Source organism: Scyliorhinus torazame, chromosome 9 (genome assembly GCF_047496885.1).
Source record: "Scyliorhinus torazame isolate Kashiwa2021f chromosome 9, sScyTor2.1, whole genome shotgun sequence".
NCBI classification, from domain to species: domain Eukaryota; kingdom Metazoa; phylum Chordata; class Chondrichthyes; order Carcharhiniformes; family Scyliorhinidae; genus Scyliorhinus; species Scyliorhinus torazame.
The window spans coordinates 118,131,942-118,404,672 of record NC_092715.1 but is presented as its reverse complement, the minus strand read 5'-3'; the positions used below and the strand labels follow the sequence as shown (position 1 = coordinate 118,404,672).

Here is a 272,731-nt window from a genome sequence, read left to right as displayed (position 1 = left end):
CATGGACCTGTGTGCCAATTACCCAGGGAGCATGCATGGCAGCTACATCCTGGGGCATTCAGAGATCCCTGGTGTCTTCGAGAACCATCCCGGGATGACGGGTTGGCTCATGGGGGACAAAGGATAACTGTTGAGGTCATGGCTGATGACACCAGTGTGGAGGCCAGAGACCCATTATAATGAGGCCTATGCTGCACCCATGCTGTAATTGAGCAGTGCATTGACCTTCTGAAAATGCGATTCCGATGCCTAGACCCCTGTGGTAGTGCCCTTCAGTACAACCCCCAGAGAATTTCCCGCTTTGCGGTGGTCTGCAGTGCCCTCCACTATCTGGCACAGCAGCAGGACGACATGCTGAAGAAGGAGGAGGTGGAGGAGAAGGGACATGCAGTCTCATCTCAGGAAGTAGCAGTCCAGAAGGGACTGGAGGACAAGCCCTAGGACAGGTGGCGGCAAGTTTCTGACATTCAAGGAGGACCTGGGAGGCTCTCACCATCTTCAGATTCTCCTAGGGCGAGGCTGTGACTGTCAGCTCAACCCCACCCCCCATTTCGCTTCCTCCCATTCGACCCTCCATATCATCACACCACTCCCTCACCAACCACCTTATCGCCCCCTCCCAGGGTCTGTGTAACATTCCAGGGTGATGGCCTGTGCTCGCACTGTCAATGGGTCACCATACAAGGCAGTAGGCTAATGAGAGCTCGCTGTGAGGAAAGCTCTGGTGCTCCTCAATTTCTGCAAAAGTCGGGAGCTCACACCCATCCTTTGAAGGCGGTCTGCATCGGGGGCTTGCGATCCTGCATCACTGTGCTGGGGTGAGGGGTGGGTGGACTGGAAACAGGGGGCAGGGATGCTGGCAGGTCTGCTGTGAAGATTAACGTGACAGAGACCTCATGTATGAGGCATGACATGTTTTAATAGTGAACATTTTAATGTGACAGATCTTCATTCTCCCTAGCTATGGATAGTGATCTCACCAGTGCCCACTCAGTACTCCTCACTCTTCCTGACCTTCCGGGGTCTAGAGCTATATCAAGGTGTGTCCCCAGGGTGCACATCAGAGGTGGAGGCAACCTGTGGTCTTTGATATCCTTGGCGGACATCCTCTGGAGGGCTTAGAGCCGGAGGTCCCGCCGATTTACTGATGTCACTGGCGTCTCCTTGCCACCTTGTTCTGCCCGCTGTCCTTGAGATGCGGCAATATCAGGAGGGGGCGATTTGGAAGAAATGAAGACTGCTATCATCTCCTTTGTGGTAGGCCCCGACTTGGTCTCCAGCGATTCTTCCTCCCTGATGGTGCATACAGGGTCCTGGGGGAGTCCATGGGACAGAGAAACAGCTGGAGTGAGGTCCAGAGGCCTCTGAGTCATCTGGCTTTGCCAGTCCTGGCAGATCGCCATTGTCTGTACCATGGTGTCTAATCCTCAGCGATGCTCCTCAGTGACTGGACTATACTCTGCAGTGCCTCGGCAATGTCCACCTACATCTGGGACATGTCTCTCAGTGACTAGGACATGATGTGAAGGCCCTCAGCCATGGATGCCTCAAACTGAAGCACGCCTTGGACACTACCACTCATGACGGGGACATCATGTTCCCTGTGGTCGCCACCTGAGCAGTGTTGGCGTCGGTGCCACGTATTGTCAGCACCATCTCCTGCGGCTGAAGGCTTTGGGACTCCTCCAATAGGCCTCGCAGTCGCCGGTGTCGCCGACACCCCCTCCTGAATGTCACAGTTGTGACCTATCATCTGCATCAACTCTGGGAGAACCTTGTCCAGAAGCTCAGCATCAGGCTGGGACCCAGCCTCATCCTGGAATCCAGCAGCCCTCTGATTGCTGTCTCCCTTCGATCCTGCCTCCACCTGCTGTGCATCAGCAACTGTGTGGTGTTCACTAGATTGTGTCCCAGGAGACGGTCCAACCAATGTTGCCCACCGAGGTGTGTGTCTCTGTGCTGGTGGAGAGTGCAAGTGATAACTGTGACGCTTTGATGGTGGTCTCCTCGGAGTTCTCCTCTGAGGTGGTCTCTTGATGTGGGGGACGGGGGATGGGGGGAGAGGCAAAACCCCGGGTGGCCTGGCCCCATCAGATGGAGATTGTGCGAGACAATGGGTATATGTGGCGGGATCCCAAAGATAAAATGCTGGAAAATCTCAGCAGGTCTGGCAGCATCTGTAGAGAGAGAAAAGAGCTAACATTTCGAGCCCAGATGACCCTTTGTTAAAGCTTGCAGGATTCTCCGTTTCTGAGACATGGGGCAGGATTCTCCGGTCGGCGACGGAGAATCCAATTTTATGCCGGAATCGGGGGCTTTGCCGTTTTTCATAGAATTTACAGTGCAGAAGGAGGCCATTCGGCCCATCGAGTCTGCACCGGCTCTTGGAAAGAGCACCCTATCCCCATAACCCAATAACCCCACCCAACACTAAGGGCAATTTTGGACACTAAGGGCAATTTATCATGGCCAATCCCCCTAACCTGCACATCTTTGGGCTGTGGGAGGAAACCGGAACACCCGGAGGAAACCCACGCACACACGGGGAGGATGTGCAGACTCCGCACAGACAGTGACCCAAGCCGGAATCGAACCTGGGACCCTGGAGCTGTGAAGCAATTGTGCTATCCACAATGCTACCGTGCTGCCGCCATCTTCCTACTCCAGGGCCACATTTCTGGTGCTCCGTCCCCTCAAAAACGGTGTACTCGAGGAATACGCTGCATGCCGTCGGGACGGCCTCAAGACATCACCTGAGGCCCTCCCCGGATGCTCCGCTCCCGATGGGCCAGGTCCCCGAAGGCGTTGCGCGCGTGTCCTCTCACTTTTCGGGGACCACGCGTGGCGGCTGCAGACTGTGTCCAGCGCCGCCGCAGTTGGGGGTGGGGGAAGCTGATCCGCTAGCCGGGCGGCTTCGGCTGGGGTGTCTCCAGGACGCTGTGGAGGAGAGCAGGGTGACCCTGTACCCCGGCCCGGGAAGGAGGCTGCCAGTTGCCACCCTTCGCTGTGCCTGGGCATAGATGGCAACACCGTCTGGACCACCAGCAGGGCTGGAAGAAACTGCAAAACCTCCTCAGGGTGGCATGGGTGCAGGGCAGTTTAATTATAGGGGCGAAGGCACGACTCTATATATACGTTGACGTATTAAACACCTGTTCACACCATTACAACCTGCCCTGGTTCTCTGTCAGATGGGTGTGAGGGGTGGGATGATCTGGGGGGGAAGAGGGGGGGGGGGGGGGAATGGGCGGACGTTGGGGAGAATGGATGGACCCTGTGGGTGGCATGAGCTCCACACCTCTCCCCCGGACCGTCGTCACCAACGTCACCCCAGGGATTTGAAGGGACCGTGTGATGTAATGGCCAGCTCGCATGCAGGGATCACCCAGGTGGACGGGTGCTACTGTGGGCTGCCAAACGATGTGGAGCACCAGAGCACATCACAGAGCGGGTTGTCATTCTCCAGCCCATGGACCAGAGCCACAGTTACTGCCAACGCAGGGATCCCACCCTGTAGTGCGGCAGGTATGTATCACAGAGGGAGTTGCAGGTGGGGGATGGCGGGTGGGGCGCCGGCGCCTGGGGGTGGGGGTGGGGGGGGTAATAGGATGCGGTGTTCGTGCCGCTGGCCACACCCCTCCCCATCACCCACCCCCCTCCTAGTTGGTAAACCTGGAGGCGATCAGAGCGTCCAGTCCGTGTTGACCCTGGACACACTTCATGTGGCCTCCCATGCCTGCCTGGGCCCCATGCCCTGACCATCCTTCCCCTCCCCCGCATCCTCCTCGTTGGATGGGTCCTGGCATTCCTCCTCCTCCAGCACGTTGCCCTCTGCTGTGCAATGTTGTGGAGAGCGCAGCGGCTGCCACGATGCGGGTGATGTTTTCAGCCTCTGTGGTAGTAGAGGTATTATGGCACCTGATATGCTGGAGCACCATTGGTGGAAACTGTATGCTTTCTATTGGTCAAGGTGTATGGTTACTCCGCCCTGCTAGGTGGGGTATAAGAGCCCGTGCCGCCCCAGCAGCCTTCATTCTGTACCTGAGCTGCTGGGGGAAACATCTAGCTTATTAAAGCCCTCAGTTGGACTACAACCTCGCTTTAGTGGCCATTGATCGTGCATCAATTTAATAAGCTAGTTTTAAAAAAGGATGGAGTTCCGAATCAAGCCGGAGTGTCTGCAACTCAGCCCCCACGCGGCGAACTCAGCGGCAATCTTCAAGCACTGGCTGGCGTGTTTAAAAGGATATCTCGGGACGGCCGAAAACACACCCACGGGAGAACAGAAAATGCAAGTCCTGCACTCAAGGGTGAGCCCGGAGATTTACATCCTCATCGAGGAAGCAGAAGACTTTGATGCAGCAATAGAGCTGCTAAAAGGACATTATATTCGCCCGATAAACCAGGTCTACACCCGGCACCTGCTAGCAACGAGGCGACAAACCCCTGGGGAATCGCTGGAAGAATTCTACCGTGCACTCCTTGTGTTGGGGAGAAACTGCAGCTGCCCACAAGTTTCGGCGAGCGAACACACTGAACTCTTGGTCCGGGACGCTTTCGTGGCAGGTATGCTATCCTCACAAATCCGCCAGTGACTGCCAGAAAAAGACATTCTAGGTCTCAAGGAGGCACGGGCCCTTGCAGGCTCCCTGGATGTGGCCTCCAGAAACGCCCACGCTTACGTTCCTGACCGCGCGGTAGGCCCCTGGGCAGCGTGGAACCCCTCCACAGCCGACCCCGAGACATCCCCCATCCCCCCACAAGCCTGTGCTGCAAGGCGGCCTGGCAACCCAGGGGGGGGCCCCACTGCTACTTTTGCGGGCAGGCCAAGCACCCCCGCCAGCGCTGCCCGGCCTGCGCATCTACCTGCAAGGGATGCGGTTAAAAGGGCCATTTCGTGGGGGTATGCCAGGCCCTTGTGGTTGCCGTGGTCTCCGGCGGCAAATGCCGACCGCCACCACAAACCTCTCCACGGTCCCCGTGCGGCCAGCGGTCGCCGCCATCTTCCTACTCCAGGGCCACATGCGGCCCCAGTGTGCCGTCATCTTGTCCCGCGGACGCCCCGTTAGAGGGATGGGCGCCGCCATTTTGTGCACCCCCAGCCATGTGCGACCAATGGGTGCCGCCATCTTGGATGAACGCCCAGGACCCCAGCTCGGCTGACCACACACTGCCCGAAGAGAACACTCAACTAGATTAGCCTCGGTGACTCTGGATCAGTCCCGGCCTCGAAAACTCTCAACTGCTACAACAACTGTATTTATCAACGGGCACGAGACGTCCTGCTCAATCGACTCTGGGAGCACAGAGAGCTTCATACACCCCGACACGGTAAGGCGCTGTTCTCTTCTCGTCCACCCCGTTAATCAAAATATCTCCCTGGCCGACGGTTCCCACTCAGTGGAGATAAAGGGGTTTTGTGTAGCAAGCCTCACAGTCCAGGGAAGGGAGTTTAAAAATTACCGGCTCTACGTCCCTCCCCACCTCTGCGCAGCCACACTCCTAGGTTTAGACTTCCAGTGTAACCTCCAAAGTCTAACTTTCAAATTCGGCGGCCCTATAACTCCCCCCCCCCCCCCCCCCTCACTCTCTGCGGCCTCGCGACCCTAAAGGTCGATCCGCCTTCCCTGTTTGCGAACCTCACCCCGGATTGCAAACCCGTCGACACCAGGAGCAGAAGGTACAGTGCCCAGGACCGGATTTTATTAGGTCAGAGGTCCAAAGGCTACTGAGGGAAGGAGTCATTGAAGCTAGCAACAGTCCCTGGAGAGCTCAAGTAGTGGTGGTAAAGACCGGGGAGAAGCATAAGATGGTCATCGACTACAGTCAGACCATCAACAGGTTTACGCAGCTGGACGCGTACCCTCTCCCCCGCATATCCAACCTGGTATACAGGATTGCGCATTACATGGTCTTCTCCATGGTGGATCTTAAGTCCGCCTACCACCAGCTCCCCATCCGCACTAGTGACCGCAAATACACTGCCTTTGAGGCAGATGGGCGGCTCTATCACTTCTTAAGGGTTCCCTTCGGTGTCACCAACGGGGTCTCGGTCATCCAGCGCGAGATGGACTGAATGGTTGACCGGTACGGTTTACGGGCAACATTCCCGTATCTCGATAATGTTACCATCTGCGGCCACGACCAGCAGGACCACGACACCAACCTCCGAAAATTCCTCCAGACCGCAAAGATCCTTAACCTTACATATAACAAGGATAAACCACCTAGCCATCCTCGGCTACGTAGTGCGAAATAGAGTTATAAGCCCCGACCCTGAACGCATGCGTCGGTTGCTTTCATGTTCGATAATGCACAGTGGGGCAAGATAAAAGATCTTGCGGTGGAGGATCGAATTCTCCACCTACAACTACGAGATCTTGTATCGTCCTGGGAAGCTAAACGAGGGCCACTGCCACCCGGGGGTCACTCGTCCTTTTTCCACTTTATCAAGACCCGCAAACTGCCCTACTCCATCGAGGAGGTCAGGACAGCCACCAGGGACTGCCAAATCTGCGCGGAGTGCAAACTGCACTTCTACCGGCCAGAGAAAGCGCACCTGATAAAGGCTTCCCGTCCCTTTGAATGCCTCAGCATGGACTTCAAAGGCCCCCTCCCCTCCACCGACCGCAACACGTACTTCCTGAACGTGATTAACGAATACTCCCGGTTCCCATTCGCCATCCCCTGCCCCGACATGACCGCAACCACCGTCATCAAGGCCCTCCATAGCATCTTTGTCCTGTTCGGGTTCCCCGCATAGTGATAGGGGGTCCTCCTTTATGAGCGAAGAACTGCGTCAATTCCTGCTCAGCAAGGGCATCGCCTCGAGCAGGACGACCAGTTACAACCCCCGGGGTAACGGACAGGTAGAGAGGGAGAACGGAACGGTCTGGAAGACCGTCCTACTGGCCCTACGGTCCAGGAATCTCCCAGTCTCCCGCTGGCAGGAAGTCCTCCCGGATGCCCTCCACTCCATCCGGTCACTGCTTTGTACCACAACCAACCAAACAGCTCACGAACGTCTCCTTGTCTTCCCAAGGAAGTCCTCCTCTGGGACCTTGCTCCCGACCTGGTTGGCAGCTCCCGGACCCATCCTGCTCCGAAAACATGTGCGGGCGCACCAGTTTTCCAAACGAGCGTCACAGCTTAGTGTGATTTCCCCTGACTTTCCCCGTTGGTCGCGAGGGTCCATCTTCTCCACGCTAACCCCCAGTATGCCTACGTGGCGTACACCGACGGCCGATAAGATACGGTCTCCCTACGAGACCTGCCGCCTGCCGGAGCCCCACGCACACCCCAGCCACCAGTCCCACCCTCCTTCCCACCAGTGCACCTTACAGGAAGATCGGTCCTTCCGCCGGCCCAGTCTAGGCCCCCCACCCACCGACGTACCCCGCAGACGCTCCCTTCCCAGGTCTGTCGTTTTCCCCACCAGCGCCATCTAGGGGTGTCAAAGCTGCCACAGAGATTGAGGCCATGCCCCCGGAGTCACAGACACCCGAGCCTCCACCGGAGTCACCACCGAAGCTTCGACGATCACAGAGGACGACCAGGGCCCCCGATTGACTGATTGCTTCATTTTAAAGTGTATAGTTAATTATGAATCATAAATTGTAAATATTAAATAGAATTGTAAATAGTTACAAAACGCTGTACGGAGGTATTACGCTACCTCCATAACTATAATTTCTACCACGTTACCATGGTGTAATATCAGGCCACCACTCCCGCCGGACTCTTTTAACAGGGGGTGAATGTGGTAGTCTGTGTAGAGGTATTACGGTACCTGGTAATGCTGGAACACCATTGGTAGATATTGTATGTTTCCTATTGGTCAAGCTGTATGGTAGCTCCACCCTGCAAGGCGGGGTATAAGAGCCTGTGCCGCCCGTGCAGCATTCATTCTGTACCTGAGCTGCTGGGGGAAACATCTAGCTTATTAAAGCCTTCAGTTGGACTACAACCTCGCTTTAGTGGTCATTGATCGTGCATCACGGGTGCAGACATGCATGATGCACACCTGATGGTTACATATCAGCTGCATGTTCATCGCGTGGGACCCCTTTTGATTTGTGTACAGCCGCCTGTCATCTGCTGGTGCTTGTGGGGGGACAAGCATCCCATTGATCACTCCCTGGATCTGGGGCATCAAGGCCCTGAAGGCGAACCCCGCTGCCCGGTGGGCTCAGGCCACATTGAAATGGATGTATTGAGCCGCCTGGGCTCAGTGACAGCGAGGTCTGTGGGATGCCGGACAGGTCCCCACTTGGTGCCGGGAAATGTTCAAGGCAACCATCACCTTGACAACCACCGGGAGTGGCTGTCCGCCCCCATACACCAGCGGTGCCAGGTGTGCCATCATCTGGCAGACATGTTGCACTGTCTCCCTGCTCAGCTGGAGTCTTCGATGGCATGCCCGGTCCAGCAGATCCTCGAATGACAGGCAGTGCCGGTGGTCAGTTTAGCTCAGTGGGCTAGACAGCTGGTTTGTGATGCAGAACAAGGCCAGCAGCCCGGGTTCAATTCCCGTACCAGCTTACCCGAACAGGCGCTGGACTGTGGCGACAAGGGACTTTTCACAGTAACTTCATACTTGTGACAATAAAAGATTATTATTATTTCACACAAGGCCGCATGAGGCACCTCGTTGGCATCTCCTCCTCCTCGGCCTGTTGAGCGGCTCGCTCTCCAGCCTGGGCAGCTGCTACCTGTCCCTCTGCTTACACTGCTGAACGCTCCGCTGCTGCAGCCTTCTACTCCTCTTCGAGCAGCTCCAGCTCGTACAGTGCAGGGCATCCCCAGGGCTGCATGGCTGTGGCAACTAATGAGAAGGCCACCATTGCTGGTTAAATCCCAATATCCATTGTCCGCAGGGGGCGAAATGCCGACATGTTAGCATGGCGCATAACCCCGTGCCCAACCTGATCCACCGGGCTACATGGTGGCCCTGGTTGGCACTGTGGGCTCTGTCCCCATGTCCCCTCACCCCTGCACCCCTGGCCTGTCGGCGGCCGGCACCATGGGGGTACCGGCGGCTGGCACTGCCCTCTCCTTGGGCAACTCCGCGATTTCCAGTGGCCACTCCTCATAGGGGTTGAGGACTCAAATCTCTGGGATTCCCATGGCCCTTTTCCGTTTATTATGGGCTATCTTCTCCTGTGAGGATGAAGAGAGGACATTGTGAAGCGCACAATTCCAGGGGGTCCTGAGGAGCAAGCAGGAAGATTGGATATGGGGAAGGTGCAAGGTGTGAGCCAGTGATTTAGAGGGTGGGGGGGGGGAGGCAGTGGTTTGGGAATTTAAGGGATGGCAGGCAGAACTAATGCCAGGTAGAGGTGTCCCAACTCTCATCTACAGCACTGAAAAGCCTAGCCAGGTCAGCATCCCACAAAGTGAGGGGCAGGACTGCGCATTGCCATGCTTCTGGGAGTGAGTGGCGAGGGAGCGTTTGAATGCAGCTTCCCCTTGTTAGTAAAAGTAAAGTCGCCATAGTCCCAGATGACCATAGGGTGCTTTACCCTTTTGAGGTGGAGAGCGAATTGGTAGAGATTTAACTCAAGGATCACCACACCTCAAGTGAGGGCAAGGTTGAGAAGGCGGGCCTTCATTAATAACACCTTGTTATTCTGCGAATTGGGCGAATCCGACGGGAAGGCAGTCAGCAATTTTGAGAATGTCATTGAATGTGGGCCACGATCTCGCCAACGTGGCCAAACGCACCCAAAACCTGACTTCGAATTTTTTTCGGGTCTGGAATGCACTGCCTGGATGTGTGGTGAAGGCAGGTTCAATTGAGGCACCCAAGAGGGTATTAGATGCTTACTTGAATAGAAACAATATGCGGGGGTATGAGGAAAAGTCAGGGGAAATCACACTAAGCTGTGACGCTCGTTTGGAAAACTGGTGCAGACACGATGGGCCGAATGGCCTCCTTCTGAACTGTAACAATTCTGTGATCCATCATCTTGTGAAGACTCCATCTGAGTGTGTTATACAGTTGTGTATAAGAGTGAATCATGAATAAATTTGGCCTGTTGAACCATTAGCATTTACAATACTTCCTGTAAGAGAAATAAACACTGAGTAAACTAATTTGGCCTTTTTTTTCAAAATCAAAGAAGATGCCAAAGTTAGGAACTGTAAATTGTTTCTTCATGGTCAAAGTTTGTAGCACTTAACACATTGAACATCCAGCTGCTTAGAAATCAGGTTTAAATGGTAGACCGAATGAATAATGGAGATCAGTTATGTCTCAATTAATCAATATTAACAGGCTTGCTAATTATCAATTTACAGCAACGAGCAATGTCTAAGATTTATATAATTAGTGAAATGAATTTATGTTTAGATGATTTAAAGAGCTATTGATTATCTGTTGGACAGTCCAGAAGCTAGAAATTTGATTGGTGCTAGGAAGGTCTACTGTCACTTCCTGGGGTGCGGTGCACTGCAGACCTCACACTGTGTGGTTTGTGTAGCATTGGGACAGAGGAAAGATGTGCGCAGGTGTGACCCTGCATGTGCTGGAAGGTTTTGAATCTATACTAATGAATCTATACCCAATCCACTGATGCAATGTTAAGATTCCAAACTAGGATGACATTCTAGCCATAAATGTGTGTATTGCTCACCGAAGATCAGGCATTGAACTGAAAGATGCCTGTGTTAACCAAAGGGCCATTCTGCAGGTTATGGTTGAGTGCCTCCTGAACTGCAACATGACCAGGGAACAGATTGGAAGGTAAAGAAAGGAGCTCTGCAAGAAAGAGGAGGTGGGGCATCTGGGTTCTGTACAAGTTGATTGGCTGTGCATTAGCAATTGTGAGGACTCCATTTCCACTTCAATAACACATTCCCAACATGGACCACCATTAACCACCAGAATATTGTGTTCAAAACCCATGGAATCTTGTGTCTTTATTCTATTAGCGTTGCAGAAGTTACACACTGCTGTAAGTGAGAGTGGTCTGAAATGAAGCAGCAATCTTAACACTTTTGCCGCTAATTAGATGCAGACCTCAGCTGGTTCTTCTGGGGACAAACAATCACTATTTCAAAATACTTGTTACAATAAAGATTATTTTTAAAATAAATCAATAAAAGGTACTCTATTCCTCTTTATATACTTTTAGAAAAAGCGTATAAGGAGTGGAACTGGGAGATAAAGGAGCGCGAGACTGAGAGAGGAGCTGGGGAGGTAACAGCGGGTAAGAGAAAGTAATACTGGGAGGGGAGCCAGGAAGATAAAAGAGCATGAGAAAGAACAAGTGTGAGAGCAGAACTGGGGAGATAAAAGAGTGCAAGAAAAGAGTGAGACTGAGAGCGGAGTGCAAGCTTGTAGTTTGAAGCTCCTGAGGTGATATCAGGATTCAAAAGTGATGCTGGGCATGTGGAAGCAGCTGATTGGGTGAGTATAGTTGGGTAAATATTTACTATTTTTATCACTTATACTTTGTAAGGTCTATATTTTGTGGTCTATAATTTGTAAAGGCTATATGCTGTAGTAATGAGGACCAGGGAAGAAAGGCCCTAAAGTAATTGATATTTGATTTTATGTATCTTGCAAAAGTTTTAATCTAAAGGGGTAAGTCATGACAGGAGAGCTATGGTGTATGTGTTCCTGCTCCATGTGGGAAGGTGGGAACATTTCCAGTTCCCAGGACCAGCATGTGTGCAGGAAGTGTTTCCTGCTGCAGCTCCTGGAAGATCCGGTTTCACAGCTAGATTAGTGGCTGTGGAGCATCCGCGAGGTAGAGAGTATTGTGGATAACAGACATAGAGAGGTGGTCACACCGCAGGCTAAGAGTCCACAGGCAGGAAGGGAATGGGTGACCACCAGGCAGAGCAAGAGGACTACACAGGTAGTGCAGGAATTTCCTGTGGCCATCCCCCTGCAAAACAGATATATCATTTTGGATACTTTTGGCGTAAATGGCCTCTCAGCAGCAACAGCCAAATTTGTTGCACTACAGTTGGCTCTCCTGTACATGGGAGGAGTAAAACATGTGAGAATTCAATAGTTACAGGTGATTCAATTGTATGGGGAATAGATAGGCATTTCTGTGGCTGCAAACGAGACCCTAGGATGGTATGTTGCTTCCCTGGTGCTAGGGTCAAGAATGTCTCAGAGCAACTACGGGACATTCTGGAGGGATAGGGTGAACAGCCAATGGTTGTGGTACACATTGGTACAAATAACACAGGTTTAAAAAAGGGATGAGGTCCTATAAGCACAATGTAGGGAGTTAGGAAGTAATTTGAAAAGTAGGACCTCAATGGTCGTGATCTCAGGATTACTACCAGTGCCACATGCCAGTCAGAGTAGAAATAGCAGGAGATATCGGATGAATATGTGGCTGAAGAGATGGTGTAAAGGGGAAGGTTTCAGATTCCTGGGACATTGGTGTCGGTTCTGGGAGAGGTGGGATGAGTACAAACTGGACATGTTACAACTGGGAAGGACTGTGACTGATGTCCTCAAGTGGTTGGGGTGGGTTTTAACCAAAATGGCAGGGGGATGGAAACCTATTCAAGGGGTCAGAGAAGAGGTAAGCACAGAAAAGAACAAAACACAGAAAGGGGAATAAGAAGAGATGGGCAGAGAAATCAAGGGCCAGAATCAAATAGGGCCACAGTGAAAAATAATGGGAAAGGGACAAGGAATATTAAAAAGACAAGCCTTAAGGCTTTGAGCCATAATGTGCAGCACAGTCGCAATATAGTGGCTGAATTAACCGTGCAAATAGATGTAAACGGGTATAATATAGTTGAGATTGCGGAGGCATAGCTGCAGGGTGACCAGGAATGGGAACTGAGCATCCAGAGATATTCTGTATTTAGGAAGGACGGACAAAAAATAAAATGTGGTGGGGTTGCATTGCTGGTTAAAGAGGAAATTGACAGAATAGTGAGGAAGGAGATTAGCTCCAACGATGTGGAATCTGAAAGAATAGAGGTGAGAAACACCGAGGGACAAAAAGCATTAGTGGGGGATTGTACATAGACCCCCAAACCGCAGTGGTGATATTGGGAATGGCATTAAACAGGAAATTAGAGACAAATGCGATAGAGGAACATCTGTAATCATGGGTTACCTTAATCTACATATAACATTCCTGGAGTGTATATGGGATGGTTTTCTGCACTAATAGGTTGAGGAACCAACTAGAGAACAGGCCATCCTAAATTGGGTAGTGTGTGATGAAATCAAAATAACTGACAATCTAGTTGTGCAAGGTCCCTTGAGGATGAGTGACCATAATATAATAGAATTATTCAAGGTGAGTGTGACTTAGTTGATTCTGAGACTATGGTCCTGAATCTAAATAAAGGAAAATACGATAGTATGAGGCACAAGTTGGATATGATGAATTAAGAAACGTTTCTTAAGCGGGCAACAGTGGATAGTCAATGGCAAACATTCAAAGTACACTCAAATGACAAGCACAAAAATAAAACAGGAAGGTGGCCAAAGCATGGTTTACAAAGGAAACATAGAAGATAGGAGAAGGAGGAGGCCTTTCGGCCCTTCGAGCCTGCTCTGCCATTCGTTACGATCATGGCTGATCGTCCAACTCAATTGCCTAAGCCTGCATTCTCCCCATAACCCTTGATCCCATTCGCCTCAAGTGCTCTCTCTAGCCACCTCTTGAATGTATTCAATGTCTTAGCCGCAACTACTTCCTGTGGTAATGAATTCCACAGGCTCACCACTCTTTGGGTGAAGAAATGTCTCCTCATCTCTGTCCGACATGGTCTACCCCGAATCCTGTTTAGCACAGGGCTAAATCGCTGGCTTTGAAAGCAGACCAAGGCAGGCCAGCAGCACGGTTCAATTCCCGTACCAGCCTCCCCGAACAGGCGCCGGAATGTGGCGACTAGGGGCTTTTCACAGTAACTTCATTTGAAGCCTATTTGTGACAATAAGCGATTTTCATTCATTTCATTTCGAGAAATTAGAGATAGTATTAGATCCAAGGAAGAGGAATACAAATTGGCCAGAAAAAATACCAGACCTGAGGTTTAGGACAATTAAGAATGGGAAAATAGAATACAAGAGTAAGCTTGCGGGAAACATAAAAACTTACTGTAAAAGCTTCTAGAGGCATGTGAGGTGATAAAGATTGGTGAGAAACAAGGGAATTTATAATGGGGAAAAAAGTGACGGACTACCTGAAGAATACTTTGGTCTGTCTTCACAAACAAGGACGCAAATAATGTACCAGAAATTTCCACAGAATCTCTGTGGGGAACACAGGATTTAGTGAGGTGGAGGAACTGAAGGAAATCAGTATTAATAGGGATATGGGGTGTGATTCTCCGAGCCGAAATCGCACTCGGCCCGGGGGCGGAGAATGGGTCGTCAGACACGCGATTGGGTCCGATGCCGGGACGCGACCGGAGAATCGGCGCCAGACTCGCATGCGCGGTTGACACAACGCTGGTCGGGGGTTGTTGAAAGAGGCCCCCGTGGCAATTCTGCGCGGTCGACCGGCCGAGTTCCCGCCGGCGTGGTTCACGTATGGTTCCACCCGGTGGGAGCTCGTTGTCGCGGCTGCGGTGGTCATCTTGCATCTTGGTGGGGGGCGGGGGAGATCAGTCTCTGGGCGGGGCCTCCATGACGGCCAGGCCCACGATCGGGGCCACTGATCGGCAGGCGCAAGCGATCTGGGGGTCCTACCTTCTTCCGTGCTGGCCCGCTGTGTGGGTCCACCATGTCACCCAGGCCAGGCACGGAAGCGGCCGCCGCGCGATGCTGGGCCAAGAGGCCCGTTGACTCTGTAGCCATCTAAATTAGCCAACTCCCGACTTAAAATGACGAACAGCAAAGGCTGATGGGAAAGTCAGCCAACACAGGCAGAAACCAGCAGCTTCAGGTTTGCTGTGTATTTACCTCTGCAAAGGCCAGACAACATCGATACCAGCGACCATCAGCATAACAAAGTAGCAGCCATCTGCATACTGATGAGCAATCCCCGGGAACAATAAGTAACATTTTGGACACACAAAGCAAAGCCAGACTCCTCGGCGCCAGCAGGAGCCAACACAAAGGAGGTGAACGAGCACCTCAAGACCGCCCATAGATCAGGGAACCGCTCCAGTATTGGAGAAATCGAACCAAGCGATTGGGACAAAGTCCAATCACTTGGGACCCCACAGGGTCCGCCCCGAAAGGCGGGAAGCCCCTGGGGACTATAAGAGTCCCCAAGTTCAAATCGCTCTCTCTTCACCTTTGCGTCCTGCCCGGGTCACCCAGCAACACGAACCAACATTGACCGTGACCGGTGCAGTGACTCCCGAACAAAGTAAGTCTTAATTCAACGCTCGCTACGAGATAGGCGCTCCTAGCTACCAATCCGTACCAACTTCGATTCCCGCAGACTCAGAACCCGAACGAAAGGCCATTTGTTCCCCTGACCTGGTGGGCCAGCCGAAGTTAAATATAAGCCTGTTAGTTATAGAAATAGCTTAGACGTAGAATTTGTGCATGAGTAGCGATTACTGTGTATAATAAATGTGCTTTGATTTGAATCTTACTAATCGGTGTATTGGGTTACTGATCATTACTCGGACTTGAACCTCGTGGCGGTATCATAAAGATACCTGGCGACTCGAGAGCAAAGGTAATAAAACAGAGCAATTGAACCAAGTTAGCAACACCGCCGACGTGAAACTCTGGTGTTTATGCCGGCGTCAATTCTTAGCCGCCGTTTTGAAGAATCCTAGCCATGGTGTTGGTGCAATTGCTGTGATTGAAAGCCGTTAAATCCCGAGGACCTGATAATCTACATCCCAGAATACGTAAGGAAGTGGCCCGTGAAATAATGGATGTATTGTTGGTCATCTACCAAGATTCTATAGACTCTGAAACAGTTCCTACAAATTGGAAGGCAGCTAATGAACCTCACTATTTAAAAAAGTAGGTAGAGAGAAAACAGGTAATTATAGACCAGTCAGCCTGACGTCTGCAGTGGGGAAAATGCTATAGTCCATTATAAAAGATGTTATAGCAGAGCACTTGGAAAACAGTGCTGGAATCGGACAGAGTAAGCATGGATTTACAAAAGGGAAATCATGCTTGACACATCTACTGGTATTCTTCAAGGATGCAACCAGTAGAGTTGATGAGGGGAAGTCACTGGATGTGGTTTATTTGGACTTTGAAAAGGCTTTTGGCAGAGTTCCACAGAAGAGATTAGCCTGTAAAATTAAAATGCATGGGATTGAGGATAGTGTATTGAGATGTATAGAAAACTGGTTGGCAGACAGGAAATAAAGAATAGGAATAAATGGATCGTTTTCCAAATGGCAGACAGTGACTAGTGGGGTACCGCAGGGATCAGTGCTCGGACCTCAGATATTCACAATATATATTAATGATTTAAATTCCCTCTATCTTTCTGTGAGGTATTCGACAAACGGTTGCCACCGCCTGGTGAACCCTTGAGCCGATCCCCTTAGGATGAACTTAATCCGCTCCAGCTTTATAAACCCTGCCATGTCATTTATCCAGGTCTCCACACCCGAAGGCTTGGCTTCCTTCCACATCAACAGTATCCTGCGCCGGGCTACTAGGGACGCAAAGGCCAAAACATCAGCCTCTTTCGCCTCCTGCACTCCCGGCTCTTCTGCAACCCCGAATATAGCCAACCCCCAGCTTGGTTCGACCTGGACCCCCACCACCTTCGAAAGCACCTTTGTGACCCCCACCCAAAACCCCTGTAGTGCCGGACATGACCAGAACATGTGGGTGTGATTCGCTGGGCTTCTCGAGCATCTCGCACACCTATCCTCTACTCCAAAAAATTTACTGAGCCGTGCGCCAGTCATATGCGCCCTGTGTAACACCTTAAATTGTATCAGGCTTAGCCTGGCACACGAGGACGATGAGTTTACCCTACTTAGGGCATCAGCCCACAGCCCCTCCTCAATCTCGTCCCCCAGCTCTTCTTCCCATTTCCCTTTCAGCTCATCTACCATAATCTCCCCCTCGTCCCTCATTTCCCTATATATGTCTGATACCTTACCGTCCCCCACCCATGTCTTTGAGATCACTCTGTCCTGCACCTCCTGCGTCGGGAGCTGCGGGAATTCCCTCACCTGTTGCCTCGCAAAAGCCCTCAGTTGCATATACCGGAATGCATTCCCTTGGGGCAACCCATATTTTTCGATCAGCGCTCCCAGGCTTGCAAACGTCCCATCTACAAACAGATCTCTCAATTGTGTTACTCCTGCTCTTTGCCATGTTCCAAATCCCCCATCCATTCTCCCCGGAGCAAACCTATGGTTATTTCTTATCGGGGACCACACCGAGGCTCCCGTCTTTCCCCTATGCCGTCTCCATTGCCCCCAAATTTTCAGAGTAGCCACCACCACCGGGCTTGTGGTGTATTTCTTCGGTGAGAACGGCAACGGCGCCGTCACCATAGCTTGTAGGCTATTCCCCCTGCAGGACGCCCTCTCCAATCTCTTCCACGCCGCTCCCTCCTCTTCTCCCATCCACTTACATACCATTGAGATATTGGCGGCCCAGTAGTACTCACTTAGGCTCGGTAGTGCCAGCCCCCCCCCATCCCTACTACGCTGCAAAAATCCCTTCCTCACTCTCGGGGTCTTCCCGGCCCACACAAAACTCATGATACTCTTCTCAATCCTTTTGAAAAAAGCCTTCGTGATCACCACCGGGAGGCACTGAAACACAAAGAGGAATCTCGGGAGGACCACCATTTTATCCGCCTGCACCCTCCCTACCACTGACAGGGATACCATGTCCCATCTCTTGAAGTCCTCCTCCATCTGTTCCACCAACCGCGTTAAATTTAACCTAAGCAATGTACCCCAATTCTTGGCTATTTGGATCCCCAAGTAGCGAAAGTCCCTTGTTACCTTCCTCAGCGGTAAGTCCTCTATTTGTCTGCTCTGCTCCCCTGGATGCACCACAAACAACTCACTTTTCCCCATGTTCAGTTTATATCCTGAAAATTCTCCAAACTCCCCAAGTATCCGCATTATCTCTGGCATCCCCTCCGCCGGGTCCGCCACATACAACAACAAATCGTCCGCATACAGAGATACCCGGTGTTCTTCTCCTCCCCTGAGTACTCCCCTCCACTTCTTGGAAGCCCTCAACGCTATCGCCAGGGGCTCAATCGCCAGTGCAAACAATAATGGGGAAAGAGGGCATACCTGCCTTGTCCCTCTATGGAGCCGAAAATATGCAGATCCCCGTCCATTCGTGACCACGCTCGCCATCGGGGCCCTATACAACAGCTGCACCCATCTAACATACCCCTCTCCAAAACCAAATCTCCTCAACACCTCCCACAAATAATCCCACTCCACTCTATCAAATGCTTTCTCGGCATCCATCGCCACTACTATCTCCATTTCCCCCTCTGGTGGGGCCATCATCATTACCCCTAGCAGCCTCCGTATATTCGTATTCAGCTGTCTCCCCTTCACAAACCCAGTTTGGTCCTCATGGACCACCCCCGGGACACAATCCTCTATCCTCATTGCCATTACCTTGGCCAGAACCTTAGCGTCTACGTTCAGGAGGGAAATAGGCCTATAGGACCCGCATTGCAGCGGGTCTTTTTCCTTCTTTAGGAGAAGCGATATCGTTGCCTCTGACATAGTCGGGGGCAGCCGTCCCCTTTTCCTCGCCTCATTAAAGGTTCTCATCAGTAGCGGGGCGAGCAAGTCCACATATTTCCTGTAAAATTCAACTGGGAATCCATCCGGTCCCGGGGCCTTCCCCGCCTGCATGCTCCTAATTCCTTTCACTACTTCCTCCATTTCGATCTGTGCTCCCAGTCCCACCCTCTCCTGCTCCTCCACCTTAGGAAATTCCAGCTGGTCCAGAAAACACATCATTCTCTCCTTCCCATCCGGGGGCTGTGCTTCATATAATCTTTCATAGAATGCCTTGAACACTCCATTCACTCTCTCCGCTCCCCGCTCCATCTCTCCCTCCTCATCCCTCACTCCCCCTATTTCCCTCGCTGCTCCCCTTTTCCTCAATTGGTGGGCCAGCAACCTGCTCGCCTTCTCCCCATATTCGTACTGTACACCCTGTGCCTTCCTCCACTGTGCCTCTGCAGTACCCATTGTCAGCAAATCAAATTCTACGTGTAGCCTTTGCCTTTCCCTGTACAGTCCCTCCTCCGGTGCCTCCGCATATTGCCTGTCCACCCTCAGAAGTTCTTGCAGCAACCGCTCCCGTTCCCTACTCTCCTGCTTTCCTTTATGTGCCCTGATTGATATCAGCTCCCCTCTAACCACTGCCTTCAGCGCCTCCCAGACCACTCCCACCTGGACCTCCCCATTATCATTGAGTTCCAATTACTTTTCAATACACCCCCTCACCCTTAGACACACCCCCTCATCCGCCATTAGTCCCATGTCCATTCTCCAGGGTGGACGCCGTTCTTTTTCCTCCCCTATCTCCAAGTCCACCCAGTGTGGAGCGTGATCCGAAATAGCTATAGCCGTATACTCCGTCCCCCTCACCTTCGGGATCAACGCCCTTCCCAAAACAAAAAAGTCTATTCGCGAATAAACTTTGTGGACATAGGAGAAAAACGGAAACTCCTTACTCCTAGGTCTGCTAAATCTCCATGGGTCTACTCCTCCCGTCTGCTCCATAAAGTCTTTAAGCACCTTGGCTGCTGCCGGCCTCCTTCCAGTCCTGGACCTCGATCTGTCCAGCCCTGGTTCCAGCACCGTGTTAAAATCTCCACCCATTACCAACTTCCCCACCTCTAGGTCCGGGATACGCCCTAACATGCGCCTCATAAAGTTGGCATCATCCCAGTTCGGGGCATATATGTTCACTAAGACCACCGCCTCCCCCTGTAATTTGCCACTCACCATCACGTATCTGCCCCCACTATCCGCCACTATGGTCTTTGCCTCAAACATTACCCGCTTCCCCACTAGTATAGCCACCCCCCTGTTTTTCGCATCTAGCCCCGAATGAAACACCTGCCCCACCCATCCTTTGCGTAGTCTAACCTGGTCTATCAGTTTCAAATGCGCCTCCTGTAACATAACCACATCTGCCTTAAGTTTCTTAAGGTGTGCGAGTACCCGTGCCCTCTTTATCGGCCCGTTCAGCCCTCTCACATTCCACGTGATCAGCCGGGTTGGGGGGCTCTTTACCCCCCCCCCTTGTCGATTAGCCATCCCCTTTTATCCAGCTCCTCACCCGGTTCCCACGCAGCTGTGTCCCCCCCAGGCGGTGCCCTCCCGCCCCGCCCACCCCACCCCATACCAGCTCCCCCTTCTCCCCAGCAGCAGCAACCCAGTAAATCCCCCCTCCCACCCCCCCGCTAGATCCCCCACTAGCGTAGTTACACCCCCCCTGTTGCTCCCAGAAGTCAGCAAACTCTGGCCGACCTCGGCTTCCCCCCGTGACCTCGGCTCGCACCGTGCGACGCCCCCTCCTTCCTGCTTCCCTATTCCCGCCATAATTATCATAACGCGGGAACAAAGCCCGCGCTTCCCTTTTGGCCCCGCCCCCAATGGCCAACGCCCCCAGCTCCTCCACCTCCCTTCCTCCCTCCCCCACAACCTGTGGAAGAGAGAAAAGTTACCGGGTCGCAGGATTAACAACATAAAAATCATCTCTCCCCCCTTTTTCCCACCTCTTCGCCCCCCATATTCGCCCCGCCACTTTGTCTCAAACGTTCTTTTTTAATAACCCGCTTATTCCAATTTCTCTTCAACAATAAATGTCCACGCCTCATCCGCCGTTTCAAAGTAGTGGTGCTTCCCTTGATATGTGACCCGCAGTCTTGCCGGCTGCAGCATTCCAAATTTAATCTTCTTTTTATGAAGCACCGCCTTGGCCCGATTAAAGCTTGCCCTCCTTCTCGCCACCTCCGCACTCCAGTCTTGATATACGCGGATCACCGCGTTCTCCCACCTACTGCTCCGGGTTTTCTTTGCCCATCTAAGGACCAATTCTCTATCCTTAAAACGGAGGAATCTCACCACTATGGCTCTGGGAATTTCTCCTGCTCTCGGTCTTCGCGCCATAACTCGATAAGCTCCCTCCACCTCCAACGGACCCGTCGGGGCCTCCGCTCCCATTTACGAGTGCAGCATCGTGCTCACATATGCCCCGACGTCCGCCCCTTCTGCACCTTCAGGAAGACCAAGAATCCTTAAATTCTTCCTCCTCGCGTTATTCTCCAGCACCTCCAGCCTTTCCACACATCGTTTATGGTATGCCTCGTGCATCTCCGTCTTCACCACCAGGCCCTGTATATCGTCCTCGTTCTCGGCAGCCTTTGCCTTCACGACCCGAAGCTCCCGCTCCTGGGTCTTTTGCTCATCTTTAGCTCTTCCACGCAGCGTTTCAAAAACTCGTGTTGTTCAGGGCCCCATATTAAACTGCCACCTTCCGACGCCATCTTGGTTTTTGCTTGCCTTCCTTGCCGCTGCTCTAAAGGATCCACCGCAATCCGGCCACTTTCCTCTCCTTTTTCCATCCGTATCCAGGGGGATTCCCTTCTGGTTTACCGCACAGTACTTTTGGCCGTTAAAATTGCCGTTGGGGCTCTTATTAAGAGCCCAAAAGTCCGTTCCACCGGGAGCTGCCGAAACGTGCGACTTAGCTGGTCATCGCCGCACTCGGAAGTCCCCCTGCAGTGCATTGATGAGACCACACCTGGAATATTATGTACAGTTTTGCTCTCCTTATCTGAGGATGTTGTTGCACTAGACACTGTGCAGTGAAGGTTTACCAGACCGATTCTGGACTGATTCAGGGCAGCACAGTAGCTTAGTGGTTAGCACAGTTGCTTCACAGCTCCAGGATCGCAGGTTTGATTCCTTGCGTGGGTCACTGTCTGTGCGGAGTCTGCGCGTTTTCCCCGGGTCTGCGTGGGTTTCCTCCGGGTGCTCCGGTTTCCTCCCACAGTCCAAAGATGTGCAGGTTAGGTGGATTGGCCATGCTAAATTGCCCTTAGTGTTCAAAAAGATTGGGTGGGGTTCGGGGGAAGGTGGAGGTGTGGGCTTGGGTAGGGTGCTCTTTCCAAGGGTCGGTGCAGACTTGATGGGCCGAATAGCCCCCTTCTGCACTGTAAATTCTATGATTCTATGCTTTCTGAGGTGGAGAGGCTGAAATGTGAAGAGAGATTAGAATCGGTTTGGATTGTACTCGCTGGAGTTTAGGAGTATGAGGGGGGTTCTCATATGAACCTGTAAAATTCTAACTGGGATAGACAGAGTATGTGCAGAAAGGATGTTCCCAATGGCGGGGGAGTCCAGAATCAGGGATCACAGTCTAAGGATACGTGGTAAAACATTTAAGACAGAGATGAGAAATTTCTACACTCAGAGAGTGGTAAGCCTGTGGAATTCTCGACCACAGAAAGCAGTTGAGGCCTAAACATTGTGGGCGGAATTCTCCGTTTGGGAGATTATGGGCGGGATACTCTGTTGGCTGACGTCAAAATCGGGATATGCAATTGGGCGGAGAATCGGTTCCGACGCCGAAATCGCGGCGGGTGCCGATCTGACGACAGATCGCAATTCTCCATCACCTCGACAGTGGTGTCAATGCAGTCCGGAGCGCATGTACAGTAAACTCCATTTGCATATCACTAGCGGGCCAGAGCCTGTCTTCTCCGGGGCCTCCCTGATTCTCCGCCTCTGATGGGCCGAGTTCCCAACGGCGCGATTCATTTGTGCTTTTAAAAATGGTGAAACCGGCATCATAGTTGGTGAGAGAGAGAGGAGGTAGGACACAGAGAGGCGTGATCGTGGGCTGCCACGCCGAACACTGGCCGGGCTGGTTGAGGTGGCGGACCCTGCCAGGGCTGGGAGGTGACCAGGGGACGGGACGTGGGGCCAGGGTGACCCCCCCCCCCACGGGATTGGGGTTGGGTCCAGTCACGGCCACCATTGCCACGGCCTGCAAGGCAGCTATCTTGTTCCGCATTCCACTGACTTCTCACCTTGGCCCTTGGTTCTGCAGAGTGACACCGGCTGTATGGGTGCCCCACCCCCACACCTCACCCTCTGCCATACCACACCCTCCACCTGGCCGCCACCCACTGGCAGGGCATCACACGGCCCACTTGAGGGCAGCGCCTACTTTAGCTCCTATGGAAGCCATGAAACATACCACTGGCAAGAGCAGCGGCAGCCAATGGTACACCTGGCAGCAGGGCCAGGCGCCGGGGCCAGAGGCCCCCACGGTGCTGAGCAACAAGGGGGCCCGTGATGCAGGGATGGAGGGGGGACATAAGGGGACAGGGTACACAGTGCCAACCGAGGCCATCATGTAGCCTGTTGGACCTGGTTGCACACGGGTTACGCACCATGCTAACATGTCGGCCTTTCACCTCTATGCAGACAATGGATATTGGAATTCAAGCAGCAATTCTGGGATTCCTGCTAGTCGCAGCAGCCCTGGGGATGTCATGCGGCTGTACGAGCTGGAGATGCTCGAGGAGAAGGAGGAAGCTGCAGCAACGGAGTGTGCAGCAGTGGAGCGTGCCGCAGCAGAACAGGAAGCAGCCACCCAGGATGGAGAGCCAGCCGCCCAACAGGCTGAGGAGGAGGAGGTGCAAAGGAGGCGCTGCAAGAGGCCGTTGCACACTCCGACTGAGCAGGGAGACATTGCGACATATCTGCCTGATCATGGCACACCTGGCACCGTGGGGATATGGGGGTGGACACCTGCTGCTAGTGGCCATCAAGGTCCTGGGTGTCCTGAACATCTAGGCAATGGGGTTCTTCCAGGTGCTGAGTGGGGACTTGTTAGGGATATCACAGACCTCAGTGCACAGGTGCATCCATGCGTCACGGAGGCCCTATATACCCAGGCGGATCAATACGTTCATTTCAATGTGGATCGAGCCCACCAGGATGCTCGAGTAGTGGGGTTCGCCGCCATCGACGGGATGTCCCGGGTCCAGGGAGTGATTGATGGGATGCATGTTCCCCTACGACCATCTGCAGATGACAGGCTGCTCTACACCAAACGTCACCATCAGCGGCTGTACATCATGCACGTCTGTGCCCAATACCTGGGCAGTGTGCACGATGCCTTCATCCTGACATGTTGGAGATGCCCATGGCTGGGGGCCTTGGCCCCTGGGTGACAGGGGTTATCCACTGTGGTCGTGGCTGATGACACATATCAGGTGGCCACAGACCAATGTGGAGACCCACGACAATGACTCTCATGCAGCGACCAGGTCCGTGATCGAGCAGTGCTTCGGCCTCCTGAAGATGCGGTTCAGGTGCCTGGATCGCCCTGGAGGGGGCCTCAAGTATGATGCTGAGAGGGTCACCTGCACCGTGGCGGCCTGCTGCGTCCTCCACAATATCGCGCAGAAGGGCAGTGTGCTGGAGGATGAACGTCAGGCTTCATCTGATGTGTGGTGGGGGGGGGTGAGGATATGGGGCCCAGGTAGGCACGGGGAGCCGCACGTGTGCGCCAGGGCCAATGCACACGGGCCGCTCTGATCGCCTCCAGGTTCACCGACTGGAGGGAGGGGGGGTGCGGGTACTGGCCAGGGACACGGACACTGCTTCCCCCCATCTGCCTGCAATCCATTCCATGATGCATACCTGCTGCATTATGGTGGTGTAGGCCCTGGGTTGGGTCCGCTGGATGGAAGATGATGACAACCCTCTCTGCGATGAGCTCTGGTGTTCCGCATCATTTGACAACGTCTGACTCTTGCCCACAGTAGCACTTTACTTTCCACATGTTAGCTAGCCATAGTGGTGGAGACGGTCAGGTGGGAGAGGAGCCCAGGCCACCATCAATATCAGCCCATTCCACCCGCCGCATAGTCTCTGTGGCCAGCCCAGACCAGCCCATGCATCACACCCATCTGACAGAGAACTGAGGCAGGTTATAGCAGTGTGAACAAGTGTTTAATGTGACAACTTATGTACAGATTTGTGCCCTAGTCCCTAATAATAATAATAATCTTTATTGTTACAAGTAGGCTTACATTGACACTGCAATGAAGTTACTGTGAAAAGCCCCTGGTCGCCACATTCCAGCGCCTGTTCGGGTTCACGGAGGGATAATTTAGAATGTCCAATTCACCTAACAGCACATCTTTCGGGACTTGTTAGAGGAAACCAGAGTACCCGGAGGAAACTCAGGCAAAGGGAGAACGTGCAGACTCCGCACAGACAGTGACCCAAGCCGGGAATCGAACCTGGGGCCTGGAGCTGTGAAGCAACAGTATCACTAAATTGCCCTGCACCCGTGCCAATTTATCTGGTGTCTAACATTCTGGCCATACGGGCCCTAACAGTGCGCCTAGGTGCATCCCAAGATGGTACATCAAGAGTGGAGGTGGCCTGCTGTGATTCCTACCCTGTGACTTGGGTCCTCATTGGCGACCGTCTTCTGGGGCGACCGGGCCATAATGGACCCGGCTGCTGCTCGGGTGTCTCAGGTGCTGTGGTGCTACCCTGTTCATCCTGCTGGCCACCAGATGTGCCAGGGACAAGGCGTAGGGTCAGAGGGGGAGTCCAAGGAGTTGCGGTGTTCCGGCACCTCTCCTGTGAGAGTCACCTGCATTGGTTCCATCACCTCTCCTCCCTCGGGGTGCCCTATGGTCCCCATGCTACTCAACGGGACAGGGTACAAGTGGAGCTTTCCCGAGGCTCCCACGCCACCTGGCGCTTCCAGTCCTGGAGGCTCGCTCTAGTCTCGACCAGGGTCTGCATGCTCGCGGCCATGGAGCACAGGGAGTGGAACATCTCCATATGGGACTGCGCCAAATCCCCCATTGACTGTGCCACCACCTTCTGGGTCTGTCATGTCAGCCAGTGACTGCACCATCGCCCTCTGGGACTGGGCTACCCCTCCCTGTTTGTCTGCGCCACATCAACCAGCACCTGGGCAATGCCGCCGACACTCCCAGCCATTGTCTGCTGTGGCTGCGTCACGCTCAGATGTGCCGTTACAATTTCCAGGTGGTTCTAGCACATGGCTGCCTGTGAGGCGGCCATCCTGTCCTGGGCTTTGGCCAGGCCTTGGACATGCTGATCCACAGCCAAAACCGTCACCCCCCAATGCTTCCACTGCGGACGTCACCATTGCAGTGTTGGCCTGGGTGGCACGCATGGTCGGCACCACCTCCTGCTCCTGTAAGCGGTTGGACTCCGCCAACTGCACCTGCAGGTGCTGGATACTCGCCGCCAACCCTCGTGTAGTCCCTGGCTCGGCGACTGCATCTCCACTTTCGATGAGACTGTCTGTTTCAGAGGTTCGACACCCCGTCTGGATGGCTGCTAGCCCCCTGGGTCGGCCAGCACTCTGACCATCCGCCCCCTCGGGTGTTCCTACCTCAACCTGATGTGCCGGAGCAGCTGTGTGGTATGCACCAGATTGTGTACCAGGAGCCTCTTCACTGAAGTGCCCAACCGAGGGGAGTGTCGCTGGGATGTTGGAGAGTGTTGGAGACAGCTGTGATGGGAAATCTGTCAACATTGGATGGTGTTGCTCATGCCGCCGACCGCTTCTGCCACCTACGCTCAGGCACAGCGAATGGCGGTGGCTGGCAGCCTCCTTTCTGGCCAGTGTATGGAATCAATCGACTCTCCTCCACCGTGTCCAGGAGGGTCTCCCGCTGGGCATCCGTGAAATAGGATGCCACTCTCCTTGGTGCCATATTGTTGGCTGGGATGGTGTGTGAGGGGAGTGAAGTGTATATATGCGTCTGTCAACTCGTCGGCCTCCTGAGTGTCAATCTCGGACCCGGCGAATCCCGGACCGCTTCTCATTGGAATCGATTGTATTCCACATGATGCCAATGCTAGCCCCTTAACAATAGCTGAATCGGTCTAGGTGTTGCTCCAGTTTTGCTGTTGTGGAACTCCACGAATCCTGCACTGGTGTCAACACTTAGGGCTGGATTCTCTGATTCTGCAGCTATATCCGCAGGTTCCGTCTGGTCTTAAAACCAAAAAGACGGAGTCGCCCCTGCACCGATGCTCTGCCCGGTGGGGGGATAGCAGCCACGCCATGTAAAGCTGCCGGCTTTGCCTGCCGATACGGACGGAGATTGGCCGGGTCCGTGGCCAAGCATGCGCACAGCGGTGACCTGCGGCGGCTGCGTCGTACAATATGGTGCCGGCCGCTCGCGGACCCTGCCTGCCTGAAACTGTCCCCCTGGAGCACCCCTTGCCAACCCCGGGCCACCCCCACCAGTCCCCGCTGAAGCCTCCCCTGCCAGCGGAACGGCTCCCCCTTACCACTGTGGCAGCACTGGACACAGTCCGCAGCCGCCATGCAAGATCCCCAAAAGATGAGGACATCTTTTGGGCAGCACGGTAGCATAGTGGATAGCACTGTGGCTTCACAGCACCAGGGTCCCAGATTTGATTCCCTGCTGGGTCACTGTCTGTGCGGAGTCTGCACGTTCTCCCCGTGTGTGCGTGGGTTTCCTCCGGGTGCTCTGGTTTCCTCCCACAGTCCAAAGACGTGCAGGTTAGATGGATTGGCCATGATAAATTGCCCTTAGTGACCAGGAGGGGTTATTGGGTTACGGGGATAGGGTGGAAGTGAGGGCTTAAGTGGGTCGGTGCAGACTCGATGGGCCGAATGACCTCCTTCTGCACTATATGTTCTATGTATCTATGTATGCGCCCCATGCCGTTGGGGACTCGGCCCATCGGACGGAGCTTCAGGGGAGTACACCTCGAGTACGCCGTCTTTGAGGGGCAGAGCATTGAAAAAACAGCGCCCCCGGATTCCGGCGTAAAAATGGATACTCCGGCTGATCGCCGAACGCGATTTCGGCGATCAGAGAATCCTGCCTTATCTCTCAGGAATGGAGGATCCCACCATATGTTCTCCCGCCAGAGCTGAATTCCACCAGTTTTATGATCCCCTTGCGGTTATAAAGCAGGATGCAATTCAGTGTTTCAAATTTATGCATGGCGTGGAAAACAAGGGAATCCCACTATCAGACCGCCAGTGAGGTCCCCTGCGTCTGGCCACCCCCTCTGCACCACAAATCGGCCCCGACTCCCCCCCCCCCCCACCGCAAATCGGCCTGACCCCCACCCATAGTGCACACCACCCCTCACCCCGGAGTGTCTGGGTGCCCACCCCATCCCTAACCAGATCCACCCCCTCCCCAGGGGCCCCTGTAATAAGGGGACCCCCCCGGGACCCCTGTAATAAGGAGGCCTCCCCCCCCCCCTCAAGGACCCCTGTAATAGGGGAACCCTCCCCAGAGACCCTGTAATACGTGGGCATCCCACAGGGATCCCTGTAATAGGGCCCTCCCCCACAGGGAGCCCTGTCTAACGAAAATGCCAAACACAGATTTCCCCCCCGCCAGAAAAGAGACCCCTGCTTGGGAGCTAGAGAGCAGTCCAGACAGGGAAGCATTATAGCTGTAATATTTACCTTGCAGCTCTAGGTGTCCATTCCTGAAGAAGAGCAGCTCCTAAAAAACATCTGCAGCATTGATCCATTCATATCATTTCACTCCTTCAGTGGCTTAAGTGGTGAAACCCCAATGCTTGTAAACATTGACCACATCAAAGAGAACTAAGTGCAATGAAATAACACGCTTGATGTTACTGCTTGGAATGTACTTACAGTTCTTTGATGTGGTCAATGTTTACAAACATTGCGGTTTCACAACTTACACCACCACCTATACTCCGTACCAAATTATGCCAACTCATGTGCACTACCCACTCCTGTGGCCCTTTATAATACTTATGACAACTTAGTGCCAACTCATGCTCTCCAACCCACAACTCTTTACATCCTCCATGGCAACTCATCCAACATCCACCATGTGTAGACCTCAGCAGCCATGCTGAGATGAATAAAGTTCCAAATACCAATTACATACGTCACTATATAAAAAAGTGCCATTAATGAAAGCCCATTCAATATATTTAAATCCCTCAAGTACTTAATTCCTTACACAATGTTTTATTCAAAACTCCACCTCAAACACAGCTAATCCTTTAAACCCTCTTTAAGCTGTCAATCAAAGTATGAGCTTACAACCCTCTACTGTGATGTTAGGTTGTAAAAAGCATTAAAAATGTTATAATGAACGCATTATTAATTGTATGATGTCAATGAAAAGCTACTAAAGCTGCTAAAACATTTCTTAAATGCTCAGACAGGGGTAGACAGTTTTTAATTTTTTTAAACAGCTGGCCATTTAAACAACTTGCCAATTGACAATTCCATAGACCTTATCTGTCCTTCAAAAGCATGAAGATGTGTAACTTCCACATTGCTAGATAAGCCCCTTGCAACAGCAGGAAAGGGAGTCTATTTGAAAAGCCTGCTGAGTTTGAGTTTCACACTGATGGAAATGCCTGAATATTTTTTGGAGGTGTTTTAGTCAATTCCTGCAATTGTCATACAGTGTAACCTTATCACCACAACGATGATAGAGAAACAGGTGGCCTATACACACACATGCTGCAACAGGTATTGGAGCAGCAGTGGCTGTGCCTCTGGGTCTGCAGCACCACAGGGAAATGAAGCAGATGTAGTGGAGAGGGCAAGTTCTAAGCTATCCCCTCAGCCAAGTTGGAGCAAAATTCCTGTGTTCCTTGACATTGGCAAGAGGCTGTCTGACAATGAACTGAGCATTTAGCATGCGTTCCAATTCAGCGTTCACTTGCATGCCGCCCTATCCCGGTGTTCATATGAGTCCTCTGCAACAGCCCTTCGGATTGCTGGCAAACAATTCATCCATTATCCCCAGCCTGGCTAGCAGCACATTCATACCTAGGGACCTACGAGGTACTAAACCCCATTCTATACTAATCTTTGAGGTAAGTGCAGCCCCTGTAGCTGAGTTAGTGGCTTTGTAAGACTATGTGATGGGGCCTCTTCATCAGTGTTGTTGCTCTTTATCCTCCTTCTGGCATCTTGTGGCTGACAAAATAGCAGTTCTTGGGTTCACGGACTTTGATTACCCATATGCAGTCATTAGCCCTCTTGTCGCACTCCTGCCAAGCCCTCAGGTCCAGACGATGGAAGTAGACATTTCTTGCCGCATTTTCCCGTTCCCTGACCATCTGCGGGACCAGAAAATTTCACCTCCTTCCCACTAATGTATCCTGTATTGCACCTTTAATCCATGGTTCCATTGTCTACCATGGTGTTTAGTTTACAAAATATTATATTTCAGTAATATTGAAAAGTTTCTGATCCCATTTAATTCTGGAATTACTTGCACGCTAATCTCCTAAAGTTAAATGTTTTTAGAAGTTTATTTTATTACAAAACTTTGAGTTAAAATGTGATGTCACAACGGCTTGAATAGACAATTTTCCCAATCTGAGGTGTAATAAAATAAACGCTGGAATAATATGGGTCAGTACATTTAATCATCAATATAGTGCTTGAATGTAACACTCCAGTATGCATCACCAGTATGAATACAAATAAATTCTGTGGTTGGAATTGGGTAGCAAAAAAACATTTTGATTACCTTAACTATATTTATTATTATTAATGCTTGGTCAGCATGCTAGTATTTGTTAAAAATGTTCTATAATGTTGTTCTGTATAGCATGCAATCAATAGTTCCATTACAAATATTGAAAAAGACACTCAAAAATGTCATATTCAGAAGGACATTCACAGCATATTTCCAGCTTGAAACAATCAATATGTTGCACATTAAACTTTATCAACATTAATGACTTCACGAAGGTGAAAGAATTCAAAATATCAATATACATCAATCTGAAAACACTTAAAGATTATCAACAATTTCTACTGAGGTAAAAGTCTGCTAAATAAATATGCCTGTTGTTTTGAAATAAATATAAAAATGCATTACACATATCGCTCGTGTTTGTTTCATACTCTATAAGAAATGTTTTATACTGCATTCATTAGTTTAATTTTATTTGATCAGTTATAATTAGAAAACCACTGTTACGATATTAATACTTCTGATAGCAACACAACTAAGTGACTCCAAATTCACTGCATTTCATTGTTTTAATTCCTTTCCACTTTTTGTGTTGTTTCCAGGAAATGATTTAGGACAAGGAATGATGCCCCAAAATGTCCTCTTTAAATGTCTATGAATGACAAAAGTTGTGATGTAAAACCATAAAGAAAATGTGTGTCCTTTTAATTCTTATTTGTAATAAAAATAAGTATAGAATTCGCCACAGAAGAAATTAGTTTGAAGAACATTGTAATGATTTACTTCAATACAATTGTATATGTAAAACATAAAAGAGACAAATTGAGTTGAAATCCTCCAAACTAACAATGGACTGAAATGCAGCTGAAAGCTTATGCAAATGAAGTGCACATTTTAAATAACATTTTGCATTATCCATGCCTTCAGGCTCCTGTTACTTATTTTACTGAAGCAGTTACATGCAAAAAACAGCGGAGTTTTCATAATTACCAGCTTGCATATCAGTTAACAGCTATTACTGAACCAACACAAAAGCTAAGCCACATCATCGGCCTCTCACACAGCATACCGTTTAAATAACTGGTGCAGTGAAATAGATATATTTTAGATGTACTCATAAAGATGATTTATAATGTGATTCTGCAATTTTCTCTTACTGTATATATGATAAAATTTCTATGAAGGACTACATACATATCACGATTTCTGTGCACCATCCGAGTCATCAACTTTCTTTTCTATATTTGCAGCATCTACCTCATCTTCGAACATCTCTGGCGACCTTTCCAGTACATCTGATAAACTGCTGAGTTTACCAGCACGGTTCTCATTAAAAAGAAATCCACTAGGGTTGACTTCACCAGTTTCACCAATGCTGGCAACACTGCTGGCTTCACTAATGCTGACATCAGCAGTGCTGGTATGACCACCGGTATCATCAGCACTACCATTGTCAGCGCTGACATCATCAGCGATTTGAGGCCTATCACCCAGATCTTCATTGTTTCCATTTCCCATTGCTTCATTCTGCTGGAAAGATGAGTCGTTGGGATCAATGTTGGTATGGCTATTTGCACTTCCAAGGCGACTGGATGCTACTACAGCTTTTACAGCAGCCTGTTGAGTGGAAAATATTAATTCCTTTTGAGATACTGTAAGATTGAATATGTAACACAAGCTGATATGAAATTACCTGAATGTTGTTGGTGTTGACACAATGTGAAAACTGTTAATATTTATTTTTTTCAAAGCAAAATACTGCAAATGCTGGAAGTCTGAAATGAATACAGAAAATGCTGGAAATACTCAGAACTAAATAAAAGATCACAACCTGAAACATGAATTGTTTCTCCCTCCAGAGATGCCGACAGACTTGCTGAGTATTTCCAGCATTTTCTGTTTTTATTTGTTAACACTTGTCTGGTGAGTGAAAGGGATTCGTCCCCAACAACTTGTATGGTTGAAAAAAATGTAAATGTCTAACAATAGTAATATTTATATAGTGCTTTTAATATAATTAAATATCCCTAGATGATTGACACCTGAGGAGAATTTAGAATGAATGAGCAGTTTAGTTCAAAGAGGTAGATTTTAAGAAGCATTAAAAAGTAGAAAGAGGTTTGGGGAGAAAATTCCAGGTCTTGGCAGCTGAAACTCACTTAAATCTTTGTATAACTTGCAATCAAATTATTTTTATTGAAATATCTCAAACACGTAGCTCAGTAGCAATAAATGTTTGACATTACTGTGAGCAATGTCAGCATACAAATATTTAACATGGCCACATCAGATTCCACTCACTATTTTAACAGATGCAATAATCAATTTAAAACAAAAAAACATAATTGAGTCAGGATTTTCACATGAGCCTATGAGGTATTCATATATTTTAAGACTTCTACAAATCTCCGATGTGATTTACTCAACCATGGATTTCAGAATTTAATCAACATCAAAGCCAGTTAACAGGCTTACTGTTTTGAGTGCAGAAGATCTAGTACTGCTGCAGTGGTCTGAAGGACTGCAGCATTACTGTTTGCACCTTAGCTGCATTTTGATTATGATGTGTATCTACAACTAATTCCAAATCTCTTTCAATTCTCAGGGCCCAGAATTCTGAGACCCCACCATGCTAGTGGTAGTGTGACAGAGCGAGACTCCCAAACACTAGTTTGACAGGATGCTGATATCCAAGAATGCAGGAACGGGATCATTTTGATAGTCATGGCAGGCATTTCAACAGGTGGACAGCAAAAGCCAAAGAAAATAAGAACTTACTTTATGTTCTTAAGTAAACCAGTAGGCAACTTTTTAAAGGCAAAAATAAAATGCTGTGCTGGAAATCTGAAATAAAAGCCTGGTGATGCTCAGAAGGTGGGGCAGCATATGTGGGGAGAGAAACAGAGTTAACATCTTGAGTCCGTATGGGCTGCATGGTGGTGCAGTGAATAGCACTGCTGCCTCATGGCGCCAAGGACGTGGGTTCGATTCTGGCCCTGGGTCATAGTCCGTGTGGAGTTTGCACATTCTCCCTGTGTCTGCGTGGGTCTCACCCCCACAACCCCAAATTATGGGCAGAGCAGGTGGATTGGCCACGCTAAATTGCCCCTTAATTGGAAAACTTTAATTAATAAATACACTTGTTTCATTCCCTAGATGCTGCCAGACCTGTTGGGTTTCTCCAACATTTCTGTTTTCATTTCAGATGTCCAGCAGCGCAGTATTTCATTTTAAAATTTCTGTGGAGCTGTCTTTGAAACAAATCTGTAGGGCCAACTGGGTCAGCATGAGCGCTGGGTGCGAACATCGTTGTGCAAGGCCACAGTCTGCCTCCTTCCGCATCAATGGTCTTTCCAAGAGCTGTCTGCTCTGATCAGCAAGGCACCGACAGCCTCCAATACAACTTACACCTCCCTAGCTTCAAGCAGGCAGCTCCCGCCTCTTGGAAGCATTCAACACCTCTGATTCGGCTAGTGTCCTAGTCAACAGGCTGTTTACATTCAAAAATTGTATTACAGGATGTCAAGATCAAAGGAAAACAGGAGGAAAATCTGTTCACCTCTTCCTATCATCAATTGGAATTTTGGATTAAGTATAAATGGAGAAGAAACATAAGATTTGAGATCCATCCTAAATTCCATTTATATCTCGCCTAATATCGGGCAGGATTCTCCGTCCAGCAAAATGCAATTGGGCGGAGAATCGCTCTTGAGCCAAAAATCTTGGCGGGATTTGGGCGCCCGACGGAATGCCATGCTCCAAAGGAACAGGAGCCAGCCAGTGAGGATGGAGAGCCAGCTGACCAAACGGCAAAGGAGGAGGTGGGAAGGAGATGCCACATCAAGCCTCGTGTGTACTGGTGGCATCTGTTATTAGGGACCTGTCGGATTGGGCATGCTGTCGAACACTCCGGCTGAGCAGGGGAACATGAGTAGGGCCAACCACCGGTATCCCTGCCGGCAGGGACGGGTTCTGGGGCCAGAGGCCCCCGCAGTGCCAGGCACCGACGATGCCAAGGGTGCAGTACGGAGGGGAGAGTGCTGGGAGAACGGCCAGGGGTAGATGTGGGAGAGGAAGAGACATGTGGGGGCAAGTGCTGCAGTGTAGGTCGGGGTCACTGTGTAGCCCGTTGGACCTGGTTGGGCACAGGGGTGTGCACCATGCCAATATGTCTACCTTTCAGTCCCTGCAGACAATGGACTTTGGAATTCAACCAGGAATGGTGACCTTCATCCTAGCTGCCCGAGCTCTGGGGGATGCACTGAGGCTGTATGAACAGAAGCTGTTCCAGGAAGAACCTGCAGAACCGGAGCCTGCGCCAGAGGAACAGGAGCCAGCCGGTGAGGGTGGAGAGCCGCCGCCCAGCAGGCCGAGGAGGAGGTGGGAAGGAGGCGCTGCATCAGGCCTCGTGTGTACCGGCAGCGTGTGTCATTCAAGAACCTGCTGGATCGGACATGCTGCCGAAGACTCTGGCAGAGCATATCTGCCGGATCATGGCGCATCTGAAACCGCGGGAGTATGGGGGAGGACTCTCGCTCCCAGTGGCCGTCAAGGTTACGATCACCCTGAATTTTAACACCACGGGTCCTTCCAGGTATCAAGTGGGGACCCATCCGGAATCTCACAGACCCCAGTGCACAGGTGCATCCGCGTCGTCACAGAGGCCCTGTATGTCTGGTCGGCAAAATATATCAATTTCCATGTTGACCGAGCCCACCAAGATGCCCAGGCATCAGTGTTCGCTGCCATCGCCAGGATGCCCCAGGTCAGGGAGTGATCATAAGACATAGGAGCAGAATTAGGCCATTCGGCTCATCATAGAAAACATAGAAATTAGAAGCAGGAGGAGGCCATTTGGCCCTTTCAGCCTGCTCCACCATTCATTACGATCATGGCTGATCATCAAGTTCAATATTCTGATCCCTCCTTCCCCCTATATCCCTTGATCCATTTAGCCCCAAGAGCTATATCTAATTCCTTCTTGATATTACACACTTTGGCCTCAACTACTTTCTGTGGTAGCGAATTCCATAGCTTCACCAGTCTCTGGGTGAAGATATTTCTCCTTACTGTCGTGATCTGCATATCTGTATGCACACAAGGGGTTAATGTAAAGACACTACAACTAAGCAATCACTAGAGGGCAGCACTAGAGATGTATAAATAAGCAGACGGAAGCCAAGATCACTCTCTTCACAGGAACAGTAGCTAGTGACCAGACACAGCCAGGCAGCTCAGCACAGGTGTAAATAATCATAAGTACTTCTTAGTTAATCTTGTTCATGTAACATCTAGTTTAACCACTGGAGAGAGAACAAACTCACAGTTAATTCATCAACATTACTCAATAAAGCATTTGATCTAAGTGGAAGACTACCAGTGTTATTCAACATCGAGTTAAGAATCATTCTGGAAGAAACAAGTGAGTAATTGATATTGCACAAAGCAATACATTACTATCAAAAATAGTAATATAATACTTACCTCTGCCCTAAAAGCCCTTATCCTCGAGCTATGACCCCGAGTTCTGGACACCCCCAACGTCGGGAACATCTTATTTCTGAATCTACCCTGTCTAATCATGGTATGATTTTATAAGTTTCTATGAGCTCCCCTCTCAATATTCTAAACTCCAATGAATATAATCCTAACCAAATTAGTCTCTCCTCATATGACAGTCCTGCCATCCCAGGGACCAGCCTGATAAAGCTTCGCTGCACTCTTCCATAGCAAGAACATCCTTCCTCAGATAAGGACACCAAAACTGCACACAATACTCCAGGTGTGGCCTCAACAATGCTTTATACACTTGCAGTAAAAAAATCGAGTCTGCTCCGTCATTCAATCATGGCTAATATGTTTCTCATCCCCACTCTTCTGCCTTCTCCCCATAACCCCTGACCCCTTATTAATCAAGAACATATCTATCTCTGTCTTAAAGGCACTCAGTGATTTGGCCTCCACAGCCTTCTGCAGCAAAGAGTTTCACAGATTCACCACCCTCTGCCTGAAGAAATTCCTCCTCATCTCATTTTTAAAGGTAAGCTCTGATCGATGGGATGCATGTCCCATATGAGCACTGGCCCATAATGGGCCGATCTTCAGAAAGCGAAAGGGGTTCCACTCGATGAACGTACGGCTGGTAAATGACCATGAGCTGCACATCTGCGCAAAATACCCGAGCAGTGTGCACGACGCCTTCATCCTGGCTCGATGGTACCTGACACCTTCGAGGCGCAACCCCGGATGAGGGGTTGGCTCTTGGGAAACATGGGTTATCCGGAGCGGTCATGGCTGATGACCCCTATCCAGACACCAGAAACCGCCATGGAGACTCGCTACAACAAAGCCCATGCAGCGTCAAGGGGCGTGATCGAGTGGTGCATCAGCATCCTGAAGATGCGGTTCAGGTGTTGGAACACTCTGGCAGGGCCCTCCAGCATAGCACTAGGAGAGTCTCCCATATTGTGGTAGCCTGCTGCGTCTTCCACACATCACGCACCAGAGGGACGACGTGCTGGAAGAGGGGGATGAACGCCAGACATCGTCCAACAAGGAGGATGTGGAGGTGGGCCAGGACGGGCAGGACGTGGAGCCCAGGCAGGCACAGGAGGCCTCACAAAGTGTGTGCGAGGGCAGAGACGCACACAGGACGCCCTAGCCGCTAGCAATTTCACCGACCAGTGGGCCAGGCTAACAGCATGAACATCCCATCCTCCCTCTTTCCCAATACCACACTCCCTGCACCGCGCTGCTTGCTTCCTATCTGTCTCACTATGGGGTGCAGGCCTGGGCTGGCATTAACAGCAGGTCTGGTCCATGGGATGGAGGATGATGATAACTTTCTCTGCGATGAGCTCTGGTGCTTCGCAGCATTTGACAACGTCTGACTCTTGCCCACTGTAACACTTTCTACCGTCCACCTGGGGGACCCCTGCATGCGAGCTGGCCATTCTGTCACACTGAACCACCGAAAACTTGGGGTGGCAGAAGTAGGACAGAGTGCGGGGGTTGGGGTTGAGGGGGAGGGAGAGGGTACCAGGGCGATGTGCGGTGTCCGACCTCCGGGCCCTGGCCCATGCCCACCCCCAACGTCTGCTCAAGTCTTCCCGTGCACACCCACCCCGCCCCCGCCCCACCAATTTGACTCCAAATTAAATAACTAATGCATTAAACTAATTTCTATAGTTTGACTGAAAACATCAATGTAAAGCAATATAGCCATAAGCTTCAAATAATAAACATGCAGGCCGGAATTCTCCAGTCATTGCGATTCCATAAGACCATAAGACATAGGAGCGGAAGTAAGGCCATTCGGCCCATCGAGTCCACTCCACCATTCAATCATGGCTGATTTCAACTCCATTTACCCGCTCTCTCTCCATAGCCCTTAATTCCTCGACAAATCAAGAATTTATCAACTTCTGTCTTAAAGACACTCAACGTCCCGGCCTCCACCGCCCTCTGTGGCAATGAATTCCACAGACCCACCACTCTCTGGCTTCAATTTTCCTACGGCTGCATACCCATGCCAGCGGATTTCGCGGCAGCGTGGAGTGGTTAAAATGGGAAATGCCATTGACAAGCAGTGGGGAGATAGAATCCTGCCACCAGCCAATGACGTGCGGCCGAGACACACGCGGCTGACAGACCGGAGAATTCCACCCGTAGCATTCATGTGCACTCTCTAGTTAAATGGTTTTACTTTTAAAATATTTGCATAATCTTCATATAATAAGACACTAGTTTTAAAAAATACTAACATTAGAACTTATAATTCAATTGAGGGAAACAATACACAAAAAAATATTTGTAATTATTTCTTGAGCTCAGGTTGAAATAAAAATGATTGTTTTGTGTTGATGTAAGAATAGGAAAAGCTATTTCCAGCAGTTTACCAGATCAGTTTTCAAGTTTATTCTCATAACAATTCAGTTAAATGGAATTGTAGTATTAAAATTGTGTTTCATATTTTCGAGTTTTCAGATGATAACTGAAGTTTCAATACAAAAAGGTCAACAACAAGTTAAAATTGATGTGAAAACTAAAATCGAGAACTATACACAGAAATCCTGGTATTCTGCTGTTCTTCAGTTCTGAGATCCTAACAGCATTATACACCTAAGGGCCATCACATATACTGCTTGTGCTCATGTTAATCTGGATTTTACATTTGCTCCCGTTACATTGAATTTGACCTTTTCTATACATCCCCGATCTCCAAAAGGCCTCAAGCTTAACCCCATTTTCGACTTGGTTGTTCATGCTCCCTGCAGTGGAGCTCAATTGGAATTTTCACTGCTGGACAAGTCGCATTGAGAAACTGCTCACTGCGGAAATCTCACACTGTCCTTCAGTGTGACCTTGGGACAGAGTAAGAAGTAAGAATATTGCTTTTTTAGAAAAATAAACAGATGGTGCAAGATAAAGAATAAAACAATGAAATTGTAATTTTGTACAGTTAGAAAAAAAACCAAGAGATGAATTAAAAGGGAAACAAAACATAATTTAAGTGACACAAGGAAAGAAAAAGAAATTGGGAAGTACAAAAGTAAGACCACATAATAGAAACATTATTAAAAAGAACAAAAGGAGAGTCATGATAAAAAAGATCGGCGTGGATTTCGAGTGATGCCATGTAAAGGCAAGGCACACCAAAAGACTCCTTAATTTCCTGGCTCTACCATTTGAACTGCCTGTCCATTTGTTTGCCGAACTTTTCAAGCTCCTGGCAGGGACTTGGTAATTGATCCCTTTTAACCATTTTTTCTGGGGTCTTTGGTGCCCATAACTCAGTGAGTTGAGTAGGTGAACTCTCTCCAGACAGGGGTATGGCGAAATCGTCGACAAAGAAGCTCGATATTAAAATGCCCGTCGAAGAGAGGTGAAGGGCAGAAGAAGGCCGTCGCGCCCATTACATTACACACGTTGGCAGTGGTAATGGCGCAGGAGCTTGAAATGTTCGGCAAACAAATGGACAGGCAGTTCAAATGGGAGGGCCAGGAAATTAAGGAATCTTTTGAAGCCATTATTAAAGGGGTTTTGGGCCCGATCCGTGAACAGTTGATGTGAACTTCGAACGTGATGAAGGCACAAGGCGAGACACGAAAAGGGGTGGAGGAGGCCTTGTCGAGGCACAGGAATTGGTTTGCCTCGGTGGAGGCAGAGTTGCTGATGGTGGCAGAGAGCAATAAAGGCCTGAGACTTAAAAGTGGAGGACCTCGAGAATAGGTCACGGCGGTGGGTCTGCCAGAGGGAGTGGAGGGTCCAAAGCGGATCCAGTATTTCTCCGAAATGGCTGATGGGTGGGGATGAAGTGTTCATTCCTCGGAAATGGACAGAGCACATCAGGAGCTCAGGCAAAAGCCTAGACCGAATGAGCCACCGCAGGCGGTGATAATCCACTTCCATAATTATCAGAAGAAGGAGAGGATCTTGGGATTTAACACAGAAATGAGGAGGAATTTCTTCACTAATGACAGTAAATCAGTGGAATTTCTTTTACCACAGAGAGCTGTAGAGGCTGAGATAGATAGATCTTTAATCAGTAAGCGAATGAAGGGTTATGGGGATAGGTGAGCAAGTGGAGTTGAGGATTATATCAGATCAACCATATTTCATTGAATGGTGGAGCAGACTCAATGGGCCGAATGGACTACTTCTGCTCTTACAACTAATGGTCTTACCCAATATCTCCCAGCCGTGACTGCACTTGCACCTATTGTGGGAGAACCTGCCAGTCACAGATAGGCCTGATTAACCACCAGTGAGCCTGCAACCGATGAGAAGAAAAATACTACTGTCCAAAATGCAATGAGGGGGTGTGGACAAGATTTGCTTGAATGGAACCAAGTTTGAGGGGCTTCAGTTACGTGGACAATCTGGAGCAGTTCAGTTATTGTCCTTAGAGCAGGGAAGGTGATGAGGAATAAAATAGAAGTGCTTGAAATACTCAACAAGTGTGGTATCTATGTACAGAGAAACTGAGTTATTGTTCCATCAGAACATTGTGCTAGGCTCAATGATCTTCAGCTTATGAGGAAATCTGAGGGATGTTCAAATTCATGATAGTATAAATAAAAATAAACTGTTTGCAACGCCAAGAGTGTTTGCAAACCAGAGGAGGCAGATTTAAGACATTTGGCAAAAGAATCAGAGGAAACATGAGAAAACTTTCCTTTACACAGCAAGTTATTATGATCTGGAATGCACTGTCCACGCAGATTTTAAATTAACTTTATAAAGACAATTGGATGAATACTTGAAGGGAAAAGAATTGCATGGTTTTGAGGGAAGTGCAGCGAGCGGGGATAATTGGATAGTTCTACCAAATACCAGAATAGTTACAATAGTTAAATTGCTTTGTTCTGTCCTATATCAGTATGATTCTATGAAACGTTTTTCATCTGGACTTCCGTTCGTTGGGTCCTAAAAGTTGAAATAAACTAATTATAGCGTGTCTTAAAGGAGAAAAGCAAGGTAAAGAGGTGGAGTCATGTAGGGAGGGTGTTCAAATGCTTAGGGCTTAGGCAACTGAAGGTGGTGTAGAATAGCATGAACACAAGAGCAGAATTTCAGAGATAAGAACAACATACCATTATGCTTGGGATGAGAAGTGGCAAGTAATAATTATGCCTGTCTATGTTCTGTCTATTTCCTCGAGTCCTACATATATCAACTCAAACTATCCAGTTTTCCCACCGTCACCAACACCACAACTTCACCTTGATGGCAATGCTTTCAGTTGGCTTGCTGCACCCAAACGCAATAGTGAGGAAGGGTAATAGCTCCGACAATGTGGAATCTGTATGGGCCGAGCTGAGAAACACCAAGGAACAAAAAAACATTGGTGGGCATTGTACATAGACCCACAAACTACAGTGGTTATGTTGGGAATGGCATTAAACAGAAAATCTGTAATTATGGGTGATTTTAATTTGCATATAGATTGGGCAAATCAAATTAGTCACAATATCATGGAGGAGGAATTCCTGGAGTGTATCCGGGATGGTTTTCTTGGCCAATATGTTGAGGAACCAACTAGAGAACAGGCCATCCTAGACTGGGTACTGTGTAATGAGAATGGAATTATTTTCAAACTAGGTGTGTGAGACCCCTTGGGGATGAGCGACCATAACATGATGGAATTTTTCATCAAGATGGAAAATGTAGTTGATTCTGAGACTAGGGTCCTGAATCTTAATAAAGGAAATTACGATGGTATGAGGCACAAGTTGGCTATGATGATTGGGGAATGTTACTTAAAGGGATGACTGTGGATAGGCAATGGCAAACATTCAAGGAGCACATGGATGAACCGCAACAATTGTTTATTCTTGTCTGGAACAAAAGTAACACGCAAAAGGTGGCCATGGCTTACAAGGGAAATTAGAGATAGTATTAGACCCAAGGAAGAAGCATACAAATTGGTCAAGAAAAATAACAGGTCTGAGGATGGGGAGCCATGCAGAATTCAGCAAAGGAAGGCCAAGGGATTGATTAAGAAGGAAAAAGTAGAGCATGAGAGTAAGCTTGCAGGGAACATACAAACTAACTGTAAACGTTTCTATCGGTATGTGAAGGGAAAAAGATTGATGAAGACAAATGTGGGTCCCTTACAGTCAGAAAGAGGTGAATTTATAATGGGGTCAAAGAAATGGCTGAGCAACTAAATACGTATTTTGGTTCTGTCTTCACAAATAAGATACCAGAAATGTTGGGGAACACAAGGTTTTATGAGAGGGAGTAACTGAAGGAGATCAATATTAGTAGAGAAATGGTGTTCGGGAAATTGATGGGATTGAAGGCTGATAAATCTCCAGCGCCTGATAATCTACACCCCAGAGTACTGAAGGAAATGGCTCTCCAAATAGTGGATGCGTTGGTGATCACCTTCCAAGATTCTATAGACTCTAGAACAGTTCCTACAGATTGGAGGGTTGTTAATGTAACCCCACTATTTAGAAGGGGGGTAGAGAGAAAACAGGGAATTATAGACCAGAAAGCCTGAATCCATTATCAAAAATGTAATAGCAGAGCACTTAGAAAACAGAGGCAGGATCAGATAACAGAGTTAGCATGGATTTATGAAGGGGAAATCATCTTTGACAAATCTACTGGAATTCTTCGAGGATCTAATTAGTAGAGTTGATAAGGGGGAACCAGTGGGTGTGGATTTTTTGGACTTTCAGAAGGCTTTCAGCAAAGTCCACATAAGAGATTAGCTTGTAAAATTGAAGCACATGGGATTTGGGGTAGTGTGTTGAGATGCTTAGAAAACTGGTTGGCAGACGGGAAACAAACAGTAGGAATAAATGGGTCTTCTTCCAAATGGGAGGCAGTGGCAAGTGAGGTACCGCAGGGATCGGTGCTAGACACCAGCTTTCATTATATTAATGATTTGGATGAGGGAACAAAATGTAATGGGGGCGATTCTCCGATATTGAGGGCAAGTGTTCGCACCGTTGTGAATGCCGTCGCGTTTCACGACGGCGCAAACAGGGCCTGGACACAACGCCCATAGGGGGCCAGCACGGCGCTGGAGCGGTTCACGCCACTTCAGCGTCCTTACACGGCGCCAAATGGGCGCTGCGCCAACCCGCACATGTGCAGTTGGGCCGCGCCATCCTGCACATGCGCGGGGAATATCTTACGCACGCCGGCCCCTCACCAACATGGAGCCGGTGTTCTGGGCCTGCGCGCGGAAGGAGGTAGGCCCGGGGGGGGAGGGGCCGGCCCGCCGATCGGTGGGCCCCGATCGTGGGCCAGACCCCATCGGAGGCCACCCTGATGAAGGAGCCCCCTCCCCACCCACAGGCCGCCCCCCCCAGCATTCCCGCAGAGTTCCCGCCGGCAGCGACCAGGGGTGGACGGCGCCGGCAGGAACCTTTCGTGTCGTAGCGGCCGCTCGGCCCATCCGGCCGGAAAAATCGCCGCTCGCCGGTTCTCCGAGCGGCCCAGTGCGAATCGCGTGCCGCTGGTTTCCGGGGGGTGAGAGAATCGCGTGCGGGGGTCAGGACGGTGTGGCGCGATTCGCGCGGCGCCCCGACGATTCTCCCACCTGGCGTGGGGGGGGGGGGGAGAATAGGGCCCAATATCTTCAGGGGCGTCATTCTCCGACCCCCCGTCGGGTCGGAGAATGGCCGTTGGCCGCCGTGAATCCCGCCCCCGCCCCCGCCGAAGTCTCCGAAGGGAGAAAAGTCGGCGGGGCGTTAATGGCGCCGCTGCCGCGGAGAATGTCACGGGTCTGCGCAAGGCAGCCGATTTTCGGCCTGCCGATATTCTCCCTTCCGGATGGGCCGAAGTCCCGTCGACGTGATGACCGTTCACGTCGACGTGAATCAAACCTCCTTTTCATCGGCGTGACCCGGTGCTCCAGGCACCGACCAGCGAGGAGGTGAGTGACGGCCTGGGCGGTTGGCTCTGGGCAGGAAATGGCGTGGCCGCAGACTGATTGCGTGAGGAGAGGTGTGTCTCGGCTTGTGTGTGTGTGTGTGCGGCGGGGGGGGTGGTTAGAGTAGGCTGGGCTCCGGGGGAGTGCTGGGGTGGAGGTTGGGGAGGGGGTCCGTGCCGGGGTGGAGGTTGGGGGTTGGGCGGGGTCTTGCCGGGGTGGAGGTTGGGGAGGGGGTCCGTGCTGGGGTGGAGGTTGGGGGCTGGGGAGGGTCCGTGCTGGGGTGGAGGTTGGGGAGGGGGTCCGTGCCGGGGTGGAGGTTGGGGGTTGGGGGGGGTCCGTGCCGGGGTGGAGGTTGGGGAGGGGGTCCGTGCTGGGGTGGAGGTTGGGGGTTGGAGGGGGTCCGTGCCGGGGTGGAGGTTGGGGGGGGGGGGGGTCCGTGCTGGGGTGGAGGTTGGGGAGGGGGTCCGTGCCGGGGTGGAGGTTGGGAGGGGGGGGGTCCGTGCTGGGGTGGAGGTTGGGGAGGGGGTCCGTGCCGGGGTGGAGGTTGGTGGGGGGGGGGTCCGTGCTGGGGTGGAGGTTGGGGAGGGGGTCCGTGCTGGGGTGGAGGTTGGGGTTGGGGGGGGGTCCGTGCTGGGGTGGAGGTTGGGGAGGGGGTCCGTGCTGGGGTGGAGGTTGGGGGCTGGGGGGGGTCCGTGCTGGGGTGGAGGTTGGGGAGGGGGTCCGTGCTGAGGTGGAGGTTGGGGGCTGGGGGGGGTCCGTGCTGGGGTGGAGGTTGGGGAGGGGGTCCGTGCCGGGGTGGAGGTTGGGGGTTGGTCCGTGCCGGGGTGGAGGTTGGGGAGGGGGTCCGTGCTGGGGTGGAGGTTGGGGGCTGGGGGGGGTCCGTGCTGGGGTGGAGGTTGGGGAGGGGGTCCGTGCTGGGGTGGAGGTTGGGGGCTGGGGGGGGTCCGTGCTGGGGTGGAGGTTGGGGAGGGGGTCCGTGCCGGGGTGGAGGTTGGGGGGGGGGTCCTTGCCGGGGTGGAGGTTGGGGAGGGGGTCCGTGCTGGGGTGGAGGTTGGGGGTTGGGGAGGGGGTCCGTGCCGGGGTGGAGGTTGGGGGGGGTCCTTGCCGGGGTGGAGGTTGGGGAGGGGGTCCGTGCTGGGGTGGAGGTTGGGGAGGGGGTCCGTGCTGGGGTGGAGGTTGGGGGCTGGGGGGGGTCCGTGCTGGGGTGGAGGTTGGGGAGGGGGTCCGTGCCGGGGTGGAGGTTGGGGGTTGGGCGGGGTCTTGCCGGGGTGGAGGTTGGGGAGGGGGTCCGTGCTGGGGTGGAGGTTGGGGGCTGGGGGGGGTCCGTGCTGGGGTGGAGGTTGGGGAGGGGGTCCGTGCCGGGGTGGAGGTTGGGGGTTGGGGGGGGTCCGTGCCGGGGTGGAGGTTGGGGAGGGGGTCCGTGCTGGGGTGGAGGTTGGGGGTTGGAGGGGGTCCGTGCCGAGGAGGGTGATGGGAAGGCAAATGAGTTGGTCCACCTGGCCAGGTGCCAGCCTCCAACAGTTGGACCCATGCGGTCCATGCCACCAGGCTGGGGGGAGGAGGGGATATGGGCAATGATGACATGTCGTCGTTCCCCTCCCCCCCACCAGGCCGTCATGTTTTCAGACCATCCAGCGATGTTGGCCGCCGTGGTGGCAGCCGCTCATGTCTAAGTTGGCCTGGATGAGGAGGAGGAGGAGGAGGAGCGTGCCAGAGAGGCGGCGCAGGCTGCCGCAGAGGGGCAGGCGGCAGCCGCCCAGGCTGGAGGGACACCTGACCGACAGGACGAGGAGGGGGAGGAGGACGTCGCGGCCCCACGGCAAAGGAGGCACCCGAGGGCGCCCCCTGTGTACCGGCCCCGGCAGTCATACCAGGACCTCACGGACCGGGAATGCAGGAGGAGACTCCGGATGAGCCGGGAAACCGTGGCACACATCTGCCACCTGCTGGCACACCTGTCACCGCGTGGCACTGGCGGGGGACACCCTCTCCCCGTGTCCGTCAAGGTTACGGTGGCCCTGAACTTTTATGCAACGGGGTCATTCCAGGCACCGAGTGGGGACCTGTCCGGCATATCGCAGACATCGGTGCACCGGTGCATCCGGGCAGTGACAGACGCCCTTTATGCCATGGCGCACCGCTACATCCGCTTCCCCGTGGACCGGGCCAGCCAAGATGCCCGGGCCGTGGGCTTCTCTGCCGTTGCCGGGTTCCCCATGGTCCAGGGCGCGATCGATGGGATGCACGTCGCCGTGCGGCCACCTGCAGATAACAGGGCCGTGTTCACTAATAGGAAGGGGACCTATTCGATGAACGACCACCGCATGATGATCCTGCACGTCTGCGCCCGTCACCCAGGCAGTGTACACGACTCATTCGTGTTGTCGCGGTCATCCATCCCCGGCATGTACGAGGGACGCCATCCCCGGCTGAGGGGCTGGTTGCTGGGCGACAGGGGCTACCCATTGCGATCATGGCTGATGACGCCTATACGGAGGCCACGCAATGAGGCGGAGAACCGCTACAATGATGCCCATGTAGCGACAAGGGGAGTGATAGAGAGGTGCTTTGGCGTGCTGAAGATGCGTTTCAGGTGCCTGGACCTCTCTGGGGACGTCCTCCAGTATCGGTCAGATAGGGTCGGCCGCATCATTGTGGTGTGCTGCGTCCTGCACAACATAGCCCAGCAGAGGGGCGATGTGCCGCAGGCAGAGGAGGGCGGAGTGGAGGAGCAGCAGGAAGAGGCCCAGTCCTCCCCAGATGAGGGGGCAATGGTCAGGGCAGACGGGGTAGACACAGGCGGGTGGCTGTCCACCGTTACCGGCTGGCCCAGCGGGCACGGGACAGACTGATAGCCGCCCGCTTCACTGACTAGATGGGCGTGGGAATCGGGTAGTATGGCCACAGACCGCACACCATGGCAACAGCCGACCACCCACACCCCCCACCCATCCACCCACCCAGCACCCTCACCCCCCTCCCCAACCCCACACACCTCACCCGCATGCACACCACCCCCCCCCCCCAATTGCCGATCCACCGGCGGCACAACGGGCCGGGCTCACCCAGTTGCGGGTGGACGCGTGTCTATCGCAGGCCATGGAGGATGATGACAACCCGCCCTGCGATGAGCTCCTGGCTCTACATCGTTGGACTATGTCTGACCCATGGCCACAGTACCACCATCCATCCGGACCATCCCTGCATGCGGCTGTGACACTGCAGCGCACGGTCCCGTCCTCTGCCCGGGGGATGTTGATGGCGGCCCAGGGGGAAGGGGGCAGACTCACCTGGGGCTGAGGTAAGACCGCCCCTCAAACACACACTTACGCTCAACGTACATGACACGCCCGCACACTTTGGACAGAGCACAAAGGCAGCTTCGGTAGGTGTAACATTGACTTTAATAACCAAAGGAGTTCATGCACGTGCCCTAGCCCCTAAAACTCATCTGTGCCCTGCACCCGTGCCAACTTACTCAGTGTGTAATTGTTTGGCCTTACGGGCCCTTTGACTACGTCTACGTGGTTCCCCAGACGGTACAGCAGAACTGGAGGTGGACTCCTGTGATTCCTGCCCTCTGACACTGGATCCCTTTGGCGGCCGTTTCCTGGGGCGTCCTGGCCTAGATGGGCCAGGCTGCGGCCCGGGCGACTGGGATGGCGAGCTGCCAGCCTGTCCTGCCCGTTGCCCACCCGATGCACCTGGGACGGAAGGGGGGGAGTCCGAGGTGTCGCGGTGTACCGGGACCTCCCCTACAGAGGGAGCCGGGACGGACCACACCACCTCCTCCTCCCTCGGGGTGCCCGATGGCCCCCAGGCCTCTACATGGGTGGGGGATGCGAACGGACTGGCCATCCGACGCCCCCCCGACATCTGGCGCTGCCAGTCCTGGAGGCCCGTGCTGGTATCGACAGGGGTCTGCAGGTTTGCAGCCATGGAGCCCAGGGGGTTGTGAAACCCTGTCTGTGACAGTGCGACGCCGGCTCGCACATGGCCACTGGCGCTGATGCCCTCAGCGATGGCCTGCTGAGACTGGGCCATGGCCTGCTGAGACTGGGCCATGGCCTGCTGAGACTGGGCCATGGCCTGCAGAGACTGGGCCATGGGCTGCAGAGACTGGGCTATGGCCTGCTGTGACTGGGCCATGGCCTGCTGAGACTGGGCTATGGCGTTGAGCGCCTCTGCCATCTGGCGCTGGCACTGGCTCATGGCCTCCTGTGAGAGGGCAGCCATTTCCTGGGCCACAGACGCCGCCTGCACGGAAGGCCCCAGGCCTCGCAAACCGTTCCCCATGTCTGACACCGTCGCACCCATTGCCTCCACCGCGGACGCCACCCGTGCGGTGTCAGCCTGGGTGGCACGCATGACCGGGACCACTCCCAGCTCCTGGACGCGGGTGGACTCCTCCACCTGCGACCGCAGCAAGCCACCCGTCACCCTATTCGCTCGTCTCCGTGTCGGTGGTTGCATCGGATCTATGTGTGGGTGTGGTAACTGCAGGAACCCGGGATCCATCTGGGCGGCAGATGTTCGCTTGGCCTGGGCTGCCCTCCGACCGCCCGGTCCCTCTGCTGCTCCTACCTCCACCTGCTGTACCGGGACGGCTGTGTTGTGCGCACCAGTGAGTGTACCAGACGCCTCATCACTAAAGTGCCCAACCGTGGTGAGTGTTTCTGCGATGGTGGAGGGTGTTGGTGACAGCAGTGTCGTTGTGTCGTGCTCTTCGTCCCACTCTGACTCCATGGCACTTTGGGGTGGGGGTTCGTCTCCACCCATCCACTCTGAGTCACTGTCCGGTATTTCATCTTCCCGGGTAGGGGTGTCCTGGGTAGTGCTGTCCCGGGTAGTGCTGTCCCGGGTAGGGGTGTCCTGGGTAGTGCTGTCCCGGGTAGTGCTGTCCCGGGTAGGGGTGTCCTGGGTAGTGCTGTCCCGGGTAGTGCTGTCCCGGGTAGGGGTGTCCTGGGTAGTGCTGTCCCGGGTAGTGCTGTCCCGGGTAGGGGTGTCCTGGGTAGTGGTGTCCCGGGTAGTGCTGTCCCGGGTAGTGCTGTCCCGGGTAGTGCTGTCCCGGGTAGTGGTGTCCCGGGTAGGGGTGTCCCGGGTAGGGGTGTCCTGGATAGTGGTGTCCTGGGTAGTGGTGTCCTGGCTCGGATGTGACGGGGGCCTGTGGCTGCCCCCCTCATCGCTGGGTGGTCGCTCCCGCACGTGCCGGGGTGTCGTCTCCCAGTTGCACCAGGTCTCTCCGTCTCCCGTGGTGTGCGAGGGGCATCCTGCGGGCGTCGCATGCTGGAGGGTCCGGGTCTCTCCGTCTCCCGTGGTCTCCGAGGGGCATCCTGCGGGCGTCGCATGCTGGAGGGTCCGGGTCTCTCCGTCTCCCGTGGTCTCCGAGGGGCATCCTGCGGGCGTCGCATGCTGGAGGGTCCGGGTCTCTCCGTCTCCCGTGGTCTCCGAGGGGCATCCTGCGGGCGTCGCATGCTGGAGGGTGCGGGTCTCTCCGTCTCCTGTGGTCTCCGAGGGGCATCCTGCGGGCGGTGTGCATCTGCGGGGATGGGTGCCTGGACGTTTGGTCCTGCGATACACAATGAAGCATGCATGGTTAGACATCAGGCAGTGATCAGGTGATACGGGGGAGGGGGATATAGGGGAGGGGGGATATGGGGACGGGCTGTTGGTGGCTCACTTGCTCGTGGGCCCCCGACCTCTGCATCAGCAACCTCCCGGTCCTCAGGTCCGCCAGCCAGTTCCAGGGCCCTTTCCTCGTGTACGGTCAGTGGCCTCTCATCAGCGGGCCCTCCTCCAGTCCTCACATGCTCCCTATTGTTGTGTGCGCGCTTATCCTGTGGGGGGGGGGGGCTGGTGGCAGGGGTAAAAGGCAACAATGTTAGGCAGGTATATGAATGCACGCCATCGGTTGCGCGTGCATTGCAGAGGTTAAGGTTAGGGCTGGATTCACTTGGGGATATGGGGGATGGGGAATATGGGGGAGGGGGGATATGGGGAGGGGGGGATATGGGGGAGGGGGGATATGGGGAGGGGGGATATCGGGGATATGGGGGAGGGGGGATATGGGGGAGGGGGGATATGGGGGAGGGGGGATATGGGGAAGGGAGGATATGGGGGAGGGGGGATATGGGGGAGGGGGGATATGGGGGAGGGGGGATATGGGGGAGGGGAGATATGGGGGAGGGGGGATATCGGGGATATGGGGGAGGGGGGATATGGGGGAGGGGGGATATGGGGGAGGGGGGATATGGGGGAGGGGGGTACTGTGGAGGGGGGATATGGGGGAGGGGGGATATGGGGGAGGGGGGATACGGGGGAGGGGGATATGGGGGATATGGGGGAGGGGGGGATATGGGGGAGGGGGGATATGGGGGAGGGGTGATATGGGGGATATGGGGGAGGGGGGATATGGGGAGGGGGGATATGGGGGAGGCTCACCCTGCCTGCTCTGACGAGGTCATTCACCTTCTTGTGGCACTGGGTGCCTGTCCGTGGTGTCAGGGCCACAGCGGTGACGGCCTCTGTCACTTCCCTCCACAGACGCCGGCTGTGGCGTGGGGCAACTCTGCGGCCGTGCCCGGGATACAGGGCGTCCCTCCTCTGCTCCACCGCGTCCAGGAGCGCCTCCACATCGCGTGACTCGAACCTCGGGGCTGAGCGACGGCCAGCCATCCAGTCGGTTGTTGCGGTCGGGTGTTCCGGTCGGGTGGGGGGGAGCTGCGCGGCCTTATGAGCCGTCACGCCGTGCAGCGCGTATGACGCTGCACGGCGTGAACCACTGCGCAAGCACGGATCCCGTTACGCCGCTGCTAGCCCATTTCGGGCCGGAGACTATCGTCCCATTTTTATGACGTGACGCAAGTGGGATTTGCGCCGTTTTTTGCGCCGATCGGCGGACTTTCCGCCGATAACGGAGAATTTCGCCCCAGATTTGTAGATGACACAAAGTTGGGTGGAAGGGTGAGCTGTGGGGGGTATGCAGAGACCTTTCAGTGTGATTTGGACAAGCTGAGTGAGTGGGCAAATGAATGGCAGATGCGGTATAATTTGGATAAACACAAGGTTATCCACTTTGGTAGAAAAAACGGAAAGGCAGACTATTATCTGAATGGCCATATATTAGGCGAGGGGAATGTGCAAGAAGACCTGGGTGTCCTTTTAGACCAGTCACTGAAGGTAAGCATGAAGGTGCAGCCTGGCGGTAAAGAAGGCTAATGGTATGTTGGATTTCATTGCGAGAGGTTTCGAGTACAAGAGCAGGGATGTCTTGCTGCAATTATACAAGGCCGTGGTGTGGCCACACCTGGAATATTGAGTGCAGTTTTGGTCTCCTTATCTGAGGAAGGATGTTCTTGATGGAGAGCTGCTAAGGTTTACCAGACTGCTTCATGGAATGGCAGGATGGACGTATGATGAAAGATTGAATCAGTTTGAATTGTACCCGCTGGAGTTTAGACGACTGAGGAGGGATCTCATAGAAACCTATAAAATTCTAACAGGACTAGACAGGGTAGATGTAAAAAGGATGTTCCCCATGGTGAGTGTGTCCAGAACCAGGGCCCACAGTCTGAGCATACAGTATAGACAGAAAGTAGTTGATGTCAAAACAGATTTTTTCAAAAAGCAGTTAGATATAGCGCTTGAGGCGAATGGGATCAAAGGATATGGGGGAAGGGGGATTAGGCTATTAAATTGGATGATCAACCTTGATCATAATGAATGGCAGAGCAGGCTTGAAGGCCCAAATGGCCTCCTCCTGCTCCTACTTTTTATGTTTCTATGAACTCTCTCTCCCCATAACTTGAAAAGGTTCCTCTAAGGGCTATAATTGTATTGCTGCATTGTACAATTTGCATAGTTGTAGAACTCTCAATTTTTTCCTTCATTTTATAACCAGTCAATAAAGTTATGACCATCACTGCCATTGTTGGTTTAACAGACAGCAGATAGCAGGATGAGAATCAGTTTTGCGTAATCTGTGTGCGGAAGGTAATCTAATTCATGGACTCCCAAGTTCCATGTTGTTTTAACTCCTGGGGAGTAAAGCTGCTAAGCAAACACCATTGCTGCTTGTGAGTGGCAGCAGACTTGTTCAAATAATTTTAATGAATGAATCCCATTTATATGGCACTTTATGACTTCCTGATGAAAAAGGTTGAGATTCAGTGGAAAGCAATTGGCCAACTGTTAAAAATTTGGGAAACCCCCATCACAGGCAACCCAGGAGTGCAGACAACACAAGGCTTTCTTGATGGGCCCAGGGGTTCACTTTTGCTCCTCCTAGCTCACCAGGAAACTTGTGAAGAATTTTCTAAACGTATCTTACCACTGTGTTCTTGGTCACTGAAGAATGACTGTAAAAATAAACCAATTAACTAAACCCAAATTTTAACACTTAATATTTTCTACAGCTTTTGAAACTTAACCCTGGACAAGCATCTATGAGTAATGAGTAATAATATTAGTATGTTAAAATGCATGAAGAATCATGTTATTTGAAGTTATCACCCATTAAAAGCATAACAAATTACAGCATAATAGCGGTATATGAACACAAACGCTTCTAAATATTATCTTATATGATTTATTGATTCTTACTTTAAGTTTGCGACGGGCATTGAATTCCTGAAGTTTCTTTTGTGCATTGTCCATATGTATAATATTTGCAGCTTCTCCTATTACCCAAGGGTGTTGTAGGGCCTGATAGGTAGTTAGACGCTGCTTTGGATCCAAAAGAATCAACTTTTTAACCTGAAACAAAATCATGCCGAACAAAGAATTTAATCAATAATCATTCAAGTAGTGCAATTGATAGCTGCAACATGTCTCCAGTACTGCAAAAAACAAATTTCATTTAAAGTATCCCAACAAAGTAAGTTATTTCATAGAGTTGGAGACAAATATGTTAATGGATGGAGGTAATGACCAAACATTAAATTAGCGATTCACAACATAGGTAACTTAATATTAAAGTGCACCTTCATGTGGTTAATTATTTTCAGACAATCTTCAAATAGATCTGGCTTCCTTCATTATATTTTTTTTCATTAAGTAGCCTAGTTGAAAGGTTAACCCTATTGTAAAGACACCAATTTACAAATAGTATTAGAGAAGGTGAGGTAAATCAGAAAGCTGTGATTAGGTGCTACATTTTAACAGATTGAAGAAAGGTTGTAGGATGAAAGTCTAAGGGAGGATTTAAAAAAAAATGTTTTTGAGAGTCGTAGGAAGGTTAGCACTTATTGCCCATCTCTAACTGCCATTGAGAAGGTGGTGATGAGCTGCCATCTTGAACACTGAAGTCTACATAATGCAGGTGTACCCACAATGCTGTTAGGGAGTGAGTTCCAGGATTTTGTTCCAGCGACAGTGGAGAAATGCTGGTATAGTTCCAAATCGGTTTGGTGAGTTTCATGAGTTGGAGCTGGGTGGTGATGTTCCCATGCATCTCGTTCCCTTGTCCTTCTAGGTGGCAGAGGTCACACGTTTGGAAGGCACTGTTGAATGAGCCTTGCTAATTTGTTGCAGGTGCATCATGCAAATGGTACACACTGCTGCTACTGTGCGCCATTAGTGGAGAGAGTGAATGTTTAAGGTGTTGGATGGGGTGCTAATCAAGCGAGCTGCTTTGTCTTGAATGGTGTTGAACTCCTGAGTATTTTTGAAACTGCATCCATCCTGGCAGGTGGGAAGGATTTCATCACATTGTGTCTTGTAGATGGCAGGCAGGATATGGGTAGTCAGAAGTTGAGTTACTTTCTGTTAATGGGGTTAATTTACCCAATGAATTGGAGGTAGGTTTCGGTGAATGCGGGGAGTCAAATCCCCTGAAACTGATGCTAGGTCAGGATCGCTACATCATCCTGCTCTCTTCCGGCTTTCCCTGAGGAGGATTCCAGGGCCAGCGTGGAGTCTCTTTGGATTAGGTGGGAAACCAATTAAGATTTTTAAAAACTATTGGATTTGATTTTTCCCAGCCAGCGACAGATTCTGCTGATGGGAGTATCCGGCGGCAGTATCTTCCTGCAATTCGGCCACAAGCAGTTGCATGGGAAAGAGCAAATGTACAGAGAGCTGCACGTGTACGAGGCACCGATATCCTCGGGTCAGAATCTATAGACCAAGGATCCGCTTCATCAATTGTTCTGAACAACAATCCCTCAGAAGGCTCAGGCTCTGGCAATAAGTAGTTGATCACCCCTGCAGCCTTTTGGAAGCTGACATCTTCCCAAGAGAAGCAGGTGGCGACACATTGCCTGTGGCTGTCAAGTTAACCACAGCCCCAAATTTCTTTGTATCTGCCTACTTCCAGGGATCTACTGGGGACAGCAATAAGATCTTGCAATCTGAAGCCCATAGTTGCATCAGGCAGGTCACCAACTATATCCATAAAAATAAAATACTGATGATGCTGGAAATCTGAAACCCCCCCAGAAAATTCTAGAAAAGCTCAGTAGATCTGGCTGCACCTGTGGAGAAAGAAATAGCTTTAATGTTTTGAGTCCGTATGACTCTTCTGAAGAGCAACGAGATCCACCATTGGTGCTAAATGACCATGGGTGAATGCAAAAAGTATATTTCCATGGCAAATATACAAAATGCACAATACATTTTTTATTCGCTCATGGGATGTGGGCGTTGCTGCTGGGCCAGCATTTAATAGTCAATCGCATTGGTGTGGATCTGGAGTTACATGTTACAGACCAGATGAGGACTACAGATGCCCTTCCCTGAAGGGCGTTTGTGAACCAGCTGGGTTTTTGCAACAATCAACAATGGTTTCATGGTCATCATTAAACTTTTAATTCCAGATTTTTATTAAATTCAAATTTCACCATCAGCCAAGGTGGGATTTGATCCTGAATCCCCTGAGGATTACCCTGGGTCACTGGATTACATGTCCAGCAACAATACCACTACGCAACAGCCCTCCCTTATCGTCAAAGGAACCCTATTGTATACAAACAGTAATTTCTGTCAGTTTTCTTCATACAGCACCTCATCCTCTCTAACCCTGCAGAAGATTGAATTATTTTATTTACAAAACAAACAATGTCCTGGCATGGTTGATGGATGTCAATGTGGCAAGGTAATCTCCATAGCTGCCTTGTACCAAGTTAAAATTGCACTTAGTGACAGAATTCAATAAGTATTGGTTCACAAAAGGTTCTTCCTCCTCCGAATGACTCACAAGATATGGTTCATATATGCCTGAAAGAATTTGAATATAATTTCTCTAACAAGTATCCTGACCATGTAAACTGGGTGTTATCCACTAGAAAAGCTTAGTATGCTATAAAGAGAAACTTGAATGCATGATTCAAACTTGTGTTTGTATCATGCCTAGATCCAACTTCACAGTTAGTTACTGGTCTCAACTGTGCTACAGACAGTAGGAACAGACTGAAGATCTTGGCACGTCTGCATATCCTTACTGCTTGCACACAGGTGGCTTTTGAGCTTGGGATCAGGAAGTTCACCTGTCTTCCTGCTCGACAGAGATGGTACATGGTGTGTGGAGACCCAAAGAAAGAAAAGTACTTTAAAAGGGGATTTTTACCCTGGAAAAAAAAAATATATATTTAAGGATGCATTCAAATCTGTATTTATAAAAATTTAGAAGCTGATGTAGAGTACAATCTAAATCTGCGTGTGTTGGTACTGCTTTATTCCTCTCTCCTAATCAGTATTGGTTCTTGAATTAAATCAAACCTCTCAAATTCATTAGGCACACTTAGTTGATGCCTAAGATTCATAGCATAGACTGTCTGAAGAATCCAATAATCACTTGTAACTTTTGTTAAATTAATGCATGAAATTATTCAGCTGTTTCTTCCATTTTTTGAAACAATGGAGCACAGAATTAATGTACAACCATGGATTTGTAATAGTGTTGACCAGATTTGTTTTTATAGTTGTGACATAGGCACCCACAAGCTACAATCTACAGGTAAACAGAACAAAGCCATAATTACATTCTGTTGTCCCACTTACCAAGTCTTTTGCATTAAGTGAGACCTCATCCCACCAGGGGGAGACAAAATCATAGTCACAGTTCAGAATCTTCTTATACATGTATTGATCACCCCTCTCGTCGTAGAATGGTTCAAAGCCACAGAGCCTGACAAAAGCGCAAGAAAGTTTCAGATTACAGTTACTCTGCATGTTGCTAACTTACACAAATAAAGGGAGCATGATACTTTGACTTATAGCTAGTTTGCACCAAGGGGTTTGTACCAGATGTTGGGGCTGAATTACAGGATTATTCCTACTGCTGATGTACATGGATGAGTTTATCCATTCAGAACATTACTATACTCAATTAACATAACATAAAGTATGGAATAACAAAAGGACTGATGTTACATTTGCAAAATCTTACAGTATATAGGTGATGACTCCCACTGACCACATGTCAACCTCTGGTCCATAGACACAGCCTCGTAAGATTTCAGGAGCTGGGATGGAAAGAACAAATTAAGGCTGAAGTTTAAAAAAAAGGAAATACACTTAACAACACAATCTGAGCTAAAAGTGTATCAAAGGATACCACAAGATTTTGTGAATCTCCCAATTCCCATCCAAGTCACATATTACTACTTGGTTACATGTGCTGTTTCCTCGTCACTGAGTGCAGATATCTCCAAGAGTTGTGGAATTGGACAGGATTCCAGAGATCGAAAGGAGCAAGACTATGGGAGGATTTGTAAAGAAGGATGAGAATTTTAAGATCAAGGTGTTGCTTGAGCTGGAGCCAAAGTAGATCAGTTAGCACAGGTGAAAGAGACTTGGTGCGAATAAGGATACAGGCAGCAATTATTTGGATGACCTCAAGTTAAGGAGCAGGGGTATCATATAAGATACTAGCTAAGAGTGCATTAGAATAGTCAAGTCTAGCGCTAATTAAGACATGGACGAGGGTTTCAGCAGAAGAGAGTGGAGGCGGGGAGAGATGGGCATCGTTACAGAGGTGGTGCTGATGATCGCATGCATATGTGGTTGGAAACTCATCTCAGGGTCTCCAGTTTAGTCTCAGACAGTTGCGATGAAGAGGGATGGAATCGATGGCTAGGGTACAGATTTAGAAACAGGACAGAAGACAATGGCCTCAGACTTCCCAATATTTAATTGAAGGAAATTTCTACTCATCCTATATGGGATTTCAGATAAGCAATCCAATAATTTAATATCAGTGGAGGAATCGAGAAGGTTGTTAGTGAGGTAGAGCTGGGTGTTGTCAGCATGCATGAAAAAACTTACACTATATTTTCAAATTATGTAAATAAGAGATGAGATAGGAGGGGGGGGCAAGGATAAATCCTTGTGGGAATGGAGGTAATGGTGTAGGAGGACAAGCAAAACTATTGCAACCTGGCTATGATAGTCTGGCCCACCCTAAGGAAAATTGCCAGCCATCCCTTCATCAATTGACTGCATTCAAAGGCAGGGCTTACAACAACCTGATTTCCAAGCCTATCACTGTCGATTCCAGAGCCTACCTGGAAATATCTAGCAGTATCTGTGAAGAGAGAAACATTTCTAGTCACATGGACTTGAAATGTTAACCTGTTTTCTGTTTCCACAGATGCTGCCAGACCTACGACGTTTTTCCAGCATTTTCTGTCTTTATTTCTGATTTCCAGCATCCGCATTAGTCCTTATTTATACAACCAGGAAAGGATTGGCAAGAGCTCCAGGTTAATGACATCCTGACATCCTTTCAGGAGGGAAAGGATAGCTTGTACATGTTCCTCTGCTCAAATTCCCACCATATTTTAGGTTTATGGCTCCAAGGCCTAATATTTTTAACTCACCTTCAATAAGGCTGTTAGAAGTACTGTTCTAATTCTGATGGTCTATGCAGTGAAACTTCCAATGGGAAGTCACACATAATTATTGACCCGTGACCAAGAAACTGAATCAGGGTCATAGCAGAGTGAAGGCAAAGTCATGCAAGATAAGGGAAATTCTTTGTGCTTCTGGTAGGTCTATGCATCTCTAGAACTCTACTCCAAAGAGGGGTTTGCTCTCAGGTCATCTAAAAAATAACTCTGCTTATTGGTCTTTTACATAATTTTCTGACCTTTCAGATCATCAGCACATATCGCAGTTGAAAGTATATAAAACTTCATATTCACAGGAAATACAAATAATTTTTGGAAATCAATATTTAAATAATCAGAAAATTTACCACAATATCCTGGCGTTCCACATACTGTCTTCATGGTCACTTGATCATCCACAATTTTGGAAAGTCCAAAGTCAGCTAGAAAAAAAGTACACTTCTGCTTACTTCCTGTTGCATTATTTTGTATCTTAAAAGATTAAAGATGAATTCCATGAAATTACTTTTTAAAAGAATTCTGAAGGATGATGTTTGTGGGCATGCAATGACCTTCATTTCATACTGCTGCACCAATGGGAAAAGTGCAAACATTGCCTAACACAAATCTGAATTCAACTGGTTGAAATTAGTTCAAACAATTGAGTTCATACAATTGAACTAATTTGTTCAATGAGTTTTGTCAGGTTTCTTTAGGGACATTAGGTGCGATTCAGCGACTCCCTTGTGCGGGGCCGGGTGCAATCGGTGAAGCACGAGAGCCCCAAATCAGGCTCCACGCTGATTATAAATCACCTCATTTGCTCTACCCAGCACGAGCGGGATCTCCTCCTCGCTGGGCTCAGATCCAAAACTCATTTAAATACCTGGACGCCGGATTCATCCGGCACCTGGGACTTAACAGCTGTGCCGGGGAAACTCGTCAGGGTGCCGTTTAGTACTGGTCCACCCAAAGGCGGACCAGGCGTAATGGCACCTCGGGTGGTCTTGCAGGCCATAGGAGACCCTTGGGTCGTCAGGGACAGGGAGGGTGGTACCCTGGCATTCCCCCTGGCACCTGACCACCTTGGCATTGCAAGCATGGCACCCCAGGTACTCGAATGGCACTGTCCAGTTTCCATGTTGGCACTGCCAGGGGTCAGGCCCAGGGGGGCTTTTCCAATTGAAGGTGAGGCATCGGGGGCTTCTCAAGGGACTAGAAAAGGTTGGGAGGATGGAGGGGTGAAAGGAATGCTGACAGCAGGGGAGGGGGGACGGAAAAGGAAGGGGTGGTGTTCGGGGTTGCCGATCAAAATGGCGTGTCGATCTGTGAACAGCAGTTCCTGCTGTTGAGATCAGCTCGTCAGCAGGAAATCACTCTAAGTGCCTCGGCGGAGAGAAACTCCCAATGCCAAAACAAACGGCAAAGTGCCACTGAATAGCGGGGTAATTCTCGGTGCTGCAGCCGCCCAGAAACACCCCGCTAAATGCATCTATTGTAAAAAGAACACAACCCAGAGCAACTCTTCCAATAAACGCTTTTAGACTCTGACTCGGTGTTTCAGATAAACTTTGTGGAAATTAGCTGTGCATTGGCTGATTTTAACAAAAATCAGATTCTATTAATAATGAAAGCATTAATCAATTTGAATTGCAAAATCTAAAGTTGGCAGAATATTTGTTCTGGGAGACATTCAAATCAATAATGCAATCAAGGTATTGGAAAGATACAATTCAGCTCAAGAGTGCTTTTAATTTGTCATCTGAACCCAAGATTTAATCATACCTTGAAAGTATTGCAGGTAACCTGCAACTCTTTAACTACATTTAATTTTGTCTTTATCAGTTAGAACCGTATCTTCAACAACTATATTTTCTTGTAAAAATTGGCAGGACATTGCTTTATTTGGACACTTGGAAGCTAACCTAGATCATTTTTTAAGAAAGATCATGAGCTCGATTTAATGGGATCATCACGCCCAACCTGGCAATGGGATGAAGTAGTTTAATATCGTGAGAGGCTACTTGTGACATGCGCTATGCTCGAACGCCTTGCGAGATCTAACAAGATCTTGCGAGAAGTTATGATCTGGATCTCACCCTCACTAAGCAAGACCAGATTAACATATTCAAATTATCCATTAGGCTTATTTAAATATGTCTACGCCGGAATCTCCTGAGGCCCATGTGCTAGTGGCCTTGCCTGGGAGACCTCGCCATGGTGTTGTTTAGTACGATCCACACAAACATGGACCCACAACATGGACCAGGTGTAACTGCATTTGGGGGGGTCTTCCAGGACATTAGAGATCCCCAGGTGGTCGGGCTCTGGGCAGGGTCATACCCTGGCACTCTCACTCGCACCCAGGTACTGCCAGCCTGGAACTTGGCATTGCCACCCAGGTTCCCTGGCAGTGCCACCCTGGCCCGAGGTGGCACGACCAGGCTGGCAGGGACATTACCAGGGTGCTAATGTCAAAGTGCCCAAGTACCAGGCTGTCCATGCCAGGGATCGGGCCCAGGGGTGCCCTGCCCTTAAAAGGTGGGGTGAGGGGAGGCTTGAGGACCCTTTTATGAGGTAAGTTGGGGCAGTGGGGGGGGGGTTCCAGAGGGCATGGTGGGGATGCCAAGGGGGGAGGGGAGTCGAGAGATCATGGCGGCATTTGAAAATGGGATCCCAATGTCTTCCTGTACTGACGAGCTGGGCTCGTCAATGCAGGACAGGAGGTAAGTGCGGCCTCGGCAGGGCAGTCCCATTTAAGAGCAGGGTCGTTCTCGGCGCTGCAGGTGCCAAGAAACACCCCACCTTATGCGCTCAAAATGAGACTGTTTTTCTCCGTTAAATCACACCCCATAAATTCATCTTGGGACTGTCAACAAGCATGGCGTCTCTAAGAAATCACATGACTATAGCTAACTGATTATCTTGGGCCTTGAGTGGGGAGAGCTGTTCAATTAATTGCTTTAACTGATGGGGAAAAACTGGTTTAAAGGCAAGTGAGTTACTGGAAATCACCTGATGGAGATGAGTTTTAAGTTTTGAACTTTTAAAAAAAACTCAGTTGGGAATAAACTGAGCTGGGGAAAAGTACCAGCTCACACTCTCATTGCCTTCCTTGAAATACAGTGGGCAGTTATCAGTATACAGCTACGAATTCTACTGTCACTGGAACTTGTCTGTATTTGGAAATCTTAGAAGCAGTAACGAGAAGGTTTGATCCAGTTCGATTCTCTTCCATGCTGAAGCTCTGTTAGTGAGAACCTCCAGACGTCTACTGGGACTAGCAGTCCATCTTCATGAGGGAGCACGATAATGTCAAAACCGTGGGAACTTTATGCTTCTTTATAAAGGTTGTTCTTCAATCACCCATATCTGCAGAGACATTATTTGTGTATGCATGCGCGCTGGGGAATATGTAAAGAGATAGTTACACTACCAGATTTCAAATTGTGAATTAACCAGTTCCTGCAACTTGTTTTTAAAAAAATAAGTTGTTTGGTTTACAACAAATCTATCATTCTGAGCGTATTTGAAGAAGTCTGGTTGATGTCTCTATTTTTATTCTGGGTCTAAAGTAGCAAAGGTAAATAATTTGCCTTTTTAGTGAGTGAATTAAACATTTACACTAGTTGGCCTCCTTCTGCACTGTAAATTCAATGATAATCTATGATTAATCTAGGACAAAGGTTCGGCACAACATCGTGGGCCGAAGGGCCTGTTCTGTGCTGTATTTTCTATGTTCTATGTTCTATGGTGTGACCTGTGGAGTAGTGGGGCTAGAGAAACTCCAATCCAGGCCATAATATCATGTGGTTTTATTTACATTTCAATTATATTTTATTCTAAGAGTAGCGATTGGTACCTGACCTGGAGATGGTGGGATGAGAATTGCAAAAACTACTCCCGAGGCCAAACTTACGCAATAGTGGTGATCTGCCAGTGCCTGACTAAAGAATCCAATTTCTCTACTATTGAAGTGGTGCTAGAATGAGCAGGAATGATGAATCACTCTAATGGAGAACCTTGATTATATGATTTGTTCATCAGTGAGGGAATAGCAACAAAAATAGCCCGTCTCCAGAGCCTCAGATTTCAAACAAGTTAAACCAGCAAATAATGAATATAAATACAAACAGGATATAATTGCTTAGGATTCAAACACAAAGCTACCGGGACTACATGGAATCTATGGACTAGTTTGGGAAATCACTGCTTTAAAAAAGTATGTGAGTGTAGTTCAGTTTGCACTGACTATGATTCTATTAATTTCTTTAACTTTTTTAATGCCACCTTTAGAATATAGAATTCCGAGAGTTCCGGGTGCGGCGATGACCAGCTGAGTCGCACGTTTCGGCAGCTCCCGGTGAAACAGACTTTTGGGCTCTTGATAGGAGCCCCAACGGCAATTTTGACAGCTAAAAACACTGTGCGGTAAACCAGAAGGGAATCCCCCCTGGATACGGATGAAAAAAGGAGGAGAAAGTGGCCGGATTGCAGTGGATCCTTTAGAACAGCGGCAAGGAAGGCAAGCAAAAACCAAGATGGCGTCGGAAGGTGGCAGTTTAACATGGGGCCCTGAACAACAAGAGTTCTTGAAATGCTGTGTGGAAGAGCTCAAAAAGGAAATGAAGAAAGAGCTGTTGGCCCCGATACTACAGGCGATCGAAGGGCTAAAGGAGGAACAAAAGACCCAGGAGCGGGAGCTTCGGGTCGTGAAGGCAAAGGCAGCCGAGAATGAGGACGACATACAGGGCCTGGTGGTGAAGACGGAGACGAATGAGGCACATCAGAAGCGATGTGTGGAAAGGTTGGAGGCACTGGAGAACAACGCAAGGAGGAACAACCTGAGGATTCTTGGTCTTCCTGAAGGTGCGGAGGGAGCGGACGTCGGGGCATATGTGAGCACGATGCTGCACTCGTTAATGGGAGCGGAGGCCCCGGCGGAGGGAGCATACCGAGTGATGGCGCGAGGACCGAGAGCAGGAGAAATTCCCAGAGCCATAGTGGTGAGATTCCTCCGTTTTAAGGAGAGAGAAATGGTCCTTAGATGGGCAAAGAAAACCCGGAGCAGTAAATGGGAGAACGCGGTGATCCGCGTTTATCAAGACTGGAGTGCGGAGGTGGCGAGAAGGAGGGCGAGCTTTAATCGGGCCAAGGCGGTGCTTCATAAAAAGATAAAATTTGGAATGCTGCAACCGGCAAGACTGTGGGTCACATATCGAGGGAGGCACCACTACTTTGAGACGGCGGATGAAGCGTGGACTTTTATTGTGGAAGAAAAACTGGAATGAGCGGGTTATTAAAAAGAATGTTTGAACAAAGTGGTGGGGCGAATGTGGGGGGCAAGAGGGGGGTTATAAAGGGGGGAAAGAGGAGTTTTATGTACTAATCCTGCGATGTGGTAACTTTTCTCTCTTCCACAGGTGGTGATGGGGGGAGGAGGGGAGGTGGAGGAGATGGGGCGTTGGCCATTGGGGGCGGGGCCAAGGGAGAAGCGCGGGCTTGGTTCCCGCGCTATGATAATCATGGCGGGAATAGAGAAGCAGGAAGGAGGGGGCGTCGCACGGTGCGAGCCGAGGTCACGGGGGGATGCCGAGGTCGGCCAGAGTTTGCTGACTTCTGGGAGCAACATGGGGGGAGTAATTACGCTAGCGGGGGATCTCGCGGGGGGGGGGGGGGAATTACTGGGTTGCTGCTGCTGGGGAGAGGGGGGAGCTGGTATGGGAGGGGATGGGCGGGGGGGCACCGCCTGGGGGAGATACAGCTGCGTGGGAACCGGGTGAGGAGCTGGAAAAAAGTGATGGCTAATCGACAAGGGGGGGGGGGGGGGAAGGAAGCCCCCCAACCCGGCTGATCACGTGGAATGTGAGAGGGCTGAACGGGCCGATAAAGAGGGCACGGGTACTCGCACACCTTAAGAAACTTAAGGCAGATGTGGTTAAGTTACAGGAAACGCACCTGAACTGATAGACCAGGTTAGGCTACACAAAGGATGGGTGGGGCAGGTGTTCCATTCGGGGCGAGATGCGAAAAACAGGGGGGTGGCTATATTAGTGGGGAAGCGGGTAATGTTCGAGGCAAAGACTATAGTGGCGGATAACGGGGGCAGATACGTGATGGTGAGTGGCAAACTACAGGGGGAGACGGTGGTTTTGGTAAACGTATATGCCCCGAACTGGGATGATGCCAATTTTATGAGGCGGATGCTAGGACGCATTCCGGACCTAGAGATGGGAAAGCTGATAATGGGGGGAGATTTTAATACGGTGTTGGAACCAGGGCTGGATAGGTCGAAGTCCAGGACTGGAAGGAGGCCGGCAGCAGCCAAGGTACTTAAAGATTTTATGGAGCAGATGGGTGGTGTAGACCCGTGGAGATTTAGCAGACCTAGGAGTAAGGAGTTCTCGTTTTTCTCCTATGTCCATAAAGTCTACTCGCGAATAGACATTTTTGTGCTGGGAAGGGCGTTGATCCCGAAGGTGAGGGGAACGGAGTATACGGCTATAGCCATTTCGGATCACGCTCCACACTGGGTAGACTTGGAGATAGGGGAGGAAACAGGAGGGCGCCCACCCTGGAGAATGGACATGGGACTAATGGCAGATGAGGGTGTGTGTCTAAGGGTGAGGGGGTGCATTGAAAAGTACTTGGAACTCAATGATAATGGGGAGGTCCAGGTGGGAGTGGCCTGGGAGGCGTTGAAGGCGGTGGTTAGAGGGGAGCTGATATCAATAAGGGCACATAAAGGGAAGCAGGAGAGTAAGGAACGGGAGCGGTTGCTGCAAGAACTTTTGAGGGTGGACAGACAATATGCAGAAGCACCGGAGGAGGGACTGTACAGGGAAAGGCAAAGGCTACATGTAGAATTTGACTTGCTGACTACGGGCACTGCAGAGGCACAATGGAGGAAGGCACAGGGTGTACAGTACGAATATGGGGAGAAGGCGAGCAGGTTGCTGGCACACCAATTGAGGAAAAGGGGAGCAGCGAGGGAAATAGGGGGAGTGAGGGATGAGGAAGGAGAGATGGAGCGGGGAGTGGAGAGAGTGAATGGAGTGTTCAAGACATTTTATAAAAAATTATATGAAGCTCAACCCCCGGATGGGAGGGAGAGAATGATGGGCTTCTTGGATCGGCTGGAATTTCCCAAGGTGGAAGAGCAGGAAAGGGTGGGACTGGGAGCACAGATCGAGGTAGAAGAAGTGGTGAAAGGAATTAGGAGCATGCAGGCGGGAAAGGCCCCGGGACCGGATGGATTCCCAGTCGAATGCTATAGAAAATATGTGGACTTGCTCGCCCCGGTATTGACGAGGACCTTTAATGAGGCAAAGGAAAGGGGACAACTGCCCCCGACTATGTCTGAAGCAACGATATCGCTTCTCTTAAAGAAGGAAAAGGACCCAGCGGGTCCTATAGACCTATTTCCCTCCTAAATGTAGATGCCAAGATCCTGGCCAAGGTAATGGCAATGAGAATAGAGGAATGTGTCCCGGGGGTGGTCCACGAGGACCAAACTGGGTTTGTGAAGGGGAGACAGCTGAACACGAATATACGGAGGCTGTTAGAGGTAATGATGATGGCCCCACCAGAGGGGGAAACGGAGATAGTTGTGGCGATGGATGCCGAGCAAGCATTTGATAGAGTGGAGTGGGATTATTTGTGGGAGGTGTTGAGGAGATTTGGTTTTGGAGAGGGGTATGTTAGATGGGTGCAGCTGTTGTATAGGGCCCCGATGGCGAGCGTGGTCACGAATGGACGGGGATCTGCATATTTTCGGCTCCATAGAGGGACAAGGCAGGGGTGCCCTCTGTCCCCATTATTGTTTGCACTGGCGATTGAGCCCCTGGCGATAGCGTTGAGGGGTTCCAAGAAGTGGAGGGGAGTACTTAGAGGAGGAGAAGAACACCGGGTATCTTTGTATGCGGACGATTTGCTACTATACGTGGCAGACCCGGCGGAGGGGATGCCAGAAATAATGCGGATACTTGGGGAGTTTGGGGATTTTTCAGGGTATAAATTGAACATGGGGAAAAGTGAGTTGTTTGTGGTGCATCCAGGGGAGCAGAGTAGAGAAATAGAGGACCTACCGTTGAGGAAGGTAACAAGGGACTTTCGTTACCTGGGGATCCAGATAGCCAAGAATTGGGGCACATTGCATAATGTGGAGGATTAATGGAGGAGGATTTCAAGAGATGGGATATGGTATCCCTGTCACTGGCAGGGAGGGTGCAGGCGGTTAAGATGGTGGTCCTCCCGAGATTCCTCTTTGTGTTTCAGTGCCTCCCGGTGGTGATCACGAAGGCTTTTTTTAAAAGGATTGAAAAGAGCATCATGGGTTTTGTGTGGGCCGGGAAGACCCCGAGAGTGAGGAAGGGATTCTTACAGCGTAGCAGGGATGGGGGGGGCTGGCACTATCGAGCCTAAGTGAGTATTATTGGGCCGCTAATATTTCAATGGTGAGTAAGTGGATGGGAGAGGAGGAGGGAGCGGCGTGGAAGAGATTAGAGAGGGCGTCCTGTAGGGGGACTAGCCTACAGGCTATGGTGACAGCCCCATTGCCGTTCTCACCGAGGAACTACACCACAAGCCCGGTGGTGGTGGCTACACTGAAGATTTGGGGACAGTGGAGACGGCATAGGGGAAAGACTGGAGCCTTGGGGGGGTCCCCGATAAGAAACAACCATAGGTTTGCCCCGGGGGGAATGGATGGGGGATATGGAATGTGGCAAAGAGCAGGAATAACGCAACTGAAAGATCTGTTTGTGGATGGGAAGTTCGCGAGTCTGGGAGCGCTGATCGAGAAATATGGGTTGCCCCAAGGGAATGCATTCAAAGACATGGGTGGGGGATGGTAAGGTGTCAGATATATATAGGGAAATGAGGGACAAAGGGGAGACTATGGTAGATGAACTAAAAGGGAAATGGGAAGAAGAGCTGGGGAGGAGATCGAGGAGGGGCTGTGGGCAGATGCCCTAAGCAGAGTAAACTCGTCGTCCTCGTGTGCCAGGCTAAGCCTGATTCAGTTTAAGGTATTACACAGGGCGCATATGACTGGAGCACGGCTCAGTAAATTTTTTGGGGTGGAGGATATGTGTGCGAGGTGCTCGAGAAGCCCAGCGAATCATACCCATATGTTCTGGTCATGCCCGGCACTACAGGGGTTTTGGATGGGGGTGACAAAGGTGCTTTCAAAAGTAGTGGGGGTCCGGGTCGAACCAAGCTGGGGGTTGGCTATATTTGGGGTTGCACAAGAGCCGGGAGTGCAGGAGGCGAGAGAGGCCGATGTTTTGGCCTTTGCGTCCCTCGTAGCCCGGCGCAGGATATTGTTAATGTGGAAAGAAGCCAAGCCCCCGGGGGTGGAGACCTGGATAAATGACATGGCAGGGTTTATAAAGCTAGAGCGGATTAAGTTCGTTCTAAGGGGGTCGGCTCAAGGGTTCACCAGGCGGTGGCAACTGTTCGTCGAATACCTCGCAGAAAGATAGATGGAATGGAAAAAAGAAGGCAGCAGTAGCAGCCCAGGATCGGGGGGGGGGGGGGAGGAGGAACCAGAAGGACTCTCAGGGTTGTTAATATATACTGTATAATATGTATAAGTCGTTGCGACAGATAATTATATATTGGACTGTTAAATTATATTTTTGGAGAGTGTTACTTATGATAAGGCAGTTGCCAATTAGGGTTAGTTTTCATTTTTGTTATTTATTATTTATTCATTTTTTGTTTATAAAATAGGTCATTGTTATTTGTGTTGTTATAATATTGTGTAAAGGATGAAAGGATGCACAATGTACTGTGTTGGTTGACCAAAAATTTTCAATAAAATATTTATTAAAAAAAAAGAATATAGAATTCCCGTTGAAGTTGTTCTTTCATATAGTTTAACGGAGGCCTCCTTTATGTCCCCCACCCACTCCAATTTCCCCTCATATCTTCCATGCCAACCTATGTCCCTCTCGACTTTATGCTAACCTATGCCCCTCTACTCAACTGTCATGGTCCTTTCTCGCCCCATACTAGTTTAATGCCAACTCATGCCAACCTGGCCCCCACCCACCACCCTTTGCCCTTACATCCTCCTTACAACTCAACACAGTATCCACCATGGACAGACTGCAGGACCAACGCTGAGATGAAATAAAATAAGTGTCTATTGCCAACTTTATAGAAAACACTCATTCATAAAAAGCTATTCACTACATTTACATTCCTTCATTACATTTTCATTCCTTCAACTTCATAATCCTTTATAAACAACATTTAATTCAAATACTTAATCTCTTTAAAAAACAACAATTTAATTTAAGGGCAGAATCCCTTATAAAAACAAACATTTGTATTCATAGCCCCACATCAAAAGGCGTACAATGCAATCTTCCACTTTGAAACCTAAATTCAGTGGCGGAGGCAGATGTGAGAGTGATTCCTGTTGTGGAACGGTTTGGCTGACTCCACACGATCTTGTGTTGGTCAGCTTGTTAAATATGCATACGCGAGGAGCTCGCCGATTCTTGTGGTGGGGACAGATAGGAAGCTGCCATCCTCATCATTGTCTCATGTGGTCAAAGGTCCGGACACCATGCTTAAAGAGCACCTGGTTAGCCTGCACTATCCCTTCCACTTTTGCGAGTCCACTACTATACCCACTAATCCTTCCTCACTTCCTTGGTCATCCTCAATGCAATTTGCACTGACACCACTTGGTTTCAAGCCTGGGCAGGCATTAACAGACACTACCCAAAGAGGCAATTTTAGGTAACAAACCCAGGCAAGTGGTTGAAGTATCAGTGGGGGAGCATTTTGAAGACAGTGATCATAACTCCACTAGATTCAAGATTGCTATGTAAAAGGACAAGGATGGGCCTGAAATCAAAGTTCTAAACTGGGGGATAGCCAAATTAATAAAATCAGATATGATTTGGCCAGAATAGCCTGGGAGCAGACAGACACTTTTAGGTAAATCTGTGACAGAACAGTGGGTCGCATTCTAGAAAGAAACAGGTAGAGTACAGGGCCAATAAAGAAAAAGGGTGGGACCAACAAATCCAATGAACCCTAGATATTGAGGGATATACAGCATTGGATAAAGATAAAAGGGAGGCTAATGGCAGATGTCTAGGGCTCAAAACAACAGAAGCCCAAGAGGAGGAGAATATGCAAGAGGGAATTAAAAAAGGAAATTAGGAGAGCAAAAAGGGGACTTGAAAGGATACTGGCAGGTGAAATAAAAGCAAATCCTAAGTTGTTTTACAAGTACATTAAGGGTAAAATGATAACTAGGGAAACAGTAGGGCCCAGTGGTAAATTGTGTGTGGAGCTGGAGTGATTAGGTAGGGAGCTAAATTAATACTTTGCGTCGGTGTTCACGAGTGAGAGGGACAATGTGATATAGAAATCAGGGAGAGACTGTAATGATATTAAAGAAATTAACATAGACAGAGAGGAAATTCTGAGTGGTCTGACAGATTTAAAAGTAGATAAATCTCCGGGGCCGAATAAATGTATCCCAACCTGTTGAATGAGGCAAGAGAGGAAATAGCAGGGGCGCTGAAGAGATGCTGACGGACTGGAGGATAGCCAGTGTGAAACCATTATTCAAGAAGGGAGGAAGGGATAAACCAAGAAACTACAGGTCTGTCAATCTAACCTCAGTGGTGAGGAAACTATTGGAAGCAATTCTGAGAGACGGAATTAATCTGCATTTGGAGAGGCAGGGGTTAATCAAAAAAGGTCAGCATGGTTTTATTTAGGGGAGGTCAAGTGTGACCAACTTGATTGAATTTTTCGAAGAGGTGACCAGGTGTGTGATGAGGACAATGCATTTGATGTAGTCTACTTGGACTTCAGCAGGGCTTTTGATAAGGTACCACAAGGCATACTGATAGGAAAGGTAAGAGCCCATGGCAAATTGGATCCAGAATTTAAAAAAATATTTTTATTAACAAATTTTCAATATAACATCTTTCCAGCATGTACATACCAAAGTTAACAATATTTAATCCTTCCACCCAATCCCACAAACCTCAAAGAACAACAATCAATCCCTTATATCCCCCCTCCCACTGTAGCATCTGACAGGGACCAACTCCCTGAATTAGGAAATGAACGGCTGCCACCTCACAAAGAACCTTTCACCCGACCCTCTCATTACATACTTGATTTTTTTGGATCCAGAATTGGCTGAGTGGCAGGAAGCAGATGATGATGCTTGAGGGTATTTTTCTGACTGGAAGCCTGTGTCCAATGCGGTCCCGCAGGGATCAATGTTGGGGCCCTTGCTGTTTGTGATTTATATAAATGATTTAGACATGAATGTAGGAGGGTTGATCACTAATTTCAGGGATAATACGAAAATCGGTGGGGTGGTAAATAGTGAGGAGGATAGCCTTAGATTACAGGAGGATATAGACGGGCTGCTCAGATGGCTGGTCGGTTGCAGATGGAATTCAATCTGGGTAAGTGTGAGGTGATGTACTTAGGCTGGATAAGCAAGGCAAGGAATACATGATGAATGGCAGGAGCCTGGGAAGCACCGAGAATCAGAGGGATCTTGGTGTACATGCATACCGGTCCCTTAAGGTAGCAGAGCAGATGGATACAGTGGTTAAGAAGGCATATGGTATACTTACCTTTATTAGCTATAGCATATAATTAAGAGCAGGGAAGTTATGCTGGAACTGTATAAAACATTAGTTAGGCCACAGCAAGAGTTTTGTGCGCAGTTCTGGAATGCACATTATAGGTGGGATGTGATAGGTTGAGAAAGGGTGAAATGAAATGAAATGAAAATCGCTTATTGTCACAAGTAGGCTTCAATGAAGTTACTGTGAAAAGCCCCTAGTCGCCACATTCCGGCGCCTGTTCGGGGAGGCTGGTACGGGAATTGAACCGTGTTGCTGGCCTGCTTGGTCTGCTTTAAAAGCCAGCGATTTAGCCCAGTGTGCTAAACCAGCCCCTGAAGAGGAGATTTACAAGGATGTTGCCTGGGCTGGAGAGTTTTACTTATAAAAAGAGATTGGATAGACTAGGTTTGTTTTCCTTGGAGCAGAGGAGACGAAGGGGGACATGATTCGGATGTATAAAATTATATGGGGCATAGATAGACAGGAAGAAACTTTATCCCTTGGTGGAGGGATCAATGACAAGGGGCCATAGATTCAAGGTGTGGGGCAGGAGGTTTAGAGAGGATGTGAGGAAAAACATTTTCACACAGAGGGTGGGGGGAGTCTGGAATTTACTGTCAGGAAGAACCAGCGACCCACATATCATTTGAAAAATATTTAGATGTGCACTTGCGATGCCAAGGTATACAAGGCTATGGACCAAGTGTTAAAAATGGGATAAGAATGCTTCGGTGGTTGTTTTTGACCAGCGCCTACGCGATGGGCCAAATGGCCTTTTCAATGCTGTAGACCTCTCTGACTATGATAATACAGCAGCAACTCACCGATAATCGTGGAAGATGTCTACCTCCCCAGGTGCATACCACCCACATAATCATAAAAATTAACATTCTAATTTCTCACTGCCAGGGAGCTTAATTTTTCTGGGGAACTTAATTATGGCAAGGTGGCTTTTAAAATGAGCATGTACGGCATGTTAATGCTTGCAAAAGGGATTCCCAACTTTGTCATGAAGCTCAACCAGATTTTGACCCACCTTTACATTACTGAGAGCTTAATTCCTACAGTTCATCCCAATGTCGTGAAACTAGTATTTGGCCTCATGCCCTGTCTGCCACCGGAAGATTCCACCCTTAGAGCTGTCAAGCTGTGAACTGACAAGCACCCCACTGTGATAATGATAGATTGTGAAATCAGTCATGCAACACAAATTCTATAATGGTAGCCCTCAGGCATATGTCAACAGAAAGAGTGAAATAGCAAACATGCTTTTTTAAACTGCAGCATGATTTATTTTAATTTTAAAGGCCTGGGGACTTAAAAGCCTTGACTGTTACGAACAGCTTGACAGTTGCCATGACAGTTACAAAGATATTGACAGCTCCTTTGACAGACTGACAGTTCCCATGACAGCTTGACAATTGTCTTGCCAACATTTGTTTTCCAATTTAGGGGAAATTTAGTGTGGCCAATCCACCTAACCTGCCCATCTTTGGGTTGTAGGGGTGAAACCCACGCAGACACGGGGAGTATGTGCAAACTCCACACGGACAGTGACCCAGGGCCGGGATTCAAACCCGGGTCCTCAGCACCCTGAGGCAGCAAGGGCAGCATGGTAGCATAGTGGTTAGCACAATTGCTTCACAGCTCCAGGGTCCCAGGTTCGATTCCCGGCTGGGTCACTGTCTGTGTGGAGTCTGCACGTTCTCCCCGTGTGTGCGTGGGTTTCCTCCGGGTGCTTCGGTTTCCGCCCACAGTCCAAAGATGTGCAGGTTAGGTGGATTGGCCATGCTAAATTGCCCTTAGTGTCCAAAATTCCCCTTAGGATTGGTTGAGTGGGGTTACTGGGGATGGGGTGGTGTGGGCTTGGGGAGGATGCTCTTTCCAAGAGCCGGTGCAGACTCGATGGGCCGGATGGCCTCCTTCTGCACTGTAAATTCTATGATCTATAACCACGTGCCGCATTGTCTTGCCAACTTAACAATTCGCTTGACAGCTCCAATGAATTTATCCACCTTCTACGCATGTTAGTGTCTACTTTTAACAATCCCAAATGGCACATGACCTTTTCAGAGAGTATCTTACCTGACCCAATTGTCTGTCTGGACCTATCCAAAATTGTACTCAGAATTCTGGCAGCTTTAGACCTTCTCCTGGAAGGTCGAAAGCCCATTTTTGAACATCCGAGTTACAAAAATTGGAATTGTTTGAGGACAGCTGCAATTGCACATGCGCCTCCGTGAACCACAGATGTACAAACCACGAACCACCTGCCCTCCCCCCAGCAAAAATGATGGAGGCTGGGTTCGGGAGCAAGACTTATTAAATTGGGTCTCCAGTGCCATTTTGGCAAAACTGGAGATCCTCTCTGTGTTAATGAAAATTCAGGTCACAATCATACTCACCAAATCAAACTTTGCAAGCAATGTCCCAGAATCTTCCATCACCAACCTTGCATATATCTTGCCTCACTGGCAGATAGTGACAGAACAATGAGTGATATACAGTTGGGAACATGTGTTTCAGGAGTCCACAGCATTGATTTCAGACTGCATTACGTCTCAAGGCATCAGGTCAAACGTTAAAAAGGAAACCTCCTACCTCCCTCCCAAGGCTAATGAATCAGTACTCCTCCACGTCGAACACTGCCTGGAAGCAACACTGAGGATAGCAAGGGCACACAAATGTACTCCAGTTGATGTACTTCAATGTCCATTACAAGTGTGGATTGGTAGTAAAATGGTGATCCAGCTGGCCTCGTCCTGATGGACATATATATCAGCACGGGCAGCACAAGTGGATAGCACTGTGGCTTCACAGCACCAGGGTCCCAGGTTCGATTCCCCGCTGGGTCACTGTCTGTGCGGAGTCTGCATGTTCTCCCCGTGTCTGAGTGGTTTTCTCCGGGTGCTCCGGTTTCTTCCCACAGTCCAAGGCATTCAGGTTAGGTGGATTGGCTATGATAAATTGCCCTTAGTGACCAAGTAGGTTAGGAGGGGTTGTTGGGTTACAGGGATAGGGTGGAAGTGAGGGCTTAAGTGGGTCGGTGCAGACTCGATGGGTTGAATAGCCTCCTTCTGCACTGTATGTTCTATGATCAGACTCGGCCTGTGACAGGTGGTGACAGAATCAACAAGAGGGAAAAATCTATTTGACCTTGCCCTCACCAAGCTACCTGTCACAGATGCATCTTTTTGTGAGACAATTTGTAGGAGAGACTACCATAGAGTATTTGTAAAGCTCATCTTCGCATGGAGGATACCCTCCATCATGTTGTGTGCCACTACCACTGTGTTAAATGGGTGAGACTCAGAACAAATTAAGCAGCTCAAAATGTGGACCATTAGCAGCAGCAGAATCATATTCAACCACATTCCATAATCTTTTGATCCGGAAAAAACATCACTCTACTTTTCCCATCAAGCAAGGGGATCAACCCTGGTTCAACAAGGAGTATTAGAGAGCACGTCAGAATGCATGCTAAATAGCAGAGCCAGCATGTGATAGTTAATCACAAAATTGTTACAGTGCAGAAGGCCATTGAGTCCATCGTGATGCTCAGAACAAAGCCGGCTCAAACCATCAGATCAGATCAAAGCTCTGCAGCTCTAGCGTCTACAGTCATGAATGGTGGATAATTAAACTACAAAGTACAAGTCAGGAGTGTGATGGAATACTCTCCACTTGCCAGGATGAGTGCAGCTCCAACAACACAAGAAATGTGACACCACCGAGGACAAACCAGCAACCCTTTCACCACTTTAATCATTTATTCCCTCCTGTAAGCAGCAGTGTATACCATCTAAAGATGCACTGTAACTGCTTATCAAGCCTTCTTCAATTACATTCTACAAACCTGCCACCTCTACTAGCTTGAAGAACAAGAGCGGCAGATGCATGGAAACACCATCACCTTTAAGTTTCCCTCCAAGCCATAATTCCCTCCAAATCGTACACCATTCCGATTTGGGACTGTATCACTGTTCCTTCGCTGTCGATGTGCCAAAAATCTGCAACTTCCTCATTAACACAGATATCAATGCCTGGGGAACACTTGTTCCCTAGGAAGACCTAGTTGGAGGAACCTTCTGATTGAAGGAACACTTTTCTTCGAAGACACGTGACGGCCAGAGGCGGTCTGGAAAAGTAGCCTGAGAAAGTGATCTAGAGTCTAAGGACCAATCCCACCTCCTGCAAACACCTGACAACTGTGTAATCGAAGATGCGGCTCCAGGATCGGGCGCCTCAGCCACGCAAGGACCCACAGAACAGTAACAGTGAGTTTCTTAGGTGGACAATCATACTCGTTAGTGAGTGATTGCCAAAAAAGCAGTTTAATACAGGCTTGTTAAAGCCCTGGCCCGCAGGCCATGAGACATTTTCATGTGGCCTGCCACATCAGTATCGTGTAGGCAATCGTTCAACTACAAAACTTCCCACAGACGTTTATAACACGTTCAGTGCTTGCTCATACAACCACAGACTTAGTTTCTCCAGACATTGGCTGCTAATAGGCTGCATATCAGCAGCCAATACATGAATGAATCAGCATGTGATTGGACAAGCTCATGTTATCGGTTGCTGGGTAACATTTTTAATTTCACTGTTTCTGAATGGGGGAGAACAAAGCAGACAAGTAAGTTTGATGAAGAGCAGACAGGTTGGAGCTGAAAGACTGCGGGGAATTGGAGCGGGTGGGCGACTTGAGTGGGGGGCAGAGCAAAGGAGCGAGCGACTGGTGAGCAGGGGGGACATGCAGTCCAGTACTCAGCCCTGACATTGGACATGGCCCAGGGAGAGTGAAGTTCATCTGGTCCTGGCGAGAGTGAGATCCAGGTGGAACCAGGAAGACTGACGTCCAGGCGGGCTGGGAAGAGTGAAGTCCAGGCGGGCCCAGGAGGAGGGAAGTCCCAACGGGTCCAGGAAGAGCAAAGTCCAAGCAGGGCCAGGAGATGAAGTCCAGGCAGGCCCGGGAGGTGAAGTCCAGGCAGGCCCGGGAGGTGAAGTCTAGGCAGGCCTGGGAGGTGAAGTCCAGGCAGGCCCAAGAGGTGAAGTCCAGGCAGGCCAGGGAGGTGAAGTCCAGGTAGGCTCAGGAGGTGAAGTCCAGGCAGGCCCGGGAGGTGAAGTCCAGGCAGGTCCGGGAGGTGAAGTCCAGGCAGGCCCGGGAGGTGAAGTCCAGGGGGCCCGGGAAGAGCAAAGTCCAGGTAGGCCCTGGAAGAGCAAAGTCCAGGTAGGCCCTGGAAGAGCAAAGTCCAGGCAAGCCAGGGAGGACTGAAGCCCAGGTGGGTCCGAGAAGAGTGAAGGTCAAGTGGGCCCAGGGAGAGTATTTTCCAAGCAGGCCTGGGGAGAGTGGGGTCCTGGCGGGTCTGGGAATAATGAAGTCCTGGCGGGTCCGAGAAGAGTGAAGGTCAAGTGGGCCCAGAGAGAGTGATGTCCAAGCGGGCCCGGGGAGGGTGATGTCCAAGTAGGCCCGGGGAGGGTGAAGTGCAGGCAGGTCTGGGAAGAATAAAGTCCTGGCGGGTCCGAGAAGAGTGAAGGTCAGACGGGCCCAGGGAGAGTGACGTCCAAGTGGACCTGGGGAGAGTGAAGTCCAAGCCGGCCCGGGGAGGGTGAAGTCCAGGCAGGCCTGTGGATAGTGAAGTCCAGTCGGGTCCAAAAAGAGTGAAGACTAGGCGGGCTCGGGAGAAGTGAAATCCTGGCAGATTCGGGAAGGAGTGATGGTCAGACGGGCCCAAGGAGAGTGACGTCCAGGAGCGTGTGCAGAGACTGGGGGAGCGAGTGCGGGAGACTGGGGGAGCGGGTGCGGGAGACTGGGGAATCGAGTGCGGAGACTGGGTGAGCGAGTGCGGCAGACTGGGGGAGCGAGTGCGGGAGACTGGGGGAGCGGGTGCGGGAGACTGGGGAATCGAGTGCGGAGACTGGGGGAGCGAGTGCGGGAGACTGGGGGAGCGAGTGCGGCGACTGGGGGAGCGAGTGCGTGAGACTGGGGGAGCGAGTGCGGGAGACTGGAGGAGCGAGTGCGGAGACTGGGGGAGCGAGTGCGGGAGACTGGGGGAGCGAGTGCGAAGACTGAGGGAGCGAGTGCGGGAGACTGAGGGAGCGGGTGCGGGAGACTGGGGGAGCGAGTGCGGAGACTGGGGAAACGAGTGCGGAGAGTGGGGGAGCGGGTGCGGAGGCTGGGGGAGCGAGTGCAGGGACTGGGGCAGCGGTGCAGGAGACTGGGGGAGCGAGTGCGGAGACTGGGGGAGCGAGTGCGGAGACTGGGGAAGCGAGTGCGGAGACTGAGGAAGCGAGTGCGGGAGACTGGGGGAGCGAGGGCGGGAGACTGGGGAAGCGAGTGCGGAGAGTGGGGGAGCGAGTGTGGGAGACTGGGGGAGCGATGCGGGAGGCTGGGGGAGCGAGTGCGGAGACTGGGAGAGCGACTGCGGGAGACTGGGGAAACGAGTGCGGAGACTGGGGGAGCGAGTGCGGGAGACTGGGGGAGCGAGTGCGGAGGCTGGGGGAGCGAGTGCAGGGACTGGGGCAGCGAGTGCGGGAGACTGGGAGAGCGAGTGCGGGAGACTGGGGAAGCGAGTGCGGAGACTGGGGAAGCGAGTGCGGAGACTGGGGGAGCGAGTGCGGAGACTGGGGGAGCGAGTGCGGGAGACTGGGGGAGCGAGTGCGGGAGACTGGAGGAGCGAGTGCGGAGACTGGGGGAGCGAGTGCGGAGACTGGGGAAGCGAGTGCGGAGACTGAGGAAGCGAGTGCGGGAGACTGGGGGAGCGAGGGCGGGAGACTGGGGAAGCGAGTGCGGAGAGTGGGGGAGCGAGTGTGGGAGACTGGGGGAGCGATGCGGGAGGCTGGGGGAGCGAGTGCGGAGACTGGGAGAGCGACTGCGGGAGACTGGGGAAACGAGTGCGGAGACTGGGGGAGCGAGTGCGGGAGACTGGGGGAGCGAGTGCGGAGGCTGGGGGAGCGAGTGCAGGGACTGGGGCAGCGAGTGCGGGAGACTGGGAGAGCGAGTGCGGGAGACTGGGGAAGCGAGTGCGGAGACTGGGGAAGCGAGTGCGGAGACTGGGGGAGCGAGTGCGGAGACTGGGGGAGCGAGTGCGGGAGACTGGGGGAGCGAGTGCGGGAGACTGGGGGAGCGAGTGCGGGAGACTGGGGGAGCGAGTGCGGGAGACTGGGGGAGCGAGTGCGGGAGACTGGGGGAGCGAGTGCGGGAGACTGGGGGAGCGAGTGCGGGAGACTGGGGGAGCGAGTGCGGTAGACGGGGGTAGCGAGTGCGGGAGACTTGGGGAGCGAGTGCGGAGACTGGGGGAGCGAGTGCGGGAGATTGGGGGTGCAAGTGCGGGATACTGGGGGAGAGAGTGCGGGAGATTGGGGAAGCGAGTGCGGAGAGTGGGGGAGCGAGTGCGGGAGACTGGGGGAGCGAGTGCGGGAGACTGGGGAAGCGAGTGCGGGAGACTGGGGAAGCGAGTGCGGGAGACTGGGGGAGCGAGTGCGGAGACTGGGGAAGCGAGTGCGGGAGACTGGGGAAGCGAGTGCGGAGACTGGGGAAGCGAGTGCGGGAGACTGGGGAATGGAGTGCGGGAGACTGGGGGAGCGAGTGCGGGAGACTGGGGGAGCGAGTGCGGGAGACTGGGGGAGCGAGTGCGGGAGACTGGGGGAGCGAGTGCGGGAGGCTGGGGGAGCGAGTGCGGGAGGCTGGGGGAGCGAGTGCGGGAGGCTGGGGGAGCGAGTGCGGGAGACTGGGGGAGCGAGTGCAGGAGACTGGGGGAGCGAGTGCGGGAGACTGGGGGAGCGAGTGCAGGAGACTGGGGGAGTGAGTGCGGGAGACTGGGGAAGCGAGTGTGAAGACTGGGGGAGCGAGTGCGGGAGACTGGGGGAGCGAGTGCGGAGACTGGGGGAGCGAGTGCGGAGAGTGGGGGAGCGAGTGCGGGAGACTGGGGGAACGAGTGCGGGAGACTGGGGGAGCGAGTGCAGAAAATGGGGGAGCGAGTGCGGGAGACTGGGGGAACGAGTGCGGGAGACTGGGGGAGCGAGTGCGGAGACTGGGAGAGCGAGTGCGGGAGACTGGGGGAGCGAGTGCGGAGAGTGGGGGAGCGAGTGCGGAGACTGGGAGAGCGAGTGCGGGAGACTGGGATAGCGAGTACGGGAGACTGGGGGAGCGAGTGCGGGAGACTGGGGAAGCGAGTGCGTTGAGTGGGGGAGCGAGTGCGGTAGACTGGGGGAGCGAGTGCGGGAGATTGGGGAAGCGAGTACGGAGAGTGGGGGAGCGAGTGCAGAAAATGGGGGAGCGAGTGCGTGAGATTGGGGGAGCGAGTGCGGGAGACTGGGGGAGCGAGCGCGGGAGACTGGGGAAGCGAGTGCGGGAGACTGGGGGAGCGAGTGCGGGAGACTGGGGGAGCGAGGGCGGGAGATTGTGGGTGCGAGTGCGGAGAGTGGGGGAACGAGTGCGGGAGACTGGGGGAGCGAGTGCGAAGACTGGGGAAGCGAGTGCGGAGACTGGGGGAGTGAGTGCGGAGACTGGGGGAGCGAGTGCGAAGACTGAGGGAGCGAGTGCGGAGAGTGGGGGAGCGAGTGCGGAGACTGGGGAAGCGAGTGCGGAGACTGGGGGAGTGAGTGCGGAGACTGGGGGAGCGAGTGCAGAGACTGGGGGAGCGAGTGCGGAGAGTGGGGGAGCGAGTGCGGGAGACTGGGGGAGCGAGTGCGGGAGACTGGGGGAGCGAGTGCGGGAGACTGGGGTAGCGAGGGCGGGAGACTGGGGAAGCGAGTGCGGAGAGTGGGGGAGCGAGTGCGGGAGACTGGGGGAGCGAGTGCGGGAGACTGGGGGAGCGAGTGCGGGAGACTGGGGGAGCGAGTGCGGGAGACTGGGGAGCGAGTGCGGAGACTGGGGAGCGAGTGCGGAGACTGGGGAAGCGAGTGCGGGAGACTGGGGGAGCGAGTGCGGGAGACTGGGGGAGCGAGTGCGGGAGACTGGGGGAGCGAGTGCGGAGACTGGGAGAGCGAGTGCGGGAGACTGGGGAAACGAGTGCGGAGAGTGGGGGAGCGAGTGCGGGAGACTGGGGAAACGAGGGCGGAGAGTGGGAGAGCGAGTGCGGGAGACTGGGGAAACGAGTGCGGAGAGTGGGGGAGCGAGTGCGGAGACTGGGGGAGCGAGCGCGGGAGACTGGGGCAGCGAGTGCGGGAGACTGGGGCAGCGAGTGCGGGAGACTGGGGCAGCGAGTGCGGGAGACTGGGGCAGCGAGTGCAGGGACTGGGGCAGCGAGTGCGGGAGACTGGGGGAGCGAGTGCGGAGACTGGGAGAGCGAGTGCGGAGACTGGGAGAGCGAGTGCGGGAGACTGAGGAAGCGAGTGCGGAGAGTGGGGGAGCGAGTGCGGAGACTGGGAGAGCGAGTGCGGGAGACTGGGGAGCGAGTGCGGAGAGTGGGGAAGCGAGTGCGTGAGACTGGGGGAGCGAGTGCGGGAGACTGGGGGAGCGAGTGCGGAGACTGGGGTAGCGAGTGCGGAGACTGGGGGAGCGAGTGCGGGAGACTGGGGGAGCGAGTGCGGAGAGTGGGGGAGCGAGTGCGGGAGACTGGGGGAGCGAGTGCGGGAGACTGGGGGAAGCGAGTGCGGGAGACTGGGGGAGCGAGTGCGGGAGACTGGTGGAGCGAGTGCGGAGACTGGGGGAGCGAGTGCGGGAGACTGGGGGAGCGAGTGCGGAGACTGGGGGAGCGAGTGCGGGAGACTGGGGAACGAGTGCGGAGACTGGGGAAGCGAGTGCGGGAGACTGGGGGAGCGAGTGCGGGAGACTGGGGGAGCGAGTGCGGGAGACTGGGGGAGCGAGTGCGGGAGACTGGGGGAGCGAGTGCGGGAGACTGGGGAATTGAGTGCGGGAGACTGGGGGAGCGAGTGCAGGAGACTGGGGGAGCGAGTGCGGGAGACTGGGGGAGCGAGTGCGGGAGACTGGGGGAGCGAGTGCGGGAGACTGGGGGAGCGAGTGCGGGAGACTGGGGGAGCGAGTGCGGAGACTGGGGAAGCGAGTGCGGAGACTGGGGAAGCGTGTGCGGAGAGTGGGGGAGCGAGTGCGGGAGACTGGGGAAGCGAGTGCGGAGACTGGGGGAGCGAGTGCGGGAGACTGGGGAAGCGTGTGCGGGAGACTGGGGAAGCGAGTGCGGAGACTGGGGGAGCGAGTGCGGGAGACTGGGGAAGCGTGTGCGGGAGACTGGGGAAGCGTGTGCGGAGAGTGGGGAAGCGAGTGCGGAGACTGGGGGAGCGAGTGCGGGAGACTGGGGGAGCGAGTGCGGGAGACTGGGGGAGCGAGTGCGGGAGACTGGGGGAGCGAGTGCGGGAGACTGGGGGAGCGAGTGCGGGAGACTGGGGGAGCGAGTGCGGAGAGTGGGGGAGCGAGTGCGGGAGACTGGGGGAGCGAGTGCGGGAGACTGGGGGAAGCGAGTGCGGGAGACTGGGGGAGCGAGTGCGGGAGACTGGTGGAGCGAGTGCGGAGACTGGGGGAGCGAGTGCGGGAGACTGGGGGAGCGAGTGCGGAGACTGGGGGAGCGAGTGCGGGAGACTGGGGAACGAGTGCGGAGACTGGGGAAGCGAGTGCGGGAGACTGGGGGAGCGAGTGCGGGAGACTGGGGGAGCGAGTGCGGGAGACTGGGGGAGCGAGTGCGGGAGACTGGGGGAGCGAGTGCGGGAGACTGGGGAATTGAGTGCGGGAGACTGGGGGAGCGAGTGCAGGAGACTGGGGGAGCGAGTGCGGGAGACTGGGGGAGCGAGTGCGGGAGACTGGGGGAGCGAGTGCGGGAGACTGGGGGAGCGAGTGCGGGAGACTGGGGGAGCGAGTGCGGAGACTGGGGAAGCGAGTGCGGAGACTGGGGAAGCGTGTGCGGAGAGTGGGGGAGCGAGTGCGGGAGACTGGGGAAGCGAGTGCGGAGACTGGGGGAGCGAGTGCGGGAGACTGGGGAAGCGTGTGCGGGAGACTGGGGAAGCGAGAGTGCGGGAGACTGGGGGAGCGAGTGCGGAGACTGGGGAAGCGAGTGCGGAGACTGGGGGAGCGAGTGCGGGAGACTGGGGGAACGAGTGCGGGAGACTGGGGGAGCGAGTGCGGGAGACTGGGGGAGTGAGTGCGGGAGACTGGGGAAGCGAGTGTGAAGACTGGGGGAGCGAGTGCGGAGACTGGGGGAGCGAGTGCAGAAAATGGGGGAGCGAGTGCAGGAGACTGGGGGAGCGAGTGCGGGAGACTGGGGGAGCGAGTGCGGAGACTGGGAGAGCGAGTGCGGGAGACTGGGGGAACGAGTGCGGGAGACTGGGGGAGCGAGTGCGGAGACTGGGAGAGCGAGTGCAGGAGACTGCGAGAGCGAGTGCGGGAGACTGGGGAGCGAGTGCGGAGACTGGGGGAGCGAGTGCAGGAGACTGGGGGAGCGAGTGCGGGAGACTGGGGGAACGAGTGCGGGAGACTGGGGGAGCGAGTGTGTTGAGTGGGGGAGCGAGTGCGGAGACTGGGGAAGCGAGTGCGGAGAGTGGGGAAGCGAGTGCAGAAAATGGGGGAGCGAGTGCGGGAGACTGGGGGAGCAAGTGCAGAAAATGGGGGAGCGAGTGCGGGAGACTGGCGGAGCGAGTGCGGAGACTGGGGGAGCGAGTGCGGGAGACTGGGGAACGAGTGCGGAGACTGGGGGAGCGAGTGCGGGAGACTGGGGAACGAGTGCGGAGACTGGGGGAGCGAGTGCGGGAGACTGGGGAACGAGTGCGGAGACTGGGGGAGCGAGTGCGGAGACTGGGAGAGCGAGTGCGGGAGACTGGGGGAGCGAGTGCGGGAGACTGGGGGAGCGAGTGCGGAGACTGGGGGAGCGAGTGCGCGAGACTGAGGGAGCGAGTGCGGAGACTGGGGAAGCGAGTGCGGGAGACTGGGGGAGCGAGTGCGGGAGATTGGGGGAGCGAGTGCGGGTGACTTGGGTAGAGAGTGCGGGGGATTGGGGGAGCGAGTGCGGGAGATTGGGGGAGGGAGTGCGGGAGACTGGGGGAGCGAGTGCGGGAGACTGGGGGAGCGAGTGCGGGAGACTGGGGGAGCGAGTGCGGGAGGCTGGGGGAGTGAGTGCGGGAGACTGGGGGAGCGAGTGCGGGAGATTGGGGGAGCGAGTGCGGGGGATTGGGGGAGAGAGTGCGGGGGATTGGGGGAGCGAGTGCGGCAGATTGAGGGAGGGAGTGCGAGAGACTGGGGGAGCGAGTGCGGGTGACTTGGGTAGAGAGTGCGGGTGATTGGGGGAGCGAGTGCGGGAGACTGGGGGAGCGAGCGCGGGAGATTGGGGGAGCGAGTGCGGGAGACTGGGGGAGCGAGTGCGGGTGACTGGGGGAGCGAGTGCGGGCGACTGGGGGAACGAGTGCGGGAGACTGGGGGAGCGAGTGCGTGAGATTGGGGGAGCGAGTGCGGAGACTGGGGGAGCGAGTGCAGGAGACTGGGGGAGCGAGTGCGGGAGACTGGGGGGAGCGAGTGCGGAGGCTGGGGGAGCGAGTGCGGGAGACTGGGGGAGCGAGTGCGGGAGACTGGGGGAGCGAGTGCGGGCGACTGGGGGAGAGAGTGCGGGCGACTGGGGGAGAGAGTGCGGGGGATTGGGGGAGCGAGTGTGGGAGATTGGGGGAGGGAGTGCGGGAGACTGGGGAAGCGAGTGCGGGAGACTGGGGGAGCGAGTGCGGGAGATTGGGGGAGAGAGTGCGAGGGATTGGGGGAGAGAGTGCGGGGGATTGGGGGAGCGAGTGCGGCAGATTGAGGGAGGGAGTGCGAGAGACTGGGGGAGCGAGTGCGGGTGACTTGGGTAGAGAGTGCGGGGGATTGGGGGAGCGAGTGCGGGAGACTGGGGGAGCGAGTGCGGGAGACTGGGGGGGCGAGTGCGGGTGACTTGGGTAGAGAGTGCGATGGATTGGGGGAGCGAGTGCGGGAGATTGGGGGAGGGAGTGCGGAGAGTGGGGGAGTGAGCGCAGAAAATGGGGGAGCGAGTGCGGGAGACTGGGGGAGCGAGTGCGGGAGACTGGGGAAGTGAGTGCGGAGACTGGGGGAGCGAGTGCGGGTGACTGGGGGAGCAAGTGCGGGCGACTGGGGGAACGAGTGCGGGAGACTGGGGGAACGAGTGCGGGAGACTGGGGGAGCGAGTGTGGGAGACTGGGGGAGGGAGTGCGGGAGACTGGGGGAGCGAGTGCGGGAGACTGGGGGAGCGAGTGCGGGAGACTGGGAGAGCGAGTGCGGGAGACTGGGGGAGTGAGTGCGGGAGATTGGGGGAGCGAGTGCGGAAGACTGGGGGAACGAGTGCGGGAGACTGGGGGAGCGAGTGCGGGAGACTGGGGGAGCGAGTGCGGATGCTGGGGGAGCGAGTGCAGGGACTGGGGCAGCGAGTGCGGGAGTCTGGGGGAGCGAGTGCGGAAGCTGGGGGAGCGAGTGGGGGAGACTGGGGGAGCAAGAGATTGAGTGGGGAGTTCGAGAGAATGAGTAAGTGCAGGGAGGTCTGAGTTCGAGAAACTGAGTGAGTGTGTGGGGTGAGTGTGAGAGATGGTGTGAGGGAGTGTGTGGGGATGAGTTCGAGACTGATTGTGGCAGGGTGAGTGTGAGACTGGGTGAGTATCGAGGTGAGTGTGAATCTGCCTTACACTCTGTCTCACTCACACACAGCAACACATACACACGTGCCTACTCATACTCACCCACCCACATACACGATCCTCTCACACTCAGGTCTTTTTTAAAAACTTACTCTTAATGATTTATTGCTATGACATTGTACTTTTGATCAGCATTTTTTCTTTCCTTAGAACCCCAATTATTTTTTAAATTCAGTTTATTGTGCGAATCTTTCTGAAATTTGCACACCGGCACCTTGAATGGGGACATTATGCAAATACGGCCCCCGAGTTAAAACTTTGGACAAGCCTGTTTGTCACCTTTAAATTTGCCACTGTATTGTGTCATAGTACTTCCCTGCACTTAAAATATTGGCTTAATCACAAAAATTATTTGCAAGAAACAAAAGTAGCTGGACAATTTTGTGACAAAATAGTTATCTGTCATCTCCTGCAACTGCAATGTGTAAAAACCATTTACACAACTCACCTATTTTTAACAATGCACCTGGAGTAGGAGAATCGTAGAGAAGATTTTCAGGTTTGAGATCACGATGAACAATTCCATTTTCATGCAGGTACTAACCAAGAAACAACAAAATACACAGTAAGAAACAAATGCAGTTACTGCCAGCTGATACATGGCACTCAACAAATGCCTATGACTGCTGCAATGAAGTTGTTTCATATTTAATCAACTGAACAGTGAATAATCATTCACGTGGAATAACCTTTGCCCGAGGCAAATAAGGATAATTATAATTTCATTTTTATTTTAATTAAATCTTCTATTTTTAATGGAATTACAGGAATCCTTTGAGAGCTAAATTTACTGTGATGTAAACAGATATCTCAACACTACTACAATAATTAAAATTCTGTAAGAATATTGACTTCTGAACTGTGCTTTGAGCAGATTTGGAATTTTTTTGTGGGGTCAGGAGGGAGAGGTGGAAAATGGGCAGTGGTGTACAAGGAATAACATTGAAATATAATGGTTGTGCAGAACAGAACCTCCATTGAAGACCTATCTTCCTGTAAGGTAACACTATTATAATACAAGACTGATACCCTGAAAATGTTTAGATCACATCCTTTTACTGTCACAATTATGGACAACTAACAACAAGAGTTAAACATAGAAACATACAAAATAGGAGTAGGAGTAATCAACATCCTGGAGGTTACCATTGATCTTAAATTGAACTCGACTAGTCATATTAATACCGTGGCTACCAGTGCAGGTCAAAGGTTGGGAATCCTACGGCGCGTAACTCACCTCCTGACCCTCCCAAAGCCTGTCCACCATCGACAAGGCACAAGTCAGGAGTGTAATGGAATACTCTCCATTGCCTGGATGAATGCAGCTCCAACAACACTCAAGAAGCTCAACACCTGACTTCCGGTTGCGGCGATGCGGAGCTAAGCCGCACATTTCGGCGGCTCCCGCTAGAACGGACTTTTGGGCTCTCCAGAGGAGCCCCAACGGAAATGTTTCGACGACTTCCTGTGTGGTAAGGTGAGAGCAAGGTCCCCCTTCCATAGTATATGGAGTGGACCAGAAGTGGAGAGGTCAAAAAGGCTGTTTTGGAGCAGCGAAAGAAGCAAGGGAGAAAAAAACAAAATGGTGGAGGGCGGAGATCGAGCGGCATGGGGGCCGGAGCAGCAGGGGTTTCTCAGGCGCTGCGTGGAGGAGCTTAAGAAAGAGGTGCTGGCGCCACTGCTGATGCGATCGAGGGGCTGAAGGAGACCCAGAAGGCCCATGGGGTAGAGATCCGAGAGGTGCGGGAAAAAGCCACCGAGAATGAGGACGAGATCTTGGGCCTGGCGGTGAAGCACGAGGCGCTGCACAAGAGGTGGGCCGAAAGATTTGAGGACCTGGAGAACAGGTCGAGGAGGAAGAATCTTCGGATTCTGGGTCTCCCTGAAGGGGTGGAGGGGGCCGATGCCGGGGCATATGTGAGCACGATGCTCCATTCGCTGATGGGTGCGGAGTCCTCTCTGAGTCCCCTGGAGCTAGATGGGGCTCATCGGGTCCTGGCGAGGAGACCCAAGGCCAACGAGCCGCCAAGGGCGATAGTGGTGAGGTTTCATCGTTTCGTGGACAGAGAGTGTGTCCTGAGATGGGCCAAGAAGGAGCGGAGCAGCAGGTGGGAGAATGCGGTGATCCGAATCGATCAGGTCTGGAGTACGGAGGTGGCAAAGAAGAGAGCTGGTTTTAATCGGGCCAAGGCGGTGCTGCATAGGAAGGGGGTGACATTTGGAATGCTGCAGCCAGCGCGATTGTGGGTCACATTTCAGGATCGACACCACTACTTTGAAACGCCTGAAGAGGCTTGGACCTTTATACAAACTGAAAAGTTGGACACAAACTGAGGGTCTGTGGTTGTGGGGGGGATGTTGGTTGTATACAGGGTTTTAACTATGCGTAAGGAATGTTCCACGGGTGGGGCGATGGATGGGGAATGGGGGAAGAGGTCTGATGGGGAGACTGTGAGGGAATGTGGGCGCCGGTGCTGTAGGGAGGAGAGGCCCGGGGATGGGGGAATTGGGATAAGGCCGCAACAGGAGCTGCGCCAGAGGGGGCGGGGCTGGCTCAGGAAAGCGCGGGCTTTTTCCCGTGTTAGGGAAGGACGGAGGGGGGGAATGGAGGAGCGCAGACCGATTGCTGGGGAGGAGGAGGAGGGGGGATTTCCACACGGGGGGGGCGTCAATGGGAAGGCGGGGGAAGCCGGGGTCAGCAGGTGTCAGCTGACTTACGGGAGTGTTATGGGGGGAGCAAAAGAGCTCGATATGAATCTAGCGGGGGGAGGGGGAAGTGGGGGGGGGGGGGGAGGGGGGAAATAGGATTGCTGCTGCATTGGCCGAGGGGGAACTGAAAACAGAAGAGGTGGTCGGGGCGGGGGTCCCCCGTCTGGGGGTCTGGAGGGTGCGGGAGGCGCGGGCACGGGACTGGCCTAGAACAGGAGATGGCTAATCGGCAGGTAGGGGTGTGGGCCCACCGGCCCCCCAATCCGGCTGATAACGTCGAATGTGAGGGGCCTGAATGGGCCGGTTAAGTGGGCCCGAGTGTTCGCGCACTTAAAGGGACTGAAGGCAGACGTGGTCATGCTTTAGGAGACACATTTGAAGGTGGCAGATCAGGTCAGGTTGAGAAAGGGATGGGTAGGACAGGTATTCCATTTGGGGCTGGATGCGAAGAATAGAGGGGTGGCAATACTGGTGGGGAAGCGGGTGTCGTTTGAGGCCAAGAATATAGTAGTGGACAATGGAGGTCGATACGTGATGGTGAGCGGTAGGCTGCAGGGGGCGTGGGTGGTATTGGTAAACGTATACGCCCCAAACTGGGACGATGCTGGATTTATGAAGCGTATGTTGGGGCACATTCCGGACCTGGAGGTAGGAAGCTTGATAATGGGGGGGGGGGGGATTTCAACACGGTGTTGGACCCAGCATTAGATCATTCCAGATCCAGGACGGGGAAGAGGCCGGCTGCGGCCAAGGTGCTCAGGGGGTTTATGGACCAGATGGGGGGAGTGGATCCGTGGAGATTTGCTAGGCCCCTGGCCAGGGAATTTTCTTTTTTTTCCCCACGTACACAAAGCCCGGATAGATTTTTTTGTTCTGAGCAGGGCACGGTGGAGGAAACGGAGGGAACGGAGTATTCGGCCATAGCCATCTCAGACCACGCCCTGCACTGGGTGGAACTGGAGTTGGGAGAGGAGAGGGACCAACGCCCGCTGTGGCGTTTGGATGTGGGACTGCTGGCAGATGAGGAGGTGTGCGGGAGGGTATGGGGTGCATTGAAAGGTATTTGGAGGCCAACGACAACGGGGAGGTGCAGGTGGGGGTAGTATGGGAGGCGCTGGAGGCGGTGGTCAGGGGAGAGTTAATCTCCATCAGGGCTCACAGGGAGAAGAGAGAGGGCAGGGAAAGGGAGAGGTTAGTGGGGGAGATCTTAAGGGTGGACAGGAGATATGCAGAGGCCCCTGAAGAGGGACTACTTAGGGAGAGGCAAAGTCTCCAGACGGAATTCGACCTGTTGACCACAGGGAAGGCAGAGGCACAGTGGAGGAAAGCACAGGGGGCGACGTACGAGTATGGGGAGAAGGCGAGCCGGATGCTGGCACATCAGCTCCGTAAGAGGATGGCAGCGAGGGAGATAGGTGGAGTCAAGGATGGCAGGGGAACTACGGTGCGGAGTGCGGTGAAAGTAAATGAGGCATTTAAGGCCTTTTATGAGGAGCTGTACAGATCTCAGCCCCCAGCGGGGGAAGAGGGGATGCGACGATTTCTGGATCAACTGAGGTTCCCGAGGGTGGAGGAGCAGGAGGTGGCTGGTTTGGGGGCGCCAATTGGGTTGGAGGAGCTGATTAAAGGACTGGGGAGCATGCAGGCGGGGAAGGCCCCGGGACCAGATGGGTTCCCGGTTGAGTTTCACAGGAAGTATGCGGACCTGTTAGCCCCGTTGCTGGTGAGGACTTTCAATGAGGCAAGGAAGGGGGGGACCCTGCCCCCGACAATGTCCGGGGCGATGATTTATTTGATCCTGAAGCGGGACAAGGACCCACTGCAATAGACCGATTTCGCTCCTTTTTTTTAAAAATATATTTTATTAAAGTTTTTTCGATCAAAAAGGATTTTCCATTTTTACAACTTTGTAACAAAATGTACATTGACCGCTATTTAAACAATATATTAACTAACAACAAGTGCAGAAAAAGAAATAGTAACATTGAAAAAATAAATATAATTATAAACAACTAGCATGGAAAAGAACAAAAAAAAACCAAGGACCCACATGTACCCCCCCCCCCCCTCCCCCCTGGGTTGCTGCTGCTGTCTTTCCTGTTTTCCCTTATCGCTCTGCGAGATAGTCAAGGAACGGTTGCCACCGCCTGGTGAACCCCTGAGCCGAACCTCTTAGTGCGTACTTTATTCGCTCCAATTTTATAAACCCTGCCATGTCGTTTATCCAGGCCTCCAACCCCGGGGGCTTAGCTTCTTTCCACATAAATAGAATCCTTCGCCGGGCTACTGGGGACGCAAAGGCCAAAACATCGGCCTCTCTCGCCTCCTGCACTCCCGGCTCTTCTGCAACCCCAAATATAGCCAACCCCCAGCTTGGTTCGACCCGGACCCCCACCACCTTTGAGATCACTCTTGCCACACCCACCCAAAACCTATGCAATACCGGACATGACAAAAACATGTGGGTGTGGTTCGCCGAGCTTCCCGCGCACCTCCCGCACCTATCCTCCACTCCAAAAAATCTACTCAGCCTTGCTCCCGTCATATGCGCCCTGTGTAGAACCTTGAATTGGATCAGGCTGAGCCTGGCACACGAGGACGAGGAATTTACCCTACTTAGGGCATCTGCCCACAGCCCCTCCTCAATCTCTTCCCCCAGCTCCTCCTCCCATTTACCCTTTAGCTCCTCTACCATTGTCTCCCCCTCGTCTCTCATTTCCCTGTATATATCGGACACTTTACCATCACCGACCCATGCCCCCGAGATCACTGTGTCCTGGATCCCCTGCGCCGGGAGCTGCGGAAATTCCCTCACCTGTTGCCTTGCAAATGCCCTCGCTTGCATATATCGGAAGGCATTCCCATGTGGCAACTCGTATTTTTCTACCAGTGCTCCCAGACTCGCGAACGTCCCGTCCAAGAACAAGTCCTTCAATTTCACAATTCCTGCTCGTTGCCAAGATTGGAATCCCCCATCTATCCTTCCCGGGACGAACCTGTGGCTGTTCCTTATCGGGGACCACACCGAGGCACCCGTCACCGCCCTATGTCGTCTCCACTGCCCCCAAATCTTCAAAGTCGCCACCACCACTGGGTTTGAGGTGTATTTTTACGGGTAAAACGGTAACGGCGCCGTCGCCAGTGCTTTTAAACTTGTTCCCCTACAGGACGCCATCTCCAGCCTTTTCCACGCCGCTCCTTCTTCTTCCCTCATCCACTTACATATCATAGACACGTTGGCGGCCCAATAGTAATCACTCAGGCTCGGCAGTGCCAGTCCCCCTCTGTCCCTCCTACGCTGCAGGAACCCCCTCTTTACCCTTGGGGTCTTCCCAGCCCACACAAAGCTCATAATACTCCTATCCACTTTCTTGAAGAAGGCCTTTGTAATCAGTATGGGGAGGCACTGAAACACGAAAAGAAACCTCGGGAGGACCACCATTTTGACCGCCTGTACCCTACCCGCCAATGACAGGGGCACCATGACCCACCTTTTAAAGTCCTCCTCCATCTGCTCTACCTGTCGTGTCAAATTAAGTTTATGCAAGGTTCCCCAGTTCCTAGCCACCTGGATCCCTAGATATCGAAAGTCCCTTGCTACTCTCCTCAGTGGCAGATCGCCTATTCCCCTGCCCTGTTCCCCGGGGTGCATCACAAATAGTTCACTCTTTCCCATGTTCAATTTGTATCCCGAGAACTCTCCAAACTCCGAGTGTCTGCATTATCTCAGGCATCCCCTCCACTGGGTCCGCCACATATAGCAGCAGATCATCCGCATATAATGACACCCGATGTTCCTCTCCTCCTCTAAGCACCCCTCTTCACTTCTTAGAGCCCCTCCGCGCTATGGCCAATGGCTCGATTGCCAACGCGAACAGTAACGGGGCCAGGGGACACCCCTGTCTTGTGCCCCTATGTAATCGGAAATAGTCGGATCGTTGCCTGTTTGTAACCACACTTGCCACCGGGGCCCCGTACAGGAGCTGAACCCATCTGATGAACCCCTCTCCAAATCCAAATCTCTTCAGTACCTCCCACAGGTAGTCCCACTCCACTCTATCGAATGCCTTCGCTGCATCCATCGCCACCACTATCGCCGCCTCCCCCTCCGGTGGGGGCATCATCATTACCCCCAGCAACCTTCGTATGTTGGCATTCAATTGCCTCCCTTTAACAAACCCTGTCTGGTCGTCATGTACCACCCCTGGGACACAGTCCTCTATCCTAGTCGCCATCACCTTGGCCAGTAACTTGGCGTGTACATTTAGGAGGGAGATGGGCCTGTATGACCCGCACTGCAGCGGGTCTTTGTCTCGTTTCAGTATCAACGATATCGTCGCCTCCGACATCGTCGGGGGTAGTGTCCCCCTTTCCTTAGCCTCATTGAAGGTTCTCGCCAGGAGTGGGGCCAGTAGGTCCACATATTTCCTGTAAAATTCCACCGGGAACCCATCTGGCCCCGGGGCCTTTCCTGCCTGTATGCTCCTGATTCCTTTTACCACCTCCTCCACCTCAATCTGCGCTCCCAGACCTGTCACTTCCTGCTCCTCAACCCTCGGGAACTCCAACTGGTCCAAGAAGTGCATCATTCCCTCTTTCCCCTCCGGGGGTTGGGACTTATACAGCCTCTCATAGAATGACTTAAACACCCCGTTCACTCTCTCCGCCCTCTGTTCCATCCTTCCCTCCCCGTCCCTAATTCCTCCGATCTCTCTCGCCGCCCCCTCTTCCCAAGTTGTTGGCCCAGCAGTCGGCTCGCCTTTTCCCCATACTTGTATTGTATTCCCTGTGCCTTCCTCCACTGCGTCTCCGCCTTACCCGTGGTCAGCAGGTCAAACTCCGTCTGTAGTCTCCGTCTTTCCCTGTATAACCCTTCATCCGGGGCCTCCGCATATTGCCTATCCACCCTCAGAATCTCCCCGATCAGTCTCTCCCTTTCTTTACCCTCTTCTTTCCCCTTGTGGGCTCTTATGGAAATCAGCTCCCCCCTAACCACCGCTTTCAGCGCCTCCCATACTACTCCCACCTGGACCTCTCCATCATCGTTGACCTCTAGGTACCTTTCAATACATCCCCTCACCCTTACACATACCCCCTCGTCTGCCAACAGTCCCATGTCTAATCTCCAAAGTGGGCGCTGCTCCTTCTCCTCTCCTAGATCCAGATCCACCCAGTGTGGGGCGTGATCTGAAACGGCTATAGCCAAATATTCCGTTCCTGCCACTTTCGGGATCAGCGCCCTTCCCAGGACAAAAAAGTCTATCCGGGAGTATACTTTATGGACGTGGGAGAAGAAGGAAAACTCCTTACTCCTCGGTCTAGCAAATCTCCAGGGATCTACTCCTCCCATCTGCTCCATAAACCCCTTAAGCACCTTAGCCGCTGCCGGCCTCCTCCCGGTCCTAGATCTGGACCGGTCCAGCCCTGGGTCCTGCACCGTGTTGAAGTCCCCCCCCCAATACCAAATTTCCCATCTCTAGGTCCGGGATGCGTCCCAACATACGCTTCATAAAACCCGCGTCATCCCAGTTCGGAGCATATACGTTCACCAGCACCACCGCCTCACCTTGCAATCTGCCACTCACCATCACGTACCTGCCCCCACTGTCCGCCACTATGGTCTTAGCCTCAAACAGTACCCGTTTCCCCACCAGTATTGCCACCCCTCTATTTTTCGCATCTAATCTTGAGTGGAAAACCTGTCCCACCCATCCTTTCCTTAATCTGGCCTGATCCGCCACTTTCAGGTGCGTCTCTTGAAGCATAACCACATCCGCCTTCAGCCTCTTTAGGTGCGCAAATACCCTTGCCCTCTTAAACGGCCCGTTCAACCCTCTCACGTTCCACGTGATCAACCGGGTTGGGGGGCCCTTTACCCCCCCCCCCATCGTCGACTAGCCATCCCCTTTTTTAAACCAGCTCCTCACCCGGGTCCCACGCACCCGTTTGCCCCCAGATGGCACCCTCCCGTCCCGACCATCCCATCCCATGTCAGCTCCCCCTTACCCTCAGCAGCAGCAACCCAGTTAATCCCCCCCCCCCCGCTCCCACCCCCCCTCCCCCGCTAGATTCCCTTCAAGCTTGATTGCTCCCCCCATATTGCTTCCGGGAGTCAGCAAACTCTGGCTGACCTCGGCTTCCCCCGTTTACCCTTGGCCTCCCTGCGTGTGGGGCCCCCTTCCATCCTGCGCCCACTTTTCCCGCCACAATTTCCGTAGCGCGGGAGAAAAGCCCGTGCTTCCCTCTCGGCCCCGCCCCTAATGGCGCAGTTCCCTCTCCCCTTCCCTGTCCCCTTCCCCACCGGCGCCCACATTTCTTCGTGTCCCCCCCCCCCTCTGGGGGTGGGGGAGAAAAAATTCTCCCGTCCAACATTTTTACAGATAAGCCCTCCCCCTCTCCCCCCTTTACAATTCCTTGCCACCACCTCGCTACTTCTTTCCAAACATCCATTCCTCAAATCTAGTCCAACTTCTCTTCTTGAATAAATGCCCACGCCTCCTCCGCCGTCTCGAAGTAGTGGTGTTTGCCCTGGTGTGCAACCCACAGTCTTGCCGGCTGCAACATTCCAAATTTCACTTTTTTCCTGTGGAGCACCACCTTGGCCCGATTGAAACTCGCCCTCCTTCTCGCCACCTCCGCACTCCAATCTTGATATACGCGGATCACCGCGTTCTCCCACCTGCTATTCCGTGTCTTCTTATCCCATCTCAGGACCATCTCTCTGTCTTTGTAGCGGTGGAACCTCACCACTATTGCTCGCGGTATTTCCCTATGCTCCCTCCACTTCCAGGGGGCCCGTCGGGGCCTCAGCTCCCATTTAAGTATGGAGCATCGTACTCACATACGCCCCAACATCCGCTCCCTCTGACCCTTCGGGAAGACCCAAAATCCTTAAATTCTTCCTCCTCGAGCTATTTTCCAGGGCTTCCAGCCTTTCTATGCACCTCTTGTGTAGTGCCTCGTGCGTCTCCGTCTTCACCACCAAGCCCTGTATCTCGTCTTCATTCTCGGCTGCCTTTGCCTTCACTTCACGGAGCTCCATCTCCTGGGTCTTTTGCGTCTCCTTCAATCCCTCAATCGCCAGCAACATCGGCGCCAGCACCTCCTTCTTGAGCTCCTCCACACATCGCTGGAGGAACTCCTGCTGTTCTGGGCGCCATACCATCTAGGCTCCCTCAGCCGCCATCTTGCTACTCCCTTCTCTTCTCTGCCACTGCTCCAGAGGATCCTCCGCAATCTGGCCACTACTATCGCTTCTTTCCATCCACACCCGGAGGGACTCCTTCCTTTATCGCCTCACACTGAGTTTGGCCGTGAAAAATTTCCGTTGGGGCTCCCGATAAGAGCCCAAAAGTCCGTTAAAACGGGAGGTGCCGAAATGTGCGACTCAGCTGGTCATCGCCGCAACCGGAAGTCCCGATTTAGCTCCTTAATGTGGATGCTAAGATGCTGGCAAAAGTGCTGGCTACGAGGTCTGAAGACTGTGTCCCGGGGGTGATTCACGAGGACCAGACGGGATTTGTAAAGGGCAGGCAGCTAAACACCAATGTGCGGAGGCTCCTAAACGTGATTATGATGCCATCGGTGGAGGGAGAGGCAGAGATTGTGGCGGTTATGTACGCGGAGAAGGCCTTTGACTGAGTGGAGTGGGAGTATCTCTGGGAAGTGTTGCGGAGGTTTGGGTTTGGGGAGGGGTTTATCAGTTGGGTTAAGCTCCTATATAGAGCCCCGGTGGCGAGTGTGGTTACGAATTGGCGGAGGTCGGAGTATTTTCGGCTGTATCGAAGGATGAGGCAGGGGTGCCCCCTGTCCCACCTGTTGTTTACGTTAGCAATTGAGCCTTTGGCCATGGCATTAAGGGAGTCCAAGAAATGGAGGGGGGTGGTCCGAGGGGGAGAGGAGCATCGAGTGTCGCTGTATGCAGACGACCTGTTGCTGTCTGTGGCGGATCCAGTGGAGGGGATGTTGGAGGTCATTCAGATCCTAAGGGAGTTTGGGGACTTCTCGGGCTATAAGCTCAATGTGGGGAAAAGTGAGCTCTTCGTGGTGCATCCAGGTGACCAGGGAAGAGGGATAGATGATCTACCGTTGAGGAGGGCGGAAAGGAGCTTTCGGTACTTGGGGATCCAGGTAGCTAGGAGTTGGGGGGCCCTGCATAAACTTAATTTGACGCGGCTGGTGGAGCAGATGGAGGAGGACTTCAAACGATGGGATATGTTGCCACTCTCGTTAGCGGGCAGGGTACAGTCGATTAAAATGATGGTCCTCCCGAGGTTTCTTTTTGTGTTCCAGTGCCTTCCTATTACGATCACCAAGGCCTTTTTTAAGAGGGTAGGCAGGAGCATCATGAGTTTTGTGTGGGCAAACAAGACCCCGAGGGTAAGGAGGGGGTTTCTGGAGCATAGTAGGGACAGAGGAGGGCTGGCGTTGCTGAATCTGGGTGGCTACTATTGGGCAGCCAACGTGGCGATGATCCGTAAGTGGGTGATGGAGGGAGAGGGGGCGGCATGGAAGAGGTTGGAGATGGCGTCCTGCAAAGGAACGAGCCTGAGGGCGCTGGTGACGGCACCGCTGCCGCTCTCGCCGACAAGGTACACCACGAGTCCGGTGGTGGCGGCAACGCTAAAGATCTGGGGGCAGTGGAGACGACACAGGGGTGAGATGGGAGCCTCGGTGTGGTCCCCGATCAGAGATAACTATCGGTTTGTCCCAGGAAGGATGGACGGGGGGTTTCAGAGCTGGCATCGGGCAGGGATCAGGAGGATGGGGGGGGGGGGGACCTTTTTGTAGATGGGACTTTTGCGAGCCTAGGGGCGCTGGAGGAGAAGTTTGGGATACCCCCGGGAAATGCGTTCAGGTACATGCAGGTGAGGGAGTTTGTGAGGCGGCAGGTAAGGGAATTCCCATTGCTCCCGGCACAGGGGATTCAGGACAGGGTGATTTTGGGTGTGTGGGTCGGAGAGGACAATGTTTCGGCGATATATCAGGAGATGAAAGAAGAGGAGGAGGCTTTGGTAGAGGAGCTGAAGGGCAAATGGGAGGAGGAGTTGGGGGAGGAGATTGAAGAGGGTCTGTGGGCTGATGCCCTGAGTAGGGTTAATTCCTCTTCCTCGTGTGCCAGGCTTAGCCTGATACAGTTTAAGGTTATTCACAGAGCGCATATGACAGGGGCGAGGCTGAGTAGGTTCTTTGGGGTGGAGGACAGATGTGGGAGGTGCTCAGGAAGCCCGGCGAATCACGCCCATATGTTCTGGTCGTGCCCGGCACTGGAAGGGTTCTGGAGGGGTGTCGCAAGGGCTATGTCTAAGGTGGTCAAAGTCCAGGTCAAGCCAAGATGGGGGCTGGCACTATTTGGGGTGACGGACGAGCCGGGAGTGCAGGAGGCGAAAGAGGCCGGTATCCTGGGCTTTGCGTCCCTGGTAGCCCGGCGGAGGATCTTATGGAAAGACGCGAAGCCCCCCAGTGTGGAAGCCTGGATAAATGACATGGAAGGGTTCATTAAGCTGGAGAGGATAAAGTTTGCCTTGAGAGGGTCTGCGCAGGGGTTCTTCAGGCGGTGGCAACCGTTCCTAGACTGTCTCGCGGAGCGTCAGATGGAGGTCGGTCAGCAGCAGCAACCCAGGGAGGGGGGGTCTCTTTCGGGGGGGTATAACGGTGGGCGGGGAAAGGGGTTTCCCCGCCCACCGTTTTCATGTGCCTAGGGGCACTTGAAAAAGGAAAAACATAAACATATGGGAAAGTCAATATGTGCGGGGGGAACCCATTGCACAACTTATGTATTATGTTGGATTGATATGTTTATGTCTTGTTCTGTTACTTCTCTTTTCTTTTTTGTTATGGGGGGGGGTTTAAATGGTTGAAAATCTTTGTTGAAAAATTTTGAATAAACATATTTAAAAACAAAAGAAGAAGCTCAACTCCTTCCAGGACAAAGCAGCCCGTTTGATTGCTCCCCCTTCCACAAGCATTCAAACCCTCCACCACTGAGGAAAGTAGCAGCCGTGTGTACCATCTAAGATGCATTACAGTAACTCGCCAAGGTTCCTTAGACACGACTGCTACCATCTAGAAGGACAAGAACAGCAATACCTGGGAAACCCATCACCTGGAGGTTCTCCTCCAAGTCACTCACCACCCTGACTTGAAAATATATCGCCGCTCCTTCACTGTTGCTGGTCGACTCCATTCTATAGGTGGATTGGCGGGACGCAACGGCCCCAACCGTGGCGGAGAGGAAAAAGCTGCAGATGGAATTTGATTTGCTCTCCACAAGGCCAGTCGCAAGCTGGTACACCAGCTAAGAAAACAAGCAGCCGTAAAAGAGATAGCGCAAGTTGAGGACAGAAATGAGAGGACAGTAGCAGACCCAAATGAGATTAACGAGACCGTTGCAAACTTTTACCGAGGGCTATACACCTCCGAATCGGTGATGGAACAGTTCCTCGACAGATTGGGTATACCGGTGGTGCGGGAGGACAGGGAACCAGGGCTGGAAGCACCACTAGAGCTGGGCGAAATCATGGAATGCATTAATCATATGCAATTAGAGAAAGGGCATGGATCAGATGGGTGCCTGGTAGACTTTTACAACACATTTGCAGCAGCGCTGGCCCTGCACTTGTGGGAGATGTGCAACAACTCACTGTCAAAGGAAGCCCTGCCGCCGATGCTGGCCCAGGCCTCGAACGCATTGATCTCCAAAAAGGTCAAAGACCCGACAGAGTGGAGCATACAGACCCATCTCTCTCTTAAAGTCCTAGCGAAAGCGCTGGTGAGGCACCTGGAGAGCTGCCTGCCAGGAGTAATCACGGAAGATCAGACCGGGTTTATCAAGGGCAGCCAACTAACAGCGAACATCAGACACCTGCTGATTGTAATAATGGCCTGATCTGGGGAGAGGACACCAGAGGTGATTGTCTTCCTGGACACTGAGAATGCCTTCGACTGAGTAGAATGGAGGTACTTGAATGGTTTGGTTTTGGAGCACGGTTCACAGCGTGGGTGAAGCTCCTGTACAGCGCCCCCACTGTGAGCATATGGACGAGCGCCGCCAGCTCTGAATACTCTCGGCTGCATAGGGGAACGAGGCAGGGGTGCCCGTTATATCTGCTCCTGTTCGCACTGGCAATCAATTCACTGACCATCGCCCTTTGATAGGCAGAGTGCTGGATGGGCATTTGGAGAGGGGGCAGAGAGCATAGAGTTTCGCTTTCTGCGGATGACCTGCTCCTCTATGTATCAAACCAGCTAGATAGCATGGGAAAGATAACAGGACTCCACAGGCTGTTTGGTGCCTTCTCAGGTTACAAACTCAATCTGGAAAATAGCAAAATCTTTCTGGTGAGCCCCAAGAGAGGGAGGAACAGAGCTGGAAGAGTTACCGTTTAAAGTGACCCAAACCAAGTTCAGGTACCTGGGGATACAAGTAGCTTCCCCTGGAAGAGGCTTCACAAATGGAACCTCTCCAGCCTGGTGGAGGAGGTGAAGAGGGACCTGAACAGATGGGACTCACTCGCTCTTTCGCTGGAGGGAAGGGTACGGACAGTCCACTTTGTATTCAGATCACTCCCAATCTTCATCCCCAAATCCTTCTTCACCAGGTTCGACAAGTTAATCATGGCCTTCGTCTGGGGAGAAAGAGTCCCGAGAATACCTAAGACCATTGCAAGGGCAATACATGAGAGGCCTACCCAACCTCCTCTTGTGCAAGTCACCAGTAAATGCAGAGAGGGTGAGGGGGAGGCTGAGGAAGCAAGAGGTGGACTGGGTGCGAATGGTGGAGGCCTCCTGCATGGGGTCCTCTGTCTGAGCTCTGGCCACCGCACCACTCTCTCCCCCCCCCTTCCAGGAGCACGGTGTTGTGGCCACATTAAGGGCATGGAACTAGTTCAGACACCATTTCAAACTCGGCAAGATGTCAATAGAGGCCCCCATCTGCAACAACTTTAGGTTCACACCAGGGAGAATAGGTGGCACATTTGGGATGTCGAGGGAGGACATAGTGACACTGCTGGTAGAAGGCATGTACGTGGATAATATACTGGCGACTCTGGGGGAACTCTCAGAGAGGCTGCTGCCCCATAATCGGAACGAGCTCAGATAACTGCAGCTGTGTGACCTTCTCCATAAGGAGACAAAAACATCTGGACATTTCTGGACACAATGGGAGGGCTGGTTAAAGGACGACATATGTGGCGGCATCTACGGACGACTCATACAAAAGGTAAGGACCTAACTGGATGACACCAGATAGAAATGGGGGGAGGAGCAGCTGGACATGGAGATAGGGGGAGGACTTTGGATGAGGATCAACTCCACCTCTCTTGCACCGGGCTAAGCCTGATGCAGCTCAAGGTGGTGCACAGAGGGCACCTTATAAGGCACACATGAGCGGGTTCTTCCCGGAAGTGGATGGCAAGTGCAAGTAGTGTCAGGGGGGCCCATTCATCCACACCCACATGTTCTGGTCCTGACCCAGATTCACAGATTTCTGGACAGCCTTTTTTGAGGCCATATCCAGGATTGTGGGGGTCGAGATGGAGCCTTGTCCGACTGTGGCAGTCTTCAGGGTGTCAGGGAAGGGGGTGAATGCCCTGGCCTTTGGAGGAAGTTCATAAACCTCTTTGCAGACCTGTTCGCAACCGGCAGCTATCTGCGGAGGTGGGGGGGAGGACCCCAATATGAACATTTCAAAAATGTATGATGCACACCAATATAAATAATGTAAGGAAATTATATTACTGGGATTACTGTCATAGAGTTAGCCACTTGTGATACTTGGTGAGGCATTTAGGCATGAGTGGGCTATACAGCCAGGTTAAGGTAAAGGATGGTTCATTTTCCAGCTACCCAGAGGGCGAAGTTGCAGACAAGTTCTGCTGCAGCGAACTCAGATGAAGACCTTGATGGGCCAGCATTCAGGAAAGTGCAGATGGGCTCACATGCTGGGTGCATTAGCCATGTTACTATCAAGTAGCATGAAGGAATCAGGCTCCAACTTAGCAGAGGGCATTGAACAGAGTTTACCCTCTCTGCAGTGTCGGCTCTATCTCCCTGTGATCCTGCAGAGGCAGAGGCACTGTCACTGCTGCCCCAACCTCCACCTGTTACAGCCTTTGTGTAGAAACATAATCTGCTCCTGTGCTCTCACTACTGGGATGTAGCAATATTCTGCAGCGATTTCAGCAACACAACACAAAATACCTCAGGATATACCCCAAGGTAGTCCCAGACACTAGGCAATAGAAAATGTTGTATAAAAATGACCTTACAAGCTAGGCCCATTAAGGAACGCTTGTGCAGCATCCACCTTGAGGCCTGACACTAGATCTTTGAAGAGTGATAAATGGATATACACAAAGGCTATACATGGTGGAAATTTGGAATCTTGGCATCACATTAACTAGTGTGGTGCCAGGATACTGTTCAATCCAGCGCATGCAGGGATTGCACCTTTATTCTGTTGTAATGCTGCATAGGTCACACAGAAAGAGGTCAGAAGTGCATTGTGCCACTGAAAGTGGTAGGTCTCAACAGTGTCAATCAAATTTCTAGCCCACACACTTTAACCCATCCAATAGGCTATATAATGCTGTTAGTGCATTTTAATATTGTCTCCAGAAATTAATCTCACCATTTATATGGAGTTCATGTGCCTCAATAGACAGTGCCCCTGCCTCTGAGCCAGAAGTTCCAGGTTCAAGTTCTACTTCAGAGGACGGGATTTTCCACTCCGTGGAATAGGTATGGTAGTGGGCGGAAAGATGATCAGCGGAATTCTCGGTCGGCAGGATCCTCCAGTCAGCCAGCAGCACACCCACTCCCGCAGGTTTCCCGACATTGTGAGGTGGCAAACCTCTTTGGTTGGCTGTGGGAATGGAGCATCCCCCTGCTGGCGGGTCCATGCCACGTCGGAAAACTCAGCTGGCGGACAGGAGAATCCCACCGGCCACAAAGATGGGGTTTTGCACCCAATTGTATGCTTCTTGCTTCATGAAATATGCATCAGCAGGAAACACACTGTACCACAAGTGGGCGGCATGTGATTCACCCGCTCTGCTGTTACCAAAGCAGCAGGCACCATATCTAAACTGCACCCAAACACAACCTTCTAACTGTCTTCAGCCCAGGACTGTCACAACAGAGAATTCTCTCCTAAAGAGAAGATGGCAACCCCCAAATTTAGCGACACATCACTGGGTCACCTTCTTGATGCCGTTGATGATCACTAGCAGGCGCTCTGCCCCCATGATGGCAGAAGAAAGTCCAAAACCCTTTCAACTGCAGCTTGGGAGGAGGTGGCCAGGGCAGTGAGCACCAACTCAGCCCATAAGAGGTCAGCTATCCAGTGCAGGAAGAGGATTAGTGATTTCATCCATTCCCCCGGATAAGTCAACCATCTCATCAGTCTCAACTCATACTTTCACAAGCCCATCAGACATTGGCAGGATGAGTCTCCACAGGGATCTCACACACTGCCAGTTCAAGGGACACCACTACTCACCTTCTTAAACGCAGACCTTGACATCTCCATCTTGGCTCATATCCTATGCAGCTCACGTACTCATCCCATGCAAGGCTCCACTAAGTACCCACAGAAGCCAGGCATCCTTATCATCAGCCTTGGTATGTGTCCTGATCATACTGTCATCATCCATCTTGATGCTGGATAAGCTCGCCCATAATAGAAGGGAGAGGTCACAGGCTGGTGGCAGGATGCCTAAGCTCAAGGCCCGCAGTCTCTGTGAGGAACATGCTGTTAAGATAGCCCGAGAAGACCGAGAGGCATGTCTGCGATGATGGTGAGTGCACTGTGAGTATATTGTTATGTTTTGGGAATTACTGCCATGCCTAATTATTTTTAACTTCTTTTAAAAGGCACCAAAGCCTAACATCCCAGAGGTGCCGGGAGCCAGCCCATCATCTCCAGCCCCGAGGTCACCTCGGATGAGGATCCATGTGACACACTGCTGGAAGATCAGTCACAGTGCTCACCCACAGCCTCCAACAACGCATACACACACCCAGGTAGGACCTAGATCTAGAGCACTGATAGATTATTGATTTATTTATGGTTTCAGGTGCTAATTGAATGTAGAGCTAAAGAGTAAAAGTATTAAAAGTGTCTTGACTGTGAGAATACAGTCATTGTTTCAGATAATGAAATAACTATTGAACTCGTGTCTTGACCGTGGAAATTTAAACATTGTTTCAGTGAATGTTTCATATAATGAATTGACTATTGTATTTTAGTGTATTCAGCAATATGAATGTATCAACCAATTAGTTACAGAAAGGGCTACGGCCAGCGGTGCCATGAGAAACCTATTTTCATGAGACTGTGCACGTAGACACTGAGCTAACTTTGATGGACACCAGTCAATCTTACGTAATGGCCAATGTTTGATTGATAAATCATCCTCTAAGTAACAGACATCTATTTGAACAAACCAGGAGATATCAGCTGAGAATTAGAAACCAATGGGAGTAAATGAGGGATTAGACCATAGATAAGGGGCAGGATTCTCCCAGCCCTGCGCCAGGCCGGAGAATCCCCGCAACCGCGCCACGCTGCCCCGCGCTGGCATGCGATTCTCCACGGAGCTCTACGCGGCCGGGCCACCAATTCTCCGGCCCGGATGGGCCGAACGGCCGAGTCTGTCTAAAAAGGCAGAGTCCCACCAGCGCCATCCACACCTGGTCGCAGCCAGTGGGAACTCTGCGCGCAGGGCCGGGGGGGGACTCCGACCCCGGGGGGGGGGGGGGGGGGGGGGGGGGGGGCTCCGATGGGGTCTGGCCCACGATCGGGGCCCACCGATTGGCGGGTCGACCTCTCGCTCCCCGGGCCTATTTTCTTACGCGCCGGCGCCTGAACTCCCGCGCCATGTTGCGTCGGGGCCGGTGCGTTGAGGGAGGACACTGCGCATGCGCGGGTTAGCGCCGGTGCCACTACGCATGTCCTCATTGACACCAGCGCCACTGCACATGCGCGGATCCCGCGGCGCAGAGTTTGCGTCAGATTGGGAGGCTGGAGCGGCGTGAAACGCTCCAGCGCCGAATCGGCACTCCAAGCGGCCCGTTCACGTCATCGTGAAAAGCGACGGCGTTTCCGACGTCGTGGACACTCTGCCGCTGAATGGGAGAATCCCGCCCAAGGATGGTGCACAGGGGTAGCATGTAAATAAGAAGTAGGAAAGGGCCAAGGATAGATTGGTGTGGAACTCCAGAGGTCACAGTGCAGGAGTGGGAAGAGAGGTCATTGTAGGGCAGGTGACTTTCTTGCATTGCCTGGATAGATAGAAATGAAACAAGGCAAGGGTGGACCCCTAAACAGGATAACATCAGTTAAGAAGCATAATGGATAGTTTATCACAGTCACGTAGGATATCATGTATGACTTTAATTTAGAACCACTTAAATCAACAGCTGCCTCCACTCTAGTCTGATTTTGTTGTCCAGGTATGTGAATCCCAAAATTTGAAAAGTAGACCTGGTAAGGACAATTCTGTATTTGATGTATTTCTTTGGAGACACAGATAAGCCCTGCAAAACTGGCTTTAAAATTTTATTCACAACCCCAGAAGTGGCACAAAACCCTTAACACAAGGAAGTAGGAGGGTGGGGTTCCTGGTCTCGCAGGGCAATTATTTTTGTCCCAATTGTGTACGTAGGTGCCAGGATACCCTGTGGCAAGTGTGTATAGACCCAGGACGTCATACCTCAGTATGGCGGAGAACCAACATCATAGATGATGCAGGCTGCACCATGAGGTTGTGACAGGCATATGTTGCACGGTCCAGCAACCCACACCACAATCCATCGATCCCCATGCCTTACCACTGGCTCTGATGGCAACTGACACTCTCAACTCCTATGGCTCAGGATCTTTCTAAGGATCATCAAGAGCCCTATCTAGTACATGCCAGTCAGCAACATACAGTAACTAATGTCCTGTTTGCTTGATTGGGAGAACACAGACACAAAAAAACCACAGCCTTTGCTCAATTAGTAGGCTTCTCTCAGATGTTATTGATTTCATCCAGGTTGTCATAAAGGCTCCAACTCAATACGCAGCCACCTTTGTTGAATGAAAGTCCATCCAGTCAATCAATGAACAAGTTGTTTGTCACCACAATGTCTTCTTTCATGCATGTGCAAGGTTCCCCGGCACCTGCCACGACTCCTTCATACTAAGACATTCTCAACTCCTTAAAATGCTTCAGCCACCAACACAGATCTATGATCGGCTCCTAGGGGACAAAAGCTAACTCTTAGGAACTTAGATAATGAACCACTTTAGGAGCCACAAATGGAGACAGAGCGTAACTACAACTGCAGCCATGTTGACACCAGGAGTGCCATCGAACAGGCAATTAGCATTTTGAAGATACACTTGAGGCGCCTTGATCGCTCAGGTGGAGCTCTGCAATATGTAAGGGTATCAACTGTAATCACGGTGAACCCATTAGTGCTCTAGAGGAGATGGCACCCTTTGCTCTCACACATTCCAACAGGGTTTCCCCCTTGTGTTCTCTGAGGAGATGGAGGCAGGCTACTTCCTTCTTTGTCTAATGGCAATGAGAAGCATGGTGGTCGACTTCATCGTGCAGACACCTGCTTCAGACTGAAGTACCTGCATCTCTGCATAGGCAACTGTGGTTGCTAACGCATGTGCAGAAGATGAAGGCTCTTACGAAGGAGCTGGAGAGATGGAAGATGCTGAGGATGGTATCTTCATCCTCCTCAGTAACCTGCACAACCCTGGGTCAGCTTTCAGGTAGAGTAGATGGGGTTGGCTGCTGGTGCACAGCAGTCGTCCATTGCAGCAACCATTGGGCCAACTGTGTAACCATGCTGTCAAGAGTAAGCAGCTTCTCATATATTTCATGCATGTCAGTGCTCATACGCTGGATGGACTGATGCTACTGAAGGATGCCTGCCCCCTTTCCTGGCTGAGACACTGCTCTTGCAACCATTCCCAGTGCTGCTGCATCTGTTTCTCCATGAGACTAGCCAATCTCTCATGGTCAAAGCTCATGAGGTTGAACCTCTGGGACAATGTAGAGCTCATGGCAGCTATGAACTTCTACATTCATATTCGTAAAGCTCCCACGGCCGCAGAGAACTCTTATCAGATGTCTACATATCTGCTGCTGATTATCTAAATACTGTGCACCAGAAGGCGATTCCGGAGGTTCCTTGTTCCTGCCCACTAGAGAATCCTTGTGCCTTTCCTCCCTCTTCTAAGTTGGACTGTGCATAGATGCCTCTGACACCTCTTCGTGCACTCTGGTGCAGTGACTTTCATCCTATGCTCCCATTCTACATGCGTGTTACATCCCTCTGAAGTGCCTGTATCTGAATTGGCAGAATGTGGGCTTGTATGATGGGATGCTGCATCTTCAAACATCTCTTCCTCCTCTTGGGTGGCACGGTAGCACAGTGGTTAGCACTGATGCATGCCATTGTCCTAACTATGCTCATGCTGTCCTTAGGGGACAACCCAATCCTTGAACTCCCTCTCATGCTAACCCCAATTGTGCTCAGTGAAGTGTCAACATGACCTCCACCATGTGCCAAGATAATTTTGGCACACCGCTTTTTTCATCTGCTAATGGCAATTCATCATCACCAACAGGCAGTGTGAACGCCCCCTGGCAAACTCCATGGCATTGTTTTCCACAGGACGGATGTATCTCAGCCAGTCTGATCCACCCCAGGTGCAGGCTGACTCCATGGTGTTCGTCAACCTTTGTGACTGCAAAAACAACATAAACATACATTAATCTGCAATACAGTGCACAGAGGATATTGTTCTTCACTGTGTCTGTGCATCAGTGATTATTCATATGTTTTCTGTGTGCACCTACATGAGTTGCATAGACATACAAGCCCCAATGCTGAAGTATAGCCATGTGCCATGTCTCACAACTTAGCTGCAGCTTGCAAATCTAAACCTTTCCTTGGAGATCTGTGTGGATGAGCCAAACTACTTACCTTGCCGAAAAGCCTTTTTCTGCACTGAATCCAGGAGCGCTGATTGTCTCTTGCTGTGCTCAGCGCAGCCACTATTTGACCAGACCTTCTTGGTTGCAGGAAGTGTATTACAGTAGCCATCAGGGTAGAGGACTAGTCTCTTTTATTGGACCTCTTCCAACAAACCGTGGAGGCCCTGGGGCAGCTGGACGCATCTCTTCCCCCATGTCTCCTCTGTGTGACATTTTGTGAAAGATGTAAGGCCTTCATTCCCACTTCCAGGGGGCTCTGAAAATTCAGCCCCCTCCAGTTTAGAAGATAAAGTACCAATCTGTTCTGTGTTAAATCTCTGATGATGAATAAACAATGAATCACTAAATGGAATTAAATCAATAATCTAGCAGCAAGGCACTAAGGTAGCTGTGTGAAAAATAGAAAATACATTACAATGCTCAGTTGTTCTGAGATTAAAGCACAAAATTTAATTACAGAGTCTGTGAGCTAACAGTATATGTTTATATACTGTTAGCACAGACTCAAAACTAAACGTCTCCAAATCTGATTCTTCTTGTAACAAGGAATCCTTTCAGAATGTACAAGTTACGGGGCGGCACAGTGATGCAGTGGTTAGCACTGATGCCTCATGGAACTGATGATCCGGGTCTGAACCCGGCCCAGAGTCGTTGTCGTGTGGAGTTTGCACATTCTCCCCGTGTCTGCGTGTGCAAGGTAGGTGGATTGGCCCTTAATTGGAAAAACAGAATTGGGTACTTCCAATTTTTAAAAAAATATATATAAATTAATTTCTCCGATTTTGCGTTTCCACCAGGAAAGCCGATCTGGGAAAGTTACACATAAGCTCCCTATGGTTTACTGTCTGTTTTCTGACTATTAATGTTTAAAACACAGAAAATCATGGGCTGTGTATACAATTTTCCAACATCTATTCTGGCAGATTAGGCTTTGTAGCAGGAGTATATAATCTGCAGATATAGCATTTTATTTATAATGAAATTTAGTACATTTCAGAGTGCTCTTATTGGTCATGTTAACGGTTACAATAGCTGTTCTCCAGTTATGAGTAAAATTGTATTAAAATTACATATGAATTGATCTTTATCTACAGAACTGATACTGAACCTTGTCAAATTATTTATCTAAACCTGGTCAGTATGAAAAATGATTAATTCAGTACAGTGTTCAGATGGTAGACTGAACAATGTTAAATAAAGCACCTTGGCTGACAGCTTCACTAACAAGTACAGCAGTGAAAAATGATTTACCTCTGCACTAATACAAGTTGAATGCCTAACTACAAGGGCAACTAGGAGTGGGTAATAAAAGCTGGCCATATGTACAAGAACAGATCATCAGCACATAAGGATATCCTGTGCTCCACACCTCCATTGTCTCACTAGCCCCTTCCACAACCCCAAACTCCTTAGCGTGATGGTCATAGGCTCTATAGCCAGGTCAAGAGCAGCACCTGGAGGTTCCCATCCAAGTCACTCACCACCCTGACTTGGAAATGTATTGCCGCTCCTTCACTGTCACTGGGGCAACATCCTGGAGCTCCCTCCCACAGCCCAGTGGGTGTACATACACCTCAAGGACTGCAGCAGTTCAAGAATGCAACTCACCACCACCTTTTGAAGGGCAACTAGGAGTGGGTAATAAAAGCTGGCCTAACCAGCGACACCCACGTCCCATAGAATGAATTAAAAAGAACAGCGGGGGGAACATAGGACACCTCGCCTCGTAACCCGGTGCAGAACAAAGTACTCCAAATCATTATTATTAGTGCGAATGCTCACCATCGGCTCCTTATACAACAGCCGAAGCCACGCCGCAAACCTCGGCCCAATTCCAAATATTTCCAATACCATCATAAAATAACCCCACTCTGCCCAATCAAACACCTTCTCTGCATCCAGTGCCCCCACCCCCTCGTCTCCTTTCCGTCCACCGAAGACAGGATCACATGTGACAACCTTCTCACATTCGGAAAAAGCTGCCTTCCCTTCACGAACCCCATCTGATATTCTCCTATCACTTTCAGGAGACACCCCTCCAACCTTGCGCCAGAACCTTTGCTAATATCTTGGTATCTACATTCAATAGGGATATGGGTCGCTCTAGCCCACACTCCCCGGGTCCTTATCCTTCTTTAACAGCAGGGAAATCGAGGCCTGCCTAAAGTCTGTGGGAAGAACCCCCTACCTATCGCCTCCTCAAACATTCCCACCATCAGCGGCGTCCAACTTATCCTTAAACTACTTATAGTATTCCACTGGGAACCCATCCAGTGCCGAAAAAAGGGAGCATGGCTTCACTTTCCACAGCAATCCTGCACTTCATAAAAGGCCTACTGCTCAATCCTCAGCTGGCCCAGGCGAGAAATGTGTAGCTCCAGTCCAAATAAAAAGGAGAGGAGTGGCAATCCAACTGTAATTGCCACTCCGCAGAAGATTTGACCTGTTATTTTATGTACTCACTTTATGGGCTGGATTCTCCGCCGACGGGATGCTCTGTTTTGCCGGCAGCCTGGGGGTTTCCCGATGGTGTGGGGCTACCCCACAATGGGAAACCCCATTGACCGGCCGGCGTAACGGAGCATCCCGCCGGCAGGGTGAGGCAGAAATATGGCGCGGCGGGACAGAGCATCCCGCCATTTGTACTTTATCTAAGATGTTCCTTGCCAAGGAAGCAGTGGATAATATTGATGTTCACATTTGTATTCTGCATTAGTGATCTAGAGCAACATCACACCAAGGTTCCCTAAAGGATACCTTAATATTATTGATTTTAATGTGTGACAATTCAAATTACTTTTAATTTTCTACTGGGGGTTGGAGTTATCCTGCCCCATCATCCACACATACACACATTGTAATTAGTCCCACCATCACACACTATCATTAGTTCCACCCACTCCCCCCCCACACACACACACACACAATATCCAGTTTTTTTCAAACTTTTTTTCCCGGAACTCACTTTTACTAACCGGCATACATTCGGGACCCACGGCAGACAATGTTTGCGACCCATGCGGCCGACCTTAGCGAACCATGCCAGCTGACGTTCGCGACACACTATTATTGCTTACCTTTAATGCGGTAGGTGAGCTTGCTTGGTCCTTACAATCTCACTTGCTTCGTCATTCAGTGTTACATTTATGCTGATGATTTAAGTTCTCGCTGCATCCTTTGAAAAAAATTAAGATGGTTGTCCTCGAACTCACGATGCTTAGTCTTCAAATGCCTTTGAAGATTTGAGGGATTTAAACTTTAATTTGCCAGTACATCCTTGAATATAACACTCATGGACCTTGCATCCTTCCTGATTTGCACTGGCACAATTAAAGCCATTATTCAAGAAATCATCTTTTTACTACTTTGTTCCTGATTTCAGTTTCTTCTTAATTGTTCGTTCACCAGAGGTCCTGGAACTCTGGATACAAGTCACACCAGAACTGTTTTGTCCTGCCGTGGACTCTCCTGCGAAACTCCCCCCTGCAGATTCAATTGTAAGATCCTGGCCTGTTTGTGTCACTGGTCCTCTCTTCCGTATTACAAAGATGTGGAGATGCTGGCGTTGGACTGGGGTGAGCACAGTAAGAAGTCTTACAACACCAGGTTAAAGTCCAACAGGTTTGTTTCAAACACTAGGTCTCGGAGCACTGCTCTTTCCTCAGGTGAATGAAGAGGTATGTTCCAGAAACATATATATAGGCAAATTCAAAGATGACAGACAATGCTTAGAATGCGAGCATTTGCAGTTAATTAAGTGTTTACAGATCCAGAGATGGGGTAACCCCAGTTTAAAGAGGTGTGAATTGTCTCAAGCCAGGACAGTTGGTAGGATTTCGCAGGCTAGATGGTGGGGGATGAATGTAATGCGACATGAATCCCAGGTCCCGGTTTAGGCCGCACTCATGTGTGCGGAACTTGGCTATACGTTTCTGCTCGGCGATTCTGCATTGTCGCGCGTCCTGAAGGCCGCCTTGGAGAACGCTTACCCGGAGATCAGAGGCTGAATGCCTTTGACTGCTGAAGTGTTCCCCGACTGGAAGGGAACATTCCTGCCTGGTGATTGTCGCACGATATCCGTTCATTCGTTGTCGCAGCTTCTGCATGGTCTCGCCAATGTACCACGCTTCGGGACATCCTTTCCTGCAGCGTATGAGGTAGACAACGTTGGTCGAGTCGCACGAGTATGTACCGCGTACCTGGTGGGTGGTGTTCTCACGTGTAATGGTGGTATCCATGTTGATGATCTGGCACGTCTTGCCGAGATTGCCATGGCAGGGTTGGGTGGTATCGTGGTCACTGTTCTGAAGGCTGGGTAGTTTGCTGCAAACAATGGTTTGTTTAAGGTTGCGCGGTTGTTTGAAGGCAAGCAGTGGGGGTGTGGGGATGACCTTGGCAAGATGTTTATCTTCATCGATGGCGTGTTGAAGGCTGCGAAGAAGATGTCGTAGTTTCTACGCTCCGGGAAAGTACTGGACGACAAAGGCTACTCTGTCGGTTGTGTCCCGTGTTTGTCTTATGAGGATGTCGGTGCGGTATTTTGCTGTGGCGCGTTGGAACTGTCGATCGATGAGTCGAACGCCATATCTTGTTCGTACGAGGGCATTTTTCAGCGTCTGTCGATGTCTGTTACGTTCCTCCTCGTCTTAGCAGATCCTGTGTATACGGAGGGCTTGTCCATAGGGGATGGCTTCTTTAATGTGTTTCGGGTGGAAGCTGGAGAAGTGGAGCATCGTGAGGTTATCCGTGGGACTATTACAAAATAATCCTTCTTCAGTTCTTCACACAGTCCAATTACTTGCTTGCTGGCAGCTACAAAATGGAGAATATCTCCTCCATGATTTTGCACCCAAAGCACGAACGTACAGGGCACGTAGCGTCAGTGTCCGTGCTGAGTGCATGACCTTCTATCTGTCCCTGGCCCTGGCGGAAAGATTCCATCGTTCATATTTAGAGGGCAGTCGCGGTTGGCATTCCTTTTTTTTAAGACTTTGAAACTTCATTTCCAATACCTGATTTTTCCAAGTTTATGACTTTTTACTGCTGAAACTTAAAGCAATTTCAGTTGAACATGCGCATCCTTACATTTACACACAAACTTTGTTTTAAATATATTCCCATTTCTCTAGAAATTTAAACAAGTATAGAAAAAAGTACAATCTTGTTTTTACTTTAAAATCTATGGGCTGGATTCATCCACCCCACTCACCGCAAGAACGTCACAGGCGAGGTGTGGATAATAGAGAAGTCCATTGGCCTCAGACAGAATTATCTGATCGCCAGTGGATGCGGCCGGAGAATACTCCCCTATGACTTTAGACGAGATGAGGTAACTTGTCAAACACATACAATGTCACAATATTTTTTACTGGTTCCACTGCATTGCATTATGCAAACATCTAAGGCATCCCCTTCTCCATTCTCACCAAAAGCACTTACTTTCTGGTTTCCAGAGAGTGGCGACACAAAGTGACGACTGTGTAGGTTTCATCCAGTTTGACATGTGTCAGCCATATTGACTGGCCTCGTTCGATCAATATTCCCCGCCGACAAACCTGGCCTGGCTTCCCTTGCACTGTCCGGTAGCTGCATCCAGCCCGGTCACAGATGCTGACCACTTCCCGACCAGTACGTCACGTCGTGGGAGTACAAGCAGACGCTGTGCCGGCCGTTGAACAGCTTGACCGCAGAGCGCATACTGCCGATCGTTGACGGGGGACCATCGCGCAGAGGACGAGCACCAGAGCGGAGCTCCAATCTGGGCCACCACTGTTAGCATCGCGCCCCTGTCCCCACCCCCCCATGTGCACGGTGACGAGCACACAGCCCAGCCTCGCGCCACACTGCCCCCTGAAAAACCACAACCAATCGTGGGACTGCCCACGGCCAACATTCTTAAAAGCCAGTCGTGGCCGTTGGGGTCTTCTCCCCACGATAGGAACGTCACAACCGATCATTTGGTGACCCTCCGGACATCTGTCCGCGGCCCACAAACACAAGTCAGTTTACGGTGATGGTCAGTTGGGAGGTGCAGCAGCTCTGATTGCCAGAGTCCTATCCGAGCCTGAGTCGGTGTGCAGCTGTGAGCCTGCAGACATTTTTACATTTTCTTCAAAAAGAAAAATATCCCACAGCTGCGAGACATGCAGGGAAAGGGCAGGGCTGGACACTGGCTACAGTCTCGGAGGAGAGGGAGCACACAACTCCATGTGCTGTTGTTGCAAGCCTAAAGCCTAATTGGGGTCATGACCCACAATTTAGAAATTTTTGTATTAGAGAAAATATGTAAACTACTGGAAGGAGTCCAGATAATAAATGTTGAATTCAGAGGGCTGAGTTACATGCAAAAGAAATTCTATGAAGAAGAGATCTCAGAGAACATTTTCCAGGGTATGAAGCATTTTGAACCAGGGACAAAGGAGGAGAAAGAGACAGCCAACCCATCAAGGCACAGGGTCAACGGCAGTGCTTTGTGTTGGAACTGAGGCAAATAGCTAGAAAATCAACTACAATGCATTTGTACAACACACCTCTGTCTATTATTTTAATGAATAAATTAACTAGTGAGTTAATGTTTCCATTAAAATATTGTTCAAAGGAACATTGCCAACAATAATTTCTTGTCTTTAGACAGGATGTTTTTAAGATCTATGTTTATTTTACAATGGAGTTCTAAACACAAAGATTTAATTAAATCTAATTTGGTAACAATAGTTACTGATCAGAACTTTTCTATGACCTTTTCCATACAGTGCTCTGCAATATTCCAATTATACTTATCTTCTATCAAAGAATATGCGAGTATATACACAGAGCAGCAATGGTACTAGAAAACTTGGCTATAAAATTTGGCTCCTTAACACCTTAATTTATTGGTGCTACAAATGCTTTATAGGCTCCAAAATGGCATGCACACACTCTTCTGGTGTGAGCCACAACGGATGCTATATTGGGGAGGGCATTTTCACGCATACAGAGTGTTTGCAGCAAGAATGCAGAGTTGCAAATTGTTATTTCAATCAACATGAAAGACTGACTTGATGTGGGCACTGCCATTTTGGAACTCAATGTTCCAGCTAATGCTGTTTCTTAAATATACATAGTTGAGCACGGGTTCAGCCTCCCCTCAGTGCTATTTAAAAGGATCAACAACTGCTTAAAGGTTAGTTGCCGATTGATTTCTCCTGCCAGTTGTTGCAATCGTAGAAGTGTTTGGTGCTTCTAGAGCAAAGTAGCTCAAGTGTACTGGGAGTGGTGTAGCATGCTACAGGGCCTTGTCCTGATTCATGGCTTCTGAACAAACCATCCTTACCCAGACATGGAGCAATACTTTATTCCCTTTGGGGCTCTGACATGACAGGGTGAATGAACAGACATTACACAAAACAGAACACGCTCCGGGAAGATGATGGATGAGGAAGGGAGAGAAGGGTTCTCTAGCAGGAGGCCATATCTGTCCAATGTGTTCAAGAAACAAATTTTCTACCCGAACCTCAGCAATTGCAAGTGTGATGCATCTGCACTTCGCTAAGGATATTGTCACGGAAATCTGCCACCCGTGCAGCCACAACTGCAGCCTGAGAGCAAGTCGAGTAGGTACTGCCAATGGCTGAGAAGGCTGGAGCAGGAAATATGAACAACATCTCCCAGTGTGTCAAAGAAGAAACAGGTCTTTGTGAGGATTACAGGCTTCCCAATGTTGCAAGGTGCCATTTACTGCATGCATGTCACCAGAGGGCTATCGGTTGAGAACAAGGTTCATAAATCTGTGCGCAACCCACGTACACATGTTCAGCAAGCATACAATATCACAAGGACTGTGATGCAATAGACCATTGGGGTCCTGAAACAACTGTCCTAATCCCTGAACTATTCTAAAATAGGCCTGCAGTACTTGGCAGAGTGGGTGTTAAGATTTGCCCTCATAAGGGAAACACCTATATTGCCATCACCTATATTGCCATCACCACCACCTATACTGCCATCACCTCCACCTCATCACCTACACAGTGACCAGCTGAAGAGCAGGAGAAGCAGGAAGAGGAGTGATGCACGATCAGTAACCCCGGAAACAAGATTGGAGACAATTGAAGGCTTTAATACGCTAGATGTTTCCCCCAGCAGTGCAGGTACTGAAGAAAGCTGCTGGTGCGGCACAGGCTCTTATAACCCACCTTGCAGGGCGGAGCTAACATACAAGCTTAACCAATGGGAACAAGTACATTCTCCACCAATGGTATTCCGGCATTACCAGGTACCGTAATCCCCCTAACACAGACTACCACAAGGAGACAGAAGATGAAGGGAGAAGGCAACCATATAGGGACTCTTTCTGGTGGGCAGTCCATGGAATAACTGATTCACTTGAAATATCAGTAAATGCAACATCAATTCCCCATTCATCAACAGTCACTTTAATTTCTCTCTGTCACAAACCATCAACACATTTGCTTACTCAGTGCAAAAACAAAATCTACACAAAATAAACATTCCAAACCAATTTTTTGCCATTTTATTGTATACAAAAGTCAACTAGGGTGCAGGACCCTTGTCATTCCCTTAGTCGCTGGACTTGTAATCCAGTGACCTAGGATAATGCTCTGGGGACCTGGGTTCAAATCCAACCATGGGAGATGGTGAAATTTGAATTCAATAAAAAAGAAAATCAAGAATTAAAAGTCTAATCAGGACCATGAAACCATTGTCAATTGTTGTAAAAACCCATCTTGTTCAATAATGTCCCTTCGGGAAGGAAATCTGCCGTCGTTACCCGGTCTGGCCTACATGTGACTCCAGACCCAAGGCAATGTGGCTGACTCGTAAATGCCCTCAAAGATGGGCAATATATGCTGGCCCAGCCAGTGATAGCCCACAACCTATGAACAAACTTTTTTAAGTACCTGTTTTACGTGTGTCATTTGCCTTGTCCTCAAACCTCAACACAGTGCGACTGCAGTGACTGGTGGAAGGCTGCTGATTTTCAGTGGGGGTGGACTGCAGACTTGCAGGCCATCTTCAAGGAGCTCTGGCTCTCGAAGGCCCAGCTTTGGACTGCATCATCTCAGCATGGGTGACAGCTTTTGATCTGGTTGGCTAAAAGTCAACAGCAAGGGCAGTGTGTTTTCGCAGCGGTGGAGGATGAGTGCTGTCAAGTTGAGAGGGGACAGCATATTTATGCTGCATGAAGCCTTTGGAACCTCCCCCGGTGGCACCTCAATAGTTTAGTAATGTGTTGAAGGACAGATTGCTGAATGCCATGGCACCCTGCAAGCCCCTTTGAATAACGATATCTGCAGTCATGATATTTGTAATCTGAGCGTGTGTATGAAATGAAATGAAATGAAAATGAAAATCGTTTATTGTCACAAGTAGGCTTCAAATGAAGTTACTGTGAAAAGCCCCAAGTCGCCACATTCCGGCGCCTGTTCGGGGAGGCTTGTACGGGAATTGAACCGTGCTGCTGGCCTGCCTTGGTCTGCTTTAAAAGCCAGCGATTTAGCCCTGTGCTAAACCAGTATGAATAAACTAAGCTAGTATAAGAGCAGCCTGAACGTGCATGACTTCAGGCTGAGCTTCCACTGCAGCAGCCAACGTTGGGTGGCTTGTATTTGTGCTACAGTCGAAGCTGAGATATCAGCCTTCAAATGCTGCAGCATGGCTGGGTCTGCAAATGTGTGAACAGAGTTTGTCACCACCACCATTTTGTTGTGCGTTTGTATCAACATCTTTCTCCACGCTCCCCCCCCCCTCCCCCAACAGCCAAGTACTTACCTAAACCCTCTGCTGCAGAACTCAAGTACAACCTCACCATCCAGTGAACTAGCACCTGTATTACCCTGTCACCTGCCCTGGCTGCAGGTCACTCCTGCACAGTATTTCACCACCAATGTTCTGACTCAGCTGCATAGCTGTGCAGCAGCCTGTAAGTTCCCACACGGACCATGCAGAGGTAAACCCGTGCATGGTTGCAAGAAAAATTAAAGGGGCCATGCCCTTAAACAAATCACCACCTAAATCCAAAATAAATGAGGATATGTTGCTCATCATGTGCAAATCCTGCCTCTAAGCTACATTTTTTATTTTACACATATATTTTGACAGTGGCATTATCTGAACCAGTGGTTGCCAGTGTGAGAGCAAGTTATGGTGTTCGGCCTTCTCTTCCATCTCTTGCTCTTATGACATTGCCCAGCAGGTTGGTGGAATACCCGCAAAGAGAAATAAACGAGGGTAACATTGTGGTTAGGCGTTAGGGAGGGGGTTGGTTGGAAGCAAGAGGCGCATGCTTACACCAGTTATAACTTATCAATCAGAAGTGGTTGTGAAATGAGGGTGAAGTGGTCTGTGAGAAAAAGTATTAAGTATGAGGATGCCATCACGTTTGATGGTTTCAGTGCTGCTGAGAGCCAGTGTCTTATTAGCATTGGCTGTTCCATAATAAGATTATGAAAAACAGAAGCAGGTGCAGGTAGTTTGGTCCATTGAATCTGCTCCGCCATTCGATAAGATCATGGCTGGACCAATTGTAGCCTTAACTGCAATTTCCTGCCTGCCTCCCATAACCCTTGAACCAATGATGGCAATCACCCTCTCTGCCATCAGGGAGGGAAATGCACCCATACCTGTCCCCACTGGTTAGTACCTACAGCCTCCATTTCTGCACCATAATCTCCTGCAAGAGAGAGGGAGCCATGTCAGTGATTGTGCAACAATTTATTTGGGTGATGTGGCTGTCATGCATGAATAGCTGGCAGTACATGCAAGCTCTGAGATGTAGGTGTAAGACTTACAAAAGTGCTATGTGTCAGGGTAAGGTGAAGCTATGAATGTTAAGAATGAGTTGTGATTGATTGAGATTATGTGAGTGATGGGGATCGATGTGGGGCAGGGAATTGTGTCTGAGGTTGGTGGTGCAGTTGGTAGAATATAACTACCGAAGATACCTTGCCACGAGTCTGTGGTCACTGAACGATTCATGACATTCCATCCAGATTGTTACTCGAGTGGGTGGGTAGGCAGGTGGCGGGCGGGGCTATACTGGTGAGCCCCACCAGAGAAGTCCAGACACCTGAATCGCACCTTGAGGACGCCGAGGCACTGCTCGATGGCGCTCCTAGTTGCTGCATGGGCATTGTTATAACAGTTCTCCGCGTCGGTCTGGGACCTCGGGAGAGAAGTCATCACCCACAACAGCAGCAGATAACCAATCACCCAAGATTCAACCCCTCACTTGAGTGTACACCTCAAAGGTATCGTACACCGATGAGTGTGCCAGGATAAAAGCGTAGTGCATGCTGCCTGGACACCGGACACAGATGTGCACAATGTACAGACGGTGGTCACATACCAACTACACATTCATCGAGGAAGCCATTCCTATTGCTGAAGGGCACCCACTCATTCACCAGTGCTGATTGGGGGACTGTGTCCCATCTATCACCTGGGGCATGCTTGCGAGGGCGGCGGATCCCGCTGCCTGGGCAACTTGGTGGACTCTGTGCAGACTGAAGTTGACGTATTATGTCGACCGGGCACATAGGGCCTCCGTGACAACATGGATGCACCTGTTAATGGATGTCTGCGAAATTCCAGACAGGACCCCGTGACAAATAAGTTCAGGTTGACAGTCGCCTTGACGGTCACCAGCAGCGGGTGTCCTCCCCAATATCCCTGGAGTTCCAGGTGCCACCATCTGACACTCTGCGCTCTTCACATTTCCGGGTCACAATGGACAGTCAATGGAATGCACAGCCAGATAGCTGCCTTGCAATCAGCGGCAATGGCGGGCCATGCCCGGACACTCCAGGGGACACCCCGGACCCACGGTCTGTCTCCAGGTCGTCCCCTGCTACTCCCCACAGCCCTGTCAGACACCGCCAGCCAGCCGCACAACTGTCAGCTCACTGTTGCGCCTTTGGCATCTTTTCCTACCTCCTTTCACTCCCTCAGCAGCCACGTGCCTGGTTCCCGTTTTTAAATATCACAAGTGAAGCGCAATGGCATCAGTTAGCTTGATGGAGACGGAGCATCGTGGGAAGCCAGAGACTACTGGGTCGGGCCTATTAATGATATGTTAATGAATGCTACTATGCCTTTTGCATGCCCACACCAGCGTGGGGCATGGAACTCATTCACGCTCCCATCGGGGCATCGGAGCATGCGCTCCATAGGGCGCTCGGCACTGACCTTCATTTCAGGCTGACATCCAATTCTCTGTCCGATTGCAATTTGCAATTCTGTGTCACTGGGCGAGAATCCATCCCCACAACTCTTTCTCACCACCTCCTCCAGCAAAGTATCCAGTGCGATACCGGAGAATCCAGGAACATGCCCCCTCTCTTCTCCCTGCTTCAGCTCTTTTCCACAAATTGTTTCAGCAATTGCTCCAGTCAAAACACACTGCACTTTAAAGAGTTGCAGGTTAATTTAAATAATGCCGTTTAGTTTTAAGTGATATTAGCCACTGCTAAGAAGTGCAGCCATTTAGGCATTTAACGTTGGCTGCCGGCAACAATCATTAAAATTAGCAAGCATCATGAAGTTTTACCTAGGTGCATTGGAAGCAATGGATGTACATTAACCATGCAGTGCACTCCCAGCACCTGGTTTCAGGGACCAATGAATTTTGCCCTATAAACTCCAGAAACTGCACAATTTTTTTATTGGTATTAGTATGTGCAATCTAAGCAGACTATTCGAAAACTAATCTGTTAAATCAGTGCAGTCATCAAAGTATCATTAGTTTTCGAAGCTTGTTTGTTTTACTTTATGAATGTTGGCACAGGTACAGAGACAGCAAAAATCATATGGGAATGGTTACTATAGAAAGAACAGAGAAAACACCTCTAATGCCTCCAAAAACAGTGCGCTCATGAGTTAAAATTGGTCACTTTGAACAGACAGATGTTTTTGCACAAGTGTGGACTAACGAGGTTGATGGAAATTCTAAAAGTTAAAACAGCTAATCAATTAAAGTGTTTTAAAAATTCCAATGCCCCACAAAGCAAACATGAATCAACAAAGTAATCCTCTTCCAAATTCTGTACATTCTGGAACGGTCCCAACAGATTGGAGAGTGGCAAAACTAACTCCACTATTTAAAAAAAGGAGGGAGGGAGAAAACAGGAAATTACAGACTGGTTAGCCTAACATCAGTAAAGAAAACGCTAGAGTCTATTTGAAAGGATGCGATAACAGGACACTTGGAAAATCTCAACAGGAATAACCAAAGTCAATATGGATTTATGAAAGGAAAATCATGTTTGACAAAACTATTTGAGTTTTTTGAGGATGGAACTAGCAGAATAGATAACAGTGAACCAGTGGATGTGGTGTATTTGGATTTTCAGAAAGTTTGAAGTCCCACATAAGAGGCTAGTGTGCAAAATTAAAGCACATTGGATTGGGGTAATATACTGGCATGAATTGAGAATTGGTTAGCAGACAGGAAACAGAGTAGGAAAAAATGTTTTTCCAGCCGCGGGGTCCCAACATAATTGGGAGACAATGACAGCAGCTGTCAGTGTGGGCAGCATGACGAGGAGGACCGCCATCCAATGTCGGAAGAGACCAACCACCTCTACCTAGCTGCAAGGCTAAGTACATGCCATCTGCTATAGACACCCTTGACCCATCAAGCGTGTGATTTACAATACCCTCCTTTTGTCCCCACAGGAGAAGATAGCCCATGATAAGCCGGAAAGGACCAAGATGGGGGGCAGAGTACGAGAGATTCGATTGCTCACTCCCAATGAGGAATGGGCCCTGGAGATCGTGGGGTTGTCTGAGGAAAGAGCAGTCACTGACAGTGAGGCTGGCCTGCACCAGAGAGGTGATCCACTGTCCCTTCATCCAGATGACCTGTCTCAAGTGAGTTGTTCATGTCAGACAAAATGATCCTTCCCTCTCACTGACCACATGTTCATTATTCCGCAGGATTTCCATCTGATGGGGCCGGGCCATCTGCCACTGTCACCCAAGAGGCCACCTCGGAGGAAAGTTCTGAGGAGACCACCATCGACGCGTCACAGCTATCGTCCTCACCAGCTCAGAGACACACACCTCATAGGTGACATTAGTGGACAGTCTTCAAGGGCAGAATCTGGTGAGCACCACAGTTGCTGGTGCAGGCAGAAACATCCAAAGAAGACAGTAGTTAGAAGTCATCCAAGAGCTGATGCAGATGATAAGACACAGCCATGATATTCAGGAGGGGATATCATAGAACATATAGTGCCGAAGGAGGCCACTTAAGCCCTCACCTCCACCCTATCCCCGTCACTCAATAACCCCATCTAATCTTTTTGGACACTAAGGGCAATTTAGCATGGCCAATCCACCTAACCTGCGCGTCTTTGGACTGTGGGAGGAACCCGGAGGAAACCCACGCAGACACGGGGAGAACGTGCAGACTCTGCACAGACAGTGATCCAGCGGGGAATCGAACCTGGGACCCTGATGCTGTGAAGCCACAGTGCTAGCCACTTGTGCTACCGTGCTGCGGTAACATTATCAGTAACATTCCAGCGAGTGCATCGTTGATTGGAGGAATCCCAAAGTCTACGGGTGCTGGAGATGATACCGACAATATGTGGCACTGAGGCGAACACTGTTGGGGTGGCAGCCGCAGTGGAAAGTCTGGACTATGGTGTCCGCGTCTTGAGTGGTGGTGCCCAAGGAATAGTTCAGTCCATGATGACCACGGCAGAGGGCCTTGACACCATGTCCCAGTCCCTGAGGGATGTGTCCCACATACAGGTGGAGATTGCCAAGGCTCTGCAGAGCATGGCCCAGTCACTGACGACCATTGCTGAGGGCTTTGACACCATAGTGCAGACAATGGGGAGCCGCCAGGACTGGCAGAGCCAGGAGATGGAGAGGCATCTGGAGCTCACTTGAGCTACCCCTCCGTCCCATGGATACCCCCAGGGCACTATGGGCACTGTCAGGGAGGATGAAGCACTGGAGGCCAATCCCGGGACCTGCCAACCAAGGAGACTACAGAGGTCTCCAGTTCTTCCGAATCCTCCCCTCCTGACACCAGCGCATCTCTAGGGCAATGGGCAGAACAGGGTGGCACAGCGATGCATGTGACACCGATACGTCGGCTGGGGCCCTCCAGCTCCAGGCCCTCCAGAGGACATCCGCCAAGGGCATCAAAGGCCACTGGACGCGTAAAGCAGCATGCTGCATCCACCTTGATGTGCATTCTGGGGACACACCTAGACGTATCAGTGGGCCACAAAAGATCGAGAAAAGAGAAAGGATCACTGAGTGGGCAGTAGGGGGAGTGGAAATGTCAAATGTTCATATTAAGACATATTACACCTGATGCACGTGAAACCTGTATTCTAATCTTCATAGCGGACCTGCCGGTAACCCAGCCACTTGTCCTCTGCTTCCCCCACCACCCAGACACAGTGGTCCAAGATCAAATGTCCCCAATGCAGATCCTGTTCAGAGGAAGGGTGTGAGCGTGCTGTACGTAGGAAGTCAGATATTGGCATAACCTGAGGAGCGCCCGAGCTAGCCTCACAGCGAGTTATCAACACTCTCCTGCCTTGCACATTGGCCCGCTAACTGTGCTGACATAGGCCCGTAGTTGAGGTGGAGAGAATGGAAGGGGGAGGAGGGATTGGGGGAAGGAAGGCAATGGGGGGGGTGGGGTTGGGTGAAAGGCTTGAGAATGGGGGGATTGGGTGAGAAGGAAGGGAATGGGGGGGGGATTGGCAGGGAAGGAGGGATTGGGGATGAGTAGAGGGGGTGCGCAGACAGACAAAGTTCAAACTATGAGAATGAGGGTCACCCTGGTCAACTGGGTATGCTGGACCATTGTCATTTCCTGTCCTCCATCCTCCAGCTCCTCCTGCCGGTCCACCCCGGCTCGTCCTCCAACCCTCCTGTTCCGCCTCCTCCTCAGAAGAGGCCACATGCCTGGACCGCTCTGGTGGTGCACTACAGCACACCCGCAGAGGGTCACCCTCCACAACCTAGCACAGCAGACCACCACAAAGCGGGAGATCCTCTGGGGAGTGTACTGCAGTGCACCACCAGAGCGCTCTAGGCATTGGAACTGCATTTTGAGCAGTGGCAACATAGGCTTTGTTACATCGAGTCTCCACCTCAGTCTCCGGCCTCCATACTGGCGACATCAGCCAGGACCTCAGCAGATCACCTTTGTTGCCCAAGAGCCAACCCCTCACCCGAAGGAGCGCCTCAAAGATGCCAGGAACTGATGAGTACGGCACGAATTTGAGTCGTGCATGCTGCCTGGGTATCGGGCGCAGACACACATGATATGCAAATGCTGTGCTTTGTCATGATTGCTGTTACAAGTCAAGCATGACTCTGAAGAACATTTTGTCATTATCTTGCATTTCTTGCTCATGGATAGTGTACCTGTGACTTCATTTCAAGATCAAAGATATACAAGAACCGATTCAGTGATGGGGAAGATGATGGAGCTGGAGTTGGTAGAGGAGGTTGGGGCGGGGGTCTGCTGCTGTGGGGAACGGGTCGTGCGGGGGGGCGCGGGCACGTGGCTGGCCTAGGAAGGGCTATGGCTAGTCGGCGGGGGAGGGGGGTGAGTAGCCCCCTGATCCGGCTGATAACCTGGAATGTAAGGGGACTGAATGGGCCGGTCAAGCGGGCCCGGGTGTTCGCGCACCTGAAGGGGCTGAAGGCGGATGTGGCCATGCTTCAGGAGACGCACCTGAGGGTGGCGGATCAGGTAAGGTTGAGAAAGGGGTGGGTAGGGCAGGTGTTTCATTCGGGTTTGGTTGCAAAAAATAGGGGGGTGGCGATCTTGGTGGGGAAGAGAGCGTTGTTTGAGGCGTCGAGCATTGTGGCAGACAATGGAGGTAGGTATGTGATGGTAAGTGGCAAGCTGCAGGGGGAGCAGGTGGTGTTGGTCAATGTATATGCCCTGAATTGGGACGATGCGGGGTTCATGCGGCGTATGCTGGGCCTGATTCTGGGGCTGTTTAGCACTGGGCTAAATCGCTGGCTTTGAAAGCAGACCAAGGCAGGCCAGCAGCACGGTTCAATTCCCGTACCAGCCTCCCCGAACAGGCGCCGGACTGTGGCGACTAGGGGTTTTTCACAGTAACTTCATTTGAAGCCTACTTGTGCCAATAAGCGATTTTTATTTTCATTCCGGACCTGGAGACAGAGGGCCTGATAATGGGGGTGGGTGGGGGGTGGGGTGGGGGTGGGGGGGGGGGGGGGATTTAAACACGGTGCTGGACCCGGCATTGGACCACTCTAGGTCTAGGACGGGCAGGAAGCCTGCGGCGGCCAAGGTGCTGAGGGGGTTCATGGACCAGATGGGAGGGGTGGATCCATGGAGGTTTGCGTGGCCGGGGGACAGGGAATTTTCATCCTTCTCCCATGTCCACAAGGCCTACTTCCGGATTGACTTTTTTGTCATGAGCAGGGCGCTGATTCCGAGGGTGGAGGATACGGAGTACTCGGCGATAGCCATTTCTGATCATGCTCCGCACTAGGTGGACCTTGAGTTGGGGGAGGAGAGGGACCAGTGCCCGCTGTGGCACCTAGAGGTGGGGTTGCTGGCGGACGAGGAGGTGAGCGGGCGGGTCCGGAAGTGTATAGAGAGGTACCGGGAGGCTAATGACAACGGGGAGGTGCAAGTAGGGGTGGTCTGGGAGGCGCTGAAGGCGGTGGTCAGAGGAGAGCTGATCTCCATTAGGGCACACAAGGAGAGGGGGGAGAGGAGAGAGAGGGAGAGGTTGGTGGGGGAGATGGTGAGGGTGGATAGGAGGTACCCGGAGGCCCCGGAGGAGGGATTGCTCAGGAGCGGCGTAGCCTCCAGGCTGAGTTTGATTTGTTGACCACCAGGAAGGCGGAGGCGCAGTGGAGGAAGGCGCAGGGGACGGTATATGAATATGGAGAAAAGGCGAGCCGGATGCTGGCGCACCAGCTTCGGAAGCGAGAGGCAGCTAGGGAGATTGGGGGAGTTAAGGATGGAGGAGGGAATACGGTGCGAAGTGCGGTGGGTATCAATGGGGTCTTCAGGGACTTCTCCGAGGAACTGTACCGGTCTGAGCCCCCACTGGAAGAGGGAGGGATGGCTCGCTTCCTGGACCGGCTGAGGTTTCCGAGGGTGGAGGAGGGGCAGGTGGCGGGGTTGGGGGCGCCGGTTGGGTTGGAGGAGTTGGTCAAAGGGATAGGGAACATGCAGGCGGGGAAGGCATCGGGGCCGAATGGGTTCCCGGTTGAATTTTACAAGAAGTATGCGGACCTGCTGGACCCGCCGTTGGTAAGGACCTTCAAAGAGGCAAGGGAAGGGGGGGGCTCTGCCACCGACGATGTCTAGAGCGCTGATTTCCCTGATCCTTAAGCGGGACAAGGATCCCCTACAGTGTGGGTCATATAGGCCGATCTCACTCTTAAATGTAGATGCAAAGTTGCTGGCAAAGATTTTGGCCATGAGGATAGAGGACTGTGTGCCGCAGGTCATACACGAGGATCAGACGGGGTTCGTGAAAGGGAGGCAGTTGAATACTAATGTTCCGAGGCTCTTGAATGTTATAATGATGCCGGCGATTGAAGGGGAGGCGGAGATAGTGGCGGCGATGGATGCGGAGAAGGCCTTTGATAGGGTGGAGTGGGGGTACCTGTGGGAGGTGTTGAAAAGGTTCTGGTTCGGGGAGGGGTGGATGAGGCTGCTGTATGAGGCCCCGGTGGTGAGTGTGGCCACGAACAGAAGGAGGTCAGAGTATTTCCGGCTACACTGGTGGACGAGGCAGGGGTGTCCCCTGTCCCCCCTTCTCTTTGCGCTGGCGATTGAACCCCTGGCCATCGCGTTGAGGGAGTCGAGGAACTGGAGGGGGCTGGTGCGGGGTGGGGAGGAGCATCGGGTGTCGCTCTATGCGGATGATTTGCTGGTATATGTGCTGGACCCAGTGGGGGGAATGCCGGAGGTGATGAGGATCCTTAGGGAGTTTGGAGATTTCTCCGGGCACAAGCTTAATATGGGGAAGAGCGAGTTGTTCGTACTGCACCCGGGGGACCAGGAGAGGGGTATTGGTGAGCTCCCGCTAAAAAGGGTGGAGAGGAGTTTCAGGTACCTGGGGGTCCAGGTGGCTAGGAGCTGGGGGGCCCTACATAAGCTTAACTTCACGAGGCTGGTGGAGCAGATGGAGAAGGAGTTTAAGAGGTGGGACGTGCTGCCACTCTCCCTGACGGGTAGGGTGCAGTCAGTTAAAATGACGGTGCTCCCGGGGTTTTTGTTCCTGTTCCAGTGCCTCCCCATCCTGATCCCTAGGGCCTTCTTCAGGCGGGTTAACAGGAGCGTTATGGGGTTGTGTGAGCGCAGACGACCCCGAGGGTGAGAAGGGTGTTCCTGGAGCGGTGCAAGAATGGGGGGGGGGGGGTTGGCGATGCCTAACCTCTGTGGGTATTATTGGGCCGCCAACGTGGCGATGGTGCGTAAGTGGGTAATGGAGGGGGATGAGGCGGCATGGAAGAGGCTGGAGATGGCGTCCTGTGTGGGCACGAGACTGGAGGCGCTGGTGACGGTGCCGCTGCCGCTTCCTCCAACAAGGTATACCACGAGCCCGGTGGTGGCGGCTACCCTCAACATTTGGGGGCAATGGAGACGTCACAGGGGGGGAGGTGGGGGCCTCGGTGTGGTCCCCGATTTGGGGGAACCACTGGTTTGTCCCGGGGAGGATGGACGGAGGGTTTCTGAGCTAGCACAGGGTAGGTATTAAAAGGATGGGGGACCTGTTTGTGGACGGGAAGTTCGCGTGCCTGGGTGAGCTGGAGGAGACGTTTGGGCTCCCCCCGGGGAACACCTTCAGATATATGCAGGTAAGGGCGTTTGTTCGGCGACAGGTGGGCGAGTTCCCACTGTTGCCGCCACGCGGGGTCCAGGGCAGGGTGCTGTCGGGGGGTGTGGGTTGGAGAGGAGAGGATCTCGGCAACATATCAGGTAATGCAGGAGGTGGCGGAGGCCTCGGTGGAGGAGCTAAAGGGTAAGTGGGAGGTGGAGTTGGGTGAGTAAATTGACAAGGGGATGTGGGCGGATGCCCTGGGGAGGGTGAACTCTTTCTCCTCTTGCGCGAGGCTCAGCCTCATACAATTTAAGGTACTGCACAGGGCACACATGACTGGGACAAGGATAAGCCGGTTCTTTGGGGGCGAGGACAGGTGTGTTAGGTGCTCAGGGAGCCCAGCAAATCACACCCACATGTTTTGGGCTTGCCCAGCGCTGGAGGACTTTTGGAAGGGTGTAGCGAGGACGGTGTCGAGGGTGGTAGGTTCCAGGGTCAAGCCAGGCTGGGGGCTCGCAATATTTGGGGTGGCAGAGGAGCCGGTATTCTGGCCTTTGCGTCGCTGGTAGCCTGGCGAAGGATTCTTCTTCAGTGGAAGGATGCGAGGCCCCCAAGCGTGGAATCCTGGATCAGCGATATGGCAAGGTTTATTAAATTGGAGAGGATGAAAATTGAAGAGAGAGTGGGGGGCGGGGTGGTTCGTTTTTCTTGAGTGGGCGTGTATTTTTGCCTTTGTGTTGGTGAAGGCTGTTAATTTATTATTTATGTATATGGGGGGGGCGGGGGGGGGGTTGTTTTTTTCTTTCTGTATTCTGTTGTAGATATTTTGTGAAAATTTGAATAAAAATTATTGGAAAAAAAAAATTGGTGGCCAGGATTAGATGCTCAAATTGAAGATGTCAACCCCATGCAAAACTAAGGAACATGCCACCATTACATCTGTGGGAATATTTGAAAAAGCCATGGCAAAGAATACGCATCAATTATGCGAGGTCACATATTAGTGATTGTGGACGCCTACTCAAAATAGTCAGAAGTCGAGATAATGAAGTCAACTACGGCTGACCAGACCACTGAGAAACTAGATGAAATATTTGCAAGATTTGGAACACCAGAGCAGATCCGTTTACTTCGAAGGAGTTTGAGGACTGCTTGATGGGAAACTGTATACACCTTATCAGGTCAGCTCCATATCACTCTGCAACGAATGAATTTGCTGAACATTTTGTGCAATTATTTAAGCATTTTATCCAAGCGTCGAAGGACAAAGGGACATTGGCAAGAAGAGTAAACAAGTTCCTAATGTCTTACCAGAACACTACATGCTACCACGCAGAGTTCACCGAAAATGCTGTTGTGATAGGAAATTACGAGCACAATTTGATTTGTTAACTCCACCTGATACTTCAGAGATTGTCAAACGACAACAACAAGCTCAAATTGCAAGGAAAGAGCAAAACTCGAAAAAACAAGTATTTGATCAGGGGGAGAGAGTGCTGGATAGGAGCTACCCCACCATTGAAAAATTAATATTTGCTGGGATCTTAGCAAAGACTGGTCCAATATCACACTCCGTACATACGGATGATGAAAGAGTTTGGCAACGTCATGCTGATCAGTTACTTGCTCCACAAAGTGACCTCGTAGAAACTTCTCAAGATATTCTTCACTTGGAAAATCTAGAGAGCAAAACTACGGAACAGAGACCAGGTACAGTGACGAGTTCAGATTCTGTTTATGAGGATGTTTCAATACCTATAGTGACAGATACTAGATTAACTAACCAAGAAGTACCATCTACAGACAGGAATGAGGACACTTCCAAGGTCTCAAGTAGCCAAGATCTAGAACACCGCATTCTACCAAAAAGGGATAAACGTCCATCAGAGACTGTCTTAGTGAATTGTATGTATTTATATTTATGGATCTGTTGTGCAAATATTAATCATTATCATTACACTAATGAAGTAAAGGGAAGGGGTGTTATGTATCAAAGAATACATTCCCACTGGTTAAGCATCTTGTGATGTGCAGTGACATCAGCAGAGTGTTTGCTTGGACTTTGGGTAGTTCACTGTCTTTGATTATATGATCAACACCTCTTAAGAAATCTTGGGCGAGATTCTCCGACCCCCCGCTGGGTCGGAGAATCGCCGGGGGCTGGCGTGAATCCCGCCCCCGCCGGTTGCCGAAGTCTCCGGCACCGGATATTCGGCGGGGGCGGGAATCGCGCCGCGCCGGTTGGCGGGCCCCCCCCCCCGCGCGATTCTCCGGCCCAGATGGGCCGAAGTCCCCCCGCTAAAATGCCTGTCCCGCCGGCGTAGATTAAACCACCTACCTTACCGGTGGGACAAGGCGGCGCGGGCAGTCTCCGGGGTCCTGAGGGGGGCGCGGGGCGATCTGGCCCCGGGGGGTGCCCCCACGGTGGCCTGGCCCGCAATCGGGGCCCACCGATCCGCGGGCGGGCCTGTGCCGTGGGGGCACTCTTTCCCTTCCGCCTCCGCCACAGTCTCCACCATGGCGGAGGCGGAAGAGACACCCTCCAATGCGCATGCGCGGGAATGCCGTCAGCGGCCGCTAACGCTCCTGCGCATGCGCCGCCCGGAGATGTCATTTCCGCGCCAGCTGGCGGGGCACCAAAGGCCTTTTCCGCCAGCTGGCGGGGCGGAAATTCGTCCGGCGCCGACCTAGCCCCTTAAGGTTGGGGCTCGGCCCCCCAAGATACGGAGCATTCCGCACCTTTGGGGCGGCGCGATGCCCGACTGATTTGCGCCGTTTTGGGCGCCAGTCGGCGGACATCGCGCCGATACCAGAGAATTTCGCCCCTTGTGTTTTGCAAGAATCCAGAGTGTAGGCACCTCCATAACCTTTCTATTTGCAGCAATAAAGAAATATAACTACCAATATGTTCTTCCAGGTATTTTACATTATCCAGAATATGAAAACTATATTTTTCACCATAGGGTATGTTTTAAGTGATCTTGATTGAGATTTCCAGTCTAAAACTGTGAAGAATCAAAAAATCTGAATATCTAAGCTCAAATATTATCATGAATGATAGTAATAAAACTTACTGCAACTGCCTGTAGAATTTGTTTGACAGCACCTGCAGCATCTTTTTCACTGTAATATCCCTTTTCAACAATCCTACAAATAGTAAAGTAAAGTTTGTTACTGCGGCAAAGTAATGAACATTTTTATGTCAATCTATTGTACTCATAAAAAATCTATTCTCTTTTAATACAGCCAGCACTTCTGTCAATTTACTCAGTGTTACTGTAAAATGCACGGTAAATTTGTGATGATATTTCTCATTTAATTTGTCACATAACCATATCAACATTTAACATGTCATTTTGAAGTTTTACACGTTATTTTTATGAATTTTTAATATCTGATTAGCAAGTTTGCAGATGAAACTAAGATAGGTGGAGTTGCAGATAGTGAAGGAGACTGTCAGAGAATGCAGCAGAAGATAGATAATCATTGCATTGACCTGAAACCAGCATTGACCTGAAACAACATGAGCAAACCCAGAGCTGTCAATGCTGCAAAGTCCAGCTTACTAACACTTGGGACTTGTGCCAAAAATGGGAAAGCTATCTCACAGACTAGTCAAGTAGCAGTCTGATATAGTCATATGCACCAAATCACCCTTTACAATGTCCCCAGACACCACCATCAACATTCCTGGGTACGTTCTGTCTCACCGGCAAGACAGATCTATCAGAGGTGGTAGCATTGGGGTAGACAGTCGGAGGGGAGTTTCTCTGACAGTTCTCAAGATTGACTCCATGAGGACTTCATGTGGTCTCATTGCAAATGGTCAAACATGGTCAAAACATTTCCTGCTGATTACCACCTACAACTTTCCCTCAGTTGATGAATCAATACACCTCCATGTGGAACACCAACTGAAAGAAACACTGAGGATGACAAGGGCACAGAATATACTCTGGGTGGGAGACTTCAATGTCCATCACGAACAGTGGGTTGGTAGCATCTCTGACCAAGTCCTAAAGAACATAGCTGCTCGATTGGGTCTGTGGCAGGTCCAAGGTGAAGAGGGAAAAACCTATTGACTTCATCCTCACCAATCTACCTGTCGCAGCCACCACAGAGTCTGTGTGGAAATGAAGTCCCACCTTCACATTGGGGATATCCTCCATTATATTGTGACATACTCTCACCATGCCAAATGGTGTAGATTTGAACAGATCAGATCTAGCAACCCAAAACTGGACATCCATAAGGAATTGTAGGCCATCAACAGAAGCAGAATTGTATTCAATGTCAATCTGTTACATCATGGCCCGGTACATCCCCCACTCTACCATCAAGCCGAGGGATCAACACTGGTTCAATGAAGAGTCCAGGAGGGTGTGACAGAGACAGAACCAGGTGCATCTAAAAATAAGGTGTCAATCTTGTGAATCTATATCATAGGCATTCTTGCATGGCAAACAACAGAAGCAGAATTTGGTAGTCAGAGTTCAGCAATTCCACAACCATCAGTTCAGATTTAAGCTCTGTCGACCTGCCACATCCAGTTGTGAATGGTGGTGGACAATTAAATAACAAACAGGAGGAGGGGGGCTCCAGAAATAGTCCCATTCTGAATGATTGGACAGCCCAGCACATCAAAGCAAAAGACAGAATTGAAGCATTTGTGACCATCGTCAACCAGAAGTATTGGGTGGATGATCCACCTCTGCCTCTTCTGGACGTTTCCAGCATCACAGATCCAGTCTTCAGCCAATTCGATTCATTCAATGTCATATCAAGAAACAGCTAAAGCACCAGATACAGGAAAGGCTATAGGCCCTGACAGCATTCCGGCAAGAGTATAGAAGACTTGCATTCAAGAAATAACAATGCCCCTAGTCAAGCTGTTCTAATACAGCTACAACATTGGTATCCACACAAGATGAAAAATTGTTCAGGTATATCCTGTCCACGAAATGCAGGACAAATCTAAACAGGCCAATTATCATCCCATCAGTCTACTCTCAATCATTAGCCAAGTGATGAAAGGTGTCATGTGCAGTGCTTTCTAGCAGCACTTCAGAAATAACCTGCTCACTGACGTTTAGTTTGGGCTCTCCTGACCTTATTACAGCCTTAATCCAAACATGGATTGAAGCGCTGAACACAAGAGGTGAGGTGAGAGTGACTGCCCTTGGAGTATGGTATGAAGGAGCCCTAGCAAAACTGGAGTCAATGGGAACCAGGGGAAAATCTCAACACTGGTTGGAGTCATACCTAACACAAAGCAAGATGGTTGTGGTTGTTCGAGTTCAACCATCTCAGAACTGGGGCATCGTTGTAGGAGTTTGTCAGAATAGTGTCTGAGGCCCAACCATCTTCAGCTGCTTCAGCAGTGACCTTCCCTCGATCATAAGATCACAAGTGGGGTTGTTTGCTGATGACTGTTCAGTACCATTTGCGACTCCTCAGACACTGAAGCAGACTGTATCCATATGCAACAAGACATGGAAATATTCAGGTTTAGGGTAATAAATGGCAGGCAATGTTCACGCCACATAAGCACCAGGCAATGACCATCTCCAATAAGAAGGAATGCAAACATCTCCCCTTGATATTCAATGGCATTACCATTGCTAAATCCCATTATCAAAATCCTGAGGCTACCATTGACTAGAAACTGAATTGGACGATGTAAATACAGTGGCTACAAGAGCAGGTCAGAGGCCGTGAATTCTATGGAGAGTAACTCACCTATTGACTTCCCAAGGCTGTCCACCACCTACAACGCACAAGTTAGGAATGCAATGGAATAGTCGCCATTAGCCTTGATGAGTGCCGTTCCAATGACATTCAGTTCAACACCATTCAGAACAAAGCAACCCACTTCATTGGCACCCCATCCACCACCCTAAACATTCATTCCCTCCACCAACACACAGTGGGAGCAGCAACTCACCAAGATCTCTTCGACAGTACCTTCCAAACCCGTGATCGACCATCCAAAAAGACAAGGGCGGCAGATGCAGGGTAACACCACCGACTGCAAGGTCCCCTCCAAGCCATATGCCACTCAGACTATATCGCTATTCCTTCACTGTCGCTGAGTCAAAAACCTGAACCACAGGGGATGCAGCGGTTCAAGAAAGCAGCTCACCACCACCTTCCAAATGGCAATTAAGAGGGGGCAATAAATAATGGCCGAGCCAGTGACACCCACATCCCATGAACGAATAGATGTAAAATAAAAACTCAGATGAAAGACAGCTCCAAACGAACCTCCTTTAAAAAGGCTTCCCCATAGCAGTAGCACACTCTGGGTGGCCTACAGAAACTGAGGGTTAAATGGTCTCACAAAAGCTTCCACCAGCTCTAGCAGCCACAGCAGTACCAGAACTCAGTAGCAGGTGCTGTTAAGACTATAATGAAATCCATGGAGATCAAGGATGGACACTGGACCCAGATAAGTCCCAGGCTTTCTAGAGTGTATGGTATTGAGCACTCTCGGAGGAAGGGGATGGGGGCAGGTTTAGGAAGCTTGGCGGGGGGGGGGGGCACAAAGGGATGGGGATACCATCTTGGTGAGGATGCTGCCCCGATACACACAGGGTACCCCCAGAATGATGTGCTGCCTCATTTCTTCCTGTTTTTTCAACAAAGTTGCTTAAAAAATAGCCTTCTCCAGTTTTTCCCACCTGCCATGGCCCAGCCTATTATGGCAGTGGAGGCAGATTGAGGATTTTCAGTGGGCAATAATTAGCCACTTAAGGCCCTCAATAGGCCTAATGACAGATGGCTACTAGGTGCGTTCCCCAACCCCTGTATTATGGGGACCGGGTCAGGTGTTATAAGGCAGTGGACCAGCAACCCAACATAATTTACCTGTCCCCTGCCGCAAACATGCCTGGTAAGGGAATGTAAAATCCACTGCTCGGGGTGTGATTTCACCAAATCCCCATACAATTGCAGTAAAACGTTTCATGTATACTTCAATCCCTTTGTGATAAAAGGATTCATACCAGTTTCCTTCTAACTGCTTGATGTATTGATATTAGGGGAAGTATTGGTATTGTCACTGGACTAGTAATCCTGGTCTGATCTACACATGACTCCAAATCCACAGCAATGTGGCTGACTCTTAAATGCCCCCTAAAGGGCAAATAGGGATGGGCAATAAATGTTGGCCCAGCTAGTGATGCCCACATCCCATCAAAGAATTTAAAAAACTTGCAAGTTAATGTTCTGTGGTACATGCACAAGGACAACCAGGAACCTCTGAATCCTAACATCCACTCGTCTCTTACCATTTAAAGGATTTAGCTTTTCTACCTTTTCTTTATCAAAATGAACTTCACATTTTTTCTAATTATATTCCACCTGCAACATTTTTTCCCTCATCATTTAACTTGTCTAAATTCTTTTGCATCCTCCTCCTTGCGTACATTTCCACCTTTGTATTGTCAGAAAACATCAGTACATTATACTTGGTCCCTCACTTAAGTCGCTGGGCAGAATCTTACAGTCCCCTGCTGGTGGTTTTGCAGGTGTGACGGGGGGGGGGGGGTGGGGGGCACATAGATTTCCCATGGTGGTCTTCTCACTATTCTCCCACATGACCCCGACCTGTCTGTAAGATTATTGGGGACGGGCAAGGACTAGGCCCTCAGCCCAATTAAATGGCCAATTATTAGCACCTTAAGGGTTGCTTTCTGTTGGCACTCTAGGGCCCCATTTCCATTTAGGTGGCATAAACTGAAATTATAATGGGTGGGATTTTCCACGCAACCAGCCACAGCGGCGGCTCTCCATTGGCTGGCAGTGGGATCTTCTAGTGCCAGTGGTGACAACGGGGCGTGAGCAGCCGGAAAGATCCAGTCAGGCTCCTGGAAACACAGGTCTACTCCATCCCCTCTGTGGATCGGCACCATGGTGTACTAGAAAGGTTTTTTTTTTTAATTTAGAGAACCCAATTAAATTTTTCTCTTAATTGAAGCGTAGCCAATTCACATACCCTGCACATCTTTGGGTTGTGGGAGTGAGACCCACGCAGACACGGGGAGAATGTGCAAACTCCACATGGACAGTGACCCGGGGCTGGGATTGAACCTGGGTCCTCAGCGCCGTGAGGCAGCAGTGCTGACCACTGCGCCACTGTGCCGCCCCCTACTAGAAAGATGTGAGTCCTCTAACAGTTCTTTGAGCGATGTGAATTCCTTGCTCCTAGTAGTGTCACCCATGGCAGCAAAATCAGGGGGAGGTGCCAGACAAAGTGTGGTCTAAGATGTCCTCAACAGCACAACAGGCAAAGGAAGACTGTACATCTCACTAGCTGCAAGAGCAGAAGAAAATTGCAACTACAAGATGGTCCCGCTCCTTTTTGTTCAACATGAAATCTGACCACCAAGCTGCCAATTTGACAATGGCGATGCTCCAAGATTGGGGGGGGGGGGGGGGGGGGGGGGAGACTCATGACACGTCACCTACACTCAAACATAACCAATGTTTTTTGCCACTACCATCAGTGCTTATGCCCTGACCATTGACTCCGATGAAGATATTCAGAAAAATTTCTAATTTTACCTTGATGAAATCCTCACTGCCACCCTAAAAGAAAATAGGATCATTCTTCTGGAGAACTTTAATGCCAGGGGTGGCTGTAACTCCAATATCTGGAGCAGAACCATTGGGGAAACTGAGGAGGAAAAGCCAATGCAAATGACATCCTCCTGCTGATAATGTGTGCTCAGCATGGCGCATTATAACAAACACCGTCTTCTGTCAGAAAGACAAATGCAAAACTACATGGAGGAATACTAGATTAAAGTACTGGTACCTCCTGCATTATATCATTCTTCAGATCAATGATCTAAGTGATGTCAGTATCACTTGTTCATGCGGAAGACTGATGCCTGCTGGACAGATCAGATTCGTTCAGCTGCTGATGAACATTTACAGAGCACCAAGATATCTAAAGACCCAAAAGTCTAAAAAGAAGAAAGTCTCAGGCCTAAAGCAGACCAGCTGAAGAGAGGAATTCCAAATGCAGCTCACAACCAATCCAGAAAATCTTCACACATCCAACCCAACTTCAGAACTGTGAGATAAATAAAGTCAGTTGTACTGCACTCCTGTGCCCAGAATTATGGTTCAAGCATCATCGTCACTCATTCTAATTCGCTGAATAAAATGCTGAATCATGTAACCTCCTGGAACAAAAAGAAGCAGCCCTCATTGTCCAGCAGAACAACCTAATGTCACAAGTCAAGGAGGCAGCATTCCAACAGCTCAAGGCTGACATCCAAATATGAAACCAGAAGATAAAGGACATGTGATGGGAAGAGAAAATCAAGACAGATTCAATAATATGCTGACCATCATGACATGCAAAGCTTTTTTTGAAGCCACCTGAGCTATCTATAGACCAAGGTCAAATGGGCACAAGCCCATTTGCTTATAGGGTGGTGTTTCTCTTCTTAAGGGTGACAACGCCATCTGTCAAAGCTGCAAAGAACATCAACAAAATAAACAACAATGAAAATTGATCATAGAATTATAGAATTTACAGTGCAGAAGGAGGCCATTCGGCCCATCGAGTCTGCACCGGCTCTTGGAAAGAGCACCCTACCCAAGGTCAACACCTCCACCCTATCCCCACAACCCAGCAACCCCACCCAACACTAAGGCCAATTTTGGACACTAAGGGCAATTTATCATGGTCAATCCACCTAACCTGCACATCTTTGTACTGTGGGAGGAAACCGGAGCACCCAGAGGAAACCCACGCACACACGGGGAGGATATGCAGACTCCGCACTGACAGCGACCCAAGCCGGAATCGAACCTGGGACCCTGGAGCTGTAAAGCAATTGTGCTATCCACAATGCTACCGTGCTGCCCTTGAGACCGATTTATCATCAGACATATTTCCAGTGTTCTTGAGGTGCAGGTCATAGGCCTGTGAAATAGGTCAATTTTCCTCCATTTAACAGGCACAAGGACCAATTTCTATCCCTTTAAGCACTTGCTGTCAACTTTTTCCATTAGAGTTTCCCATGTTCAAGTCTATCAGAAACTCTTCATTGTAACATTTCAAGGTGTAATTAAACCCTCCCAATCAACATGTTGGAAACCCAGCAATAGCCCGAGGGCATATTACTTGTGACTAGCTTACACAAGTTGTTTCATTAAAACTTTGAACTTAGGAATTTATATTAAGTTAGGACAGAATGTATGACTTTAAAATTGGGCTGAATTATATCTTCATGCCCTGATTTAAATTTACTCCAGCTCTTGCTCTTTTCACCTGAAGACCATATGTGATCTTGACTTCCACAGGAGACCATTCTGAATATATTGAAAGTTATCTGTGAAACGCATTTCCTGCAAGTACCAAATTAATTTCCTGCAATACTTTCCCATTGCCTTTTATTGCTACTACTTCTATTGGAAAAGAACTGCATACCCTGACTCATACCCAATTTACCTTGCAGTCCCACCACCTTGGCGAGTCTGATTGAAGAGCCGACAGCGGCCACTGCTCCCAGTGGCACTGCTAGGTCTAGAGAGCTGTCAGCCCTCTGACTGGTCAGTAACTTTAGGAGACATGACATTCTTCATCATGGGAGCGGAAGCCATGATCTCAGGCATGTAACATCAGGTTGTGGCTTCCTGGGTTGGTGGAGATGGACTTGCCCCGATTCTTCAGCTGGTGGGTGGGGCCTTTCCAGAAAATCCTGCCCCATATGTATATGTCCTCACACAGACACAAACAACTATAAACTGTATCATTATCAAATAACATGTACATAAGAAATCTAATTCATAAAAAGTCTGTAAATGCCGGAGACAGTTTAAAGTTGCTTGAGTCTGGTACTACAGCTTTATATTTCTTTACTAATCCACCTTTAAAATAAACAAATCAAATACCTGTCAAATAGCTCTCCCCCTGTGACCAGTTCCAGAACCAAATTAATCTCTGTCAGAGTCTCAAATATCTCTTTCAGTCTAATCTGTAAAACAAATTAATTGTTTAGAAAATTACATATGAAATATCACAATTATTAAATAGTATTGTTCTATAAATTTATTAGTAAAGATTTCATAAATATTAATTAAGCTGACAACAGGTTCAGTATTTATAATTCTCATCTATTATCTGAATACAACCAAATTACAGTGGATCATGGTGTAAGACATTTAATACCATGGTATAATGAGGCTTAGGTTTGTGCTGGACATCCTTTGCTTGCCATATGTTACTACTAGAATATAATAAGCAGCGTTCAGAACCTTCACGCAGATGCTGAAAATGGGCAGGATTGTCATTTGTTCACTCTCTCATACATCAAAGTGGTTTCTTTCAAAATCATAAAGGCAGTGGACTGAGAAAACGTTTCCCTGCCCCTTCTTGTGGCAGTAAATATGATGTAAAACCAAGTAAGTAGTGCATAAATTAAAAGGAGAGAGTAGATTATTATCATCAAAAATGAAAATGGGTGATTCTCCGTCAGCTGACGCTGGAATCTCAAAGTGATTGGGTGGAAAATCGGTTTTGACGCCGAAATTGTGGCGGCCACCAGTTTCACGACAAATCGCAATTCTTCGGACCTCGACATTGGCGTCAATGCATTCCACTCCGCACATACAGTAAACGCCATTTGCATATTATTAGCGGGCCTGACCCAGCACAGAACGCTCTGATCACCTCCAGGTTCACCTAGTGGGGGGGGGGGGGCTGAAGAGGTTGTGCAGTTTCTTGCTGCACTGCTGGCCAGTCCGAATGGTGTTGCCCACGGCGTTGACGGCCTCTGCCACCTGCGCCCAGGAACGGTGATCAGTCTCCTTCCTGATCTGGGGTACAGGGTCGCCCGCCTCACCTCCACGGAGTCTAGCAGGGTCATCATCCATAAAACGGGGTGACGGTCTCCTCATTGCCATCTTGTTGGCTGGGATGGTATGTGTGGGGAGGGGACTGTGCAGATGCAGCTTCAGCTTGTTAGCCTCCTGAGTGTCAATCGCAAACCAGACGAATCTCATACCACTTCTCATTGGAATTGATTGTGTTCCACGTGGCACCGGTGATAGCTCCTCAACGGTTTTGAATCGGTCCAGGTGCAGCGCCAGTTTTGCTGTTGTAGAACTCCACGAATCATGCCCCCACGTCAACACTTATTCAACGGATGGAACATAGATGGCGGACTACTAATGTAATTCATCCAAATTAATTTCCAACAAATTTCAGCACGATAAAACTTAAATAATTAAAAGGCCCATTTTAACCCCATCCACCAGCTGGGAAGAAAGAGGTCAGGCAGTCAAAATCTTGGCCCTGCACTTCCTGATTCTCAACACTTTCGCAGCCACCACCATTTTAACTGCTGAGTTTTGGCAGTTTTGAGGATACCCATCGCAGACAGGGAGAAAGTCTCCTTAACAGTGAAATGTTGAAATGCCGATTCAGGGGAACCACAGATTTGAGCCAGGGAGGTGGGATGGAAATTTTCAGAAATGGGAGGAGAAGGAGATTAAGACACTAAAAGATTTGTTTGCAGGGTCAGTTTGCAGGGCTGAAGGAGGTGGGAGTGAAGTATGGGCTGGAGCAGGGGAAATGTTTAGATATGTGCAGGTTCGAGATTTTGCCAGAAAGGAGATACAGAGCTTCCTGGTGGAGCCGGCCTCCACATTGCTGGAGGAGGTGCTGACGACAGGGGGAATGGAGAAAGGGGTAGTGTCAGCGGTTTACAGAGCTATTTTGGAAGAGGAGAAGGTACCACTGGAAGTGATCAAAGCAAAGTGGGAGGAAGAGTTGGGAGAGGATATGGAGGAGGGGTCCTGGTGAGAGGTGCTCCGGAGAGTAAATGCCTCCACCTTGTGCACGAGGTTGGGGCTGATACAGCTGATGGTGGTATACAGAGCACACCTCACGAGGGCGAGGATGAGCCGATTCTTTGAAAGAGTAGAAGATGTGAGTGAACGTTGCGGGGCGGGCCCCGCTAATCACGTTCATATGTTTTGCTCCTGTCCAAAGCTAGAGGATTACTGGAAGGAGGTTTTTAGGATAATTTCTAAAGTGGTGCACATGAAACTAGACCCAGGCCCGCGGGTGGCCATATTCGGGGTGTCGGACCATCCAGGGTTGGAAACGGGTGCAGAGGCAGATGTTGTAGCCTTCGCCTCGTTGATCGCCCGAAAGCGGATCCTGCTGGGATGGAGAGCAGCCTCTCCACCCTGTGCCCTGGCGTGGCGGGGGTCCTGCTGGAATTCTTGACTCTTGAGAAGGTTAAGTTTGAACTGAGGTGCAGGATGGAGGGGTTTTACAATTCATGGGCATTATTCATCATGCACTTTCAAGAACTGGATAACATTGAACATTAGTTTGGGGGGGTGGGGGGGGGAGGTTTGGGGGGAGGGAGGTTTGGGGGGAGGGGGGCGGTGTGTGTTGATGGTGACTATGGGTGATACCTGATTCCTTTTTGTCATATGTTTACGTGAACATGCGGGCTAATGTTTGGGGTTTGGTGGGAGGATAGGATCGTTGTTATTGATATGGGGATTGACATATTTGTTACTAATTATTGTTTGTTGTTGGTGGGTGTAAATGTGGGAGAAAATGTGAAAAAGGAGAATAAAAAATATTTTTTTTAAAAACAGTGAAATGTTGGATTCCATTGACACCATTCAGATTCTCATACAATTTTAATTGCCAATCACATAAGTAATCTTGCAGTGCCATAAATGCCAATGAAAGCTTGTAGCACCAGAGCCCCCAAAAAGGCTGACAGCAAGAAGGAACATGGCCAGAAGAGGCCCAGTTAAATTGAAATTGATCATTTTTAAAAAAGTTCTTTTGTGGGTTAGGAGAGTTCATGCGCTCCTCCCGCCCAAGAAAATCTTGAGTGTTCACTGCCTTGTGCTCCAACCCCTCCCCTGGCCATGAGTAGTTTTAGATCCACTCCCTTCCCACCCATGGCCAGTACTGTCATCATTAATCCCGTGCAGTGGTTTTCTGTTTTCTGATCATTTCTACTGGATTCAGGCAGGAGTCAGAGTTATATCAGTTTAACGAGGTTCAGGAACTAAAATCACCAGAGCAGGGCACAGTGAGGAGGGCCAGATGTTCTGACCCCCCCCCCCCCCGAAGCAACACTTATGCCCCAAGTAACACTGGGTCTTAAAAAACGGAACACGTGTGGTGAAATGTATTCACCAGGAGATGTGGTGCCTGTGTAACCTTTAACCTTTAAGGATTGAGCTGGAACCCCAGTGGGCTCCGCCTCTGGCTCCGCCCCCCCGGGACGGTATATAGTCCTGCGCCCAGTGGGTAGTGCTCATTTGTACAGAAGTCACTGGCAGGCTAGTCCACGGTGGATCTGAAGCTGCCTACCACCAGTTCCTGATTTGCCCGGGAAGATCACCACTACACGGCTTTTGAAGCAGCCGGCCAACTCTTCCACTTCCTCAGGGTCCCTTTCGGCGTCACCAATGGGGTCTCGGTCTTACAGAGAACGATGGACCGAATGGTGGACCAGTACGGGCTACGGGCTACATACCCGTACATGGACAATGTCATCATCTGCGGCCATGACCAGCAGGACCACGACGCCAACCTTAATAAGTTAATCCAAACCGCCCAATCCCTCAACCTCACATATAATAGGGAGAAGTGCGTTTTCCGCACAACCCGGCTAGCCATACTCGGCTATGTCGTGGAAAACGGAATCCTGGGGCCCGACCCCGACCGCATGCGCCCCCTCACGGAACTTCCCCTTCTCCACAGCCTCAAGGCCCTCAAACAGTGCTGGGGCTTTTCTCATACTACATCCAGTCGGTCCCCAACCAAGCAGACAAAGCCCACCCACTTATTAAGACCACCACTTTTCCCCTGGTGGCTGAGGCTCGCTCGGCCTTCAGCCGCATCAAGGCCGATATCACTAAGGCCGTCATGCACGCGGTGGACGCGTCCATCCCTTTTCAGGTAGAGAGCGATGCATCAGACGTCGTCCTGGCTGCTACCCTCAACTCCTCTGTCGAGAAGGAGGCGCAAGCCATTGTGGAAGCTGTGTGGCATTGGAGGCACTACCTAGCTGGTAGGAGGTTCCCCTTCGCCACCGACCAACGGTCGGTAGCCTTTATGTTTGACAATGCACCGTGGGGCAAGATTAAAAATGATAAGATCTTGAGGTGGAGGATCGAACTCTCCACCTACACTTACGATATTAAGTATCGTCCTGGGGAGCTCAACGAGCCCTCAGATGCCCTGTCCGGCAGTACTTGCGCCAGCGCGCAGGAGGACCGACTGCGGGCTCTCCACAACGACCTCTGCCACCCAGGGGTCACCCGGCTTGTCCATTTTATTAAGTCCCGCAACCTGCCCTACTCCACCGAGGAGGTCAGAGCCATGACCAGGGATTGCCAAGTCTGCGCAGAGTGCAAACTGCACTTCTATCGGCCAGACAAGGCCCATCTGGTAAAGGCCTCCCGGCCCTTTGAGCGCCTCAGTATCGACTTCAAAGGGCCACTCCCGTCCACCGACCGCAATCTGTACTTCCTGACCGTCATTGATGAGTACTCCCGCATCCCTTTCGCTGTCCCTTGCCCCGACCTGACCTCGGCCACAGTAATAAAGGCCCTGCACAGCATCTTCGCACTGTTCAGTTTCCCTGCATACATCCACAGTGACCGGGGCACATCGTTTATGAGCGATGAGCTGTGTCAGTACCTGCTCGGTAAGGGCATCGACTCGAGCAGGACTACCAGCTACAACCGCAGAGCAACAGGCAGGTGGAGAGGGAGAACGCGACGGTATGGAAGGCCGTCCTTCTTGCCCTCCGGTCTAGAAGTCTCCCAGTTCCCCGCTGGCAGGGGGTCCTCCCCGACGCGCTCCACTCCATTAGGTCGCTCCTCTGCACAGCCACGAATGAGATCCCTCACAACCGCTTGTTTGTCTTCCCCAGGAAGTCCATCTCCGGGATATCACTTACATCCTGGCTGACAACTCGGGGGCCTGTCCTTCTCCGGAGGCATGTGAGGAGCCATAAGACCAACCCCCTAGTTGAGAGGGTCCAGCTGCTGCACGCAAACCCCCATTACGCCTACGTCGCGCACCCAGACGGGAGGCAAGATACAGTCTCCCTACGGGACCTGGCGCCCGCTGGTTCCCCTCCCGCTCCCAGCATCGCCTACCGCCACCAACCGTGTCTCTTTCGCCCCCCTCGGGCTCCTGTGTCCACCCGCGCCTACGCCGCCCCCTGCGCCTGCACTGCCCCCCGCGCCTTCACAGCAGCCACCTGCCACCCACCTGACGACCACTACCTCGCAACCGTCTCCGACACGCTGGGCGGAAGCTCCGAACAACATGCTCTCGGAGTCACCATCATCTACGACATCCGTGCCCGCCACACCGCCAGAGCTGAGGAGGTCTAAAAGGACAATCCGGCCTCCGGATAGACTGGACATTTGACTCACGTCACCCACGCCGGACTTTGTGCTTTTGTTTAAACAGGGGGTGAATGTGGTGAAATGTATTCACCAGGAAATGTGGTGCCTGTGTAACCTTTAACCTTTAAGGATTGAGCTGGAATCCCAGTGGGCTCCGCCTCTGGCTCTGCCCTCCCGGGACGGTATATAGTCCTGCGCCTAGTGGGTGATGCTCATTTGTACAGAAGTCACTGGCAGGCTAGTTCTTTGTGTAATAAAGCCTTTGTTCACTTGTTCATATGGTCTCGCTGTGAATTGATGGTATATCAACACGTAAATGCCGTTTCAAAGTTTTAAGTTGCAAGAGAATTAGGAAATGTAGTTTTGAAAATTATACAGCCCAATGAGGGTTGATGGTGTATGGAATTCACTCCCCCAGAGAGCAGTGGAGGCTGGGTTATTGAATATATTCAAGGCTGAGTTAGACAGATTATTTTATTCCTTTTTACAGGATGTGGCTAGGCCAGCATTTGCTGTCCATCTCGAATTACCCTTAAGAAGGTGGTACTCACTTCCGGGTGCGGCGATGACCAGCTAAGTCGCACGTTTCGGCAGCTCCCGGTGGAACGGACTTTTGGGCTCTTAATAAGAGCCCCAACGGCAATTTTAACGGCTAAAAGCACTGTGCGGGAAACCAGAAGGGAATCCCCCTGGATACGGATGGAAAAAGGAGAGGAAAGTGGCCGGATTGCGGTGGATCCTTTAGAGCAGCGGCAAGGAAGGCAAGCAAAAACCAAGCTGGCGTCGGAAGGTGGCAGTTTAATATGGGGCCCTGAACAACACGAGTTTTTGAAACGCTGCGTGGAAGAGCTTAAAAAGGAGATGAAGAAGGAGCTGTTGGCCCCGATATTACAGGCGATTGAAGGGCTAAAAGATGAGCAAAAGACCCAGGAGCGGGAGCTTCGGGTCGTGAAGGCAAAGGCTGCCGAGAACGAGGACGATATACAGGGCCTGGTGGTGAAGACGGAGATGCACGAGGCACACCATAAACGATGTGCGGAAAGGCTGGAGGTGCTGGAGAATAATGCGAGGAGGAAGAATTTAAGGATTCTTGGTCTTCCTGAAGGTGCAGAAGGGGCGGACGTCTGGGCATATGTGAGCACGATGCTGCACTCGTTAATGGGAGCGGAGGCCCCGACGGGTCCGTTGGAGGTGGAGGGAGGATACCGAGTGATGGCGCGAGGACCGAGAGCAGGGGAAATTCCCAGAGCCATAGTGGTGAGATTCCTCCGTTTTAAGGACAGAGAGATGGTCCTCAGATGGGCAAAGAAAATTCGGAGTAGTAGGTGGGAGAACGCGGTGATCCGCGTATATCAAGACTGGAGTGCGGAGGTGGCGAGAAGGAGGGCGAGCTTTAATCGGGCCAAGGCGGTGCTTCATAAAAAGAAGATTACATTTGGAATGCTGCAGCCGGCAAGACTGTGGGTCACATATCAAGGGAAGCACCACTACTTTGAAACAGCGGATGAGGCGTGGACATTTATTGTTGAAGAGAAATTGGAATAAGCGGGTTATTAAAAAAGAACGTTTGAGACAAAGTGGTGGGGCGAATATGGGGGGCGAAGAGGGGGGAAAAAGGGGGGAGAGATGATTTTTATGTTGTTAATCCTGCGACCCGGTAACTTTTCTCTCTTCCACAGGTTGTGGGGGAGGGAGGAAGGGAGGTGGAGGAGCTGGGGGCGTTGGCCATTGGGGGCGGGGCCAAAAGGGAAGCACGAGCTTTGTTCCCGCGCTATGATAATTATGGCGGGAATAGGGAAGCAGGAAGGAGGGGGCGTCGCACGGTGCGAGCCGAGGTCACGGGGGGAAGCCGAGGTCGGCCAGAGTTTGCTGACTTCTGGGAGCAACATGGGGGGTGTAACTACGCTAGTGAGGGATCTAGCGGGGGGGTGGGAGGGGGGATTTACTGGGTCGCTGCTGCTGGGGAGAAAGGGGAGCTGGTATGGGGTGGGCTGGGCGGGGCGGGAGGGCACCGCCTGGGGGGGACACAGCTGCGTGGGAACCGGGTGAGGAGCTGGATAAAAGGGGATGGCTAATCGACAAGGGGGGGGGGGTAAAGAGCCCCCCAACCCGGCTGATCACGTGGAATGTGAGAGGGCTGAACGGGCCGATAAAGAGGGCACGGGTACTCACACACCTTAAGAAACTTAAGGCAGATGTGGTTATGTTACAGGAGACGCATTTGAAACTGATAGACCAGGTTAGACTACGCAAAGGATGGGTGGGGCAGGTGTTTCATTCGGGGCTAGATGCGAAAAACAGGGGGGTGGCTATACTAGTGGGGAAGCGGGTAATGTTTGAGGCAAAGACCATAGTGGCGGATAGTGGGGGCAGATACGTGATGGTGAGTGGCAAATTACAGGGGGAGGCGGTGGTCTTAGTGAACATATATGCCCCGAACTGGGATGATGCCAACTTTATGAGGCGCATGTTAGGGCGTATCCCGGACCTAGAGGTGGGGAAGTTGGTAATGGGTGGAGATTTTAACACGGTGCTGGAACCAGGGCTGGACAGATCGAGGTCCAGGACTGGAAGTGACGAATGTGATATAAAATAGTTACTTTAGAGATATTAGTTAATGTAATGTAGAAATAAGCCACTTTGATTCTGGCAAGTAGAGACAAAGGATTTTAGACCGCATGGAAAAAAGCAGGAAGAGGTGTGTCTATGAGAGTGATGCTGAATTGATAGGGGCCGGAGAAAGGGATTGGAAGTGAGCCAATCAGAATAGATCAAACAAGTCAGGAGGGACATAGGATGACCTATGGGTGTCGAGTATGTGAAACCTGATGCCATTTGAATGTATCAGTACTGATCTCTTTGTCTGGGACATTCACTTAGTCCCGGGGCTGCAGAGAGCAACATGTTATCTGTATCACTGTGGACTAGGTAGCTTGCAAGCTGAATAAAATAACTATTGTTATACTTGCAAATCCATCTCGACTTTTATTGAGGCCAGACTGACGGATAAAGAAATTTGGGATTCAACAGAAGGAGGCCGGCAGCAGCCAAGGTGCTTAAAGACTTTATGGAGCAGATGGGAGGAGTAGACCCATGGAGATTTCTCCTATGTCCACAAAGTTTATTCGCGAATAGACTTTTTTGTTTTGGGAAGGGCGTTGATCCCGAAGGTGAGGGGGACGGAGTATACGGCTATAGCTATTTCGGATCACGCTCCACACTGGGTGGACTTGGAGATAGGGGAGGAAAAAGAACGGCGTCCACCCTGGAGAATGGACATGGGACTAATGGCGGATGAGGGTGTGTGTCTAAGGGTGAGGGGGTGTATTGAAAAGTACTTGGAACAAAATGATAATGGGGAGGTCCAGGTGGGAGTGGTCTGGGAGGCGCAGAAGGCAGCGGTTGCTGCAAGAACTTCTGAGGGTGGACAGGCAATATGCGGAGGCACCGGAGGAGGGACTGTACAGGGAAAGGCAAAGGCTACACGTAGAATTTGATTTGCTGACAACGGGTACTGCAGAGGCACAGTGGAGGAAGGCACAGGGTGTACAGTACGAATATGGGGAGAAGGCGAGCAGGTTGCTGGCCCACCAATTGAGGAAAAGGGGAGCAGCGAGGGAAATAGGGGGAGTGAGGGATGAGGAGGGAGAGATGGAGCGGGGAGCGGAGAGAGTGAATGGAGTGTTCAAGGCATTCTATGAAAGATTATATGAAGCTCAGCCCCCGGATGGGAAGGAGAGAATGATGTGTTTTCTGGACCAGCTGGAATTTCCTAAGGTGGAGGAGCAGGAGAGGGTGGGACTGGGAGCACAGATCGAAATGGAGGAAGTAGTGAAAGGAATTAGGAGCATGCAGGCGGGGAAGGCCCCGGGACCGGATGGATTCCCAGTTGAATTTTACAGGAAATATGTGGACTTGCTCGCCCCGCTACTGATGAGAACCTTTAATGAGGCGAGGGAAAGGGGACAGCTGCCCCCGACTATGTCAGAGGCAACGATATCGCTTCTCCTAAAGAAGGAAAAAGACCCGCTGCAATGCGGGTCCTATAGGCCTATTTCCCTCCTGAACGCAGACGCTAAGATTCTGGCCAAGGTAATGGCAATGAGGATAGAGGATTGTGTCCCGGGGGTGGTCCATGAGGACCAAACTGGGTTTGTGATGGGGAGACAGCTGAATACGAATATACGGAGGCTGCTAGGGGTAATGATGATGCCCCCACCAGAGGGGGAAGCGGAGATAGTGGTGGCGATGGATGCCGAGAAAGCATTTGATAGAGTGGAGTGGGATTATTTGTGGGAGGTGTTGAGGAGATTTGGCTTTGGAGATGAGTATATTACAGCTGCTGTATAGGGCCCCGATGGCGAGCGTGGTCACGAATGGACGGGGGTCTGCGTATTTTCGGCTCCATAGAGGGACGAGGCAGGGATGTCCTCTGTCCCCATTATTATTTGCACTGGCGATTGAGCCCCTGGCAATAGCATTGAGGGGTTCCAGGAAGTGGAGGGGAGTACTCAGGGGAGGAGAAGAACACCGGGTATCTCTGTATGCGGACGATTTGTTGTTGTATGTGGCGGACCCGGCGGAGGGGATGCCAGAGATAATGCGGATACTTGGGGAGTTTGGAGAATTTTCAGGATATAAACTGAACATGGGGAAAAGTGAGTTGTTTGTGGTGCATCCAGGGGAGCAGAGCAGAGAAATAGAGGACTTACCGCTGAGGAAGGTAACAAGGGACTTTCGCTACTTGGGGATCCAGATAGCCAAGAATTGGGGTACATTGCATAGGTTAAATTTAACGCGGTTGGTGGAACAGATGGAGGAAGACTTCAAGAGATGGGACATGGTATCCCTGTCACTGGCAGGGAGAGTGCAGGCGGTTAAAATGGTGGTCCTCCCGAGATTCCTCTTTGTGTTTCAGTGCCTCCCGGTGGTGATCACGAAGGCTTTTTTCAAAAGGATTGAAAAGAGTATCATGAGTTTTGTGTGGGCCGGGAAGACCCCGAGAGTGAGGAAGGGATTTTTGCAGCGTAGTAGGGATGGGGGGGGGGGGGGCTGGCACTACCGAGCCTAAGTGAGTACTACTGGGCCGCCAATATCTCAATGGTATGTAAGTGGATGGGAGAAGAGCTGGGAGCGGCGTGGAAGAGATTGGAGAGGGCGTCCTGCAGGGGGACTAGTCTACAAGCTATGGTGACGACGCCGTTGCCGTTCTCACCGAAGAAATACACCACAAGCCCGGTGGTGGTGGCTACTCTGAAAATTTGGGGGCAGTGGAGACGGCATAGGGGAAAGACGGGAGCCTCGGTGTGGTCCCCGATAAGAAATAACCATAGGTTTGCTCCGGGGAGACTGGATGGGGGATTTGGAACATGGCAAAGAGCAGGAGTAACACAATTGAGAGATCTGTTTGTAGATGGGACGTTTGCAAGTCTGGGAGCGCTGACCGAAAAATATGGGTTGCCCCAAGGGAATGCATTCCGGTATATGCAACTGAGGGCTTTTGCGAGGCAACAGGTGAGGGAATTCCCGCAGCTCCCGACGCAGGAGGTGCAGGACAGAGTGATCTCAAAGACATGGGTGGGGGACGGTAAGGTATCAGACATATATAGGGAAATGAGGGACGAGGGGGAGATTATGGTAGATGAGCTGAAAGGGAAATGGGAAGAAGAGCTGGGGGAGGAGATTGAGGAGGGGCTGTGGGCTGATGCCCTAAGTAGAGTAAACTCATCGTCCTCGTGTGCCAGGCTAAGCCTGATACAATTTAAGGTGTTACACAGGGCGCATATGACTGGAGCACGGCTCAGTAAATTTTTTGGAGTAGAGGATAGGTGTGCGAGATGCTCGAGAAGCCCAGCGAATCACACCCACATGTTCTGGTCATGTCCGGCACTACAGGGGTTTTGGGTGGGGGTGACAAAGGTGCTTTCGAAGGTGGTGGGGGTCCAGGTCGAACCAAGCTGGGGGTTGGCTATATTCGGGGTTGCAGAAGAGCCGGGAGTGCAGGAGGCGAAAGAGGCTGATGTTTTGGCCTTTGCGTCCCTAGTAGCCTGGCGCAGGATACTGTTGATGTGGAAGGAAGCCAAGCCCCCGGGTGTGGAGACCTGGATAAATGACATGGCAGGGTTTATAAAGCTGGAACGGATTAAGTTCGTCCTAAGGGGATCGGCTCAAGGGTTCACCAGGCGGTGGCAACCGTTCGTCGAATACCTCACAGAAAGATAGAGGGAATGGAAAAGAAGAAGACAGCAGCAGCAACCCAGGGGGGCGGGGGGGGGGGGGGGGGGGGGGGGGGGGGGGGGGGAGAGAGGAACCAGAAGGACTCTCAGGGATGTTAGTGTATAAGTATAATATGTATAGGTTGTTGTTATAGGTAATTGTATACTGGACTGCTGAATTGTATTTTTGGAGAGTATTTATTTGGGACAAGGCAGTTGCCATTTAGTTTTGTTTTTTAATTTTGATGCTGTTTATATATTATTTATTTCTTGTTTAAAAAACTGGCCATTGTTATTTATATTGTTATATTACTGTGTAAAAGATACACAATGTACTGTTATGGTTGGCCAAAAATTTTGAATAAAATATATATTTTTTTAAAACGAAGGTGGTACTGAACTGCCTTCCTGAACTTCTTGACAAGGGAATCAAGGGTACTGGGATAAGAATGGAAATGGAGTTAGGCACATCAGATCAGCCACAATCTCATTGACCGGCTGACAGGCTCAGCAGCCAAATGGCCAACTCCAGCTCCTATTTCTTTCGTAATATGTAGATACAGGAAACATTATTGCAATTTTCCTGTTAGCAACAAAACACATGAAATTCATGTTGTATTAATATTTTCAGTGAAAGCAAAGATCTGACCAAAGCAGAAAACATTCAGCATAAATTAGAAAACTGGCCCTTGCCTGCTGGTCTGCCTTAAATGCTGTCGCAACATTCAAGTGTTAATGTTAATATGTATGTCATAAGGTTGTACCATAATGGCATTAAAAATAGCTAAACATGTTTGTGCTATATCAGATAGTGAGTAATCAACATTGAAAACAAACATTTCAAAATATGTTCTATTTATATTGAGTTCCACACTTCGAAGAGAAAGGAGAAATGTTTTATATCCTTGATAATAAACCATGAGCAACGTAGATATTGTGAAGAATATGATAATTCAACTTACAATATTGGGGTGGGAGAGTCGAAGCAGCACTCCTATTTCAGTTCGAACTATTTTTTTATCAACCTGTGAAACAAAGGAAAATATAAATAGGTTTTGCTATATTAAAAATTAAATAAAATCAAACGTTTAAGTTTGTTAGCTCAGACTGTCGCTGAAGACATCACTAAATTAACTGTGCTTAGATGCTCAAAGCTAATAATGACAGGGGTATTGCTTGCTGGTGCAAACCATTGCAATTACTTTTGTTATGATCCCGTTCGGATTCATTCACATTTGTAGCAAAAATACCCAGCAATTAACCGACCATGAGCAACCCAAAGATGAGACTAAGTGTTGACGCCGGGCAGGACTTGTGGACATTCCCGACAGCAAAACTGGTGCCGAACCTGGACCGATTCAGCGACTGTGGAGGGGCTCGCACCGGGTGCACCACGTGGAACACAATCGATTCCAATGAAAAACGGTGCGGGATTCACTGAGTCCGTAATTGACACTCAGGAGGCTGACAAGCTGCAGCCGCACATACACGTTACAATCCCCACACACATTAATCGCAGCCAACAAGATGGCACTGGGTGTGCTGTAGCATGCCCACACAGCTGATGGGTCGGCTGAGACCAGAAGGCTCCTAGGGGAGTGGCCTGAGTGGACCCGTGGCCCTAAGTTCACAGTGGGTTGTCAGCGGCATGCGCAGCTGTATGGTGACCTTTCCGGCTGGGGCAATGGTGTTCTGGCCCGTCCACCCCACTACTGCCCCTGGCCCTGGCAGAAGCACCCCAGCCAGCGGCATAACTGTCAGAAAACTATGGTGACGTTGGACACTTTCTGTACCCCTCTCTTCCCCTCAGCAGCCACAACACCGGTTTCATGATTTTTAAAAGCACAGTGAACCTCGCCATCGACAACCCATCCCATCGGTGGCGGAGAATCGTGGCGGTCCCGGAGAATACTGGGTCAGGCCCACTAATGATATGCAAATGGTGTTAACTGTACGTGCGTTGTGGAACGCATTGACTCCAGTCGAGTGAACGTAGAATTGTGATTTGGTGTCAAATTGGCGTCCTCCGCGATTTTGGCATCGGAACCTATTCTCCACCCAAACGCGTTTCCCGATATCGGCGTCAGCCAACAGAGAATCCCACCCCTGATTCTCAGTTGCGAGGAAGTCCTGCTCAGAAAACTACGAATCAATCTATAAGCAGACCCAGATCTAAATCCTGGAGTCCAGTTTGGCGGTCTCAGGGCGGGTGTGGGAGTGGAGAGGTTGTTGGTGGTGAGGCCAATGTAGAGGGAGCACCCATGGGGTACCCGTGATGCAGGTTTTGTTGGCAAGAGGGTGCCTGATTTTGAAAGGAGACTTTCCTGCACAAAGCCTGATGCAGGGCCACGTTCCGGGCTTCTCCTCCTACTGCTGAACTGTTCCTACCAGTCACAAAATTAAGGCTGGGAGGGAAACAGCCCTGTCGTGGGACTCAATTCGGGCAAGGGTGGACAGGCCCTCCTAGCCATTGCTCGTCCCACCATAAAGGTTCAGCGAGGTTGGGCCACGGGCGGGGCCGGGGGCAGGACAACCAAGCAATATTCCAAGCAGCCAAGCAGCATAATCTACAATTTTGCCCTACGGTTCATTCATTTTTCTTGTGACGAACTCAAAGGATATATCATTGATCTCCGGAATTCACTCTGATTTCTCTTCAGTGTTTCAGTTATTTGCCAAGCTGCAAGATTTCATGGAGGTCCTTCCATTCGCTTTTAGCTAAATGACCCTCCAATTATTTTACCGATCTCATAACTCTGGGTTCCACAGCTTCAGCACAGACCTCCCTGTGACTCCATTACAGTGGCTTAAAACATCAGCAAATACCAATTTCAAACTGCAACCAAGCTGATTATTTCCAGAACTCCAACAGCAACAAAGTTAACTGTCTTTCATTTAGCCGTCTTCCAGCTAAATTAATCTTCCAATCATTTTCCCTCCTTTCCAACTTTGTACCAGCACAGAATCACAGTCTATGTGGTGGATGGTAGATTTAGCATTTATTTTATTTCAGATATAAGTCTGGCATTATCTCTCGACTTTCAAGTAGCTACAAACTACGTAATACTCTGCGGTAGTCTGTGTAGAGGAATTACGGTATCTAGTAATGCTGGAACACCATTGGTAGATATTGTATGTTTCCCATTGGTCAAGCTGTATGGTAGCTCCGCCCTGCAAGGCGGGGTATAAGAGCCCGTGCCGCCCCAGCAGCTTTCTTTCTGTACCCGAGCTGCTGGGGGAAACATCTAGCTTATTAAAGCCTTCAGTTGGACTACAACCTCGCTTTAGTAGTCATTGATCGTGCATCAATTTAATAAGCTAGATTTAAAGAATGGAGCTCCGAATCAAGTCGGAGTGTCTGCAACTCAGCCCCCATGCAGTAAACTCGGCGGCGACTTTCAAGCACTGGTTGGCGTGCTTCAACGGCTACCTCGGAACGGCAGAAAACACACCCACAGGAGAACAGAAACTGCAAATCCTGCACTCAAGGGTAAGCCCAGAAGTCTACACCCTCATCGAGGACACGGATGACTTCGATGCTGCGATGGAGTTGCTGAAAGGACACTACATTCGCCCTGTAAATCAGGTCTACGCCCGGCATCTACTAGCAACGAGGCGACAAATTCCTGGTGAGTCACTACAAGAATTCTACCACGCAATCCTGGTGTTGGGGAGAAACTGCAGCTGCCCGCAAGTTTCAGCAAACGATCACACTGAACTGTGATTCGGGACGCTTTCATGCTGTCCTCTCAAATCCACCAGCGCTTGCTGAAAAAAGAGACTCTAGGCTTCAAGGAGGCACGGGCCCTTGCCGGCTCCCTGGATGTGGCCTGCCGAAACACCCGCGCCTACGCCCCCGACCTCACGGCAGCCCCCTGGTCAGCGTGGAATCCTCCTGCAGCCAACTCAGAGGCATCCCACATCCCCCCACAAGCTTGCGCTGCAAGACGGCCCGGCAACCCCGGGGGGCTCCGCTGCTATTTTTGCGGGCAAGCCAAACACCCCCGACAGCGCTGTCCAGCGCGTTCATCCACATGTAAAGAATGTGGCAAAAAGGGCCATTTTGTGGCGGTATGCTAGGCCCGGGCGGTCGCTGCAGTCTCTGGAAGCGAATGCGTGGCCGCCGATGCCACGTGTGATAGATGGGTGCCGTTATTTTGTGCACCCACAGCCATGTGCGACCAGTGTGCGCCGCCATCTTGGATGGACTCCCAGGACCTCGGTGCCGATGACCACACACCGCCCAGCGAGAACACCCAGCTGCTGCTGCGATTAGCCTCCGTGACCCTGGACCAGTCTCGGCCTCGAACACTCTCAACTGCTACAACATCGGTACTAATCAACGGGCACGAGACGTCCTGCTTAATCGACTCTGGGAGCACGGAGAGCTTCATACACCCCGACACGGTAAGGCGCTGTTCTCTCCCCGTCGACCCCGTTAATCAAAAAATCTCCTTGGCCTCCGGTTCCCACTCAGTAGAGATAAAGGGGTTTTGTGTAGCAAACATCACGGTCCAGGGAAAGGAGTTTAAAAATTACTGGCTCTACGATCTTCCCCACCTCGGCGCGGCCACACTCCTAGGGTTAGACTTCCAGTGCAACCTCCAAAGTCTAACTTTCAAATTCAGCAGCCCTATACCCTCTCTCACTGTCTGCAGCCTCGCGACCCTCAAGGTCGACCCGCCTTCCCTGTTTGCGAACCTCACCCCGGATTGCAAGCCCGTCGCCTCCAGGAGCAGACGGTACAGTGCCCAGGATCGGATCTTTATTAGGTCAGAGGTCCAACGGCTACTGAGGGAAGGAGTCATTGAAGCCAGCAACAGTCCCTGGAGAGCTCAAGTAGTGGTGGTAAAGACCGGGGAGAAGCACAGGATGGTCATCGACTACAGTCAGACCATCAACAGGTTTACGCAGCTGGACGCGGTAAACAGGATCGCGCATTACAAGGTCTTCTCCACGGTGGATCTTAAGTCTGCCTACCACCAGCTCCCCATCCGCACTAGTGACCGCAAGTACACTGCCTTCGAGGCAGATGGGCGGCTCTACCACTTCTTAAGGGTAGAGCCGCCCATGTCACTAACGGGGTCTCAGTCTTCCAGCGCGAGATGGACCGAATGGTTGACCGGTACAGTTTACGGGCAACATTCCCGTATCTCGATAATGTCACCATCTGCGGCCACGACCAGCAGGACCATGACACCAACCTCCGAAAATTCCTCCAGACCGCAAAGATCCTTAACCTTACGTATAACAAGGATAAATGCGAGTTTAGCACCGACCGCCTAGCCATCCTCGGTTACGTAGTGCGAAATGGAGTTATAGGCCCCGACCCTGAACGCATGCGCCCCCTTGTGGAGTTCCCCCTCCCTCACTGCTCCAAGGCCCTGAAGCGCTGCCTATGCTTTTTTTCATATTATGCCCAGTGGGTCCCCAACTATGCGGACAAGGCCCGTCCCCTGATCCAATCCACAGTTTTTCCCCTGTTGATAGAGGCCCACCAGGCCTTCAGCCGCATCAAAGCAGACATTGCAAAGGCCATGATGTACGCCATCGACGAGTCCCTCCCCTTCCAGGTCGAGCGCGACGTGTCTGACGTAGCTCTGGCGGCCACCCTCAACCAAGCGGGCAGACCCGTGGCCTTCTTCTCACGTACCCTCCATGCTTCCGGAATCCTCCACTCCTCAGTCGAAAAGGAGGCCCAGGCCATAGTAGAAGCTGTGCGACATTGGAGGCATTACCCTGCCGGCAGGAGATTCACTCTCCTCACTGACCAATGGTCGGTCGCCTTCATGTTCGATAATGCACAGCGGGGCAAAATAAAAAACGATAAGAACTTGCGGTGGAGGATAGAACTCTCCACCTGTAACTACGAGATCTTATATCGTCCCGGGAAGCTAAACGAGCCTCCTGATGCCATGTCGCGTGGCACATGTGCCAACACACAAGTGGACCGCCTCCGAGCCCTCCAGGAGGACCTCTGCCACCCGGGGTCACTCGCTTCTTCCACTTTATCAAGACCCGCAACCTGCCCTACTCCATCGAGGTCAGGACAGCCACCAGGAATTGCCAAATCTGCGCGGAGTGCAAACCGCACATCTACAGGCCAGAGAAAGCGCACCTGATAAAGGCTTCCCGTCCCTTTGAACGCCTCAGTATGGACTTCAAAGGCCCCCTCCCCTCCACCGACCGCAACAGGTACTTCCTGAACGTGATTGACGAGTACTCCCGATTCCCATTCACCATCCCCTGCCCCGACATGACCGCAACCACCGTCATAAAGGCCCTCCATAGCATCTTTACGCTGTTCGGTTTCCCCGCTTACATATAAGGTGATAGGGGGTCCTCCTTTATGAGCGACGAACTGCGTCAATTCCTGCTCAGCAAGGGCATTGCCTCGAGCAGGATGACCAGTTACAACCCTGGGGTAACGGACAGGTAGAGAGGGAGAACAGAACGGTCTGGAAGACCGTCTTACTGGCCCTACGGTCCAGGAATCTCCCAGTCTCCTGCTGGCAGCAGGTCCTCCCGGATTCCCTCCACTCCATCCGGTCACTGCTTTGTACCATGACCAACCAAACACCTCACCAACGTCTCCTTGTCTTCCCCAGGAAGTCCTCCTCTGGGACCTCGTTCCCAACCTGGCTGGCAGCTTCCGGACCCATCCTGCTCCGAAAACACGTGCGGGTGCACGAGTCGGACCCGTTGGTCGAGAGGGTCCATCTTCTCCACACTAACCCCCAGTACGCCTACGTGGCGTACCCCGACGGCCGACAAGATACGGTCTCCCAACGAGACTTGGCGCCCGCCGGATCCCCACGCACACCCCAGCCACCAGTCCCACCCTCCCTCCCATCGGTGCAACCTTACAGCCGCCCCCTTCCCAGGAGGATCGGTTCTTCCACCGGCCCCGTCTAGGCCCCCCCCCCCGCCCACCGACGTATCCCGCAGACGCTCCCTTCCCAGGTCAATCGGCTTCCCCACCAGCGCCATCTAGTGGTGTTGAAGCTGCCACAGAGATCGAGGCCACGCTCCCGGAGTTACAGATGCCTGAGCCTCCACCGGACTCACCACCAAAGCTTCGACGATCAAAGAGGACGACCAGGGCCCACGATTGACTGATTTGCTTCATTTTAAAGTGTATATAGTTAATTGTGAAATTGTAAATAGTTACGACAATAAGACAAAACGCTGTACGGAGGTATTATGGTACCTCCATAACTATAATTTCGACCACGTTACCATTTTGTAATATCAAGCCACCACCCCCGCCGGACTCTTTTTTAACAGGGGGTGAATGTGGTCGTCTGTGTAGAGGTTTTACGGTACCTAGTAATTCTGGAACACCATTGGTAGATATTGTATGTTTCCCATTGGTCAAGCTGTATGGTAGCTCCACCCTGCAAGGCAGGGTATAAGAGCCCGTGCCGCCCCAGCAGCTTTCTTTCTGTACCTGAGCTGCTGGGGGAAACATCTAACTTATTAAAGCCTTCAGTTGGACTACAACCTCGCTTTAGTAGTCACTGATCGTGCATCATACTCAAAGCTAACAGTCTCTTTGCTTTCCAAAAAATGTCTAAACTACTGGCTGTGCCCTAGCAGACTTACAGAGTGAAATTGAAAAACATAGGGCAGGATTTTCTATTCCAGAGACGAAGTGCACTGACGGGTGTGTTTCATGGCACATTTCCCACGGGGCAGTGCGGTGGGAAATGGCACTCATTTTCACATTCAGAGGCTCATTAATTATACATCAGCGAGTAGCTCTCAAAATCACATGGTGGAGTGGGCAGTGATTCGTCTGGCCCATCGTTCCCTAATGGGGTCAAAGGTTCAGGCGCCATATTTAAATGCCATCCGAACATACACATTACTCTCAGCAGGCCAGCTGTTTGTAGGAAACATCCTGATATGGCGCCAAGACAAAAAAAACTGCTTCCAGATTCAGCAATGACTCTCTTGAGGCCCTCATTCGTGGAGTGCAACAGCACAGGAATGTCCTCTACCTGAGGGATGGCTCCAGGAGGCCCAGCAGCTTCAGCTTGCCGACCTGGGAGGCGGTTGCAAGGTCAGCTCACTGGACACCCGCCCGAGAAAAGTCATCCAGTGCAGGAAGAGGATGAGTAATCTCACCTGCTCCACCAGGGTAAATGACCCTTCAGCTCACTCCAATTACATAATGGCATCACACACTCAAAGGATTACACTGCGCAGGGATCTTGCACAACGTTAGTGGGGGAGACATCAGCACGGATTGTCTCACACACACATTAACATCACCAGCATCTCATTTACATGCTGCATAAACTTTTTCTTCAGCCCTTACTGGGGAGTGCTCAGCAGACAAAGCATTTATGCATGCTTTTCAACCTCCCCTGCATCTCTTCTCATTACATTCCATCCCATTTATCTTCATTCAGGCCAAGCTTGCCCACAACCCCCAGAGGGTGATATCCCAGATTGGAGGCGGAACAGCTGTCCACTGGGTAGTGCGGTGGGAAATGGCACTCATTTTAGGAGGATGCCGCTGAGATAGCAAGAAGAGAAGGCTTGATCAGCCTCTCCCAGCAAGCCAATACAGTTAAGCCCTTCATGAGTTGATCACATCCTGATAATCATAATGAGTGACATGCAATGTTGTATTCTGCCTGCTTCTGACCTAATTCTATCGTCTCTTTCTTACAGGAACCAGCCAGACAACCAGAGCTACCATAGCCAAAGCCCCGGATCACATCAGAGCAGGATGCTGAGGATGCATTAGATGAAGACCCATCACTGTATTCACCGGCATCCGAAAGCAGTGCAGAGACACACACCCCGGTGGGTCATGGACATAGATTAGGCTCAGTGTCACATTCTGGGGGACACCTCATTGACACGTCTCCGCAACAGTCAGAAGAAGTGTCAGGCCAGGTCTCTGGCACTTATAGAATATTTTGAGATCAGGCATCCACTGAGTCGGAGTCAGATGATGAGTCTCTGGAGCAGCCGTCTCTGACATGATAGAGATACAACAGCAAGCAGCAGAAAACCAGGTAACATTACGAGAGGCAGTCAACAGACAAGAGCAGAAATGAAGGAGTCCATCAGCATTCTGTTTGATGTCATGGCACTGACATGCGAGCACCTCGAGGTCTTTGTGGGAAGGGTGGCAGCCACCTTGGTCGAGCAGAGCCTACCGGATTTGTGCTCTAATGTGTTCTCCATCGCTGTAAGCATTGGTGAGATCCATCAGTGGCTAGGTGAGATGGAGGAGGTGCACCTTGACCTCCCTCCAGGATCCCTCTTATTCTCAGGGTCAAGTAGGGGTCCTCAGGCATTCATAGGGAGGGGGGCCAGCAACTGGAGACCTTGGAGCCATCTCCCAGGTGACTCCGAGAGTGTCCAGTCGATTCCAATCCCTCATGTCTGCATCCCCATCACCTCCAGATGTACAGGCCATGGAAGGTGCACCTGCCCCACAACAGGACATCCAAAGCAGGCCGCGCGCAACTTTCTAGGTTTCATCCCTCTAGAGGATGCCCATCAAGGTCATCAAAGACAACAGGGCATAACAGTCGGTAAGCTGTCTCCACCTCTGCTGCAGATGATGGGAATGCACAAAGACATTAAAGGGTTAGAGAAATTAAGAAAGTTTGACATCAGTTATGCGTCATGTGTGTTCATCACTGTCTATTTCATTCACTTTTGTAAATACATTTGCTGTTCATAAGAATGGTCTCGTCAACTGAAAATGCTGTGCATATGCAACTAAGTGCCCCTTTATTGCAAGGATGAGTCATGCTCCCACTCAGTGAGCACCTTCTTTTGTGAGGCTCACATTCAGGTGACGTGTAGCTGAGTCATGGCAGTTACTTGCTGCCAGCGTTATGTCAGGGATATGTCTCTAACTCTACTGAAAGTATTTACAATATTCATTCGTAACCTCTACTCCTTACAAGACAACATGGAGTTAGGCACACTCAATAGCCTTGGAGGGTTAGCTGTAATTGTTTCTCAAATGAAATGGTTATCTTCATTGGTAGTGCCAAAGCACAAGTCCTGCAGCCATGATGGTTTCTCTAATCATGTGTGCATCTCAGTATCTGCTAAAGGTTCTCATTAAGATGGCGAAAGCTGCATCACGTTCTTCGTGGCAGCATTTGTGTTGTGTGTCAGCTTTCGTTTCCAGAGTCCATGGATGCAGGGTTCGCCACTTATCTACCCAAAGATTAGGGCCTGATGAATCAGGAGGGTTGATGGTCTGCATGCTGAACTTGCTCTCGATGTTACTGCTTATAAAGGTCTTTCAGTGCACTGACATGGCATTAAGGGAAGAAGTAATGTGGCCGTGTCCTGTATCTTACTCCTCCTGGAATCTTGCAGCTATCAGTGTGGCACGTCGTGCTTCTTCGATGTCTTCCTCACATGGAAGCTGATCCTTATCTCCCACTTCAGCTTCCTGCCATTCATTGTCTGAGGAGCTCTCAGCCTCCTCCATGTCTCCATCTGGCAAGGGATCTCCCATTTGAAGTGATAAATTGTAAAAGGTGCAACAAACCCGTAGGATGAGGAGGTTTTGCGGAATATGCTCTGTGGAGAGTACTGCAGAGCCCCACTTGAGCAGTCCAAACATCGGAAGCGCAACTTCAGGATGCTAATGCTTTGCTCGATGATGGACTGTGTTGAGTTATGGGCCACATTGAATCTCTCCTCGAAGCTACTCTGAGGACGACACACAGGTGACATGAGACACCGTTTGAGCGGGTACCTCTTATCCCCAAACAGCCATCCATGGAATTGCTGAGGCCATTCGATATTTGAAGCACCTGGGAGTGACTCATGATGTAAGAGTCATGGGAACTCCCAAGGTACCTGGCACCCATGTGCATGATGTGCTTCTGATAATCACACACCAGTTGAATGTTCAGGGAATGGAACCCTTTCCTGTTTAAGGTGAGAGGGGCAAGGTTTAGAGTAGATGTATGAGGCAAGCTTTTTACACAGAGGGTAGTGAGTGCCTGGAACTTGCTACCGGAGGAGGTGGTGGAAGCAGGGACGATAGTGACATTTAAGGGGCATCTTGACAAATACATGAATAGGATGGGAATAGAGGGATACGGATCCAGGAAGTGTAGAAGATTGTAGTTTAGTCGGGCAGCATGGTCGGCACGGGCTTGGAGAGCCGAAGGGCCTGTTCCTGTGCTGTACTTTTCTTTGTTCTTTGTTCTTGTAATGAACATCAAGGATTCTGCATGGAGTTCTCAAAGTTACATGTGTGCAATTGATTGTACCTTGCACTGTTGGGAAGCCTGAGATAGCTGCAACCCCAGAAATCTAGTTAGGTTCATCGAGTGTGACATAATGACACTTAGTGTTGACGGCATCTGTCCTCCGTGATACATTTATATATTAAGAATTATGGGATGACATATAGGTTTGTTGTGAATTCCTGGAACAATCCACAGGCAAAAAACTGAGCAGGATGGTGAACTTCAGGGCACTGGCAGTGAATGTCCTCCCCGTCCATGGAGCATTAGATCCTCCTCTTCCTTCTTTCACAGGCATATGTGAGAAGTAGCCAAGGCGGTCCACAAGCCAATTCCTCAACACCAGCCCCTACAGCAGGAGGGAAGGGGAATTTACAGACCCTGACAGAGAAGACTGATCGCGGTGCTCAAACGCACCCTATACCATCACAGAGCAACACACCTCGGTGGGACCTAGTTCTGGAGCAGCCTCGGGGTCATAGTCTCGTGAGAACATCAAACTGTCTGATCCACAGCAGGCAAAGGCAGATGCATCCAAGGTTGCTGGCATTCAGAGGCCTGAAATCTGCTGAGTCAGATGAGGAGACTCTGGACTCGGTCATGCCTCAGTTATTGGCGCTCCAATGGCAAGGTAGGGAAAATCAGGAAGGCAAATTCTAAAGCAGGTGGCAGATGTGACCAAATAGTTCCCTGGACAAGCATAGGCTTTGACAACACTGGTTCTCGGATTTCTCACATCCATTGACTCATGTTCTGGCCAGAGCATTGATGGCCAGTCCTTAGTTCAGACGCTGATGGGGCCAGACCCTAACCCATCCCTGTCCCACATCATATGACCAAATGGCAACAGCTTTGGCTACTCTATGCATCCTGAGCTCTAATTTCTGGTGCAGGAATTGACCTAATCTTCACTTCATGGCCTTGCGTCAGCTTGGACAGGGGGGCCACTTGTCTATAGGCACTTCAGCATAGAGCAAAGGATTAAGGATGCTATCCTTAGGCACTTTGCCATGGCCATCATTCTAAGGATATATTGTAACTTGCCCAGTCAGGCAATGGTTTTGCCACACCATCGTAGTCATTGAAGTTTGAAGCTTATGCGCCAAGAGTTAAATGCCGAACAGCAATCATTGGCACTCTCACACATAATTGCTGCCTGTGTGGGCACAATTGTGTGATTAGTCTGACTCCAAGCATGTCAGATGAGCTCAAGCTAAACGGTCTCAGTTGCAAAGGAGTACTTACTGATCCCTGATGTATTTTTCCATTGGCCATGCCTCTGCCTACATAACACCTCCTTAAGTATCCCTCCCATGGAACCTCCAGTCAGTGCTGAGTACCCCCCACCCAAAACTGCACTGAAGCCCATGCAGCAGTCTTCGCTTCTCTCTCTCTCCAGCTGTTCATAGAAGCCCATCCCGGGCTTCCCTTCCCTTTTCTCTCTCCAGCCCTTCAAAGATGCCTGTGCACCAGGCTTCCCTCCCCTTCCGTTTGTTCAAACCTTCAAAGATGCCCTGCCTCAGGCTACCATTCCCTCTTTCCAGCCTTTCAAAGAAGCCGCAAAGTGGCGCTGTACCAGAAGGCAACCTGGAAGACGCTGCTGTGCAGATTTGCATGTGACCCTGTAACCATCCGAGATGGCCACCTGCAAAGGACCATGGGAATTATGGCCAACCCAGGACTCAGACAGATACAGAGCTTCTGTATTTGAAACGCAGGTAGCTAGACCTGATCGAAACCGCCGCTCGTTTGCATTTTAATGGCCCGTTCCCCAGAACAATAGGGCTCCAATCAAGAAACCGGTACATCCACAGACTGATCGGCGCCACCCCCCTTTACTCAGAGAGCCCAACTGCCACGGTCAATGACCGCAAAGGACCCGCCCAGCCACCAAGGCACCGCCCCTTTATTGGCCAAAATCGAAGGCAGTGATCGAAGCCTGTCGAATTATTGGGTCCAAGATTAAGGACCGCCCCAAAGAGCGCGAAATCCCAGAGGGATAAAAGGGGACACAGCCATGTGTTCTGCCACTTTTGGATCCGGTCTGTGCCAGTCTCCTTTGAATCCGGCCCATGTCAGCCAACTGTAGCAGGAACAGCCAGCCAAGTTCAAGACCAACGATCGCTGCCTGACGGATGAGCCCAGCAGAGACAGAGCCACTTCTTCAAACCAGCCATGTGAGATCAAGATAAAGGCCTTATCCACTTGCACAGTGCCGGTCATCCTGAAGTTAAGTATAGGTTATTGTAGCTGATTGGTGTAGTTTAACTTGTAGTATATTGTGCTTTCATGTCGAAGTAACTCTTGTATGTAAATAAACCATCTTTGAACTTGAACTGACTAACTGGTTGTGTGGTCATTTGAACGATATTCGGGAAAGCCTTGTGGTTCAGTAAGAGAAGTAGAAACATCTACAGTATTGGCGACGCTGTTGGGATATAACATCATATTGGTGACTTTAAAGAGCAACAACCCCCACCCCCAACACCACCCCCCCTTCCCTCCCCTGAAGACATGGAGCTACTCATTGAGTATTGCACTCACCTCCTCCGAGCTCCCCTCGGAGATCTATGTACAAGGTGCAGGCCTTTTGAAACCAGTCACACATTCTGACATCTGACCATCATGCAAGTTTAATTTGACATGGGGGCGTGATTCCAGAGTATGGCCCCAATATTGATATGTTAATGTATGATAATGACATTCCCGATGTTGAAATGCAGCCCGCAATTGACAGGGGGAGGGGATGATCGCATCCTGCATCTACCCTGCTGGGAATCGCATCTAAGACATTCTCACGATATTTTCCACTCATATCGCCAAACCCACTTGCCACGAATGGGAGCAGTCATTACCAGCCCACTAATATCCAAGCAGTGCAGCCCCTCCCGAGGCCCAGCATCGAAGTCTAGCTCTGTTCAATTGAAGGACATGCTCCTTTTTTTCGGCACTACCTGTGGTTAGTCAGGAGATATTTGGGGGTGGGCATGGGGGTGTGGGAGTAGTTTGCCGGGGGGTCGAAAGTGTGCATGGAACTCTATGGGGAAAGGGGGGCTCCAGTGAGGCAGTCGGTCTGGGTTTTTACAGTAGTTAACCAGAAGTTAGAAGAGATTTTAACTCCCGTAACGTTTTCTGAGAAACTATTCATGTAACCCTGTCGGAACCATCAAAAGTTTCTGATTTAAATCTCATTATCGGATGGTTCTGAGCAGGGCAATTGCCCAGATGAAGTTTGCACTTCTGGATAATTGCCTTTCAAACTCCTACCTGTGAAATTTCAAGAAGGGTTTCCCAGCACATCTTTGGGGTAGCCCCATCCAAAACTGGGATGCTTGGAAGTCGTAGCTCATGTTTCCAGTTCTTTGGTCAGGATAAATCCACCTGCAGTTTTATGTCTCATCCTTTTTCCTGAACTTTCTCCAGCAAATAGAAATTAACTTTTGAATTGTAATTATCTTAAGTCTTTGTGGTTTGCCAGTCTCCAGATGTTTAGCAGGACTTTGTTCCCCACTGGGGGTGGCATTATTAATTAGAGATAGTATAACAGCTGCAGAAAGGCAGTTCGAGGAGTACCACCCTATTGAGGTAGTATGGGTTGAAGTCAGAAATAGGAAAGGAGCAGTCACCTTGTTAGGAGTTTTCTATAGGCCCCCCAATAGTAGCAGAGATGTGGAGGAACAGATTGGGAAACAGATTTTGGAAAGGTGCAGAAGTCATAGGGTAGTAGTCATGGGCGACTTTAACTTCCCAAATATTGAGTGGAAACTCTTTAGATCAAATAGTTTGGATGGGGTGGTGTTTGTGCAGTGTGTCCAGGAAGCTTTTCTAACACAGTATGTAGATTGTCCAACCAGAGGAGGGGCAATATTGGATTTAGTACTGGGTAATGAACCAGGGCAAGTAATAGATTTGTTAGTGGGGGAGCATTTTGGAGATAGTGACCACAATTCTGTGACTTTCACTTTAGTAATGGAGAGGGATAGGTACGTGCAACAGGGCAAGGTTTACAATTGGGGGAAGGGTAAATACGATGTTGTCAGACAAGAATTGAAGTGCATAAGTTGGGAACATAGGCTGGCAGGGAAGGACACAAGTGAAATGTGGAACTTGTTCAAGGAACAGGTGCTACGTGTCCTTGATATGTATGTCCCTGTCAGGCAGGGAAGAGATGGTCGAGTGAGGGAACCATGGTTGACAAGAGAGGTTGAATGTCTTGTTAAGAGGAAAAAGGTGACTTATGTAAGGCTGAGGAAACAAGGTTCAGACAGGGCATTGGAGGGATACAAGGTAGCCAGGAGGGAACTGAAGAAAGGGATTAGGAGAGCTAAGAGAGGGCATGAACAATCTTTGGCGGGTAGGATCAAGGAAAACCCCAAGGCCTTTTACACATATGTGAGAAATATGAGAATGACTAGAGCGAGGGTAGGTCCGATCAAGGACAGTAGCGGGAGATTGTGTATTGAGTCTGAAGAGATAGGCGAGGTCTTGAATGAGTACTTTTCTTCTGTATTTACAAATGAGAGGGGCGATATTGTTGGAGAGGACAGTGTGAAACAGATTGGTAAGCTCGAGGAAATACTTGTTAGGAAGGAAGATGTGTTGGGCATTTTGAAAAACTTGAGGATAGACAAGTCCCCCGGGCCTGACGGGATATATCCAAGGATTCTATGGGAAGCAAGAAATGAAATTGCAGAGCCGTTGGCAATTATCTTTTCGTCCTCACTGTCAACAGGGGTGGTACCAGGGGATTGGAGAGTGGCGAATGTCGTGCCCCTGTTCAAAAAAGGAACTAGGGATAACCCTGGGAATTACAGGCCAGTTAGTCTTACTTCGGTGGTAGGCAAAGTAATGGAAAGGGTACTGAAGGATAGGATTTCTGAGCATCTGGAAAGACACTGCTTGATTAGGGATAGTCAGCACGGATTTGTGAGGGGTAGGTCTTGCCTTACAAATCTTATTGAATTCTTTGAGGAGGTGACCAAGCATGTGGATGAAGGTAAAGCAGTGGATGTAGTGTACATGGATTTTAGTAAGGCATTTGATAAAGTTCCCCATGGTAGGCTTCTGCACAAAGTAAGGAGGCATGGGATAGTGGGAAATTTGGCCAGTTGGATAACGAACTGGCTAACCGATAGAAGTCAGAGAGTGGTGGTGGATGGCAAATATTCAGCCTGGATCCCAGTTACCAGTGGTGTACCGCAGGGATCAGTTCTGGGTCCTCTGCTGTTTGTGATTTTCATTAATGACTTGGATGAGGGAGTTGAAGGGTGGGTCAGTAAATTTGCAGATGATACGAAGATTGGTGGAGTTGTGGATAGTGAGGAGGGCTGTTGTCGGCTGCAAAGAGACATAGATAGGATGCAGAGCTGGGCTGAGAAGTGGCAGATGGAGTTTAACCCTGAAAAGTGTGAGGTTGTCCATTTTGGAAGGACAAATATGAATGCGGAATACAGGGTTAACGGTAGAGTTCTTGGCATTGTGGAGGAGCAGAGAGACCTTGGGGTCTATGTTCATACATCTTTGAAAGTTGCCACTCAAGTGGATAGAGCTGTGAAGAAGGCCTATGGTGTGCTCGCGTTCATTAACAGAGGGATTGAATTTAAGAGCCGTGAGGTGATGATGCAGCTGTACAAAACTTTGGTAAGGCCACATTTGGAGTACTGTGTACAGTTCTGGTCGCCTCATTTTAGGAAGGATGTGGAAGCTCTGGAAAAGGTGCAAAGAAGATTTACCAGGATGTTGCCTGGAATGGAGAGTAGGTCTTACGAGGAAAGGTTGAGGGTGCTAGGTCTTTTCTCATTAGAGCGGAGAAGGATGAGGGGCGACTTGATAGAGGTTTATAAGATGATCAGGGGAATAGATAGAGTAGACAGTCAGAGACTTTTTCCCCAGGTGGAACACACCATTACAAGGGGACATAAATTTAAGGTGAAAGGTGGAAGATATAGGAGGGATATCAGAGGTAGGTTCTTTACCCAGAGAGTAGTGGGGGCATGGAATGCACTGCCTGTGGAAGTAGTTGAGTCGGAAACATTAGTGACCTTCAAGCAGCTGTTGGATAGGTACATGGATTACGGGAAAATGATATAGTGTAGATTTATTTGTTCTTAAGGGCAGCACGGTAGCATTGTGGATAGCACAATTGCTTCACAGATCCATGGTCCCAGGTTCGATTCCGGCTTGGGTCATTGTCTGTGCGGAGTCTGCACGTCCTCCCCGTGTCTGCGTGGGTTTCCTCCGGGTGCTCCGGTTTCCTCCCACAGTCCAAAGATGTGCGGGTTAGGTGAATTGGCCAATGATAAATTGCCCTTAATGTCCAAATTGCCCTTGGTGTTGGGTGGAGGTGTTGAGTTTGGGTAGGGTGCTCTTTCCAAGAGCTGGTGCAGACTCAGGGGGCCGAATGGCCTCCTTCTGCACTGTAGATTCAATGATAATCTATGATTAATCTAGGACAAAGGTTCGGCACAACATCGTGGGCCGAAGGGCCTGTTCTGTGCTGTATTTTCTATGTTCTATGAACTTAAATTTAAAATTAAATTTCTAAAACTTAAAAACTGTACCCTTAAAATATACGAACTATGACATTCGGCTTACGAAATCACCCATGAAGAAATTAAAATGCATCAACTTGTGATGTATTTTCATTCATATCATTTAAAATGTTACAACTTATAACATGTTATATATCGTAACACCTTTCTTATCATTAACCTATGACACACATTACAATTAACATTCTCACCCAAATCTCTTATATTGTCCATTGAGCAGTCCATTTTAGTAGTTCAGCACCTGTACAGATGATGAGCATCTGGACTCAGTCATAAGAGACATGTTGGAGATACAGAGACATGCAATGGAACATCAGGCAGAGATGCCAGAAGCCATGCATAGACTGGACTGAAGGCTGGAGGAGTTTATCCTCATTGTGATTTAGCTGCCAGATATGCACTCAGACGTGCACTCACTGTCATTCTAGCCATAGGTCCACTGCAGCAGTGACTAAGTGAGAGGAGGACAGGGCACCTTGACCTTATTCCAGGTGTCCCTTCTTAAAGAGTCAGGGAAGTGCCATCGGGCACCCACAGAGCAGAGTAGTGTCAGCCAGGTCCCATGGGGCTTCATCCCAGGACACTCCAAGAGTGCCCTAACAGTCCTAAGAGTCCCCTCTGCCAGTGACCCCATCGCCTTCAGCAGGTCAGGCCAAGGAGATGCATTTGCACCTGAGCAGGCGACTCTGAGCAGCCGGGGGCGCTATAGGCCCCAGGCCACCAGAAGACATCCACCAACATCATCAATCAACAGAACATTGCAGTCAGCCGGCTGCCTCCATCTCAGCTGTACATGTTGACGTGGCACCTAGACGTAGTGCTGGAAAATAAATAAAACTTCTGAAATCACACAGGTGACAACCATTGTATATACTTTTTGCATTTGTAAATATATGTTCACTTGCGCAATTTAGAAGCGTCCTGGATTCCGTCTTGCTACTTGTTGCTTCAGTGGTCACGGGTATTTGAGGGTGTGGATTCTGCGCCACCATCAAAGTCCGATAATGAACTTGTATAGATTCAGTTCTCTCACATTATCAACACAGTGATTACTCAATTATGCAATGCGTGTATGATTAAGCACTGGCCATCATATAAGAGTGTGCAGCCTGGTCTTGCTTCATGCAACCCATTATTTGCAAATCACCATGTTCTGATCTCTGAAAGTGATGTCTGCGTAGAGCGTTCAGTGAGGTTGTTGCATCTCCTGCTGCTGTTGCTCTGATGTGAGATGTGGTTGGATGCTTGGAGTTCTCAAGGAGAATTAAACATGCTAAGCTGAATTCTCCACCACCCGCCACTGGTAACGGAGTTCCCGATGCGGTGGAGAATCCAGCGTCAGGCTGGGCACCGTATTCTCCACGCCTCCGTGATTCAGGCGTATTTCCCAGCGTGGCACTGATGTGCTGGATCTCGCTGTGGCCAAGGGGTAAGTATTTAAGGTAGGTGACCTAAGTCCATCGGAGGTCCCCCCCTCACAATGCAAATCCTGCCCTCAAAGGAGAAAGCAGCCTATCATCATCTGGGACTATGGCGACTTTACCTCACATGACTGTGCATGGAGACATTGTTTTTTTACCAGGGTGAGAACCCGCCCTCACTCAGCTTGCCTCCATTGCCCTTGTGACTCTATAGAGAGACCATTGATTTGGCAGTATAGAAAGACTTACCATGGTGTATATGGATTTCAGTAAAGCGTTTGATAACGTTCCCCACGGTAGGCTATTGCAGAAAATACGGAGGCTGGGGATTGAGGGTGATTTAGAGATGTGGATCAGAAATTGGCTAGCTGAAAGAAGACAGAGGGTGGTGGTTGATGGGAAATGTTCAGAATGGAGTTCAGTTACAAGTGGAGTACCACAAGGATCTGTTCTGGGGCCGTTGCTGTTTGTCATTTTTATCAATGACCTAGAGGAAGGCGCAGAAGGGTGGGTGAGTAAATTTGCAGACGATACTAAAGTCGGTGGTGTTGTCGACAGTGTGGAAGGATGTAGCAGGTTACAGAGGGATATAGATAAGCTGCAGAGCTGGGCTGGGAGGTGGCAAATGGAGTTTAATGTAGAGAAGTGTGAGGTGATTCACTTTGGAAGGAATAACAGGAATGCGGAATATTTGGCTAATGGTAAAGTTCTTGAAAGTGTGGATGAGCAGAGGGATCTAGGTGTCCATGTACATAGATCCCTGAAAGTTGCCACCCAGGTTGATAGGGTTGTGAAGAAGGCCTATGGAGTGTTGGCCTTTATTGGTAGAGGGATTGAGTTCCGGAGTCAGGAGGTCATGTTGCAGCTGTACAAAACTCTGGTACGGCCGCATTTGGAGTATTGCGTACAGTTCTGGTCACCGCATTATAGGAAGGACGTGGAGGCTTTGGAGCGGGTGCAGAGGAGATTTACCAGGATGTTGCCTGGTATGGAGGGAAAATCTTATGAGGAAAGGCTGATGGACTTGAGGTTGTTTTCATTGGAGAGAAGAAGGTTAAGAGGAGACGTAATAGAGGCATACAAAATGATCAGGAGGTTAGATAGGGTGGACAGTGAGAGCCTTCTCCCGCGGATGGAAATGGCTGGCACGAGGGGACATAGCTTTAAACTGAGGGGTAATAGATATAGGACAGAGGTCAGAGGTAGGTTCTTTACGCAAAGAGTAGTGAGGCCGTGGAATGCCTTACCTGCAACAGTAGTGAACTCGCCAACATTGAGGGCATTTAAAAGTTTATTGGATAAACATATGGATGATAATGGCATAGTGTAGGTTAGATGGCTTTTGCTTCGGTGCAACATCGTGGGCCGAAGGGCCTGTACTGCGCTGTATCGTTCTATGTTCTATGTAAGGCCTTGTCAGTCATTACTAATTACCTGGAGGATGGAGGTTTGGAGTTGGGGGTTTGTTGCCATCCACCAGCTGTGCCCCTTCGAGGCATGCACCTCCCTCCCTCCTTTTATCTCTGCCTGACAGCAACAGACGGTAAATCCCACAGAATGATCCGCAGCTCCAGACCTTGCTGGAATTTCAATGTAATGAGGCCCATAAGACAGGGAAGAAACCTTCATCATGAGAGGAAAACACAACTGAGCATGTTTCTCATGCTGTTGCTTCATGATTGTTAGTTGGCCAATTGTAATTACCTTGAACCCCTCGCTACAGAGAAGATCCCTGCACTCACTTCGAGGGATCAATTTCTAAGCATCCATTGCGTAGCTGAGAATGCAAAATAATGCATGTGCCATTTGAGACTTGCTCCAACACCGTCTACACCCTTTGTCATGCACAGGGCTAAAACACTGGCTTTGAAAGCAGACCAAAGCAAGCCAGCAGCATGGTTTGATTCCCCTAACAGCCTCCCCGAACAGGCGCCGGAATGTGGCGACTAGGGGCTTTTCACAGTAACTTCATTTGAAGCCTACTTGTGACAGTAAGCGATTTTCATTTCATTTCATCCGCTCAACTTTCCCATCCTTGGCCTGGCTCCCATCTCTAGTCTCCATTCCATCCTTCTACCCTTAGCCTGCCTCCCATCATCAGCCTCCATTCCATCCTCCCATCCTTCGACTGGCTCACATGTCCAACCATTTGCGCAGCCTGGCCAACCAGAATCTGATCTGAATCAAAAGGCTGAGATTTGTAAGCAGTCCCCAAGAAGGCCGAAGCTTCTATTCTAAGTCACAAAGCAGTCAAGCTCGCCAGGTGCACACCACTTATAAACAATTGTAATCTAATTTCTCACTGGCAGGCAACTTAATTGGGACAGGGGACTTGATCCTGGCAAGATGACCTTTTATGCATTTCCGACACTGTTCGTTGGGAAGCTCAGTCCGCCTTTATCCACATTTAATGTCCCAAGAGCTTAAATAAGAAAGTTCACCCTGCCATTGGGAAATTAATTTTTGGCCTCCACCAAATGAAGTTCCTCCGTCCACCAAGCTTCCCAGTGCTTGCGGCCCTGGAAGAGTCCGCCCATGGAATAAGTTATTATGCTTCACCCATGTCATATGGATATGTTAAATTAGAATCTTCCCACTTGAGACTGTTAATGTACATCTGAACAAAAAAAGGGCATTACACCCATCAAGTCTGCACTGACAAAACTACACTAAATCTACACTAATCCCACTTTCCAGCACTTGGCCCCTAGCTTTAAATGTTAAGACTTTTCAGGTGCTCGTCCAGGTACTTTTAAAGGTTGTTTGGTTTCCCACCTTTACTACCCTCCCAGGCAGTGTATTCCAGATTCCCACCACCCTCTGGGTGAAAACATTTTTCCTCAAATCCCCTCTAAACCTCCTGCCCCTCACCTTAAAAGTATGCACCCTCGTCATTGACAGTTGCGAATCTGAGAGGTGGCAGGCGGAATTGATGCCAGGGGGGAGGTGGTAACTTACACTTGCAGCTTGGTGGAGATCGTTGATTTTCTTCTGGCATTGTACGGCTTCCTCCTTGTCATGCCCCCACATTGACAGGTCCTGCCACTGCCTCCCAGGGCACATTGATGACCCTGCTGCTGGTCCTCCAACCCCCTCAGGGGAACAGATGTCCCGTCTCATGTCAATGACATTGAAAACCCTGGCCAGGTCGGCATCCCCAACACGAGGAGCAGGTCTACTTGCTGCCATGCTTGTGTGTTGACTGTGAGTGAGCGGTGAGAGAGCGTTTAAAGCAGCTACCCCTTGTTAGCACAGGGTCGCTGAGGTGCAAGTCTGCCGAAACAGGCAGCAGACAGCCAGTAATAGCGAGAAGCTCAAGGGGGCTCATTTCCGGCACTTAGTGCTGTTAAAAACGGGCCATAATCTTGCCTACTCGGCTGTCGAGAAACACCCCACCAACCAGCAGAGAGATCTCGGTGTCCATGTACATAGATCCCTGAAAGTTGCCACTCAGGTTGAGGGGGTTGTTAAGAAGGCGTACGGTGTGTTAGCTTTTATTGGTAGAGGGATTGAGTTTCGGAGCCATGAAGTCATGTTGCAGCTGTACAAAACTCTGGTGCGGCCGCATTTGGAGTATTGCGTGCAATTCTGGTCGCCGCATTATAGGAAGGATGTGGAAGCATTGGAAAGGGTGCAGAGGAGATTTACCAGAATGTTGCCTGGAATGGAGGGAAGATCTTATGAGGAAAGGCTGAGGGACTTGAGGCTGTTTTCGTTAAGAGAGAAGAAGGTTAAGAGGTGACTTAATTGAGGCATACAAGATGATCAGAGGATTGGATAGGGTGGACAGTGAGAGCCTTTTTCCTCGGATGGTGATGTCTAGCACGAGGGGACATAGCTTTAAATTACGGGGAGATAGGTGTAAGACAGATGTCAGAGGTAGGTTCTTTACTCAGAGAGTATTAAGGGTGTGGAATGCCCTGCCTGCAACAGTAGTGGACTTGCCAACACTAAGGGTATTCAAATGGTCATTGGATAGACATATGGACGATAAGGGAATAGTGTAGATGGGCTTTAGAGTGGTTTCACAGGTCGGCGCAACATCGAGGGCCGAAGGGCCTGTGCTGCGCTGTAATGTTCTATGTTCTAACCACGCCCAAAATGACACTGAATTATTTCCTTTACATCGCACCGTTAACTCTGTATCTCACTCAGGGCAGCGCGGTGGCGCAGTGGTTAGCATTGCTGCCTCACGGCGCCGAGGACCCGGGTTCAATCCCGTCTCGGGTCACTGTCTGTGTGGAGTTTGCACATTCTCCTGTGTCTGCAGGGGTCTCACTCACCCAACAACCCAAAGATGTGCAGGGTAAGTGAATTGGCAATGCTAAATTGCCCCTCCATTGCGGAAAAAAGAATTGGATACTTTTACTTTTTTTTTTTTAAACTCAGTTTCTCACTCCACAGGTGCTTTCAGACCTGCCGAGTTTTTACAGCATTTTCTGTTTTTACTTTTGAATCTAAAGGTAAAGGGAAAATCGCCATAGTCCCAGATGACGATAGGCTGCTTTCCACTTTGAGGGGAAAGAGCTGACTGGTGGTGATTTAACCTGAGGATCACCACACCGCAGGCGTGGGACAAGGTTGAGGAGATGGAGCCTTAAGTTATCTGAATAACTTAAATTTCTAATGAAGTCAAGACAATTCTCATTTTCCCAGCTAAATGAAGGCCAACTGTCATTTTTATGGCTTTCACCCTCTTAGCTCAGATGTCACAGTACAATTGGAACCCTTTGATCTGCCATTATTTGAGATGTTCTGGCAATGTTTAAAGTCCAGCATTTTAATTACCTTACTGATGGATCTCTGTGTCTATTCGGAATCCTGGATATGCGTTATCCCTTCTTTGTTCCCAAATAACAGAGATTCCAGACTGTACTTTTTGGCAAAGTTATTTGAAACTTTATTCATCAGCTTTTTAGTGTTTACTGGTGATTCAAGTTCAATACAAAATTAAGAGAAAGTTCCACCTAGCCCTACAGCAAGCTAGTCAGATCAGTTGTCTTTAGCAAATACAGTAGTTGGATTCAAAATACAATTATATTTCTTGGTAATTTCTTCAAATCAAGATGCACAATACAAAATTGACTGATTTAAACAGAAGAAGAAATGGCGATAGCAAAGGCAGCAGCAAGACATAGGTTTCAGAAAGTGATAGATTGATTCCAGAATGAATTTTCTCACCCCGACAACTAATCTTTTCAGGAAATTACTATCTTAAAGCGTTGCCCTCTTTACAGCTGTGATTGGCTTTAACTAATTTACAATTCACTCAATTCGGCCGAACTGTCTGTCCGTCAATTTAAGAGGTAAATGATTTGGGTGTGATTTTGTAATTTTCCATACCCTGGCTTGCCAATTATGCCTCTAACATTAATTAGATTAACACAGTTTTTGAAAAGCCATTTTTACCCTGACTGACTGTTACCATGGAAATGGATCTGTCGAGGCCTGGGAAGGCATCTGCCTACATGAAGTCTTTTGTCACTGGCCTTGGATTCTGGCCAGTCTCGAACAACTTGCAAAATATGAACATTTTAAGTCTTATCTGATTCATTCCCAGTTAGTCAGCTTCTCTTACACTCATGGTTAATATGATTCAGTCAATTATTCCCAATGATTTCTTATTTAAACCCCCTCTCTACCTCATCCATAGCTAACCACAAAATCTGATTTCTATCACTTACCCCTACAGCTTCATTATTCCCAAAACTAAAAATCCCTCTCAAATATTAATATGAACCATGAACTGGGTGATTATGACTGTTAGACATTTAACTGCTGTTGTATAAAGAGTCAAAGGTTCTGCTTCTTTTCCACAAACACTTTTATTTTACTTCAACAGACTCTGCACAAAACTCTTATCATCACATCACCTGACACAAAGGCCACCTGAAACCCCTTTACATATCAGTATCAATTATTGGATACTTAACATAAATGAAACAACTAATTGGAATGTCTCTTAACCCATTACTTAACAATGACAACTCCCTTGCAATCTACTTCATCTAGTTCTGTCAACATATGCTTTGATTTCTTTCTCCCTCATGCATTTATCTAGATTAATGCATCAATGCTATTCGCCTCCACTAGTGGTATCGAATTGTCCATTCTTACCGCTCTCTAAATAAAGAGATTTCTCCTGAATTCCTTATCAGCTTTATTTGTGAAAGAACATAGACTTGTGGCCCTAGTATTTGCCTCCCTCACAAATGGAAACATGTGCTCTGGCTTGATCCTTCCTGTCCTGGCAAACTACCACTTCATTCTCATTTTTCTTTTCCTCTCCCAAGTCCTTGAATGTTGTCACAAGTTGTTCTAAGTCGCTGCAAATGACCAGATGCAATTTAGCATCATCTTCCTTATGGTCCTCAACTGAGAAGCATCCAAAAGAAGTAGATCACAAATGCTATGCCCACCCACTTCAGGGATGCTTCACTTGAATAGGCAAAAGTGAGGGAGGTAATTCAGCCTTGATACATCCACTTCACGGGCTTCGAGGGAGTAAATTCTCAATGATTGAGATACAAGCACAAAATAATAGTAACTGTGTGTCATAATTCATTTGCCATAATTCATATTGACAGAACTGTTAGGCTGTAGATGTTATCCTTGTGCCATTTTATACCATCAAAGTTTAATTAATTATCAATTTTCATTCCCCTCCTGGGGGTTCTCTTTTATTACTGTAGTTAAGGGAATGCCACTGTAATCAGAAATCGGAATGTCTACTTACAGCTAAAAGAAAATGCATGCATGGATATATAATTCGAACAAAGCAATCTGGAGTTTTAAAATAATTAGATACCATAGATTGTTAATAATAATAATCGCTTATTGTCACAAGTAGGCTTCAATGAAGTTACTGTGAAAAGCCCCTAGCCGCCACATTCCGGCGCCTGTTCGGGAAGTTTACCACTTAAAATAACTTAAACAATTGGCATTTACTTTTCTTGTCTTTTGTTTGCTTGTGTTACTCCATACCCACCTTATTACTTCCTTCAAATAAAATATCTGCAATATTAATTAATAACATAGGATGACATTTGTCTAAGCACAGTAAAGACTCACAGTTTTATCCAGCACTTTCACAGCAAAAGGCTTCTCAGTTCCCTTCTGTCTGCATTGATACACCACTGAAGTAGCTCCACTAAAAAAAATATAAAATCTTTCAGTCATCAGCAAATGTAAAACTGATCATACATAAAACATTATTATTCACATTTATCTGGATGATATATTACCATAATATTCAACTGTATTATTAGCTCTTTTGCATTCTGTCTAATTCTACAAACAGTGGCCCAGATCTACTGCACAGCGGCAATCGTCATCAGATTGCCACTGTGCTCGTACTTTTCTGCAGCACGGCTCTGCTCTGTATTTCTGGCTGAGTATTCCAAGCAAGGTTTCTTCATAAGTGTGAAGCATACAGTCCCACAAAGCTTCTTTGCAGCACTAAAGCATTGGGGGAAACAAAGGCACATCCCCTTTTAAAGGCACTAGCTGCCTTTAGGTAAGTTCAAATGTCCAGTATGAATGTTGGTGAATAGGTGAATGGATCAATGAGTAATTTGGCAGAGTGATAGGATGCGTAGGCAGGTGAGGTGGCAGTTGACAGAGGTGGTAGGTGAGTAGGGTAGGGCATCAGGTAGGGAGGATAGAACATAGGAGCAGGAGTAGGCCATTTGACCCAACCCGCCCGCTCCACATTCAATTAGATCATGACTGGTCATGAACCTCAGTGCCAATTTCCTGCACTATCCCCACATCCCACGATGTCATTAGTATCCAGAATTAGTGATAGGAGACTCAATGGTTAGGGGTATAGTTAGGAGATTCTGTGGTTGTGAGCGAGACTCCCGGAAGGTATGTTGCCTCCCGGGTGCCAGGGCCAGGGATGTCTTGGATCGTGTCTTCAGGATCCTTAAGGGGGAGGGGGAGCAGCCAGAAGTCGTGGTGCACATTGGTACCAACGACATAGGTAGGAAAAGGGGTGTGGATGTAATAAATGAGTTTAGGGAATTAGGCTGGAAGTTAAAAGCCAGGACAGACAGAGTTGTCATCTCTGGTTTGTTGCCGGTGCCACGTGATAGCGAGGCTAGGAATAGGGAAAGTGCAGTTGGACTCGTGGCTGCAGGAATGGTGTAGGCGGGAGGGCTTCAGGTATTTGAATAATTAGAGGCAATCTGGGGAAGGTGGGACCTGTACAAGCAGGACGGGTTGCATCCGAACCAGAGGGGCACCAATATCCTGGGAGGGAGATTTTCCAGTACTCTTCGGGAGGGTTTAAACTACTTTGGCTGGGGAATGGGAACCGGATTTGTAGTCCAGCAACTAAGGTAGCCGATGTTCAGGACGTCAAAGCGTGTAGTGAGGCAGTGGGGAAGGTAACACTGACAAAGGAGAGTACTTGCAGGCACGGAGATGGGTTGAAGTATGTATACTTCAACACAAGAAGCATCAGGAATAAGGTGGGTGGACTTAAGGCATGGATCAGTACTTGGGACGACAATGTGGTGGCCATCACGGAAACTTGGATAGAAGAGGGGCAGAAATGGTTGTTGGTTATAGATGTTTCAATAAGATTAGGGAGGGTGGCAAAAGAGGTGGGGGGGGGGGGGGTTGCATTGTTAATTAGAGATAGTAGAACAGCTGCAGAAAGGCAGTTCGAGGAGGATCTGCCTACTGAGGTAGTATGGGTTGAAGTCAGAAATAGGATAGGAGCAGTCACCTTGTTGGGAGTTTTCTATAGGCCCCCCAATAGCAGCAGAGATATGGAGCAACAGATTGGGAAACAGATTTTGGAAAGGTGCAGAAGTCATAGGGTAGTCATCATGGGTGACTTCAACTTCCCAAATATTGAGTGGAAACTCTTTAGACCAAATAGTTTGGATGGGGTAGTGTGTGTGCAGTGTGTCCAGGAAGCTTTTCTAACACAGTATGTAGATTGTCCGACCAGAGGGGAGGCCATATTGGATTTGGTACTTGGTAATGAACCAGGGCAAGTGACAGATTTGTTAGTGGGGGAGCATTTTGGAAATAGTGATCACAATTCTGTGACTTTCACTTTACTAATGGAGAGGGATAGGTGCGTGCAACAGGGCAAGGTTTACCAATTGGGGGAAGGGGAAATACGATGCTGTCAGACAAGAACTGAAGTGCATAAGTTGGGAATATAGGCTGTCGGGGAAGGACACAATTGAAATATTGAACTTGTTCAAGGAACAGATACTACGTGTCCTTGATATGTATGTCCCTGTCAGACAGGGAAGAGATGATCGAGTGAGGGAACCATGGTTGACAAGAGAGGTTGAATGTCTTGTTAAAGAGGAAGAAGGATACTTATGTAAGGCTGAGGAAACAAGGTTCAGACAGGGCGCTGGAGAGATACAAGATAGCCAGGAGGGAACTGAAGAAAGGGATTAGGAGAGCTAAGAGAGGGCATGAACAATCTTTGGCGGGTAGGATCAAGGAAAACCCCAAGGCCTTTTACACATATGTGGGAATTATGAGAATGACTAGAGCGAGGGTAGGTCCGATCAAGGACAGTAGCAGGAGATTGTGTATTGAGTCAGAAGAGATAGGAGAGGTCTTGAACGAGTAATTTTCTTCAGTATTTACGAATGAGAGGGGCCATATTGTTGGAGAGGACAGTGTGAAACAGACTGGTAAGCTCGAGGAGATATTTGTTAGGAAGGAAGATGTGTTGGGCATTTTGAAAAACTTGAGGCTAGACAAGTCCCCCGGGCCTGACGGGATATATCCAAGGATTCTATGGGAAGCAAGAGATGAAATTGCAGAGCCGTTGGCAATGATCTTTTCGTCCTCACTGTCAACAGGGGTGGTACCAGTGGATTGGAGAGTGGCGAATGTCGTGCCCCTGTTCAAAAAAAGGAATAGGGATAACCCTGGGAATTACAGGCCAGTTAGTCTTACTTCGGTGGTAGGCAAAGTAATGGAAAGGATACTGAGGGATAGGATTTCTGAGCATCTGGAAAGACACTGCTTGATTAGGGATAGTCAGCACGGGTTTGTGAGGGGTAGGTCTTGCTGCACAAGTCTTATTGAATTCTTTGAGGAGGTGACCAAGCACATGGATGAAGGTATAGCAGTGGATGTAGTGTACATGGATTTTAGTAAGGCATTTGATAAGGTTCCCCATGGTAGGCTTATGCAGAAAGTAAGGAGGCATGGGATAGTGGGAAATTTGGCCAGTTGGATAACGAACTGGCTAACCGATAGAATTCAGACGGTGGTGGTGGATGGCAAATATTCAGCCTGGAACCCAGTTACCAGTGGCGTACCGCAGGGATCAATTCTGGGTCCTCTGCTGTTTGTGATTTTCATTAATGACTTGGATGAGGGAGTTGAAGGGTGGGTCAGTAAATTTGCAGACGATAAGAAGATTGGTGGAGTTGTGGATAGTGAGGAGAGCTGTTGTCGGCTGCAAAGAGACATAAATAGGATGCAGAGCTGGGCTGAGAAGTGGCAGATGGAGTTTAACCCTGAAAAGTGTGAGGTTGTCCATTTTGGAAGGACAAATATGAATGCGGAATACAGGGTTAACGGTTGGGTTCTTGGCAATGTAGAGGAGCAGAGAGATCTTGGGGTCTATGTTCATTGATCTTTGAAAGTTGCCACTCAAGTGGATAGAGCTGTGAAGAAGGCCTATGGTGTGCTAGCGTTCATTAGCAGAGGAATTGAATTTAAGAGCCGTGAGGTGATGATGCAGCTGTACAAAACCTTGGTACGGCCACATTTGGAGTAGTGTGTGCAGTTCTGGTCGCCTCATTTTAGGAAGAATGTGGAAACTTTGGAAAAGGTGCAAAAGAGATTTACCAGGATGTTGCCTGGAATGGAGAGAAGGTCTTACGAGGAAAGGCTGAGGGTGCTAGGCCTTTTCTCATTTGAACGGAGAAGGATGAGGGGCGACTTGGTAGAGGTTTATAAGATGATCAGGGGAATGGATAGAGTAGACAGTCAGAGACTTTTTCCCCGGGCGGAACAAACCATTACAAGGGGACATAAATTTAAGGTGAATGGTGGAGATATAGGGGGGATGTCAGAGGTAGGTACTTTACCCAGAGAGTAGTGGGGGCATGGGATGCACAACCTGTGGAAGTAGTTGAGTCAGAAACATTAGGGACCTTCAAGCGGCCATTGGATAGGTACATGGATTACGGTAGAATGATGGGGTGTAGATTAATTTGTTCTTAATCTAGGACAAATATTCGGCACAACATCGTGGGCCGAAGGGCCTGTTCTGTGCTGTATTTTTCTATGTTCTATGTTCTAATTACTGTCTTGAATATAATCAATGATTGAGCTTCCACAGCCCTTTGGACTGGAGGACTCCAAGGATTCACCACCCTCTGAGTGAGGAAATTCCTCTTTATCTCAGTCCTAAATGGCCTTCCTCGTATTCTGAGATTGTGTCCACTGATTCCAAACCTCCCCCAGTCAGCGGAAAAATCCTGTCCACATCCCACCCTGTCACAGCCTGTAAAAACGTTGTAAGTTTCAATGAGATTACCTCATTCTTCAAAACTCAAAGGAATATAAAGCCAGTTTAATAAGGACACGGGAAGTCCACACCGAGTAAAAACCATAGAAAAGTTACAGCACAGAAGGAGGCATTTGGGCCGATTGTGTCCATTGCCAGCCTAAGGACACCCAGGTGCCCTTTCTAATCCCACCTTCCTGCACACGGTCCACAGCCCTATAGCTTACAGCACTTAATGTGCAGATCCAGGTACTTTTAAAAAAGAGTTCAGGGTCTCTGCCTCCATCACCAACTCGGGCAGCGAATTCCAGACACCTACTATCCTTTGCATAAAAAGGTTCTTCCTCATGGCACTTCTACACCTTCTGCCACTTATCTTGAATCCATATCCCCTGCTTCTAGAATTATCCACCAAGGGAAACAATTTTATCCTGTCCATTCTATCTCTTCCCTTCATAATTTTGTGCACCTCAATTAAGTCACCGCTCAGCCTTCTTTGTTCCAAGGAAAATAACCATGAGACATTGGAGCAGAATTAGGCAATTCGACCCATCGAGTCACTCTGCCATTCAATCATGGCTGATATGTTTTTCATCCCCATTCTCCTGCCTTCTCCCCCTAACCCCTGATCCCCTTATTAATCAAGAACCTACCTATCTCTGCTTTAAAGGCACTCAGTGATTTGGCCTCCACAGCCTTCTGCGGCAGAGTTCCACATATTCACCATCCTCTCGCTGAAGAAATTCCTTCTCATCTCAGTTTTAAAGGACTGTACCTCAAGTATGAGGCTACTGCACTACCTTCATCACACTTCTTGTCACTTCCTCAAAGAACTCAATCAAATTTGCCAGGCAAGGGATCTCCATGGCAGCCATGGAGTTAGTGATCACACAGGGCAGCTCCCTCTTGCAGGCGTCGGTTTTTGCCCCTTTTACCCGCACCTTTAGGGAATCTTGCAGAAAAGTTGTGCGGAGAGTGGAGGAGGATAACTTCTCCCCTGGATAGGCATGTTTATGGGTTACCAAACTCAACAAAAGACAGTGAGGACCCTGGCTAAAGATTTGGAGCAGACTCGTGGCGCAGCATCAATTAGAAAAATGAAGGACGAGGAAGGGTTGTCATCGATTGGAAAGCTGCAAATGGAACAGTTGGTGAGTTTCATTAAAATTAAGGACTATTTTTGGCAGCAGCGTAAGGAAATGTAGAGTGGCTGGTCAAAGGTGGTTGAGGGGACAGGGGCACCTCTTCGCGGGATCTTGGAATGGGTGGAGAAAAGCTCGAGGTGCAGGGGGTGACGATTCAGGAGGTGGAGAAGGTGGTGTCTGACCAGAGTGATTGGGTTGTGTCGTTGGAGATGGCAGTCCTGGGGGATGTGTGTAAGATATTGCGAGCAAAGGCGGAGGACCAGGAAAATAGTTCCAGGCAGCAAAATCTGCGGATTGTGAGTGGGAAGGAAACCAAATCCGGATCTAACAAGACATTGGAGCGAGGTTCAACAAGGCCACGGCAGTGCTATATTGATGCTAGATTCGGTTTGGGATGCTGTACCCGGCCTGTTATGGAGGATAAGTTTGGTCATGGATGGGGTGGGAGGCCATTTTGAGTGGGCCCGATTCAGAGTTGGAATGGGGGGCTGGGGAGGGAGGGGAGGCGGAAGCCTCCACTGAGAATTGTGACATGGATGTCCGGCGACTAAATGGGCCGGTTAAATGGTCCCAGGTGTTCACCCACGAAGGGTTTGAGAGCAGAGATGATTTTCTTGTAGGAGACGCATCTCCGGGTGAAAGATCAGAGAAGGTTGAAGATCGGGTGGGTGGGGCAAGTGTTCCACTCGGGGTTTCACTAAGTCGAGGGGGGTTGCCATATTGTTAAGCAAGAAAAACGTGTTTATTGTGGGGCTGAAGGGGGAGGTTTGTGACAGTGAGTGGGGTGCTAGTGGGGATTCCGGTGGTGTTGGTGAATGTGTATGTGCCCAATTGGGATGATGCCGGATTCGTGAAGAGGCTATTGGGGGTGATCCTGGACTTAGACTCTCACCAGCTGGTTATTGGGTGGGGGGGGTTCAATTGTGTATTGGAGCCGAGGGTGGATAGGTCAAGCCCAAAGTTGATGGGGAGGTTGAGAATGGCGCGAGAGCTGGGAGGGTTCATGGAGAGGACGGGGATGGTGGATCCGTGGAGGTTTGGGCACCCAGGAGAGAAGGAGTGTTCCTTCTGCTCGCATGTGTATAGGGTTTATTCACGGGTTGACTTTTTTCTGGTGAGTCAGGCGGTGCTGATGGGTGTGCAAGGGGTGCAATATGGTGTAATAATGATTTCGGACCACTCTCCGCACTTGCTAGATGTGAAACTTCGTTCAGACAGGCGCAGAGGCCAGACCAGCTGTTGGATTCAGGACTTTTGGCCGTCAAGTTCTATGGGAAGGTGACGGTGGCGATTAAGAATTATGCTGAGCTCAGGGCGTAGTTAGCACTGGGACTGCGGCACTAAGGACCCGGGTTCAAAACCAGGCCCTGGGTCACTGTCCGTGTGGAGTTTGCACATTCTCCCCATGTCTGCGTGGGTTTCACCCCCACAGCCCAAAGATGTGCTGGTTAGGTGGATTGGCCACACTAAATTGCCACTTAATTGGGAAAGAAAAAGAATTGGCCACTCTAAACTTTTTTTTTTTTAAGCATTTTGCTGAGCTCAACCAGAATGGGGAGGTATCGGCAGCCACGTTGTGTGAGGGTAAGGAGGGAGGAGTATCAGTGATTGTTGGACTAGATAGTGGAGCTGAATTGGAGGTATCCTGTGGCCCCCATGAAATGAAAATGGCTTATTGTCACAAGTAGCCTTCCAATGAAGTTACTGTGAAATGCCCCTAGTCGCCACATTCCGGCGCCTGTTCGGGGAGGCTGGTATGGGACTTGAACCCGTGCTGCTGGCCTGCCTTGGTCTGCTTTAAAAGCCAGCTGTTTTGCTGTGTTGCACTGTGTTGCATTGTGTTGTGTTGTACATGCCTTGGCTTGTCCCGGCTGTCTCCGCCTGTGGCTCCTCCCTTCCGGATCATGTATAAAGGTGGCTAGTCTCCGCCTCCGCCCCAGTTTGGGACCAGAGACCAGGGCTAGCTGTTTAGTGTAATAAAGCCTCAGTTACATTCATCACTCGTCGTGTGCTTAATGATGGCATATCAATTGTGATAGTCTGTATCAGGGGTATTACGGTACCGAGGTTGAGGCTGTAAGATCATTGGTGTGGGAGGTACCTGAGATAGGAAGATCATTGGTGAAGCCTGCCTGCTGGTTCCGCCCAGTAAGGTGGAGTATAAGAGTCTGTGTCTCCCTAGCAGCTGCAATCTGTACCTGCACTGCTGGGGGAAACATCTAGTCCAATCAAGCCTTCAATTGTCATCCAATCTCGCTTCTGGAGTTATTGATCGAGCATCAATTTTTGGACTAGATTTTAAAGAATGGAGCTCCGAATCAAGCCGGAGTGTCTGCAACTCAGCCCCCACGCGGCAAACTCAGCGGCAACCTTCAAACACTGGCTGGCGTGCTTCAAAGGGTACCTCAGGACGGCCACGACTGCACCCACGGTGGAACTCAAATCCACCTACCACCAGCTCCCCATCCGCCCGGATGACCGCAAGTACACTGCATTTGAAGCAGATGGGCGGCTCTACCACTTCCTAAGGGTTCCCTTCGGTGTCACAAATGGAGTCTCGGTCTTCCAACGGGAGATGGACCGAATGGTTGACCGGTACGGTTTGCGGGCCACGTTTCCGTACCTTGACAACGTCACCATCTGCGGCCACGACCAGCAGGACCACGACACCAACCTCTGCAAATTCCTCCAAGCCGCAAAAAGCCTTAACTTAACCTACAACAAGGACAAATGCGTGTTCAGCACTGACCGCCTTGCCGTCCTCAGCTACGTAGTGCATGATGGAGTCATAGGCCCAGATCCCGAACACATGCGCCCCCTCACGGAGTTTCCCCTCCCCCACTGCTCCAAGGTTCTGAAACGCTGCCTGGGATTTTTTTCATATTATGCCCAGTGGGTCCCCAATTATGCGGACAAGGCCCACCCACTAATCCAATCCTCAGTTTTCCCCCCGTCGGCAGAGGCCGCCAGGCCTTCAGCCACATAAAGGCGGACATCGCAACGGCCACGATGCATGCAATCGATGAATCCCTTCCCTTCCAAGTCGTAAGTGACGCGTCCGACGTAGCTCTGGCGGCCACCTTCAACCAGCGGGCAGGCCCATGGCCTTATTCTCACGCACCCTCCCTGCTTCAGAAATCCATCATTCCTCCGTTGAAAAGGAGGCAAAGGCCACAGTAGAAGCTGTGCGGCACTGGAGACATTACCTGGCCGGCAGGAGATTCACTCTCCTCACTGACCAACGGTCGGTAGCTTCCATGTTCGATAATGCACAGCGGGACAAGATAAAGAACGATAAGATCTTACAGTGGAGGATCGAGCTTTCCACCTACAACTATGAGATCTTGTATCGTCCCGGGAAGCTGAACGAGCCTCCTGATGCCCTATCCTGCGGCACATGTGCCAACGCACAAATGGACCGACTCCGGGCCCTCCACGAGGACCTCTGCCACCCGGGGGTCACTCGATTCTTCCATTTTATCAAGACCCGCAACCTGTCCTACTCCCTTGAGGTCAGGACCGCCACCAGGAACTGCCAAATCTGCGCGGAGTGCAAGCCGCATTTCTACAGGCCAGAGAAAGCGCACCTGATAAAGGCTTCCCGTCCCTTTGAACGCCTCAGTATGGACTTCACAGGGCCCCTCCCCTCCACCGACTGCAACACGTACTTCCTGAACGTGATTGACGAGTGCTCCCGGTTCCCATTCGCCATTCCCTGCCCCGACATGACCGCAGCCACCGTCATAAAAGCCTTCCACAGTATCGTTACTCTGTTCGGTTTCCCCGCCTACATACACAGCGATAGGGGGTCCTCCTTCATGAGCGACGAACTGCGTCAATTCCTGCTCAGCAAGGGCATCGCCTCGAGCAGACGACCAGTTATAACCCCCAGGGAGGAGGGAGAATGGAACGGTCTGGAAGGCCGTCCTACTGGCCCAACGGTCCAGGAATCTCCCAATCTCCCGCTGGCAGGAGGTCCTTCCTGATGCATTCCACTCCATCCGATCACTGCTGTGTACCAATACAAACGAAACACCTCATGAATGTCTCCTTGTCTTCCCTAGGAAGTCCTCCTCCGGGACCTCGCTCGCAACCTGGCTGGCAGCTCCTGGACCCATTCTGCTCCGCAAACAAGTGCAGGCGCACAAGTCAGACCCATTGGTAGAGAGGGTCCACCTCCTTCACGCTAACCCTCAGTACGCCTACGTGGCATACCCCGACGGCCGGCAGGATACGGTCTCCCTACGGGACCTGGTGCCCGCCGGTGCCCGCTGGATCCCCCCCCCCCCCCCCCCCCCCCCCGCCCCACCACCACCACCAACACCACACCGGTTGATCGAGCATCATCAATTTATTGCACTAAACTTCTAAGATGGACTCATCACTCAAGCCTGATCGCTTGGAGCTGGACCCACAGGCAGCCGACGCCACAGAAACATTTGAGCACTGTGTGGTAGTCTGTGTTAGGAGGATTACGGTACCTAGTAATGCCGGAATACCATTGGTGGAGAATGTACTTGTTCCCATTGGATAAGCTTGTATGTTAGCTCCGCCCTGCAAGGCGGAGTATAAGAGACCGTGCCGCCCCAGCAGCTTTACTCTGTATCTGTGCTGCTGGGGGAAACATCTAGCGTATTAAAGCCTTCAATTGTCTCCAATCTCGTTTTTGAGGTCATTGGTCGTGCATCACACTGGCTAAGTTGCTTCGAAGCGTACCTCGGATCTTTCACCGAAGACTTCACAGACCTCCAGAAGAAGCAGATCCTCCACGCACGGGTGAGCCCAAGAGTCTTTCTTCTCATCAGGGACCCCCCTCGTATGCGGAGGCAATAATTCTGCTGAAGGGACAATACGTGAAGTCTGTTAACGAGGTGTTTGCTAGGCACCTCCTTTCCACGAGACGGCAACGTCAGGGGGAATCACTTGCAGAATTCCTGCGTGCCTTGCGTGTACTCTGCTGGAACTGTGATTGCCGGGCGACATCAGTTACCCAGCACGCGGGCATGAAATCAAATTATATTCGCCAGCGATTACTAGAAGGGAGTACACTCCGCCTCCCAGAGACAGTGCAACTCTCCAACTCGCTGGAGGTGGCCTCCCAGAACATGGAGGCCTACACCTCCGACCGCGCGGCACCCTCGTGGACCTCGTGGGCACAGCCATCATCCGACCCAGGTGCTGCGCAAGCCTGCGCCGCGCAGCAGCCCACCAACGCCGGAGGTCCGAGGTGCTACTTTTGCGGCCAGGGCATCCACCCCAGACAACGCTGTCCTGCACGGAATGCAACTTGCAACGGCTGTGGGAAGAAGGGCCACTTTGCAAAAGCCTGCCAGACCTGATCTCCCCCTAAAATTTCTAGGCCCAGCAGCGCTGACTGCTGCCTGTCGGGGCCACCCCCAGCTGCTGCGCCACCCGCCATGTGCGACCCATGGGCGCCGCCATCAACAATATCGGCAGCCACGTGCGACCCACGGGGGCCGCCATCTTGGACGCCATCGCCGATGCCTCCCATCACGCGCAACTCATGGGGGCCGCAATCTTGGGACCACTCCGCTGCCTCCCAGGAGCCTGGTCACCCGACCATACGCTGGCCGGCACTACCTCCGACCGGCCTACCGACTGTCTTCCGAAGCTCGCCTCCATCACGCTTGACCAGTCCCGGCCGCACCACCACACAAAGTCTACGATGACCGTCCGGATCAAAGGGCACAAGATGGCCTGTCTTTTCGACTCCGGGAGCACAGACAGCTTCATTCACGGTAAGGCGCTGCTTGCTCCCAATCTTCCCCGCGGCCCAGAAAATCTCCCTGGCTTCCAGATCCCAAGCAGTAGAAATCCAGGGGTACTGTGTTGCGACCCTTACTGTACAAGGCGTAGAGTACGCTAACTTCAAACTCTACGTCCTTCCCCATCTCTGCGCTGCCCTATTACTGGGGCTCGACATCCAGTGCCACCTCCAGAGCCTTACTTTAAAGTTCGGTGGACCCCTGCCCCCCTCACCGTCAGTAGCCTCGCGACCCTTAACGTCGACCCACCCTCGCTCTTCGCAAATCTCACCCCGGACTGTAAGCCCGTCGCTACGAGGAGCGGACGGTACAGTGCCCGGGATAGGGCCTTTATCAAGTTGGAGGTCCAGCGATTCCTGCGAGAGGGGATCATTGAGGCTAGTACCAGCCCCTGGAGAGCCCAAGTGGTGGTCGTCAAGACTGGGGAGAAGCACCAGATGGTCATCGATTACAGCCAGACCATCAACCGGTACACGCAGCTCGATGCGTACCCCCTCCCCCGCATTTCTGACATGGTCAACCAGATTGCGCAGTATTGTTTCTTCTCCACAGTTGACTTGAAGTCCACGTTTCAAAGGGCCCCTCCCCTCCACTGACCGTAACGTGTACTTCCTCAACATTGTTAACGAGAACTCAAGATTCCCCCTCACCATCCCATGCCCTGACATGACCTCTGCCACTGTCATCAAGGCCCTGCACAGTCATTTCACCATGTTCGGGTTCCCCGCCTGCATCCATAGTGATCGGGGATCCTCCTTCATGAGCGACGAGTTGCATCAGTTCCTGCTCAGCAAGGGCATCGCCTCCAGCAGGACGACCAGCTATAACCCTCGGGTAAACGGACAGGTGGAGAGGGAGAATGCGACGGTCTGGAAGGCCGTCCTCCTGGCCCTACGGTCTAGGAGTCTCCCAGTCTCCCGCTGGCAGGAGGCCCTCTCCGATGCGCTCCACTCCATCTGGTCGCTCCTGTGTATAGCCACCAACGAGACTCCTCATGAACGTATGTTCGCCTTCCCCAGGAAATCCACATCCGAGGTCTCGCTCCCATCCTGGTTGGCAGTCCCAGGGCCCGTCCTCCTCCGGAAGCATGCGAGGAGCCATAAATCCGCCCCCTCATCGAAAAGGTCCTGCTTCTCCATGCCAATCCACAATATGCCTACATGGCACACCAGGACGGGTGACAGGACAGTCTCCCTTCAGGATTTGGCACCAGCAAGCTCCCCGGCGACCATCACCCACCACCACCCCCGACCTTGCACTGTCTTTCCCCACCCCCGCCCACCTACCTCACGAACTTGCACCCGCAGGCCCACCAGCGACCATCACCACCACCTCCGTCCATACGCCCCCGCCCCCCTTTCACCGACTCAACAACTGGGTGAAGAAGACGACAACACCCTCCCGGATGCGCAGGTCTCGACACCGCTGCCCACACCACAGCTGGGACTGAGGCGATCACGGCGGAAGGTCAAGGCCCCCCCATAGACTTGACCTTTAAGACCACTTCACCCCCGCCGGATTCTTCTTTCTAACAGGGGGTGAATGTGATAAACCAATGTGTTGCATTGTGTTGTGTTGTACATGCCTGGGCTTGTCCCGGCTGGCTCCGCCTGTGGCTCCTCCCCTCGGGCTCATGTCTAAAGGTGGATAGTCTCTGCCTCCGCCCCAGTTCGGGGCCAGAGGACAGGACGCTAGCTGTTTAGTGTAATAAAGCCTCAGTTACATACATCACTCGTCGTGTGCTTATTGATGGCATATAATTAGCCCTGTGCTAAACCAGCCCAGAAGGAGTTGTTGGTGGAAAGAAAGAAGATGCAAGCCCTCATCCATACTTTTCAGCCACCCCTTGAAAGAACCCACTCATCCTCACCCAGGTCATATGTACCCTGTGCACCTCATTGAACTGAATCAAACTCATTCTCGCGCAGGAGAGGTTAAATTTACCCTAAGAATTGCATCGCACCACAGTACCAGCTTATTTCTCCCCCCAACTCCTCCTGCCATTTGTTCTTGATCCTCACCACTTGCACCCCCCTACTCTCCCAACCACTCATATATGTCCCCAATCCTATCCTCTCCCAACTTATACGGGAGCTGTAGTTGCCCCAATAGGGTGTACCCCAGCAACCTGAGAAACATCCTCTACTCCTTTTGTGCAAAGTCCCTCACCTGCATATATCTAAATTCACTCCCCCTCGGCAACTCAAACCTCTCCCGCAAGTCATCCAGACCTGCAAAAGTCCCTTCCAGATACAAGTCCCTCATCCTCACCAGTCCAGCCTCCCTCCAATTCCCATACATCACATCCATCTCCCTCGCTTAAAGCTATTCACACACAGTGGTGTCAACACCGACATCCCCTTCAACTTAAAGTGTCTCTGCAGCTGATTCCACACCATGACCGTCGACTGTACCACCAGGCTTTCTGTTTACTACCCCGGAGCTAGTGACAGTGGAGCTGTCACCAGAGCCCTCAGATTGGATCCTCTACAGGACTGCTTCCCCCCACCATTACCTCACCTTTTCCACATTCGCTGCCCAATAGTGCATCAGGTTTGGGAGCGCAAGCCCCCCTTTTTGTCTCTGTCTCTATAGCAGGGCCCTCTTTACCTTTGGCACCTTACCACTGTCTCCAAAATGAACAAGAGCCTTGGCAGCTCATTCATTTTTACAACCTGCACCCTCCCTGCCTGTGTCAAGTGCAATGTATCCCATCTCTTAAAATCTGCTCTAATCTCTTCCACCAATGTTGTCAAATTTCACTTGTGCACCGTAGCCCATTCTCTCGTCACCTGAATCCCCAAGTACCTGAACCTTTCCCTAGTTACCTTAAATGGCAACATCCCCAAGTTGGCCCTCTGCCCCGCCGAATTCACCGGAAAAACCTCGCTCTTCCTGACATGTAACTTACACCCTGAGAAGGCCCCGAACCTCTCAAATATTGCCATGATCCTACCCATACTCTCCGACGGGTCCGACACGAACAACAACAGGTCATCCACATACAATGACCCCCGGAGCTCCCTGCTCCCCCTCACAATTTCCTGCCATTCCACCGACCCCCTAAGGGCCATCCCCAAGAGCTCAATCACTAGCAAGAAAAACGGCAACCACGGACACCCTATGCAGCCCAAAACTCCGCAAACTCACCCCATTTGTACACACACTCGCCACCGGGGCTACATATAACAAACGCACCCAGGCCAATAACTTTGGGCCAAACCTAAACCTACCCAAGATCTCATGCCTTCTCTGCATCCATAGAAACAATGACCTCCGGCACCTGCCCCACTGACGGAGTCATAACCATATCCAGCAGCCTCCTGTTGTCACTGGAGAGCTGCCTGCCCTTTACAAACCTGTTTGATCTTCAGCAGCCACCACTGCCACGCATCCCTCCATCCACCCTGCCACCAAATTAACCAGCACTTTCACATCTGTGTTCAACAATGAAATGGGTTTATAAGACCCACACTCCAACGGATCCTTCCCCTTCTTCGAAATTAGCGTGATCGATGCCTGTGTCAGTGACTCTAGCCCTTCTCCCAATGCCTCACTAAACATCCCCAACAAACGCGGTGCCAGCTTTGCCGCTAACGCCTTATAAAACACTACCGGAAAGCCATCCGGCCCTGGAGCCTTCCCCGACTTCATCCTCCCAATATTGTCAATCACCTCCCTCAGCCCCAGCGGCTCCTCCAAGCCTGCCTCCTCTCTTCCACCAATCTTGGAAACTCCAATCCATCCATGAACCGTTCCATGTCCTCTTCCTCTCCACCCAGCTCCGCCCTGTACAGCTTCTCGTAATATCCCTGTTATGTTCTGTGTTATGGCCGTAGTACAGGTGCACACAGAACATTTAGTTCTTTAACTAGTAAGATGATTTATTAACAATATTAACACGTGGAAAGATAACTAACAAATTGTGATAGAGACAGTAACGAATAAATGAATTCAGTGAATTCTCCTGGAGCTATTTCTAGTGCAACTATCTTCATGTACTTCTTACTGCCAATTGGGGCTGGTTTAGCACAGGGCTAAATCGCTGGCTTTGAAAGCAGACCAAGGCTGGCCAGCAACACGGTTCACTCCCCGAACAGGCACCGGAATGTGGAGACTAGGGGCTTTTCACAGTAACTTCATTTGAAGCCTACATGTGACAATAAGCGATTTTAATTTAATTTCATTTCATTGACGGGTATCTCAAGCCACATGATAGATCTCTATCACCACCAGTTGGTTGGAGGTCGCATCGCTAATTATATACAGAACTGTGCACAGGCATATCACCACACCCTGAACAGCTTATTTTTCCTCCCCGGCTCTGACACTATGTCCCCCTTCACTGTTTGCACCTTTAAAATGTCCCTGGATGCAGTATGCTTCCTCAGCTGGTGGGCCAGCATACGGCTCGCCTTCTCCCCATATTCATATTGTACCACCCTGGCCCTCTGTAGTTGCCCCACCACCCTTCCTGTCATCAACGTATCGAACTGTCCCTGCAACCTCTTCCTCTACACCAACAATTCTTTAGTGGACCCCCTGCGTATCTCCTGTCTACCTTAACTATCTCATCCAACAACCATTCATACTCCTCCCTCCTCCTCCTGTCCTGTGCGGGATAATCTCCCCTCGCATTCAGCACGTCTCAGAATGTGGGGCGAAATTCTCCGGAAACGGCGCGATGTCCGCCGACTGGCGCCCAAAACGGGGCAAATCAGACGGGCATCGCGCCGCCCCAAAGGTGCGGAATGCTCCACATCTTTGGGGGCCGAGCCCCAACCTTAAGGGGCTAGGTTGGCGCCGGACGAATTTCCGCCCCGCCAGCTGGCGGAAAAGGCCTTTGGTGCCCCGCCAGCTGGCGCGGAAATGACATCTCCGGGCGGCGCATGCGCGGGAGCGTCAGCGGCCGCTGACAGCTTCCCACGCATGCGCAGTGGAGGGAGTCTCTTCTGCCTCCGCCATGGTGGAGACCGTGGCGGAGGCGGAAGGGAAAGAGTGCCCCCACGGCACAGGCCCGCCCGCGGATTGGTGGGCCCTGATCGCGGGCCAGGCCACCGTGGGGGCACCCCCCATGGCCAGATCGCCCCGCGACCCCCCCAGGACCCCGGAGCCCGCCCGCACCGCCTTGTCCCGCCGGTAAGGTAGGTGGTTTCATTTACGCCGGCGGGACAGGCATTTTAGCGGCGGGACTTCGGCCCATACGGGCCGGAGAATCGAGCGGGGGTTCCGCCAACCGGAGCGGCGCGATTCCCGCCCCCGCCGAATCTCCGGTGCGGGAGACTTCGGAACCGGCGGGGGCGGGATTCACGCCAGCCCCCGGTGATTCTCCGACCCGGCGGGGGGTTGGAGAATCTCGCCCGTGGCCACCGACACCTCCCCATTCTGATTAATCGCCAAGTACTCCCCAACCTCACCTTTTCACAAAACCCCTTATCCGCTGTTATGACTTAGGCCAGGCCTTTGAAATTGGCCAATTAGAATACGAGTTCCCTGATTAGTGGCCCAATCAGGGAACCCCTTTCTGTGTATTTAACAGGGAGTGTCAGGGGACTTCCGGTGGCGGCTATGAAGGAATAAATCACACATTTGGTGGCTCCCGCTAATGTCAGACATTTGGACCTTCTCCCCCGATTTTTTACCGGACTTGATTTGGAAAATCGATAATAGAGGCAATTGTGTACTGGATTCCCACATCGGGGCATGGAGAGGCGGACTAGAAGTGCTCGCAAAGGCAGAAACAGACGGACAGAGAAGGCTTGGGCTGAAGCTGCAGTGGGAGAAAGCATGGTGGATGACCGGAGCTCTGGCTTGTCGACCCATCGGTCAACGGAGCAGCTGATGCAAGTTATCCAGGAGGGCTTCGCCAAACAGTAGCAGGACTGCTTGGACCCGATTAAACAGTCAATTACACGGCTGGAACTTAGATTGGATGCCCGAGATCGGCCGATCCAGAAAGTAGAGAAGGCGCTGGCTGACCAGGAGGATCATCAAACTGCGGAGGAGTTGGAGGTGGGGCTGCTGAGAGACCAGCAGAAAAGGCTCCCGGAGAAGGTGGGGGACTTAGAGAATAGGTCCCGCCGGCAGAACTTGAGAATCATTGGGCTCCCGGAGGGGTCCAAAGGAGCGGACGCTGGGGCATACATAGCTGGCATGTTTGAGAAGCTGCTGGGGGAGGGGACATTCTCCCGACCCTTGGAGGTGGACAGGGCTCACAGAGCACTCGCGAGGAAGTCGCGAATGGGAGACCCCCTGAGGGCAATGGTGGTGAGATTCCACAGGTATTTGGACAAGGAGCGAATTTTACAGTGGGCCAAGCAAACACGGAGCTGTAAATGGGAGAACAGTATCCTGTGGATCTATTTATTAATTATCTATCTATTAACGGGTCCTTTTCAAATTGGCAGGCAGTAACCCGTGGGTTACCACAGGGGTCGGTGCTGGGACCCCAGCTATTCACAATATACATTAATGATTCGGATGAGGGAACAAAATGTAACATCTCAAAGTTTGCAGATGATACCAAATTAGGTGGGAGGGTGAATTGTGACGAGGATGCAGGGATCCTACAGCAAGATCTGGACAGGTTGGGCGAATGGGTAAACCAATGGCAGATGCAGCATAATTTGGATAAGTGTGAGGTTATTCATTTTTAAAGCAAAAGCAGGAAGACAGATTACTACCTGAATGGTTGTAAATTGGGAGAGGGAAGTGTGCAGCGGGACCTGGGTGTCCTTGTGCACCATTTGCTGAAGGTAAGCATGCAGGTGCAGCAGGCGGTAAAGAAGGATAATGGTATGTTGGCCTTCATTGCGAGAGGTTTCGAGTATAGAAGGAGGGATGTGTTGGTGCAATTGTACAGGGCCTTGGTGAGGCCACACTTGGAATATTGTGTGCAGTTTTGGTCTCCTTCTCTGAGGAAGGATGTTCCTGCTCTCGAGGGAGTGCAACAAAGGTTTACCAGACTGATTCCAGGGATGGCGGGACTGTCAAATGAGGAGATATTGACTAGGTTGTAATTGTTCTCGCTGGAGTTCAGAAGAATGAGTGGGGATTTCGTAGAGACTTACAAAATTCTAACAGGACTAGACAGGGTAGATGCAGGGAAGATGTTACCAATGATGGGTGTGTCCAGAACCAGAGGTCACAGCCTGAGGATTCAGGGTAAACCATGTCAGACAGATATAAGTGTGGTAGTCTGTGTCGAGGTATTACGGTACCTAGTAATGCTGGACCACCATTGGTAGATATTGTATGTTTCCCATTGGTCAAGCTGTATGGTAGCTCCGCCCTGCAAGGCAGGGTATAAGAGCCCGTGCCGCCCCAGCAGCTTTCTTTCTGTACCGGAGCTGCTGGGGGAAACATCTAGCTTATTAAAGACTTCAGTTGGACTACAACCACGCTTTAGTAGTCATTGATCGTGCACCAATAAAGGGAGCAACTTCTTCACACAAAGAGTGGTGAGCCTGTGGAATTCATTACCACAGGAAGTAGTTGATGCTAAAACTTTTCAAGAGGCGGCTGGATATAGCACTTGGGGAAAGTGGGATCAAAGGCTATGGGAAGAAAACAGGATTAGGCTATTGAGTTGGATGATCAGCCATGGTCGTGATGAATGGCGGAGCAGGCTCGAAGGGCCAAAAGGCCTCCTCCTGCTCCTATCTTCTATGTATCTATGTCTGTATCAGGACCTGAGTGCGGAGGTGGCCAGGAGAAGAGCGGGGTTCAACCAGATAAGATCGACCCTTTTTAAGAAAAAGGTGAAGTTCGGACTGCTGTATCCGGCCCGTGTCTGGGTCACGTACGAGGAGCAACATTTCTATTTCGAGTCGCTTGAGGAAGCGCTGAACTTCGTGAAAAGGAAAGGGCTGGTGGCGGACTGAGAACTTTGAACTTTGCTGCAACGTTCAGGTTTTTAAAAGTTTCTCATTTTTCGCTCTGTGTACGTTATTTGGAATGGCTTCTGTATTGATTTTGGACCAGTTGCAGAGCTGAGTGAGTTAAAGTTTACATTTGCACTGTTGGGGGATGGAGGTGTGTTTGTTAGGCAATTGTGTTGGGATTGTCTTTCATTTGAATATGTGTGTATGAGCAGGGGGGAGGGTGGGGAGGTAACAATAGGTGGGAGAATGTCTGGCGCCAGGGGCGGGGACCACCAAGCTAGCTGGGCGGGCTAGCGCATGGAAGCACAGTGGGGGTGAGCAGATGTTAGGCTTATCGAAGGGGTCGATTTACTTTGTGCTGTTACTGGGGGGGGGGAAATGTTCTGCTGACGAGGGAGGGACTTTTGTTAAGGGACAGAGAGGTCAGGCGCGGAGGCTTCCTGGGGGTGGGCCGGTGGAGGCGTGGGGCGCGGGCTGGAGACTGGCCCAAGAAAGAGGATGGCTGATCGGCAAAGGGGGGGGGGGGGCGATGAGTCCCCAACTAGGCTGATCGCCTGGAATGTACGAGGGCTAAATGGGCCGGTCAAAAGGGCACGCATGTTCGCGCATTTTAGAGGACTGAAAGCGGACATGGTAATTCTACAGGAGAGGCACCTTAGAGTAGCTGACCAGATTAGATTAAGAAAGGGATGGGTCGGACAGGTTTTTCACTTGGGACTGGACTCGAAGACTAAAAGGGTCGCGATCCTGATCAACAAGCGAGTGGTGTTTGAGGCGGGAAGAATAATTTCGGATGTGGGAGGCCGGTACATCATGGTCAGTGGGAAATTGGAGGGGGTGCAGGTGGCACTGGTCAATGTGTATGCGCCAAATTGAGACAATGTGAAGTTTATAAAGAGGATGCTGGGGAAGATACCGGACCTGGATTCGCATACGTTGGTCATGGGAGGGGACCTCAACACAGTTATTTACCCTGGTTTAGGCCGGTCAAGCTCAAAAACGGGCAGAGTGCCAACAATGGCAAAGGAACTAAAAGGGTTCATGGAGCAGATTTGGGGGGGTGGACCCATAGAGATTTGGGCAGCCGAGAGTGAAGGAGTTTTCCTTCTACTCACACATGCATAAAGTGTACTCCCCCATCAATTTCTTCATTTTGAGCAGGGCTCTACTGACAGCGGTGGTGGACACGGGTACTCGGCGATCACAATCTCAGACCATGCCCCGCACTGGGTTGACCTACAGGTTAGTAATGACAGTAACCAGCTCCCGCACTGGAGGTTAGACGTGGGACTCTTAGCTGACGAAGAGGTGTGCGGGCGGCTGAGGAAATGTATTCAGAACTACCTGGAAGTCAACGACACGGGGGAAGTTTCAGCAGCGGTGGTCTGGGAGGCATTGAGGGTGGTGATTAGAGGGGAGCTGATCTCAATACGGGCCCACAGGGCGAAGACAGACAGAGCAGAGACGGACCGACTGGTAAATGAGATATTACAGGTCGACAGGAGGTATGTGGAGACCCCAGAGCCAGGGCTTTTAAGGGAATGGCGGAGGCTACAGGCAGAGTTTGGCTTGTTAACCACAGGGAGGGCGGTAGAGCAGCTGAGGAAGGCAAGGGGGGGGTCGATCTATGAGCATGGGGAGAAGGCCAGCAGAATGCTTGAAAGCAGCTTAGAAAGAGGGAGGCAGCCAGGGAGATAGGGAAAGTAAAGGATGGGGACGGGAGCCTGGTTGGAGACATTGCAGGGATGAATAAGGCGTTTAAGGAGTTTTATAGTAGGCTGTACGGGTCGGAACCCCCACCTGGGCCGGAGGGTATGAGGCACTTCCTAGGGGGGGCTGAATTTCCCGAAGGTGGATGGGGAGCTGGTAGAAGGGCTGGGGGCCCCGATCGGGTTGGAAGAGATAGTAGAGGGTCTGAAGGCCATGCAGCCGGGTAAAGCCCCAGGGCCGGACGGGTACCCAGTGGAGTTCTCTGGGATATTGGGTTAGTTGTTGATGAGGACATTCAATGAGGCAAGGGAGCGTGGGGTGCTTCCCCCGACGATGTCACAGGCCACGATTTCGCTGATCCTGAAGCGGGACAAGGGACAAGCTGTGTGGGTCCTACAGGCCGATCGATATCCCTATTGAATGTGGACGCTAAACTGCTGGCCAAAATCTTGTCCTCTAGGATTGAGGACTGTGTGCCGTAAGTTATTGGAGAGAACCAGACGGGATTTGTTAAGGGAAGGCAGTTGGTGGCCAATGTAAGAAGATTGTTAAACGTGATCATGATGCCCCCGGAAGGTGAGGAGGTGGAGGTAGTGGTCGCAATGGATGCAGAGAAGGCTTTTGATTGGGTAGAATGGGATTATCTGTGGGAGGTACTGGGATGGTTTGGAATTGGGCGGGGCTTTATTGACTGGGTCAGGTTGCTGTATCAGGCTCCTGTGGTGAGCGTACAGACGAATAGGACAACATCGGAGAATGTTAGGCTGTATCGGTGGACGAGACAGGGATGCCCCCTCTCCCCACTGTTGTTCGCGTTAGCCATAGAGCCGCTGGCAATTGTACTGTGGGCTTCAAGGGGCTGGAAGGGGTGATCCAGGGGGTGGGGGAGGAGCACAGAGTCTCGCTTTACGCAGACGACCTGCTCCTGTATGTATCGGACCCAGCAAGAAATCATGAGGATTTGGGGGGAATGTGGCCGGTTTTCGGGATATAAACTAAATATGGGGAAAAGTGAGATGTTTGCGGTCCAGGCAAGGGGGCAGGAGAGGCGACTGGGGGAACTGCCGTTTAGAGTGGTAGGGGGGAGCTTTAGGTATCTAGGCATCCAAGTGGCGCGTGAATGGGAACGGCTGCACAAACTAAATCTGGCCCGACTAGTAGGCCAAATGAAGGACGATTTTCGGAGGTGGGACCCGCTCCCGTTGTCACTAGCTGGGAGGGTCCAGATGGTGAAGATGACGGTCCTCCCGAGATTCCTGTTTGTGTTTCAGTGTCTCCCCATCTTTATTCCACAATCCTTTTTGAAACGGGTCAACAAAGTGATCACTGGCTTTGTATGGGCGGGCAAGACCCCGCGAGTAAAAAAGGGGATGCTTGAGTGGAGCCGGGGAGAGGGTGGGCTGATGCTGCCAAACTTCAGTAATTACTACTGGGCGGCGAATATAGCCATGATCAGGAAGTGGGTGGTGGGGGAGGGGTGGTGGGGGGGAGGGTCCGGCATGGGAGCGTATGGAGGCGACTTCATGCAAGGGCACCAGCTTGGGGGCACTGATAACGGCGCCTCTGCCATTCCCACCGGCATGGGTACTCCACCAGCCTCGTGGTGGTGGCAGCCCTGAGAGTCTGGGGGCAGTGGAGGAGACATGTGGGAGCGGAGGGAGCATCGGTCTGGTCTCCAATCTGTAATAATCACTGTTTTGCCCTGGGAAGGATGGATGGGGGGTTTCGGAGATGGCAGAGGGCAGGAATTGAGAGGATGGGAGATGTGTTTATAGAGAGGAGCTTTCCTAGCCTGAGGGAGCTGGAGGAGACATTTCAATTGGCGAGGGGAAACGGGTTTAGGTACCTGCAGGTGCGGGTCTTCCTATGTAGGCAGGTTTCCACCTTCCCGCTCCTACCACCAAGGAGGATACAGGGCAGGGTAGTTTCCAGAGTGTGGGTGGGAGAAGGGAAGGTCTCCGACATTTACATGGAACTCATGGGTTAGAGGGGACGCAGACAGAGGAGCTGAAGCGCAAGTGGGAAGAGGAGTTACGCGGAGAGATAGAGGATGATCTCTGGGCGGACGCGCTGAGTAGAGTCAACGCGTCCACAACATGTACCAGGCTCAGCCTGATACAGTTTAAGGCCGTTCACTGAGCTCACATGACAGTGGCCCGGATGCGCAGGTTCTTTGGTGTAGAAGATAGGTGTGCAAGGTGAGTGGGAGGACCAGCGAACCATGTCTACATGTTCTGGACATGCCCAAAGCTTAGGGGATTTTGGCAGGGATTTGCGGATGTCATGTCCATGGTGTTGAAAACAAGGGTGGCACCGAGTCCAGAGATGGTGATTTTCAGAGTGTCGGAAGATCCGGGATCCAGGAGGAAAAAGAGGCAGACGTTCTGGCCTTTGCTTCCCTGGTGGCCCGGTGATGGATATTATTAGCTTGGAGGGACTCAAAGCCCCCGAAGTCGGAGACCTGGCTATCTGGCTAGCTTTCTCTGTTTGGAGAAAATCAAGTTCGCCTTAAGAGGGTCAATGATAGAACATAGAACATACAGTGCAGAAGGAGGCCACCCGGCCCATCAAGTCTGCACCGACCCACGCAAGACCTCACTTCCACCCTCTCCCCGTAACCCAATAACCCCTGCCAACCCTTTTGGTCACTAAGGACAATTTATCATAGCCAATCCACCTAACCTGCATGTCTTTGGACTGTGGGAGGAAACCAGAGCACCCGGAGGAAACCCACGCACACACGGGGAGAACGTGCAGACTCCGCACAGACAGTGACCCCGCGGGGAATCAAACCTGGGACCCTGGCGCTGTGAAGCCACAGGGCTATCCACTTGTGCTACCGTGCTGCCCTGTTAGGGGTTCGCCCGAAGGTGGCAACCGTTTGTCGACTTCTTTGCGGAAAATTAATCATCGGCAGAAAGGGGGGGGGGGGGGATTAGCTTAGTTTAGTGTAGGGGGTTAATAAAGGTGGGACCTGAAAGGGAGGAAGACAGCTTTTTCACTATGTTTATAAATTCATGTACATTGTTTATTTTGTTGTTGTAAAACCAAAAATACCTCAATAAAATGTTTATTTTTTTAAAAACAGGGCGTGTCAGATCCTCTGCACTCCCGGTGTGGACAGCAGACTGAATGGTCATGGTTGTTCAGCTGTTGGGTTTGTAAATAAAAGGAATTCTGGTGATGGGACTTCTGCCTCCGTGGACTTATTACAGTGGCGACGAGGAAAACGGAACGACGCGGAGAAACCTGCTCGTCAGCAGCTGCTGCATATTGAGGGTAAGCCACTGACAGGCAAAATGCCTTTATTCGGAAAGTTGGACTCTTTTGACCCTGCAGTGGAAGACTGGGCCCAATATGTAGAGTGGATGAAGCACTTCTTTAGAGCAAACAGTATAATTCCAGATGAAAAGCAATGGATCATTCTGCTGACCACGTGTGGGCCAGTAGCCTTTACCATTATGCGCAGTCTCACTTTTCCGGAGGCACCGGACACGAAAACTTACCAGGAATTGACGGATTTAGTAAAAGAGTACTATGACCTTAAGCCACCTCTGATCCTGCGAAGGTACCAGTTTTACTCAGCATTCCGAGACACTGGGGAGTCAGTTACAAACATTTTAACAAGACTAAGGCGATTAGCAGAGGCTTGCGAATTTGGCCTGATGCTAAATGAGATGCTCCGAGACCGTTTGGTATGTGGAATAAATAATTTAGCAATACAGAAACGTCTGTTAGCCGAGGCCGAGCTGGATTGCAAACAAGCATTGCAGCTGGCTTTGTCCTTAGAAAAAGCGGCAAGCGGAGCGCATGAGTTACAGGGTACTCCGATGGAGGTAGATGCCCATACCAGTGAAACTGAGTTAAAGGACTACCGCTGGGGGACAGGCAACTACATAGCCACCCTCAGGAACCACCCGGATACTAAGTTTTTTGAATAAATATTTTTATTCTCCATTTTCACATTTTCTTCAGAATTTACACCCCACCAACAAACAGTAAACGGTAACGAATACAATGTCAATCCCCTTATTAACAACAACGATCCCATCCTCCCACCACCCCAAACAACGGCCCACCTGACAATACAAGCATCAAATAAAACAAACCCTCCCAAGGTGGAAAAAAAAAGGAAAAAAGGAATCAGGAATCGCCTATGGTCACCATTGACATATATAGACCACCCCCCAAATCTCCCCTAATATTCAACGCCATCCAATCCCCGAAAGAGTACCGTGAATGACACCCATGAATTGTAGACACCCCCCTGTGGTAAACCACTGTTGCAGCTGTATTAGGTGATGTAAGGTAGGACCTGTACTGCAGGTTCGCCGGTAGTCCCTGCCTGCTGGCTCCGCCCAGTAGGCGGAGTATAAATATGTGTGTCCTCGAATCAGCAGCCATTTCGCCAGCTGCTGTATGAGGCCACACATCTTAGAGCAATAAAGTCTCAGTTGTATCCAACTCTAGTCTTTGTTCAATTGATCGTGCCTCAATTTATTGCTCTAAGATTCTCTAAAGGATGGTCCTCCAAATCAAACCAGATCGCCTGCAGCTGGATCCGCAATCAAGCGACGCCAAAAAGGACTTTAATCACTGGCTAGCTTGCTTCGAGGCGTACATCAACTCGGCGCCCAGCCCTGTTCCGGAGGCTCAGAAGATACAGATCCTGTACTCAAGGTTGAGCTCCAAGGTGTTTCCGCTGATCCAGGACGCCCCGAACTACACAGACGCCATGGCGCTTCTCAAGGAAAACTACGCACAACAGACGAACACGCTCTTCGCCAGGCACGTACTCGCCACTCGCTCTCAACTCCATGGTGAGTCCATAGAAGACTTCTGGCGGGCCCTAATCCCACTTGTCCGGGACTGTGACTGTCAGGCCGTTACGGCCACTGAACATTCAAACCTTCTTGTGCGGAACGCATTCGTAACGGGGATTGGGTCGGACCTCATACGCCAGAGACTGTTAGAAGGGGCCACGCTCGACCTAGCTGAAACAAAGAAGCTAGCGCTCTCCATGACGGTTGCCTCACATAACATTCAGGCCTACCCCACCAGCAACGCGGCCCACCCCTCCTACCCCTCGTGGACCCCACAGACGGCCGCCCCAGCGGGGGCCTTACCAAGCCAGTACGCCTGCGCCACACACCAGCCCGTGCACCTCGGGGGTCCCCGATGTTACTTCTGCGGCCAGCAGAAGCACCCTCGCCAACCTTGCCCTTTGCAAGGCTTGCGGCAACAAGGGGCACTTCGCCGCGGTGTGCCAGGCCCGCGCAGTCGCTGCTATCGCCCCCACATCCCTAGCCTACACAAAATGGGCGCCACCATCTTCACCTCCCTGGACCATGCGCAGCCAATGAGCGCCGCCATCTTCACCTCCCGGGGCCACGTTCGGCCAGTGGGCACCGCCATCTTCTCCCCCTCAGTCCACATGCGGCCCATGGGCGCTGCCATCTTGTCCAACCCCCGCAACGTGCTGCCATTTTGTCCCCCGCAGGATCTTCAGGCACCATCATCTTGTCTCCCCCATGGGACATGGACACCGACAGCATTCCAGGACCTGGGCCCCCCAGGCTCCCCATCACCCGACGTCAGCGACGACCGACCACGACTCGCCTCAGTGACGATCGATCAGTCTCGTCCGCACAACCTGGCCACTGCATCGACCAGTGTGAAAATCAACGGCCACGAGGACTCTTGCCTGCTGGACTCCGGGAGCACCGAAAGCTTCATACACCTGGATACGGCAAGGTGCTGCTCCCTCGCGGTACACCCCGCCAACCAATGAATTTCCCTGGCCTCCGGATCCCATTCCGTAGCGATCTGGGGGTTCTGCACGGTCACACTCACAGTCCAGGGCGTAGAATTCAGCGGCTTCCGCCTCTGCATCCTCCCTAGCCTCTGCGCTGCCCTATTACTTGGCCTGGACTCCCAGTGTAACCTCCAGAGCTTAACCCTCAAATTCGGCGGGCCCCTACCACCCCTTACTGTGTGCGGCCTCGCGACCCTAAAGGTCGATCCGCCTTCCCTCTTCACCAATCTAACCACGGATTGCAAACCCGTCGCCACCAGGAGCAGACGGTACAGCACCCAGGACAGGACCTTTATCAGGTCCGAGGTCCAGCGGCTGCTTCGGGAGGGCATTATCGAGGCCAGCAACAGCCCCCGGAGAGCCCAAGTGGTAGTCGTTAAAACTGGGGAGAAACACAGAACGGTCGTGGACTACAGCCAGACCATCAATCGGTACTCGCAGCTCGATGCGTACCCCCTCCCACGCATATCTGATATGGTCAATCAGATTGCACAGTACCTGGTCTTCTCGACAGTGGACCTGAAATCCGCCTACCACCAGCTCCCCATCCGTAAATCAGACCGTCCATACACCGCTTTCGAGGCGGACGGTCGTCTCTATCACTTCCTCAGGGTTCCCTTCGGCGTCACTAACGGGGTCTCGGTCTTCCAAAGGGAGATGGACCGAGGTGGTCTCCCTTAGGTTGACTTCCCCCCCCCATTCCTCCCACTCCTTTCCTTAACCCCCACCCCCCTGCTACTCTCCCAAATCTACCCAAGCCCTCTGGGGCCAAGGACCCAGATGTAACTGCTCCAGGGGTCCATAGGCCTTGATCATCTTTTTCCACTATAGCCCCAACAGCTTCCACTGAGACCTTCCTGGCGCTGCAGGGACTGGTGGATCTGCCAGCCAATCAGCTACAGGGGACAGGATGTCATAAGACATAGGAGCAGAATTAGGCCACTCGGCCCATCGAGTCTGCTCCGCCAGTCAATCATGGCTGATATTTTTCTCATCCCCATTCTCCTGCCTTCTCCCCATAACCCCTGATCCCCTAATTGATCATAAACCTATCTCTGTTTTCAAGACACTCAGTGATTTGACCTGCACAGCCTTCTGCGGCAAAGAGTTCTACAGATTCACCATCCCCTGGTTGAAGAAATTCCTCCTCATCTCTGTTTTAAAGGATTGTCCCTTTAATTTGAGATTGTGTCCTCTGCTTCTAGTTTTTCCGACAAGTGGAAACATTCTCTCCACGTCCAATCTATCCAGGCCATGCAGTATCCTGTACGTTTCAATAAGATCCCCCCTCATCCTTCCACACTCTGAGTACAGACCCAGAGTCCTCAGCCGTTCCTCATACGACAAGTTCTTCACTCCAGTGATCATTCTTGTGAACCTCCTCTGGACCCTTTCCAAGGCCAGCACATCCTTCCTTAAATATGGGGCCCAAAATTGCTCACAATACTCCAAATGGGGTATGACCAGAGCCTTAAATAGCCTCAGAAGTACATCCCTCGTCTTGAATTCTAATATCGCATTAGCCTTCCTAACTGCCGACTGAATCTGCACGTTAACCTTAAGAGAATCATGAACAAGGATTCCCAAGACCCTTTGTGCTTCTGATTTCCTAAGCATCTTCCCTTTTAGAAAATAGTCTATGCCTCCATCCAAAGTGCATAACCTCACACTTTTCCGCATTGTATTCCATCTGCCACTTTTCTGCCCACTCTCCAAGCCTGTCCAAGTCCTTCTGAAGCCCGTCTGCTTTCTCAATACTACCTGTCCCTCTACAGATCTTTGTACCATCTGCAAACTTAGCATCCATGCCTTCAGTTCCTTCCTACAGATAATTAATGTATACTGTCAAACATTGTGGTCCCAGCACCGACCCCTGAGGTACACCACTAGTCATCGGCTGCCATCCTGAAAAAGACCCCTTTATCCCCACTCTCTGCCTTCTGCCAGTCAGCTAATCCTCTATCCATGCCAGGATCTTACCCTTAACACCATGGGCTCGTAACTTATTTAACAGTCTACTATGCGGCACCTTGTCAAAGGCCTTCTGGAAATCTAAATAAATCACGTCCACTGGTTCTCCTTCGTCTAACTTCCTTGTTACTTCCTCAAGCAACTCTAACAGATTTGTCAGACATGACCTCCCCTTGACGAAGCCGTGTTGATTCAGTCCTATTTTATCATGCACTTCCAAGTACTCCGCGATCTCATCTTTAATAATGGACTCTAAAATCATACCAATATCCTCCCCAATAAAGGGCAGAAGTCCCACTCAGTCCTGGTTAGTCTGCCCGAAGCACTTTGTGACTCAATTTTAAAGACAACAGGATCAGTTTCTCTCCCTCTACCCTGCCCAAGTCTCTCATGATTTAGAATACCTCTATCAAATCTCCTCTCAACCTTTTTTCCCTGGGGAAAACAGTCCCAACTTACCCAATTCTCCTGTGGAAGCACTGCAGAGCAGGTCGGAGTTGCGGGTTAATTTTGGGGAGGGTGGGGGGCGAGTACCACCTGTTCACCTTGGAGAAGAGAAGGTTGGGAGGAGATTTGATGGAGGTATTCTAAATTATGAGAAGCTTGGACAGTCTTGAGGGGGAGAAACTTTTCTTATTGGCATAAAAGCTGAGAACCAGAGAGTACAGATTCAAGGTAACTGCCAAAAGAAGCAATGGAGACGTGAGGAATACCTTTTTCCACAGAGAGTCGTTAGGGTCTGGAATGCACTGCCTGAGAGTGTGGTGGAAGCAGGGTCAATCTGGAGCGCCACTTTTGTCCTCCTCTTTTTCTCCTCTCTGGCCTCCTACACCTAACACTACATCCCTGTATGCTTCACCCGATGCCGATGTTATGTAATTACATTGTGTACCTTGTGTTGCCCGATTATGTATTTTCTTTTATTTCCTTTTCTTTTCATGTACTTCATGATCTGTTGAGCTGCTCGCAGAAAAATACTTTTCACTGTACCTTGGTACACATGACAATAAACAAAATCCAATCCAATCCAATCTGTAGAAAGTGGTGTTCCAGTCCTCCTCTTCATCCAACTCCAGTCTTCTTTGTATAGTCATGTTATGCAGCAAATGACCACTAAACAGAACACCCTGGCTGGCCTGAACTGGATGGCACTACCCGATTGAGCATGGTAATGGATGTTTTCAAGATACCGATGGTCTGTTCAATGAGCTCAGCAACGAGCTTAACAACTTAATTAGAGGCATTCAGCATAAGACTGTGGAGCTTAAGTAAAATAGCACAATTCTGAGCAATATTTTGGTAGCAACTCACCACATTTTCAAGAGCAATTAGGGATGGAAATAAATACTGGCCATGCCAGCGTGCCCACATTCCATGAACAAAAATAAATAAGAAACAATCTTTCAAGTACAGTTTTTCCAATAATATTATAGCTATCCATAGAGACAGAATTTAAACAAAGACTATGTTCAATTTTCAACTAATTCCAGAAAGATGTAGTTGGTTTGTCAATACATGATGTATCTAGAAATAATTTTTCAAAACAGGTAAATGACATTTGCAGCTTTAAATGCAGTTTTTCTTTAAACATTTTTTTTTACAAAGAAATAAATGTAAACCTAAATGAAGACAAACAATATACTGCATCCTCAGCATACTGTTGGCTTGATTTTAACAGTTTTAGTTTTTGGACAATTGATCCTAACCAACGAATGCCACTGCTTTCAAAATAAATATCACGATAAAAGCAAAGTGTGAAACTAGAGCTGAAACAGGAAATGTTACACTGTTGCCCCACTTACAATGCAGACAGCTGTTAATGACTTCCTCCCTTGAGGTTTGACCACAGTCGCAGTTAAAAGCAAGATTAATTAGTTAACCAGGAGAACTGATGTTGAAATGCATTTCATGGCAGAAACATTTTATAGTACTATGTTGTACAAGATTCCAATAGAATCCAGTTCATTTCTAACTTAACATGCAAGTACATTAATGATCGAAGCAGTAAACTATCAATTTTACTTGCTAACTGTTTACCCACTGGAAAAGTTTGTTATTTCCATCGGTAATTACATTATAAGTTAGGTGAGATAGAAACATAATGCAATTTTCTAACTGAATTGTTTTCAATCAGGTAGCAACTTATTATGTTTCGAGCAGCATCTGAAATGTTTGCCTCAATGATAATATTAAAATAAACACAGTCACAAGTAACATTAATTTAATTTAATTTAATTTAATTTAATTTAATAGCTAGAAACAGAAAACATGTTAGATAAATTAGAACAATTGCCGGACGTACATGAATGCTGATAAGAAAGTCTGGAGTCTAACATTCCTGGGATATACTCATCCACTGCCTCTATGTCTAACATCCAGTCGTGAATCAGCTTCCTCCAGTTAAACATTGGGACAACCAAAGCCACCGTCTGCACTTCCACATCCACTGCCCCTCCAACCCCAATTCCAGCATGCTGTTTGAGATCATGACCTGAAACGTTTACTCTTTCGTTTCAAAGGTCCAGAAAATTCCCAGAATGTTCTGTCTCTATCTTCAGTACTTTGCTCCCATTTTTCAACCTCTGTAAATCTTGGTTCACCCAAAACCTTGCTGCCTGTATTCTAACCTACTTCTGTCCTACTCATCTCTCACATCTGTCTTAAAAAGAAAGTGAAAATCCAGCAGGTCTGGCAATATGTGTAGAGCAAGAAAGAAAAGGTCTGCAGTCCAATATGTCTCTTCTTCGAAACCAGAGGTTTTCTTGGTTACACACGGTCATACTGGACTCAAAATTTACTATTTCTCTCTCCACCGATGCTGCCAGACCTGGGGCGAGATTCTCCGACCCCCCGCCGGGTCGGAGAATCGCCGGGGGCTGGCGTGAATCCCGCCCCGCCGGTTGCCGAAGTCTCCGGCACCGGATATTCGGCGGGGGCGGGAATCGCGCCGCGCCAGTTGGCAGGCCCCCCCGCTCGATTCTCTGGCCCGGATGGGCCGAAGTCCCGCCACTAAAATGCCTGTCCCGCCGGCGTAAATTAAATCACCTACCTTACCGGCGGGACAAGGCAGCGCGGGCGGGCTCCGGGATCCTGGGGGGGTCGCGGGGCAATCTGGCCCCGGGGGGTGCCCCCACAGTGGCCTGGCCCGCGATCGGGGTCCACCGATCCGCGGGCGGGCCTGTGCCGTTGGGGCACTCTTTCCCTTCTGCCTCCACCACGGTCTCCACCATGGCGGAGGCGGAAGAGACTCCTTCCACTGCGCATGCGCGGGAATGCTGTCAGCGGCCGCTGACGCTCCCGCGCATGCGCCGCCCGGAGATGTCATTTCCGCGCCAGCTGGCGGGGCACCAAAGGCCTTTTCCGCCAGCTGGTGGGTCGGAAATTCGTCCGGCGCCGACCTAGCCCCTCAATGTTGGGGCTCGGCCCTCAAAGATGCGGAGCATTCCGTACCTTTGGGGCGGCGCGATGCCCGTCTGATTTGCGCAGTTTTGGCCGCCAGTCGGCGGACATCGCGCCGTTTCCGGAGAATTTCGCCCCTGGTGAGGTTTTCCAGCACTTTATTTTTATTTCTGATTTTCTGCATCTGCAGTATTTTGCTTTTATATCAGTTTGGTGTTCACTGATACACATCTGTGCCGGTTTCCCAAAGGCTGAAGTGAAAATTCTCATCTGCATGTTTAAATCCATTTACGCTTCACACCTCTCCAAATCTATAACCTCTTCCAGCTCTACTGCCTTCTGAGTATTTCATGCATCTCCAACTTTGACATCCAACCCAACCCGTCTGCCTGTGCCCTAACACTGGTGGTTATGCCTTTACAATCCAGATCCCTAAGCTCTAGAATTCCCTCCAGAAATCCCTCTATCTTTCTCTCACCTTTAAGACCATCTTAAAATCTACCTGTTTTGTTACCTCTCTTAAGATCTCCTTCTTCAGATCAGTGGGAATTTTTGTATGAAGGCCTTTTCATTAAGTGCTTTGGTGTGTTTCCCTACATTTTCGATGCTATGTAAATGCAAGCTGATGCTGTTGTACAGAGAGGATGGACATAGGAGCAAGACCTGTATCATTAGGTATCCTTTCTTACGCATAACATGTATTTCCTGAAGCAGGAAGGTCAGGAGCTGGCATTTAAATGTGATGCCAAAAGTGTAGGAGTCATCCACATCACTGATATCAGACCTATGCTTCCACTGGGTGTATGTACTAACAATGAATAAATCAGGAAAGAACCTAATAAAGTCAATAGAGTAGGTAATTGGACATGGTGTAAAAGGGCTTCTGATTTGTTACCACCAGTTTTGTGCTTGCAGCCAAGATCAATTACAATCCTGAGAAATTCAAGTGTTACTCAGGGCAGTTTTACACACATAGTTAATTAGCTGAAACCAATCCAGTTTAAAAATAAATAAATAATTTAAAGGGCAGTATTGAGCCACTATTAGGTTGTTGTTAAGACTGAAAGAAGCAATGATGTAGAGCAACACCATGCGCTGGCTGAGTGGAGGAATGGAAAAAGCAGCTTAAACACCATGCAGTAAGTCTGTCCCCACTCCCATGGAGTTGGATGTTTTCAAAATTGTGCATTACTCCAAACATGCAAATAAAAATACAGCCAACATGTTGACAATTATTAAATATTGGGTGCGCAGCAAAGGTTTACCAGGCTGATTCCTGGGATGACAGGACTGTCATATGAGGAGAGACTAAATTAGTTAGGATTATATTCATTGGAGTTTAGAAGAGTGAGAGGGGATCTCATAGAAACTTATAAAATTCTAACAGGATTAGACAGAGTAGATTCAGAAAGAATGTTCCCGATGTTGGAGGAGTCCAGAACTAGGGGTCATAGTTTGAGGATAATGACTGAGGTGAGGAGAAATGTCTTCACCCGGAGAACTCCGTTACCGGTGGCACGAGGCAGAGACTTTCGCCCAGTGTCTCTGCCAATACTACTCTGAAACCATGAATCTGTGGAATTCATTACCACAGAAAGTAGTTGTGTAATTTCAAGAAGGAATTAGATATCGCTCTTGGGGCTAAAGGGATCAAGGAATATGGGGGGGATGGTGGGATCAAGGTATTGAACTTGATGATCAGCCATGATCATAATTAATGCAGGCTCAAAGGTCCAAATGACCGCCCCATGCTTCCATTTTCGATATATTGCTTGCACAATTGATTGTAACATTAATTCGAAAACACTTTTGCCATTGACCAAAAGAGTGAGGGAAACAGATATGCATATTGTTATTACTGTAATATAGGAGAAAACTTGTAAAATTGGCAATTAACCGCCAAATTAAAACAAACCCAAAAACAACCCAGTTCATAAATTCAACCAGATAGTAGTAAAGGGGTAACTTTCAATTTTGGTGTAGAATTGACAGAAGAATCCGATTTAATGAACAACATGCAGCTGAACCTCTACTGCTAGCTTTCCACCCACGTCAAAGTTGAAAGCTACCATCAAAATAATCAAATTAGTAATAAATAACAACCCTGAAATGTCACCAGGACAGAAGGGTCTAAGGTGCCAACTGAAGAATAAAAAGTTTCAGGGAAACAGATAGAGGATGTTGGCTTCTTGGTTAACATAAATGATCCAGATTTTTCTTTAATGTCTTTCAGAAATATTAGTTTGTTAAATCTCACAAATTTCCAGATGGTGACTGTGCTGCATTGTGCCTGATGACTGCTCTGCCCCAAAGACTCCAGTAGCAAACCCACTTGACCATACAGTGCAATTCCAGCAACAATTTCAAATTTAGAATCAACAATTGATACCATCCAGAAAATGCAACAACTGCAAGTAGATAGTTTCGCACAGTGGGCTGAACAGCTGGCTTGTAATGCAGAACAAAGCCAGCAGCGCGGGTTCAATTCCCGTACCAGCCTCCCCAAACAGGCGCCAGAATGTGGCGACTAGGGGCTTTTCACAGTAACTTCATTGAAGCCTACTTGTGACAATAAGCGATTATTATTAGATGCCCCTTGTTTTCTGGCCTCAGTCAGTGCCACTAAAATCAGCCGCTAGAAAATGAAAGTGCATCGTAGGTACCACGTCGAAGTGCCAAGTTGAGAATGTGTTTTTGCAGGAAGTAAAATGTATGTGGAGAAAATCTCCCAGGGCAATACCATGCTTCTGCCACTAGATGGTTTTGGAGTAGTATTGGCAGAGACACTGGGTGTAAGTCTCAGCGAAAGTCTCTGCCTCGCGCCACTGGTAACGGAGTTCCCGATGAGGTGGAGAATCCCATGGTTGTGAAGAAAATGGGATCGGCACCAGGCTCCGATCCGTTTCCGAATATCTGCACCCCTCTGGAGTCAGGATTGATGTTCGTGCCCTGCACCAGTCCACTTAGTGGGCTAGGCACCATATTCTCCAGTCCTCTGGGCCGGGAATCAGGGGCTGGATTCTCCATCCTGCCGCGCCACTTTTCTGCCCCGACTCGCCGGCGGGATTCTCCGTTACGCCAGCCGGTCAATGGGGTTTCCCATTGTGGGGCAGCCCCACGCCGCCTGGAAACCCCGGGGGCCGGTAAAATAGAGAATCACGCCGGCAGAGAATCCCGCCCCACGTGTGTGAGAATTACTACTGGTCCTGACAAACGTGGTCCTCACAAGGTCGCCCTCGCGTGGGCCAACAGGCAACTCTTTCAGAGAGTTGCTTTCCAATCACCTCGCCTCAGGGGTGAGTGATTTTGAAGTGGTCAGCAAGAAACTGACAGCACTTAACTCTGTTTGAAGTGGTCCAGGAGCTGTCATTCAAAGCTTGATGTTTATAAACTGACAGCACCTCAAAGTTACTCAATCGTGAAAGAAGATGAATGGTACAATGCTGAAGTGTGTGTGGAAGCTGTCAATCACAGCCTAGTAAATTCAATATCAAAGAGAAATAAATGAATGGCTTGCAAATCAAAGTTTTAAGGAGGTTTAAACATACATGACTGTTTTTCTCTTTCCAGGAATTGACACGTTATGCTTCCTCTGTCTGAGCCAGCAGGTGTATTGCCCAGGTGAGTGTTAAAGCAGTGATATTTTTACACTGTCTCTGTCTGGATTGCTCGCTCTCGATTCCTGACAGGAGTCTCTTTTCTGGGGGACTTCCTGAAAATCCGGGGGTGGGGGGCTGTATTGCGCTGGAGGCTTGGGGGGGGGGGGGGGGAACAGCTGTGAGAATGGTGGCCTAAAATGGTGACCCAAATGTGGAATTCTCTTGAGAATCCCTTGCAATGTTCAGCATGCCTTAATTTGCTTGGCAAGGGATTGGGAATCGCTTCCTGATTTCGGGAGTGCAAATCAGGTGCATTTCAGCTCCAGCAAGAGAACATATGGGAGCAATTCTCCGGCAAGATTTCAAAGTGTGGTAACGAGCAGAAATTGCCACACGCTTCTCGGCGCTCAGCACAGTGAGGCCGGCAATGCAATTCAACTTTAATTGGTCCACTTAACGAGGCCTCACGGGCATCTCGCCACAAATGAAGGCTCACCAGTTGATTTGCCGAGACCGCGCTCGCCAGCGCCCCGCTAACAAGGTCCAGCTGCGCTTGCTCAGCCAACCCCAGCCAGCTCGCAACAATGGCACCGAGGACACCAGTCCCAAGATTCGGGGACGCAGATCTGTGGAGGCTGCTAGATGCCGCGGAGACCAGGAGGGATGTCCTGTTCCCCCGAGGGCCCAGAGGGTGAGCCATAGGGCAGCAGTGCTGCCTGGGACAAGGTGGCAGCAGCTGTGAGTCGGGGAGTGTGACCAGGAGGACTGGCCTTCAGTGCCTTAGAAAGGTAAACAACCTACAACAGGCAGCAAAAGTGAGTAGGCACCAATGCCACCCCACTCTCCTCCAAGGAAGCATCCACTACCTACTCCCCATGCGACCCCCAATGCTCCCTCAACTCCCTGCCCCTTCAACCCCTCCCCAGCCCAACCCTCCCTTCCACCACTGTTAACCACAAGCATGGCTAATGATGCCCTCTCTGTGTCTCCTCATGGTCCATGGTCGGCGGGAGAGGGCCCAGGTTGGCGGAGGGGTGCCGGACTTAAGAGTCTTCACCTCCTTCCAGGAGCGTGCCCTGGAGGTGACTGGGGTGTCTCAGACTAAAGGGACAATACTTTAAAACAGAGATGAGGAGGAATTTCATCAGCCAGAGGGTGGTGAATCTGTGGAACTCTTTGCCACAGAAGGCTGTGGAGGCCAAATCACTAAGTATCTTTAAGACAGAGATAGATAGGTTTTTGATTAATAAGGGGATCAGGGGTTATGGAGAGAAGGCAGGAGAATGGGGATGAGAAAAATATCAGCCATGATTGAATGGCGGAGCAGACTCGATGGGCCGGGTGGCCTAATTCTGCTTCCAGATCTTATGGGTGGCCAAGTTTGGTCACCCACGCAGAGGCTGGCGGACACCACAGAGGTGAGGAACCACCGGCTCCATCCAGAGGACCTGTCAAACGTGAGTAGTTGTTGCCTTACCGACTAACCCATCCCTCCCACTGACCACATGTCCATTCTCCCGCTGGTCCTCCAACCAATGGTGCCGGTCAATCCTGGTGGCCCCCTCTTCTTCCTCTCAGGAGACAACCTTGGAGGGCAGCTCCGTGGATGCAATCGTTATAGTCTCAGCGCAACTGTCATCCCACCCTCCACCAGCACATATACATACACCTCGGTGGGACATGTTAGTGGACAGGCTACGGAGGCACAATCTGGTGAGCACCACACTGCTGCTGATGTACATCAGGTGGAGGCAGAAACCTCCAGGCGAGACAGCAGTCTACGTGCTGGGCCTGTGGTACAGAGGTACCCGGAGCTGATGGAGACAATAGGGAGCACCTGGGATATTCAGAGAGAGCTATCAGCCGCACTCCAGCAGATACATAGCTGCTTGGAGGAGTACCAGAGGCTAGGGGTGCAGGAAATTTCGCCAGCAATGCGTGGCACCGAAGCAAGCACTACTAGGGTAGCGACCGCAGTGGAGAGTCTGGTGCACAACGTCAGTACCATTAGTAAAGGTGTCCAAGGCATCGCGCAGTCAGTGACGGCCATGGCTGAGGGTCTCAGCAGAATGTCCGACTTGCTGGGGGATGTCACTGAGTACCAGGCTGACCTTGATGAGGTACTGCGGGGCACCTCCCGCTCTCAGATGGGCATGGCCGAGGCACTGCGGAGCTTGTCCCAGTCACAGATGGGCATTGCCGAGGTGCTGCAGAGCATGTCCCAGTCTCTGGGGAGCATCGCTGAGAGTGCCAACACGATGGTGCAGACCATGGGGAACTGCCAGGGCTGGCAGAGCCAGGTGATGCAGGGGGAGCTGGAGTCCAAACCAGCTGCCCTTCCATCCTAAGGTAAACCCCAGGCCACTATGGGCACCAACCGAGAGGAGGGACACTGGGTGCCAACCTGGGAGGACACCCGCCAGGGGCATCAAAGGTCACGGGACAAGATAGGCAGCTGGCTGCCTCCAGCTCTGATGAGCATCCTGGGGACACACCTAGATGTAGTGGTAGAGCTAGAATGGCAAGCACATTGAGGATGACTGAGGGCACGGGGGGGCGGGGGAGGGCGGCACCATCGGGAGGGTGGGGAATTGTAAAACACATTTATCACCTTTGTGCACAACCATTATGATGCCTCTGTCACTTTCTTCCGCAATGCAGGCTGACCTCCGATGCCTTGGCCCATCTCTCCAAGCGTCTCACCCTCCCCGTGGCACTCACCCACCCTCCGGCCGTGGACATGTCCCAGGAGTTGTGTCCCATCCCCTGGGTGTTCGGATGTTGGCTCAGTTTGTGGTGTTGCCTCCCGCAGTGTTCAGGCATAGTGTCTATGCATCAAGGTGTGATTGGGATGTTAGGCAATGACCCCCAAATACAACATGACCCGCCTACCCACAGGAATCCACTTGGGGTGTGTGAAGTTCTCACTTAACCACGATTACCAATTCCCTATTAGCAATAGCCTTCAGCTGCACAGACATATAGCAAGTAGAAAGGTTCTGTTTAAATGCTGTTCACATGGACTGTTGAACTCAGTATTTTGGAACAGTACAGCACATGAGGCTATTCAGCCCATCAGATCTCTGCCAGCTCTTTCAAAAACCATGGGCTGGATTTTCCCAAAATGGGATTATGTCCCCACGCCGGCGTAAGAATGCTGCCGTTTTACTCCCGAGTTTCCAATAAAAAAGATTAGTCGACTCACTTACTTGCAGGGGGCTAGCAGGGACCCAGAGTGATTCACGCAGCTTTAGCTGCGGATACGGGCCCCCGCACTTCCGGTTTCGAGTCCGCGCATGTGCACGGCGGTGGCCTCCAGCAGCCATGCCGAGCGTAATGACGAACCCGGACCACAGAGGTAGCTGGAAAATGTAAGACCCCCCAATCGGCCGCGCGCTGGAAGAACCGACCGGCCCAATCTGTCCCCCGGCTGCCCATAAAGCCCCCCCCCAGGTGCCCGATCCCCACGACCCCACCAGGGCGGCCGCAGACTGAGTCCGCAGCCACCACGCGAGGTTCCGAACAGCGATAGGTGGTTAGAACCGCGCCGTTGGGAACTCGGCCGGTTGGGAGCAGAGGATCGCTGGGCGGACCTCTGGCAATGGCCCCCCAGCCATGAACACGCCGATTCTCGGGTCGAAGAACAAAGAACAGTACAGCGTGGGTTTCCTCCGGGTGCTCCGGTTTCCTCCCACAGTCCAAAGACGTGCAGGTTAGGTGGATTGGCCATGCTAAATTACCCGTAGTGTCCATAAGGGTTGGGAGGGGTTATTGGGTTGCGGGGATAAGGTGGAAGTGAGGGATTAATGTGGGTCGGTGCAGACTCGATGGGCCGAATGGCCTCCTTCTGCACTGTATGTTCTATGTAATCTATGTAAGCACAGGAACAGGCCCTTCAGCCCTCCAAGCCAGTGCCGACCATGCTGCCCGACTAAACTACAATCTTCTACACTTCCTGGGTCCGTATCCCTCTATTCCCATCCTATTCATGTGTTTGTCAAGATGCCCCTTAAATGTCACTATCGTCCCTGCTTTCACCACCTCCTCCGGCAGCGTGTTTCAGGCATCCACTACCCTCTGTGTAAAAAACTTGCCTCGTACATCTACTCTAAACCTTGCCCCTCTCACCTTAAACCTATCACCAGACCGGCGCCGGGCCCGATTTTGGTGTGAAAGTTGATTCTCTTCCCCCGCACCAAACGCGATTTTGGCGTGGGGCTGCGGGGAATCCAGCCCCATATACCACCTTCTCAGGCGCAATTAGGAATGGGCAATACAAATGCTGACCTAGCCAGTGATGTCCATGTCCAATGAAAGAATTTAAATATTCAGTTAGTCCCACTTCCTTGCTCTTTCCTACCTCACTGACAATTTCACTCTTTCAAATGTTTATCCAACTCCCTTTTGAAGACGACTATTGAATCTGTGCAGTGAAAACTACATCCTAACCACTTACAGTGTGATTTATTTTCCTCATGTTCTTTTGCCAATTACCTTAAATTATGTCTTCTGGATATTACCCTTTCAGCCATTAGAAACAGCTTCTCTTTATTTACTCTAAGTCCTTCATGATTTTGAACACCGTATGACAATCACAAACAACATCTGGGGCGAGATTCTTCGACCCCCCGCCGGGGGCTGGCGTGAATCCCGCCCCGAGACTCCGGCACCAGAGATTCAGCGGGGGCGGGAATCACGCCGCGCCGGTTGGCGGGCCCCCCCGCTCGATTCTCCGGCCAGGATGGGCCGAAGTCCCGCCGCTAAAATGCCTGTCCCGCCGGCGTAAATTAAACCACCTACCTTACCGGCAGGACAAGGCGGCGCGGGCGGGCTCCGGGGTCCTGGGGGGGGGGTGCGCGGGGCGATCTGGCCCCGGGGTGCCCCCACGGTGGCCTGGCCCGCGATCGGGGCCAACCGATCCGCGGGCGGGCCTGTGCCATGGGGGCACTCTTTCCCTTCCGCCTCCGCCACGGTCTCCACCATGGCAGAGGCAGAAGAGACTCCCTCCACTGCGCATGCGTGGGAAGCTGTCAGCAGCCGCTAACGCTCCCGCGCATGCGCCGCCCGGAGATGTCATTTCCGCGCCAGCTGGCGGGGCACCAAAGGCCTTTTCCGCCAACTGGCGGGGTGGAAATTCGTCCGGCGCAGTCCTAGCCCCTCAATGTTGGGGCTCGGCCCCCAAAGATGTGGAGCATTCCGCACCTTTGGGGCGGCGCGATGCCCGTCTGATTTGCGCCATTTTGGGCGCCAGTCGGGGGACATCGCGCCGTTTCCGGAGAATTTCGCCCCTGGATTGTATAACTTCAAAGAAGGTTAGAATTTTCCTTAAAGAATTTAATGAACTGTGAAAGCTACAGTAGTAGTTAATTGAATGCAATTGCTTTGCATGCAATACTTCAAACATTTTCTACATTATTAATCTCTCTTCCAGTTATATGAAACATCAACAAGTAGAATCAAATTAAGAAAATCGGCACTGCTGAAGTTGTACTATAGCTAAAAGTGTTGTGGATTTGGCTGGACATTTATATTGCCATTCACCGGCAGCAAGTTAATTTAATAGAAATAGTCAGGCCTCCCAGCAAATATTGAGAAGTGTTCAGTGCAAGAGTGACTTGAGGAACTCTTGTCCAAAGTAAGACCCCAGAGACTAATTGTGCCCCTACAACCACCATCTTACATAGAGTGCAGAGCTTTTCTACACCTCAGGCAACTGGGACAATTCCAACATGTCAATATACCAACAGAATAGATTCAAGCATAAGGATACCGTGGACCAAAACATGTATGAATTGTTCTCTTCAGATCTGCGGTCTTTCATTGGTCTGGAGGCAAAAAAGCATTTCCAAAGAATTTTTGCAACAAAACACCTATGGATTTAATGCTCTGCTGAAGCTCCCAGATAGTGAAGCAGAACTCATAGAAAGTGGCAAATACCTGCCGAAAAATAGCTCAACAATCTCTCTGAGGGGAGCTTTCATGAGATGGTAACCCAAGAAAAGATGGATGTGTAAGTGTGACACTTGAACAAATAAGCATCTTGTGAACATAGTAGAAGTTAATAACCCAAGAAATTTGTGCTGACAAAGCCAAATAAACTGGAATGTTTAAGTTATATCACTGAGGTGTTTTACAGTTAATCAGTCCTCTAAACAAGTTGGGTCCAATATTCTTCATAATCAGTTTGGACAGCTGGTCCAGCATGGCACTTATCCCATATCTCAGGTATATAGTTATTAATATAAAAATATGGTATGCAGTGAAATACAAGTCATATCCTCATCAATTTCAACCCCATTGTTCATCAGATAATAAGAAAACAAAATATAACATTGGCTCCAGTCTCGAGAAGCTTGTTTGCTCAAAACATCTTTGATTTATTACACTTCTAATGTTTTATGACACTGCGACCAAATGTCACTGTTAGAAGTACAAGCCAAGGACATATTCCATTGGTGACCTGTATTATATCTTGTAATCAGAACACCATGTTCATTAGCAGTTACTGAAATGCCGGCTATAAATTCATGGATTGAAATAATTCATTAGACTATATAATATAATTAAAACTATGACCATACTGGTCAGTCATTTGATTTTTAATAAATCAACTCCTACATAATTAGCTAAAAAATTTTAAACTTCCCACAGGTCTTTATGCACTTACCAACATTAAATCAATACTAATAAGTGCATTAAGTGGTGTGGACTTAATTAACAGGTGCCTTATTCTTGTTGAGGGACTTTCAGTATCATCACTCTTAAAATTTAAAGGATCAAAATTCTGGGGTACCTACTCCACTGTCAGAAGAGAGACAGAGTGGAATTTGCAGTTATGGATGCCAAATCTCTCCTAGATTTGCAGGGACTGTCGGCGATGGCATACAGGACGTCGGTGTCGGGTCGGATGCACCGGTGCACCGATGTCTGCGAGATTCCAAACAGGTCCCCGCTTGGCACCTGGAAGGACCCCGTGGCAAAGAAATTGAGGGCAACCGTAACCTTGACGGTCACCGGGATAGCACATCCTCCCCCCGTTCCAGGTGTGCCATGAGGTGGAATATATGTGCCACGGTCTCCCGACTCAATCGGAGTCTCCTCCTGCATGCCGTATCCGGAAGGTCCTGGAATGACATGCGGTCCCGGTACACTCAAGGCCGCATGGGGCGCCTCCGGCACCTTGGCACCACCTGCTCCTGCTCCTCCCCCTGCTCCCCATCAGGATTCAAATCCTCATCCTCTGCATGCCCGACGATGTGGTGGTCATTCTCACCCTCCGCCTCCTCATGCACCTGTCGGGCGGGAGGGCCTGTAGCATGAGCGGCTGGCACGGGGCCCTCTGCAGCCAGTCCCTCTGCTGCAGCCGCCGCTCCAGCAGCTGCTCTGAGCTGTCTGCATCGGCGGCGCCGAACGGCTACCTGCAGGGCAGCCGCTCCCGCCATGGCGGCAAACATAGCTGGCTGGTGCTCAAACGTGACGCACTACACGAAGGGGGCCATGCCGTTGGAACTTCGGCCCATCCGGGCTGCTGAATAGCGGGGGGGCCCGGTGAATCACCGTACTTAGCACCTCGGGCGATTCTCCGGCAGGCGCGGCGCCGACCTCGATGATGTCGTTCTCGCCAGTTGGGAGAATGCAGGAAAAAATGGCGCGAACGGCGATTCTCCCATACAGCGTGGCATGGGAGAATCAGCCCACGGTCATTAATATGTTCAAGATCGGTACAATGCTCCTGTAAAGGTGTTATCATCTGACAGATACCAGAAGTACGGGTAAGGGTCGTCCAGTTTTTCAATGAATGAAGAATCTCATTGAAGAAAATCCATTCACCTTTCACGATCTGAAAATTTTCCAATCAATCATTGCATCTGATTCGAAATAAAGCAATACTTTAAAAAACAAAATGGCCATTAAATTTGATTGCTCCATTCCTGTTTTACATATGTGAAATATGAATCAAAGGTTCCAAAGTAGGAGGCAGTGTGCAAGTGCTCATTCTGCACTGTAAGTGGTTGCAAAGCCCCATCATACTAAATAGGCCTATATATGTAGCCATGATGTTTGTTGGAATCATTTAACAACCTCCTTATCCAGTCCTACGCTTGTTGTGGACCCTTCTGTGAAATTGGTTGCTCTCGTGCCTGACTCACCCGTAATAATTGTGTTTGGTGAGTAATTTTGAAATAATGGATGCAAACAGGCAGCAAGGACTCTTTGGTGATATTTTTTAAAAGGGATCCACAACGACGTGCAAGTTAGTTTGTGACTGCTGGTTAACCTCTGGGTCCTTTTGTAGTTTATCTTCTATCTTTTACAACTGAATTCTAACTTCTGTTAACACCTTTTTGTTGCTACTGGATCGCTTTTGACTGCCTTCACAAAAATGCAAGGTAGCACAGTGATTAGCACTGCTTCACAGCACCAGGGTCCCAGGTTCAATTCCCCACTGGGTCTCTGTCTGTGCGGAGTCTGCACGTTCTCCCCGTGTCTGCGTGGGTTTCCTCCAGGTGCTCCGGTTTCCTCCCACAAGTCTCAAAATATGTGATTGTTGGGTGAAGGCAGTCAAACACTAAGGATTGCCCTTAGTGTTGGGTGGGGTTACTGGGTTATGGGGATAGGGTGGCGGTGTTGACCTTGGGTAGGGTGCTCTTTCCAAGAGCCGGTGCAGACTTGATGGGCCGAATGGCCTCCTTCTGCACTGTAAATTCTATGATAATCTATGAATTGGGCATTCTGAATTCTCCCTCGTGTACCCGAACAGGTGCCGCGATGTGGCAACTAGGGGATTTTCACGGTAACTTAATTGCAGTGTTAATGTAAGCCTACTTGTGACACTAATAAAGATTATTAATGTAATTTCAGTCATGGGTGGCCTTGAAGGGCTGGAGGATGAGGGGATCAGCAAAAACAGGAGAATTTAGGAGTAACCAAGAGAAAAGTAAAGAATGTCATCTGTATTAGATCATACCCACAGCAGGATGTGAGCACTTTTGTTGTATTAACTTCACAGAGAAGCATTGTGTCTTCATTTCACCCAGGAGGTTGTCATTAACATGACCAGCCACAGCATAACTCGGGCTGGCTTTGACAAAGGGGTGTTCTGACCCTTCCCATCAGTGCAAGAGTCAGTCAGCAGCCAACAGGTCTGAAAATATAATGCACTGCTGGCAGGCTATTTAGGTTGACGGTGGGATTTGGGTCCCAGTGGGATTTTAGAACCACAGTGGGATTTGGGTCTGACATTGGAAGACATTGGAAGGAGGTCCTGCCCTTGAGAGGTGTCAGCCAATCAGATTGACTGGCAGCAGTAGCAGTCCCAGCAGCAGCAGAACTGAATAATCCCACGATGAACTTCAAAGGATCCTGGAGTCAGGCTAGTTCTGAATTTGTAAGACAAGGAGGGATGGGGCAGCCTAAGGAAGGGAGGGGAAAGAGTGAGGGTTTTGGAGTGCAGGAGGGGAACTGGATTGCCCTGTTTCTATGTACTGCCTGGACCAGAAGTTTCAAAACTGCATCAACAAAACTGGATCTCTTACCACCATTTTCCACTTGTCCCTTAGGTGTACCCAGAATGGCCTTTAAGAGGTTTTGGCTATCTTTAATTGACATCAGTTAAGCCTGATTACCCACCCACACCCTCCCCAAAGAGGTACACAGCCAATGAATAGCATGGGTAACACTGGCTGCAGACCTGAGAATTGGAATAACATCAGAAGAGAAGCAAGAGTACACCATTTGGCCCATCAAGCCTTTTCCTCCATGCAATAAGGCGATGGCTAATCTTCAGCTTCAACCCTGTGGTCACTGTGACTGTGTAAAGAAGCATTTTTCACTACTCATTCATGGGATGTGAACATCGCTGGCAAGGTCAGCATTAGTTCCCCATCCCTAATTTCACTTCAGAAGTTGGGTGTGAGGGCGTTGGTAACGGCACCGCTGCCGCTCTCGCCGACAAAATACACCACAAGCCCGGTGGTGGCGGCAACACTAAAGATCTGGGGCCAGTGTGGAAGACACAGGGGTGCAATGGGAGCATTGGTGTGGTCCCCGATCAGGAGTAACCACCGGTTTGTCCCGGGCAAGATGGACGGGGGGTTCCAAGGCTGGCATCGGATGGGGATAAGAAGAATGGGGGACCTGTTCATTGACGGGACATTTGCGAGCCTAGGGGCACTGGAGGAGAAATTTGAGTTACCCCCGGGAAATGCATTTAGATATATGCAGGTGAGGGCTTTTGTGAGGCGACAGGTGAGGGAATTTCCGTTGCTCCCGGCACAAGAAGTTCAAGATAGGGTGATCTCGGGAGTATGGGTCGGGGAGGGCAAGGTGTCGGAAATATACCAAGAGATGAAAGAAGAGGGGGAAGCGCTAGTAGAAGAACTGAAAGGTAAATGGGAGGAGGAGCTGGGGGAGGAGATTGAGGAAGGGCTATGGGCCGACGCCCTGGGTAGGGTTAATACCTCCTCCTCGTGTGCCAGGCTCAGTCTGATACAATTTAAGGTGGTTCACAGAGCGCATTTGACGAGGGCGAGGCTGAGTAGGTTCTTTGGGGTAGAGGATAGATGTGAAAGATGTTCAGGGAGCCCGGCGAACCATGTCCATATGTTTTGGTCATGCCCGGCATTGGAGGGGTTCTGGAGAGGAGTGTCGGGAGTAATATCCCAGGTGGTGAAAGTCCGGGTCAAGCCAAGCTGGGGGCTAGCAATATTTGGAGTCGTGGATGAGCCGGGAGTGCAGGAGGCGAAAGAGGCCGGAATTCTGACCTTTGCGTCCCTAATAGCCCGGCAAAGGGTCTTGCTATTGTGGAAGGAGGCGAAGCCCCCTAGCCTGGAGGCCTAGATTAACGAAGTGGCGGGGTTCATAAAATTGGAGAGAATCAAGTTTGCTTTGAGAGGGTCTGCACAGGGGTTTTACAGGCGGTGGCAACCGTTCCTAGAATATCTCGTGGAGCGTTAGAAGAAGGTCGATCAGCAGCAGCAGCAACCCTGGGGGGGAGACTGTGTGAGGGGATGGACGAGCGGGAGATAGCATGGAGGGTGGGGGGAAACGGTACGCGCGGCCAAGAGCCAGTGTATAAAGCTATGTAAATATACCATCTTGCCATGTATATATCTTGCTCAGGGAGAATTTGCGTTATTTTGTTACGGGGGGGGGGGGGGCGGGTTGTTTGTAAGGGGAAAAAATTGTGTTGTTAAAAAACCTTAATAAAAATATTTTTTTAAAGAAAGTTGGGTGTGGCTGCAGTCCATGAGGTTCCAGGTTTTGGATCCAGCAACAGTGAAGGAGCGGTAATATAATTCCAAAACAGCATGGTATTGGTATATGGCTAGGAGGGGAACTTGTAGGTGGTGATGTTTCCATATATGTATTGCACTTGTCCTAGATAGTTGAGGTTGCGTGCTTTGAAGATACTGTCAAAGGAGGCACTGCAGCAGAAGGTATAAAGAAATTTAAGACTAACTTCAATAAAATTAATAATACGCATACTCATATGTGCAACTTATTTAGTAATGTAACTGAATGTTGACATATGATACTAAATTCAGATACTAACAAGAAATCTTATCAAAGTTTCAAAAAAAATATGAAATTTTGTTCAAAGTAAAAATATAAACCAATATCTGCCTATTTTTCTGGAATTACAGTAAATTCCAAAAACCAGTGCGGTTTTAATATTTCAGAATATAAAACGAGCTTTGAAAAAGACAAACACTACACTATGAATGCAATGTGTGACACCAAACATTAAATTGAATAATGCAAAAGAAATGGATAGCCATGTAATCTGAGATGATATGGAAGGCAGAAAATGGCCTGATAATTATCCAGCTCTTAAGGACCTGATTCTTCCAATAATTAACAATTGAACCAATAATTAGGAGCACCAAACACTTGCAATTATCCATTAAGCCAACCGTAATGCTTCATGATTCCAGAAATAACGGAACTGCTGAAATAAAAGGATGAGCCATGTGATTTTTGAATAATTAAATGAATAACTAGTATGGAAAGTAATCTGCTTTTTTCACCAGAAGATTAAACAATTCAGGCAACGGAGCACAAGAAAGATCTTGCGGTTTAAATGTGGCACGTATCCTAGCCTGAACATCTGAGTAATATGAGCTGAATTTGCCTCTCGTTGGTGGATCAACAGCAGAGGAGGAATGTGGCCTGACAATATGAATAACAAGGGGGATTTCCGGTGGCGGTATGTAGGGAGAAATCGCACACGAGGTGGCTCCCGCCAGGGTACTTTATTTTTAGTCTTTTTTGCCCAATTTCTAGGGATATATTTGCGTAAAATCCCACCTGACCGATGGTATAAGGAGCTGGATACTCCGCCGGCGGGATTCTCCGTTTTGCCAGCGCCTGGGGGTTTCCCGACGGCGTGGGGCTGCCCCACAATGGGGAAACCCCATTGACCGGCCAGCATAACGGAGAATCCTACCGGCGGGTCGGGGCAGAAAAGTAGCGCTGCAGGGCGGAGAATCCAACCCCAGGTGTCCACATAAGGGAAATGCCCAGAAGGACCAGAGCAAGGAAACTTAAAGACAGGGGTCGACAGAATCAGAGGCTTCTCCAAGGTCTTCAGTGGAGAAAATGCAGAGGCTGTTGCTGCGACTCCGCCCACTCCACTAACGGCCAAGGTTCTTGCAGACGTCTTGGCGGTGGAACTTGAGAGGCAATAGAGGGTTGTGTCTGAGGACCTTTGTAAGTCTTTGGAGGGTGCCTTGGCTCCCATTTGGTCAGCGTTAGAGAAGGCTGATGAGACGGTTGAAGCGCATGGTGCTGCAATTAAGGGCATTATGACATCTCTCACGAAGCACAGCGACCGGAGTGCTCTCTGGGAGGCGCTGAAGGCTGTGATTAGAAGAGAAATTATCACCTATAAGAAATGCAGAGACAGGGAAGAGAGGGCAGCTAGGTAGCAACTAATCGACTCCGTTCTGGAAGTCGACTGAAGGTACTCTAAGGCCCCGATCGTAGGACTCTTGGTAGAGAGGAAAGAACTATAAATTGACATTAACCTGCTATCCACCAGGAAGGCAGTGCACCAACTCCACCAGACACACTGGACCTTCTACGGTCACAGAGACGAGGCTAGCCACCTGCTGACTCACCAATTGAGATAGCAGGTAGCCATGAGGGAAATAACGCAGGCGAACGGTAGCAGAAGTGGACTAGTAGCCAAAGCGAAAAAGGTCAAGGAAGCGTTCACGGTCTTCTACTGGGGGCTGCACACCGCTGAGCCCCCCCCAACAGGGAGTCGGGGATGAAACAATTCCTCAATGGGCTGGACATGCCAGACGTTGGGGACGATAGAAGGAGGAGGCTGGAAGCACCACTAGAACTGGAAGAGGTCATGGAGTGCATCAGCTCCACACAAGCGGGGAAGGCGCCGGGATCCAACAGGTTCCTAGTGGACTTCTACAAAACATTTGCGACGGTACTGGTCCCGCACTTGCGGGAGGTGTTCGCAGCCTCGCTAGCGAGGGACACCCTGCCTCCAACACTAACACATGCCACCATATTGCTGATACCCAAGAAAGACAAAGACCCAACGGAATGCAGATCGTACAGACCCATTTCGTTGCTCAATATGAATGCTAAAATACTCGCAAAACCCTGGCTAAGAAGCTGGAGAACTGTGGACCAGAGGTGGTTGCAGAGGACCAGACAAGCTTTGTTAAGTGTAGACAGCTAACAGCAAACATTAGACGACTGCCATTCAAACTAGCCCAAAGCAAATTCCGCTATCTAGGGATCCAGATTGCTGATGATTGGACACGGATCCATAAGCGGAACCTCTTCAGTCTGGCAGAGGAAAGAAGAGAGGACCTACAGAGATGGGACACACTACCGCTCTCCCGAGCAGGGAGGGTACAATCAAGATGAATGTACTGCTCAGGTTCCTTTTCCTTTTCAGATCCATACCAATCTACATCCCCAAGGCCTTCTTCAATGCGGTCGACAGAATGATTATGGCTTTTGTGTGTGTGGGGCGGAAAAGAGGGGCAAGAACCCAAGGATTTCCAAAATAGTCCTACAGAGAAGAAGCATGGGGGCCCTGGCCCTCCCAAACCTACAGTACGACCACTGGGCAGACACGGCAAAAAGACCGAGGGGAAAGGTGAAAGAACCAGACATGGAATGGGTGAGGATGAAGGAGAGCTCCTGTACAAGGACGACCTTCCGGACCCTCGCCATGGCAGCACTCCCATCCCCACCAACAAAACACTCAACAAGTCCAGTGTTGGGAGCCACCCTGTGAACCTGGAACCAGATGACGCAGCACTTGGGCTTGACCAAAATATCATCATGGCCTCCATCTGCGGCAACCACAAGTTCGCTCCAGCCATGCTAGATGCCATCTTTAAGAGGTGGAGACAGGACAGGGGACTGTTAGAGACTTATATACAGAGGACAGGCTAGCGACCTTAGAGGAACTGACTGGGAGACTGGAGATAACGGGAACAAACTCCAACACCTACAGGTTAAGAACTTTCTCCGCAAGGAGACGACAGCATACCCACGGACCCCGCGACACACAATGCTAGAGGAACTATTGGGCGTGGGTAATCTGGGAGGAGGGAACTGCGGGGACCTGTGCGAACGACTATTAGAAAGGGCATGCTCCCCACTGGACGAAAAACGGGAAAAATGTGAGGAAGAACTAGGGGTGGGAATAGGGTGTGGATTATGGAGTGAAGCACTGAACAGGGCCAGCTCCACCTCCACTTGCACAAGGCTAAACCTCATGCAACTGAAAGTGGTGCACAGAGCGCACCTGACAAGAACCCGAATGAGTAGGTTCTTCCCGGAGGTGGAGGACAAATGTGAACGGTGCCAGGGAGGCCTGGCCAACATGTTCTGGGAATGCCCCAAACCTTTTTTTAATTTTGAGTTTGTTCCAATTAATGGTCAATTTAGCGTGGCCAATTGATCTACCCTGCACATCTTTTTGGATTGTGGGAGTGAGATCCACGCAGATACGGGGAAAATGTGCAAACTCCACACGTGCAGTGACCCGGGGCCGGGATCGAATCTGGGTCCTCTGCGCAGTGAGACAGCAGTGCTAACCACCGCGCCACCCAAGGGGGAATACCGCAGACTGGTCGGGTTCTGGACAGCCTTCTTCGAGGCAATATCCAAGGTTGTTGGGTGAGGTTGGAGCCGTGCCCAAGAGTGACAGTCTTCAGGGTTTCAGACCAGCCAGAACTATTCATGGGGAAGGGGACCGACGCCCTTGCTTTTGCACCCTTAATCGCCTGTCGAAAAATCCTGTTCAGTTGGCGATCAGCAGCACCACCCACAGCTGCAGACTGGCTGACAGAACTATCAGAATTTCTCTACCTGGAGAAGATCAAATTTGCTATTCAAGATTCAGAGGAGGGCTTCCACAAAATGTGGAAGTCATTCACCAACTTGTTCCAGGATCTGTTTCAAGCCAACAGCCAATAGAGTGAGGAGAGGGGGGGCACACATGGGAGCCACCGAAACTGCAGAGAGCAGATAGAGAGGGATGGGGAGATTGGGAGAGGGGGGGGGGGGGGGGGGGGGGCTGTAGATCAGCAGAAACGGACAATAGGGGACCTGGAGCATGGCCACAAAGGACAGAACCCCCAAAGAAATGGCAAGGAAAGGATGGGGGGTGTTCACGGGAGCCAGCTAATTACACTCATATGTCCTGGTGATGTCCCAAGGTGCTAAGCTTTTGTGTCTCCTTCTTTTAAAACCATATCATAGAATCACGATAGTGCATTCGGCCCATCGAGTCTGCACTGATCCTCCTAAAGAGCACCCACCTCGGCCCATGATCCAACCCTATTCCTTTAAATTTACCTAATCCTTGAACACTAAAGGACAATTTAGCATGGCCAATCCACCTAACCTGCATATCTTTGGACTGTGGGAGGAAACCGGAGCATCCGGAGGAAACAGACGTCAACACAGGGAGAACGTGCAAACTCCACAGGCAGTCACCCAAGATCGGAATTGAACCTGGGTCCCTGGTGAGATGAGGTAGCAATGCTAACCACTGTGTCACTGTGCCGCCATTCTTAAGAGAGTCTTAACGCCTTGTCTGCTGGTGACTATTTTCAGGGTATCGGACTCGCCAGTGCTACCGACGGGGTTGAAGGCAGATGTTCTTACCTTTGCCTCGTTAATAGCCTTGAGGCATGTTCTGTTTGGGTGGAGGTCTCCTATTCCACCCAGTGTCTCAGCCTGGTTGGGTGACCTCATGGAGTTTCTACATTTGGAGAAGGTCATGTACACCATTAGGGGATCGGTAGAAGAGTTTGACCTAAGGAGGCAGCCATTCATTTACTTTTTTAAAGAGTTAGTCACCATCAGTTGTTAAGGGGGTTTTTAGTTTTTAATGTTGGGGGGGTTAATAGTGGATGTGTTCTTGATTGTTGATTGTGCTCTTTTCATATTTAACTTGAAACATCTATTTTGTTATATTATTATACTATTTTTCCAAATGAAAAAGTTTTCAATGAATTTATTTTTAAATGAATCTGCCACAAGTCTTTTTAAAGTTCATCCAAGGATACTTATTTGCTATTCAGCATGGAGCGATAATATCACCTCAATCGGCTTCCTGCATTTGGCAGGGAGATCAATTTAATTCTGCTGCAATCTTTAAAATGCCATGGTCAGTTAATTTAATATTCATTCAAGAGTGCTCTGCCTGAAGGCAGGTCTTTGGCTCACTACTAGTTGAGACTTCATGCTTAACCATTTTATTGGCAGTTTTTGTCAATGGTGGTTTGCCATTCTCTTCCACGCTCCGGGCAGGGCGGGGAGACAGGCTCCAAGTCTATCGCAGCCCGAACATGAGTCGAACCTATGTTATTGGCGTTATTCTGAATCACAGGCTAACCATCTAAGCAAATCTCCCCCATAAGCAGTTAAAGGAGAGCACTGTTTTCTGAAATGGGGTCAGAAGAGGCAAACAATGGGCTTCTGGAGCAGGAAGCCATCTTAAAGGTGTAACAGATTCTCCGGATGGAAATGTTAGTGGTGGACAATGAAACAACCAGCACCTCAAGAATTTCCACACAATGCAGAAAATATTCCTGGACCACGCAAGGGTGATCAAGGCAAGCTAAGGCATTCTTGACAATACACCTCCTATGTCACTCATACGACCTTTATTCAACTCATTTGGAAGTCAAGACGTTCACTTTAGACGTTCAATGACAATCTCTGCAAACAAATTGCTGAATGTAGTAGAATGATGCTTTCAATATATTTTCACATTCTACCCCCTGAGAACAATGAACAGGTACAATAAATTATCACTAATGGAATTGTGGCAAGTACTTGTGACTAATTTCACTTAAGATTTTGGACATTGCCCAGTAATTGTTTAATGTTAAAAGTATGTCATCTTGGCAGGGTCCTGCATTATATGTATTGAATAGCCTTACAATGAAGTAATGTTCCTTACATTTCAAATTCTAGGGATTTGTGGTTTAGTACCTTATTTACAGAAAAAATTGCTAACTATCACTTCACTGTCTATCTGATTATCAACTGGTATTTGAAACATCCTCTACATTGACTTAATTTTACTTTAAAGGCACAAATTGTGAATGTACCAATTAATTAAATGATAAGACTTTACCAAGCATTGCGAAAACGCCGCCACCCCAATTTGGTCGGGAACTCGGATTCTCCGGCCCGTTGCCGAGCGCAATTTCGGCATCGGCAACCAGAGAATCCAACCCTAGGTGTTCCAGGGCCTCTGGTCAAAATGTACAAGTTACAGTTTGGCAGTTAGAAGAGGCACCATAGCTGCAAAACTGATTGACCAGAACGTGGCCAGAGGACTAGATATTGCAGAACCTCCAGTTCGAGATATAAATGAGGGCTAGATGCGTGGAAGCTAAGACACTGTTCTCATTGTTCAAAAGTTCCAAATACTGGGTTGGAATTTGTTAGCTGTGTTAGTCCAGGTGCACATACTTGAATTAAATGTTGCAAAGCCACCTGCATAATCACTTAGCTGCAGAGAGTAGAGAGGGCATAAGGACCCTCCCAGTTGATCCCCTTATTTCCTATTACTTTTACTTTGGGTGGTATTTTTTGGCCACGCCCACGACGACCGGAAATTCCCGCCAAATTCAACGGACCTTTACATGGTCCCCGTCCCGTCTGTGGCAATCTTGCAACATCTTTTTTGATCTATGGATATTTAAGGGATATATGTCTTTAAGTCGAGTAGAGGAAGGGAGAGGCTCAAAAGTTGCAAAATAGTACACTGTTCTATGAAAATTTAGATTTTGAACAGAAGAACTCAGACTTTCTGGCACCTGAGAGATCAGAGGGCCTCTATTTGATCGGTTGGCTGGTGGCCAATAGATTGGTCAAAGACTATATTCTGCCTCGCAAAAGGCAGTGATTTGGTTCAGTCATTTGGGAAGTTTTCAGAGGACCCAGTAAACAGAACGTGCCTAGACGCTGAGAGAAGAAACTGTGAGTTGCTCTCGCTCTCTTTCTCCAAAATGGTTTCCTGCCTGCTGGTTTCTGAATCTGCAAAGTCATGAGGTCCTGGTGAATCTAAAGTGAAAACCATTATAGAGTGAAAGCAAAGACTTCACCCAACTGAAGGCCTAGATTAAAATAATCATCTGAAACAGAGACTTTTATCCTTTTACTCTTCGTATTATTTTTCTTCCCACCCTCTTTCCCCTCTGTGTTTGTCTGTCTTGTGTGTGTATAGAGGGTGAGGCGAGTTAAAGAGGGGGGTTAGGAATTAGATAATAGTTAACCAGTTGTATTTGCTACCTCTTTATCATAGATTATCATAGAATTTACAGTGCAGAAGGAGGCCATTCGGCCCATCGAGTCTGCACCGGTGTCTCATCGAGTCTGCACCGGCTCTTGGAAAGAGCACCCTACCCAAACCCACACCTCCATCCTATCCCCATAACCCAGGAACCCCACCCAACACTAAGGGCAATTTTGGACACTAAGGGCAATTTATCATGGCCAATCCACCTAAGCTGCACATCTTTGGACTGTGGGAGGAAACCGGAGCACCCGGAGGAAACCCACGCACACACGGGGAGGATGTGCAGACTCCGCACAGACAGTGACCCAAGCCGGAATCGAACCTATAACCCTGGAGCTGTGAAGCAATTGTGCTATCCACCATGCTACCGTGCTGCCCTCATTTACTCATTGTTATTGTTATTAATAAAAATTAATTCTGTTTAAATTTACAAACCTGGTGACTATAGTTATTGGACAGCCAAAGTGGCGACTAGGGGCTTTTCACAGTAACTTCATTGCAGTGTTAATGTAATCCTACTTGTGCCAATAAAGATTATTGTTATTATTAAGACTAAAGTCTAGTTATTTTCTAAGTACTAATAGTTAATTTCAATTGTGTTGTGAGTCTGGGTCAAGTGGGGCTGGAATTGACCGTGCACTAGCCCAGGGTGCCATAACAGGAGATTACAACTCCCCGAATCAAAGAGAAAGGCAGACCAAAAGTTTCTGTTTTAGATGGATGTCTTCCAGACAGACCCGCCGGCACTCAACCTATTCCTGCCATTAAAAAATGGGTTAATCTGATTTAAAAACAAGTTAAAGGGATATGGGGAACAGGTAGAGGGGTCAATTTGAGACCAGAAAGGGATCAGCCATGATCTGATTGAATGGCAGAGCAGGCTCAAAGGGTTGAATTGCCTACTTCGGCTCCTAATTCCTATGTTCCTGGGCGGGATTCTCCAAAATGGAGACAGAGTGTTTGCGCCATCGTGAACGCCGTCGAGGGCGCGAAACGGCCCCTATCCCGACCGATTCAGGGCCAGATAATGGGCTAGGAGCTGTGCCGCGTCATTTACACGTGCCCGGCCTTGGCGCCGCATAAAGGCGGCGCCGCGCATGCGTGGTTGCCGTCCTCTCCGAGTCCGCCCCGCAAGAAGACGTCAGACGGATCTTGCGGGGCTGCGGAAGAAAGGAGGTCCTCCTTCAGAGAGGCCGGCCCGACGATCGGTGGGCACCGATCGCGGGCCAGACCCCATTTGAGCCCCCCCCCCCCCCACAGGCTGCCTCCCCCCCCCCCCCAGCGTTCCCGTGCTGTTCCCGCCGGCAGCAACCAGGTGTGGACGGCGCAGGGGGGGAACACGCCGTTTTGGGCTGGCCGCTCGGCCCATCCGGGCCTGAGAATAGCAGGGGTGCCGGAGAATCGCCATTTTGGGTGTCTCGGGCGATTCTCCGGCCTGCACCGCGCGGAACTCGACGGGGCCGTTCTCGCCGCTTGGGAGAATTGCGGGAGGACGTCAGACCGGCGTCGCGGGAAAATTTGGCGAACCAAGCGATTCTCCCAACCGGCGCGGTAGCGGAGAATCGCGACCCCTATCTTCCATTCCTCGACTATCAAAATATTCAGCATCATTCTTTTTACTCCAATACATTTTGTTAGTTTGCATTCTAAATTAGTGATTGTTATTTTTTGCCAATATGGTTATTCCTCAACAAGAGTTTACTTACTGTGGGGTTTAGTAAAGAGTTCAAATTCCTACAAGGTGTTATATTTTGGGGATATTTGAGCTCTGAGCATGTGCAAATTTGCTTTTTGAGAATTTAATATTCTGGACTTTTTAAAATATTTCTGCAATTAATTTAAAAATCAAAATACTTTGAATATACATTGTGATTAATTTGAACCAACCCCAGTGTTTTATAAATAGGCAGACTAAACAAGAAATATGGTATAAAAATCAGGAGTTGCCATTTTTTTCAATCAAAGACCAATAAAGTTTGGCTGTTGGTTTATAAACTGCATTTAATCTCTAACAGCTGAAATCTCTTTTTTATAAACTATCCCACTGCTTTTAAACATTTTTTGTACAATTTATTTTTTTAAAACATACCTGTCATCCCCATACGTGTTAAAGATAGATCCACCTTCCCAACACAGTAACTATGGTTGAAATAGCTGCCTCGTTATAGGATGAAAACTAACCCATGCTTAATGCATGACTATATTAAAGTAAATTTATCTACAGTGTAGAAACTATTAACATCTCTAAATCTGAATAATTCAAAATATGGCCATGGCAGTTCTTACAGTAATTTCTTCTTTAAAAAGATTCTCTGGTTTATTGATCCTGTACCACACCATTGTGATACCTTGTGTAGAATTCTATGGTTCACTGGAGTTCCCACTTCTCTCCAGGCAAAATAAATCGGTGGAGAGTCTATCCCCACTTTGGTGGGTTGCCCTGCAGCCATTTAATATGCCGAGAGGCATTAATTGGCTCAGTGTGAGGCTTCCGCCCTCACCTGGGAGGATGTACTGCCTCCAAGAGCTATCAGCCAATCAAATGGTCAGCAGCTTTCTGCTCCCAGCAAAGGCACTGGAAGCAGTGGTCACTGCTGGGACTGCAATGGAGTCCCACGGAGCTCATCAATGCAACTGCGCCGGGAGCTCAGTGGGTGGTCTGGCAGGGCCAGGCTGGGAGACCCTGGCAAGAGGGACAATAATAATAATCTTTATCAGTATCACAAGTAGGTTTACATTAACACTGCAATGAAGTTACTGTGAAAAGCCCCTAGTCGCCACATTCTGGCACCTGTTCGGGTACACAGAGGGAGAATTCAGAATGTCCAATTCGCCTAACAAGCACGTCTTTCGAGACTTGTGCGAGGAAACCGGACCACCCGGAGGAAACCCACGCAGACATGGAGGTAACGTGCAGACTCCGCACAGACAGTGATCCAAGCCTGGAATTGAATCGGGTCCCTGGCGCTGTGAAGCACTCTTGCTTTCTTGCCAATAACCCAAAGAATGGAACCTCACAGGCATCAAACCTGGCTCCAGCCTCCACCTATCATGCAAACATTTGCAGCAGTCGGTAGAGGGTATTAAGTGGCCAATTGGGCCTCATTTGGTCCAAGGGCGGATGAGCAGCTCCACACCTCCCCTATCACAAATGTGCTGTGAGGTCAGGGATTGGCAGGGAGGCACCTGAAAAGATGCCAATGCCATTACACCCAATTTCACATATACCCTGCCAACCTATTCCTCGGGGTGTTCAAATTTCCACCTGTTAATTCAATGATCCGTTTCAGTGATCAGTTTTAATCATTATTTTCATTTATAAAATCCTAAAAATAGAAATATAGAGAAGTTACAGCACAGAAGGAGGCCATTCACCGCATCTTGTCGATGCCAGCCCTAGGACACCCAGGTGCCCTTTTTAATCCCATCTTCTTTCACCTGGTGCATAGCCCTGTAACTTAGAGAACTTATGAAAAAGATCCAGGTACTTTTAAAGAGTTTAAGGTCTCTACCTCCACCACCAACTCGGGTAGCGAATTCCAGACTCCCACTACCCGCTGCATAAACGTTTTTTCTCATGTCCTCTCTACACCTTCTGCCATTTATCTTGAATCTACGTCCCCTGGTTCTAGAATTCTCCACCAAGGGAAACAATTTTATCCTGTCCACCCTATTGCTTATCCTCATAATTTTGTGCACCTCAAGTAAGTCACCCCTCAGTCTTCTTTGTTCCAAGGCAAATAACCCCAACCTATTATATCTCTCCTCGTTGTCACACTTTTCTAGCCCTGGCAAAATTCTTGTAAACCTCCTCTGCGCTCTCTCCAGAGCAATAGCATCGTTCCTGTAATGTAGTGACAAGAACTGCACACAATATTCCAGTAGTGGCCTCAGCAGTGTTTTATACAACTCTAACATTTTATCCTCACTTTTATATTCTAGTTCTCTGCCAATGAAGGAAAGCATTCCATATGCTTGCTGAACAGCCTTGCCTACTTGAACTACTGACTTTAGGGACCTTCATACCTGTACGCCAAGATCTCTCACTTCATCTACCCCTCTTAGTATATTCCCATTTAATGTGTACTTCCCACAACTGTTCGACCTCCCTAAATATATGACATCACACTTCTCAGTGTTAAATTCCATCTGCTACATTATCGCCCACTCCACCGATCCATTTGTATTGTTTTGAAGGTAATAACTATCCTCTACAATGTCCACCACTCGGCCAACCTTTATGACATTTGCAAATTTGCCAATTATGCTCCCCACATTCACGTCCAAATCGTCAATAAATAACACAAACAGTAAGGGTCTCAACACCACTTAAAACAACTTTCCAATTGCAAGGTCAGCCATCAACCATTACACTTTGTTTCCTATTAATAAGCCAACTTTTTATCCAGTTTGCCACATTACCATGTATTCCCATGAGCTTTCAATTCTTGATCTATCTTGACCAAAATAAGTTAACATAACAAACGGGCAGGCTAATTAGAATAATTTATACTGAGTGAACAGTACAGTTGTGCTACTCTTTTAGTATCTGCAGACACTATTTGAATTCTACAGCAGTCCTTAGCAGGGTCAAATCTTATTTATAATGCTTTACACTGAAAAGTATAAAACCGTTCAAAACATTTCTGTAGTGCTGCAGTGTTCCAGTGAAGCTCAATGCAAAGAACTTAATCAAACCCTAAACAGGTTTATCTCCCTTCACTAAAAGTGCACTAAATTGTTCCAGCTGCTTGCAACTTTGCAAGAGCTCAACCTACCTTCAATGTTAACGGGTTTGAATTAAAGCACCAACACACCTTCTGTTCCAACAAAGCAGATGCACTAAAGTTGTTTCAGTAACCAAATGGAAATTTCCTACCACTTAAGATGGGGTGAGAGAGGCAGAACGTTGGCACTTAAAAGTATGCTACTGTTTAAAATTAAAATGGCTAGAGAACATTGCACAGTAGGATGATAATTGCAGTATTTGTCATGTAATGTGGCACTGCGACAAACCACTGATTTGAGATTTGAGAGAACATGTTTCAGCTACCTCTCGTAGCTCTTTCTGTAGCTTTTCCCTATATCAATGACAAGGATTTATGACATTTATCCATTGTTTCTTTTGTTTGCAATTTAGTCCAGCTTAAATAAAGTCACTTTAAACTGGCTGAAAATAACTCAAGTTGTTCATTTGACAAATTACCTTGTATTACTCTGCTCACCACTGTAGAAATTGAGAATGGAAATCAGGTGACAGAAGTAAGAAAGATGGTGAGGCTGAGACTATGGGTGGGAATTATCCACCAACCAGCTGCATGTTTTTCGGCGGCAGAGGTGGCCCACCAGTGGGATCTACCGGTCCCGCCATTGTCAATGGGATTTTCCATTGATTGCATCTCTTGTCACCAGAAACCAGTGCGCCAGCGTGGGAGCGGAATATCCTGCCGGCGTGAACAGCCATAAATCCTGCCCCCTAGATGGTCATGTCTGAAGAAGGATAATCTAAACTTAAACACTAGATACTGGGAGATACATACAGCCGCAATCAGGAGCTCCAATGGTTGTGTTATCTAATGAAGGTCAATGTTAAAGATATCTTTTCATAGGTGGAGAAAAACTTGGAGTGGGATGGGAAAGATCCAGTGGGGGGGGGGGGGATTAGAAAATCCAAAGCAAAAGGTTGAGGTATCAGAACAGTACAGCACTGTAGGTAACGGGAAGCAAAGTGGGACAGGACGGGACAGAGAATTTGTATAGCGGCAAATATTGTCATTTCAGGGAATAGAAGTAATGAGGACATTACCAGTGCGGTAGACAATGGGGAGCCAATGGATGTGGTATATCTGGATTTCCAGAAAGTGTTTGACAAGGTGCCACACAAAAGGTTGCTGCACAAGATAATGATGCATGACGTTAAGGGTAAAGTAGTAGCATGGATAGAGGATTGGTTAATTAATAGAACGCAAAGAGGGGGATTAATGGGTATTTCTCTGGATGGCAATCAGTAACTAGTGGTGTCCTCAGGGGTCAGTGTTGGCTCACAATTGTTCACAATTTACATAGGTGATTTGGAGTTGGGGACCAAGTGCAATGTGTCCAAGTTTGCAGACGACATTAAAATGAGTGGTAAAGTGCGGAGGATACTGGAAGTCTGGAGAGGGATTTGGATAGGTTAAGTGAATGGGCTAGGGTCTGGCAGATGGAATACAATGTTGACAGATGTGAGGTTATCCATTTTGGTAGGAATAACAGCAAAAGGGATTATTATTTAAATGATAAAATATTAAGACATGCTGCTGTGCAGAGGGATCTGGGTGTGCCAGTGCATGAGTCGCAAAAAGTTGGTCCACAGGTGCAACAGGTGATTAAGAAGGCAAATGGAATTTTGTCCTTCATTGCTAAAGGGATGGAGTTTAAGACTAGGGAGATTATGCTGCAATTGTAGAAGGTGTTAGTGAGGCCACACCTGGAGTATTGTGTTCAGTTTTGGTCTCCTTCCCTGAGAAAGGACATACTGGCACTGGAGGGAGTGAAGAGGAGATTCACTAGTTTAATCCCAGAGTTGAGGGGGTTGGATTACGAGGAGAGGTTGAGTAGACTGGGACTGTACTCGTTGGAATTTAGAAGGATGCGGGGGGATCTAATAGAAACATATAAAATTATGAAGGGAATAGATAGGATAGTTGTGGGCAGGTTGTTTCGACTGGCGGGTGAAAGCAGAACTTGGGGGCAAAACTTCAAAATAAGGGGAAGTAGATTTAGGACTGAGTTTAGGAGGAACTTCTTCACCCAAAGGGTTGTGAATCTATGGAATTCCTTGCCCAGTGAAGCAATTGAGGCTCCTTCATTAAATGGTTTCAAGATAAAGATTGATAGTTTTTTGGAGAATAAAGGAATAAAGGGTTATGGTGTTCAGGCCGGAGAGTGGAGCCGAGTCCACAAAAAATCAGCCATGATCTCATTGAATGGCGGAGCAGATGGCCTACTCCTGCTCCTAATTCTTATGTAAAATAAATATAAAAAATTATTTATCTGAATGTAGAAAGAACCTGCAAAAAAATACATAACGAGTAGGACAAATACAGGTAAATTGATTTTGATCTAAGCACTATTACAGAGAAATGGGGCGGGATTCTCTGAGCCCGCACCGGTTTGGAGAATCGCCGTTCACGGCGGAAAGTCGCACGAAGCTGGTCCCACACCGTTTCGCTATTCTCTGAACAAGCGAAAATGGCATGGGCGTGAAAGGCGCCGCGCGGCCCGGAGAATCGCCTGAGGTGGTCTGATGAGCGATTCTCCGGGCTCCTGGCGATACTACAGCCCGGATGGACCGAAGTCACGACGGCTTGACCCGAGGTCACCCCGGCGCGGTTCTAATGTGGTTTGTAAAACCGTCAGTCAGTCGTGCTGGCTGACAATGCGGCAGCAGCAGGTAGGGGTCGGCGTGGGGGGGATCTAGGGCTGGAAGGACGGGCACGGCCGTGGCTGGGGGGGGGCAAGGCCCTCCAGGTTCGGGTGGGACAGCCCCGGCAGCCGGGAACAGCCCGCCATGGCAGGCGGTGCCAAAGCCACGGGCACCATTACGGCGGCCAGGCTGATGGGCACCGACCCCGGCCGCTGGCTGAGCGTAGGCCCCCGGCCGTGCGGATGGGTGCCGGACGCCCCAGGGGGCGGCCCTCCCAGCCGGCGGCACCCACTGATGGGTAGGTCCAGGGCCGCACCCATGGCAGCCCCTGTGAGGGCAGTGCCATTCAACGGTGACGCTGGCAGGAGGGATGGGCAACAGGAGTCGGGGCACCGAGGGGCTGGGGGGAATGCGTGACTGGGGCACAAGCTGCCAAGCAGGGCGGCCATCTAGCCCTTGGCACCTGGTTGTGGAGGGGGTCATGCGCCATGGTTAAACTTGTTGTCTACCCCCCACCCCCTGCAGATCGTAATGTTTGGGCACCAGCCAGCGATGTTGGCCGCCATGGCAGGAGCTGCTGCCCTGCATGCAGTCCTGTGGCAGCATCAGCGCAGGCGGCTCAGAGAGGCGGCGGAGGTTGCAGCAGAGAGACTGGCTGCAGAGGGGCAGGTGGCAGCCAGTCAGGCTGGAGGGCCGCCCGCCCGACAGGCGCAGGAGGAGGACCACGACGAGGGCGAGACGTTGAGGATACCGATGAGGATGAGGAGGAAGGGAAGAGCGGGGAGGAGGAGGTGGTGCCATGGCGGCGGATGCGTCCGATGAGGCCTCGTGTTTACCGGCGCCGCATGTCCTTCGATGACCTCGCGGACAGGGCATGCAGGAGGAGACTCCGAATGAGCCGGGAAACCGTCGCCCATATCTGCCACCTGATGGCACACCTGGCACCGCGTGGGACTGGGGGTGGACACCCTCTCTCGGTGACCATCAAGGTGACGGTTGTACTGAACTTCTACGCGACGGGGTCGTTCCAATCGCCGAGTGGGGTCCTGTCCGGCATTTTCCTGGCATCGGTGCACCCGTGCAGTGATAGACGCCCTGCATGACATCGTGGAGCGCTACATCCAGTTCCCTGTGGACCGCACCCACCAGGATGCCTGGGCAGCGGGCTTCGCTACAGGGGGTGATTGATAGGGTGCACGTTGCCATGCGGCCAGCAGGGCGGTGTTCATGAACAGGAAGGGGTCCTACTCCATGAACGTGCAGGTGATCTGTGACCACCAGATGAAGATCCTGCACGTCTGCACCCGGTACCCGGGCAGTGTGCATGACTCGTTTATCCTGGCGTAATCATTCATCACCGACATGTTTGAGGGACACCACCCCGGCTGAGGGGCTGGTTGCTGGGCGACAGGGGTTACCTGATGAAATGAAATGAAAAATGAAATGAAAATCGCTTATTGTCACAAGTAGACTCCAAATGAAGTTACTGTGAAAAGCCCCTAGTCGCCACATTCCGGCGCCTGTTCGGGGAGGCTGTTACGGGAATTGAATCGTGCTGCTGGCCTGCCTTGATCTGCTTTCAAAGCCAACGATTTAGCCCTGTGCTAAACAGCCCCTTCTGATGACGTTTATACGGAGGCCACAGACCGACACGGAGACCCGCTACAATGATGCCCATTGTGCGACCAGGAGTGTGGTCGAGAGGTGCCTTGGGCTGATGAAGATGTGCTTCAGGTGCCTGGACCTCTCTGGAGGGGCCCTCCAGTACCCGTCGGAGAGGGTCGGCCGCTTTGTTGTGGTCTGCTGCGTCCTTCACAATATAGCCCAGCAGTGGGGTGATGTGCTAGAGGGGAGGGGGAGGCAGAGGGGCAGGAGGAAGGGCCCACCTTTACAGATGAGGAGGATGGGGAGGGGGCAATGGACGGAACATGGGGGCTGGACATGGACGGGAGGCTGCACGACGCCACCAGTAGGGCCAGCGAGCACGGGAAGCGTTGATCACCGCACGTTTCACTAACTAGAAGGCTGGAGGTTCGCTGAGCAGGGGCACTGACACCACTGTACTGCACCACCTCACCATCCCGCACCCCCAGCTCCCACAACACCCATGAGACGCACCTCCTACACCACCCACCACCCTTAGCTCCCACACCATCGCATGCACACCATCCCTCCATTACACATCCACCTGCGGCACAACGAGCTGGGCTCACACGGTTGCTTGTGGAATTGGGTGTGGTCCATGCCTTGGAGGATGATGAAACCCCGTTCTGCGATGAGCTCTGAGTTCCAAATCGTTAAGACAATGTCTGACTCATGGCCACAGTGGCACCCTCCACCTGGGTGGTCCCTGTATGCGTGCTGGATACTCCATCACATGGCCCTGTTGAATCTCTGAGGGCGGGGTGGCGTGGATGTCCGGGGGGGGTGCACATTGCACCCACCGGGGCTCAACGTTCCATCACCCCTCGACCACAGTGGCACTCAGTCCCCTACCCGACCCCGCAAGCATTGGACATAGCACAGAGGCAGGTTGCATTGGTATAACAGTGAGTTTAATTAGAAAGGTTATATACACATGCCCTAGCCCCTATAACATAACTGAGCTGTGCCCTGCACCTGCTGAGAGTGGTCAGCCTGTGGGATTCACTACCACAGAAAGTAGTTGAGGCCAGAACATTGCATGTTTTCAAGAAGCAATTAGATATAGCACTTGGGCGAAGGGGATCAAAGGATATGGGTGGAAAGCGGGATCAGGTTGGATGATCAGCCAAGATCATAATGAATGGCGGAGCAGGTTTGAAGGGCCGAATCGCCGCCTCCTGCTCCTATTTTCTGTTTCTATCTTCAAATGAACATGGATCCAGATTCACAACAGTGACATACAAAGGGTTATTTCAATATAAAAGACTACCATTTGGCATCATTTCCACACAGTGTTGTTCCAACGAGCTATAGATTAGATGGAATCCAGTGAGATGACATCTCGGTTACTGGAAAGAATGAGGAAGAACATCTCCGCAACCTGGATGCCACACTCGAGATTAGAAGATTATGGATTTAGAGTCCAAAAAGACAAATGTGAATTTTTCCAATCTTTAATCGAATAACTGGGTCATGTCATTGAAGCCAAGGGGCTCCATAATTCACCTTCGAAAGTAAAAGTCTTTACTGAGGCATCTCAGAATGTGAACCAACATTGATATTTCTTAGGCTTACTAAATTATTACGGAAGGTTTGTCCCTAATCCGACTACTTCTAAAACCGTTACACAATTTACTGTGTCAAACTAAAACGTGGACATGGCTGGATCAATGTGAAAGAACATCTGTGCAAGCCAGAGGCGCAACAGTCAGAATTCCTGACACATTTTGATCCGCAACTTCCCCTGCAACTAGCAGGTAGCGCATAACGTTATGGGATTGTGGACGTGGTTTCCCATATAATGCCCGCAGGTGAAGAGAAGCTGATAGCCTTCGGGTCCAGGATATTAAATAAGGCCGAAGGAGTTCTGTGCAGATAGAGAAAGAAGCGCTAGAAATAATTTTTGGCATACAACGGTTCTACCAATTCCGGTACGAGAGGAAATTCACTTTATTGATGGACAATCGTCCACTAACAATGATTTTTGGACCTCATACCAGGATTCCATCACTGGCATCCAGCAAGATGCAGAGGTGGGCGTTGCTCTTGTCAGCACACCCATACACGATCAAGTACCATCAGTCAAGCCTTCATGGGAACACAGATGGACGCTCCTGATTCCCTTTACCAAATAGTTCGTCGATAAGCAGTTCATGTTTCAATAAACATTTTCTACTTTGAGCAAGTAGATAACAGTCCTGTAACCGTAGGACAATTTAAGAAGCATACCAGAAATGATCCAGTACTGTCAGAGATCATGGACATGATGCTTCGAGGAAAGACTTCAGGATCAAACCCTGAGTTAAAGCCATATTCCACTCAAACACTTTAATTATCATACAGGCAGTATGTTTCCTCTGGGGAAGGAGAGTTATCATTCCACCGCTATTAAGAAAAGGTGTATTAAATTAATTACACAAAGAATACTATGGTATTGTGAAGATTAAGGAGATAGCTAGGGGTTAATTTTTGGAGGCCGGGCCTACATGCTGAAATCAAGGAGATGGTGGAAATGTGTTTGTTTTGCGCAAAAATGCGGAACCTGCCCCCATCAGCCCCATTACACCCTTAGGAATGGCCGGGAGAGGCCTGGCAACCGATACATGTTTGTTATGCCGGACTGTTTGAAGGGCGTATACTTCTCATTCTAGTCAATGCTCACTCAAAATGGCCTGAAGTTGCCATCATGAAGTCAACATCAGCAGAGAAAACAGTTGAGAGATCAGATGAAATCTTCCGCAGATTCAGTTACCCTGAACAACTAGTGAGCGATAATGGGCCGCAATCCATTTCACAAGAATTCACAGACTACTTGAAAGAGAACATCCAATCCGCTCCTTATCACCCTGCCACAAATGGGCTGGCAGAACATTATGAACAGATAATGAAACATTAATTGAAGGTAACTGGAGGGCAAAGCTCATTGGCTAACCGTTTGGGTGAATGCCTGCTCATGCACAGGAATACTGCGCACTCAACAAGCCAAGTTCATCTGACGTTGCTAATATTAGGCATCAGCTACGCACAGCATTTGATTTGCTAATACCACCCAAGACAAAACAAAATGGCAAGAAAAAGGTCATATGGCAGAAGAACAAGGAAAAACATTGCGTTTTTCACCAGGATTAGGAAGTTCTGACAAGGAACTATATCACCAGCGAAAAGTGGATACTTGCCACGATTTTAGCACAGACAGGACAGGCTCCTACACTGTACAAACCGGAGACGATACAGTATAGAGATGTGCATATCAACGTTCGGCGACAAGAACCAATCTGCCAGAGACAGAACCGACAAAGAGGCCAAATCAAGCTGTGCCTAGAGACAACCTGGACCTTCCCGAAAACCTGACACTAATCGAACCAACGGGGGAAAGCAGAACCTCAGTTAAGAAGCAGGCACCGAGTCAACTTTGGATAAGACGATCACGGATGATATCCAAACCAAACCAGACACCAGGGCTGGCAGCAAGCACTGAAAGGCAAATGCCCGAAGTTCACTTACAACCCCATAGAGAATGACAACTCCGAAGCATCTGACGTATTGACTGTTGTTGATTGTTCATGTTGCTAACTGATCGTTAATGTCAGACTGTTCATTGTGTCTGGGACCTTTTATTTAAAGGGGGAGAGAAATGTTGTGTATTCATAGTATTTCTAGTGTTTCCTCATTAGCAGCCTGTCAGTGGAACAGGGGCATTTTAAGAGACCGATCACATAAAATTCTGCACTTAAAATTCTGTGATTCTATAAAGCACCTGGCTTCCAGCAAATGACCATTTGACCAAGTTGCTTGTGAAATAATTAATAGAACAGCAAAGGGTCAGCAATAAGTTGATTACAGGCGTGAATTGATCTGGATGTGACTCTGGCCTAGAGCAGGGTTTTTAGTTTTAGAGCAAGGAACGTCTCTTTTCTGCAGAGTTCATTTGAAGGTAGAAAATGCAAGATAAACTCAGCAGGTCTGTCAGCATCTGTGGAGAAAGAAACCCCGTTAACGTTTTGAGTCCATTCACTCTTCTACAAGGGATAAGAAGCTAATCATTTAGGACTGAGGTGAGGAGAAGTTCCTTCACTCAAAGGTTGACTTTTTTGTATTCTCTAGCCCAGAGGGTTGTGAACGCTCTGAGGTTGAGTACATTTAAAGCAATGTTAGACAGATTTTTGATTTCTCAGGGAATCAAAGGATGTGGGGAGTGACCAAAGAAATGGAGCTAAAGGCCATGATTGTATTGAGTGGTGGAGTAGGCTCAACCAGTCATATGGTCTACTCCTGCTTCTCAAGACTCAAAACATTAACTGTGTTTCTCTCTCCGCAGATGCTGCCAGATCTGTTAAGTTTATCCAGCATTTTCTGTTTTTATTTTAGATTTCCCACATCTGCAGTATTTTGCTTTCATTTGAAATCCGGTGTGCTGACTAAAAGAGATTAAACCTCTTGTTAACTGAAGGACTCCTAACAGTACGTTAGACTTCTAAGCTAGCCAAGCTATCGATGCAAGACTCCAGAGTTAAAGAATATTATAACCAGGAAAGTTCTGATCCGAAGTGACTATTAAGGTAATAGCAATGCTCATGTTGACTGTGAGTCTAATGGGCGGCACGGTGGTTGGCACTGCTGCCTCACAGCGCCAGGGACCCGGGTTCAATTCCAGCCTTGGGTGACTGTCTGTGTGGAGTTTGTACATTCTCCCTGTGTCTGCGTGGGTTTCCTCCAGGTGCTCTGGTTTCCTCCCACAGTCCAAAGCTGTGCGAGTTAGGTGGATTAGCCATGTTAAATTGCTCCTTGATTTCTCAGGGAATCAAAGGATGTGGGGAGTGACTAGACAAGCATATCTAACGACATGTCATATGGTCTACTCCTGCTTCTCAAGCAAGTTAGGCTATGGGGTTACGGGGATAGATATGGGGCGGACGGGAGAATGTAAATGGACAGCTCATTTAAAAGGGTTGGTGCAGACTCGATAAACTGAATGGCCTCCTTCTGCACTGTAGGGATTCTAAGATTCTATGAACTCCTAGTTGGAGGTGATTTGAGGAGACAACCTTGGCAGAGGTAAGTGGAAGGGCCAAGAAATCTCTTTATATGAATCTTCGAAGTAGCACTCAGGCCAAGTGGTTAATGTTCTAAATTTTGCTGCTTGAGTTTTAGGGGTCTAAAGCAAGTGGAAATAGAAGGAAATTTAAATTAAGAAGTTTGGTTTAAAATATAAGTAACTGTGTTTGTTGTACTTTTAATACTTTCAGTGTTACTGATCATTTAAGATAGAGTGTAATTATGAATATTCATGTTCTTTGACATTGTTTTATTAAAATTCTTTTGATTTCAACCATGAACCTTGTGACTTACTTCTTTTAGAAACTACCTGGGTTTTCAGACTCTAAAAGTAAATGAACACATTACTGGTTTCTAATGAGGTCATAAAACAACCTAAATAAAGGGAAGTGGGGATTAATTTTACGAAAAAACTGAAGGTGGTGTATAGAGTGCACCTTACAAGGGCGAGGAGGAGCCGCCTCTTTGAGGGGGTAGAAGATGTATGTGAATGTTGCGGGGGGGGAGGGGGCACAAACCATGTTCATATGTTTTGGTCCTGTCCAAAGCTGGAGGATTACTGGAAGGAGGTGTTTAGGGTAATCTCTAAAGCGGTGCACGTGAAACTGTGCCCTCGGAAGGCCATATTCGGGGTGTCGGACCAGCCCGGGTTGGAAACGGACAGATGTTGTAGCCTTCGCATCGTTGATCGCACGAAGGCAGATCCTGTTAGGGTGGAGATCAACCTCTCCACCCTGTGCCCTGGCATGGCGGGGGGACCTGCTGGAATTTTTGACGCTTGAAAACATCAAATTTGAACTGAGGGGAACATAGAACATAGAACAATACAGCGCAGTACAGGCCCTTCGGCCCACGATGTTGCACCGAAACAAAAGCCACCTAACCTACACTATGCCATTATCATCCATATGTTTATCCAATAAACTTTTAAATGCCCTCAATGTTGGCGAGTTCACTACTGTAGCAGGTAGGGCATTCCACGGCCTCACTACTCTTTGCGTAAAGAACCTACCTCTGACCTCTGTCCTATATCTATTACCCCTCAGTTTAAAGTTATGTCCCCTCGTGCCAGCCATATCCATCCGCGGGAGAAGGCTCTCACTGTCCACCCTATCCAACCCCCTGATCATTTTGTATGCCTCTATTAAGTCTCCTCTTAACCTTCTTCTCTCCAACGAAAACAACCTCAAGTCCATCAGCCTTTCCTCATAAGATTTTCCCTCCATACCAGGCAACATCCTGGTAAATCTCCTCTGCACCCGCTCCAAAGCCTCCACGTCCTTCCTATAATGCGGTGACCAGAACTGTACGCAATACTCCAAATGCGGCCATACCAGAGTTCTGTACAGCTGCAACATGACCTCCCGACTCCGGAACTCAATCCCTCTACCAATAAAGGCCAACACTCCATAGGCCTTCTTCACAACCCTATCAACCTGGGTGGCAACTTTCAGGGATCTATGTACATGGACACCTAGATCCCTCTGCTCATCCACACTTTCAAGAACTTTACCATTAGCATGGAGGATGGGAAGGATGGAGTGATTCTACAATTCATGGGCGTTATTCATTATGCACTTTCGAGAAGGGTGCTCTTTCCAAGGCAGACTCGATGGGCCGAATGGCCCCCTTCTGCACTGTAAATTCTATAATTCTATGAGAATTGGATCACATCGAACATTAGGGGGATTGGGGGCTGGGAGGGTTGGGGGGAGGGGGACTGTATGTGTTAATGGTGATTATGGGTGATTCCTGATTCTTCTTTGTCATTTGTTTATGTTAACATGCGGGCTAATGTTTGGGGGTTTGGCGGGAGGATGGGATCGTTGTTATTGATATGGGGATTGACATTACATTTGTTACTGATTATTGTTGGGTGTAAATTTGGGAGAAAATGTGAAAAAGGAGAATTAAAAAATATTTTTTTAAATATTTACGAAACAATGAAAAAGATAGAATATTGTAAATGTTGCGAAATCAGGAGAAGGTCCCAGCAGTTATAGCTCTAATATTTAAACTGCATTTAATTAATGTGCTGTAGAAATGTGATATTTATTTAAATGAAAAGCTTCTTAAAAAATCAGTTATTGAACTTTTGTCACTTAGATACCTGCCTTAACAATTATCAAACAATTTTCACTAACCAAATGTAATTGTATTGCAGAGTATAAATTAAGTTTTTTTTCTACTGATATTGTGTTGCTAAAATCTACTTTACATATGATTTAACATTTAAAAACTAGTTCAAAATGCAGACTGTGTAATGGTAATCTTGCAGTAAAAGAATGTGTGTGTGGGTAGCATTTGGTGTAGGCACTGTGGTTATAGTGTCAAACTTGAATGTAAAGCTCTTCAGAGTTAATGAGATGTATTTTTACATTCTCTGACAAAACCCTTGAATGTGACTGGCTGACTAGGACTTGCATGGAAATACACTTTTACTGTTTCCTGCTAATGGACAGATGCGCAACAGCCTACAGTTAGTGATGTCAGAGAACATTTGAACTAAACCTTTGCCCTTGAATGTCATGTAATTATATGGCAATACTGAGAATTTTATTGACATTTGAACTTTTAATCCTACACAGTTTGTAGAAACCAGGAGGCTAAGTCAGGAATAATGAATCAATTACAAGTGTAATTTTGCACAACTCATCTAACAATTTTTTCACATTATTTTTATCCTCAGATTTATTTGCCATAGATTTCCCCTCAGCTAAACATTTCTCCAAATCCCAGCCCACTAAATCCACATATTTTGAAAGGATTAGGTATTTTAGGAATCTAAGGACAGAAATATTGCCTTCTCTTCAAAAACTGAATTCTCTCCAAATCCTCTACCCCAATTTCCTTCCCTCCTCTCATCGATTCTCTTGTTGTAATGCACATTTGAGCTGACCTAATGAGTTTCAGCACGTTCTTCCACATGTGCATTTTCTTTCAACATTTTCTGGCCAATGATCGAAAGTAGGAAACCCCGCCAACTTTTACCCCCGTCTGTCACAGCACCTCAATCGCTGCACCAGCTAAAAGCCCGACTACTTGCACATACTGAGAAGCTCAGTTCTGCACGGATCTGTAGCAGACCGTTACCACCTATCAGAAATAAGCATCTAACCCTGATTCCAAACAGAAACACAGCTGCTAGTCCACCTTTGATAGTCATTTATGTAAATACACATATGATGCCCCGCAATAGATCACGAGGACCCTGGATAACGACCAACACATTATTTCGGAAAATAAATTAATCTTACGTTATGAAATCATTATAATCACTTGAAGTTGCTTTGCTTCAAGTTGGATTCTTAAATCGCTGGAAGTTTTAAATAGGATAACAATGCTTTCACCTCGTTATACAATACTGGACTCACTAAAGCGTCTTGCTGCACAACGTTGTTCGCATTTTTAAACAGAAAAAATCAGGAACCTACACGACTAATTGGTGTCTTACAAACAGTAATATCACATTGAAAACTGTTGCAGTATTTATATATGGACTGCAAGCAAATGCGAGAATGGGTTTGTGATAGCCAATAAAGTAACAATTTATTTATTTTGACAGTCGAGGTCTGGAGTGCTCCGTTGACAGGTAACGTCTTCCAGCCAAAACCACTCTTTAAATATTAATCTGTAATACTTCAGTCTACTTCTCGACTGTTTATTCGTTTTGCCTTTCAAAACTGAAGGTCTAGCTACCAAATAGATGAACCAAGACCAGGATTCCGCACGGTTTTTAATTTTAATCGGAGGTTTAAATAAAAGATTAGACGGGTTGGCATGTTTCGATCACTGCTTGTACCTGCCCTGCAAACACCCCGGGATTGCAAGTGTTGCTTTGAGCGATCGAGCGTATTGACATGTGCTGGTAGAAAGTGGAATTAGCTGCAGACGTACCGTCCTAGTTCCGCTTCAACCTCATAGAAATCTTCCAGGGCTTCCTCCTTGTTGGAGCCGTCGATCCAGTAACCACAGTCCGATGCTGATCTGGCAACTTTGAACATATTGGCCGCCGGCCGTAATGCACTCTCCAGTGAAGCCGAGAAGCTGCTAGCAGCAGCAGCAGCAGCAGCACGGTGCCCAAGTCCCTCAATTCCCCGCCTCACTGATCTGCTGCAACCTGCACTCCCTCAAACATATCAATCCCGGGGGGGTGCCCACACGCCCACTACATTGAAATCTGAACTTCCTTTTCTGCCCTTGAGGTTCTTTTGATTAAAAGAAAATAACTCGACAAAATAAAATAAAAAGATGCGATAAGAAAACGGATGCACAAACTTGTTGGGGCTGGAGCTGTGAATGTGAGCCACCTCACCACGGTGAGCTTGCACGCCGACGCCTGTCAGTGGAACCAACAACCGCCGTACCGTAATGCAGGGAGAACATGCGCAATTTTACCGTGCTGTTTGCGTATCTCACGCCCACATTTCTTCCGACGGTTTGGTTCAATAGCTTGGCCCTCGCACCTGTAAGTCGGTGGGACGGAGCAGGGTGTTATTGTGGACGTGAAACGGGGCCGTTCCAAGTTGAGGTGTCGGCGAGGGGAATTTCCAGTGCCCGCGCGACTAACGGTGAAGTGGCCGAGAATGTTCGACCGTTAAGTCAGCCTGGGTGGGCCGGTGCAGAGAGGAATCCTTCACTAACAAGTGCAGGCTCAACTCGTTTCATTCGTCCTTCGAACTGAATTGTTTTATCCGCTGCCTAGCGTCTATTCAAAGTACTGCGTTCATCATTCAGTGGGTCCATCGTTTTGTCAGACCGCCACCCGACATAAAGCCCGAAAAGCGGTTGGAAGCAGCAAGAGCCCATTGTCCCGTCCTGCCTCGACCGGCTCTTTGAAATAATAATCTAATTCCGCTGCACTTTCCCCACAAATAAACATCCAATTTCCTTTCGAAAGTTACTATTAAATTTGCCTCTGCCACCCTTTCAGGTAGTTGTGATGGAATCCGTGATTTCAAAGCTTTATTTATTTTTAATGTGGAGATGCTTGGACTGGGGTGGGCACAGTAAAAGTCTTACAATACCAGGTTAACGTCCCACAGGTTTGTTTTGAATCACTAGCTTTCGGAGCGGAGCTCCTTCCTCAGGTGGAATCTGTTATAGATTTTTTTAAACAGACCCTAATTGATAAGGAACACCAATAAAAGAACTGACCCTCTCAATTGCAAAGGAAACTAAGTCTGAAAATGGGATTGGAAGCCAGATTTCCGGTTGAAGCTATATAAAAGAACACAGTCATCAGAGCTCAGTAGTTGAAGATGATTCCAGTGGTGCAGTATAAGCAGACTGGACAAGAGCATAGATCCAGAAGCTGAGAATTAGCAAAGATATAGTTGCTACAGTTGTTTCAGTTACTTTAAGGTAATATTGATGGATCAACACTAGTGATATCATGGTTGTGTTATAATTCACTGACTGACCACTAGGAGTCTCATTAAAAATGATCCCTGGAATGAAGAGCTTGTCGTATGAGGAACAGTTGTGTCTGTACTCGTTGGAATTTAGAAGGATGAGGGGGGAGATCTTATTGAAACTTACAGGATATTGCAAGGCTTTGATAGAGTGGACATGGAGAGGATGTTTCCACTTGTAGGAAAAACTAGAACCAGAGGACACAATCTCAGGCTAAAGGGACGATCCTTTAAAACAGACGAGGAGGAATTTCTTCAGCCAGAGGGTGGTGAATCTGTGGATCTTTGCTGCAGATGGCTGTGGAGGTCACATAACTGTGTGCCTTTAAGACAGAGACAGATAGGTTCTTGATTAATAAGAGAATCAGGGGTCATGGGGAGAGGCAGGAGAATGGGGATGAGAAAAATATCAGCCAAGAATGAATGGCGGAGAAGACTCGATGGGTCAAGTGGCCTAATTCTACTCCTATGTCTTATGGTCTTATTAGTATATAAGTGAATGTTCGACTGACTAGCGAGCTGGGAGAGAGGTTGCTTGTGCATGTTCATACTGTTATTCATCTGTTTTGTATATATTTGACCCACAGTTAATGTTAATAAATTGTTTATAGCTTTAGCTACAAATGTTCTTGTAATATTATTCAGGCCATCCATCAAGAACATTACATGGTACCAGGGCTGGATTGTATTCAACACTGAGAAAAAAACGATGACATCATCAGTGATGCCCGCCACGAGGTCTGCAGAGATTTGAAGATTTTGCAGACTGCACGAATGAACACTAATGAGTCTCAGATTTCATGGTGATGTGGACAGCAACTGGCATATGTTTAAACAACAATTTAATCTGTTTCTTACTGCAGTAAATTTAGGAGATCAATCAGATTTGCGTATGGTAGCGATGCTCCTAATAGCAGCAGAGCCTGAAGCAATTGCAGTGTTTAATACGTTTAAATTTGCAAACGATGAAGATAGTAACATTTTTACAAAGTAATTCGAAGATTTGATGAACATTGCACCCCCAGAAAGAATAAAATTTATGAACGCTATGTGTTTAGATCACGTTTACAGAAGACAGAAGAGTCCATAGATCATTTCATCATTGATTTAAAGTTAAAAGCTAAAACCTGTAATTTATCTGCAGTGGAATCTTCCATGATTCGAACCAAATTGTGTTTGGTGTGAATGAAAATAAACTGAGAGAACGGTTGCTGAGGGAATCGGAGGTGTCTTTGGAACAAACAGTTAAGATTTGTCAGGTGTACATTCTCATTTTCCCAATGGTGAAACTGGTAGTTATCTCTATAGTATTACTATTGTGGTTGTAGAAACCAATAACTTTTAGAAAGATATTCAAATTTACAGTGGCTGACTGGAAGAATCGCACAAAATTTCCTTTTAATGCAATAAACAAACTAAAACAAACATTGTCTAAACATTATTCAGTAGGTAATTTATACTATAAACTACATTATAGATCCCCCATTTAACTTTTAAAAATGACAGAAAAATCCCCCTCCATTATTACACTTTACCCTGTTCCTGAAGTAGACACTTCATTTTCGAGGAACCAGTCCAAAGCTAATCTCAACTCCCAATGGAGTTTTTCCCTTTTCCAGCCAGCCAACACCTAACCCCAGAACTGACTTTCATGGTGAGGGACAAATTGGAAATGATTCCCTCTAGTTAAGCCAGGTAAATCGTCAAAACTTGTTTCTATCCTCCCATGAACTTGATCTCTTAAATTGAGTGCAATCTCCCACTTATTTTTTGTGTGGTTACTGATAGGGCCAGCATTTTCAATGCTTAAAGTGCAGCAGGCTGCCTCTATCTTTCTGGTCTTTTTTGCTCAGATTCTCAAAGATTTACCTTTCTGTGAAGTTCAGGGATCTCTTTAAATAAACTATGTAATCCGACCCTACAATGGCTTTCTCTGCACTCTCCTTCTCATCTTCATTGTGACATGAATCACATGAAACTTGTATTAGAACTGCTAATTAACTATCCTTTAGATCCCCCAAACTACATTCTATCTTGAACTTATATAAACAGTTTAAAGTATTTAAAAAAATAAATTTAGAGCACCCAATTCATTTCTTTTCCAATTAAGGGGCAATTTAGTGTGGCCAATCCATCAACTCTGTACATCTTTGGGTTGTGGGGTGAGACCCACACAGACACGGGGAAAACGTGCACATTCCAAATGGACAATGACCCGAGGCCGTGATCGAACCCGGGTCCTCGGCGTCGTGAGGCAGCAGTACTAACCACTGTGCCACCCAAGACAGATTAAAGTATAACCATTTCCGAACAACCTATATGCCTAATACTTCAATGTGTTTGGGCTTGGCGTGCCCTGGCTTTATGAGGGAGGGTGAGGAGGGCTCGAGGATCCCGATTGATAAGTTGGGGTATTGGGTATGTGTGGTATTATCAGGTATTGCTGTACCTAAGAGGCTGATGACCATTGGTTAAACCTCGGAGTTTACCATTGGCTGTTAATACGTAGCTCCGCTCTGACAGGTGGAGTATAAGAACCGGTGCCGTCCCAGCAGCCTTCACGTTCTGTACCGAAGCTGCTGGGGAACAAATTCTAGTCGATTAAAGCCTTCAGTTATGAAATCACTTTGTCTTGAATGTAATTGATCGTGCATCAATTTAATCGACTAGACTTAAGCTGGAAGGATGGATCTCCAAATCAAACCGGAGTGCCTACAACTCAGCCCCCACGCGGAGAACTCGGCTGCAATATTTAAACACTGGCTGGCGTGCTTTAAAGGCTACCTCGAGACGGCCGGAGGCACCCCCTCAGAAGGACAGAAAATGCATCTCCTGCGCTCAAGGGTCAGCCCTGGGATCTATCCCCTTATCGAGGAGGCGGAGGACTATGATGCCGCGATCGAACTGTTAAAAGGACATTATATCAGCCCTGTAAATCAGATCTACGCACGTCACCTGCTTGCAACTAGATGGCAAGGCCCCGGGAATCGTTGGAGGATTTCAACCGGGCGCTACTGGTGCTGGGCCGAAACTGTGGCTGCCCGCATGTTTCGGGGAGCGAGCACACGGAACTTTTAAACAGGGATGCCTTCGTAGTAGGTATGAGCTCCTCAGAGATCCGCCAAAGACTCCTAGAAAAGGACACCCTGGGACTTAGAGAGGCACGGGCCCTGGCAGGGTCCATGGACGTGGCCTCCCAAAACGCGCAGTCCTATGCGCCCGACCACGCGGCAGCCCCCTGGGCTGCGTGGCACCCCGCAGCGGCAGCCCCACAGACCTTCCCCCTGACCCCACAGGCCTGCGCTGCGACACGGCACGCTAACGCAGCCGGGCCCTGCTGTTCCTTCTGCGGACAGGCGAATCATCCCTGCCCGCGTTGCCCGGCCCGCACCGCCACCTGCAAAGGGTGCGGCAAGAAGGGCCACTTTGTGGGGGTCTGCCAGGCCCGCGCCGTGGCCGCGGTCTCCAGCGACTCCGGACCGCCACAGCAACCCCCCCTTCAGGCCCCGACCGGCCAGCGCTCACCGCCACCCCCCTATCATAGGGCGACGTGCGACCCATGGGAGGGGCCATCGTGCCCCCGGACACCACGCTGGACGGGTGGGCGCGCCATTTTGTCCATCCCCGCTGCCACCTTGTACATCCCCGGCCACCAAGGGAGACGCCATCTTGGATGGGGCCCCAGGCCCCCAGCACGGCCGACTACACGCTGCCCAATCAGAACTCACATCTGCTTCATCTGGCCTCGGTGACACTGGACCAAAGTCGACCTCGGACACTCGCAACAGCAACAACGACGGTCTTCATCAATGGCCACGAGACGTCTTGCCTGATTGACTCTGGGAGCACGGAAAGCTTTGTTCACCCCGACACGGTAAGGCACTGTTCACTTGTTACCCACCCTGTGAACCAAAGGATCTCCCTGGCCTCCGGGTCACACTTGGTGGAGATAAAGGGGTTCTGCCTAGCGAACCTCACTGTCCAAGGCAGGAGATTCAACAATTTCCGCCTTTATGTCCTGCCGCACCTCTGCGCGGCTACACTCCTGGGGTTGGACTTCCAATGTAACTTGCAAAGCCTGACCTTTAAATTCGGCGGCCCTATACCCCCCTTACTGTCTGCGGCCTCGTGACCCTTAAGGTCGACCCGGCTTCCCTGTTTGCGAACCTCACCCCGGATTGCAAATCCGTCGCCACCAGGAGCAGACGGTACAGTGCCCAGGATAGGACCTTCATCAGGTCAGAGGTCCAAAGGCTGCTGAGGGAAGGGGTCAACGAAGTGAGCAACAGTCCCTGGAGAGCTCAAGTAGTGGTGGTAAAGACCGGGGAGAAATATAGGATGGTCATTGACTACAGTCAGACCATCAACAGGTTTACGCAGCTGGACACGTACCCTCGCCCCCGTATAGCCGACCTGGTAAACAGGATCGCGCATTACAAGGTCTTCTCCACGGTGGATCTCATGTCCGCCTACCACCAGCTACCCCTCCGTAATAGTGACCGCAAGTACACTGCCTTCGAAGCAGATGGGCGGCTCTATCAATTTTTAAGAGTTCCCTTTGGTGTCACTAATGGGGTCTCGGTCTTCCAGCGAGAGATGGACCGAATGGTTGACCGGTACGGCTTATGCGCAATGTTCCCGTATCTGGATAACGTCACCAACTGCGGCCATGACCAGCAGGACCACGACACCAACCTCCGCAGATTTCTCCAGACCGCGAAAATCCTTAACGTAACGTACAATAAGGATAAATGCGTATTTAGCACCGACCGTCTAGCCATTCCAGGCTGCGTAGTGCGAAATGGAGTGATGGCCCCGACCATGAGCGCAGGTGCCCCCTTATGGAGTTCCCCCTCCCTCACTGCCCCAAGGCCCTGAAGCGCTGCCTAGGGTTTTTCAGTTACTACGCCCAGTGGGTCCCTAACTATGCAGACAAAGCCCGACCCCTAATCCAGTCCACAACATTCCCCCTGTCAACGGAGGCCCGCCAGGCCTTCAGCCGCATCAAAGCAGACGTTGCAAAGGCCACGATGCGTGCCATCGATGAGTCCCTCCCCTTCCAGGTCGAGAGCAATGCGTCCGACATAGCTCTGGAGGCCGCCCTCAACCAAGCAGGCAGGCCCGTGACCTTCTTCTCCCGTACCCTCCATGCTTCCGAAATTCGCCATTCCTCGGTCGAAAAAGAGGCACAAGCCATAGTTGAAGCTGTGAGACATTGGAGGCATTACCTGGCCGGCAGGAGATTCACTCTCCTCACGGACCAACGGTTGGTTGCTTTCATGTTAGATAATGCACAGCGGGGCAAGATTAAAAACGACAAGATCTTGCAGTGGAGGATAGAACTCTCCACCTTCAACTACGAGATCTTGTACTGTCCGGGGAAGCTAAACAAGCCTCCTGATGCCCTGTCCCGCGGCACTTGTGCCACTGCACAAGTGGACCGCCTCCGAGCCCTCCACGAGGACCTCTGCCACCCGGGGTCACTCGTTTCTTCCACTTCATCAAGACCCGCAACCTGCCCTACTCCATCGAGGAGGTCAGGACAGTCACCAGGGACTGCCAAATCTGCGCGGAGTGCAAACTGCACTTCTACCAGCCAGAGGGGGCGCACTTGATAAAGGCTTCCCATCCCTTTGAACGCCTCAGCATGGATTTCAAAGGCCCCCTCCCCTCCACCGACCGCAACACGTATTTCCTGAACGTGATTGACGAGTACTCCCGGTTCCCATTCGCCATCCCCTGCCCAGACATGACCGCAACCACCATCATCAAGGCCCTCCAGGGTATCTTTACACTGTTCGGTTTCCCCGCGTACATACAGTGATAGGGGGACCTCCTGTATGAGCGACGAACTGCGTCAATTCCTGCTCAGCAAGGGCATTGCTTCAAGCAGGACGACCAGTTACACCCCCGGGGAAACGGACAGGTGGAGAGGGAGAACGGAACGGTCTGGAAGACTGTTCTACTGGCCCTATGGTCCAGGAATCTCCCAGTGTCCCGCTAGCAAGACGTCCTCCCGGAGGCCCTCCACGCCATCCGGTCGCTGCTCTGCACAACTACCAATCAGACACCTCATGAACGTCTCCTTGTTTTCCCCAGGAAGTCCTCCTCCGGGACCTCGCTCCCAACCTGGCTAGTGACACCCGGACCCATCCTGCTTCGGAAGCACGTGCGGGCGCACAAGTCGGACCCGTTGGTCGAGAGGGTCCACCTGCTGCACGCTAACCCCCAGTATGCCTACGTGGCGTTCCCTGACGGCTGGCAAGATACAGTCTCCCTTCGGGACCTGCCGCCCGCCGGAACCCCACGCGCACCCGAAACATTACCCCCACCCCCACCCTCGCCACAGCACCTCACTGGAGGGTCAGTACTCCCGCCGCTCCTGCCTAGGCCTGCCCACCCACCGACGCCCCCTACACGCCCCCCCGTGTCAACCGTTTGCTGCAACAGCGCCGCCTAGGGGTGACGAAGCTGCCAGGGAGGCCAAAACCACACTCCCGGAGTCGCAACACCTGGACCCCCACCAGAATCACCACCGAAGCCCAGACGATCCAGAAGGATGACCAGGCCACCCGATCGACTGATTGCTTCGCTGTGACTTTAACCGTGAACGAACACTTTGTAAATATTCTCGACAGCCCTGTAAGGAAGTATCACGGTACCTCCATATCTGATCATACCAAGTTAAAGGCGACTGTTACCACTGGCCACCACCCCCGCCGGACTCTTTTTTTAACAGGGGGTGAATGTGGTATTATCAGGTATTGCTGTACATAAAAGGCTGATGACCATTGGTTAAACCAAGGAGTTTACCATTGGCTGTTGATACGTAGCTCCACCCTGACAGGCGGCGTATAAGAACCGGTGCCGTCCCAGCAGCCTTCACTTTCTGTACCGTAGCTGCTGGGGAACAAGTTCTAGTCGATTAAAGCCTTCAGTTATGAAATCACTTTGTCTTGAGTGTAATTGATCGTGCATCAGTATGTCAGGAGTCACATTGGGGGGGGGTTTGACATTTTCATCCTTTTCCCATTCCCAATATTTCTTGGGGTCCATTGCAAAATGTAACGGTAGCAGTTGTGTTCGGTATCAGTCAAATGAATTTCAGCTTATTCCCTTTATTGATCATTCTTTTCCATAGACAACAGTGCAGAGTAATGGGCTTGATCTTAGGCTAAGACTAAAGGTGTGCAGTGAAATCTGTTTGGGGTGGAGGACGCAGCAGGCCGCCACGATGCGGGCAACCCTCTCAATGTCATACTGGAGGGGCCCTCCAGAGCAGTCCAGGCACTTCAACTGCATCTTCAGAAGGCCGAAGCACCGCTTGATCATGCCACTGGGCGCTTCATGTGCATCATAGCAGGCCTTGGTGTCGGCCTGTGGCCTCTCGATAAGCAGCATCAGCCACGACCGCAGTGGATAACCCCTGTCGCCCAGGAGCCAGCCGGAGGGGCATCGCGAACATGTCAGGAATTGTCAAGTGGGTCAGGATGAAGGTGGGTATCGTGCGCAGACGTGCATGATGCGATTCTGATGGTCACATATCAGTTGCACGTTCATCGAGTGGAACCCCTTTCGGTTAGTGTCGAGCGGCCTATCATCTGCAGGTGCTCGAAGGGGGACATGCATCCCGTCTATCACTATCTGGACCAGGGGCATGTTGATGATGAACCCTGCTGCCCGGGCATCCTGGTGGGCTCAGCCCACATTGAAATGGATATAGTGTGCCGATCGGGCATATAGGGCCTCCTTGACGGCGGGATGCACCTGTGCACCAAGCTCTGAGATATCTCAGAGAAGTGCTCACTCGGCATCTGGAAGGAGCCCGTGGTGTAAAAGTTCAGAGCGACCGTCACCTTTACGGCTACCGGGAGTGGGTGTCCTCCCCCATTCCCTTCAGTGCCAGGTGTGCCATGATCTGACAGATATGTTGCACTGTCTCCCTGTTCAGCCGGAATCTTTGACGACATGCCTGGTCCGGCAGGTCCTCGAATGACAGGTGCAGCTGATACATGCGAGGCCTCATGCAGCGCCTCCTTTGCACCTCTTCTCCCTCAGCCTGTTGGGCAGCCGGCTCTCCATCCTGGGCGTCTGCCTCCTGTTCGTCTCGGGCAGGCTCACCGCTGCACGTTCCACTGCTGCAGCTTCCTCCTCCTCAAGCAGTCCCAGCTCGTACAACCCCAGGGCATCCCCCAGGACTGCGGCGACGAGCAGAAAGGCCACCATTGCTAGTTGAATTCCAATATCCATTGTCTGCAGGGGGTGACAGGCTGACATGTTAGCATGGTGCGTACCCCTGTGCCCAAGCAGGTCCACCGAGCTACATGGTGGCCCTGATTGGCACTCTGGGCGCTGCCCCCGCATGTCCCCCCCCCCCGCACCCCAGGTCCGTCGGTGCCCAACACCGTGGATACTCTGGCCCTGGCACCTGTCCCTGCTGCCAAGGGTACAATCGGCTGTTGCTACCCTTGCCAGCGGTCTGCTCTGCGACCCCCGCCCGGTGCGCCTGTAGGGGCTACAGTGGCTGTTGCCCTTGGGTGGGCTGCCTGATGCCCCACCGACGGGTGGCGGCAGTTGGGTGGTGAGAGGTATGGCAGGTGTGGTGCACCCATACAGCCGGTGTCACACTGCAGAACCAGGGGCCAAGGTGGATGATCAGTGAGGTGTGCAGCACAATGGCTGCCTTGCAGCCACGGTAATGGCAGTCCATGCCTGAGCCCTGCCCCAGTCCCATGGGGAGTCACCCTGGCCATACATCCCATTCCACCATCACCCCCCCGCCTCAGCCCTGACAGGGTCCCCCCCACAGCCCAGCCAGCATCTTGCCCGGCAGCCCGCAGTCACGCCTCTCCATGTCCTACCTCATCTTTCTCCCTCATCAGCCAAGATGCTGGTTTCACGATTTTTAAAAGCACAAGTGAACATTGCTGGTGGAATTCGGCCGATCGGAAGCGGAGAATTGCAGGACCCCGGAGAATACCTGGTCGGGCCCGCTAATGCTATGCAAACGCTGTTTACTGTACGTGCATTCTGGAACGCATTGATGCCACTGTCAAGGAACAGAGAATTGCGATTTGGCAAGAAATCAGTACCGTCGCGATTTTGGCATCGGAACTGATTCTCCGCACAATCGCATTACCCGATTTCGGCATTCGACGGAGAAATCCGGCTCAGGTCTCTATCATGGAAATTCCACTTTCCTTAAGAGACTGCATTTAAGAGACAGCTCCCGCCTCCTGTTGTTGCTAATGGGAGAAGATGTTTGCAACATGAAAAACAACGGAACACCAATTCATCCAACCTGCCTGCTCCATGGCCACCATTGTCAACTGTTCAATCAAATCCATTCAATAAAGCTTCAGAGCGCTTCAATGTACACATTTAAATGAGGCAGCTGCAATATATAAATGAGAATCTCCACAGGAAACTGCTCATAACTGCATTAATTTACCACATGTGATCAGGTGAGGGACACAACAGCTGAACGTGCATGAGAAATTACACCTGAAAGGCATTTTTCTTGAGCAAACTCATCCTGTCTCTGATCAGACTTGTTCATTTGATTGGACTGTTATTTTTCTTGCTGTTTGTCATTGAACGTAGGAGGCAAGTTCCCAGTGTGAAATAATTCAGTGCAGCGATCTGCAGGTTGAGTTTGATCACAGCCTCGGTGCTGTTTACTTTGTCCTTTGTTTACTTTGTCCTTCTGTATCCTTCAGCTCAACCTACAGTTTGGCTTCCAATTCTGCACACTGTTTCTTCATGTCCGCTTGTGCCTCACTAAGTTTACACTTGGTGAGTTGGTGATTGCTCCACTCCTGCTCCACCATTGACTTCATGCAGGGCAAAATTCTGCTGGTAGCGGAATTCCTGGTGAGGTGGAGAATCTAGCGGTTGTGAAGAAAACAGGGTTGCCGATCCATTTCCAGTGCTCTACCCGGCTCCCCGCTGGCGTTGGGATCGAGGATCGCGCCCCGCGTCAGCGCCGGGCGCTATATTCTCCAGGCCTGCGTGATTCTCTGGTCCTCTGGGCTGAGAATCATGTTGGCAAGAATCATTACAGATCTTGACAAGCGTGACCCTGATGTAGTGGACCTCGCGGTGGCTCAAGGGGCAACTCTATAAGGGAGTTGCCCCCAAAGTCCGTCCGAGGGTCACCCTCCCCGCAAGACCTGCTCACCCCCACCAGACCTCCCTCACTGCCCCCTCATCAGAGACCCTCTAAATCAGAACTCCCCCAGAGACCTGCTAAATAAAGAGACTCCCACAGAGACCTCCCTAAGTAAAGAGACCCCTCCCACAAAGACCCTCAAAATAAAAAGACTCCCCAAAGAGACCCCAAGAAGAGAGATCCCTATCAGGGACAGGGGATCGAGAAAATCCAGGGGTGGGGAGGGAGCTGCCCGCCACCACAAAATGGTAGCCTGATAGCGGGATTCCCTAGGGAACCCCTCACAATGCATAAATTTGCATGTCGATGGATTGGGAATCGCTTCTTCATTTGACCTCCCAGCGGCAGCGTAAATCAGGTGCAATTCAGCTCCGGCGGGAGAACGTGGGGCTGGATTCTCTGATCTTGCAGCTAAGTGCCGACGCCGGTGTGGGAACTGTGGCAAACCTGGGACCGGTGATGGGCTAGCAGCCGGGCCGGGTAAAACTCCCGGCTCCCACGCCAAAAACAGCCGGAGAATGGCCTGGTCCGTGGCCGTGCTATACAACATGGCGCCGGCCGTGTGCAGACCTGACCGCCAAATACTGCCCCCCTGACTACCCCCTGGCCACCCACCAACAGAACCCCCAGCCCTCATGGAACCCCCCCCCCGGCCAGCAGCACGGCACCCGGATTACTATGGTGGCGCTGGATGCAGTCAACGGCCGCCACGCCGGGTTCCCAACCGCTCAGACCACACATCCTCCACACGGTCGGGAACGTGGCCCATTGGGGGCGGAGCATCATGGGAGGGCTTTCCGTAGATGCGCCAACGCCATTCCAACGGCGTGCGGCGCGCAACGCGATGACGCTATTCCGGAGAGGTGGAGAGTATAAAACTGAGGTCAAACGAGCGTCACCCCCTATTTGGGCATCGGAAGGGATTCTCCGTCCGATCGCCGATTACGGTATCGGCAATGGGCAAAGGAGAATTCCGCCCATGGTCACCCAAATGGAGAATTTCACCCACTGTCTGCTTTAGCATGAAGCTCCAATTTCTCCAGAATCAGCAACTGTTTGGCTTCTTTCAGCCCCATCAATTCCTTCTCATGTTCAGTTGGGAGATTTGTGTGTCCTCAATAAGTTTGTTCAATTCTTCAGGGTTGTCTTGGCCCCTTGAGCATCATCATTTCTGTTCTTTTCTTTTGCTCATTCCTCTTCTTTGAAAAAGCTTTTGTTTCTCCAGCTGCAGCAGAGCTTTCTCCTTGTTCTTTATTTAGGTTTCTCTGGTGGCCTGGTCTGTCTCCAATGAAACCTTAGCTTGTTTCACTTGTTGTACCACCTGATAATTGCTGCAGGCCTGTTTCCTACTGAGAACCAGCTCCTCCTCAGCCAGGGACAACTTCTCTTTGGCTTTCAGGTTGTGCCTAGTTGAAGACAGTTCTGACTCTTTCCCGTAAATATCTGACTTGAAGCTTAGCCAGGTTGGTTTGAGAGACTTGGTGATCCTGCTGCAGCTCTGAGAGTTCCCCTTCCTTCACAGATAGGGGGTGGCGCCTGCTCGCTCAGCACTGCCACCAGCTGCTGCAGTTTGGGTCATTTCAGCTGAGCCTTTTATTCCTTATAATGCTGCTCTTGAGGTTTCAATGATTCTTTTAGTTTTGCCTGCAGTTGTTGCTCAGCTTCCGTTTCTCCTTCAAACTGTCTTGAGCTGACCGTTTGGATGGTTAGTCTGGCAATGTTTGCATTCAGCAGCTTCTTAGCCTCCTCTTTGTTCTGCACCAAACTCTTTGGCTCATTCACTTCATTGATTGCACTCTCAAACTTTTTCTGCAACTTTTGTTCGACTTGCTTGTGCAATTTTTCCTTTTCATATTGGGCAGCTTTCTTTCTCCAATTCTGCGAGGACCTTTGACGCCTTGGTGAGGCTGAGCTAGGTTTCCATCAGCTCCTTGGATGAAGCCTCTTTCTCCAGTTTGAGAGCTGTAAGTTCGCCGTGCAGTCTGCTCTCACTTTCCGCCTTATCCTTCAAATCTTCCACCAGCCGCTCGAGCCCCTGGCCAAGCTGAGATGGCTTTTTTCTAATACCTCCGCGCTCGTTTCGTTGTCTTGTCCAGGGTCCCGATTTCTCCTGTAGATCCTGCTTTACACTGCCAACAATTTACTTTCAGCCTGGAACTGTAGGTTCAGTCCTTTGATTAGGCTCTCTTGGGTGGTGTGCTGTTTTAGGAACTGATTTCAGTCATATCGGGCTTGTTTAATGTCAGATTCCAGTTTCTTAATCTGTACTTTCTGTTGGTCTATTTCTGCTCCAAAATCAGTTCCTTCCCTTTGTATTCTTTAAGACTATTGTCCAGTTGAGTGCAATGCTCAGTCTTCTCATTGTGTTTTGCTGCAATCTGATCCCATTGTCTTTGGGCCTTGGTCAGGGCCTCGCTTTATCCTGCAGTGTATGTGAGGTACCCTCAATAATGACACTTAGAGATTAAACTGTAAAGAAGGCTTTATTAGACTAATAACTATGCTAGAGCTAGAGACGAGAGCTGACTGCTACACAGACCATGAGGCTGCCCTTTATGTATGGCTCCCAGATGGGCGGTGCCAGAGGCAGAGTCCCCAGGGTTCCAAGCCCAGTCTTAAAGGGGACATCACCTTACATGATGATAAGGCAGTAACCGTTCATCACATTCACCCCCTGTTTAAAAAAGAGTCCGGCGGGGGCAAAGTGCCATCATAGGTCCATCCGTCTCGGTGGCTTGATCGTCCTCCTCGACCTCTTCAATTCGGGCGGTTGTACGGCGGGCACGGATGTCCCGGCTGAGGGCACATCCGGGAGCACAGTGGTCGGAGCTTCGGTCCGGGTCGGGGCAGGGGAACTAGGCAGGGCCGGGGGTAGCAGCACCGGCGGGGTGTGTAAAGGGGGCGACGGATCCTGCAGGGGAGCGGCGCGGGAAGGGGCGTCTGTGGTGGAGGATCCAGCGGGTGCCAGATCCTGGAGGGAAACCGTATCTTGCCTGCCGTCGGAGTACTCCACGTAGGCGTAACGGGTTGGCGTGGAGCAGTCGGACCTTTTCAACTAGGGGGTCCATTTTATGGCTCCTCGCGTGCCTCCGGAGAAGAACAGGTCCCGGAGCCATCAGCCAAGGTGGAAGCGAGACCCCGGAGGTAGACTTCCTGGGGAAGAGAAAAAATCGGTTGTGAGGGGTCTCATTCATGGCCGTACAGAGGAGTGACCTAATGGAGTGTAGGGCATCGGGTAGGACCTCCTGCCAGCGGGTGGTTGGGAGATTTCTCGACCGCAGGGCCAGAAGGACAGCCTTCCACACTGTCGCGTTCTCCCTCTCCACCTGCCCGTTTCCCCGCGGGTTATAACTGGTCGTTCTGCTCGAGGCGATGCCTTTGCTGAGCAGATACTGACGCAGTTCATCGCTCATGAACGATGTACCCCGGTCGCTGTGGATATAAGCGGGGAAACCGAACAGGGTGAAGATGCTGTGCAGTGCCTTAATCACCATGGCTGAGGTCATGTCGGGGCAGAGAATGGCGAATGGGAAACGGGAGAACTCATCGATCACGGAGAGGAAATAGGCATAACGGTTGGGGGACGGGAGGGGCCCCTTGTAGTCCACGCTCAGTCGCTCAAAGGGGCCCGAGGCCTTCACGAGCCGAACCTTGTCTGGCCGATAGAAGTGCGGTTTACACTCCGCACAGACTTGGCAGGCCCTGACCATGGCCTTGACCTCCTTGGTTGAGTAAGGTAGGTTGCGGGACTTGATGAAATGGACGAGCCGGATAACCCCCGGGTGGCAGAGGTCATTGTGGATGGCTTGCAGGCAGTCCTCCTGCGCGTTGGCGCATGTGCTGCGGGACAGGGCATCTGGGGGCTCGTTGAGCTCCCCTGGATGATACTTGATATCGTACGAGTAGGTGGAGAGTTCGATTCTCCACCTCAAAATTTTATCGTTTTTTATTTTGCCCCGTTGCGCGTTATTGAACATATAGGTGACCGACCGTTGGTCAGTGATGAGGGTAAACCTCCTACCGGCTAGGTAGTGTCTCCAGCGCCTTACAACCTCCACAATGGCTTGTGCCTCCTTTTCGACTGCAGAGTGTCGAATCTCGGAGGCGGTGAGGGTTCGGGAGAAGAACGCTACTGGTCTGCCTCCTTGATTGAGGGTAGCAGCCAGGGCGATGTCTGATGCATCGCTCTCTACCTGGAAAGGAATGGTTTTGTCCACCGCGTGCATGGCGGCCTTGATGATGTTGGCCTTGATGCGGTTGAAGGCCAATTGAGCCTCAGCCGAGAGGGGAAAAGTGGTGGTCTTTAGGAGTGGGTGGGCTTTGTCCGCATACTTGGGGACCCACTGGGCGTAATAGGAGAAAAGCCCCAAGCACCGTTTGAGGGCCTTGAGGCTGTGGGGGAGAGGGAGTTCCTTAAGGGGGCGCATGCGGTCGGGGTCGGGACCTAGGACCCCGTCTTCCACGACATAGCCGAGGATGGCCAGCCGGGTGGTGTGGAAAACGCATTTGCCCTCGTTATAGGTCAGGTTAAGGGCTCGGGCGGTCTGAAGGAACCTTTTGAGGTTAGCGTCATGGTCCTGCTGATCATGGCCGCAGATGGTGACATTGTCCAAGTACGGGTATGTAGCCCGCAAACCGTACTGGTCCACCATTTGGTCCATCGCCCTTTGAAAGGCGGAGACCCCATTTGTGACACCAAAGGGGACCCTGAGGAAGTGGAAGAGCCGGCCCGCTGCTTCGAATGCAGTATAGGGGCGGTCTTTTGGTCGGATGGGGAGCTGGTGGTAGGCGGATTTGAGGTCGACCGTGGAAAAGACTCGGTATTGAACTTCCGGGTGCGGCGATGACCAGCTGAGTCGCACGTTTCGGCAGCTCCCTGTGAAACGGACTTTTGGGCTCTTGATAGGAGCCCCAACGGCAATTTTAACGGCTGAAAACACCGTGCGGTAAACCAGAAGGGTGTTCCCCCTGGACACGGATGGAAAAAGGAGAGGAAAGTGGCCGGATTGCAGCGGATCCTTTGGAACAACGGCAAGGAAGGCAAGCAGAAACCAAGATGGCGTCGGAAGGTGGCAGTTTCATATGGGGCCCTGAACAACAAGAGTTTTTGAAACGCTGCGTGGAGGAGATAAAAAAGGAAATGAAGAAAGAGTTGTTGGCCCCGATATTACAGGCGATTGAAGGGCTGAAAGAGGAACAAAAGACCCAGGAGCAGGAGCTTCGGGTCGTGAAGGCGAAAGCAGCAGAGAATGAAAACGACATACAGGGCCTGGTGGTGAAGTCGGAGATACAGGAGGCACACCAGAAACGATCTGTGGAGAGGTTGGAGGCACTGGAAAATAACGCAAGGAGGAACAACTTGAGGATTCTTGGCCTTCCTGAAGGTGTGGAGGGGGCGGACGTCGGGGCATATGTGAGCACGATGCTGCACTCGTTAATGGGAGTGGAGGCCCCGACGGGTCCGTTGGAGGTGGAGGGAGCATACCGAGTTATGGTGCGAGGACCGAGAGCAGGAGAAGCTCCCAGAGCCATAGTGGTGAGATTTCTCCGTTTTAAGGATAGAGAAATGGTCCTTAGATGGGCGAAGAAAACTCGGTGTAGTAAATGGGAGAACGCGGTGATCCGCGTCTATCAAGATTGGAGTGCGGAGGTGGCGAGAAGGAGGGCGAGCTTTAATCGGGCCAAAGCGGTACTTCACAAAAAAAAGATAAAGTTTGGAATGCTGCAACCGGCAAGACTGTGGGTCACATATCAAGGGAGGCACCACTACTTTGAGACGGCGGATGAAGCGTGGACTTTTATTGTAGAAGAAAAATTGGAATGATTGGACTACGAAAATGAACGTTTGGACAAAGTGGTGGGACGAGTGGGGGGGGGGGGGGGCGAAGAGGGATTGTATGATTAATCCTGCGGTATGGTAACTTTTCTTTCTCCCACAGGTGGTGATGGGGGGAGGTGGGGAGGGAGAGGAGATGGGGCGTTGGCCATGGGAGGCGGGGCCGAGGGAGAGGCGCGGGCTTGGTTCCCGCGCTATGATAATTATGGCGGGAATAGAGAAGCAGGAAGGAGGGGGCGCCGCACGGGGCGAGCCGTGATCACGGGGGGAAGCCGAGGTCAGCCAGAGTTTGCTGACTTCTGGGAGCAACATGGGGGGAGTAATTACGCTAGCGGGGGGTCTAGCGGGGGGGGGGGGGAGGGGGGAATTACTGGGTTGCTGCTGCTGGGGAAAGGGGGGAGTGGGTGCGGGAAAGGATGGGCGGGGGGGCACCGTCTGGGAGAAATACAGCCGCGTGGGAACTGGGCGAGAAGCTGGAAAAAGATGATGGCTAACCGGCAAGGGGGGGGGGGGGGGTGGGAAGCCCCCCAACTCGGCTGATCACGTGGAACGTGAGGGGGCTTAACGGGCCGATAAAGAGGGCACGAGTACTCGCACACCTTAAGAAACTTAAAGCAGATGTGGTCATGTTACAGGAAACGCACCTGAAACTGATAGATCAGGTTAGGTTGCGCAAAGGATGGGTAGGGCAGGTGTTCCATTCGGGGCTGGATGCGAAAAACAGGGGGGTGGCTATATTAGTGGGGAAGCGGGTAATGTTCGAGGCAAAGACTATAGTGGCGGATAACGGGGGCAGATACGTGATGGTGAGTGGCAAATTACAGGGAGAGATGGTGGTGTTGGTAAACGTGTATGCCCCGAATTGGGACGATGCCAATTTTATGAGGCGAATGCTAGGACGCATCCCAGACCTAGAGACCGGAAAGCTGATAATGGGGAGAGACTTTAACACGGTGTTGGAACCAAGGCTGGATAGGTCGAAGTCCAGGACTGGTAGGAGGCCGGCAGCAGCCAAGGTGCTTAAGGATTTTATGGAGCAGATGGGAGGGGTGGACCCGTGGAGATTCAGTAGACCTAGGAGTAAGGAGTTCTCGTTTTTCTCCTATGTCCATAAAGTCTATTCACGCATAGACTTTTTTGTGTTGGGTAGGGCATTGATCCCGAGGGTGAGGGGAACGGAATATACGGCTATAGCCATTTCGGATCATGCCCCACACTGGGTAGACTTGGAGATAAGGGAGGAAACAAGAGGGCGTCCACCCTGGAGAATGGATATGGGACTAATGGCGGATGAGGGGGTGTGCTTAAGGGTGAGGGGATGCATTGAAAAGTACTTGGAACTCAATGACAATGGGGAGGTTCAGGTGGGAGTGGTCTGGGAGGCGTTGAAGGCGGTGGTTAGGGGGGAGCTGATATCAATAAGGACACATAAAGGGAAGCAGGAGAGTAAGGAACGGGAGCGGTTGTTGCAAGAACTTTTGAGGGTGGACAGACAGTATGCGGAAGCACCGGAGGAGGGACTGTATAGGGAAAGGCAAAGGCTGCATGTGGAATTTGACTTGCTGACCACAGGCACTGCAGAGGCACAATGGAGGAAGGCGCAGGGTGTACAGTATGAATATGGAGAGAAGGCGAGCAGATTGCTGGCACACCAATTGAGGAAAAGGGGAGCAGCGAGGGAAATAGGGGGGGTGAGAGACGAAGATGGAGAGACGGAGCGGGGAGCGGAGAGAGTGAATGAAGTGTTTAAGACATTTTATAAAAAATTGTATGAAGCTCAACCCCCGGATGGGAGGGAGAGAATGATGGAGTTTTTGGATCGGCTGGAAATTCCCAAGGTGGAAGAGCAGGAAAGGATGGGATTGGGAGCACAGATCACGGTAGAAGAAGTGGTGAAAGGAATTAGGAACATGCAGACGGGAAAGGCCCCGGGACCGGACGGATTCCCAGTTGAATTTTACAGAAAATATTTGGACTTGCTCGCCCCGCTACTGACGAGGACCTTCAACGAGGCAAAGGAAAGGGGACAACTGCCCCCGACTATGTCAGAAGCAACGATATCGCTTCTTTTAAAGAAGGAAAAGGATCCGCTACAATGCGGGTCCTACAGACCAATCTCCCTCCTCAATGTAGATGCCAAGGTCTTGGCCAAGGTAATGGCAATGAGAATAGAGGAATGTGTCCCGGGGTTGGTTCATGAGGACCAAACTGGGTTTGTGAAGGGGAGACAGCTGAACACGAACATACGGAGGTTGTTAGGGGTAATGATGATGGCCCCACCAGAGGGTGAAACGGAGATAGTAGTGGCGATGGATGCCGAGAAAGCATTTGATAGAGTGGAGTGGGATTATCTGTGGGAGGTGTTGAGGAGATTTGGGTTCGGAGAGGGGTATGTTAGATGGGTGCAGCTGTTGTATAGGGCCCCAGTGGCGAGTGTGGTCGCGAATGGACGGGGATCGGCATATTTTCGGCTCCATAGAGAGACAAGGCAGGGATGTCCTCTGTCCCCATTACTGTTTGCACTGGCGATTGAGCCCCTGACGATAGCGCTGAGAGGTTCCAAGGGATGGAGGGGAATACTTAGGGGAGGAGAAGAACACCGGGTATCTTTATATGCGGATGATCTGCTACTATATGTGGCGGATCCAGCGGAGGGGATGCCAGAAATAATGCGGATACTTGGGGAGTTTGGGGATTTTTCAGGGTATAAATTGAACATGGGAAAGAGTGAGCTGTTTGTGGTGCATCCAGGGGAGCAGAGTAGAGAAATAGAAGACCTACCGTTGAGGAAGGTAACAAGAGACTTTCGTTACCTGGGGATCCAGATAGCTAAGAATTGGGGCACATTGCACAGGCTAAATTTGACGCGGTTGGTGGAACAGATGGAGGAAGATTTCAAGAGATGGGATATGGTAGCATTGTCAATGGCAGGGAGGGTGCAGGCAGTTAAGATGGTGGTCCTCCCGAGATTCCTTTTTGTGTTTCAGTGTCTCCCGGTGGTGATCACGAAGGCTTTTTTCAAAAGGATAGAAAAGAGTATCATGGGTTTTGTTTGGGCCGGGAAGACTCCGAGAGTGAGGAAGGGATTCTTACAGCGTAGTAGGGATAGGGGGGGGCTGGCACTACCGAGCCTAAGTGAGTATTATTGGGCCGCTAATATTTCAATGGTGAGTAAGTGGATGGGAGAGGAGGAAGGAGCGGCGTGGAAGAGATTAGAGAGGGCGTCCTGTAGGGGGACCAGCCTGCAGGCTATGGTGACAGCCCCATTGCCGTTCTCACCAAGGAACTATACCACGAGTCCGGTGGTGGTAGCTACACTGAAGATTTGGGGACAGTGGAGACGACATAGGGGAAAGACCGGAGCACTGGGGGGGTCCCCGATAAGAAACAACCATAGGTTTGCCCCGGGGGGAATGGATGGGGGATATGGAATGTGGCAAAGAGCAGGTATAACGCAATTGAAAGATCTATTTGTGGATGGGAAGTTTGCGAGTCTGGGAGCGCTGACCGAGAAATATGGGTTGCCCCAAGGGAATGCATTCAGGTACATGCAATTGAGGGCTTTTGCGAGGCAGCAGGTGAGGGAATTCCCGCAGCTCCCGACACAAGAGGTGCAGGACAGAGTCATCTCAAAGAAATAGGTGGGGGACGGTAAGGTGTCGGATATATATAGGGAAATGAGAGACGAAGGGGAGACTATGATGGACGAACTAAAAGGGAAATGGGAAGAAGAGCTAGGGGAGGAGATTGAGGAGGGGATGTGGGCAGATGCCCTAAACAGGGTAAACTCGTCGTCCTCGTGCGCCAGGCTAAGCCTGATTCAGTTTAAGGTATTACACAGGGCACATATGACTGGAACACGGCTCAGTAAATTTTTTGGGGTGGAGGATAGGTGTGCGAGGTGCTCGAGAAGCCCAGCGAATCATACCCATATGTTTTGGTCATGCCCGGCACTACAGGGGTTTTGGATGGGGGTGACAAAGGTGCTTTCGAAAGTAGTAGGAGTCCGGGTCGAACCAAGCTGGGGGTTGGCTATATTTGGGGTTGCACAAGAGCCGGGAGTGCAGGAGGCGAAAGAGGCCGATGTTTTGGCCTTTGCGTCCCTAGTAGCCCGGCGCAGAGTATTGCTAATGTGGAAAGAAGCCAAGCCCCCGGGGGTGGAGACCTGGATAAATGATATGGCGGGGTTCATAAAGTTAGAGCGGATTAAGTTCGTCCTAAGGGGGTCGGCTCAAGGGTTTACTAGGCGGTGGCAACCGTTCGTCGAATATCTTGCGGAAAGATAGATAGGGGAGAACAAAGAAGGCAGCAGCAGCGGCCCAGGACTTGGGGGGGGGGAGGGATGGGGGGGATGGGGGGGGGGGGGTGTGGCCTGAGACAAGGCAGTTGCCAATTAGGGCTAGTTTTTATTTTTTGTTATTTAATATTTATTTATTTGTTGTTGTTTTTGTTTAAATTTAAAAAAGGTCATTATTATCTGTATTGTTACAATGTTGTGTAAAGGATGCACAATGTACTGTGTTGGTTGACCAAAAATTTTCAATAAAATATTATTTAAAAAAAAAGAAAAGACTCGGTATTGGGCGATCCGATTTACCATTTCCGCGATGCGAGGAAGGGGGTACGCATCAAGCTGCGTGAATCGGTTTATGGTCTGGCTATAATCCACGACCATCCGTTTCTTCTCCCCGGACCGGACTACCACCACCTGCGCTCTCCAAGGGCTGTTGCTAGCCTCGATGACCCCCTCGCCCAGTAAACGCTGGACCTCTGACTTGATAAAAGCCATATCTTGGGAACTGTAGCGCCGGCTCCTGGTGGCGATGGGCTTACAGTCAGGAGTGAGGTTCGCGAATAGCGAGGGGGGTGCGACTTTCAGTGTCGCAAGGCAGCACACCGTGAGGGGGGGCAAGGGTCCGCCGAACTTCAGTGTCAGGCTTCGGTGGCTGCACTGGAAATCCAGTCTGAGCAGCAGGGGGCACAAAGGTGAGGGAGGATATAAAATTTGAAACGGGTGTATTTGGCGCCCTGGATCGAGAGATCCACAATACAGTACCCCGTGATTTGTACCGAGTGGGACCCAGATGCGAGGGCTATGGTTTGGGATGTGGGATGGGTGCGTAGGGAGCAGCGCCTTACCGTTTCAGGGTGGATAAAGCTCTCCGTGCTCCCGGAGTCGAAGAGGCATGCAGTGTCTTGCCCGTTGACTTGGACCTGCATCATGCAGTTCTGCAGGTGTTTTGGCCGAGTTTGATCGAGGGTGATCGCACCCAGTCGCGGGTAGTCGAAGTCGTCAGCCGAGTCGGACTCGTAAAATGGCCGCCGCCGCCGGCTGCTCGTGTCGGGTCGAGAAGATGGCCGCCGCCAAGATGGCCGCTCCCATGATTTGCACGAGGCTGATGACGTGTCAGAAGAGGGCGTGTCGGGTCGGTGCGCAGCAGCATTGCGAGGCCTGCGGGCCCGAGAGCCTGATTTTTGGGCCAGCTGTTCTTTGTTTTTCTGGCCCCTGGGTCTGGCCAGGCAGACCCTCGCAAAGTGCCCTTTCTTCCCGCAGTCGCTGCAGATCGCGGAGCTGGCTGGGCAGCGTGGGCATGGATGCTGGCCCTGCCCGCAGAAGTAGCATGGTGTGCCCCCATGGTGAGCGGGTCGCCGCGTGGCGCAGGCCTGTAATACGGTTGAGTCTGAGGAAGTCCGGGGGGGGGCTGGCAGAGTCCGCGGGGTACGTACCCAAGTTATGTCGGGCCACCGCCAGCGAGGAGGCGAGCGTTAGCGTCTCCTGGAGGTCGTTTGCCCCGTTTTCGAGCAGCCGCTGCCGGATGTAGGTCGAGCAGATGCCGTACACAAAAGCGTCCCTGATGTGCAGGTTCATATGGACTTCCCCTGTCACATCCTGATGGTCACAGTCCCTGGCAAGCGCGGTGAGTTTTTCAACAAACTCGTCGAGCGATTCCCCCGAGCGCTGCCGGCAGGTAGAGAGCAGATGCCGGGGGTGCACCTCATTGGTGGATTTGACAAACTGCTTGCGAAGCAACTCGATAGCTTCCTCATAAGTCGTCGCCTTTTCGAGCGAGGCGGAGATTCTGTGACTCACCCAGGCGTGGAGTAGACGCAGCTTGCGTGGCCCCAGGATGGGAGTCTCTGCGGAGTCCAGGTAGGCCTCGAAGCATCGCAGCCAGTATTTAAAAATTTCCTTTGCCTCCGGCGTTTGTGCTTCCAGATTGAGCTTCTCTGGTTTTAGGCCTGCGTCCATCCTGAATCTAGTTTAGTCTAATAAATTGAGGTACCCTCAATAATGACGCTTAGAGATTAAACTGTAAAGAAGGCTTTATTAGACTAATAACTATGCTAGAGCTAGAGACGAGAGCTGACTGCTACACAGACCATGAGGCTGCCCTTTATGTATGGCTCCCAGATGGGCGGAGCCAGAGGCGGAGTCCCCAGGGTTCCAAGCCCGGTCTTAAAGGGGACATCACCTTACATGATGATAAGGCAGTAACCGTTCATCACAGTATGCTTTGCAGTTTGTAAATGGTTTTCTAGATCAGCTCTTTATGCATTATTGGACACTTCTGCAGATAGCAGCAGCTCTCTGTTTTTCCCTTCACCTGTAAGTCCAGTTGAGTCATCTCCTCTTTGGTTTCACCAAGCCCTATTGTTGAGTCACGAATGGTAGACTCAAGGGAGTGAGTTCAGTCTTCAGCAGCATGCAGCTGAGATTTCTGCTCCTGCATTTGCTTGGTGTGAGTTGTCTTGTGCCTGGTTGTGACTCTCCATTTGATTTTTCAGCTTCTCAGTTAACTGAACAACCTGTTTTTGCAGGCCATGGTTCTTCTCCTACAGTTAATTCAAAATAGCCACCTCGCCCTTGCAATCTTGAACTTTAGCAACAAGCTCCTGTCGCTCAGTTTAGAGTTGCACCATGCTGTCTTTGCTCTTCCATAGCAGAGCCTCCAGATTCTGAATCTTCTGGCCCTTGTCCCCAATCTGGCACAGTACATGCTCCAGATCATTCTGTTTTTCCCTTAGCTAAGATGTGTTCTGCTGACCAGTCTGTAACTCCTGGTGCTGTTGTCTTAGTTTGTCCAATTGATACTGTACTTCAGTTGAAGCAGCTGTATTTTCCTTTACCTGTTCCTTGGTGCAGGAGAGTTTGAGCCACAGGTCAAACATTTGCTTTTCCTCTTATTTCAACTTAGACAGCTTACTCTGTTCCTTCAACCAGCCCTGTATCTCACCAAGCTGCCTCTCAGTCTCCAGCAGCTTTGTGTGTAGCTGATTCATCGCATCCTGCAGCTGGGCCTTCTCTTCTTTCCACCTCTCTGGGATGGCATGGCGGCACAGTGGTTAGCACTTCTGCCTCACAGTGCCAGGTACCCGGGTTTGATTCTGGCCTTGGGAGACTGTCTGTGAGGAGTTTGCACATACTCGGTGTCTGCGTGGGTTTTCTCTGGGTGCACCAGTTTTTTTCCACAGTTCAAAGCTTAGGTGGGGTTGCAGCGATATGGCGGGGGGGGGGGGGGGGGGTGCACCTAGGTAGGGTGCTCTTTCAGAGGGCTGGTGTACTCGATGGGCCAAACGGCCTCCTTGTGCACCGTAGGGATTCGATGTTTCTGGTTAGTCTCCACACTCTGACCCAGTTGAATGTGTGCTCTTTGCATCAGTGTCTCAGCAGCTGACAGCTTTGTTGTCAATGTTTGCTGTTCCCTCCACTACTCTTTTATTAGCAGTCGGTTCGTTTCAGCCTGTTGTCAGTTTGCAGTTTGCTGCATGAGATTTGCCTGCACGAGTTGCTGTAATAGATTCTCCATGGTTCCGGTATGTGTGGCTTTTTTCCAGTCTATACCCACATTCTCCACCACTGTATTATCACTAAGGGAAGTGTGTGGTATTGAATCTTGTAGACAGGAGTTTAAGCTCACTTTAAAATGGGTGTTCAGGTAAACTGCACACTGACTGTACATTTATTGTTGAAAAGTCTATTTCAAATAATTGAGGTGCTTCAAATAATAAGGAAAGAAAACAAAACAAACCTAGTTATTTACCAGTTATTTTTTACCCTAGCTATTTTTCAAGCTAAAACAGAAATAAAGTCTCTTACTCGGTGACTTGAAAGTTAGGGCTCAGGTTCTCAGCCAGCCAGATGACTCTGTTCAAACCCCCTCTTTTTATACCCGCCCTCTACCTGTGTCAGTATGATGCCTTCTGGGAAATGTAGTGCATGTGATGTGCTATGTAATATAATAATCTTTATTGTCACAAGTAGGCTTACATTAACACTGCAATGAAGTTACTGTGAAAATCCCCTAGTCGCCACATTCCGGCACCTGTTCGGATAC

General features: G+C 50.4%; 1 protein-coding gene and 2 pseudogenes across 1 annotated transcript; all 3 read right to left on the bottom strand.

The window, feature by feature from the left end:
* Nucleotides 1-30,350: 30,350 nt before the first annotated feature.
* On the bottom strand, nucleotides 30,351-247,355 carry camk4 (calcium/calmodulin-dependent protein kinase IV). The gene is made up of 11 exons (XM_072516421.1): nucleotides 246,872-247,355; nucleotides 174,320-174,398; nucleotides 148,993-149,055; nucleotides 136,305-136,387; nucleotides 128,468-128,540; nucleotides 84,330-84,420; nucleotides 58,010-58,084; nucleotides 56,201-56,276; nucleotides 55,813-55,939; nucleotides 52,417-52,569; nucleotides 30,351-32,039 (listed from the first exon to the last, which is right to left on the bottom strand). Exons 1-11 carry the CDS (start codon nucleotides 246,976-246,978, stop codon nucleotides 31,620-31,622), a joined length of 1,347 nt encoding a protein of 448 aa, XP_072372522.1. The 5' UTR covers nucleotides 246,979-247,355; the 3' UTR covers nucleotides 30,351-31,619.
* A 10,588-nt stretch (nucleotides 247,356-257,943) lies between these two features.
* Nucleotides 257,944-269,615, bottom strand: LOC140430120 (uncharacterized; annotated as a pseudogene).
* Nucleotides 269,616-270,869: 1,254 nt separating this feature from the next.
* LOC140430119 (early endosome antigen 1 pseudogene) lies at nucleotides 270,870-271,676 on the bottom strand (annotated as a pseudogene).
* Nucleotides 271,677-272,731: the final 1,055 nt, after the last annotated feature.

Coding starts and splice junctions, on each gene's coding strand:
- camk4 (XM_072516421.1), bottom strand. CDS start 246,978: ATGTTCAAAGTTGCCAGATCAGCATCGGACTGTGGTTACTGGATCGAC. Junction 149,056..174,319: donor TGAAAGTGCTGGATAAAACT/GTGAGTCTTTAC, acceptor TTTGTTTCACAG/GTTGATAAAAAAATAGTTCG. Junction 128,541..136,304: donor GGGGGAGAGCTATTTGACAG/GTATTTGATTTG, acceptor TACTATTTGTAG/GATTGTTGAAAAGGGATATT.